Raw genomic sequence first — 288,358 nt, 5'->3', positions numbered from 1 at the left:
AGCTCTTTCAACTTTCATTATACATGTTTTCAACTTTCTCTTTTTTTCGTATGCTGAATTCTTATGCTCAACTCACCTGAGAAGTCTTGCCCTCGGAGCAGTAAGCCAGGTAAGTCTGGAGAATTTTACAGTGACTCAGGTCTCGTGTGTGGCATTTTCCTTGTGAGCCAGAGGATGATCTGTCAGTGTAAGGACAAAATACAGTATAGCCTTCATTTCTGTTTCTGTTTCTTCATTGCAACACAAACTAATTTTTGGATATTAACATTCTTTCCTCACTCCACTTGATGCTGTGGCTAATAACTATTTCTGGAACAAACTCAACAGGCTGAATCTTCTGCTTGACCGCTGGTGGCCTTAAAATGGAAGATATGTTAGCAAGCTGATGATATCATTGCCTTTGTGCTGGTGAGTGTAGCTAGCCATGTATTTTTATAGCTTGGTTGGGAACAGTTTAAAAAATATTTTGGCAGATCTCTGGGTGCCATTATGAACTTACTTAACTCCTTTTCCCTTTTCCAGACCATTTAGCTTAATGTCTCTCGTGTGACATTCATTAATCAGGATGTGTTTAGAATCAGAAGCAAATGAAAAGTGAAATAACTTTGCAAAAATGAGAATAGGATAAACACAATCTATGATCTTCTGTTCATGTTTTCATTTTTATTATGATAATGAAATGCTTGATAAAGTACTCTTCAACTGGTGAAATTTATTTTGTGGTAGTAGAATTAGCACATATTTTGGAAAACTTCAATGATAATAAAAGGATACATAGTTTTATGACTAGGTAGTGAATTGGCCATATTACTTGCATACGAAGTGCAGCTAAAATAATGTAACTAACGAGATAATATGGGATAACATTTGGGAATAAATAAAAAGGTGTTGGATAGGTGAAGAAATGCTTTAAGTTAAATCCAAAGCATAGTTATAGTTCAAGTAACATTATGGTTCTGACTGAGTCTCATGAAAGTATGGAAAGTGAGAGTTAAGGCTACCTCTCCATACTTAATGCACCCTGGTGCCTTTCCAACAAATATTTTATGTGAGCTCTCCTAGTGATTTTGGAACATAAGCAGTATTTTTGACCTCTTAGGGGTTTGACAGTGAATTTTTTCCTGTAGATCATTGAGCAAAGATGAAAGTCCAGCTAATTCAGAGAGACAGAAATCTTTGGTTCCATTTTTGGGCCGTTATAGGCAAATAACCTTCCCACCCATATTAAGGCATGGGTAAAGCATTTTGTTTAGAAATTTGGACTGTGATTAGAGTTTGAGCAGAATATCTTCACGTTATGTCCCCAGAAAATGTTTTCATTGCAGAGAAAGTTGCTTCTACTCCTTCTGCATAGGCGGTTAGGCAAACCTGCAGTCAAACTTCTGTTTTTTCTTGACTCAGATCAAAAGATTTCCCCTAAAAGTGGTAAAATGGGAAGATGAACTTCTCCACTCTACCCTGATGCTGAGTTATTCTGATGTGATGCCGTGAATAACTCGGTTTCCTATAGGACAAAAGCAACATTGAAAGCCTTAAGAGCAAATGTATAATAAAATGGCTGATTGTTGCTTTGGATGGTGTTGGGATTGGAAGATAAGGATTTCAGTCTAAGTGCTTACATACTTCTTGTTATCGCACATCCCCAATGACTGGGATTTTTAGCTGCCTCTTTTACAAATGGGAATGTGACAGCAAGAAAATCTGGTGAAGAGCGGGGAGTTGATTCCTTTTCATGCAGGTACTTCATCCAATGCGGTGCTCCCAGGAGCTTCTTTCTTTGTGTACAGATTTTCTGCATGCAGCCAAAAGGGTTACTGATTCATTCAGCATTTCCTTTAGGTTGCCATTTTGGTTTTGCATGGTTTATGTGCCTAGTTTTCCATTGATATAAATAGGAATAAAAATAAAACCCTGTTTCTGTCTGTGGAGATCAGAGTTGGTATCTCTTTAGTTTAGCTGTTAGCTGTACTCTAGAAACAAATATTTTTCAGTTTTCCTTTTCTTCTTAGGTTGAAACAAAATACCTTTATACTTGGCACCAATAACTCCCAAGACTCAGGGAAAATTAGCAAAGTTATAAAACCTGCAGAGTGTGTGTGGTTTGCTGTTGCAGCTGCACTTTAAAGGAAAAGTAATATACTCACTTGTGCTCCTTAGAAAAGCATCTATAAATTAGCACTCTTTGAAAAGTTCCTGATGCCTAGCACACTTTTTATACATTACAGCTAAAATGTGGTTCCTCCATTTTTAACACTTCAATCAATTTAAACTGTCTTGACAACATCTGAGGAATCTCTACTCCAATCCTTTTCTTTATACCATTTTCTGACTATATCTCTTTCTTCTAAGGAACTGAGAAATGATGTGCCTTAGAGGTGCAGTTACTCAGAGCCTCTGCAGAGGTTGTACCAAGATGATCCGTAAGGTCAGCTCTCCATATGGCAAGAGTGAGCAGGACCATAGCTGGGCTTACTGTGTCCTGCATGGCTCCTCTGTGCACTGTGGGGCTGAAGACCGTCGTGCTTTCAGTAGCAATGAAATCATTTCTTTCAGAGCACGTTGGGAGGATTCATGCCTTCACTGTGAGGACCTGTTAACATCTCTGTTTCCATCACTCAGAGTGCTAGAATAGTTGTTTATGCAACACCCTTCAGCTCAGTGGGGTTAAGGGCACACTTAAAAAAATGCTGCACATTGTGACTTCTTGCATCTCTAAGAAAGAAGAGCAGAAACCTAAAACAAACGAGTAGGATTTGTATTATCTCTGTTGCCAATGAGTCCTTCTTAAAATCCCTCCTTCTATAATATCTGAATATCTATGAAATCTTCAAGTTTCTTCCTTTTTGTGTATCGACACTAGGATGAAGCAATTACGGTTCTCAGAGATGTGCGAGTGAGCTAAGTGAGGCAGAGATATTAGAGCTACTGTTGTCCTTTTGTGTCCTGTCCTCTGGCTTTGTTAATCTGCATGTGAAAATTAAACTGAAATTAAACTCTTAATTTATCACCATGTTGTGGTGACAGCAGGCAGGATCAGAATGCTTTACAAACACATAGCAGCACATTAACATCAGAAACAGATACTTCCCCAGAGAGAAGAGAAGATTTTAAAGAATGAGGAAAGATACCACAGGGCTATGATGCCTCTTGCTGCACAGGAAACGGCTGATTGTTGTTGAAACACTCAGACAGAGAGGTGGGTCCAATAATGCACAGAAGGTATGAAGGATACAGCTTTTCCACTGTGAAGACTGGAGATGAGAAATTTGAAATAAACACATTAAGGGAAAATGAGGGAAAAGAAAAAAAAAAAGGAAAAAGAAAAGAAAAACCCCACAGCAAAAGAGAAAAGAGATAAAAGATACTGTATGTTAATAACTCAATATGACTGTCCAGAGAAGCAGTTCTGAGGATCTGAAGAGCATCCCTCTGGATGCAAGTTGTCTCTACTACAGAGGGCTTCAGGGTCTGCCTGTGTCCCTCTGCTGTCTTTGCCTGCCATCTCTCATTTTTGCAGACATCTCAGGATCGGAGAAGGCCATCTGTGCAGACACCCTGTGGTCCTGATTTAGCAAAGCACTTAAACACATGCTTAAGGGATTTGCTGAATCGGATGCTGTGCTCTCCACTGGCTCTCTCTGCATGTGTCCTGGCTCCCTGACTGTTTGGTTCCGTGAGTGCTTTAGGATGCTCTTGCTGTCAAAAGCTGGGCCTCTCTCCTTCTCTGTTACACCCAGAGGTGAGGCAGGCATGCTAGTGTTGCCTCAGCAGATAGGTCTTTCCTCTGTTGTTTTGTGGTGGGAGGTGAGTCCCTATGCAGATGACACTAAGCTGGGAGGAAGTGTCGATCTGCTGGAGGGTAGGGAGGCTCTGCAAAGGGATCTGAACAGGCTGGACTGCTGGGCCGAGACCAGTGGGATGAGGTTTAACAAGGCCAAATGCCGGGTCCTGCACTTGGGGCACAACAACCCAATGCAGTGCTACAGACTGGGGGAAGAATGGCTGGAGAGCTGCACGGAAGAGAAGGACCTGGGGGTGCTGGTTGACAGCTGACTGAACATGAGCCAGCAGTGTGCCCAGGTGGCCAAGAAGGCCAATGGCATCTTGGCTTGTATCAGAAATGGGGTCACCAGCAGGTCCAGGGAGGTTATTCTCCCTCTGTACTCAGCACTGGTGAGACCGCACCTTGAATACTGTGTTCAGTTCTGGACCCCTCACCACAAGAAGGATGTTGAGGCTCTGGAGCGTGTCCAGAGAAGAGCAACAAAGCTGCTGAGGGGGCTGGAGAACAAGTCTTATGAGGAGCGGCTGAGAGAGCTGGGGTTGTTTAGCCTGGAGAAGAGGAGGCTGAGGGGAGACCTTATTACTCTCTACAACTACCTGAAAGGAGGTTGTAGAGAGGAGGGAGCTGGCCTCTTCTCCCAAGTGACAGGGGACAGGACAAGGGGGAATGGCCTGAAGCTCCGTCAGGGGAGGTTCAGGTTGGATATCAGAAAAAAATTCTTCACAGTAAGAGTCATTGGGCACTGGAACAGGCTGCCCAGGGAGATGGTCGAGTCGCCTTCCCTGGAGGTGTTTAAGGAACGGGTGGATGAAGTGCTTAGGGAGATGGTTTAGGGAGTGTTAGGAATGGTTGGACTCGATGATCCAATGGGTCCTTTCCAACCTTGTGATTCTGTGATTCTGTGATTCTATGCTTGTCCCAGCAGGCAGGAGTATGCTGTGGCCTGTGGGTCCACACTGCCCTTTCCTGCCCACTGGTCTGCTGCCCTCTGCCTGCCAGGTACCTGCTGATGGCACTGGTCCCTGGGAAGAGACTATCTGATCCATTAGCTCCACTCTAGCACTGTCACTCCCCACCCAGGGCAACCTCACATCACAGAAGGTCCTCCATGGGGCTGTGCCTTCTCCTGGCAACAATAACGGAGGTGGTGGAGAAATGCTTCGCTGGAGTGGTTGTATTTTAGAGATATTTTTGTGTTAATGTTATTGTGTTTGGGTGGGTTGTCTTTCCCTTGAAGGGGCTAGGAACGAAGTTTCAAAGCCTTTGTGGATATGATGATTTTAAAGGTTACTGGCTGGATGAAGACCTTAGACATCCCTTTTATACTCATAAATTCCCAATCTTTGAGAGAACATGAGGGATTTAAGACCCTACTTTTACAGGAATACGTTCCAGAGCTCCTTAGTCACTTCTTTAAATAAAGCTTTCTCCCTCAGGATCTTTTCAAAATGTTACCCTCACTTCTGTATTCACCTTCAGAGGACAAAATCTTCAGAATTGCTTGGATTCCCAGAGAGGTTGGCTAAGGCAAGTTTATTTATTTAGTCCTGCTTTGCTTCATCAAAGAGACCCCAACTGGGAGAAGTCAGAGGTCCCCATTTGTTATGTTTCTCCCAGCCCTAGAGGTGCTCCTGCCCACAGTAGCTCTGCTCTGCAGGAAAATGAAAACTTGCCAATCTCTACTTACCTCAGCCCAGCGTGTGGTGCAGCACACAGATAGATGCATGGGTCTGAGATGCTTTGGAGACCAAACAGGGGAGATGTTTTTCCTGGCAGAAGCGAGACATGCTTCCACTCCGTGCATTGCATTGCTCAGCAGTCTCCTTTGTTGAGACGGGTGCTGGGGTGCCAGCCCATGGGAGCCCCATCCTTCACAGAGACACAGCTCCTTCCTACTTGGAAGCAGGGCAAGAGAAGAGCCTGTGGTCATGCCAATGCCTCTTCATAGACATCTGTACCAACAAGCCAAATGTAACAACAGCTACATTTTCTCTGCAGGAGTTTACATGAGCTTGTGACTCAATGGCTGGACTGTTCGTTCTTCATGCCACTGCACGGCTGTGTGAAGTCCACAGATTTCCCACGGAAGAGCCTGAGTTCAGGTGACTGGAGAAGCTGACTCCACAGGCTGACACTGTGCCCCCTCACCAACCATAAAAAAAACCTCAACATCCCTTTAAAACTAATATTTCAGGTCCCCATAAAGAAGCCGATAAGGAAGTCTGTATTAGCAGGATTGTTTGGCTAGGAGCTTTTCCACTTAGGGCTGAGGAACTTTGTATGGGGTAAACTCAGGATTTCAGCATCTCTGTTAGGATCAAATCTCAGTTTTAGGTTTTTCAATCAAGTAGTGCTTTGGGGGAGGGTGGGATGGGGGGTGCAGACATAAAAGCTTAGGTGTTGCAGCTGGGCACCGTTTCTCTGCACAGTGCTGCTGATTGAAAATGGGGGAGCAGAGAGAAAACCAGCTCTGAGACTGCTCTGAAAATGAATCTTTCTGCAAATTCACCTGCAAGAAGCAAATCCCTTCAAGGGCTTCATTTGAGAAATATACATTTTTTCCCTTAAGAGGCTTTAAAAGAAAGTGCCCTCTTGGAAAAAAAAAAAGAAATCTTGGTGATTCAGCTGAACAGAGTGCAATGTACTCAGCAAAAATAAGAAAGAAAGGAATGAAAGTGTTAGCAGAGCCTTGATTATTGGTGACGGAGAGGCATTAGCCAAGTTATAATGGATTGTCAAAACTAAGTTCATGTTTATATAACCTCCCAAACTCCTTGCACTGAGTCAACATCTAGCCATCTGGGATGGGAGGAGAGGGGAATAACGTTTTGTTAAAAAAAAAATAAAATAATGTAAAAAATCAGTTCAATTTATGTTTCTATTCTAATTGAAGAAGTGTTTAAAAGGAACACATACCTTTCAGAGTGCAGCATGTGTTTTTGTTCTTTACAAGTGCTTGTTTGTGAAATGGCTTGTAGTTATTAAATCACGGAGGTTTCCCCTGCTAACACACAAATAGGTGTTATTGGAAAATCTGGAGCAGGAAAATAAGACTGCCTTTCACCCACTTGAATTTCACTGGACTTGTTGAGCTATTTGTAAACCGTGATTGACTTATAAGTACATTTCAGTAGGAAGGGAATACAGTTCAGACAGAAATTTGTCAAGAAGATACATAGAGGCTGCAGAAACCACACGGTGAATCATGTGCCATTCCCAAGTGGTGGTTCTTACTGACTATGAAAGCAAGAACAACTTGGAAAACAAAGGTGGATTTTCTATGGTAAATGTAATTTCATTTTCTGACCTCCCCTTTGTGTATATAAATTCAGTCATTTCTTATGGTTAAGACCCCTTGGCCTTGATAGGAACAGCATGCCTGTCTCTAAAATGGTGGTGAACTCTTGTCAGTGTCCTTGGGTATGAAAATTAATCGTGCTGTGTTTCATGCTACACCAGGACCTGTGCTAGTCAAAAGCTCAGGGAAGTGAATGGATAGACGTCAGCTGGCTTGAGATGGCTTTATGTCAGGTTCTACTTATGCCTTGTGTTAATGAAAAAAGAAGGTTGATACATCTGAGAGCAACTTTTGTGGCTTTGTCCTCCCTAAGGAAGCACAAGACAGCACAATTCTTTTCACACCCAAGGACACTGATGAGAGTGCACAGGCAAGAGGAGGAGGCAGGTACAAAGACCAGGATAGAGACCTGGCTTTAGCCCTCCAGTCTCACCAAGGATTTTTGAGAGCTGGGTAATGATGGTCTCCTCTGCATAATGGCTGGCAGAAATTTTCCACCAGAGAAGAATCTGCTGGTGTCTGTGAACAGCATCTTCACGTGCCTGTTGGTTTTGTCTTGTTAACCACCAAGATGTTTCCCTGGGAGTTACTGGATCAGTGTAATTCTGAACAGAAAATCCATCGGTGACAGAGTCCTAACATTTTGTTTTGCTATCATGTTATGTGGGCAGATTTACTAACTTGCAGAATTCAGTACATCATAATCAGTTTCTGGGTCATTAATTAGAGACTTGGCAAAACTTTTCTGTACTTTGTAATGTTTTCTCTGTTTCAAGTCAAACCAGAGCAAGACCCTTGACTTTGGGTGTTTTGAAATATGATTTATTTCTTCTGGTTTTAGAAGTTATCTTTGATTTTGTTACACAGAGGAGAAAGAAGACCCTAGTAGAACACTGCACTCATAAAACAGAAAAAAGCAGAAACAAATTATGAAAAAGAAACATTTGAAAGCATGGTATGTCAGTCATTTAATTCTCATTGAAATGGAACTGCTTCATAAGAAATATATCCTATTTAATTCCGATCCACTAATAAAAAATGTTTATTCAGCAAGAGTTGACTTTCTCTTTTGCACAAGGATCTAATTCATTTGAATCCCTATTGAGTTTTTAGCATACAAATGAAGTGTTATATGGTCTTGCCGGAGCTCTTGGCATTGGGTGAATTTTTCCCATCATAATGTTGATTTATTAGGCATGTGCAAAGCCTGTCCACCTCACTGTGGCTGTGTGGCAGAAAGCAGTGCTCTAAGGAGCACAGTGTGGATGGGGCATCTCAAGTCTCTCTGCGGTAGGTCGCCCTGGAAGAAGGTCTTGCAACCACCCATCTGTTTGTTAGGATGGTGTTTTTTGCTCGGTAGATAGATGTCCTGACCCATGGCAGTCTGTAGCTTCTGAACTCCATGAGGAGTTTACAGATCTTGCAGACCTGGGGACACTAAGAAAATGCTTGTGAAATTTAAACAAAAGTGAGAAACTTCACACTCTCGGTGGGGTCTTTGGTGAATGCATATTGCTTTTGGTAGTTGCCGGGACATTATGTCATGAAGTATTTTAGGGTGATAACAGTCAAGACCATGCTTGCAGTTCTGATGTACAGATCGTAGAGATCCAGAGGTAATACCGATCCCAGGCCTGGTTTTTAACATGCTGTTGCTGTAACCATAAATGCGAAGTTGGTGTTCGCACATGGGACTTTGAGTCCTACCCCTATATATGACATAATATTAGAAACGTAAGCAATTATGTAAAGACAAGTGTGCATGTGGTCTTCCTGTTATGAAAACAATGTATTACTTGTGAGCTTCATCCCATTGACTGATAGAGAGGGAATGCTTACACTACATACTGGGCTAGCTTTCATTTACCAAGGCTTCTTCGTATTCTTCTGGAAGGTTAAACCGGTCTTTGCGTGGATGGAAATATAATTTGCACATCAGAAAATGCTTTTTTTACAGTGCCAGATTAGCATAATTGAGACTTGGTGTGGATGAGGTTCAGACTTACTGTTTGGCTTCCCTAAGCCTTTTCTCATCAGTGCTAAATCAGCTTGTTCTGAAACTTATCAGCATACATACTGGAACTGTAATTTGTTTCTGAATGTTCTTTTTTTGGAAGGAAGTGCTAATGTTTCTAAACTAGAGATTTTCAGAAGGTGATGGAGCAATACAGTGCTTGTCTTGTAAGATGTCCTTTATCAATGTGTAACCAGACTATGCTTATCAAGTATCTATTGGCAGTAACACTGTGTGCAGGAAAACAAAGGTAAATGAAAGAGAGTAAGAATGATATGGCTTTCTTTTTACTAGACAGCACTATGTTTACAGCTAAACACCCATCATAACTTTATTTTCACATGTTTTGTCTTCAGTATTAACTTCAAATAATATGAATCATGCAGAGGTCAAAGAATGAGGTCCTTTTCCTGACATGGAATTTTTTACTGTAGGACTCATGGACCGTTTACCCTTAGTATGAAAATTTTCTCATTGCCCTTAGGCTGTTGTATTGTGAAAGATTGCAGTGTAATATATGCCTTCTGATTGCTGATTTCTCCTTGCATGGGGCCACCTAAAAAAGCTTTTTCAAGAAATTCTTTAACATTTAGAATCCTTCCTTTTCATTGTCACAGTACTTTCCAGTCACTACTCATCTGTCTCCTTGGTAAATCTCTGTCCCTCCCTGTTTACTGATAAGTTATAAGTGTTTGGTATAAAAGTATAGCTTAACTGTTACCTGGACTTTAGACCTTAGTATTAGACTCTGTGAAAGAAAAAGCGTGATGCTCTGGAGATGGAGCAAAAAATAATGAATAAAAAATTATTTGTTTTTTGATGTTATCTGTATTACATGGCAATAGTCATATATTTCATCTGTTTACTGTACAGTGAAAATGAAGTCTCTATTTACTTAAGTGGGCAAATGTTTTTCAGTTATGTAAAATCAAAACCTGTCAGAAACAAACCTGGCAGCAAACAGCCAGACAGTATATTATAGTGTAAAAGATGATGATAAGGATGCATCTTGTTTTTCTTCTCTGAAAGTTAACCAATACAAAATTATATGCTATTTTAGCCATTAAAGACTTGTCTAACCATAGAGTTGTCATAGAATTATTCCTATTTTCGTTTCAAGCTGTACCTTTTTCTGCAATAGCTTTTATATATACCCGAGTCTAATTGACTGGAGGTACTTACATCCATATCCTTCAGTCCTTTAACACTCAGCATCCCTACACCTGATTCATAAGCTCCTAGCACTGAGAAGGAAAAAAAATAAATCAATCCTAGAAACCTAGTCTGGTGAATAGGCAGAAATCAGTGTGTAAAAATGGGATAAATTTTGCAAAATCTTGTCCATAAATGCCAGTAATGAAAATTGCAAAGAACTGCAAAGAACTATAAATACAAAATATGTAGTAGATGGAAAACAGAGATTCTCTGTAGGCATATTCAGAAGGCTTAGATTTTGGAAGAGTCTTCATTAGGAAAGTAGGTGAATTGCTGTCACTGAGGTCTAGAAGAGATTAGACAGACTCTAGGAAGGACAGTCGAGGCACAATGGAGTTTGATTCAGAATAAGGCAGCACATACTTGGTGGAAAGAAATCATAGAAATGTCATGCTGGAAAATATTTTGGAAGATTAACTACCTTGATCCTGCTATGGACATATTGACAACATAGTTACAGGAAAGACTGGGTTGGTAGACCCTTTGCTGTAACAGACAATGTGACTTTTGGTGTCTCTAAATTGAGGAGAAGAATGCTGTCCTGTTGAACTATTATGTGAACAAGAGATATTAACATGCATTTAAAAATTTACCGGACCTTTGTGTACAAAAATATAGTTGCAGGCTACATTATCCTCAGCTAGTTGCTTATGGACAAAATGTCACGTTGCATCACTTAAGAAATTATTATATTTATTTTTCAACTGTATGCTTCAGATGAGTTCCACATGTACTGCAGATTTAACAAATTCATCATTGGCATCTTATTATCACTTCAAATTACTTCACATTTAGGTCAGATACAGGTTCCTTATTTGTTTTCCATAGCGTGGATCACTTTTTGATACCGAGTGTCTTGCGTGTATCTCCTCCTTCCATTTTCTACTTGTGGAACACCCTTGTGGTGTAGATAGTTGTTATATACATGGAAAAGTAAAGTTAGGAAACTATCTCATGCAATTTTAGCTTTGTAACAGTTTAATAGCTGGGTCTAGGGAGAGCCAGCTCTGTGTGACTAGCCAGTTCTCCACTGTGAGCCATTTTTGAGAACATCTGACAACGTTATTTTATAGTATTTGACTTCTAAGTTGCCTGACTGTATTCATTATTTGCTGTTTCTAAGAATTCTGCTTTCCTTGAGTGCTATCTCTCTTTCTGTCTCTCTTTTCCTTCCTGCTGACAAGACCAAAGCTAGAAAGCAGTGTGAGAGTTACTGACAGTGTATGGGAGTCCAGGGCAAGAAGAGAGGGACCATAGGCCAGTACAGGCTTTTCTGAGCAGGAAATTGGAAGAAAGTCTTATCGAGTGTTCTTCGCTAAACTTGCTTTTTTGACAAAGTATTGTGTTTTCAACCAAACACCTACCTCTGAAAAACTGGCTGCTTTCTCTGGAAATTATGAGTATTTCATGAAAAAAAAAAAAAAATAGACTGTCAGAAAAAAATAAAGGAAAAGGTTTTGTTTGGAAAATAAAGGAAAAGGTGGATCTGTACCTGCACCTGCATTGCAGCCCTGCCTGTACCCCTACGAGAGGTGTTGGTGAGGGTAGATGAGATGCACCATGGGAGAAATCTCCACAGGTTCATTTCTCCAGGAGGCCACAGGCTGGCCAGAGCTAAGCCATGCAGACCTGGGGGACTTTCAGAGGTGTGTGTGGACCTGCCTTTTCCTTTCCATACAGTTTACTCAGGTGAGTTTCTGTCTGTTTGGAAGATGACTAGCAAAATAGGAAACTCATTCCCTGTCCTCTTAGAGCCATTGTCTTGCTTTGCTTGATAACATATGCTAGCCAGGCTTAATATATTTTAATAAGCCAGTTAAGCCTATAGGTTTTGTATGCTCGTTTATTACTTATCTCTGTTCTTCTAACGAAGAGGTTCTGCTTGCTTGTTTTTGTAATCACAAAGACTCTTTGAGGACAGCTCAAGGCATTAAACTGAAGAAGTTTAGTTTGTTTGGTCATTAGGATTGTATGACTCATGACATAGAGGCGTACATTGCCAATACAAAAAGAGTACTCTGTTGCAATGGTTGCAACACCAGGAACGGAGTAAACTCTGCCAGATGGATTAGTGCATTCATATTTGCACCTACTTATTAACAACATGCCACTGTCAGAGATAGATGATAGGACTAGGTGGATGGCTGGTCAGGCTCCAGAGTGCATTTTGTATACCTGTATATTATTAAGCCCCTAGAAGTCCAGGAGCACTCCTGCAGGCCTTGTGCCAAGGGCATCCCAATACAAAGGTCTGCTGCAGCTCTGCTTCAACACATAGCACCCAGGAACACCATCAGGCCATTACCAGACTAGGCAGCTCTCATAGTAGTACGGTTGACAGGCATACCATTTAGTTTAAATAAAAAACATTGTGGAAACTGACTTAAAAAGATATCATTTTGATCAACGCGTTACAGAGGTTGTAAGGGGGATGTCTTGTTCTCTAAGTCTTTCATAGAATCCTTGTGAAAGCTAAAAGCAAAGGTTTCTTCAGAGGGGTGTTGTGAGGGAAAAAAAAACATCCTGCATTTCAGCTGTCCTTTAATGAACATAATGAATATAATATGTGGAAGTCAAGAGAAGAGTTGGTATCATGGAGCAGATGGTTCTTAGAAGGCCAAACCCATTGTGAAACTCTCTTTCAGTACTAACATGGAGACGTGAATCTGGTTGCTCAATGGTTACTCACTAGTTCTAAAAAAGCACAGAAATTGTTTCCACGTTCAAATTAGACAAAACTATGTGCACTCTGTGACACACTGGACCTCAGTTTCATGGCAAGAACCTCCTGTTTACTTGGCAGTTCAAGGCAGAGCTCTGCAGTGCACTGAAAGCTTTGTGGCAGCTTCATAAGCAATCCCAAACTCTGGAATATACTGAGCAGTGAGTTATTTGATTACACGTATTAAGTGGATTGAAATTGCTCCTCGTATATTGTTTTAATGAGGCTTGATCTGGAGTTTTGGCATGGCAAAGATGGAAGGAGCTTGAGAAAGAGAAGGGAGCGTCTTCCTTATACACTTAAGCCAGAAGGACTTGGAAGAGTGTTTTGGGGATTTAATGAATAGCTGCCTGTGGCTCTCCCTATGAAAAACGTAAAATGCTCATTAGTTTCTTCTTACTTTTCCTATATTTGTTGTGTGCAATTTTTTTGTCTGCTGGGTGTGTGATGTACTTGGGTTGTACCAGTTACTGGAAGTGTAGGATGTGCTCCAGGTGAGCTGGAGAGTGAGGGAGTGTGCTGCAGAAGCTTCACTTTGGACCCTGGCATGTCAGGCACAGATGGAGCTGTTCTACTTGGATGGGGCTCTTCTTGGGATGCTGCAGCACATAAGGTATGATAATAATTGAAACAGTTTCTGGTCAGTCTTTGCTGACATAAATACTAAAAATGACAAATATATTGGAAGCCAATATATATCAGCCAGTGCAATCCCAGGGCAAAAGTTTTCAAATTTGAGTATTTGTAAGTTTTAGGACCTTTCAAACATATAACACAATGCCATCAATAGCTTATTTGAACCCTTTAAAGGTATGTGTTGAGATTTGTCACTGGAGACAAGATCTTTTCCAAAATTAATATACTTCTTCACCCTGGTTGGAAGTGGGGTCAAAAAAAATCCCCTCTTCTACCGAAGGAAGGAATGAAGATAAAGGTAGTTCAAGCATTACCTCAAACTAAAGAATACTTTGCTTTTGTTTTATGATAAGGCTATATTTTGTAATGTAGACTATGGGGACAAAGGTAGTCATGAGTAATTGTAGAAGTGCAAATGAATGTGTTTGCAATGGAAGAGTGGCTGGATAATGTCCATCTCATAACAGTCCAAGATCTGGCAGAGGAAATTGCAAGTCTGGTAGAAAGGATTTTTAATAATCTATGAACTCAAAGGTAGCACTTTATGATTGGGGAATAATGCCTGTAACACCCGCTATTGAAGGGAGGGAAAAATAATCTAGGCAGTTTATTAGTGTCACCTCAGTAGTATGCAAGGATTTGAAACGATAGAGAACAGAGATAGAAAGCCAAGTAGAAAACACAAAAAATAAAAGCAACAGGAATTTTTCAGAGGTGAATTGTACCAGGTTAACTAATATATCTCTTTGACAAGATAATTCCTCTTCAAAGGAAGTAAGATGTAGAGATTTAATCTAGCTTCACTGCCAGTGAGCTGTGTGGGAGATTGAAGTAACCTGAGGGAGACAGGGATTTGTAGGCAGACGGTCAAGTGGTAAGGAACAGGTTAAAGATGAGGCCACAGAGCTGCTGCCTGAAAGGGCAAGGGTTGAGCTGAGGAAGAGAGCTGTGGCATTCCTCCTGCACCATCTGGAAAGCGTTCCCATTTAATTTTGCTGTTGATAACTTTGTCACCAGAAGTCACAGCATGCTAAAAACATGGGCTGAGGAAACCAGCTGGAAGTCGTTTTCTGACAAGTAAAGGATTGAAATATCATCCTAATGAAAATGGATGGAACTTCTAGGTGGCGTGGCAGTGATGGGACAAAATATAGTGACACAAAGGTGAAAGTGAATGAAATGAAGGCTTTGATACAAATGTCTTTGATGAGACACTCTAATATAATCTGCTATGCATAGTAAAGGTTGCTTGCATTGTTAAATGGTCTTTAGTTACAAATTCCACGTAAAGTAAGTTCCATGTTGGAAATCGAAAGTATGGACTGGATGAAGGACAATGCAGAAAGAAAGTAGTTATACATAACGTATATGAAGTCTGTTGAGTATCTCCCTCAAGTACAGGACCTTCTTTTTCTGTCTGTAATGACAGCACTGATTGAACAGAACTTTTCCATTTCAGGGAAAAAAACCTAAACATCATGAGGATTTTTTTAAAAAAAATTACAAATTCTGGAAAAAATAAAATCAGTATTTGGGAATGTTTTGATTGGCAAGAAAACTTTGGCTGTTCTACTGCTTGCTAAAAGACTTATTTTTTAAAAATTAAAGTTCCCAGATGTTTGGAAGGGAGCTTAATAAAAAATGGTAAAAATCATAAAATAGAAAAAATACAATAATCTCATTTATATGGATACATGCAGGATCTATATTGTATACTTAATACTTTTTAAAGCTAAAGAGAATGACAATAATATATGTTTTCACCTGTGCATTATCAGCTTTAGCAAAAGGAGGTTTTCAGAAGGTACTTGTTGTAAATGGTTGCTCAGGAATTATTTTCAAATCAGCGTTTTTCTCCATTGTGGTGCTCTAGACTGTCAAGACCTACTTTGCAGTGACTACCACAAGTTAGTGTAAGACTGGGGAAAGTATTTCCAAAAAATGGTGCAGTCTGCTGTGGCTTGAGGAGCTGGGGAGGTATAGGTTTGCACGTTCTTATGTTCAGAACATAGCAACAAGGAGAGAGGAGATGTAGGACTTGTTTTTGCTGTAATCACTGATAATTCTCTTAGATAAAGTATTTTTACCTTGAGTCACTATAATTAAACTTGCGATTCCAAATTAATGTGTCAGACTAGGGAGATTTCAAAGGCCCCAATCAGCTTGTTTATATTGGTTTGGGGAGTAGACACACAAGTTTCAAAAAACAGATTTAGGTGCTGGGAGTCAGACATCTGACTTTGCAAAAAAAAAAATATTACTTTTAATCTGTCTTGCTCTAGTTTCCTGTTAATGTGAGATCCCAAGCTGCAAACCAAGATTATCTCACCTTTTTCAAGGAAAAATACTTGCTGGCTTCTAATCAGCAGAGCTTTGGACAGAAAAGGGCTGAGAATAGAATGATTAAGCCTTGGTTGAAACCTCTCTTTCTTCTTCATGGCTTCCAGAACTCCATTCTAAGTTGCTCAGATGCACCTCCAGCACACAGGCGTTAATCATCTGCTGACAGAGAGAGGGTTAAAAGCCATTAGTTTTATAGGATTGTTTCTCCTTGAAATTCCATTGCCAGTTGACTCTTTCTGAGAGATGATGTTGAAACTGAGAATAAATTCAGTTTCAACATTTTCATATTCTTCACAGTCACTGCCAGGAAAGTGCTCAAGTCTTATGCAATAATGGCCTGGACTCTGTTCAGCATTTGCTGTGGTCGTAACAGCACTATAACGATCTCAGCCCCACGCATCCTGGGCGCTGGATGCAATCTGCTCAGATAGTCTTCTCTCCATAGGGCTGAAACTTCAAAAGCAGTCTTGGGAGTTGCATTCTCAGAATCGTCCCCCATGTGGCACTTGACCAGATGGACAGGGTGGCGCAGCATATGTACAGCAGCAAACCTACCCCTAAACTACCCAGCCCGGCTACCGCAGACAGCCTTGCGAGCTGCAAAACCCAACCAGCAAGCAGGCAAAGAAGCTAGTGCTGCAAGTGGCTTTGCTGCGGACCCAAACAGAGCAGGTCATGAGAGCTTGTTCGTGTGCCTGTGCAATGAACCAGCCCTCGCGCTGGTTTCTTAGCGCTCCTCTTGGTCCTGTGCAAACACAGGCTCTTTGTACTCATCCAGGTCCTGGGAGATGCAGAGGCCAAGGCACAGGCACTTCTTTCACGTGTCCCGCTTTATTGTTTAGAACAACACCTAAGCACCTGATAGTTTTCATTTTAACATAGAAATACACACTATGTAATTTATAATGTGAATTTCATAATCTACCTTTCACTTCCCAGCTTTTTAGGGAAGGCTGTCTTGTAATTGATTTCAAGAAGCTGCAGTGATTAATTTATTTATTTATTTCCTGCCTTGCACAGCTGTGTTGCTTGCTTTTCATTCCAGAAGGAGGTGGTGTTGTCCAGTGACTAGAACATTACAGCCTTTTCAGCTTGCTTATTGCCCCTCTCAGTTACGGCCCATATGACCTACAGCACAGGGACTAAGCTATTTCTATATCATTTTTACTGTCTGTGAAAGAAGGTTAAAATTACCAACCTCGTGGGACGTTGTAAAGCTTTAATGGGTCAAAAGTACTTTGAAATGATCAGGTAAATGATAGCAAATAAATGCCCAGACAGTTATTAGGGTTTGCTAATTCTCTTCTGACGCAAGAGGTCTGGTTGCTTTGAATTGTCTCTTCTGGTTTTTTTTTGGTAACTAGAGTGTTAGTGTGGAGAAACAGGAGTAGCTCATGCAAATACAAAACCCCTGAAGATGGAAAGAAACAGTACTTACATGACATGGGAAGAGAATGACTCAGTAATTAGTTCTTGGAAGGGAGCTTTTGATAGGGAAAGTGGATAAATTTAAAGGGCAGTCTCAGTTACAAAATAATCCCCAAATTACCTAATGTATTACCAATTTTTCTGTTATTTCAGGCCTATGAGGCAAAATGCTCCCAATTACTCAGGCAGCACATTCTTCTTTTAAGAAATCAAAGCAATCCAGAGGAAAATCACTTCTCCCTGATTGAAGCCATACCTCCACAGGCTCTCACTTCTCTCTCCGACCTCAAGGTTACTACGTGGAAATTATAATGAGAATGAGAATGAAACCTGATATATTCTCTGTCTTAAAATTTGTAGAATTGTGATACCCAAAGGAATCAGTACTTTGTGATTTATGGCTCCTATACTTTGTTATGAAGAAACATTAAACATCTTTATTTAGTATGTTAGATATTATGTGATCTAAGTTTGTTGGCTGATTGTAACACACTCACCTTTCACTCCCTAGAAGAGCAATACCCTTCTATAACTTCCTACACTGCTAGCAGCTTTGCAATGCTATACCTTATTTGTATTAATGCAAGTTTTTGGAGTTGCCTGGGTGATTATACCATCTGAGGCGTATTACTTTGCTGTGTAGCCTGCAGATTCTTTTGAATCATTTACTATGTTAATAAAATCTTCTATTTTTTGTTGGGTTTTTTTTTTTTAAAAAAAAAAAAGGCTCCAAACCTGATTTAGACTAACCTCAGCACATGGTATGTGCTTCTCTTCTCAGAGAGGTCCTGCACAGCCCTTGACTCCACTTCCATTAACACCAAGAAAAATTCCTCTTCTGGTAGAAAGGGAGTAAGTGCTAAAGTGCTAAAGTGCTGTTTGGGTGTGGGTGATAGCATCGAGCTGCACAGTATTTTTAACAGATAATACTGAAACATGAGGCAAACGTAGCCAAGAAAAAAAAAGACAACCCTCAATATTTTAAAATGAAGCTTTGTTTAAGCCAACAAAGAACACCAGGCCAGGAGTCAAACAGGTCTGTGCTCTATTCTGCCTTTTGCCTGGAAATCATGTTTCACCCTGAGTCAACAGTTTAGCCGAGAAGTAAAACAACATTTTTTTAAGGAGACCGTAAGTGAAGATGTAAGTACTACATCAGACTGACTGTGGGGATGTTAAGTTACTAGATCACCTCAACATGCAAAGTATTAAGCATTATCTTTACTTTGTAAACTTTAATTTATAATGCAGAGCTGACTGTTAAAGAAGATTAGCTGCTCAGTCATGTCACTTCTTTTCCATTTATTTTCAATTTGCATTTGGTTAAAAGAGCAAAAATTACTCTTTATAAAAGCTTGGGATCAAAACAGAAATTCAACAGGACAGGACTATACTACAGAATCACAAGTTTGCACTTTGGGATGGTTTATTTGGATCTCATGATGAGAAAGGGACAGATTACACCAGGGACAATGAAAGCAGGAAGCCTCTCTCTGCTCATTCATCTCATGGACACATGCATCTGTGTGCATAGTAGGTGTCACTATTTCCAAGAACATGTAAAAAAATCCCTTAATTAGAGAGACAAGCTAAAGCCTGACCTAGGAGCATATGGGGTCCGTGCAGCATCTCAGCCTGAGCCCTGGAAGGAGAGATGTAAGCTTGAGCCTTCACAGGTGGTTTCTCTAGATGCTTCCACAAATACAAATCCTACCAGTTAGAAATTGAAGGTCTAAAAAGTCTGCTTTATTCCGCTTGCTCAGGATAAGGGGTCTCTTGCTTTCCAAGAGTGTGATGGCTTGTGCTTGTCATCTCAATATGGTGAAACATGGTTACTTCTCTCTACAGAATGTGAAAAACTGCAGTAATCTAAAAACCCAGAAGGTGACAAGTCCTATGAAAATTAATTGATTAAAAGAATGGAGTGTTGCAAATCTCCTTTTGTTTAACTGAGAAAAACTGTTAAGAAACCATAAGGTGCTGCAATAATACTGGAGGATTAGATTTCAAGAATAGACATTTTACAAATTTACAGTAACTTTCAACATGTGCTTTTGTCCCATTGGAATAACCATTGATATATGCATTCTGTTGAACAGGGAAAAGATTATACACATTCTTTAAATTAAGCTTATCCTTAACTGCTTAGTTAAATCAAGGTCTTAGTGGGCTGTATACAATGGGAAGAAATACCTCACATCCAAGTGTGTGAAAACAGTCTGGAGAATTCTAATAAGAAATCTGAATTTAAGGTGCAACAGATTAAAATTCCTCTGGAAAAAAAAATATGCAAAGAACAAGAAAAAAAGCCAATGTGGCTTCACAAGGGACTGTTCAAAAAAGTCTGAGGTTAACAAATGAACTGTTCTGGAAATGGAAAACAGAGGTAGCAACTACATAAAAACATTCTCTGAATTACTGCTAGCAGGAAAAAATGATAGTTAAAAACCATGATGAGTTAAAGCTAGGCAAGGCAAAGCAATTCAGGGATGAGGAGGGGCATTTACAAGCATTTTAGTGGAGTCACAGGCAAATGTGAAATAGCCTGATAATCACTGAGAGGAGAACAATCTAAAACCAGCCCCTCACCCCCACCTCGCAGATACTCGAGTTCCTTTTCATATGCAGGCACATAGCAGTTTCAGGTCATAACTATATCTGGTAAAGTATCTACTGATTAAATGAGAGGAAAGATGTTTCAGAGCCAAGAGTGTTTAAAAATCAGAAGACAGAAGTGTGTGTGTTTGATGGTGTCCGGTGAACAAAGAAACAGACCGTGGGGAAAATTGTGGGTAAAAAAAACAGTGAAAGATGGTGGTACCCTTTCTAAAATGGGACTCCTGACAGTTTAATCAAAAAAACATCACTGCTACCAAAGCTGGTACAGCCTTGCAAGAGCACTCTTCTGCCTAGCATGGCTATGGTTATGGAATAAGTCACATGCCAGAGCAGAGAAATCCTTCTCATGTATATTTTGAATATGTGTCAGTGAAGCACTTTTACAGCATACTCTATGCTCATAAAGCCTTCTGGAGCATCCCTGTTGTCCCACACTGAATTCCTCCTGCCTAGCCATCTGCCATCTTTCATGTAGCCATCAGTGAGAGAGCATCTGCCACGTGAAAATAAAAGTACAAAGGTACCACCTCGAAGAGCAAAACCTGGCATGTATAGTTTGCCACCAAAGCAACAGTGTAATATAATCTCTGTATATTTCATATACTCATTGCTTTGATTGAAATAAATCTCCTGATGTTCTGCAAGAAGTATTCAGCAATGGCAGCACGCAGGCAGCCACCCACCCACCAATGGCACAAATGGGAACTGGAAAGTCTTGTGCGAGGAGGGCAAACAAGGGCTAAATGGGTGAGACCAGGAGTGCCTCAGCAGGGAGAGTGAAGGTAGGCTGATAGGGCAGGCTGGACAGCGAGGAGATGCGGCAAGACTGGACTGGGTGTCTAGAGCAGGCTGGGTTGGGAGTCATGCCCTCCAAGACTCTTAGGTCTGCACCAAGAAGCTGGGTGCTGCTGGCCTGGAGCGGCCCCTCAGGAGGTGGAAGACATGGATCTGGAGGAAAATGAACTGAAGAAGAGTGGGTTGAGTCAGGGCTGGGAGAAAGGTCTGTAACTTCCCTGAGAATCTACAGACCAGGAAGATTTCTGAGTTCATTATCTCTCCACTGCCAACAGATGCCTGGAAAGATCTGACAACACCTGTCCCTGTCCTTGGAGAGCTCATGCCCAGGAGGGGCTATTGCTTGCCGTTGGTAGGACTGAGCTTGGAGGTGAGGGCTCAGCCCTGCTAATGAAGCACAGGACTGGCAGCCTGCTCAAACCTCTGCTTGCATCTCCTTGCTCAGGTGCAGGAGCCTGGCAGTGCTCTAGACAGTGAAGATCAAGACATTTTCTGTCACTGCTCGTTAGGTAGTGCCAGCTGCTCTCTGTGTTGAGGCAGAGAAGAATGTACTGTGTGGTAGTGACATTCAGGGCCCATCCATCCCTGGAAGATTTACTTACAAGGACTTAAATTAAATACCATGGATTATTTTAATTCTACAGTGTTTTGGGGAAAACCTTAGTAACATTTTTTGACCAGACATTTCTGTGCATATTTTCCTGGCTTTACCACTCTCTTCACACAGGCTACTTATGTGGAAATATTTCCTCCTGGACTTTCCCCTTCTAGCTGCGCACCTCAGATTTGAAACTGGGTAGTTTCCTCCTTTTCAGCACCCAAGTCCAGCAAGAAGCACCTGAAGGGTGGAGAAGACCCCAGCACAGATGCAAGGTGTTGTTACATGTAAGCTGTACCTGGTGCAGGTGGCATCACTGAGCAAGTGAAAGGTGAACCTGGAGCAGAGCATCCCTCAGCATCTACAAGCTGTACTTTTTCAGAGGTTTCAGAAGTTTTCCAGACACCTCTTTTTGGGTTTTTTGTTTATTTTTTTTTTTTTTTTTTTTTTTTAGAAATTAAACATTATTTGGGTTTGTAACATGGGAGGTTTCAGCCTGGGAAGTTGTAAGCGTCTAAAGGCAGGAAATACAAGGAAGAGTCAAATGAAGTCAGTAATGGGCAATGCCACCAGACCAACCTATAACTTAATATTGGTAAGTCTGTAACCGCATACTGAGAAGCGTTTACTGCAAAAAAAAAAAATCCATAGCAAAATAGAGAGATCATTGGAAAGATTGCAGGATTCAGGTAGTATATATTAAAATAAAAGGAGAAAAAAAGTGGTTGAGTGGTACTAGCTGGACAGGTGTATGTACCAGTTTTGTGTTTATTTAAAGAGCAATATAATTAATGCTTTTCAGCAGCAGCTGGTCTATAGCACCAGCAGGAACTTTCTAAAACAAAGAGTAAAAAGCTGCAAGCTCCAGCTACATAATTTCTCTTCATTAAAATAGTAAATTATCAAATCACTTACAGAAGTGAAATAATAGCAAAATCCTCACACACTTCCCAGTCCCAATTTACAGCATACCTCTTATATCCCTATTTGTGCTAATTTGTTCATGTGTGGAAAGATCTCTCTCCCTCTCTCTCAGTTACACGTGCATATTCTTTTTTAAAATTTAGAGAGAAGTCTCTTAGTGTGAGGTTATTTTTTATGTACAAAACCAGCGCACAAAAGGTATTGTTAAATAATTGAGAGGTTTCCAAACTGGACAGGCCTGTTTCACAATGGCAGAAGTGATGTACCATATGGTAGCTATGTTTATTTATATTATGTCTTCTGATACACTTTTATGAGTGGAGGCACTGAGGGTGACAGGTTATTTACTGATAAGTCCAAAGTAATATGAAGCTGGAAAAGACTGATAAACTTTTAATATTGTGTAGTTCATTTATCTCTTAGATACGAGTAACTATTTCAGCTGTAGATATGTCGACTTAAGTAAACAGAATTCCCTTTTAAAATGCCAGTAAATGAGTATGTGTCATGTGAAGCCTGTTGCTCTTAGCGTCTGTGTTAATCATAGAGGAAGGATGCCTACAAGTGTTTGAAGAACCAGACAGGTCCAGGTACGTAAACTCAGGCTCTGCTGCCTAGTGTGCCATGAAGCGTGCTGCTTCCCTGGGCTTTTGTTTCAATATCACTCATTCCTTGCAAGTGACCGTATGGCAGAAAAATTATTTAGGAAGTCTAGGAGTTCACAGATCTGCAGCTTGCCGCCGGCAGTGTGACATGGGGTGGCACATCAGTGGAGACAGCGGCTGTGGGTCACTCTTTGTTTCAGTCTCAGCCTGCATCTTGTGCAGATGACAGGTGTATTCAGCTCACATCCCGTTACTAGGCAGTAAAAGGTCTCTGCTTCTCTGCTGCAGCACTCAGTCATCTGTGTGAAATGCGGTTCCTGGAACTCGTCAAATATAACCTTAGGTTTTATACTTTGCTGAGAGGTTTATGAGGCCATCTGTCTTGAACTGATGACCTGGCACAATGTGTTTTCTCCAAAAATTAGACAGTATTTCCATAAATATGACTTCTGGTATGAATTTCTGAGTTTTGCTATTTTTCTGTAGAATGAGAATTATTCAATACCTTATAGATACCACCAAGGAAAAAATCAGTGCCATGAATTAATAATAATTTTGAGTCTACTTTGGTATGAGCACTGAAAATGCTGTTAGCTGGGTCTTACAAATTACAGATTGTAATTTGAGGCTTTTAGTAGTGTGTTTACATGCTGTCTGTCTGTCTGTCTGTCTGTCTATCTATGTCCAGGAGCCAAAGCACAGCTCATTTTGTCACTGGCAATCTTCCTCACTTAATTCCTCATCTCACTTAGATCTGTACAGGATATTTCTGAGCTCTCCCCTTGCCATCATATCTAAGGGACTTCAGAAGTCTTATGTACAGTTTATTAAATAACTCCTAAGAGGCAGAGAAGTACAGTTTTCTGAATTATGATTAAGGAACTGAGACCTTTATGTGGAAATAAATGGGATTCAGGTGCTAAATAGTTTCCAGAGTTGGTATGAGAGATTTTAAATTACTGGGACTGGCTGCTGTGCATGTTGAAAAGCATTGCAACAAATCTGTATGAGTCTATAGGTGCCAATGCATTTTGAAATCTGATACTAAGAAACTTACCCAAGGGCCAAGGTTTGCCAACACTGCACTTATTATCTTGTTCTTATTTTAACATTTCAACAGACATTGTGATTATATTTGTATTTTAATGCTTGGCGCTTTTTTTTGTTGGTTTCATCTTGCTCCATCTTAAAAACTCTTAGCTTAGTAAGGAATTAATTCGCTCAGCATAAGTGGATTTTACAGTGGTGTAAGTATCAACTAGGATTTTTCTGCCAAGACTATGGTCGTGTTAGATGCTGTGTAACTTTCAGGGTGAATGTATGTGTTGCGCCAAACATAAAAACTGGAGATAAGTTTTTCAATTCATATGGAAGCATCTAGAAAGTATATTTTTTCAAACCTGCTAGCTGTCAAATATACAGCACAAAGACAAATTTATTTGTTGACAACCATGCACATTTCTGAGTTTATCAGCTTACTTGGTCGTGCTCTTGCATAAGTGATTGGTCTACAGGTTAATTATATCATGGTTACTCTATGTTCATTGATAGCGCCTGGAAGACTAGGAAAGAAGTGACATCTTGTACCCTAGGGCAAGAGCACAGAAAAGGCCGACTGGTAGCTGGAAGAAGCAGCAGCTTAGAAATGAAAGTAACAATGCTAATAAAAATAACCCAATGTGGTAACATCTTGTGAGTGTATTAAGAAACAATAAACTGAGACTGCACATTAATGATATTTTCATACAAGGCAACACACGTGGTAAAGCTTTTCTCTTGTCATTAATTTTTAGTGAGCAGTTGGATTTCTCAGAAAACCATGCAATACCGAAGATTTTTACATCAGTGTGGCCAATTTATTTTATTGATCCAGTTACAAGTGCAGTGTGGAACTGTGCCAAAAAGCCATGGCTGAAATGAATCCCTGTACCCTTTTAGCCACTTCACTCTTTGCTATAAAAACAGGACAAGACACACATATCCGAGTCTCCATGGCAGCTGTGCCACCTGCACCTTCCCTGTGCTGGAGGAGAGCACTCTGCTCCTTGATTCTTTTCATGTGTGCTGCTCACCCTGGGTGCAGGTCCCAAGCAGCCTAGGATGGCACAGCAGGCTCCCTGCTGGGCTTTGCTGTTGGCAGCCTGTGGTCCCAACTGTTGGATTAACACTGCCTTTTGTCCAGGAACTGGCTTAACACTGCTTTTTGTCCAGGGACCGGTTTATGGAGAATACGTGACTGGTCCCTCCGGAAGACTGTCTCCTCCCACGCAGGACCTATGCAGCTCATAGGGATGTAAATGTGTGGCAGCATACAGATATAAAAAGGTGAATGGATTCCTGAGAGCTGCCCAGCTTTCAGCAATCCAAAAGTAATCCAAAACTCTTGGGCTTGCAAAGATACTCTCCTTAAATCTTTTTATTTGTATGCCTTAACAAATAGTTGATTTTAGTGAAGAAGATGTTACCAGAGGTTCTCTGTTTTGCTGATTACAGATTTATGATGTTGGATATCTGTTACAATATTTTGTGCTTTTTTATTTCTATTTTTGGTTTAATCCAGGCCGGTCAACTCAGCCTCTCGAGTTAACTGAAAAACTACAGAATATCACTTAACAGCGAGAAAAACAGTACTATACTACACCATTGCAGATGATATTAGCAAATTCCCTTCTCTGAATCCATCAAGCTTCTTGGAAGAAAAGCAACTTTGTCCTGAAAATAAAAGATGCGTGTCAACAAAGGGCATCAACTCTTGCTAATATGGCCATTTTAATTTCATTTCTATATTGTTTAATATATGTTCACAGAGTAATAGTGAATGCCTGGATACTTTGGATTACAAATTTCTCAGTCAGCCATTCTCTGGTGATGTTACAAAAAGGTTTTATTTTAATTTAATTTAAAGTCATGCTGAGAAGCATGGGATGTTTTTATGCTGAATTCATATGTTCTGCCTGTAAGAAGCCATCATATCCTTAGGACAACCTTTTGCCTTCCTGCTCTCCCCATCCCTGCATTGGGCTGCCCTCTTGCAGTTTCTTCTCCAGGCATGGAGAAGGAAGGATGGCCATCACTATGGCTGTGGTGACTCTCTGCATCCCTGCCCATGTCTATTCCTGCTTCCCAGTGCATTCCGAAGCCTCTCGGCTGCTTTCCTCACCATCTGTCTCTGTTGCTTAGGGCCATGTGCCCCAGCCCTGCTCACACAACACAGCAGCATTTGCTGTGAGGGCCAGCCAGCCTTCTACATGTGCTTCCTCCACACCTGCTCTCAGGTCTGATGCTGCTCTGCCCCGTGGCGGCAGAGGGGCCAAGTTTGTTCAAAAAGTGTGCACGATGTGCATTGCCAATTGCTTTGTTCTACTGTTTCATCATGCAGAGATGAGCCCGTGTGTAGCAGGAACAGTTAATTTGAAATATCGGTGTTGAACTTGTGCAGAGTGTGAAATAAAAGACAAAGCACAGCCACGTGCAGCCTGAAGAGGCATAGAGAATGTCAAAAAATGCTGATTGGCATGCTACAAATGACTGGCTGGCATTTACAGAAAAAGAATGTTTCAGTCTTTAAAGAAAAAAAAAAAGATCCTCAGAGTGCGAATATTTTAGGTCACACATTGACCATTTATTACAAGTTAGGATTTGTAAGCCTTTTTTCAGACAAAGTTTATTTAAATCTCATCTTCTGTTGCATTGACATATCCTAACTCCCCTCCACAGCTGCTTTTCCACCTGGGATGCTTGTGGATCTGCAGTGAACTGGCGCTAAAGGGCTGGGGCTGCTCCTGCTGCACCAAATTTGGGTTTGGTCTCTACATTCACCAATGCCTTGAGTCTGGGAGAAGCCCACTCACCACCTCTGCAGGACGAAGTCCCTTGGTGTACAGGCAGACCTGGTGGCAGCATGGGTGAAGAGGCTGGGTAGATGCCAGCTCCACCTCCGATACAGCAGGATGCAGCCCAGCATAGGTGATTATCACAGTCAGGTACTTGGAGTGGTGCAGAGACAGCTTATTACACCGCTGGGGGGATTTTCAGACTTGCTTTTGCTGTGATTCATTATGAAAATAAAATAAACCAAAAGAGGTTATTTGCAGAAAGGAAATATTTGCAGCAAGTCCAAGCTGAGAGCAGCCAGGCCTGGAGTCCCAGCAGCTGAGATCCCAAATGCTCCTGACCCCACAGGGACGCTGCTGGCCCCTGGTCCTCATTCCACTCAGGAGCTTGGTGGCACTGCCAGCCAAGAGCCAGCACTTCCTCTGAGTCTGCAGAAATATTTATTTCTTGATGAACTGGAAAATGGTGGCAGAGAGTTATTTGGCTTGGACAGCCCTTCAGTTGCAATCAATTGCACACTACATCCCCCCTGGCTTAAGGAGTAGGACCGTGGTGTGCCCCACGGAGCATGGATGCTGGCACACAAGAACCCTTCCCCAACAAGTGCCCAGTCAAAATGAGAGCACTTCTTTGGCTGACCAGAGCTCAGTACATCCACTGCTGATTTTCCCTTGCCTACAAAGCACCTGGGCTGGAAAAGAGTCAATGTGCAGGGAGGTAAACCATTGGGAAATGATCCTGGGGGCTTTGGGAATGAGCAGGATGGTGCTGAGTGCCGCTGTTTGGTGCACAAGCAGCCAAGAAAGCAGGATCCAGCCTGCACTGACCTATCATGGGGATGGCATCCATGCTCGGCAACCTGTGGCTGGGAAGAGGCAAATGCAGCAGAAAATTGCCTCCAGTCTTTTCTTGCTGGTCCTGGGGTACCACCAGCCAGCTAAAGCAGAAAGCCCTGTGTTTAAGTGTTTGCAGAAAGCTGTAAATTGAGAGTTAGTGTGTGTAATCAGGAAACCTAATACACCAGGTGGAAACAACCAACCTCAGTTATAATTCAAGCTGAATTTCTATTACACAAAGAATTTTTAAGTAAGTTCTGGAGCAATTTCCAAAGTCAGCAATAAAAAAAAAAAAGTGTCTATATCACCTCAAAGGAGGACAGACAAATTTAAGGAAAATAAGGTAACCTGAGAGATAGCCACTGGCTGAATTCATGTGGTTAGAAATAGATGCTGAGATATCAATTTGTCTGCATTAATTACTGTCACAAATGTAGGTTTAGATGCACCATCGCTTCTGGCTCTGACATACCTATACTTTAGTGAAAAACAATTGCTTCCATAGTACAGGAAGAAACAATGGAATGATAAAATCTAACTGTATTGGAAACAAGCTTTCTGAATGAGATTTGTGGTTTGCTGTCCATTTTGTTAAGCTTAATCTTCTCTCTACAGTAGGGATTTTTTGGCAACTCTGTTGATTCCACATTATGTTTTTGTATGTTTTGCCGTTGGGTATAACCTCATTTTGTTCCTAATTTCAACACAAAGGATGGAATAAGTAAATATGAGTGTATGTACAGTATACACACAGAGATGCATACACACACACACACACACAAATATATGTATGTATTTAGCAGTAGGTATCTGTGAAACCAGAAGATAACAGATGATTCTGTGACACCATGAGCATCCTACAGACTGTCAACAGCAATTTCCTATTGTGCATAAGCTTAAGATCTTTGCAGGGAACCTTTGGAGACTATAAGGTACCATTTTATGGTATATTGAGTTTCTGATTAGATTTCCTTGGGGGTTTTGTTTGGGGTTTTTTGTGTTTCATTTTGTTTTGTTTTGGTTTTTTTTTAATGCAGTCTGTCATATTCCTTTTCTTTCAGGCCTTACCCTTGTCCGACTATTTATGGAGCAGAAGCTTACTTGTTCTGGTCCATCTTTCTTAGGTAAGTTTGAAACACCAAAGTTTTGGCTGCTCTGGTCTGTTTCAAGCCAATCCTCCAGCTTGAAGGAGGACAAAATATTATGAAGACATGGTCCTGGCCAGGCCATCAGCCATCAGCAAGCACCCAAGTGGTATATCTGGGTGTTACACTCTTATTCAGACCTCAGGCTCCACATGAGATGTTGGTATCGTGCTTGAGAACAGAATGATTTGGCGTAACAGGCCTGACTTCAGATAACGCTGTGTGCACAGGGTACTCTGGAGCTCCATGTGGAAAACAAGGGCACTGTGATGTGTACTCTGAATTTTCATACAAAATATTATGAAGATAACAAAAAGTGTTATCTTGGGCATTAAAGTTGGAGAGTCCTCTCTGAGATGTTAAAACTTTCCTTCCATAGTATCCTTTGGAGGGATGCTTACAAATAATCTTCAGGAATATATATTCAACGTAGACTTCAGTAACCAATGGTAACCAACTACTCTTTTTTTAAGGCAGAGACTATGAAATCATATTGACTGATTTCTGAATACTGCAATACAGTCTTTTTTCCATCCAAGACAATAAAATGTGTTACAAGTTTCTTTTTAATGAAAGAGGAAGCAAGGCCTTTGCGTCCTGCAACATCTGCTGGGAACATAATCTAAATTGAAAACGTATGCTGTTCTTGTGGGGAGGGAGAGATCTTCCAGTGACAGAAAGTATCCAAAAAAGTTAATGCTGAAATCAGTAAAAGAATCATGCATGACAGGGGGAGAATGAGCACGTAAACTTTCTTTTTTTGGGGAGTGGGTTGGGGTGGGGTAGAGACAGCCAAAGGCAAGAAAGGGATGGGGGAAGCAAGGAAGCAGGATTGTCTGTGTATTGACAAAACTGTTTATTTGGTCCTGGCAAAAATAAATCCCACCATATATTCCCTCTAGCTTTTTCTTATTTATAAAGATGGAAAGCCTAGTCTGTCGCCAAGACCCATTATCCCTTGACTTGAGTCAGACAGTGTATCTTGCTTATTGAATCAGGGAATACTGTGTATTTTATGAGGACAGAAAGGAAAAAAAGATGTTAATTCTTGTAACCTTCCCCTGTTTATTAGTTTTAGCAGCTCTACCAAAATACGAGAGCTCATATTATAGGTATAGCAGAATGAGGCAAATAAATAAATAACATCTATTGAAATATAATTAAATTGCCCCACAGTGTGCCACCAGTGAGGTGGTGGGATGGTTCTGTGATGAGGTGCACAGCATTTCCAAAACACTTCTGGTTTTGATGTGTCATGAATTTCATCTTCCGATGTAGGGAGAGCACTGGTTAGCTTGATTATACCTGTGCTAAGTTTGAAAACATTTCTTGCATGTTCTTTATGTCTCGCCTAAGCTCAAGCATCCCTAAGTATTTCCAGTCTCCTCATAAATACACCTTTGTATTCTGCCTAATACATAAACATCACAACTCGTGTCTGAGAATGTTGGGAATTTTATTAGGTTCATAAAGTTTTAGTTGCGGTCTAGCCCAATGAGTCCAAAATAAATAAACATGGAGAGCAAAAGAGCAACAATTTCATACCTATTTCTTCTCCTGTCCCTTGAGAATTTCCCCAGTACCAGTGAAGTACTTGCTGCTGCGGTTTCTGTGGCTTGCTATCAAAGTACCTGCAAGCCAGTAAGCAAGAGGCAGATGCAGAAAGGAAAGCAATTGAAATGGGCTATTTTTACCTTTCACTGATCTTGTCCATCTCTTTCCACCTTAAGGACTGAGAAAAAACTGTGAATAATTGTGAATGAGTTGTGATGGCCATGTTCCCTTTGTTGATGCCATGAGTGAAGTTGCTTGGTTGGGACAGCTTCCTAGGCCCTATGGAGTGGGCACGTAAACAACCAGGATGACATGATGGAAATTTCTCTCAGGGTATAGTGAGAACTAATTCTTGCTGGAGGTCTTCAGTCTGGGGTGGTCTTTTCTCTTCTCTGGACAGAGAGCCATGAGAGAGCTTCTTCCTTACCACAAAGCTTGCTGGGCCTACATCTGCCAACACAGGCAGTTCAGGTGCATGCAATAGTATGGAAAAGAAGCTATGAACTACACCAACATTTTCACCTGAGCTATGGGTGAGTATGGTCTTTGCTTCAGGATATTATACTCCATATTTATTTCAGGCATCTACTTGCTCAGCGGAACAACGAGGCTTAGGACTTACAGGGTACATAGGACAGACACTGTCATTCCTGCTGTCTTTGTGCAAAGATATTTCATTATAGCGAGACAAATCTAAATCCCATGAAGCCATCATACACTTTAAAACAATTCTGTTGTGAGCCTTCAACCTGCCAGAAAAATATAGCACAGCAGACTTTTAAAAACCAAGCCAAAGTTCACATGGGAATCAATTATGTGACTTAGGACAGTTACAAAGCTAAATGTATGATTTTTTTGCACATCCATTGCAGAAGCACCAGAGCCAGAGATTCCACTTTGCAGGAAGATTTGGGAGGCAAAATTTTAAAGATCAAGCCCCAAAGATCTTTCTGCTTGTTTACATGCACTGCACTCATTCTGTTTCAAAGATATTGGAAAATTATTTCTGGGATGTAGCAAATGGCATAATGCATGTTACAGATCTCATTCCTAGTTAGCTGCAAATCTTACACTCCATTTGGGGGGAATAGAGGTGGCTTTGTATTGTTCAAGAATTTTTACAAAGGAAAAGATCTTTTTTTTAGAGCAGATAGCTGTAACTGAGCTACAATTGGAAACCAAAGAAGACCATGCTAGTTTTTGTTTTTCTTTTCCTCAACTCACAGTTGGACTGTTCACTCTTCAATTTGGTTGAAAAGTTTTCAGCAAATCAAAATCTAGTTGGAAATCTACCCGCAGCTTTAAGGATCCAAGATACTGGACTCTTGAAATGGCTTGGATTTTTTCAAGACTTTTTCAAGCTTAAAGATGAGTTGCTGCCAGGTATGGTCAAAGGTGGGAGCTACCAGGCTCTTAACCCTGGGCAGATGCATCTGTAGGAAGACAGCGGAATGTTTTCATTTGGGCTGAGGAATGATAAGTCTTCCCATCCTGTTCAGTGGTCAACTCTTCAGGAATAAAGCTCACTGCTGTGCACTGGCTGACTTTTGCTGTCTCCTGCTTCCCCTGCCAGTTCCTGGCACCCATGTTTGCACAGCAGGGAGACTGCCTGCCTGGAATGTGCTGAGGGGCAGCAAGCGTATGCCCTCTTGGACTCCTTCAGGCATGGGAGGTGAATGGAGAAATGTTTGCTTCACTGTCGACTCAGCTCCTGGTTAGGAGGAGGTAGAAAAGTAGGGCAGCTGCTTGCTCTGGGGCAACACTGAGCTTTGGGGCAGGCATTCCTCTTGTTCCCATACAGCAGGCTGATGTCTGGCCAGGTGTTCCTACTGGATGGCAAGGCGCTATCTGTCGGCCTCCAGCGAGCTGGCCTCCACCACTAAAACCTTCTGTATCTCCCACCTTTTTCTTCCTGTGGTTTTGGGATTTTTTCTTCTTTTTCTTTTTTAGTATAAGTGTAATAGCCCAAATTGACTAATGTTCCTTCCAAGGCAAAGACCACAAAACAGAGACTCAAACCCACAGAAATGCTTTCTTTCAAAAATTACTCACATTTCATGAAGCTTTGCTTATACCAAGGTGACACAGCCAAACCCTCTGGTGGTTCAGCTATGCAGTCTGAGAAACGCAACTGCATTAACAAAGCTGCTCTCAGATGTAGAGCAACACTTTTCATCTTTGTTAAAATACCACATTGCTACTCCATTCCTAGCCTGTCAACATGCCTTCTAACTGGCCCTTCTGCCTGTCCCACTGGAAATTAGGCATGTGTTGCCAAGTTCCTTACAGCTATGTGAACTAAATATTCACTCCAGAATGACTTAGAGATGTGGAGAGAACCACTTCTTTGCTCTTCCTTTTTCAGAAACCTAACTAAATCTCACTATTGTGCAAGTTACTTTTTTCTTTTATTAATAACACTATATTTCATTTCATCCTACACAGGGACAGTTCCAGGCAGGCGGCTGCCCAGCACTTGTACTCTTAAAGAGGGAAAACAATGCAAAGAGAGGATGTCCCTGGAGGGAGATCATGCCCTGCTGCATCTGCTCACATATGCAAGACAGATTTTTTTCAAGCACAACAGCCAGATGGGAACATGACTGCCATTCATTCCCCTGGAAACACTCCTCTTTGCTTTGGTGCTGAATGTCTGGAAGCAGAGTGAGTACACTGTTTTGATGCTTTGTCACAGTCCACAGGGTTAGCATATAACGGATGCTGTCTGTATTTTCAGTTTCATCCTTGCCCCCAAAAGATAAGAACTCTTGGAGATAATTGGCTCTTCCAGTGGCCTGTAATGAGTGACATTCTTCCTTCACAGAGGCGTCTTTATAAAGCAGCAAACAAAGTAAATGCGTAGAGTTGTGTCCTATTTCAAAATATGCTATGAAAATCATGAACTGAGCTGTGCATAAGAAGTGGTTTAGCTGACAGTATACTTTCACCGTTGAATATTTTAGATCAGCTGCTATAGCTACAAGAAGAAAGTCATATACTGAAAGAAATTGCCCATAGAGTATATAACAAGGACCGAAGGATGGCTTTGTGTTGAAAGCAGTGGACTGAGATTCAGGAAGGAAGGTTCAGTTGCTGACCTCTCAACACGCTTCCTTTGTGCCTTAGTTCTCCACCTGTGAAACAAGGAAGCAGTACCCAAGGGAATATAGGAATAAGCATATCCTTATAACTTAAATCTTAAGGTTTTGGTATAGCAAGCAATGGCATTTATCACAGTTCAGTTATGATAAAACTTGTCCAAATAGCACACAGATGCTAAAAAGACAGGAACAGCATTTTTGCATAAGTGGAAATGTTTTCCTGTAAGCAAAACAGAAATTATCAATAGCTGTCATGTCATCATTTCAATGTGGTGAAAGTGGAGGTGCAGTTTTTCATAGAAGAAACGTGTCAAACCCCTTTTGTTGGCTGAATTTTTTTATTTTTTATTTAGTGAGTGATTAGAATCATCAAACTGTAGGAAAACAGAATGGAAAGAATGTCTGGAGGTCATGTGATCCAACCTCATGCTGAAAGTAGAGCTGACTTCACAATTAGTTGAGGTTGCCCAAAGCCTTTTTTTGGTGAAGATTTGCATGTCTCAGAACAGGAATGCTGCAGCCTGTGTAGACAACCCATTCCTGTGATTAACCACCCCCACAAGAAGAATCCCCTTCCTTCATTCCTCTGAGAGGCAGGTAAGAAAACACCTATTTCCCAAGTGCCAGCAAAGCACAGTCCTAAGCCGGACACTACACTGTTTAGATGTGCTAAAATGCAGGTACCTGTGCACATATCTGGAGACGAAGACTTTGGCTTTCCTGCTCTAGTGTTGAGAAATTCTTGACAAAGGCTGAGGCCAGACTCTCTGCTGATTTTTTCAGACATTTGGTGAAGTTTTTCCTTTTTATGAATTTATTTTACTGGTAATTCTATCATAAGGGTCATTAACTGCTTGCTTTGAGCTTTGGGGTTCTGTGGTTCTTTTTTTGGTTTGGGGCGGTGATTTTCTTTGATTGTGATATTTGGTTAGAAAACTTACCTGATTTTGCTTTTAACCGTCATAATGGGAAAAAAAGTCACTTTCACTGTAAGGTGTCGCAAATCATAGACCTGTCACTCTGATAGTTGTAAATCTGTGAATAAATTCTTTTGGTAGGACAACACGCAGTGGGAGATAAAATAGGAGATAGTATATAATCACCATTATAGAGAGGGTAGGATGAAAGTAAATGTAGTAGGAGTTTGCTGGTTTTGAATAGCTGTTACTGGTACCTTGGTTCAATCTAGCTCTAGCAAGCTCAGCTGAACAAAATCATAGGATCAGATGAAAGACGCAGATGAAATGAGGCTATCTATGAGCAAAATTTTAGTTGACTGAATCTGAATGTTAAGTAGCCAGCAATTTTTCTTTTATTTCAAATAAAAGCGGTTGGGTGTGATCATATACAGTTGTCTTCTATGGATCAAGATACTTCATATTTTTGCTGAAAGTGGCAAAGGACGGGCATGTCTTCTTGATGATGTTCCAGCGTTCTGGGATCCATTTTCTTTTATCCCTGTCTTGTAGGTTTTATCAGACTACCAAGGTGAATTTTTATGATGTGGACAATGAACAGTATATAACCTGAGACACAGAGTTTCTAAGTTTTTTCTCCTCATTTGTAAGGGAACAGTGTGCACTATCACTTTAACATCTACAAACAAAAACTCACTTTAAGATAAATACAAAGTAATCCTGATAATTCATTGACAAATAGCATTAATTCCTGTTTCTATGGGCACCAGACATCAGCAAGTTTCTGGATGCTACTTAAGCTGCAACAGCATGGGGGGAAGGAAAGTCTCTTCTGTCATTTTCACTGGTGTTCAATCAGAAGTTATAAGTGCGTTACATTCTGGTCAATAATTTTTTATGTATAAGGTTGTCAGACATTTTGAGACTTGGTAATGAATGTTTTCTGAAAAAAAATAGACCTTTCAGACAGCTGGATTGTTTGGGGCTGGAGAGGCTAATGTAGCAGAGAAGGCATCAATTTGAGGAGAAATCTGTGAGAGATATGGTCTGCATATGAAGAGGACAAGCTACTGGCACAAGAATTATAATATTATGGATAGCTATATAAAATACCAGATGTAGAGAAGTGGAATGCCAAAAAAGCCAACAAGATCTCAGTGGGAAGCTTTTGGCTTGTCAACATTAATGATCGAGCATGACACCATGAGAAAGGAGAAATTTTCCAGGAATCAAAATCAGGGATGTGGTTGCCGAAAGGAAGTATTCCAGGGAAAATGTCAGATAGAGAGTTACAATGCATTGCTGGTAGGACTAGGTCTTAAAACATTTGATTAAGGGCGTTCCAGTTTAGACACCATTGTGTTAAGGATGATAACCTAACCGAGAGAATACCAAATAAATGGGAAGTAATTGTGTTGTTCCACTGCATGCTCCAGTACTGTTGCCATAACACAGCAGAGTCCCTGTAGGCAGAGCCTGGGTCAGAAGATCACATGTCAGGACCTGATGTGTCTAACTTGCAGGACTGAGGCAGGTATTCCCCTGTGAGCAGAAGATCGTGATAGTCCTGTGTTTTGTGGGCAATGACATATAAGCATAGCTAGAATAAGCCAGATGTCTTCTACCAGTGGCAAACCACTAAATGGACATCTCAGGTTATTCATAATACTCACTAATGAAGTACCATAGGGATACCATGCTGGCTCCAAAACGCTGCTTCTTTCTGGAATGACAGTCCATTTATCATTGGATGTATTTCTGATGTATTTAAGGCAGTCACTTTTCCCACACTCTAACATTGCAGCTCCACATTTTTGGTAGTAGCCACTCAGAAGTGTTATAATTATGAATCAGACATTGGTTTTAAGGCTTGCAGACCTGTCTCATAAAGCTTCGATTTCCTCAGCCATTTGCAATATTCATGCATCTGTCACATATACAAGGTATCTAGACAGGGTACTACCAAATACTGAAGCTTGCCAGGCACAATACTGTATTATGTCTGTGGACTGTACCTAATTAAAGCCTAACTAGTGCTTGACAAGTCACTGGCACATGATCCAAGTCTTTCCTATTTATCAGGGGTACAAGTGGTTTGTGGTCAGTCAGAAGTTTAAATGACTCTCTGGAAGAGCATTTTTATACATTATTCACATGCTTCTTTTACAACGAGATACTTTTCAGTTTGCAGAGAGTGTTTTATATCATCAGCGAATGTCCAGGAGCAGTAAGTAGCAGCCCTGCTGATCTCACCAAATTGCAATAATTCAGTAATCTGCAACACAGTTACAGCAGGCGACTGTGAGTGGTCACAGGAAGGGAGCACTGGTGTACTTCAGGTAGGGCTTCAACTCAGTTGAAAACATATTCTCATACTATGTTCAAATATCAGGTGCTTTCATTTTCCAGCAGTTCATTCCAAGGATATATTATTGCCATTCATAACCCGGCATTCATTTCATTTTGACATAGATTCAGGAGTTTGCATTAATTTATTACTTTCTTAGGCCAATTTACCTTTCCTCAGTCTGCCCTTATGCGTAGTTTTTGTGCATGTTGTCTCAATAGTTCAGCTAGTTTTGATATAGTCCAATGTTTATTGCGTTTTAGACTCGAATACCAAGTGTCTCTGCAAATCTAGACCGGCTTTTATCATGTTTCTCTTCTTAATGGCAATATCCCAGGACTTTGTCTGTACAAGCAACTATCCCTTTCCAGGTGCTACAGTAGCCTTGTCATTTCCTCTGGAATATATTGGGTGCAGTAGGGATGCCAAAAGGAAGTCTGCGGAAAGATTACCATCCAAAAGGCATAATAAAAGTAGTTAACTTGGCGCCATCTGGGTGTAGAAGAATCTGCCAAAAACCATTTGCGGCATCTAAAAGGGGGAAAAAACTTGGGCATTCGTCTTGGAAAGATGTCATCCACTGTGGATAGGACAATGCTTCTCTCAAGCACTTTGTTTTGTTGATTTAGGTCAAAGGATATGCTGACTCGTCCATTTTTGTTAAGTCCTTATAACCGCTAGTAAACACTATTCAGCGGGTTTGGCTATTTCTTCTGTAACACAGAGCTTGGACTGTCTGCTCCTGCTCTTTGCTTGGGAAGCACTGAACTGAATGTGTTGCAACTCGCTAGACACATAAGGACCTTATTGCATTGTGTAGGGGGAGGTTAGTGGTTCTCTTTCCTCAAGTGCTTTTATGTTGTATTCTTTTAGTGGATATAGCAATGCCATTGGTGTGTCTTACCAAACAGTTAATTTTTGAACCCCTTGGAACAAGCATGGTGCCATGAATGTCCTGTAACACTGGAAATGACTACAGGTCTTACTGGCATGTATGTTCGTCCACAAGTACAGGTGATCCAGTCACTCATTGCTGAGTTTTAATCAGTTCTTTCCCACTTCTTGTTTCTGAATGCTGTCCTGTCCCCTTCGACCCCCCCCCCTCCCCCCGCCTCCAGGGACCTTCCTCCTGTTTCTCCTTTGCCTTCAGACCTAGGAGACTGCTTCCTGACTTTTCATTGGCCTGCTCCAATCGCTAACATTCTGAGAGCACCCTACTCAGTTGTTATTGCCCAACTTACATTTCTCCATTCCTGCTGGAGTCAACACCACCAGTGTGGTCTCAAGGCTGCTAATACCGAAGCTGTCCTGTACCCTCCTGGAGATGTCCCTCATCTGCTAGAAATCTGTTCCGCTGCGGCAGAAAACGAAGCTGTGGGGGCTTACAAGGAGTTTTCAGTGCTGTTGGCCAGTGGCTAGAAAGGACACGATGCACTCAAATGCATGTACATTTTCCCACTGTTCTCCCTGGCAAAGAATTAATTCATGTTGCAAAAAATTACTGTAATTTTTTTTTCATTTCCTCCTGTTGATTTACTGCATGCAGGAAGGTGGGTAAGTTGTGACTGTGCTCACTTTTGGCTGAGACCACAGCCAATAACATTGCCAAAAGCCAAGAGCTGTCAGAGCCAAAACAGGAGGTTTTCAAAATTGAGAGTTGATATTGATTGCTCTTAATTTTCTTGACCAGAGCTAGGGGTCTGGTGTTAAGGAGTCGGCACACCCCTTAGAAAAGATCAGGCCTCAGTCTTTTTTTTTTTTGTAGCACTTAGAATTGAAAATCTTTCCCGTAAATGTTGACTTGAGCTGCTGCTATTATACAAAAGGCATCACAAACTCATTTGACCCTCAGAACTAAAATTTTCTTCTACCTCCAAGTTCCAGTCCCACATCCTGCACATTCTTCATAACTCCCTGTTAAATGCTTCCAGGTGGACTTCTCAGTGAATAAGGAGCTGACCATTTCTGCACATATGTGTGTTCCTATCTGTATCCATAATGAGGATTTACATGTCCCAGTATGTACATGTATATTACTGTTAATTCTTCATGCCTATAAACATGCCTTCTTTGTGCCTTCATTCTTCAGCCTATAAACTGAGGTGCTTTAGTTGCTGGAATCAGGAGAAGAAAGACGAAATTACATCATCCTAGCAAAGTAGGAAATGTAAGACATGGGCATTTCCCTTTTGGAGTAATACACATAGGAATATGATACTAGAAAACACTAGGACAGCTAGGAGATCTTAGCCAAGAGACACTGAGATCTTTTCCTCTTTCTCTTCTTGTTATTTTTTTTGTTTGTTTGTTTTGTTTGTTTTTCTATAAATGTGAGAAAAAGAAGGAAGGAAACGTTTGTAGTGGCCCTTTTCCATTCCTAAAACTCATGCCCCTTGTAAATTGCAGGACTCTGTATACCACAATAAGGAACTCTGAGTGCAGTGTGCTGCAAGTAGTTTAAAAGCTACTTTAAGAGAAGTGCATACTTTTCATGCTTTATACATTTCCAAAAATATCAATCATTTGTTTCTATTTGCCTATTCTGCACAACTAAAATTGCAAATTATATGAACAGAAAGGAATGGGTAGAATAACGTCATTACATACCATTCAATATGCTTTTATTTTTCTGAACTACTGAGTGTTAAAAATCTTTGAATGTGTGAGAAATCCTCTTGGTAGACCCTAGTTGCATAGTGAGTTTTTACATCAACAATATGAAGTGTGTTGCTCTCAGAAACCCTTTGGGGATCAGAGGTGAGATTAATTTGCTCTCTGATCCACTTTGTTTGGTAATTATGACTCAAATGAGCGGTGCTTTTGAAAGAAAGCTCTGAGGTCTCATTTTGTCACAGTGACAGTATCCATAGTTGTCTAGGAACTTGTATTTGCCATATGTTTTTTTCTTTAGCTCTAGTGATAAAGTTTAGAGTGGTCACTGAATTTGACACACACGCTTTTTCACTTGATTATCTTAGACCATTAAGAGTTTGTAAGTGTTTCTAAAACCTAAAATAATTTTAAGAGGTAGATATAGGTTCAGATATTTATCTTTAAATATTTGGAACAACAATAGTAATAACAACCAGCAAATCAATTTTTTCATTATGCTTTTCTAGCTAATGACTGGCTGTACAGGAACCATAGTTCTGACCCGTGTAAAGAGAGAAAACGCCAGGAAAAGTCCCATGCAGTTTGAGGTTTTCAACAAGAGGTGGTGCTAACAATTACCACAGCCAGAATGACATACTTGTAAAATTTCTATAATCTATTCGTGACCAAAATTAAAGGTTTTATGTGAGTACATGAGCTTATGCAGTAGTAAGGCATCCTTCTATTTATGAGCTGTGTAATTGTACGTTTAGCCCTTTTTCGGCATAGGAAAGCCACACTATAATGTATAATAATAACCTTGGTAAGTGTAACACCATTAAAGTTAGAATAAGTGGTGTGCGCAGCAGAGCAATGATAGGGTGATGACAGAGTGACATGCTGTAACCAGCACGGCATAATAAGAAGAGTCTTGTTGTTCCTGCTATTAAAAAGACTGTTCTCTGTACCAGCTAACTTTCGATTCCCCAGGAGAAGGGAAATTATGCTAAGCCTCACAGAAGCACTAGCTACATTTATAGCGGTGACATTTGCTGGACATTTACCCAGAAGCTGTTAAAGACCTGGAGACATCACAGTGTCGGAGAGAGCAGAGTCTCAGGAGGTCCCAGTAGCCCCTCGGGACAGCTGCAGGGACCACATCACGGGTAAACCTTGCTGATGTGCTCACCTTGGGGTGCTTGTCCAGACTGAGCCCTCCCAGAGCTCAGTGGACAGTAGAATGCACCAGCCAGACAGCAAAATAAAAAGTGCAGAAAAATGCCTTTTTCACAAATGGTCATGAGGCTTGTTGACTGATGCAGGGGCTGATAACTGACCTTCTCTCTGCCTCCTCTGTTTTCCCAAAGGAAGAAGAAGAGAAGTGGCAGGTGCCCACTGGTGCTGAGTGCAGAAGACTGCAGCAGATGACATGGTGAGGGTGATGGAGAGCTGATGGGTGTTGTGCTAAAGCAGCATTGGCCTTACCAGGGAGGTATCTAGGCGAAATGATGGAGGCATGCCTCCCAAGTTTCTTATAAGTGGAAACAACCAGTTTGGGGAACACAAACTTTGCCCAGGGAAGTAAAAACTTTGCCTGAATCCTTTAATGTCACTGCCAGTGGTGAATCCCAGGCTTATCTCTGTGCTGGGGAGTTTCAACTCCTCTGGTACCAGTGGGATGCTGTTGGCCAAATCAGAAGTAAGTACTGATTAGTGTTACAAAGGAAATGAAAAATCTCAGTGTGGGTATATGGCATAAACTATATTGCAAATTAAATTTAAATCTCTGAAAATTCTGCCAGAGAGCTCTGGATAGCCTTTTACCAATTAAATCCCAGCCTTGCAAGCACTTTTATATAAGATTGCAGAGAAGAGCTTTAAAGAGGTCCTTATGGCATTTTTGATGAAGGCAAGTCCCAGGGCTGGTTCAGGATAGCTGGTCCAGTGGTTCTGGTTTTGCTTTGGCAGGAGTACATCACTAATCTGAAAGCTGTTGACAGTCTTCTCAATGACACTTTTTTTCCATGTTTGTGTTTTATATTTTCTGGCTGAATTAGTCCATATCCTGTAAGCTTTCTTGTTCTGCTTCGTACTCATTGCAATGACATCTACTGTGGAAGGAAGAGAGAAAGCTTATTAACCACAGGCTCGCCTCCTGCTGACTGCAGTCGGAGGCAGCCTGGGACAACACATCCAGCAGATGTTTCTGCTTTATAGATCAATGGAAACTTTACAGAGATATTTCTCTCTTCAGTCCAAAACCAAATGCCAGCAAGTCTGAGATCCTGTAACTTTGTGCTGGACACAAAGAATTTTATTTGGTTTTTAATATTTTTTTATACACACACAAACTAGCTACCAGAAAGTTGCCTTTAACATTGCTTTAAATGGCATCTCTTACAGGAATAAAGCTGCTATCCACTTGCAGAGAGCAGTCTTGTTATCTTTGTCCAATAAAGAATCAGTGTAGGCTACAGTCTGGCAGAGATGGGAACACACAAGATAGAGACCATCAGTCATCACTAGGGGTGATATTTTCTCATTCTGAATCTCCATGGATTTCATAGAACAAATTAGTATTTCAAAGAATGAAAGTGAAGAGTGCTATTATATCCAAACAAAGGGGGGGAAATGCATCCTTGTTTCTGCGCATTTTCTTCTTACTTTCTCAAGGAGGGTCTGGCTGGGGAAGAAGGGATATGGAGAGGAAGGGAAAAGGAAGTCTTAACATCTGTGCCTGCTCATGACTCCACAGGGATGGGAACACACAATCCCTTTCTCAGCACAGCACTGCTGTCTGCTACAGCTTTGGGTGCAGTTGCTTCCATGCAACAAATTTCCTTCAAAGCAATTGCAAACAGGAAACAAACATTTTTACTGTTGTGACCAAGAAGACTCATCTGTGGTTTCAGATCACCCGTATGAAACCAATGTAACCCTCCAGGACTCCTTTTTGTCTCATACTTTGCTGTTTGTGTAAAGAAAACCAGTTGTGATTGAAGGAGCCAGTTCCTTTCCATGTGTGTCCATGCTGCAAGAGTGGTGGTATTGGTGGGAAACAGACTTTCCTACATCCCAGAGTTGTGTGATAGAGACAGGAAGGTCTTTTTGTTCTGCAAATGTCTGTAGGAAATTGCAAATTTAGGGACATATCTTTCAGTGATAGAAACTTCAACTGATGTTTCAGTGGTGGAAATAACAACTGTCCTGTCAAAGAAGACCTAAGTTAGTGGGAGTATTTTTTTTGTAGCAGCAAGTAAGAAAGTAGACTTCCAATCATTGATTTGCCTCTCATAAAGGAGGTGAGTCTTCCTCTGACTGGATCAGGCCAGATCTGGAGATAAGGTTCTTTAATGTTTAGAGATCTGTGTATTTGGTGGGATGTCTACATGAAGAAATAGCTGTCCTGTCTCTGTACGTCGTCTTTTCTGAAAGGGCATCTCTCTTTTAAATGTATTGCAGCTTTGCCCTTAGGGAGACCAGTGAAGCAAGTAGACCCCAGAAATATGTACGCTGACTGCGCAATAACAAAGGTTTCCTATAATTCAGCTGGCATTTCTGTGATGTTCAAAAAACCCTTGAGGCCATGAATTTTGAGAAAGCTGACTGTTTTCAGTGCTTGGCTTTTAAATGCACACTATTTTGTGACACAGTTGTGTTTACTAGAGACTTGTAAATGCACAGATCCTTACCTTGTTCTTTCCCAGCTAAGCTTTAGTATACTAATGGCATTTGGCAAATAGCATTTGATAGGATATGAAAAGCCTATGATTTTCTTGTTAATCAAAGTAACTATGATCCTCCAATGTCCTTCTGTCTTCAAACAGCAGCTCCATGGGTACTGGGCAGAAGCAAAACCATTTAGTTATGACTTGCCTGTGTTGCAGGGAGCTCAGGCTGCTGCAAGTATCCTTTCTGGTCAAAAATACTGTAGACACACTCCTTATATTCCTCCTGCCTCAAATCTGGACAAATTGCTTGCAGTGATGTCTGGCTGGGGTTACTTCATACACCTGCAAAACCAACTCTGGTTTCCTATATGGATGCTGTACCTGCAGCATCACTTCCACTACTTGGAAGTAGTAGGTTTTCCTATTGTGTTTTACATTTGGCTTCTCCTTAAATATTTCTTCATGCATGTCCCTGATGCCTTTGGGCTCACTTTGTAACAGTGTACACACTCTCATTTTCTTGTTTCTTTTAAAAAAATTATCTATAGATTACAGTCTGTATGTCCCTCTTGTTATTCTATAATTTAGAAGCACTCCATACAGATCTGATTGCTTCTCTCCCTCTTTTGCTGATAGGTGCTTTATTACATTGATAGCATCACTCAATGGCCCACTACATTAGTATTAATGGAACTAAGGCTTTGTGTTTGGGACTTCACTGCACTCCGTTTAAAACTCCAGATCACTGGTGTAGCCCATGATCACATACTCTTATGTGGAATGTGCTGTGTTTAGTATGTATAGAGCACAGCGCTTGTGTAGTGATGCTGTGTCCTCCTAATCCTCTCTCTGGGAATAAAGATTGTTGAGCTGTATGAGGAGGTATTGAGCCCACGCGTTCTCTGTGCCAGGAGGTGGGCTTGGATTCTTCTGTAGATGCAGAGCTGGGATAAGGTCAGTTCCCAGGGCTGGGGCTTGAGGAGGAAGTGCAGGGCAAATCCCTTGTCCACATGAAAATCTTGAACAACAGAGCATCCCAAAGATGCTCCCCTCCCTGCCTTATTGGAGAAGAAAGGACAATAATCTTTGTAATGCAAAGATCTCTCTCTTGCCTTGGCCTATACTGTAACCCATCCAGAAGGAGGTAGCTGTTCCCTTCACCAGAGGCTACTACATCACCTGCCTCTGGTCTTTGCATCTAAGAGTATTGCTCTAGAGACTCTATTTCTGACTATGATGCCTCTTCTAGGTTTTTATTTAATGTAAAAATCTCTCTATTAGTAGCAAAAAAAAATCTCTGTTGTTCCCAGGACAAATGACAGTAGGTTGTGTAATGTTCTTTCCAGCTATGGTGAGCCTCCACTAGATGAAGACATGAAACCTTTGACACTCAATAGCGTAGACAAAACTATGTTCGCTATTGCAACACGGTGATGTTTTTATCAGCATCCATGAGACATAAACTCGAGCTCTTAGGAGGACCTCAACAACACACCTCATGGAAGAGTCCAAGGACTTCTCAGTTTTTTATACACCATCTTAGCAGCTCAGAGCCGAATTTCTTCAATGCAGTCCTCTGATCAACTACTTCAGACTTTTGAATGCAACTCGCATCTTATGGTCCTATCTGCACAGACGAACTTTAAGACTTTCAGGGCAAGTAGCTGGATTAAGCATAAATTTCCTTTTCTTATTCAGTAGTTTTAGGGATGGTGGCCCTTTTTGTGCCCATCTCTGTTGACATACCTAGAGAGTGATGATCTTAGTCCTGGTACCTCTCTGGCCATTTCGCTGTGTTTGGTTTTTAACTCCTAGGAATGTAATTTCCATTACACACAAAATGTATTTTTAATTTTTCACTTTTAGGCAAGCACTCTGGTTTTTTTCAGGCTGGTGCAGAACCTCTACCACTGCTATTTTCCTTCTGATCAAATCTTTGTTTATGTAAACCTTTGCAAACTTTATACCATCAAAAATGTAATGCATATATTCAAATCATCAAAGCCATTGGACTTCCAATCCCCATGGAGGTGTCTTCTCCATTGTTAAATGAGCACAAATGTGTGCTCCATTTGTGTAGTAGTACCTGCCAAAACTTTGTATCAAGTACAGTAAAACATTTGGCATCAACCACTTCCCCAAAGACTTCTCCCCTCAGAGGGGAAAATTCCATTTTTTCATGTTACATTCTTTCAGTAATGTATATAAATGAAGCTTTTTAAGGTTTGGTGGGTATTTTTCTCTCTGCAAAGACTATGCACTCACAGCTTCTTCTGTTCTGTCTACACTTCCTTGCTTCTCCTTCCTCGATTTGGTAAGACCTGTGTTTTAGCCATTAACACCCTCTTTCCTGTGGTTTTCCTTGTAACGTTAGTGTTACTCTTTCTGCCGCTAGCTTAGACAAGAGCTTGAACACTCCAGAGAAGGCTTATGAAGGAACCAGCCTCTTTTTCCAAATGCCAGCTGTCTTGCTCGATTTCTAACACATGCCAAAGCAAGGGTATCTCTGGATTTGGGCTCTGTGTGCCTCTCTGACCTGAATGTCTCCAAATGGGGTCTGGGGCTCTTTGAGGTGGCCAGACCATCATGATCTTCAGTCCCAGTGGATGCTGGGATCTCCAGGCATCCTCCTGTGAGACTCCAGTCCCAATTTAACAGCTTAGCAGCCGCTCAGATACTTGAAAATGCAAAATTACATTTGCCACAGAGGGACAGCTGCCAGACACATCTTAAAAGGCAAAGTATGGATTTCAGTAAAGGACTGAGCATCTTCAACTAGGATTGTGCTCCTGACTCCGTCACTGGCCACTGTTAATCTTTAGATAGGGCACCACCTTTACCATGCCTCTGCTGCCTCATCTGTAAAACAAAGGTAATACTCCTAATCTTTGTAAAGCACTCTGAGACTCACTGCAAAAGAGATGGGGCACTGCAGAGCTAAGGTGACTGAAACGGATGCATGACTTTTGCTGAAGCCTAAAGCTTCTTGAAAGCCTGATCCAACTGAAGCAGTAGTTAGACAATGGGAGAAATAACTGGGTCAGGAGCTATGTTTATGAATGATGGCAGGGTCATATTACTCACTGTGAATAATTTATCTGACAAAGACATATAGTTTGCATAATTTTCTGAAAACAATGTACTGTGAATATTGCAGTCTGAATAATTGGAGAGATGAGTCAACGAGATTTGGTTAAGTTCCAACAACTATTTGAATTATTGAATTTCTTACTCCCAGACACTTATTTGAACAGCACCAGCTGCCAGGCAAGTAGGCTCCCACTCACTCCAACTGGAAGTTCCCTATGCAAAGAGCATTTCTGTCAACACAGTTGACAGAAATCTGGCCCTTCAAGGATCGTGGCCTACTTGGCAGCTGTTGCAGACAGTACCCCACCAAGCCTTGCCTGTCACAGTAAGAACTGTTTTGAAGAATGGAGGCTTGTGGTAAAACCTATAGGTAGCTGAGTGACTCTTGGACTGGTCTTTGTGTGATAGTGAAGCTTGAACATTGCACAGTAACATTTGCTCACAGGAACATTTCTGCTTACAATGGTCTTCTGTGAACAGCACAACAGTTAGCCTTCATAGGACATTAGCCTGCATTTAACTCAGTGCCCTTGAAAACTTTCAGACTCTGTGTTTGTTGGCTCCTGGACCCTCACTGTCTTCTGGTTAAATAAACCTTTGTGGCACAGATAGTGCTCAATAGTATCTGTTTGGATGAAAAGCACTGCTAGGTTCTGAATGCTATTCTTTCATTCATAGTCAGAAAAAAAAGCTCCTGTATCTCATGGGGACGGTGGCAACCACTCCCCTCTGTCAGCTCCTCTCTTTCAGTGGAGTGCCTCAGAAGAGGGCAGTTAGGCAGACCCAGCCCTCCTACAGGGAGAACAGTGCCTCTGGGCAGCAGGGCATTGCTGAGGACTGCTGCAAGACATGACTCTGCATCCTGTTTTGCTTATTTGGAGAGGTCACGTACCAGTGAGAGTAACTATGTTTTTTCCCCTTGATCATAATCAGACCCACGCTCCCCTCCTACCTGACAGATCAGAGCTGCTCTTTCACCTGCATGGTGCAACCCTCAGAGCCTGAGGCAGGTCCAGCAAATCTTTTCCTTCACATCCATTTCATTACTATTACCTTCCTGCTTACATCGCCCTTCCAGGCAGCAGGAAAGGAAGAGATGCTGCTCCTTCACAGAGGAGGACAAGCTGAACTCCCACAAGCAACCCTGGCTGGAGTAGTGAGGCCAAGCAGATACTGCAGGAGGAGAAAGGAGCATGGGATGAGGAGACTGAAGCTCTGAGGAAAAGAGCAAAACAATCCAACAGCAGGGAAACAGAGACTGAAAGAAAGGAGAAGTTAAGCTTCAGAAGAAGAGGGGGAAAGAGCTTCTTAAATGCAACTAGAGAGGATAAGACACTTTTCTTCCTCAGATCTCCCACTGTCTGTGTGTATGCCTTGAAATAAATTCCTTCATGACCCTGTCCTTTGGATTTGCTGCTCCACATTCAGATTTTTCTACTAATTTTTCCATCTTCAGAGTAAGCAGGACATTGTATATTACACAGCATTTGAAATTAGAGAGAACAGGACACACAGGGAATTACACGGTGCTTGCATTTCTAATGTGCTGCCCCCTCACTCGCAGATCCCCAGTGAGAATGCTGGTATTCTGCCTTGCCCTGGGTATGAAATGCAGCATCTTAATTCAGCTCTGAAATTACTGCCCTTAAGTGAATGCTAATCACACCCAGGCAAAAGAAATATGTTTGCTTGGTCAGTAAACATCTTTTTATGGACATTAAAATAATTTGGTTTCCATTTGCTCTTCACTAGGCAGATTTTATTCAGTCAGTACCAGAGCTGTCACAGGCTGCAACAATTTATTCTTCACCATGCCCCATGCTCTGTGTTATTGTGCTGGAGTTCTTAGTGATACTTCAGGACAGACTCAGGCACAGGGCACAGAAAAGCTCAGCTGCACATGGTCACTGCTTTACTGGCACTGTAGCAACCTCAGCAGCCTACTCAGAAATCTTAGAGCTGACTTTGCGTTTTTTGGTCTTCGTCTCTGGCACTAAAGTTAATTGGGATAATTCAAAGTTCACACCCATTTCCCTGAGGGGTTAGTTTAAAAATACATGTAATGTGAGTTTTAAAGTAATTTCTTTTGATTTGAAATACTTGGAAATGTTCCTCTTCGCTGGTTTTAAAAGGTGTCATTTTTTTATGAATGCTGAGACATTGATTAATAAAATTCCAAAAGCATTAACTCAATTGAGTGGACTCCAACTTTTCCTTTTTTTTATTATGATTTGGGAAAACAAATGCCAATAAAAAAAAATATCTCAGCAGCTCTGTTAAACCGTATCCTCAGCAGTCTCCCTTCTGATAGCCCTACCAGATGTTTTACAATGTTAGACATTGGGCTGTTTGCTCTTTTCTCCTGGGGAAGGCTGAGAGAATTCTTGGCTCAGCACCATGAACATTCAGCTTGTGACCCTGTATCTCAGGCACATCATACCTGTACCCTGGGAAGGGGCTGGACAGTTTAGTCTCCTTGCTTTCAAGACACCTTAGGAAAGAGCAGGATTTTGGCTGGCTGCCTCTGGTTGCCCTCTTCCAGCTTTCCAGAGGCAGCTTATGGGATGTAGTTCTCCAGTCCATCTTCTCCACCACATGCCCTAGGGTGGCCCAGGAAGTCATGTGGGAGGAAGGCTGACATAGGTTCTCTCTCTACCCAGCCAGGGCCACCTCCCATGCACGGATGGCCACAGCCAACCAATGCTGGGAGACCCACCACGGGAGAAACCCTCTTCATTGCAACTGGGCTTCTGGTTTTGCTCTTCCCAAGTCTACCTTGAAATATGCCCTCTGAATGCAGCCTGAGAGGAATAAATGATATGAAATAAGCCTCTGACTGGAGCCTTATGGTGGAGGTGGAGGCAGGGACTGCGCCTGCTCCTAGCTGCTGGCCAGCTGGCTAGGGAAGGATTTATTACCCTGGCTGCATTTAGGATGCAGATCACTCAGAATGACCATCCATCCTACATGTCTGAGCAAGCTGCCATGGGAAATTCACTTGTAAGCCAGCCTACCCTCTTCCTGAAGTTTCTTTCTCCTTTATACTGCAAAGGCTAATATACTGTTCAAATTAAAGCGGGTCTGGGGACCAAAGACAGAGCTGGTTATTGAGTGGAATGGACTGATGAGGAGTGGGTAATATATTTAAAGACTGTGTAGGAGCCACTAGAGACAATATATTCTGATTTATTTGATTTAGCATAATTTATAGTACACTACACTATGTTGTGATTCTTTGGGATTTTTATCAGGAAGTTTGCATTCGCTATTTAAGGATTTCTAAGCAGGAACACTCTTGTTATTTTATTATTTTGGCTTTAAACATATTGTGTACCACAGAAGAATTTATAAATGTATAAAGGACTTTAATAAGTTCAGATGGCAAAAAAAGAATTTTGAAGGCTAGGATCAGCAAGGGAGGGTAATTCCTGCTTCACCCTTTCCCAAGACAATAGGTTGATTTCATTAGAAAAAGGCAATGCTATATCTGCATTAATTCTCCTTTTTTATTATTTACAACAGAGCCAGCCTTGGTAGAATTGCTGACATCCGGAGGACAGTGGCTCAATGGGTAACTAAGCACTGCGTTTCTCCACTTGTGCCTACTAAAACCCACAGATCTGGTCTGCTCTGCACCTCATTCCTTTCTGGAATGGTCCCTGATTTTTAGGGCTGAAATTTTACTTAGTGGAATAGATGGTAGTCTATTTTTTTTATGCTCTAAGCATGATTTTTACATTGTGAAAAACTTGTATTTTGTAAGTTAGTCCTCTAATAATTTCATCTTCTTCATAAACTCTCCCTAAAGGGAGATACCTCAGGTGACACTGAGGCTGTCATCAAAGTAGAAGTGGCCTCAGCACAAGACTGAGTCTCTGAGCATCGTGGGAGACTAAATCTTTTTGTCCTAGAAGTCTAAACCTTTTCCGTACAGAAGGCAGGAGAGGGGAGTGGTCTCCAGTCTGTGCCCTACAGAGGTACCTCATGATGCACTGGAAACTTCAGCAGATGCCACATCCAAAATGTTCATAGAGGGGTCTTGGTCTTAAATCTGTGAGATGTCATGGTTTTAGCTGCCTTACGGGACCTTCCCATAACATGATTTATTTGTAGTTACATTCCACCTCTTTGAAGTTTGCATTGTGTTGAAGCATAGCAACCTGTAGCCCTTGATTCCTCAGTCTAAAGGTGTTCACTTGGGAAAGTTTGAACTCCTGGTGATCTGCAAACTGCAACACCATTAAAACCCCTTGTTGACAGTCAAGCATATTGACTGTTTAAAGTTTTAACAGGCTTAGAGGTAATTCTGGAGTCCACCAACCTTTCCATACCTTCTTTATTTATGAGTGCCTCTTACTTGGTTGGCTTAGTAAATTGTATGTAAGTATTTTTTGAAACCTTGGCAGTCCATATAGTTTCATGATTCATCTGTGTCTTTGCCAACTGCTTCAGTTCTTTCTTCTTGTTTCTTTCTTTTCTTCTTCAACCCTTCTCCCTGTTGGAAGACATTCTTAAATACTTAATTCAAGGCTGGGGTTTTGAATGCCCTTTATCACACATCTTTTCTGGACCAAAAACTTTTACACATTCTATTAAGGATGACTTTCCACATACAAATATATTTATTTTTCAAATGGCTTTTAAAAACAGTGTAGATGGCAGAAGGCAAAGTGCAAAGGGCCAGGTCCACTTGTGGAGGAGCCCTGTCCCTTTCTCACAGCTTGCAGCCCTGCTATGGGCAGGCAGGATTTGCTCCCCTGCAAACTCCCTCTCTTGCAATATAAGGAACATGGGCAGGGCAGCTGCGTGCAAACAGGAAAAAAGCAATGGGCTGAGGGAGGACTTGTGGAGAGGAAGGAGTGGGTGCGTGTGCACCATTAGTGGTGGGTCTCTGAGGTACTATTGGGCGCTTGACTTCTGGCTTGGAACATTTGCTTCAACTCAGATGGTTCTGTCAAGAAAGTATAGAATAGCTGCCTGAGGGCAAATGGAGAACATGGAGTCTTCCAAAAAAACCTCTTTGTGCCTTTGTCCTGGACAGCCCTTAGGAGCTGGGCTGGGAGTTGCCAAGCCGATTTATTGTAAATAGAAAAGTCAGTCTTCCTCGCGTGTATGAACCTTTTAGTTTCTGGCAGCTCTTGTCAAAATAATCCTGTTTTTCTAGAAACATGTGAGCGTTTCTGGGCTCACGAGAAGGCTGGGTGCCTGACAAACTCAGTGCTTGTCTCTTCAGGCAGCTAGAGGTGGTGGGGGCACAACTGCGATGCTGGCTGCGCTAGCAGCTCTCATAACTTCCCGTGCTATTTTTATTGTCTCAGCCTCCAGAGTGCTTTGATTAGGTTGGAATTCTAGCTTTCGTATTTATTTATTTTTTTAAAGCAAGTTTCTAGCCCTTGTGGCTGTGGAAAAAGTGGCTTGAAAACATGCAATGTTCTTCGGATGTGCTAAAACTAGAAAGGGAACAGTGCGAGACCATGACAATTTGCCTGAGGTGGCACAGCAGGGTGGTATGTCAAGAACACGTTCGAGGTGTCCTCACCACATACTGCACTGCTGCTGTTTCACTGCCTCACAGGGGCATTTACCAGGATCTGACCTGGTGCAGGAGTTGGTCACATCAGCAACAGTTGGCAACAAAAGACCAAAAAGTTAGAAAGGGAGTTATTTCCCTCTCAGAGCAAGTTAGCTTGCTTTTACTTTATGGTTCCACCTCAAATCTCATATCATTTGCAGTGTCAAGCTTTGGTACATCCAGCAGTCATATGTTTGCAAAATCCAATGCAATACTTCTGCCACAGTATGCCTTTCTCACCTGAATTACACACATAGCTCACACTCTCTCTTGCAGAGGTTACCCATTTCTGAAAGGGTGGAGCTTTTGGCATGTGTTATGGTTGGGCCATAAAGCAGTTAACATGAAACAAGATGTTCCTGCCTGTAACTAATTAAGGTCTAGTTATTGCGCTGTGAAAAAACAGTCAGATCATAGAATCATAGAATGGTTTGGATTGGAAAGGACCTTAAAAATTATCTAGTCCCATCCACCCGCCATGGCCAAGAACACATTCCACTAGATCAGGTTGCTCAAAGCCGTATCCAACCTGGTCTTGAACATCTCCAGGGATGGAGCATTCAGGGCTCTTCTGGACAACCTATTCCAGTGCCTCACCACCCTTACAGCAAAAAATCTCTTCCTAATAACTAATCTAAATCTCCCCTCCTTTAGCTCAAAATCATTACCGCTTGTCCGGTCTCTGCAATCCCTGATAGAGAGCCTCTTTCGAGCTTCCTTGTAGGCCTCCTTTAAGTACTGAAAGACTGCTAATGCACACCATGAAGCCATTAGTTGCCAATTGTTTGTTCTCTGCTGACACTTGGGTTTGTCTTACATTAATCCTTTAACAAAGTAGTAGTGGCCGATGCTCTTGTACCTATACTGGTTGATTTGACTCAGGCAGACACCTCTTCTGGGCTGTTCAAAGAGGTTTTAAGTTGAAGGGGGACTGAGTAAGGGGTGGAAAAAGATATAAAGTACAGCCAGTCCTGTCTTAAAAAAATTACTAGCTTACAAAGACTTAATTTGAGCAGATTTATCTGTCTGATATTTATCTGTCTGACACATGTAGTTGATATGAAGAACTGGCGTCTAGTCTGTCAGTATAAGCACTTTATTATTATTAATAACTATTAGTTAACTCTGGCATTTAAAGTATATTAGGCACCATGCAAAGCCCAAGGAAAGCATACGGTCTCCCTAGAGAGCTTACACTAATCTGTTCTCTTACAACAATATTTTTTTAATCATGCATATAAATCATTCTTCTAGCAGTATTTAGTAGAGAAGTTTACAGTTCTCCATTCATGTTTTCATGGCAAACAGTTTTGCCACAGTGAAAACACTGTACAGTTCAGTCCAGGTATATTTTGTGGAGTTTCTTCCAGGCAAACCATGCAGAGAGGTCCTTAGCACAGTTAACTTTGAAATCTGCTTAAGCATCATTAAGTTTGATGACCCTGAGCACATGCTTTGGGAGAGCATGTGTTGAAGTGCTCTCCTGAATGTGGACAGAGTTAGAGCCACTGTTTTGTGAAATGTGGTGTAAACCCTTGGAGAGATTAAAATCCCCAGGGATTCACTCTGGAATTGGGGATCACATCATCAGTCATGAGGGGCCATGCTCAGATGCTTCATCAGGCAGCAAGAGCTGACCATCCCATTCAGGATCTTTTTCCTATCTAGGGGGTGCTGAAATCTCCATCAACCCTGGGAAGCTTTAGCACGGGTGGACTCTTGTTTTGCTGCATGGAGAAGTGCCATAGTACTTCCCCACATGTAGGAGAAATGACTTCTAAGAGAGCAGAAGAAATCATGATGGGTCAATAGTATAAGATAAAGATTCGTGAAAAAAAGACCTTCATTGAATCTGACTATAACTAAATTTGTGGTTAAATAAAGGCACATAATGAAATAGAAGAAAGAAAAAAGTAGAACAATAGCACTAAAAATAAAATATGTACATTAAACAAACAGTAATATCCAGGCTCTAGAAGAAAATAACTGAAAAAAATAGTATTAGATAGTGTTATAATAACTGAAAGAAAATAGAATAATGCCTAATGCGGTCTTTAGGGGACTATTTATGTAGACTGCCTGAACAGCTTGATTCAAACAGGAGCTCTATCTGTATAAAATCTTCAGAATTGTGTCCAATTTAATCTTATTTAATACCTGCGGCCAGCTTGCACCCGCTGTTTAACTGCCATCAAGATGTACTGGAGATGACTGATCACAGAATTACAGAATTGTTTATGCTGGAAAAGCCCTTTAAGATCATCGAGTTCAGCCATAAGGATACCTGATGATAAGGCACCTGATGATAAGGCACCTGATGGTGCCCTCCTGCCTCTTTTTGTATCACAAACCAGCAGATTTGTGATAACACTTGACTGATGGGAAAGGCCTTTTGATTTTCTATTGGATTGCTGCCTCAAAATTACCCGATGTGTCTGGACCTTTCAGGAGCCTTTGGGGAGCTGGAGACAGAAAGTCTTCACAACTCAGAGAAGTACCTGAGCTAACTTGTTTTGCTATGGGAGCATCCTGTAGAAAACGGGTTCAAAGGAGATGGCAGAAGGGAGCAAAATCTTTGGTCTACTGTGAACTTCTAAGTTGGCTCACCACATCTCATATGACTTCACCCTAAATTTCTAAAGGCATACCACTCACTGCAGGTATTTTTCTATTCCTCTGAAGTACCAGACCATGTATCTTTAGAATAAGTTTGAGTGTGCTTTGACTGTTCAGTATAGGGAGCACAGGAAGAAATTAATTGTTCCTTAGGAAACCAGGTATGCTCTGCTGATATTATGGAGAAACAATGTACAAAAGGCAAGCCATAGCAGAGACTCTTTTTAAAGTTTATGAATGACTATTTTTCTGGCTGATGCTTGTGAAATAAATCAGGTTGGCATGAACATTTCATTGAAGATTACTGAACGCGTGAAAGCCCTGAGAACAGAAAGATTGCTGCAAGACCATGGCTGGGACACAGGGGTAAATAAGCAATTTATATCCAACAGATCTGATTGCTTTTATGTAAATATGCACAGAATTATAATTATAGGTAAGACCACTTGGAGAAAATAGACGTGTGAGGGCAATTGCATTAATTTCTTCTGAATTTCTCTAGAAGCAGGAATATTCAACAATCAAAGTCCTAGAATCCCAAACTGGTTACATTATGAACACTCTTATTAAAGTTCTTCTTAAGACATCTCAGTGAAAGTCACCTAATTTTTCTTTTTAGAATATGCAATCATTAAAAAGGAAATCTTCCTAATATTAGATAACCACAGCATGGCTTTGTAGAGTGTTTTAACTTGTGTGATATTAATAAGAGTGTGATGCACGTCCTCAAATGGCTCTGTTTGTAAAGTTATTTACTAAACAAGCAAGAAAAATGGTTTATTTAGAAGCACTAAATGACAAGATTGAGAACTGGAAACCAATAAAAAAGAAGGGAGCAATAAAATATTGCACAGCCAAATGACTGTGGCTTGATATATCTTGTCTCAGCTTTTCTTTGATTTTCCCCAGAAGAAGTTGGCAATGACAACAGAAAGGCTGTGAACAATGTAACAATATGATGTGCTCCTGCCAAAATGTAAATACAAAAGAAATGTTCTAAAATACCATATATCAAATTAACTGCAAGAAGCAGAAAAAGATGAATCACGTTTTCAGTTCCTTGGAAACACAGAGAAAAATTAAATGCAGAGCTAAAGAGTTTATCATTGCATAGGTAAAAATTATTTTTTTTTTAAAAAAATGATCCCTATTAGAGAAGACAAAAATGAGTACTTTGACGATGATGTGATGTATGTGGTATGTGAGTGATGTGTTTCATCACAATCCCAGTAAATGGAATAAAAACGAAAATAAAAGCCCTAAAACTCAGAATGTGCCTCTCACAGCTCTTTCTCAAGAACTAAGGGTATGAATGAGGTTGTATTGACTTTTTAATGAATTTCAAGTTTCACAGATGGGAGACTTTTGGGGTCAAGATATTAGGTGAGCATGTAATATGACATTTTTTTAAGGCTCTCAAATAAGGTTCTTAATGCAAGAGGTCCCAACCTGCTCAGAAGGACAATGACTCTTCAATAACCCTGGATAAACACAGGCACTGTAGGGAGTGTGTAGGGAGGAGAAAATAATCTCAAGCCAAAGGCCCACCATCTGTGCCTGTATGTAAAGCAAAAGAGACACGAAGGGCTTTTTCTACCTTTCCTAGTGCAATCTATTTTCACAAGAAAACAAGTATCTAGTTTGTGTTATTTTCTTAGAACATGCCATTAAATGGTTATATTTTTCAAAAGCAGTTCCAGTGACAGCCAATGAATAGGTTTGCAGAGGTTCAAATATCCGATCTCTAAGTCTTAAATACAAGACCAGACCAGCCAGCCTGGAAAGCGTGAAATTTGTCCCCAAGCTGATGTCTCTGGAGTCATGGCTTAAGCAGACAGCAGGCTGTCCCAGCGAGGCTCAGGGTCACAGCTGTTAAAGTTGCTGGGTGCTTCATGTTAGGTGAGTGTGCTAGACACTTAATCGAAGGACCAGAGGTGGTTCTGTTTTCAGAGGAGGTTTGAAACCTTTAGCCTTTAGCATTGCTCCTTCTCTGGCCAAAGCACTAAGCCTGTTCACAGGTGAAATGTATGTCCCATCGAGACCATGGGCCTTGGTCACTCTGTTTTGCTCTTGTAAGCCAAAGTGCATATTGTAATACTGAAGTGAATATTCACAGTTTGATACACAACACTCTATAGACCTCCTGTGGTCTTTGTTAAAATTCACTTCACTGCTTTTGTTTTCCTAGCTAAAAGCTGGTTAAGGAGATAGATAGATGATTGCATGTGCGTGGTGTTGAATTCTAAGAGGAAAGTGAAATGCTCTGCTACAAGCTCCATGTATACTCAACCTGACATCATTGGGACTTTGCTTTTAGGATATTCTTTTTTTCCTGAAGTAACCCAGTGGTTTCCAGTGGTTCAACAAGAAAAAAAGCAAAATAGTCTAAGAGGAATACTGCGACAGTCCTCTCTTCCACCTGTAGTACTTAGTTCTTTCAGCCTGACCATAGTGTTTTAGTGTCCACGTTCGTATGATCAATGTATATAGGTCAGTCCATAAGTTTAAGAAAACATTATACATAAATTGTGCAGTTAAGTTGTTTTTATAAGTTTCTCAGCTCACCAGAAATTATTACATTTTGTGCAATGTTCTCCACAGCAAAAGAATATGATGGTATGCTCTGATGGGTAAGTGTAGGAGACTGTAAATTAGGTGAAGTACATTTATTAGCATTATCCAGTTTACTTTATGAGAAAGCTGGTTATCTCAAAGTAACCTTTGCTGTCCTTTCTTTTATTAGAGTAGTATAGATAGGATATCTGGCAGAGGCTCAATCCCAGTGCAACCAGTAACATTAATCCTGACCAGCCCAAGTCATGACTGGGTCAGCTCATTCTCTGTAGCAACAGAAATTAAGCACAATTTCCTAGCTGCTGATATTTCAAGGACTGCATGAAATAATTCTATTTTCAGTAAATATCAAGGCCAAGCTGATTGCAAGACCTCCACTGCAAAGACCCTTTGTGCTAACAAAAGCACATGATCTTTGCAAAGTTAATCACTATTTCATTGTGAACAAGGGCATGGCAATTTGTCCCTAAATTAAAAATTAAAGCCAAATTCCATTTGTTCTGCAACTCCTGTGGGTTGTTGCTGTAATCTAATTGACAACAATTGCATTTTATTAATCTATGAACAAATATTTATTTAATTTACAGTGTGTCCAGTTTCATTAAATATCAAAGATGGTAATTTCTTAATGACATCAGCAGTAAATCTGCCTTTGTTCAAGGCCATTTCTGCTGTCAGTCCAGGCTCAGACTCAGCACTCCAGCCAGCAGCTCTGTGCAGGCACCAGATGATGCACAAGAATCTGTCTTCTGGTGAAATAGATGTTTCTCTTTCTACAGGGACATCTCATTCCATGCATACCTGGCAGGAAGACCTGCCTTCTCCTGGACAGGGGCTGCCTCCAGAATTGCCCACGCCATGTAGCCTTGACCCACAGCACATGGAGTTGTCTTGAAGCAGAAATTCCTGCCTAGGCCCCGCAGCCCCAGTGCAGTGCCGTTCCTCCTGCTTCACACAGGTGCTTCATTGGGCTCAGAGATACTGGGTTTTGCACAGCGAACTTTCCACATGTGCCTCTGAAGAGGGTGCTTCAAACTCAGGATATCCCCAGGATAATCTCCTTGTGGTACACAATGGACAATACAGCTAGCGGAAACCACCTTCTTCCAAGACAATGGAAAGCTGGTAGACGTTTTTCTAGTTCACAGTTTTTGACCCCAAACTGAGCTGCTGTGAACCTAACATGGTAAAACAGCTGTCCTGCAGAGGGTAGGAAGCTCAGGGAAACAGTGTGTATAGATCCTGTGCTGTTAAACTGAGAGAAAATTAAACTCTCCTTCCCTTTAGGGGACTACGGATCTGGAGAGGAAATTGCAAGGTAACTGGTTTGGCCATGAATGCTTTGCATGCTCTTTCTACCTATGCCTCTTTCCTTGAACATGTTCTATGTTTACAGACTCAGTCCACCTTCTTCCTTCACCTGCTCTTCCCTTATGGATCTCCCACTCCTGCAGCTGTGGATACAATCTGAAAATGGTCAGTGTGCTATTGCTTGATTTTCATTCTTTTTTTCCATGTCTTCTCCAGGAAAAAAAAGTGCAAACCACTGGGAAGCATGGGGGATGGAACAAGATGGTGCTTAATGTTACTGGGAAAAGTGTGGGAAGGGAAGAACCCTTTCTGCTATTGAGGCAGGACATACAGAGAGCAAACTTTGTCACCAAAACAATCCTCGCCAAGTGTCACGGTCAACTGCAAGTGGTAATAGAGATACATCTTGCTTTCAGCTTAAATGTCGCATCACATCAACCTATAACTGCACTTCTAAAGTTGCCTGTACCCAAAATGAACTTGGTCTGTGCTGAAAATGTCCTCCGTTAAAACCAGAGACTCGAGATGCAGGAAATATGCTGTCAAAATGTAATGGTTCAGCTTATGGCTTGACTGAACATTTTATCATCTTTGAAAGGCATGACAGCTGGTGTGAACTTTTGTATCAGATATCACCGTTCTCCGCTCCAAATACTTCTATGGGACTGGCTTTAGTTAAAGAAGGCACTTTTACTGAATTTAATTAGATAGAAGCACAATTTAAGAGCAGACACCACCTCTTCTCGTTACCAAGGAAGATGGCCTGGAGCGCTGCTTTGTGCCTGAGAGTCTCCCTAGCACAGCTTTCTGGCTGAGAAAACAATGTGCTACATCCAGGAAAAATATGAAGGCTATATCTGTGCCTAGAAACTGTCACACTGGTATCTTTATAAATTCTACTGATATAAAAACAAAGTGCTTTAATTTAATTATGTGTGTTTTTCCTTGGTTAGTGTGAGACAAGACTGGGGCTGGAGGGGGGTTGGTTTGAGGATCTTTTTCCTATCAGACTGTCTTGAAAGACAGAGGCCTCAAAGAAGGCTGTGTCTGTGCTGCAGAAATAAACACTCGCTCTCTGGGCAGACCTGTGCCCAAAGCCTCTCAGCATGCAAAGGCAGTGCAACCTTCTGATACAAATCTGCAAAGAGAGAGAGCTTGCCCTGGTTTAGTGTTCGTCTGTGTGGTGGTGTAGGGGAGGGAATGCAGGAGCCCTGGCGTCGTCTGAGTCGGTAGATGAAGCTTTAGTACAAAGATAATAATGGTTTCTAACCCTTCTGCGAATCACGCAGAGGAGGAAGAGTCTTTGCATCTCTGTATCTTTGTAGAAGCTGCACCAAGTGCAGAAATGCATTTTGAAGGAAAACAGGTTCTTTTGTTTCCAAGAAATAAATGTACTTTATATCACTCATTGACAGTGCATCCCATTTTAATGTCTGCAAGTAGTCTGTGGTCTGTGGAAAGCTGGTGAACATCTTCCCAAGAGTCTGCTGATCAAACCAACTTGGTTGTGACCACCTATGTAGCATACTCCTCTGGCTATCAGGCAAAAGCCCTGTGCTCTCCTCAAATAGTCTCAAATAGTCTCCAGCTTGTAGCTTTAGCAAAGAATCTTGCTACAAGCACGTCCATTATATTTGTAAGGGAAAGGGAACAGGAAAGGGACATGGAAGTCAGGCTGCAAAAATCTACCATCCTCTGTTTAGAGAAGATGAGACAAGAGCTTGCAAAGTCTGGGAAAGCTAATACTGCCGGAACATCTCAGTGGGAGGCATCGGCAGTGAAGGTATGCATGAACTAAAAGCCACAGCAGAACATGTCGGGTGAAGTTCTGGCTCAAGCATGTTGAGGAAGAGGCAGGACAGATCCGCATTATCATACTGATAGTCCTGGGAAATGGGAGACTTACCAAAAAAAGTAATATTTGTGGATGGTGGCAGGCACTAAACTCCCAGACAGAGCTGAATAAAATAGCTGGAGATAACTGGACAAGAAAACACATAGCTGGAAGGATAGCCATCAAATTCCTCTTAGTCCTTTCTCTGGCAGTTTTTTCTCTTTGCAAAATGTTGACAAAGTTCCTTAGACAGAAAGAGACTACAATGGAAAAAGTAAGTAGATAGACCATGGTTATGGCTTATTTTCTTTCTCCAACAGGGGAGTATTGTATAATGGTATTTTGTTCAAGTATCAGTTTTATTCTTAAAATAGTTATTATTTTTCATACTGCTTAAGAAAGAAGAGCTATGTTTTGGGTTTAACATGCACCTTGATAACATGCTTTGAGTGAGCTTTTAAAAAAGTATTTAATAAAAAAAATAAAATGAGTTTTTATTAAATTAATTTTAAAATAACTTAATTTAAACTAACTTAAAAAATTTAAAAGAAGATAGTAAAAATCGTTTTTCAGATGTATTTGGGCAAAATAGACATCAGTAGACTCAAGGACTCTGAGTACAAAATCATCTGTCCTCTGCTCTCTGATAAATGAACTACAAAACTGGAAAAAAAACAGGTGTATTTTGAAGACAGTGATCAGATTCTGATATCAAGTGTAATCTAACACTGCTGAATTGCTGTGAGTATGACCCAGAGTCAGAATGATATCTACTAGGAGACTGAAGGTGTCTCTCTAAATGGTACATCCATGAGCTGATGCAAATATAATATCCACAGTGGCGACGCAACAACCGCCCATGTGTTTGAGTGCTCCTCTACCAAAACAAGGCCGCCGTGATTCAAGAAAACTAAAAATCCTGGGAGACAAGAGATCTTGTTTGGTTACGCTTCCAAAAATTACAAGAATTCTATAAAGCCAAAAACTAAGCATTAAATTTCCCACATCAATCTTTATAATTTTGTTTTCTGTTTTGTTTTGTTTTGTTTTCTTTCCTTGCAGTGAAGCAGAAATATTATCAAAAAAGCATCTCTCAAAGTAGTTTGAATACTTCCTGTCATCCTAAGGAAAGATATATAAACCTGAGAAAAATGCTGGAAGGAGGGCACAAAAGGCGCAAATAGCTCTTTCTCCAAATGTATTACCAGTATAAAAGACAAGATGTTGGATCTAGTTTAGTTTTCATTCATCCTATCCCAGTTGAAACAACTTTTGGAAGTTTAGAATGATAATGGTTTCCAAAAATACATAAGAAGTTAAAGGATTGATGATGGAGATGTCAGCATCCATGGGAAAAGAGTCCAGTTGCCATAGTACTTCTTTGTCTGTTCTATGCCTCAGAAAACTTCGTCTGCTTGTTTTTTGCTGAGTTTTGAGTGAAAATGGAATTCTCTGGTATTATTCCTTTTGTTTTCTTTGGGTCACCTTTCCCTGTATGTTACCCCAGCAAAAATAAACAAATGCATGGAATTATAGATTTGATTTTGAGGTGGATATATGTGAAATACTCGCACTGAGTCAGCAGGGCTATGCTAACCATATGTAGTTGTTTGCATGTCACAAACACAGATGACTATAAACAGGAAAATGCAATCAATCATGCTGGTGCTTTCTTTCCAGCCCTCCTCTCACATACCTACATCAGAAAACTATTGATATGCTTAAACATGTGTAAACAAAAGTTGGCATATTTCTAATGATTCGTACTTTTTTCAGATCCTTCTGTAATATGGGGAATAATACTTGCCTCTCATTGTTTCAAGAGGCAACAATCCACTTGCTAAGTGGAAAAAACTACAAGACAAGAGTTTTAATTTAAATTTCCAATACAGAAAACAGGGTAAAATAGGTTCTAATATCCAAGTATTATAAGAGAAAACTTTTTTTTTAAAGTAATTTGCTTGACAGAGCAAGAGGCTAACAGCAGTGATCTTACATCAAGGTTAGTTTAGGCATAATTTGTGTAAACTTCCATGGAAATCTTTGCCAGGTTATTTTATTTTTCAGCTGTGTGTCAATCCTTGCTAATGGTGCTGGCTACACCACAGCCTGTTTTGTAATGTGGAGCTCCAGGCGAAGTCACCAATTCCCACCCTGTGGTGAGATCATGAAAAAAGGAAGATCCTGACAGATCCTGAAAAAAATTACCTGCCTAAGGAAACCAATCAGTTCTAGTAGGGCTAATTACCTGCCTTAATGCTTCCCTAATGGGCATCTGCTTCAGCTCTCCCAAAGTTACTTGGCGATGCATCACTCATGTATATCATGGTCCAAATGAACTAAACAAAAACGGTTGATGTACATCCTAGAACTACTACTAGATACTATTATCTTGCATCCGGTTTACTTGGCCAGCTACAGAAATGTTAAGGTTGCACAGCCCTAGGAACATTAGCAAGGTAAATAGTGAGATGCATTTACCTACAGGTTTGTCCACAGTTCTGCGCTGTTGGGGCATCTCTCCGTGAGCCCTCTCCACTTCTGGTCCATCCACAAATGCACCAAGCAGCACCATCGCAGGTGTTCAGTGGCACCATCCTTACCGATTGATGCACGCACCAACCATGTGAATGCTTCTCCCGAACTGGAACTCCTTTCTTGCTCAATTAGCTGGAATATTGTAAAATAACCTGTTGCTTGAAATAAAAAGAAAAAAGAAAAAGAGTAGTCTTTGGGTGCAAAAAACTGAAGTGATGACTCTACATGACCTGGTGATTTGTTACCTGCAGCCACGCAGTGCAGCACAAATCCTCTGAGGGAAGAGGTGACTAATAAGCTCCAGAGAGATCCTAAGCTGGTTAGGAAGTAACATTAGATTTCTGCTGTCTTCACTAGTTAACGTGATATGTAAATGAGTAACATATGATGTGATTTGAAGCTCTTGCTGTCTATAGGAAACCTGTGCCAGTGTAAGTGCTTTGGAAGAGATGGTTTTCTTAATGAATGTGCTCTTTGTCTGAGAATGGCAATGAAGTCTCAGTTTTCTTCTATCATCTTATGCAACTTGTCTAAAGAAACAGTTGTTCCAGGGGATTGGAAATGTTTGAAATTTTAATAGGATTGGCTCTATTATCCTGGATTTGTACTGTCACACCCTGATTTCCACACTGCAAGAAATCCTAACCCCTTTCTCAGCTGCTGGAAGTAGAATTCACAGCATATTTCAATCCAATAAGAAACTCCTACATTCACTGATTTGTACCAAAGCTAGAGTTAACCTAGCAGACATTTCAAAGTAAATTTGAGACAGAAATTTCAGAGACATCGTGAGTTGGATTTCCATGTTGGACTGAGGCACCCAGGCAAGGGGCTTTTTTTTTGACCCTGCTCAGTGTCTGTCAGCTACCATGGGTTTCTGTGAAGACTGGCAAATTATAAGTGTCTTTGCAAATCAGACCCATAGAAGGTAGTAGAAGCAAAGGGTGCTACTTCTAGATATTAAGTTATCAGATTAATTTATTTAAGCCTTCTGCTGTGTGGCTTATCTCATTCTAGTGAAAGCTATCAAATACTCAAGCAGCAAAGCTGGGGAGGTTCTCATCACATCTTTCTGCTGATTCCTTATTTTAATTTCTTCTGTCTTTCACTTGTCCACGTGCACAGCCTTCCTGCATTTCTCTTATGCCAGGCTTCTGGGGAGGGGGGTTTATTGTCAAAACTGCTAAAAATTGCAAAGAGACAGAATGCAGCCTCTAGTTGTATCTACCTTGAAGTGGATGGGCAGAAATTTAACCTGAATGTCTAAATTTTGAGGAAACTTCAAATTTTCTAGTATTTTCTCCATCACCTTAATCCTTAATGTCATATACCAGTGGTTAAGAAACAGAAACATATCACAAATCTTAGCGATCCAGTCAAAACAGCAGAAATTTCTGATGATAAAAGGCTGCAACAAGATATATTCTAGCCAGCTTCAGAGCAAAAATTCCTAGTAAGGATAACTTTGTAACTTAATTACAAAGAAATAAAATAAAAAAATGCCTACTGCAGAAAAACGATTGTTTGCATCTTACATAGAATTTTTCAATTTCAGATTAATTTAATTCAGGTGTACTTCTGAGGAGTAATAATACTGCATCCTTGGATTCTCACTGTTTTTCAATATTCTGGGAAAACATCTGCTAGTACTCATCAAACTCCTGTGTGGTTGGTTGTCCCCATTTTACAGGTTGAAGAAATTAAACAGGCAGGTTAAAGGACTTGCCCAAGACCACACATGGAATCGGATGACCGAGTATGTATTAGAATCATAATTTCCTGGCTCTACTTCCAATTAGTTTGTGCCAAGGAAAAGGTCTTTTTTTTTAACATAACACCTCAGTTATTTGACTTTGCTCTTTCTCTCTCTATCTTACTCTTGCTCCTTCTCACCTAAACTGTAATTGAGAAAAATATTCTCTGCTTTAGTGTGCAGCTCAATATTTAATCTATGGTGCCAAACAGATGAAATAAATGTTGTCACCACTCCAGAAAGAGGAGGGGGAGTTTATATAGCTGATGTGATGATATAGGTAGGTTATAAACCCCCAGATTTTTGGCAGGGGTTGACCTCTTGAGCCCTGATTAAACTAACTGCTATTAATCAAGTCCGTCTGCAGTTTCCCAGGTAGGATGGGTGCAAAGCCGACAAAAACATCACTCTGAAACTTCAGTATCCCACTATGGATGTCATCCAAAGCACTGGTCTCAGTTCTTCATTTTTCTTTTCCTGCAGCTCCCCAGCCAAACACGTCACTACATCTGATTTTGGTGAAGGTTAAATGTTATGGTGGGGTAGGAAAAAGATTACTATGCCCTTCTGAAATAAGTCTCCACAGAAGGTATTTCCTTATGGTCCTCTATGCCATGAGAAAATATTCTTTTCATAATCTAAAGCCTGGGTTACTTTATTTGCTATAAAGGTTGGAGGGATGCTCGTGCATCCTCAGGATTGTTATTGTGTTGCGTCAGTAACCACGGTCCTTATATAGATATCCTTCAGTACATTTTTTGGAGTAGTTATCACCACTCCTGGAGATCAAGTATTTTCATCTGATTTTGTGCAGTACCTTGTTAGCTGGAGCATCCAATAACAACCAGACTCATGAAATAGAAATGATGTGCAACAGCCCTCTAAGAGACACTGAAACTTTGTTTGTGAGAAGTTTTGTAACGTTCTTCTTGTGGTTTTTATCTCGTGACAAACACAATGGTTCATTTATGGATTGCCATAGGGATGCAGATGGACAATAACCCAACCTGCCACGCCACAGAGTTCATGTCCAATGCCTGGGTTGTCAATGGTCCAGCCTTGGCTGTGCAGTCCAGCACTGCCTCATGAACAGGTTGGGACATGCTAGCAAAAGTATGAGCAGGACTCCACTGTGACTGGTACTGCTGCCGTGGACAGTCTGGGATCTCACACTAGTGTGGTCAATAGAGGTGCTCCTCAGCTAGTGATATGCTAGCTCAGCCATCAAGTGCATAAGTGTGAGCACATTTGTTCTCCATCCTCCTTGATATAAGCAGGATCCAGCCACCATGAGGAATTTGTGTGCAGATTCAGAGCTGATGACAGTGGTGCCATCCATTTATGCTATCAAAATAGCTCAAGCTGAGAAGACAAGCACCTCCGTGAAGGTTGCAGAAATGTCATCTTTTGCACCTGTTTAAATATATTGTACACTTAAAACAGGATCTGGAAAGCTTTGATTGAGTTATCTGTAGGTTAAACACACGAGTCTGTTCTTAAACTGCCTTAAACCCCTGTGAATGATTTTCATCCAAATGATGAGAAGCCTTGCAATAGTTGAGCGGTGCATGTGTCACTCTTCCTTATTGGTCTCTGCAGTTGCACTAACGTGGAAAGGGATTTCTTATAATGCAGAACTCCTTAGTGTTATCATTAGCTCTGAGCACAAAGATGGAGTTTTTCTAGTTGATTATTTAAAGACAGTTTACTGACTCTTTAGTGCCACAACTCTGGTGTAATAGTCTGCCTCCCAGGGGCATGGGCTGTTCTGTAGGGCAATGGCTAAGCAAGCACTAATAGATAATAATACCCATTAACTTAATGACACCATTTGCTCATGGTACCTATGAGCAATCGGGTGAGGATGTTAAATACTGTGTAAGAATTTGTGTTCGCCACCACACTAAGCTGCAAAGTTTTTGCATACTGCTGTTGTAAAATTGACAAGAATGGGACATGGGGAAATTATACGGAGAGGCATTTGTCACTGCTGCATCCAGACCAACAGACAAATTGTTTATCACTGACATACTTTATGAAAAATGTGTTTGTATAATGGAATGGATTAGCTCAGCAATACATGTTCAGCAAGAGAGAATTTCAAGTTTATATCTAAGTAAGTAATTGGTTACTTATCTTCTCTTGTACCGGGTGGTATGACCTGTGTCTTGTTCTGCTGCTGCTGTACCATAATCCTCAATACAAATACTAAAGGAACATGGATCAAGATGTATTGGTTTCTAATTGTGTTTTTTAAGAGGAGACACTGGACATAATTTTCTGTTTATAGAATATTCTCAGGTTTTATATTTATTAGAGGTGCATACAGGCAGCAGCAGCAAGGGTATGGTTTGTCTAGATGCCAACTTTTCACAAAAGAAAAACTTCATAAATCACTTCCCCAAACTGTCGGTGCTGTGAGCAACCAACTCCCTCTGGCTCTGTACAGCTGAGGGGGTTATGTTCAGCACAGCATTCCTCTGAAGCCAGGGGAGTCCTGCTTTTGTTTGTTTTTCTTTCCTAATTACCTATAGTGTAGAAAAATTCCTCCAAGCTGAGGAACCTTTATAAAACACACTGGATGATCAAAAAACTGCCACAGGCCTCTTCAGTGCCTAACAACTAATTGTGCACAGTAGCCTGCATCCCTGCTAGGGTCAGCTTGGCATCACTTACTCCTGCCTAAGAATCATGCTAATGACCATTCCTAGCTGCCTTTTGAAAAAAAAAGTGGCTTTGAAAAAGAAACAGTGTGAGAGTCTGGATCCAAAGTCATGTAGCTAATGCAGATGTATAGACAATGCACACAAAAAGCTTCCTGGTGTCAGTGAGAAGGACATGGGCTATAAATTCTCTGTCCTTAACTTATAGTCACACAGATGGTTTTGATCACAGCAGATGTTGTGTGAAAATTAGCTTCAGCTTGTAGCTAAGTGGAGAAGCATTTGTAGAAAGGGGTTCAGGAGGTCAAAGCTATTTTAAGACTCCTGTACATAAACCAAAATCTTTTTCTACAGTGAGATGACATAGTTGACTCAAGGTGCAGATTGCATACATGGAGGAGTAAGGAAAATATTTAGCTTTGCACAGTCGTCTTGTACAAGGTTGCTTGTAGATCTGGCACTTCATGATTTTTTCCGCTCAATGTTTTTATCTGCTTCTACCTGTTGTTGTTTTGCCAGTTGTCACATAGTGTGAAGAGTTTCCCTGCTGAATATCAGGCAAGGTAATAAAATTAGATGACATCGCTTGTCTTATCTTGCATGCTGCTGTGTTTTTCTGTGCTGATGTGCAAAGAGACAATGGTAGAGACTGGCTCTTTCTCTCAGTCTTTGTGAAAAAAAGCCAGGAATGAGTCGTCCCTTCAGGTACAGACAATGGTAGTGTTTGCGCCCGGTGAATGACGTATGGGACTGCCTGCCTCAACTCCCCACAGCAATAAGACCTCATTTAGGTGTATAAAGGTCCGTGTATGCTGTAGGTAGTATTTCAGGGAGCTGGAGCCATCAGGACTTCCCTACCAGGCACCAGCTCTCAGAGAAGCACTTACATGTTGACCTCTGTAGCAGATGGGGGAAAACCACCTCTATTGCCTTGATTGCATCTCCCTTTGCCCTCAGATCCATCTGTCATGGCTAGGGTTCGTCTACCTCTTCCATTGAGATGACATAAGGGCCCTCGGACTCACCAGGGCAGGTGACAGGATGTGGAGGTGCAACTGGCTGAGCTGGCCACGACCACGCTGCTGGGTACATCAGGCAGCTCTTTGCCTTCTCCTCTGGAGTGTTTGCCTTGGCGACTGTGGCTCAGCATACATCTCCAGCTCTTGGAGGGAAACTGTAAGTCCAAATATATCTGGGAGAGAGAAAAGTGTTTCACAGCGGCTTTGTCCTTGCAGCATAGTCAGCCTCCACCCTAGCAGCTCAGAATCACAAAAGGGCAGCAGCTGCTCTGTTCCTCAAAGCACATCATTTCACAGACACCCAAGCTTTATTTCACCTTTTATCCTTATTTCTGCTTTTCCCAGAACATGCAGACAGACCTGTCTTCCATTTCAGATTTGGTATATGCAGATTTCTAGAAACTCATTTTCTGCTTTTCGAAAGTTCCCAGTTAGACAGTTCAACTTTGCTGTACTCAAACATTTGTTTTCAATAAGAAAAAAATTTGATTAAATCAGTGGCCTGGCCAAATCTAGTAAGTTTTTTCTGGCAATACCTTTAATGAGTTCCATTTATTAATTTTTTCCCCCTACCTTACTTGTGTAACAAATTTCCAGATATTAATGTCAAGAAAGGCAATATTTGGCCTGCCATATGAGAAAAGTAAAAACAAACCAGCACACTTCCTTTTGTAGTTCTGGATTTCATGCTCTCTTAATACCTATGAAAGGACCATTTTGTAAAGTATAAATCTGGAGCTAAGTGTTAAAGCATGTTGGTTTATATACGATAACGTACAAGCGTGTATGTGCTTATATATACAAATGTATGCTGCAATGTGTACATTGTAATCAAGCAACCACTGACCCATGCGGTATTTCTATTTTTGGCAGGTATTTACTCTCTTCTTTTCTCTCTCTAACTTGCAGGGGCTTATTCTTTAATGCAATTATGCTAAATTGACGTTCTCTTTCTGGTATTTTAAAAAAAGAGTCATCATTTTTTAAGTATTCATACATTACAAGCCTGTAATTTTTGGCTTCAAATTAAAATGACATTTGATTGTGTTTTTAAAATATTATGGCTAGATAAATTAATTTCACCAGAAAATCCAGAAGAAGCAAACAATAAAAGCAATAATAAACATCAGCTGCCATCTCAGTCCAAATTCATGTATTATACTTTAAAAATTTATTGTTTCAAGTGGACATGTAATTGCAGGAAGGTGAAGGAAGAGGCCTTTACTGATGCAACTGCCAATGAAAATCCATTGGTCATAGGTGTTTGCCCTGGGAGCATGTGTTTCCCAGGGAGGGCAGTGAGAAGAAGGAGGCCCTCCTTGCTCTTCTGGGAGGAAGGATCTAGGTTTAGCATCTCTGGGGGGCTAATGTAGGACACTGGGCATATTGCCTCAGAGGAGGAAGGTGCTACAATATTGTGACAGCAAGAAGGGCAGCACGCGTTGCCCGATGGGCTCCACCTTGTCTCTGGCAGGACCACTCGCCACACTGAGAAGGTAGTCAGGTTTCCACCACAGCTCTGTCCTTAACTTCCCAGGTAGAGCTGGTGTCATTTAGTTCCGCTCCTGGTTCTGTTTTTGTTATATTTGCCCTCATTAACGGAAACTGGACTCACACTATCAATTTATTTTTCATTTAGTGGGCCACCAGCTGGTAACGATATGATTCTTGTTTGCTGCTGACCTTGGTTGGACGTGAAAGAGTGACTTAGACATAAATGGTTCCATCTCCCATTCCCAGACCCTTGAGCCATTATTTCCTTCTGCCCGACCAAGCAACACGCTGGTTTCAATAAAATATATTGCCATTGCTTTGAATATTTATATGCTTGAGCCATTTGAAAAATCTATTCACATTAGTCTGGTTAGGCAAAAATAGCCCAAAGACAGCATTCTCTGCCAACATTTTCTTTGGTTACTGCTACTGAAATTTCCCATTTCATTCTATGGCTGAATTGCAAGGTAGTTAATCCTTATTAATCATGAGCATAGTACCATTAAGACTGCCAAGCAACAGTGTAGCCAATATAACTCCTACTCACTTTATAAAGACAAACATTAAAGTCATCACTTACTTTGTGGCTGAAAAAGAGAAAAATGCAGGAGCATACCAGATGAACCGCTTGTCCCCAGATGCTGTGTTGTTGTAAATGCCGTCAGCTGCCAAAAACACCTAGTTACTCTGGATCCTGACGTCCTGGCCATACAACAGAGGCTGCGGTTGTGCCTGCCAAAGCTAAAATGCTGCTGTGTGAAACTGCTTGTGACCGAGGATATGTTTGGATACACCTCCTGGTCTCATGCCACCAGAATTTTATTTATTCCTATATCTAAAGCTACATTTAAAGCCTTATCACTTAAAGATTTTGTGGACTGGTCTGTGGCAGTGTCATAGGTTATTTTGACTTTTAAAAATCATATTTCTCTTAACGTTTTCCCCTCTGTGGGAAATGGATGTTTGGGAAGTTCATTCCAGTTGCAGATAAAATCAGATGTTGCACTGGAATTTCATATGGGACAGAAAGTTGTCGTGTTCAAGAGAGTGTAGGCAATAGAGAATCATAGAATACTTAGGATTGGAAAGGACCTTAAAGATCATCTAGTTCCACCCCGCCTGCCATGGGCTGGGACACGTCCCAGTAGATCAGGCTGCTCAAGGCCCCGTCAAACTTGGCCTTGAACACCTCCAGGGATGGGGCATCCACAGCTTCCCTGGGCAACCTGTGCCAGTGCCTCACCACTCTCATAATGAAGAAATTCCTCCTTACGTCTAGTCTAAATCTGTCTCTCTCCAGTTTATACCCATTGCCTCTAGTCCTATCACTACAAGCCCTTGTAAACAACATGAAGCACTACAAGGTACTTGAAGTGGAATGGGCAAGCTTTCCTCAGGAACGGGTTTCCAAGGTATGGTAGTTGGGCTCTAGGACTCTGCTAGAAGGTAACTCATCATTATGAAACTGGTTTGCAAAGATGGAGTAAGATGGAGTATTTCCCTCTGTTCTCCATCTCCAGATTTCCTGGAAAAAGACAGTGAATCAGTAGTAATTTGCTGGGGTTGTATGTGCTTTTCAATGTAATAGGCTGACGGATCAGTGTGGATTCTTTGGGTGCCCTTCTGAGAAGTACATAGCACACTCTTTCTAGCAGGATGAATAACAGCCCATTTAGCACAGGGTGGTGCAGCAGCATATTTTTGTCTTTGCTTGGAAAAATGCATCTGCCTAGAAACAGGGCCTGAAGCTGGCACCAAGACAAACCCTTCTGTTATCAGCATGCATTTTTCACACATTCAAAGTGCTTTATGATTTCTCAGCTTAACAACTTTTCTGCATATTAATTAAAGGAAACATGTTTTTTCTCATTTATCTCATTATAAACTTTTACAAAGTGACCATCAGTGAATTGTCGTGTGTATGTTGGCACATACTTCCTTTAAGCTTCAGTAAAACCTGCTCACACACATTAATAGTGTTCACACAGGCATGAATCACTATTAATCCTTGCTTAGGGGAAGGAGTTTATGGGGTCCCAGCTGTCGAGGGCTTGATGCTAAGATTCAAGATCTTGTTCTTGTGGAGCCACCTGTGAGTTTCCAAACCCAAAGGGCTGCCTTTGCTCATCGAGGCAATAAAATATACTCTTGTTCTTGCTGGAATGAGGGGTTTTGAGAACTGCAGTCCTGATGACATAATGGGTTGCAGTGCACAGAGCGAAATACTGTCTCCGGCTCCCCCATACTGAGCGCAGTGAGCTCCTGCCTTCTGGCTCTGCGCAAGCCAGGCGCTGGAAGGAGCCCCTGGGAGAAGATGGATGGTGAGCCTCAGTGGTTGCTGAACAGCGGGGACACTGTTGATGCAAACACATAAAACTTCATTGTTTAAACTGACAGTGGTTTAGTTGGAAAAGGGTTCAGACAGCCTGCCCCTAAAATGTGGGGGTCTGTGGTTGGAGATAAAGGAGCCAGGTTTAGTCACGCCGCTTGCAGGATGGGCTCTGGGGATAACATCCACAGCCACCTCAGCACAAGAGCATACATCCTGGAGCAACACTGCTCAGACAGACAGCTTTTAGTCCTCCAGTCCCCCAGAATGAGAGCATAACCAGCTGGAAGCGGTCATTTCCATTCTTACACTTTTCTCCTCCCTCTGCCCTGAATGACCCCTTAATGCTTCTCTGGTAGCATGAACTGACAAAAACCCTATTTTAAAGAGAACAACTGAGAAATTCAGTAAACTGATGTCTGAATGCAGATTCCAGCCCAGTGGGCACTCTGCCCACATAAATGTCTCCTCACTAGACTAATGCATTGGGCTGCTTTGCTGGGACATGCAAGTGTCTGTGTTATACAGCTGGTAAAATGGGATCCACAATTGTTTTTCAGAACACATTTAATAACATGCCATATGATGAAAAGGTAGCAGTTACATGAAATATCCAGCTTATTAGTACTAGATGAATACTTCCTCTAGACTTCCATGATGTTCTATGGTACGGCATCCTCACAGCTGCCTTTTCAAAGTACTGATTAATAAAAAAGTGAAAGACATGAAGGAATGGCCATAAATTGGCAACAACAGTCATTAAACCTGTCTTAGAGCAACTTCTTCCTGCCCTGGGCTAGGGCAGGTTGCCAGGAGGGAGGCAGCACAGGGGCTTATTCCTCCCTGTCTGTGGCCTGCCATGGAGCTGGCTGAGATTCAGCAGCTGCCTGCTCACTTGCCTACAAGCCCCAAAACAGGGGAAGCAGGAAGGCGGCCAAGCACTGGCTCTGCACACTCCCCACGTAAGATACCAAAAGGGCCTCAGAGGGAAAATAAGTATCTTGCACGGAAAAGGGTCCAGTTGCAAATTACACTGCACATGGGATGCAGACATCTGGGAAGCTTTGTAACAGGCAGCCCTTCCAGGCAGGGTTGGTTCTCCTGCAGACTGGCCCACAAAGTCCTGTTGTGCCCTAAACAATGGAGCTGTGCTTCAACTGGGACAGATCACCTCTCTGGAGGTATTTGCTTCAGCTGGTTTTGGAAGATTCTGGAGCAGAAGCATAAGACCTTTTAAAATATAAATCATATATGTGGAACTATATAGGGGGCTATACAAAAGGGGTATTTTTTCAGTGGGTATTTGAAAATAAATCTGCAGTTTTTGTGGTTTGCAAATCCCTCGTATGTCAAACATGTTGGGTTTTTTTTGTGTACAGTGACTTCTTCTAAGATAGGCTATTAAAAAGAAGACAGACTACTGACACAAACTTAAATAAAGGAAATATTTTGTGATTAAATAAGTGAAAAAAATCATAATCCCACTTCCCTAGTCCAAGGAAAATGGTGATGTGCTTACGGTGTATATTGTGCTGTTATTGCCATATCCATGATTGAATGCTCCTCTTCATCAAATCCATTAAAGCAAGCCCATTTGCTTAATGAATCTTGTCTTGTGCCTGGGTCAGAGGGACAAGGAGAGAATTCTGTTCAGCAGAGAACAGTAGTATTTCCATGAAGGCAGCGGGCTTTGTGGAGAGAAGAAAGTAACTTTAGAGAAATGTAGGTGTAGGACGTCATGGCCAAAGTAACCTTAGAGTTACTTACCCCTTGGGAGGTTTAGCTAGAAGTGTTACACATACTGATAAAATCTCCAAGTAGAAAATTTTGTAAGATGACTACAAACAGCCATGTGGAAATCCTTTTCTATTTCAGAGTAGCGAGTACAACATCTTAGCACTTCAGTCTTCATTGCATTCCGTGGATCTTATCCAGACAAAGAGTGAGAAGGGACAGGTGAGACTGAGGAGAAAGCCATTGAGAGATGAGCAGGTTTGGAAGTAGATGTCAGTGGAAGGTCTTCCTTTCTGTTGTTTGTAGTTAGCCTCTTTTGCAAGGGACAGATGTATCCTGTGTGGACTTGGGTGGAAAAACTGGCTTTATGAACCTCTATGAGGATCTGGTTCCTTTAATAAGATGGTGTTGAAATAATCAGAGTATTCTGCAAGAATTTTCCCCGTGTATAATATCACCAAAATTGATCTTATTTTGAGAATTCTACTTCTATAATTTTCCACTGTGACTGATGAGAAATGCTTGTGAAACTATGTGCTGCTCAGGATAGTTCCTCTTTCTCAATCCCTTCAGCAGAATAAAACAAAGTCTTTGGACTGGGCTTTTTTCTTTTTTTTTTTTTTTCCTTTTTTTTTTGCCACCAGGCATCTCTGGTGGGCAGAGCCCGTCCTGAATGTGATGCCAGCCTTGAAACTTGCTGAAGCACTGAAGCACTGAGCCTCCCAACAGTAGGCTGTGGCATACAGCTATGGATGGCAAAACCATTCAAAGATACGCACTAAAACTGTTCTTCACCCCTGCTGCAAGTCCGTAATAATATTTCAAAAGCATACTGCTGCACCTCTCCCTTGCAGGAAAAGCAAAACATGGAAGTGATAGAATGGATCTTGCAAAGTCATTCATTGTTCATTAGCACCTCAGCTGTGGTAGTTGCAATGATAGTGAAATATACCGGTCATTTGGGGCTTTAATAGTAGCTCTTCAGTGGATGGTGAATTGTACTGAGTCATATCATAAACGTTTTCTGACAAGTAACTCCATCACAAAGCTCAGATTTTTAAGTGGATGTTTAAGTCTCTACATAATCATTTTCAGGGTGATATCAGGGAGTAGAATACATGTCAGGCAACAAGTCTTGTACAGCACAACTCAATGAAGTGTGTGATTAATGAACAAACTCCAACAAAGCTGCATTCAGATGCAGGACTTGTCTAAAAGCCACTGAAGTCAGATATGGAGTGCTGGGAAATTGTATTTACATTCTCTGACTGCTGTTAATTTCTGAAATGTGTTGTCCTCTTTTTCCCTTATGGTCGTAACCTTTCAGAAACAAGCGTGAAATAGCCAACAGATAGGTTTTGCTACTTCAAAACTAAAACTCCTGTGTAAGTAATCATGCCTGGGAAGCTGAAAGGGGTGGATGGAAGAGAAAACTCAGAGAAACATATTTATGTGCATTAGAGGTGACAGAGTCTGAGGGTGGTGGAATTGGTTTGGGTCAAATAAGAACATACTTTTTAGATTCCAGCACCTACCTCACTTCTGTCTGTGCACTGGGACTATAAATGATCAAGCTGTATGTAGTGATCAGGGTGGTTTGGAGGCTTGTGAAACAGTCTTCCATCATTTTCTGCATTGCAATGTGAGGAAGAAAAGACTTAAACCTGGACAGCTTTGGCACAAGGCACTGAAGTTGAGGGTGCAGCAGTAGTGCTGTGAAGTAGAGAGGTGAGGTTTGCTTGCACACCATCATGTCTGGGGCAGACACAAGGGCTGCCAGCACTGATGGTGACTCCAAAGGTGACAAGGCTCTCTGGCAGCCTTATGCACAAGGCATTCCTCAACATGTGAGACAGTGACCAAACTTGCAATCTACAAAATTAGGTGTTGTGTTCTCTTTGCTGGTCCACCACCTAGCGAGGATGCCTAGAGCCTAAGTGGTATTTAGAGTTGCAAGAAGAGACTAAGAAAAAGACACATTTTCCAGTTATACAGGCTGAGCTGCTCTGATCCACAATTCATTAAAGAAGAGCAATAAAAGTGTAGACAAGTAACTGTCTTCTAACATCTCAATGTTCCAAGCTAAAACTAAATACAAATTTTAAGGGATGGTTTGCACTTAAGGTCTTTGTAAGTAACGCGTTGTAACACTTCTTGAAGGCCTTGCATATGACGGAATTTTATTTTAACTGTAATACATAAGGCAAGATTTAATAGCTGGCTTACAAGAACTAATAAGCATCTAAAGGAAGCTATCTTAAAATGTCAATATGAGCCTGGCTGAAAAGAAATGCCTTGTCTCTAGCCATCTGTTACACACTGGAGTTAAACAGACACACAAGTGCTTTTTCCTGGAAGCCATCTGCGCAAATATTGATTGAGTAATTTCATAAAATTCCGATTTAGTGATTTACCAGTTGACGAGGTGATAGTGCACAGTGTAGGTCTGAGTGCCCCGGTATTTCTACTGCAGCTAAAACAACACTGATGTGCATTTCTTTTGCCATTAGCATTATTGCAAAAGGAGACACTGGAATCAAGTCCAACATAACCTATTGAGAGAGTCTGTAAAATATTTTCCTATTAACATCAGAATAAAAAATAATGTGGTATTCCAGAAAATTGAATGGAACTTACATTCCATAATCTTCATCAGATCAGCTTGCATGGGTTTTTTTCATTTTTTTTTTTTCTTCCTTTGCCTGGTTTGAGGCTGTTTATATTAATTCCATCCAGTTTTATTTTAATTAGCCTAAAATTCTAGGGACTTAAAATCATCACAGTGTTTAAAAAACTGGTTTCAGCAGCCATCGGCAGTGGTTTTTTCATCCCCCAGCTATTTAAGAGTTGCACATTTTTTTTTTTCATTTTTCCTCCCTCCAGACACTGACCTTACTGTGGTGACTCAAGCCTTCATGACCCCTGGCTGGCAGGCAGCTGCCTGCAGCAAACCACTGCTGGGATTTCAGCTGGGGCAGCTGATGTCCTTCCATCACCTCTCCCTGGCCCCGCAAGCCCTGCAGAATGGTGAGCTGGCAGTGCCCTTGCCCTGCCTCTTGCTATAGAAATGGATTTTTCCAGGGATGAACTAACCCATTGTGGATCCATGATATTTTTCAGTTTCATCCCTTAGTGCCTTAAAGAAGCACCACCTTTTAGAGGAAGTATTAGAGATGAAGTGTTTCATTTCATCTTCTTGTCACTGATACTCCCCTGATTCCTGCAAGACTTAACCAATTAGAATATGGATCTATGATTACAGAATCAGAGAATCATAGAAACATTTAGGTTGGAAAAGACCTTTAAGATCATCTATTCCAACTGTAAACTTAACACCACAAGTTCCACCACTAAACCACATCTCTAAGAGTAGAAGATAACTAAGACTCCACAATTTGCAAAATACGGAGAAAGGGTACTTTTAAAATACATTTTGGTGAAATGAGCAAGCGAATACCCTGGTACCAAAACCAAGATAATGCCAAGGATGCTTTGCAGTGTGAAAGAGGCAGAGTTTAGGTGCCCAGTCCAAAGAAAGTGACCACTAAGTTCATGCTGTAATTCATGCTGAAGAAAAGCTTTTTTTGGAAATGAAGACTCATTTATTCCACAAAGCCTGGAAGATCCGACCTTAGGCCCCAAAACTGAGGCTGATACAGGCATGGGGCGGAGGGAAGCTGAGACACTGCACTCCCCCAAGAGCCAGAGTTAAAAGAGAAATGGTCCGATCTGCAAGGATGCGCTCCCCACCTTGGCGTTTCTCCACCTCACGCTGCATTTTTGGAAGAGCCCTCCTCCCAGCAGACTTGTGGTGCTGTATGTAAGCCCATTGCCATCCCTCTTGCACAGAAATGGAAACATCCTTCTGTCACTATTACATAGTTTAACACATTAAATGAATGCTTATGCATACATATATAGCATACATTTCACAGTCTGGTTATAAGACTCGCTTCCAACTTAAAGCTCCCAAACTGTTCTCAAAGGAAATGTCTTCAAGTATGAAGTGAAAAGAAATCTCACTTGCAGATGCCATAGCTCATACTCTAATAGATGAAATAGCACTGATTTTTTAGGTTTTAAGGCATAAGGTTTATTATGCTTATATCACAACATGACTTCATTTAACAAGAAATAAAACGATGTGAGAAACGAAGTGGGAAAAAAAAAAAACCAACCAACCCAAAGGATTAATTCAAGTGAAGACTTTGGAAAACATTGTCATTTTATGAATTATTCCAGTGCTGTGCTCATAGCCGAATCTTAGCTGACAGAAAGAAACTGATCTGTTTTTTATAAAACACCAGAGGAGACTGGAATCTGACCCTGTCTCAGCCTTGTTTCACCATTTTCTTCCTTTGGGAATTTGGGATCAACTCCATGTTATCTGTTGAACAATTCTCCTGTGTCAGCTCCCTGGCCGATGCATGTGAGCATCGCTCCTTTGGATAGGAGTGAATTTTGAAGAGAAATAAGCTGTTCTGAAGACAAACATCCACCCAAATTAACCATTAGCCCAGAAATAGAATGGCACAGTCCTCAGCCAAAATGCAGCATTGGAGCCATTCAGTTCCCACAAAGATCTCCTTGATGCTGTAGGGTATTTTCTCAGGATGAACCTAGGGCTTCAGTGGTTCAGCAACAGAACTGGGAAGAGGAGTTTGAGGGGGAAACCTGAACTCATGAGGGTCCTGAGATGCACGTGAGAATGAATCGTGAAGGGACAAGGTGTTAGAACCTTGTGGATTTGAGGTTCATCAACCTGTAGGACTGTCAGTGAGTCATTCCAGGGCTGCATGTTTTTTCTAATTAACCACAATATGAAGCAGAAGCCTGACTGCTGGCAGCAAAGCCTTCTGGGTCCTGCTTGCCTCAGGTGCCCTCTGCAAGGCCCAAATGTAGCTTCTCCAGACTTTCTATGACCAGAGTCTCATTTTCACTTTTAATTCTTACATGATACAGCTCTTCAGGAGAAATATTTTAATCTTTCAGTCTCAGTTCAGTGATGCTCTAAATTTATAACACTGAAAACAACTCTATTTGTATATATTGAAAACTAAAATGATAATCATCTGAGGTTCAACAAGCCATGAGAAAAAAAATGCGCTGTAAAATCATAGAATCAAAGAATAATTTAAGTTGAAAAAGGCCCTTAAGATCATCAAATCTACTATGTTTCACATAATGCATTTTTTTAATAAAATATTTATAAGTGAAAACACAGGACTTGGGTTTTGGGGGTTAATAGATGGAGTGAAATACTCCATTAGCCTATCTTTGCAGGTCTCTTTAAAGGAAATCTCTGTAGATGGTCACACTAAGACGGCTTTTTCTTTACTTGAAATTACAAGAGAAAGAAAAACACAAATACCCTTGTCATCAACTTAAAAAATACTAAATAACAGACCCAATCCATTTTGTGGCAATAATCTTAATATGTGATAGGAGACATGCTGCCATTTCACCTAAGCAGTTAGATATTAGCAGTCGCTTAGGACTCTTGGTGTTACAGAGCAAGGATCTCAAAGTGAAAGGCTCCATGGGGAGAAAGGTGACTCCAGAAGCTAAAGGGACCTATCTTTTCCTACAATCCAGGGTGAGCTTGACATTAGAAGAAATGGTCTTTCAGAAAAGCAGATGACACTCAGACTCAAAACTAGTGGCGTTTTGCTTATGCTTGTCCTATGTAGCCTGTAGAAACCGCAAGTTTCAATGTGCTCAGCAGTGTAGCTCTGGTTCTCAGGAGGTGTTTGTAGCCCTCAAAGGATATGCAACAGTAAACCATGGCAAACACTGCCCTAAAACAGTAATTTTCCCCAAGATCATCCTTCACTGCTCCCCCTCCTGCAGGGAAGAAGCCTCTGAGGGGAAGAGCACTGACTTACGAGAACTTGTTGGGCAGAGCCAAATAAGTCTTATTCTTGCTTGTATTAATGAAGTTGTCAGTGATCCTTCTGCATCACAGCCTCCTTCAGCCACAGCAGTTTTTACTGTACCTGAGGGAAAGCCCAAAACAACCCCTTGTGCTTTCAGTGCCCCTCCAGAAAAGCTCTCCTGGGGCCATGTGACATATGCCTTTTGTTCTGTGATGAAGTGTCATACCCATCCCTTTGATGTGGTAGTAAGTACCTGTTTGTCATAGAGCAAGCCTGCTCTGATCAGTTTTTTTACATGCAAGAAACACTGAATCTGAAAAGCAGTAGCTAACGGCAGTGTTCTAATAACTACCATAGTTGTCTATTAACCGGGTTTAAGTCACCAGGGACTTTGGACTAATTTGCTGCAATTAATTTAATATGTTTAGTCTGAGAAACATAATTTCAGCCCAATAGATGTCTGAGAAAGACCTTGTCAGTATTAATTGGGAGAAGGTTACAGCAGCACCCAAGGCATCCCCAGCCAGGAGCTGCAGGGATTTTTCTGGCTTCCTCCAGGCAAGATACAGCCCTTCTTTGGAGCAGCCCCAGAGTGCTCTGGCTGGGTGGATGACTTCCATACCCTTGCTGCTCTAGGAAATTCAGTCTTCACTGCCTTGTCTTTTTTCTTTCTTTTTTTCTCCCCCCACTTCTTACACAAACAGAATATTAAATAAATAACTGAAAGCCAGTGGCAACTTCTAAGCAAATAGGGCAAATTGGTTTAGGTCTTGGAAACCCTACGCAGCATCCACCCAAGTCATTGCATGACCCTCATATAACCCTTCACGAGCCACACGCTAAGTTGTACATGAGTGCTTACTGCTTGTCATCTCCCTCTGACTGCAGTTGATAGTGGCTTCAAATATTGTTATAGCCGCTTTTGGCCAACCAGCAAGATCTGGACTTCAGGAGTGGGGAATTTCCTCCTGCAGTGACAGATGCGTTAAGACAGATACAAGATACCATATCCCCATCTAATTTATTTCGAAGTATGTACATTCCTGAACAAGGATATTAGATGACAAAAGCAATGAGAGCTTAATAGCTCACAGATGATATGTAAACACATGCACGCTTTGTGAGCACCAGCAGATAGCTGTGGCCCAAGCCTCAGCTTGTGTTCCTCACTCTTTGTTTTCCTCAAAAGTGCTTTAAGTGTGTAAAAACGCTAAGTCTTACAGCCATTCCCCTCCCCCCTTGGCCTTGGCCTTGGTGACTTTGACATGTGAAATGAAATCCACCTGAAGTATCAGTAAAGCTCTATTTTTTTTTAATACGAAGGCTTAAATGTCTGTTGACAGCAGATGCTCAAGTTAAAAGTCATCAGTTGTCTTTATCAGTTAAATGAACTTACTGTTGGGTGGGATCAGAAGTAGGCCCATTTTTATTTTTGTATCTATTGCTTTGGCTGTCATATAAAGCAAGATCCTGTGCTTTGTGTCTCAGAGAGACGCGGGGTTTACAGAATCAAGGCAGTTCTGAAACAGGTCTACTCTTTAAAAAAGCTACTTGAAACCTGATTCTACAGGTGTTTACATTTGTTTGACATGGGCTTACCTCTACTGAATTCAGTGATGTCCTTTCATTAATTCCAGCCTTGTTGGGAAAGATGGGTTCAGCCCATTACATCTCCACACACACATGTAAATCTAACAGGCAGCACATAAGCATACCAAGGCACTTTTTTTTTCTGCCATCCACAATAGTGATCAGAAACCCCACCAGCAATCGCTAGCCTGTTCAAAACTCTTAGAGACATTAGTTTGGTGAGAAGTAGCATACACAAACTTAGTCCCAACTCTACTCGTGATTCCTGCTACAGCAGCACTGCTAACACAAACAAACAACTCTCCTTCCCTCCTAATAAGTTGGCTCTAATAATCACCTTAATTACAACTTTTTTAACATGGAACTCTTATTCTGGTCCACAAGGGGAATGATATCTCAGAAAAAAAAACCCAACTAAAACATCAAAAATTAGCCCTACTGCCACCAATCAGGCTGACAGAGGAGGAGGGCATTGAATGCTGAATGTGAATGCTGAAAGCTATGGTGGCATACAAAGAAAATTGTAAAATATTGTCTCTGGACAACATTACTCAGTTTTTTAAAAACGAGCTGTGCCACACAAGGTGCTAGCGGGACAAGGCAGCTGATCCCACCCTCTACATTAGAGTAGGTTTCTCTTCTTTGCCAGGTGGGAATGTTCAACTCCTCTCCAGGTCTGACCCTGAGCAATAGATGGATTAAGCGCGATCCTTTCTGAAAGAGTGGAAATTTTCCTTGAGGACTGCAAGATTTGGGCCAAAGATTTCACGGCCTTTTGCAAATGGGGGTGAAATTTCACGCTGCAGGTGCAGGGCATTCAGGAGCTCTTACACACTGATGAATACTGGATGTACTGTGCGAACCATGTTAAACCCTTCAGCAATGTCCTCTTATTTCATTAGCTCTTTACATCTTTGGCTTTGAGTCTTAAAAACCATCTTCAGTCTCGGCATCCCCTGCTGCCAACAGAAATCCAAAGGAAGAACCTCGGTGGGAATCCAAATTTCAGACATAGGTACACACCTTTGTTCCCTCTCTTCTTTTTCTTCATATTATTCCAGAGAACGTCTCATGAAAGGACACATAGGGTATTTTCAGAGCAGAGATTTAACAACTTCAAAATATTGGACTTTATCTCAATGTTCAATAGTTAGAGGTGGAAAAGGTCTCTACAGCAATATTTTGTAGTAGCCATTTTTAGTCTGCATCTGGATATAATTACCTTTATGGGAAGAATATACATGGTTCACATGCTTTCAGCATCTTTGTAAGCTTTGTTCAGAGTCTATAAACAAATACAAATCTCCCAGGAGGGCTTTGTACACTTCTCTGGCAAAAATCAGAGATCACTATTCCCATTTCCTTCCTCATTTCAACCAAAAGGACATTTTGAAAGGATGAGATTCACCATCCTTAGTGAGTAGACGATGGTATGAAGGTAGACGATGCATGAAATATTTTCCCATGCTATTTCTTTTGATTCAGCATCCATGAACTGTATTTGTCAATTAATACAGAGAGGACTAGCTGGGTTTCACAGATCTGAATGCTGAAGTCTAGGAAGGATGCTCCAGCAAGGAAGGGAGTGAGTAAATGTGGGCTTGCAGCCAGAGGTTTTCTGGGTCAAAGCTTAAAGCAGCTGTGGTTTGAAATTTGGTGAAGGAAAAGGGGTATCATCACCAACCTTGACATGTAAGAGTAAAAATTTGACAGCTATGCAGTTCATTTTTCATTAAATTCCTCATTTTGCAAATATCTGGCAGGCTGAAGAGAAATGTGGGGATTCTAAATATGATTTGAGCTCATTTGTTAAGTGCCTTTTCTCAGGTGATGTCTAGTGTTAGCTCATTTCTCAGGTATGGATGGAAGTTACTTGTTGCCAGTAATAATAAGTAGATGGTTTTGGTAGATCATAAAGTCATGCCTGGAGAGGGCAGTGAAGCAGTCTGACAAATCTGAAGACCAAAATGAACATCAGTTCATGTACTAGGGAGGTGGCTGTTCCAGATGCTAAAAGTGCTGCCTTTCTCTTTTGTCTGACAGTGACATACAACCAAAATGTTATCTTAAGACAGCAAAACAGTAAAGGACATTTAAAGTGGAGTACTAGGGGAAACATACTAATGATGAGGTCTACTAGGCTTTGCCATCTCCACCCTGGGAAATGATGGAGGGAAGCCCAATTGCTTGAATCATTTACAACTGGATTGTAAATGGATTGGAGAAAACACTGGAAAATAAGTTGTGAAAGAAGAACTCCCTTTCACCAGTAGATTTCTGATTCCTGTCATTCTTCAAGAAGACACCAGCAGTATCATTTTGGGAGTGATGGATTGCTGAAGTTCAGGTGTCAAAGCTTCAAAATGCCAGATCAATTGCATCTGACAGTGACTGGGAAGGCACACAAGCCATCTTCATTAACAACTGGACTTGTACCCCTGCAATTGCATGAGTCACTCTGGAGCTGAGACCAGACCCTGAACTTGGCTAACAGGCAGCGTACAGCGTTCATCAGCTTCAGCATGCAATAGTTACCTGTGCCCCACCCAAACAAGTGCAATGCACATGACACAACAGTACAAAGTTCAGACCCTCCATAGTCATAGTTTTTTGAGGATTGAGATGGCTTTTCTTCTTATGAATTCCAGGATTTTTGGCTGAGCTTTGATTTGGTTTTAGTTTTTTTTAAGTCTATCTGGAGCTGAAGGACTTGTGCAACTGCATCGGATGAGGATGCGTTTCCCAGATTAATAATTAAAACCTAATAATAGCTGGAGCTTCCAGACTATAAATCCCTTCATTGAAAATGTCCTGCTACTATGCCCTGTGCCTTGGAAAGTCCCATGTCACCAAAAGAATTTTCCTGCCAAGCAAAGGCCACAAAAGTAATGTGCTTCCTGATGGAAAATCTGCAGTTGAGTGGAGATGCTCAATCTGGGAAGAAAGCAAACCATCTAGGCAAACTCTATGTACTGCCGTGACTGTCCTACACCAAACTGATAGAACAGGCAACAGTTAACGCTGAGAAAAACAATGGAGGAAAGGGAAAAATCTACACCAAGATAGTCCAGAAATCCTACTATTCACTTCAAAGAAAGCATATTAAAAACTATGACACCCAATCCCGTTATTGCTTTTACAGACAACTTTCATAGCTTGTGCAAACCTGGTCCTGCCTGTTCCCCCAAAGAATAAAAATAAGGAATGAGAAAGACAGACACGTTTTATTCTGAAGATTTCAAGACTGACAATTATTTTGGGTACTCTGCTAGTTTGCAATTCACTATTTAGTTCTCTGCACCATCTCTGCGACCCATCACTGTCACCCTGAATAACGGCACCTTGAGCCTGCAGAAAGTGCCTTGGGGTTTTCACTGGCAAAAATGAAGGAAACACAAAAATATTTTCAGTCAGTACTGGAACAAACTTCACATTGCACAGCTGCAGTGTAAGTGCTGTCCCCCAGAGACTCTCTAGAATTTGATTGAGGTATATGGAAACTTGACTCGTATTTTATGAACATTCGTTTTCATGATACATTTTTAAAGCGACAGCATATATTTCCATCATGTGGAAGAAATGAAGGCTGTTATTTTGACAGGAATAATATGTTTCTAACATGCAGCAGTTTTTGACAGCAGTTGAAGAAGCAACATGGGACCTGTGGCATTAGCTGCTTCAGGGAACTCTGGTGAAAGGAATAATATGAACCATGGTAGAAATCACAGTGATTTCATTTCTTATTTTTTGAAAGAACAATAATCAGGAGGAGTAGAAGAGCTTCCAGAGGGTGGACATGGTTTCTCAGGCCACTGTGGGATGTGGTCCCGAGGCTGGTGGGAGAAGGGCCAAGTGCTTGGCAGCAGCAGGCAGAGAGGGAAGCAGGGATGCATCCCTCACCTATTGGTGAAAATCCAGTTGAAAAGCTGTGATGTACTTTGGAACAGAAAACAGCATCCAAGAGGGACGTGGTCCCACCTGCCTGCTCACAAAAAAAAAGCTTTTGGGCTGACATCTTATCAGCATTAGCAGAAATAAATTAATAAATGAGCAAACAATATAAATGCATGCCAGGCTAACTAATAGCAAAGCTGGGTAATACTCAGAGCATGTGCTCCTTCAGGCTGTACCATAGACTATGAGAACCACCAGGATGTGCTGCACTAGTCCCGGAAAGCAAGAAACATGCAAAAAATTGCCTTCCTGTAGACCCTAACCTTTGTGCAGGCTGTGATCACAAAGCTCATGGAATACCCCAGCAACAAGAACAGGCTCTGCCCTGCCTGTACCTGAGCCTCCAGGGAAGTCAGGGGAAGAATCAGAGATTTACACCCATGGTGACAATAGAATAAACCCTTTTGTTTGCAGAAAGATGGTTATTTTGTGGAAGACATATTTTACTAAAACATCATTATCATAGAAAGAACTCTTTCCATCTGTTTTTATGTAAATAATTTCGAAGTCTATGATTTATGTAATGGATTTTGTTTGAATTAGTTTTCACCAGTGAGATGAGGATAAAGATTTTCTTTTATATCACACAGCTGGTTTTACTTCTTCTTAGCCTCCAATAGTTTTATTATTTCTATACAAATTCCTTTACTGCAGGAGATTTATTACTTACAGTAATCTTGCATGGTGTGAACTTCTTATAGCTCATTCATTTGGTCTTTCATGTAACTGCTCTAAACTAGAGATAGAATGAAAATCAGGAGATCTAAATCTGGTAAATATTATGGGGTGGTTCATCAGGAGTCATGCCTGCTGTCTCTTTCACAGTATCCAACATGCTCAACACTCACGGAACTAACTAGTTAAATTAAACAGAACATCAGAACCAAATTATTTAATGTATCAAAATCCCTAGGAGATGTTGAAAATTATGAGGTTTCAGAGACGGAGGCTACTTTTATTACATAGACAGACAACGACCCCTAAAACAACAGATGCTAATGCAAATAATAAATAACAATAAAATTTGCAGGAGCAGCTTTGGAAAACGCATTGATGCCCATCACAAAGCTGCGTGGGTCTAGCGGACAAATTATTTGAGTACAGGAGATTTTTGTTACATGATTGAACCAACAGCAAATTTGTCTTGATTTCCTGGGTTATTTGGATCCAAAGATGATAGGAGGAAGGGAATTAAGTACATTCAGAACATTTTATTTTGGCAAATTTAGAATGAAATCTTTTGATGTTTTTGTTTTGAAACAACATTACTTTTAGAAATGTTATTTATTTAAAGAATAAAAGTGGAAATGATCAGAACAGCTAATAAAACATCTTTACCTTAGTACACGATGTTTCATGCAGCCCAAAATGCATGCATACAGACTGTGACATACGATTGCATCCTTGACTGAGCAGCTCTTTGCACATACCTATGCAGAAAATCAAAGTTTACTGACAGAAATCATACAAGTTCAGGTTGCCTATATGGATGCTTCTTCGTATTACACTAAAATACTGCCCCTCCACCTAGAGGGATACCCCCGCAAAATTTTAATTGCCTGCCTTAAGAGTCTATTTTATATGTATTAAAATAATTCATAAATGAAGTCTGTGAGAGGCAAGGGAGAAAGTATTAGGTAAGCATTGCAGAGCTACAGCATCAGGACAGCACCATTTAAAACATAGTTAAGAGATTAAGAAGTTTAAGCAATTCATAGGTATCACCCACACTGATCTCTACAAATAAGCACAAGCAGTGAGACAGGCAGCTAGAGAGAGGAAGGCATGACATAGGAATCTCCTTTTGTTTCAGATGGAGCCCTGGCTGTGCAGGGGATGGATTAAACAGAAGGAAAGAAAGAGGCTGAGGATGACAAACTAATGTTCTCTTGCTGAAAGATGGAGCCCATGGACCCATTCTACCACCCACAGTGCAAATTTCACATGTAATGGCAAGGGAGGAAACCTCAATCACTCCATTCCAGAAGCCCCTGGACTTATTGCTGTGTATGACATTATTGTAGACCAGGGTAAAAACCTGTGTCTGAAAGCCCTAACCTTACAGTGGTCTGAGGAACAAGATCTAACAGCTTGATCCAGTCCCACCTCTACATGTGGGGTACAGGGTCACTGAGCACTGTAAGGTGTGCAGCTACATTTCCACTTTGGGCTACTGTGGGATCAAGTATCAGAGCTTGCTTAAATCCTCTCTCTTTGTGTGTGGGATGGAAGGGATGCAAAATATGGAGCTGACACTGCATCTCAAAAGCCAAGGGCTGAAATAGCCTAAACCCAGTTTTTCCTCATTTCACTCTTTGGTTTTAAGCAAAGAGATTGAACACTACTAACCTGGTCTAGATAGAGCAAATGGTATAGAGCAGAGTAATATACAAGCAACAGTAGAGAGAAAGAAGAGATGCAGAAATTGTTTCCAGGCAGTGTCTATTACCTTCACCTGCTAAAAAGCCTTGGCGACTATATTGGAATATTACACAGACATACTGGATGTGTCTTCAGTTTTCACTGCTTTTTCGGAAAAAAAAAAAACAAAAACAAGCAGGCAATTACTGTTATACTTAATCACAATTTTTTTTAAAAAAAAGGATTTGCTCATTTATTTTAGTGAGAAATGGAGGGGTTTGGTTTTTTTCCATGTACTTATGGCCCCTGAAAATTGAGTACTTTGGCTTTAAAGCAGCAACTGGAGACAAGCTGATCAATGCACAGGTGGATTTCCCTAAAGAGTTACTGCACTCTTGCTATGAGGACAGCATCAAGTTATGTTGGACATAAAACAAGGGAAGTAAGATGACTTTGTTAACTTATTTTTCATTGAAATGAAAAATGAAACTTATTTTTCATAATGAAAAATAATTATATTTTTCTGTACAACTCCCCTGCTTGTGGAGAATGTTTTTAACCTCAGCTTTTATCAGCTGTTACAACATAAAGGTGTAAGAAAAAATACACAGGACTTCCTGAGGTATCCTTTGAGTTAGGACAATAAATTAAAGCATGTCTATTTTTTAAGAATTAATTTAATTCCTTGCCTGTTCTCTGTATTGCCACAAAAACATTGTGTTTTCCTCAAAGTGTTGTTTTGTCCTTCACAGTCCTTATAGCTTCTATCCTACAGATGGGTCATCAATCATCTATGTGATAGATGGTACTCAAAATTCAGCCTGTCCTCACCAACTGACTCCGTCCTCTAAATCATGAGGTGTATAAAGGTCCATGCTCCAAACCAGAGGGCAGAGGAAGCAAGTTGCTCCTCACAACAACTAGATGATGACTTTCAATAATAACCCTTGCGATCCTAAGAGTGAGTGAGGCAGCATGGGCTGGAGCACCATCTGCTGGCATCCTCTCCGCGGACTGCTTGCATCGCCGCATGTTTTGGTCACTCCTACACATCCCTGGGCACCACAAATTATTGTCTGAGGGGACGTGGTGGCCAAGGATTCTCAAGTCTCCTCCCTGTGGGGCATGTGACATGGTGGCATCCCCTGGAGGGATGTAGGAAGGGGAAGGAGTGTGGGCTTCTTCCTCCACCTAAGAGTGGCAGGACCCCAAAGGGCTGCAAGAGCAGCGGTCCAGCCCATGCTCCCCAGCTGTACACCCGCTGGGACCTCCTGGGGAGCACAGCCAGGTGCAAACACACACCAGAGGCACTTCTCAACCATTCTCTGCACATTCTCTACCTTCCCACTTCCCTGCAACCTGAGCGCAGGGGAGTCTTACAGCTGCTGCTGGAGCTCGTCTCTGCTGGACAGGCAAGCATCTCTGAAAAAACAGCTGCTTGTCACAGTGCAATTGCTTTCCCAAAGTCAACATTTCTTGTTTTCTGGGTACCGCTGACCTTGCCTGAGGCCTTCCCTGAGCAGAGGGGAATACATTTTTGCAAGGTTGATTGGCTGCCAAGATAATTAAATATGTTTATTTTTTCTCAGCGTGTTACCGTAAGTATTCTCTCTGTAAAGCATCCTTTCACTGTCTGGTTTTTTAATTGTCAGAGGGCATTTGTATATGTTCTCTGTCTCCACATTAGCTGCTGCAGGCTCAGCTCGTGTATGTATTTCTTGCCACAGGCATTCTAAAGAGGTCAGAAGGGGCAGGCAGCTGTGGAGAAATCCTGGCTCGCATGGAGGTCTCCACAACTTGGAGCATCCACAGGCACCAAAAGCAACTTTTTGCATGGCCACATTTTATATTTAACCGTCACCAGTTAAAATACAGTTAAAATATGTAAACACTAAAGAGAGTGCGGAGGAGAGACTAGCAAAACTGACCTCAAAAGCGTGATATCTGAGGGACGGCAAAAATAAATAGGCTGCTCAGGACAAGATACAAAGACCAAGAAAGGGGAAAGTTGAGATACAAAGACCAAGAAAGGGGAAAGTAACTATCTCATCATGCAAAGAGAAGCAACACATTGTTCTCTGTGTCCCTGGGAATATTACAAGGTGTAGAAGACTCAGCTTACCATGAAAAAAGGTTCAGATTGGGCATTTGGGAGACCTTCCAATAGGACAGGTAGCACAGCACTACGTTGAATTTTGTATGGGGTCGCTATGACAAGAACCAAGTAAGGCTTTTCTCAAGAATGGGGGATGTATAACTGACCTTGTTCCAGTGTGTGTGTGTATCTTGAAATCATTTTCCAGCTGTGTAAGTCTTAGTCTCCTAGGAGCAAACTCATGCATTCCTGGTGCAGCCTTCCCACGAGGGAACACATCTGTCCTCTCAGAGGCACCACTTGGATGTCTGGAGAATAAAAAGTACTATGGATGAAGTTATGGAGCAGATGAAAGAAGATGTCAAGAATTACATGTTTAAATTTAGGCAGAAGTTATGCCCAAATTCTACTGTAGCGTCTTAAACACTTTTTCTCCCACTTTGGAGCTGAAGTTTAGTTCTCTCTACCAGTCTCATGAATCATGTTAATGAAGATCACGTCAATGTGCAAGCGTGCTTAATGTCTCATAAGATTTTAGGGCCCAGTTCTATTATTATGTGTTATTCCAATACATGTTCTCAACCTTATAAGCTAAATCTGGTTAGAAAAACTCAGGGGCCATTTTAGACTCCAAAAGGCAGACAGAAAATTTGCCATGTTAGGGCAGAAAATAAGGACTCTTTGTCTGTGTAAAATTGAGAATTCCCATGGTCAATGTGGGAGGAAGGAGAAAGCAAGGAAATTTTTAGGGAAAGATAGCAGAACAAATACAAGACTAAGTTTCAAATGTTTCCAAACCTCTGTCACTAGCATCAGTGCACTTAATAGAAATCATTCTAATATGTAAATGTTTTCAATTCAGGGTGTTTTTTTCATATTTTATTTGTTTATTTAGTCATGGTGTTAAGACTAAAAATATCTTTTCAGCACAGTGTCTTTGGGGATATTAAAGAAAGTTCCTTTATTATTTCATGCAGCTCCTGAGAAAAGCTTTCCTGAGAAAATTTTACATTTAGATGCACTAGATCAGAAAAAGCATTCCCTCACAAGACACACAAATCCAGCATTTTGCATATTGCACTCATGCAAAGGGATAACAGAAAAAATTAAAAAACACAGACAAGTAAGCTAGGAAAAATCCTGCACTCAAACAACTCAAAGAGCCAAATGCTCAAGGCTCTTTTAAATCAGGTCTTTCTTACTTGTCTTCTAGATCCCAGTATGTAATTCACTCTCACTTGTTTGGGTATAAGTCTGGAAGAAAAATATATATTTCAGCTCTGGATTTCAGTCTGCATATGTTCCTCAAATGTCTCAAATGTGTCTCTGTCTGAGAGTTAAATTTTAATCTGCATTTTAAAGTACATTTGGTGGTGAGTGAAAAGTCTCAGGGAGAAAAAAAAAAATTCCTGTAAGAAGTCTTTACAAAAGTCATCTATTTGAAACTGCCCTGAAAGCTGTAGATGTAGATTAGCCCCCCTGGTGAGGCAGATAGATGTGTTGCATGCAGCTGATCTGCTCATACACTTCAGATAATTTATTATAGTATGCCACTTATATGTGTAAGAAAAAGAAATGGTAAGAAGTTCGTATAATGTACATCCATGTGTAGATGTATACAAGCAAGAGATGGATGAACTCAGTGATCATCAAGACAGCAGCATGAGAAAGCTGCTTTGTTTTGACCGTACACAACTCAGGGACATATTTTTCTAAATAGGAAAGTCTCTGACAATGAACAATTTCCTGAAAGCATACCAGGACGCTCAATATGCATTTCAGTACTGTGAAAGAAGACTAAGTTTGGTAAAAAAAAGAAATCACTTTGTATCCTACTATTATCTGTATCTTACCAGCATAGAGGGTACACAGCTGACTGCTGAGTGGAGAAAAGCAATGAGTGTAAAATTTGCTACAGTATTTTATGCCTTGGATAGTTTTATTCTATTTGTCTAGACTGCATCAATACTGCAATGAAAATAAACCAGTCTTAAGAGGCCACAACTGCCACATTCTCTCTGCTGTGTTGATGAAACTTATAATTACAAAATTAATTAAGCTAGTAAGAAACTCCATAAAACCGTTGATTGTGTCGGCCTAGCACAATCATAGTCAGTGCAGAAACATACCTTCCTGTTAGCTCTTCCTCCTTTTTCTTCGGAATATTCCTCCAAAAACACAGAAGAACAGAATTTTGAAACTCCACAAAATGCAATTTGCATCACTAGTGTTGTGATGCCATTGTTATCAGCCAAGACCAATAAATTGTTTAACTGTGTTGGTATGCTTTACTGGCTGCACACAGGTATGTAATGAATCCAGTTCCTGGTGTAGACTTGTGAGATGGAGAAACTGAGTGTATTGGAAAAACTCCATATCCACTCACTGGAAAAGTAGGGAATTTATCTCTGAAAGCACACTTACAGATTTGCTAGCTGTTGAATGAGATCAGTGTAGAAAATTAATCACATTAATTTTTGGTGTGATTATGTCATCCTCAAATAAGGGTTGAGTTCTACATGTCTTAAATTCCAGATCTTACTTTTAGTCCTGTAATTTTTCTGCATGATTTTGTAACAGCAGCGTCCATCCATGAAAACAGCTTCAAGTATGCTAAAATTATGAGTCTTAAATTCATAATTGATGAAAATAAAACATTGCAGTAATGTGAAATAAATATGAGTGAATAAAAATATTCTCTAACAGGAGCTGCACAGATTTTAAAGGAGTTACACCAGGAATGCTTCTGTCCAATTATTTGATTCTAACAGCCACTAGATGCTAAGAAAAGTAACTCATTAAATACTCCTACACAAGTTATCTGATAAACGTCTGTTATATTGTATTTCTAGGCTCCAGTGTTGAGCAAAGTGGGATGCCCTGTAGTGTACTGTATTACGTATTAGCAAAGCAAGACGTTGGCTGTGCTAGAGACAGGGAAGGCAAAGCCACTATTAGTTTTGAGTCAGCTAAATACGTTCTGATGTTTCTGAAATAAAATAGCAGGACAAATCCTGAGAGAGCCAGGTACCTGATAAAAAAGAAATGCTTAGGATCTAATCCAACAATTATGGTGAAATTTCTACAGGAATAACAGACAATGCTTCCACAGGCTACATTTACAATAGGTAGATGCCAGGAAGCATGTTGTTGTAGCAGTCCCTACCTGTTCTCCCAAACAGTTCCTGGGCATGGTGGAGAGAGATTGCTATCTCCATATTGTCCTTGGTGGGCCCATATTTATCAGTATGCATCTTCCAATGGATGTGAATCTCTTGCTTTAACTGCTCCCATAACTGCACTGTGTCACTGCAGCAAATAACTTGGTGAAAAAAAAAGCCTGAGATCTGGAGAACAGGATCTTCTTAGGGGTTCCTCCCATGTTAGCTGTAGTTTTCTCTCACAGATGCACCTGGAAAAGAGATTTTTTTCTGAAACAGAGGGCAGAGAGCTGGCTTTCATTAGTGCATCCTGCACCTCTGCCGGTTCACATCATCATGCTTGACAGTTTCCCTCAACAGGTTTGACACACGCTGAGGAGAGAGAGTTGCAGATTTCAACGTAATAGGAGCATAATGGGCTGAGGCTTTGTCCACTTCCCCAGAAGTACCTTGCAGCCCTGTCTGAGGAGCTGGGAGTGGACAGAACTGCTGCAGCCACTATTGTGGTGAGAGAATGGTTCCTATTGCCATTGCCTGGAGCTTCTGGAATGAGTTGACAAGCTGCACAATGCCCTGACATTGCATTCCCCTCAGAGCTCCTAGACAAGGGGATGCACCAGTGCCAACCTCTGCTAGGGAACGGGAGGACTCTGGAGAGAGACATAGCTGCTAAGCGTGCAGCCACCATCAATGCAAGACTAAGGACTGCAGCACCAGGATGAAACCACCTCCAGTTGCTATATCTGATTCCCTGCTTGCTCACACACACTCTGAATCAAAAGTCACTCCAAGAAGTCAAAAGACACCAATAAAAAGAGCCAAGAATTAGACTAAATAGGATTGAGGTCTCTAAAAGTCTTAATCATATACGTAGCTGACAACAGACTTTCTTTCAACTCCAGCCTTGTACCACCAGCATTTGCTTGTCAAAATCAGCTTCTTTTGTTTTGCTCCACTGTATACGTTGGCTGCAAGTGGCTTTTTTTTGCCCTTAAAAACAATCAGCACAAATTGAAGGCATCTCAGGCACTTACTGAAGTCCAAGTACATGGGTAAGGCTACCTCCACATCCCAGAATTGTGTTGTTCAGTTCTGGCACCTTCCCAAGCATGGAAACACCAAATGCAGCTGAAGGGTCCCACTGAGCTAAAAACCAAACCAAACCAAGAAAAACCCCAAACAAGTATCCAGTTCTTGTCCATAGAGATTTGTCTTGCTGGCCTCCACTGGTTTCTTTTCTGGTTTAATCACAGCTGTAAAGACTATTGACTTATACAACTAAGAAATAATGGATGAGATGCTCTTAATGATGTGAATGTTGGTCATCTGCTTGGCTTGATTTTCAGTCAAGCCCATAGAATTGCTGGAGTTTTACAGCTCAGGGGTGAGTCAGCGTGCTAGGCAAAATGGTAAAATCCCAGAGCCCAGTTAAACCATTAAATATACAATTAGCAACATCCGGTGAGGGAAGCCAAGCTCAGCTCTTCCTACACCAGCACTTATATTTACAAAATTATTGCCCTCAGACTGGATGCACCTGGCTGTACACGAACCCCTTTCTCCCACTTATCACAGGCCAGTAGCTGGATCTCTTTCATCTTTGATGGAGGCTGCCTGTGGGAGTGGCCCGTGGGCAGTGCTGGGGGATCTCTGGTGAGCCCTGGGTGGAGGCAATCAGAAGCCAACCGGACCTGTCTTTGGGGCACACTCAGCCTGAGCATCACAGCTGCATGGTCAACCTCTGCCAAATCTCGGGCCTCTCTCCCCAGCGTGATGCTTCAGGTAAAGTGGAACAGTCACATCAGATACTGTCCAGTACAACCGCATGGGAACTGAATGCTGGGTTTTGACCCCCTTTTAGAAATTCTTCGAGGTTAAGTGTCTTCAATGTCCTTTTCTCAGTCAGATCTATTGTAACAGGCCCTTTCCTAAGGTCAGATTGATTTTTTCCTAGGTATTATATATTTATATGCATATGCATACAGCCATACATATCTGTATACAAATATATATTTCATGTGTGATGATAGATCGACCGCTGTAAGTATTTGCACTTAATTAAGATGGTAGACCTAATCTTCTTGCTCTTCACATCTGCCCCTGCTTCACACTGATTTTGTTCTGTGTGTATTCACAAACTTCAGTCCATGTCATTGTGCTCATTTTCCCATTTCTCTGGTCTCACTGACAGTACCTACACATTGAGGTTCACAGGACCTTTAGTCTTGGGAACACAGGTGAATCCTGGAAGATTTTTTCAAAGTCCTTGTTTCTTTGTCATCTGAGGTTCATAACCATCTTAATATCTAAAACGTTATTTGAATGTGCAGTGCATTTCTACTGAATCCGAGTTTGCCACAACTGAAGGCTGTTAAATCAAAGTGGTTCTGTTTTTCCACTACTACTACACAGAAAAGAACTACATAAGGCAAAGTGTCCACAGCAGCAAACAGCTACATGAAGCTTGCTGTAGTATAGTAGTGGTAAATCTTGAGGCCAGCCAATCATCATGTAAATCCACACTCCTTTGTTGGTGCTGTTTTGTAGGATCTTAGTACCATTAGTGTCTCCCCAAGTCCAACAAAACAGCTCATCAGTGGGGAACCCACCAGCCCTGCTTTGCAAGTGAAAGGCTCATCATGAAGTCTTTCAATATCAGCAGGCTATTTAAAAATGGGATTTGTGGCACTCTGCAAGAGACTTCTGTAATTTCAATTAGGCTTTCTTTGGAATGGGCTATCTAAGAAGACATTTTTGGAAAATAAAAGCTTTGGAAAATAAAAGCTTTATCTACTTATTAGCGAGTCAATAAAAGCCATGAAGATTCCAAACTTCTGCTTTGGCTTTGTGTGCCTTAACAGGCCAAACAACCTAGCTTCATTTGAAACTGGTTTCAAATTACTTGCAGATGGCTGGATGCAGATGAAAGACTGCATAAAGGTGTTCCTTATTCTGTTCCCTACTCCCTAGACTATTGGGCTATGTGCTGACACTTGGATGCTTGTTTTACAATATCATTTGACATGTGGGATTTATGTGTCAAAATTTCATTTAAAGCCAAGAAAATGTCAACTAGCAAGTACAGAGGAGCAGCAAAAGACTGTGCTTTTCAAGACAGAAGTCAGTGAGTCGGACACTGCCAAGTCTTAACCCTGTACCAAGCACATACAGACAAAAATTTGACCCAACTGCCAGAAAGCTAAGATTCCTTTGGTGTGTTCTGCTGAGATTCCATTACTGCCTTTATCATTATGAAAATAATGTAATAAAATGAGACCTTTTCCCTGAATGCATTAATAAAGATAACTTGTTGGTCAAGCTCCAAAACCACTGGAGCCACATTTAATTTACTGCTTTTATAGATTTAGGATTTGGTTTGCTGCTATGTTCAGTCCACTGCAACAATATAATGGGAAATTGTAATGGCATGTTTAAAAGAAAGGGTTTGTAATCTATCACCGAGGCTTTAAGATGTCTTGTGCAGCCATCCACAATTAAATGCTACCAAAAATGGGCATTTCACATGGTTTCATCACAGCTCACCAAAGGTGGACTAGGGGAAGTTCCAAATAATCGATACAGCTTTTTGTGTTAGTCACCTTAAAACATTTTGGGGAAGAGAACTGCTAAAACAGCTTTTAAGGGCTTGTGACCCCATTCTCCTGCTTCCCATTTTAGGACTGTCTTTACTTAATAAGGTATCAGATGGCATACCGCTTTATTTCCTATCAATGAAAATAATAATGAGTTATGCGAAGGTCTTTCTGTTATCTTATGACCAGTTGTTCCGAAAAGCACTGATCTTTTGTCTGTGCCTAGCTCAGGTGCTGGAGACTTTGCCAGCACCAACATATTGAGCATTGAGAAAACCAGAGCACCTGTGGAGCACAGGACTACCGATCTGTCATATCATGACAAGGATAAAGGTGGTAAGAAACACCCATATCCCATAAATCTCTGCATAAGAAGATCCCTGCCTCTTAAGGGCCTGACTCTGCAGCCTCCTACCTGGAGCAGAAACTACTTGAACAGTTGCATTCACTTGGGCTTGCTGTTGCCTTGTGACATGGGATAAATGGGGAACTGAGTATTTGTTTGTTTGAAATGACCCTTACCTGTAAGGGAGAGTATTCCTCAGAGTGAGGTTCTAAGGCCAGTCTGAAGGATTAGACATAAACTGGCACTGCTTCAGCTCACAGCCAAAAGATGGACTCAAGATATTCTCAAAATGCGATATGTGTTTCTTCTTTCTTCCTCCTCCTAGGGCAACCAGACCTTTCTTTTTCTCCTGTTCAGGCCTTAGGACATGACAGCAGAAGCTTGCTGTCCACAATTCTGAGCAGGATCTTGCTTCCATGGCCATGATGTGATCCAGCCTGTGGTGAAAACAATTAAGAGCTCCTGATGGAAAGCAAACACCGAACCAGCTTTATTCCTTTGGATTTATTTTAAGATTGTGGGTTTCAGTAAAGAACGTCTGACAAATTCTTTCAAATTGTCCTAGGAAACTTGCCCGTCTCTTCACTTTGGGAAAGGGATGAAGGAATTTGCCATCTTAATTTTAGCATTAGGTCTGATTAAATGCTTTGTGGGTCATGCTAGAAAAAGGCCTTCTTCTACCCAGGTGACAAAAAAAAAGAGTCTTATGACAAAAAATTCTTCTTTAGAAAATATAGCTTGTATAGAATTAAACAAACATATTGGGTTTTATTTGTTTTTATTTGTTTTCTATTTGTGCAGCTTTTGCCAGGATGCTGAAGGGGTCTGTAATGTGTAATCTACTGCTCAGTGATTTTAAAGATGAATGTTTAGATTCTCATAAATACTTGATTTTTGTTGCTCATTTTGTTACCAGGGAAGTTTCCACTTTTAGCTTTATATAAACTCAGCCTGATTTCTTGTCCTGTCCTCAGGATTCAGCATATCTTGCTTCACTAAGGTTATGGAAACAAATGTTCTGGGATTTTTTGGTGTGGTTTGCTTTTCTTCCTTTCTACAGCTCACACTTATACTTTGAATTATTAATTCATTGCTGAAGGTAATTTATTGTCGGGATTTCTGGCAGTGTTTTGGGGACTCATCACCCTTGCAGACTTGGTGAGCCACACGTCTGCAGGTCCTAAACCCCACCTGAAGCCTGAGGGCTTTTGTCTCCATCATGGGCCTACCATGGCCAGCAAGGAACAGGTGAGACCCCGAACAGCCTGGTCCCGCTAGGGCCCTTTCTGCCATCTCAGCTTTATCACTCTATTGATGCTTTGAAGTCCACTCCAATCAAAGCAGCTTTTAGAAAGCTCTAAGAGGTGGAAGTCTGGAAAAATATCCTGAAAGATATAATGTGGGGCTTGGGTTAATTTTAGAAGGTTAAATCCAAAACCACTAACCCTGACAGCTCATGCTTAGCAAGCAAATGACCTACCTGGGAGCATCAAGACCTGGATGCCCCATTGATAAGGGCTGAGAATGACCCTCCTACCCACACCAGGAGTGGTACCAAACCTTAGCAACTCCTCAAGCTTAAGCCAAGTCAAGGCCCACTAACGAGGCTCCCTTAGAGGTTCCCTCCAACAGATACTCAAATGCAGGTAGATACTCCAGGTGTTGTCAGGACAGGACTTCTCCCAAAATACAGCAGTCCTGCTCTTAGAAGATGGACAGGGAGAGGAGATACTCCTTTGCGCTATAGATGACTGGCTATAATGCTCTGCCAAAGAGAGAGCAAGTACACTCCATTTCCTCCTCCCCATGGAGACATGACAGCTCACCAGGTTCCCCTGATTGTAGTCCACCTGGGCACCTAATCAAACAAACTGTTCATGAAATACGAGCTGATTGAGCAATATTTCAAACCCTGCAAGTCTACGTACAATAGAAGTTGTTTTAAAATTATTTGCCAAATTACCTGAAGTGAGCCAGAAGCACTAACTCCTAGCCAAAGCCCTCAACACAAGTTTGAAAGATGAAATAGAACTTTTAGTGCTCTTGAACAGGACATGGGGGAAATGGCAATCACATTTATTACAGATATGTAATTCATAATCCCAGCGGTGGGAATGCTAATGCTTTTTGATTGATTACAGTGATTTCTTTGTGAAAGCAAGAAGATTTCTGGACCTGAGGACACTAGAAAGAGCAAATTAAATATCTTGTAATCACCACTATGACTCAGGAAAGCAGTCAGGTATATGCTCTACTTTAAGCACCTGCTTAAGTGCTTTTAAGTGTAGGGTTGCAATTAAGTCACTGTTTTTTTTCTGAAATAACCTTTTCACCTTGTTCTTAATGAATGCATCCTGTTTCTGCATAATTAGTTTTTTTAAGAAAAATAGTTTTCCAGAAATGCTAAAAACATTTTCATAGAGTTGCCACTAGTGTTTCTTACCTGCCATTTATAAAGCATACAAGAACTCTCTAAAAATAAATGCTAACTTCAGTATGTCTGTCTTCCCACATGAAAAGCATCTGTGTCTCAACACAACACCTTTGAACACCTCTCTTGACAGTAGATATTTCAACAAGTAGTGGCCTCTAGTTATTTTTCTTTTCCTTCTTCCTGCACACCTATGATTCTCTAATACAATTCTATGATTCTACAATCTTCCTGGCTTGTATTGTGGAAAAGCTATGGCAGACACATGTACCTGTCTCATTCTGTGGGTATTCCACCACAGTGTATGTATCACCTCTTATTTGTTGCTCTGTTTATAGAAAGTGGGGTTTATTTATCATCACATACACACAAATAGTAGCAAGGGCCAAAAAGACATCCAAAAAAAGACATCCAAAAAAAGTCTATATTACCATGCAATCACGTTGCATCCTTCACTGACCCTTCTCAGCAGTACCTGGTGCAGCACACTTAGTCCTTTAGGCTATCATCCAGCAAAGCACTCACACAGTCCCCTAACTTTATGCATATGATTAGTCACACCAGTGTCTATGACAAACAACGTGGTTACTGCCACTCTGCAGGGAATAGGGGAGAGGAGAGATCAGGTTTTACCAGATCCATTTATATTTGGAGTAACAGGTAAAATAGTACTTTATGTCCACACGATGTGCAGTATTCTACCATGGATAACTTCTTGAATTCTTAGAAACCAGTAACTTGCCAATGATCCTATTCATCTCAAAACTAGATGCTCATTAGGTCTGAGAATACAGTGATTTTTAATTTACTGGGAAAATGCCTAACTAGACTTTTCTTAAATTTCACATACAAGAAGTATTTGACATTGTTTTTTTTGGAGGGAAGGACTTCTAAGCACCTGCAATTAAATTCTTCTGAAGAAAGTGTCATGCAAAAACATAAGCAGAGTGGTTTCAGTGTCGTTTCCCTGGACATCAGCAGTAAAGCAAATTGAACATTCAGATAACTATAAATTTCACATTAATGTATCGAGTTCCCTGTAAATTTCTCTTATAAGAGTGTTTTCAGATTAAGAACTGGTAATTACTGGTAATATACCTTTAGTGGCTGCTTAACTCTTGTCGCTTCAGCTACAGCCCCACCCTGTGGATCATAACATGGGGTGATCACCTGCATCTGACAGCCTCTCGTCTCCCAAGAAAAACCAAAACAGAAAGAGAAGGGAAAGAGAGAAGGGAATATAATTGCTAAAATATGGACAGTACTCAGAAATTGCTTTTTTTTCCCCAAGTAATATACATTGGAATCTCAAGTAAATGGAGTGTATAATTCTGTGTGAAATGGACACAGAGTTAGCACAGAAACAAATACTCAGAAACACGAAGCGGCACATGCACACATATGCATATGTTTGTGTCTGTGTTTTACTGGGACACACACACAAACTGTGATTTCATTTATCCAGTTAATTGTATGCCTTTCCCTAACATCTTACTTTCTGTACTTTCAAAGCCTTATTTTTTTAATTAAAAACACTTATTTTTTTTCTTTCTTTCTTTTTTTTCCTTTTTTTAATGACAAAGCCACAGCAGACTTGTGGTAGGCTGCTGGAGTGCAATTACCCAATTCCACAGCACCAGTCTCTTTTCTTTTTGGATGGTAGTCACAGACTCCAGATGCCAATGTACTGAGCCTAATTTTTTCCATCAGCAACATCTAACTATTTGGCAGGCAGCTCTAGAATTTTTGCTGGCTGCCTCAGAGCAGTTAAATGGCAGTGTTCTCCATATATTGCTCAGGAAACTGATTTACCTGAGTGGTATTTTAATCAATGTTTTCCCTTGCCCATACACTTTATGCAATGGCTTCCTCCTAATAAGCATGCCTGTGAATTATCTTCTCGTTAGACTTCCACAAATCTAGGGTACAGCATTCCCACACCTCTGAGTTGAACGTGGACCTGTACAATTAATCCTCCTCAGTTCACCAGCTAAACTGAGAGACATGGAGGGAAAACCAGTTCAGATGGATCTCGATTTCAAATAGAATTTCTTTGTTTTGTTATCAGAATATTTCCTTCCTCAGTGTTATTTGCAGTTGACTAAACCGTCTACATGATTCAAAACTTATAGAAGAACATATTATTCAGATGAAAATCTATTTTTTTCCTAACTTGATTAGCAAATGTTGAAAAAGATGTTCTTTTTTGTTGTTTTTCCCTCTTTTTTTCAGACCAGAAGTATTCGTGGAACTCTATATGAATTTATAAGTACATTTCCTTGCCTTGAAGCTTCATTTTTTAGTCCAAAACATATCATTAACTTCATATTATACCATAAAGCTGATATAAAAAGAAAAAAAATGTTCCTAACTTCATATATATTTGTAAATACACAAATATATGCACACATATATATGTATTTACACATGTATATGTGTGCTATTGGGTGCCCAACATCCATATTTGACAATATGTCATGCCTAAGCTGACTAACATAAAATTGGACTTCAGTAAATGCAAGCAGAGGGCTCTGTTCAGTGGGGACAAGGGCAAGGCTGCAAAGAGAATCAAATCTCTTGGTTCCCACGTGGCACTAGATGAACAGGACAGATCTGCACCTAGGGATGCTTTGCTTAGATACCAAGAAAAACATTCTCCCAATGTAGCTAGTTAAAATCTGTCACAGTCTGTCTATGAAGTATGGAGATATTCAAAATAAAACCCAAGAAGTACCTGCTGGCAAAGGTTTGGGTATGGCCGACATTGTGGGATGACTGGGAAGAGCAGCTGTATGGTCCATGAGCCCACATTCTACCCCATCCTCTGTGAGCCTGGAACTCCAGGCTTGCTCTCCTGGCTGCCCTCATCTCTTTCTTTCATTGGAATTTGCATCCCTTGGAAGTGAGAGACAACAGGCCACTGCTTACACATTCTACAATCAAAAGAGCAGACGCTATCTAGAGAAAAATGAAAGGTAGTCTTTCCTCACAGGAAGCCAATGATGTGCTGCTGTTCAGCTGAAACATTGGATGTCTTTCCCATGAGCTGAGTCAGGATGATTAAGCCTTCTGCTGGTTTGTATATTAAACCTTCACATTTTAATTAGGGGTTCAGGAGGAGAGCTGTTTTCTTTGGAAGGGGAAGGATGGAATTTTCACTTTTTCCCTCTAGTGCTCCTTCTTTTGGGGAAAGTCCCTCCATGGAACTCAAGCATGGATAATTTGCTTTTGCATCAGGAAAAGAGTCATCTGAGGGAGTGTCCTCTGGAGGACAAAGCATCCTTTAGGTGCTAGGTGCTTGCTTTGTGGCAGATAGCCATGGGGCAGCAGGCAGCTATTCCCACTATCCATGGTGGGAAGCGCAGCCCTTTTCACCTCCTGCACACCGCTCTGAGCAAACAGGAGGTCTCCTACCCACTCCTGCAGAAGTAGGTATATCTGTGCATCTTTGCTGTGTAGATGCAGGAAGTGTCAGAGAAAAGGACCTACAACATGATATTAGTGTGCACTCGGAGCCTTCCATGTCCATCCAGAGCAATGGTATTGATGGGTTGGCTTAATGTTCTGTGATTGGCTTTCTCCACATGAAAAAATAGTTCTTTTATGCTAGGACTTTTCCTCCTGTGCATTTTTACCACAATCTCAGCTGGTGTCCATGCTGTCAGAGACTTCACCAGAGCCATGCCTGCCTCCCCTGGGAATGGTGACAAGCCACACAAGTAATCAGAAGAGCATGTCATCTTGTTCCTATGCATAGGCTCTTTCTCTCCCTCAGCCCAAACCACAGTCTTATCCAGAGCTGGGGAATTACGGGTGAAACATTAAAACACATTTTGCCATCTTGCCAGTGAAAAAAAACGTAGCAAGCAATCAATTTTTTGTAGGACTGAGTGCATCAGAATAACAAAAAATAACTCTTGAGTTTTCTCTTAAGTGAGACTCCATCCTCATCTCTGACATGGTAGTGTACGATGTCCATTTCCTCACCAACATACCACAGCAGAAAATAAGAAGTCTGAAACAAAACCCCCGAGACTAACCCTATAGCTTGGGAACCAAGAGTGAGAGTGGAGAGACAGACAGCTAAAGAACCTGCTCCAACCTGTCACAGCGAGACAAGGCTCAGCTCTATCACTCGACTCAGCACAAGTGGACGCATGTTCTAACATAGACATTTTCTTACTCTCAGTTGGAAGATGCCTGTGTGCAAGAGCGAGCAGCAAGTTAACATCAGGACAATGCACCAGCCCACAATGCATTGTCTGTGAAGCAGGTGTTATCTAATAACAACATCACTGTGCTTGAACACCCACCCTATTCACCAGACTCGGTTCTCTCTTCCCAAGGATCAAGTTGGTGTTCATAGGAAACTATTTTTTGTCAGTAGAAGACGTGAAAGCAAAACCAACAGAGTTCCTCAACAGCCTTTCAGAAAATGATCTATAGAATTGCTTTGGACATTGGCAGCGTTGTATGCAGTTGTGTGCCAACTCAGAAGGGAACTATTTTGAAGGTGATTGTAGTAGACTTTCTTAATTTGTTAAATAAAAAGAGTTACAGGCACAGTCTCCTTTTTTGGTATGTCAGACCTCACGCGTTCATGGCTGAAACAATCTGTAATTTCTATTTTAAATTAATGGAAGACAGGTCCTCTTTAGGATGAACTGAAAAGTCTCCCTCTCACCTTCACCAGTGATTTAATTTAACATGCTGGACTGTGTCTGAGTGTTGCCAAATCACCAGAAGGTTGGTGCCTCCTTGCTGGAGTCCTAGGGAAGAGCTGGCAGTACCAGAGCTCCAACTGGAAAACCAAAACAGCTGCTCCTTCCATTTATCAGTTTCACAAGGAGCCTGCCACCAGCTTCAGGCACTTAGATGCTTCTGCCAATTTGGCTCCACTGCCAAATATGATTTCTCCTTATAGGGTAAAACCCTCTCAATTTTCTTCCTTAACAGCAGAATTTAAGCAACTTCATCCCTGTGTCAAATGTGATATTGCAAAATTCTGTATAATTTATGAACAAGTATATATCACTCACAACCTGAGCTCCACAGCTACTTAGAAATCCCAATTTCCATTTAACTCAGCTGGGTGACCTCATTCTCCAATGTCTTTGGTGCAGTTATATTATCTTACAAAAGATACAGATAAATTTACAGATAGAGACTCAAAGGGTTGCGTAGAGTAGGAGGCCAAGATAAACCAATGGAGGCCTAACAAAGTCATGGTTTTACGTCAGTGATTACCTTGTGCTGGCATTCTTAGGTCATTCAGAAAGGTAACCAAGTTCCCCATGCATGCTCTGTTGATAAAGCTATTTGTCCCACAAAGTGTTTCTCCTTGGCCAGTGACAAGTCAGGTCCTGGGTGATAAATACCAGTGCTGTTTTATCACTGAGTGCTACCACATGGAAGGTAAAACTTGCTGCTCTCCCTGCTTTGCTGTCAGCCCCTTCTCACCCAGCTGCTTGTCACGTGCCATTCACAGATGACATGGCTTTCATCTACCCAGCAACAGATGCCCGCCTGCTGTGATTTTGCATGTTCACAGCTGTAGTTGACAGAGAAGACTCAACATAATTCACCCTGCTGATGCAGCCAATGATCACCCTGTTGTGAAGCCTCCTGGTGGGCCACCAGGAATAGAAAGGTCCATGGCTTACAGCGAGCAGCAACACTGACATTGTGATGCTGTTGCATGATTTTCAAACTTGAGGTTGCAGCTTCTTGTGTCCTTAGCCAGTAACAAGTTGACAACTGCCCTCATACTGGTGGGGTCCAGTACCACAGAGCTTCACCTTTCCAAAAGTAGCAGCAGTGGAAAGGAAATACGAATAGATCAGAGAGATAGTAGTGTGACAGACAGGGGACTCTGCTTGAGGGTGGCAGTGCCTTATCCTTCACTTTTACTGCATAATCTGTCACAGATTTCCATAGGCTACAGCACTCCAGACTCCTGTAAGATCAGGCTCCAAACAGGAGAGACCAGATGAAGGTCTTGAATCGAGGGAGAGAAATCAATTACCATGATACATGAGTTGTAGACGTCGGAGTGAAGAAAAGAAAACCAGCCAGTGTGCTCTCTTACCGTAAATAGCAACAGTCCATGTGAAGCAGTTGTAGTTCCCATTTGGGAGGTGTTTCCAACCACATGAAGCATCCATGGGCAGCAAAGCCAGTGCTGACCACTAGCCAAGAATGGTGCCAGGAGTAACTTCTGCCTGATTCACAAGCTTCTGAAAATATAGCCCTGAAGAGATCATACGGAATTTTGTGTACTTGCATGGCTTGATGCTTAGAAAGTAGTCATCCATCAGCAAGGAAAAGCAGTGGTGAAGAAAAGATTATTTCCCCCTTTGATAAATCTGAACTTTTAACAATTTTTAAGAACAAAAATGGGTAAAATTTAAAAAAAAAAGAAAACAACAATAGCGCTGAGCGTATCACATCTTAAGAGTTCAATGTGAGAGGTTCTGGCACTGTCAGGTCTTCAAAAAGCATCAAGAAGCAACCTTCCGAAAATGAATCCTTTCTAAAGTTATTCGGTAAAGGTATCCAAGGAATTTGACCCTTTTAAACTTTAAAATGTGTCTATGACCTAGGAATCATTTATCTATAATTTGGACATAGAAATAATTAACCAATCAAATTCTGCTGGGTGTTTGTACATATAGTCATTGACAAGATCATTGCCTTTTTATGTTTATTAAGCCAGAGTTAAAACTTGATTGCTTGCATAGAACAGGTTTAATTATTATTTTAGGTATAAAATAGCTTGGTTTTATATTAAAAAAAACCCCCTACTTATCTCCTGAACTTCTGTCTGGCAGCAAATTTGAAGCAACGTATTTTTTCAATATCAGGGAAAATACTGTATCTGAGGTGGTTTCTCAGTGCTCAGTGAGGAAGACAGGCAGATACGAACAGTGGCCATGTGTTAGATGGTGGAGTTTCTATGTACTTGTTTCATTTGCAATCATACACAAACTTAACAGTAAACAACCTGAGGAAATAAGGAGCAATTGACGTAGAACATTTTTTACCAGGGACAGAGAGCATGAAAGTCAAGATGAATACGTTGCTTCAATTTCACGGACAATGTGAATTAGAAACAGGCTGCATACATTCTGTTTTAACTTAGAGAGATGTTTGCGTTGTCTAAAAACTTGATTTATTTTCAGTAATGCTCAAAACCTATTTTTCTTCGTCCTAGAGGTGTTAGTGAAGTTTTCACAAGCAGGGAGGAGCTGTCTTAGATACAGCCAATTAATTTTGTTACTTAGTTGTCTGCGAGACAGCAAACAATAACTTTCTTGCTGTTGATAGTTACAGAAAAGATATAATGGATCACCTCACAGCTCAAATCAATCTTTTTATGTTTAACATTTGTTTTGAAAACACAGCTTTGCAAGTGGCTGATGCAAGGAAAACTGGCTACAGACTCTTTTCTGCCATATTGGCTAGAAATGGCTATATTTAAAACCTAACAGACTGATTTCAATGTTTGCTGGCTTCCTCAGGCAAGTTTCTCCTTTATACCAATCTCAGCTCATACCTAAAGGTGCCTAAAGGACACTACAGTGAGAACGATGACAGCTCATGGTATTTTCAAAGGTAAGAAAGAAGTGGGTAGAAGCCCCAATTTTATTCCTGTTGTCACATCTGACTGTCGAGTGGCTTCAAGCCACTTCTCCTTGTCTCCCAGCCCTTCCCTCTCCTGTAGGAAAGAGCAAGGAGCATCACCACAGTCCTTGCTCAATGACTGCCAAGCAGCAGTCCAAGGAGCCTTGCTCAGCCCCTCTATGCCCCACACTAAAGCAATTATATCAGCAGATTGCAAGACAAAAAAGCAAACAAAACGGTGCAAGATCAACTGAGATGGGCCAAATCAGCTCAAGCCTGCAAAGTAACAACTATATTCATAGAATAGGAAAGAAAAGGCTGCAGCATAACACCACCCACAGATGCAAAACATGCGTGGGGAAGAATACCACAGTTCAGAAAAGCAAGGGCAGTGAAGTACACTGGAAAGAGTGCAAGAGCAGCAGGGAAGTGCTGCCCTGAAAGATATACAAGCAGAAGAACAGGAAGAAAACCCTGGGAAAAAAAAAATGAAAAAAATAATAGAAACAGGTGGTGGGTGAATAAATAAAGCCAGAAACCTATCAAGGATTAGAAAATATTTTTAATATAAACATTTGTAGAGGAAAGAGCCCATAAGACTGAGAAAATATTATTTATTAAGTCACAGTCTGTGCTTTTTATGGCACCCACCTGACTGGCAGGTGTATGAGCCCAGTCCATAACAGAGAAAACTCACTCATCAGGTATACTGCCACATCTGAGGGGAGGTGTTTTGCAGTTGTTTTAATGTGGATTTTTTTCCTACATACACAGGCAATTATTTTGCTCAGAATTCCCCCCCAAATGCTACAGGGAAAGAAACTGCCCAAGACAGTTCAAGTTGCTGCTAGAACTAGGAGACTCCCTGCCAAGCCTCTGTATAAAAGGGTGTTTTTCTAGTTTTTCAAGGAGGATGACTGTGGATGTCAAACATGGGACACTGAAGTCAGAGGACTGAATTGCTTCAAGAAAATGATATTTGGGGAAAGCTTGAGGTCTCTGAAATTGGAAAATATTCTTGGTCTGGATAAAACCAGAGGAAACAGTCCATCCTTGGTAAACCAATTATTTCTACAACAAAGATATGCTAATAAATACCTCACCTAATTACTATTTATGAAACTGCCAAAAAGAAAAATATGTTATTTTTACTGAAGCAACGAATGTGAGATACATGGAAAGATGATACATCCTTGTGTCTCCATATAGGAGCACACAGGTAGACACTTACTCTGCAGTAAAAGCTCTGTGTTAGGCCACGGGCAGAGGGTGAGACTAAATTAGTTTATTTAGTCTGACAGACCCTGTGGTCAATTTGAAGGCTGGGGTCAATGAGAAATTATAACAGGTCAGTTAGAGGAGGAGAGCTAACTCAAGAATTACATTTACTGACTGCATTGGATCCTAGGAAGGCTATTACTTACTTCTTACTAACTAATTAAACTTAATATCAATGGCATGGCAAACCCCCCCGTGTCTTTTGTTGTTGCCCGGACAGGACTTGTCATTCCCCTCAAAACACAAGAGCAGCTGTCAAAAAACATTGAGTCTGCTGCTGCTGGCAACTATGGGGGTTTTTGTTTATGTGCTGTGATTATCTTGTGCTATTTGTGAGTTTTGTTGTTACGGGCATCTTTCTATGGTACCCCTCTAACTTACAATCATTGCAAAAACTTATTGTGAATGTGTTTCGCCCTGAGATAACAGATGGCAGTGGTTCATTGATTAACGTTTATCACTTCATACTCTTTCCTTCTTCCAGTTTCTCTGGCCTCAGTTGCCTAAAACCATAGGACCTCTTGTTTAAAAAATGTACATGAGAAGTAAGGTTTTGTTATTACTGCCCTGATATTTCTATATGGATTAGATACGTATGGACAGATGCGCAGATTTCTTGAGAAGCGATTATTTACTAACATTTTCCCCCATGCAGTGGATTGAGTATAACAGAGATAAATAGTTTCAAAAGTGCATTTTGTGGCAAACTGGCTAAAATCATGCCTTGTGCCTGAAAAGTGACAAGTATTGTACAGGTACACTAAAACCCCAAAGGCTAAATATGAAGTAGATAATATTTAATAATAAAAGACAAGTTGTTGAGTCATGTCTGACTAAATTCAGACTGTATAGCTATAATTCAGACTGTTCAGCTATAATCAATCCCCTCCAGCAGGTGAACTCTGCTAGAAGACTATAATAGGGGGACAGATAATACCTGTTTGAAATGAGAACTGTAGCTTTTGCAGTAGATGCAAACTACCTGAGAGGAACTTCATTCACTTCTTCCACTTCTGAAGAGACCAGCATTAACTCTTCCAGTTGCCTGAGTGCATATTCTTGGCACGTGTGATCAGCTTTATTGGTTTCATCTATTCTTTCAAGGAAAAAATGAGACATTTTTCCTTGATTTTCCATTGATCAACAGATCCAGACTTATGATTTCAAATATGCTTTCCTCCATGGCCACAGAATCACCCCATCAGGCATCCTAAGGAAGTCCCACATGTGGCGTGTGGGAAGGGCAGTCCCAGTTAGCCTTGCTAACGCCCTCAGCAACTTTCTCATGCACCTCAGCCCTGCGATATGACCAACCACCACAGTCTGTAGTTCCTCAGACACCAGACACTTTTGTACATCAAACTGATGTGTACAATTGCTAGTTCTTTTCCTCAAATACTGCAGAAAATCCTTCTGCAAATAACAAATCTCTTCCAGGCTTGCATTCAGTTTGTGAATTCTGTACACATCTGTGTGTTTGTCATCTGGAGGTGAGGGGAAGGCATTACAAAGGCCCCTTTTGGCAATGTCAGGACATTATTTATGCCAGTTAACATGAGCTTCCCACAAAAAAAAAACCCAAAACCAACCAAAAAACACTAAACCTTTAGCATAGACACAGCTGTCTTATTTATTTAAAGTTTTTGACTGTAAAACACGTTAAAGTGTTTGTCAGTGTCTGCAGTGCACAAACTGCTGATCTAGTGCATTAGGTTTTAAATCAAGTTGACACTTTTATCAGTCTTAGTGATTCATTTGCGGTTGCACTAAAATATTCCCAAACACTCACATCACCCAATATAATTCATTCTGAATGCCACAAAGAGAAAGGAAGGCGCTTTCCTACACACTGTATAATTAAATGGTAAAATGCATTGTCCTCACCTTACAGAAACCAGAAGTTTAAAGGGATTAAGAGAGAGATTAGTATAGTTAACAGAAAACAGGTTAGCACAGTGGCTCTTGAACACAGTTTTGCCCCTGCAGCTTCCAGCTTACCTTGTGTCACGGTGGAATCCAAAACCCCAGTGGACCATACATACTCTGCTGAGTTTTCTCCCAGACATCTGCAGTTGGCCATGGCTGGGGCAGAACATGGGATGGTTCCTATTATCTTTGCCACCATCCTTGGGAGCTGTAGATACCACAAGCCTTCTGTCAGCTGCCGGAAGCAAAGCTATAACACTGTAGGAAGAGACCACTAAGGCATTTGAGCTGTGTTTTTGGGAGCAGATGCCCTTTGCTCTTTCTTTTTGTGGTGTGTGTTCCATCTCCAGCACCACCATAGAGTAAGTTTGGGCTGGATACACACATGGCTGCAAAGAAACTGAGAGTATTTGCAAAGCCAGATACTGCCATGGAACCTTCCACTCAAGGACTGCCAATGAGTGTTTATTCTCACAGCACTGAGTGTTCATTAGCAGAAGCCGTCATTTTTTCACTTGAGATCACTTAGCTGAAGCATTTTGCCAGTAAATTCCTGGCACCCCTCTCAGCAAGGAATGCCAGACATAGCAAACTGCTCACTAGTTGCTGTATCTACACTTCTAAATAATTGACAGTTCCATTTTGTTCATTTTTACAGAGACGTTGATGTATCTGGTAGTTCCTTAAGAGATGCCTCTGTGCTCAAACTGAAGCCACATCTGAGGAAACAGCAGACTGGAGATGCAATATTTCTTCTTGCACTTCCTCCTTAATCTAAATATCTTCAGACTGAAGTGCCAAATATTGGCCTCTACCAACTCCTTTATTTCTTCATGTACAGTAAAAAGGAAATTTATTTCCAAGGATGACATTTTTATTGTAAAAAAATGTTTCTTTTTAAAATATGGTTTTAATTTCCTTTCTATTTTCTCAAACTCTTCACAGTCTACCCAAACTAAAGCCGATTTTTCTAATGTTGCCCATAATTAAAAAAAAAAAAAATTTTTGAGCAAACATTATTTAAATTGCTAAAATGCATCAGAGCCTTTCTACAGTCTCATTCTTTTTTTGAGGAGAACCTGTTGAGAAGATCTAGAGGGAGGCAGCAAGCAGTGGCTGACAGGTTTGGAGAGAAGTTTTGTGAATGACAGTTCTGAAGGCAGAAAAGATGGAGGTTTCATTGTGTTTCCCCAACAGAGACTCTCTGTGCTTGTTTTATCTATTCCAGATCCTTGTGACTGAGTCATCACACAATGCAGTTGGGTGTCACAGCCTGCAATGTCACAGCTGTGCTGGTGGTTCACAGACTGAAATTCAACCCTTTAATGCAGCTGGGACTTGATTGATCAACATGGTGGAATACTGGGGCCCAAGCTCTAACACAGCATCCAAAGCTAAGAGCCAGCTGAAGGAGTTGAATGCAGGTCCAACATGCTCACCACATGGAGAAGGCAAGCAGCCACATGCTGTAATCCTAACCATCCTGTTCATCAGTCATCTATCTAAATATCCTATAAGATTCCATGGAAACAAACAAAACCAGAAAGAAAAAGCAGAAACCTTGCAGATCAGTAGATGTGCTCTGAGCTTTTGAAAAGTAGACCACCTGGATTATACTGCCTAACTTCATCATTCTGGTGAGGCAAGGAAGGAACTTTAGCCTTAAACTCTTCAGTTTATTATCATATCTAAGCTCTTGCTGACATTTTTGGTCAGATGGAGCAGATAACAAGGGAATATCATTCTCTGGTGAAGACCTCACATAGTTTTGCATAATAGATTAATGATTTTATTTGACTTGTTTATAATGTTGCGTTGACTAGAGAAGGGTTACACTTTTAGAAGAAATGCTTTTCCTCTCAAAAATGTTTATTTAAGTCAACCAAAATTCTTTGTGTTTGGCTGATATTTTTTAGGCCAAAGTAATTAAATCTTCAAACATTTCAGAAGTTCAAATGTTTTCATTTGTCATTAACTTGAATTGTTTTTCTTCCTGCTTAACTAAGGACTTCTTAAAAATAAAAGTGCTTTTATTCACCTCTCAATTAAATCCATTTTTGGTGTTGGTGATGATTTTACAATGATTCAATTCCTTGAACCTTCTTCACCACTTCCTCTAATCTTGGGGGTTGTCTACCTAAACTATAAGCTTACGGTCTTAGCATCTCTGCCATTCAGGTAGGCAGGAATAACTATCTGTCCTGCTTACTGCAATTTAGAAATACCTTCCTAGTGAGAGTTGCTGCTTCAAAGTATTAACACTCCCTAATCCAGCTGATCCACAAGAGGAGAGTTCATAGGCAAAGCGTACAAAAACAGTGTTCAGAGAAATTATGATCACTGTCATGGGCACTATGCTCCAAACCTGGGTGCGGAGTTCCCTAAGTTTTCTTAGAGTTCGGTCTGTTTTTACCTACATAAGACTGTTTCAGCATCTAGAGCTTCTTTTATTTCATTAAATATCTCACACTGGAACTTCTTAATGCCCTCTTTGCCCTACTTCTCACATTTGAAATGGGGTCATGCTCTTGCCTCCTCTCAGTGCTTCACTGTTTTAAAGTCAGCAATTACTTTGGAGCTATCATAGAATCATAGAACCACTAGGTTGGAAAAGACCTTTGAGACCATCAAGCTCAACCATACCTGTCCACTACTAAATCATACCCCTAAGCGCTTCATCTACCCGTCTTTTAAACACCTCCAGGGGAGGTGACTCAACCACCTTCCTGGGCAGCCTCTGCCAGTGCCTTGATAACCCTTTCAGTGAGGAAATTTTTCCTAATGTCCAATCTGAACCTTTCCTGGTGCAAATCGAGGCCATTCCCTCTTGTTCTATCACCTGTCACTTGAGAGAACAACACCCACCTCCCTACAACCTCCATTCAGATAGTTGTAGACAGTGGCAAGGTCTCCTCTCAGCCTCCTCTCCTCTAGGCTAAACAACTTCAGTTCTCTCAGCCACTTCTCGTAAGACTTGCTCTCCAGCCGCTTCACCAGCTTTGTTGCTGTTCTCTGGACACACTCCAGGACCTCAATGTCTTTTTCGTAGTGAGGCGCCCAAAACTGAACACAGCATTCGAGGTGCAGCCTCACCAATGCCAAGTACAGGGGCACAATCAGTTCCCTGGTCCTGCTGGCCACATCATTTCTGATACAGGCCAAGATGCTATTGGCCTTTTTGGCCATCTAGGCACACTGCTGGCTCATATTCAGCCATCTGTCAAACAACACCCCCAGGTCCTTCTCCATCAGGCAGCTTTCCAGCCAATCTTCCCCAAGCCTTCAGCGCTGCACGGGGTTGTTGTGTCCCAAGTGCAGGACTCTGTATTTGGCCTTGTTAAACCTCATCCCGTTGGTCTCAGCCCATTGATCCAGCCTGTTCAGATTCTTCTGTAGAGCTTTCATATGCTTAAGCAGATCAACAGTTCTTCCCAGCTTAGTGTCATCTGCGAACTCACTAAGGGTACATTCATTCCCTTCATCCAGGTTATTGAGAAAGATATTGAACAGGACTGGACCCAGCACTGAGCCCTGAAGAACACCACTTGTGACTGGCCTCCAGCTGGATTCATCTCCATTTACCATCACTCTTTGGTCCCAGCCATCCAGCCAGATTTCTACCCAGCAGAAGGTACACCTGTTCAGGCCAGTGGCAGCCAGTTTCTCAAGCAAAATACTGTGAGAAATGGTGTCAAAGGCTTTACTGAAGTCCAACTACACTACAACCACTGTTTTTCCCTCGCCCATTAACTGGGCCACCTTATCATGGAAGGAGATCAGGTTAGTTTGGCAGGACCTGCCTTTCACAACCCCCTGCTGAGTGGGCCTGGTCACTCGTCTGTCTTGTATATTCTGTGTGATAGCACTCAAGCTGAAGTTGAGTTGACAGCATTCAAGGTAAAGACCCTAATAAGCAGTTTAGAGGTTCAGGCTCACCCTAGTAAGGCTTTTTCTCATCTGCCCAAATCTGGATTTATTTGGTGCTCAGTGGTACAGGAGAGGGAAATGAGTGTTGTTTAACAATGCTGTTACCGCTCCCATGACTCGTCTCTAAACTCAATCCATATTAAACATATTCTTGAATAACAAGAGCCAGAAAAAGACAGAGATTGCACAGCAGTCATTGTGCCAAGTACAAACATGAACAAGTCCAAACACCACATAATATCTCCTTGAGTATAGATGCAAGGCTGAAAGCTCAGCTTATCTAGTTTAGGCATAAGATTCTACAGGGAGCCTGAGGTATTAGCCAGCATGACATCCAGCTCTTTTCTTGCATCATTGAGTACAATGAGAAATGTGGTCAAGATTATGCAAAGACAGAATGCCATAACAGCAGAAACTATCTGACTGAGCCCTTTTTGTTATGACATGTCCCTTGACTACTTTTCATTCCCTAGCTGGGTTAACTGCAACTTAAATTTTCAGGCCATTGATAAAAGGTAGGACATTGCACTCATCAAAGATCTGATCCTGGTAATTTCGTTGATGAGGTCATACAGATTTTACACTGCTCTTGTGTTGAAACTAAAATATAGTGGGGAAAACCAAGTAAAACACCAGGAACCTCACATCAATACATCAATTATTAGCAAGTAAATTCACAGCCTCAAGAAAGCTCTATCAAATTAAATTGGTAAAATCTCTTTTCCCCCACCTCAGGTCTCTGTTTCAGCCTTTACGAACCAGCATTATGTATTTTACTGCTGCTTGATTCCCTCTTGAGTCACACCTCAGCCTTTCTACTGTTTCACTCAGCCAGGCCAACAAGTCCACAGTGAGGTCTTCAGCTGTCTCTGTTTAAGCACTGGCTTAATATTTACATTTACATGAGCCCCCCGGGTGTGGGAGACCACTACATTTAAACAACAGCCCCTTCTCAGGTCACTCTTCCAAAACTCCTACGATCTAATTATTGAGACCTGTGGCTTAACCTACTTGACTACTGTGTTACTGGAAGGTATTTCACCATTAGCCATCACAGCATAAAAACATCGCTTGCCTCTCATATATCTGTTCCAGCATTGGCCTGACATGGACTTCAGTACTAAGCCTTTCTGCTTAGCTTCATCCGCTATGACTGACCCAGCAGGACTTACAGCTTGAGTCATTCAACAGTGAAGCCAGCTGCAAACCCAAGAACCGACCTCTAGCTCCCCATCTTCACACAGGCACAGGAAGGCAAGACCACTCGCCAACCATCTGGTGCAGGAGCTCATCAAGAATAAACTCAGAACATCCATCTAACCCTGGAGCAGGGTGCTAAAAGCACTCAGAATATTTGCAATGACAGCAGCCACAGCAGGAGGACTAAGCCTGTACTTCTTCCATGGAACTCTGAACAAAGTAGTCAACATTCAGCCTTCCCACGGGAAGTTTCTCTTCACGCTTGTTCACTATGTTTGAGTGTACTAGATCAAAGGTTCGTCTAAATCAGCAAACCCAGTTTTTCCAGAACATGTTCCAAGCTCCAGCCAGTTGCAGCTGAAGGATTTCCTGAGCCAGAAGAAGCATCTATTAAGATGCCTGGGTAGACTTTTCTTTCACAAACTTGCAAAAACTGTTTAAACCTTAAATACAAACACAGGCATATACACATATGGCACATTTTTGTAGCTACCGATACATTAGTTTAAAGGAGATCATGTATCATTGATAAGCAAATTATTAGAGCAGCTGATTGATAGGGGCCAAATAGTTACATAAGCAAAATGAATCCAATTAAAAGTCCATGCTTCTCACAACCACAGTCTTCTGAATCACTCATTGTTCAGGCTGAAGTTTTCCATGCCTAAAGAGAGGGGTTTTTCTTATCCCGTTACAGTCAAAGCAAAATCCCTGCAACCATTTTTAGGTTATGGGAGAGTGATTCTAACCAAATTTTTTCCAGAAGAACTTCAGTAAAAACAGATGAAGTTTGAATCTTGGCCATGACTTAGTAATCAATGAAAATTAGTGCTCTTGCACGCTTTGTAAGGAATTGGCTTCAATTTAGAAAAGTTGTGGCTTTTCAAAAACAGTACACTGTATATTATGGATGAGATGTTGCCTACAGGTGGACGTACTACATAGGCCAATGAGTGGCATGCACTGATTTCAAAGAGATCTCTATGTTGCTGCAGAATCTGCCACTCACTGAAGTCAACTCATAGAAGAAAACTTTTCTTTTATACCAATTATGTTAAAGAAACATGATCCAGGGTCTACTTTCACAAGCAAGCTCTCCAACCCTTGAACATCCTCCAACTTCCATCAGGTGAGAGAGGGTCCTGTGCATGCTCAGACAGTGGGAATAGGGTAGTAGAGGTAATAGGGAAGGACTCAATAAACCGACTATCTTTTCCCAGAGCACTACTGAGTCAGAAAGAAGCAGTTACTCACTCTTTCCTCCTGGGAAGGAAATGCTTGCAGCAGCTCAGCTTCAGCAGGGAAGGGAGATACCTCTCTCAGAAAATTCAGTGGTCCCCTGGTGGCCAGGGACTCCTCTATGAGGATCTCTTAAGATAGGCCTTACCTCAGAACTCTTATTTCTTGCATGAATACTTTAACTGGGAACAGGCTGAGTCTTGGGTGACCAGACGCAGTTGGGGATTCCTGATGTTCTCCGTGCACTCTGTGATACACCAACAGTTGTCAGGCCATCTTCTGAGTGTGACCAGTTTCTTTAGGAAGTCAAGAAATTTAAAACACGCACATCTCCAGAGGCCCTTGCTACCTCCAGGGCCAAATGCTTAGAAACTCGATAGTCCAATTGCCAAGTTAGGCTACTTAAACTTTTCCCTCTGCTCTTTGCAGTGAATATTTGCTTTAATGGTGGGATTCCTTTAAAACTTGGTTGTGCTTGAAACAATGCAAGGAAGCGTGTAAGACAACACTCAGTAAAGTCACAATCAAAACCAAGCCCCAGCTTCACCCAGTGACATATTCTGAGAGTTCTCCCGAAATATCTCCAGGCACCGCTCATTTGCACATCTTCATTTACTTTACATGAATAAATGGTTTCCATAATGTCTGAAAAGTTTAATTTCTGGCATTATTCTTCAAAGAAATTCTTATGAAGCAATTTCTGCCATGTCAATTTATAGTTCTTTAAGATTCTTCCTCTGGGAATCATTTCCTTGGGCAACTAAATACAACAGCAACCCTTTTTTGACAGGATTTATAAATGCAAGACTAAAGAGAGATAACATCATTCTCAGTTATCCGAAAATTGCTATTGTGCTTTTTCCCTGCTTTTTAAAAGTTTTTATAGCATTTGGATGATGCATGACAGATTACTACCTTGAATTTCTGCACCACCAGGAAACACTGTTATCCAGCAGGCAATACTGAAACACAGACTTCCAGAAGTTATTTGTATGATTTACATTTATTGTATATTCTTCCCTTTTTCCACTCAAGAGCTCTTCAACTCTTCTAGTTTAGTATATTTACCTATTTTCTTCTTCATCAAAGCACACAATGACACGTTCTGTGCTCTTTAAGAAAATGAAGCACACAAAAAGGTTTGGTCAGGTCTTCTGTCACATAGATTATGCAAGAACATGATGCTGGAAGCACTATTAATACTAAAAGCACTATCATAGATGTCCTGGGACAGTGGGAGGTGTGAAGAAAAGAGAATTCTCCTAATTTTTTAAAATCTTAGGTTTTGACTGATTTAAAAGTTACAATACCTTAGCAAAGATGCAGCTATAGTTGAATAAAACCTGTTAACATAAATCTAAACAATCCATGACGATTCCTGTTTCCTTCAAAACGCAGAACTACTTTCAGTAATAATATTAGCAGTATTCCAATTGAAGTATAATAAACATCTGGTACAAAATAAACACCTTTTCCAAATGTCAAAAAAAATATTTTGATTTGGGGTTCATCAACCTCTAATTAATGGTGTTGGAAAGACTGGAATATTCTGAAGCATCTTAGCACAGGCAAGCAAGAACCAAGTCAGACCCAAGAAAAGAGTCAGCTATGAAATCTTTTGGCAACATAATATATTTTTTCCTCTTAGAAACCCTAAATTACCTTTTGGTTTATGGGTTTCTAATCTCACTAGTTCTTAATTTTTGTGACTTGCCATAGAAAGACTTTGATTGTGTGCTAGATCATTTTACAGTAAGTGGGCAGGGCTGAAAGTAGCAAGATAGAGAATTAGGAATTTATCCTCAAGGGTCTCTATCGTTTTGATGGGTTTCCTTTGATCCCACAAAGACTGGATTACAACTTTGAAGTCCACTCTAGAAGTGGGTGGATCACCTCAGGAACCAACCAAAGAACAAAGCACATTCCAAAGATAGAAATTGCATGACTTGGCTTAAAACTCTGAGCTACAACTCAGGGACTTCACAAAAAAAAAAAAGGAAGCCTGATGCTTGTGCCAAGCCATCTGACAACCACAGAATTTGGGAGAGCATTCAGCTCACTTCCTTTTTTATCTGTTTGTCCAGCCTCCAGTTTTACCCTTTATTATCATCAGGTTTGTTCTTCAGCAGCCACTGTCAAGCAAAGACATTACTTACTATTCATTATTCTTTGAATCATATTCTGGTTTGCCTATACCTTGTGCAAATGACAGGAACTGTTTAACATTCATGGGAATGCAACACAAAAAAAACTGGTCCTCCATTCTTTAGGGGAACTTAAATACTGGTGATGCTTTTACGGTGTTGAAATACTTCAAAACTGAGGAATCGGAAGACAAAAAAGTAAGAGAAGCATTCAAAATATCCACAATGAAAGAAAGAGAAGGAAATAGAAGTTAAAGATTCATTTTTCCTTTGGTGAAAGCCAGAAGAGAATTCTTGAAATTCTTCAAGCTACATTGAGCTACATCTTCTAGATCTAAAGGTGAAACTCCACAGGATTTAGGCACATTCTTCCAAAAGCATTTCAATCACTGGCAATTTCTACTTTGACAGGAAGTCAATCTCTTCTCTTCTCATTCCTTTACAGTGTCTTCATTAAAATTGTTTCTGATTAGTAAATTTGGTTTTTGAGTAGTCAGTTTTGTGAAAATCATGAAGCGATAGATTTATTGCAGAGGTAAGCATAAAATAATGTAATTTTCATGTTGTGAACACTCCTCCACGTATCTAGGAGAATTGTTCTGTGTAAGAATTCCCACTGAGGCCCTGGAGAAGAACTGGATTCAACTGAATTATTCCCAGATGGCTAAATTACAGTTTTATACTTACAGATATTGAAAAGAAAGAGACTTTATTGTTGTCCCTCAAGCCAGGTTCAGGCTCATGCCCAGTGCACAGGGGCCAATGAGCACACAGCGTTGAGATCCACCTTCTAACTTTTTAATCCAGATCTGTACAGAAGGGGCTACAAGGTGATAGTCCCTAAAGCCAGCACATCCCTCCAGGGAGGTTAACAGACTTTTGTACAGATTACATGAAAGATAAAATTGTTCAATATTCATTCATTAGTCACCTCTCAATTACACAACTGATGCTTCTCTGCGCTTGCTCTGATTAGCGGCTAAGAAGGAGTCACACAACGCTCACTCATTATACAGAGTTGATCTGATGTTAGAATGTAAAGTCTCCACCATGGGTGTCATTTTTTACCATGCTAATCGGTTTTAGGCTACTTTAGATTACCCTCGGGCAATCCCGCTTCCTTTTCCAGTCCTCCTGGTCATCCTTGATGGCCTTATGTCTTTGTTATCCAGGCCTAGTGATTCTTTACTTTGAGGACCACATTATGAATGATGCCAAGAGGCAGAAAAACTGTTAGAGAGAAAAAAAAAAACCCCAAAAAAAGAGTACTTCCCTCTCCTGTGTCCTATCACAGAAATAGGCCCCTGGCTTAAAATCCATTTGGGGAAGAGAACTGTTTGTATTGCATTTGTATTGCAGCACTCTGACCAGAAGGAACATCTATGCGAAAAAGTAGTTTAATTAAATCACCAACATTCCATTTAAAATAATAACAAAACCTATTAGGAAAGCTCCTGGGGAGGAGATAATACTGTTGCATATAGCGCGTTTCCTCTAAAACTTCTACAGAAAACCATCCAGATTTTATGCACTAATAAATATGTAGCATCCAGTGACTTATTCAGTCCTTATGCCACAGATTACACTTCACAGAGTTTCAGCAACTGGGAACCTGGGATGCAGTTGGTAGTTTCATTTGTGCAGAGGATTCAGACCTCGTTCCCTGCAAGCAGGGTGCCACTTTCCCCAAGTGAACTCCTGTCCCCCAAACCAAACAATCTCCCCTTTGGAATCACCCTGCTCTGAATAAGAGCCACTGATAAGTTTAATGACACTCCTAGGCTGCAAACAACAGATTTAATTCTATTAAAAATCATTACACTCTTCCAACCTGTCCAAAAAATCTGTCTGTGACTGATCGTGAGGTATTCCGTTCTAAATAGTGTGTTGAAAGTTCTGCAAATCATTTTTAGAGGTTTTTAAATACATTATTTACAAGTTCCTTTCCTCTCCTAAAATTCTTTATAGTTGGAACTGTAGCATTAATGGAGCTTGGCTTTACAGGCAGAGACAAAAGTAGAAACAATAAAATTTTAAAACTTACTAAAATATTTTACAAATGAGGTGCTGTAAAGTATGAGGCATCTACAGAGCACACTGTGGTGTGAAATGCTCTGAAGGCCTTATTGTTGCTTCTTGGACACAACCTACATAACTCACTCACAGCATCTTCACTCAGAACTAGTGCATCATTCCAAATACATGCTGTGGAACTTTCTCAGACCACATTCTGAAAATGTTACATTCTTTAAGTACGTCCCATATACATCTCTCTTTTACTTTCACATCCCTAAAATAGAGTGAGATGATTAAGTAATGCAACACTTCATAGAAAAATATTATTTCATTCATATGATTACAGCTCCCCAATTTGAGTTCAAATCCCCAATTTTCTGCAGGAAGAGATACTGTGGAGGACAGGGTGGGGGGAACAGAGACAGAAAAACAGAAGAGGAAAAAGAGGTATTTGGTGAAATTGTAGGCTTAAACAAAATGTGCCTGCCTTTGAATTTTCATGCATTATTTATTAAATGTGATCATCTCTACTACATTTCAAAATACTTTGATGAAAATTCAAACAAAATATTTTTAAATCTTTGAATCCCTGAGTAATTTTGAAACAACTTTATTGATCCAAAATTCACATCAAGAAATGACAGTTCTAGATAGCCTAATGGATTAAACAGAGCTCTGTGAGTTATACTGCCTTTAAGCATATCGAAGTCTGTGCCAATACTCACGATCCTGGACACCATCATCTCAGTCCATTCTGTTTTTCATTTGCATTCATGTTTTATGTAACTTTTTCAAATGATAGTATTTTCTCTGTGCAAATCAAGGTAAAGTCTTTCTTCAAACAGAACTGTGGGAAGCACTTTTAATTCAAAAGTGTTCAATGCATCTTTCCAGTTTGTACTACTGAAGAAACATGAAGAACCTCAACATTATTTAGGGACAATAAGCACTACCCAATTTATTTGTAAGGGAATGGTAATGTTAATGAGATCAGACAACACTGAGTATAGTTGAATTAACAGCTGGGATACGTTGCATTCAAGAATCAAATAAGAAGTGGCAGCAAATGCTTCAAGTTATTGTAAAGGTATGGTAATTTTTTGGTATTGTAAGAATATTGGAATAACAACTGAATTCGATTTATTTCAAGATGCTTAAAAAGTAAGTTCTGATAAGAGCCACAAAAATTACTGAATAACTAGAGAAAATAGTTACAGTCACCAATCATATCAGAAATTCAGATGCTACTTAATCTAGAGCCAAACAAGGTGTTGTAATAACCAATAGCTGGAAGATGAAGGTTGACAAATTCACATACAAAATTAATCTAGTTTTCCTCTTATAAACTGTACCAATCAGGCTTGGTTTTGTCACCGCCTCTATTGAAAAATACTAAATAATCCAGAAAATCTATCTGTGAAAAACAATCCAGAAAATTCTATCTCTAGTCACGACCTCACTCCAGCTCTGTTCTTACATTTTAAAGGTCACCCTTTGCTCCCCCCTAGTAGTGCTCTCCCCTACACTACACTATTCATCTGACAACTATACTACACTACACTATTCATCTGACAACATACTCTGCACTAAACATAAAAGGCTGTAATTCTAGAATGAACTCTTATCTGGCACTGTGTTAAATACCTTTCTGAAATTTAAATTATGAATTCAATTGAATTTATCTATTCAGTTTTCTCTTCAAAGATGGCAGGGTTTGGGCGTATGACCTACCCTAAAATCCACACACAATACTATTCCATCAGCATGTCATGATTTCCTCCTAAGCTAATTCTAATCTGATAGAGTTAATCATTCGAGGGTTGTGGGAATCACTTCATTTTCCCCTTTTTTTGCTAGGACTCCAGCTTGATTTTGCAATGGCATGCTCTCATCCCTTCTTTGAAATTATGTAAATGCAATGCCATATCATAACATGCTGCTGGGTGTTTTAACTTCACATAACATGTACTCTTTCACAATCTCAGGACAAGGACTGTTCTTTCCTCTATGTTCAAGCACAGTGGGATCTCTGAGTTAGATTTTCAATTTATGGGTGGCCTCTTTTCCTTCCCTGCCCTTCCTATTAGATCTGTCCTGCCATTCCTCCATGGTCAACATCATCGCTGGCATTACTGCCAGTTAAGGTTAAAAATGCTTTTACTTAAGCCAGGAGAGATATTAACCTCTTCTTCCTTTTTATGAGGAAAGAACATTTGGCAGCTTGCTGTAATTTTCTTAAGTCTATCCACTGACTTCTTTTAACCCTTACACTTTGTCCCCTTTATAACACAAACACTACTTACTGGGCAGTTCATACCCTGTTTTCTTTGCCCTGGATAATCTTTGCTATCCAGACATTTTCAGCTAACGTTCACATCTTTAGCTTGACACAATTCTAAACTTTCTCAGTGTTCAGCCTGCTGGATCCCAATGTCTTCACCTCTATATTTATGAAAGTTTGCTCTTTGAAGTCAGTAATCTTAGAATATAGCTTACATGACACAGTAGGGAATATGATCAAAGCTATTTTGCGTAGTGTAGCCATGTCAGTGTGACATTCCACTTGAGCTAATATATTTTGAATCCGTTAACCAGAGCAAAGCATGTAGCAGGATAGTTTCAGATCTAATTTGGTTGTCTCTGCCGGCTAGATGCTGTTGTGTAGACACAATGCTTAGTTACAGACCTATCTGTTCAAATTAAAGGAAGAAATATTTTTGTTAACTTAAATAAAACTAACTTTTGATTACACATACAAGCTTGTTTTCTACAGTCAAGTCTTCCATAGCATATGAATTACTTATCAAAATAAAAATGAATATAGATCACCTTTTGTCATTAACTTTGTGAAAAAATGTTAGCTATATATGGTCCTAGCATGATTAGTAATATCTGTTCACCAGCCATGCATATATTATTACAGAGAAACCTCCCAGCAGTACAGTTACAGAAAATTCTACATGTACCTATATACCAGTGTCTAAGCCAGCCTTAGGGACTACAGGAGGCTCTGTAACCAACTAAAACCAAGAGAATCTCTTTGGTTACCTTCTTCCAAAGTGACAGTAATCCAAATCGGCTTCACATTTGCTGTTCCTTCCCACTCTTTACAGCCTGCCACCTGGGCTGTACGTAACATACGGTACTATCTTTTGCTTTTATTTCTGCTCGTCCTGGACCGCACAGGTTTTCATTTTTATTTTTATACACAGGCTCCAACTGTAATTATTATACTTGATTTCATATCCTGCACGAGCAGCAGAAGTTTCACTGTGCTGCAAGGTATCTTTTTGAGAAACATACAGGAATCTCAGTTGTGTCCAATTAACTTCATCCAATACCATACCTGACTTTTCATCATCCACCTGATCACTATTCTAGGTGGCAACACTTTCTTTTATCAAAACAGAGTTACAGAGTAATTTAGGGGCCTCTTGAAGTCTATAATCAACCCCCTGCTTAAATCAGTGCCAGCTTCACAGTTATACCTATTAGATCAGGGCCCCATCCAGTTTTGCAAACCCGCAAATCTTTCATCCTTTCCCCTTATATCTGTGAGTCCTTTCTCCCTTATTCCCTCCTCACTCACCTGATTTTGTTCTTCTATGCAATAGAAGCAGGCTTGAGAAACTATGTGTCCTACTTGACCTTCTGTGCACCATCTTCCCCCATCCTTGATTATTCTTCTTGACAGACCAGCAGAACCCTGCTGAAGGTCATCTAGGCTGCAAGGTCTTGAAGCCTCATCCTCTCATTACCACCATTGGCAGACTCCAACAAAGAGGGTTTTTTGTTGTGAGAGCACTGGCGAGCAAAGAAAGCTCTTTTCTTGTTCCGCAGGGGTTATTTCTCAGTGTTAGGTCTTTAACGTGTGACTCTGTCCCTGGTACAGCGCACCACTATGTCTTTTGGACCAGCTGAGCTGTCAGGCACTCTGATCTTTTGAACAGGGAGTCCTCGATAACAAGAGATCTGCTCCATGTCTGTATGTATCTTTGCTATTCCTTTCAAGTGCAGTCTATCTCATCTTCTCTTCTCCGTTACAGACATTCACAGATCACCCTCTTCATCTCAGACTCAGAAAATCTCTGCTTAGGAGATACACTAGAGCAGACAAATCTGTACACATTTCAGAAGCATGTAATCAGCATTCACTGGAAGGGCTTGCTTAGATTATTCATAATGAATTTCTCTTTTAGGATGAATACCCTGAAATTTGTGTTTTTTATTATTTATTTGAGGCAGGCTTTTTTTCTTTGTAAATTAGGCAGCTCAGTGGGTGATGAGTTCGATGGTGTTCTACCAGTCCCCACTGTTGTCATAAAGCACCACCGATTCTGCCACGTGATACAACACCAGGCACTTTTGGTTACACATGTAAGCACTACCACTGATACAAGAGAGCTGTACTGTAACAAAGGACTAGAAGCTCTACATTCCCTAAAGCACCACCTAGCAGTTCTGATTAACACAAGATCTTCCCAAGCAGTAACGTCTCAAGTAGATAAGACAAACTGCCTGATGTGCCTTTTACTCAGTCTCATGTTTTAAAATCCAGTTATCAATGTCTTCCTTGCTTCATCATTTTATCCTCACACTACTTGCAGTAATCAAATTTCCATGTTGCTTTTTGTTTCTGTGGTATAAACATCACTACTTAACTCGATTTAAGTCACAAAATACTTCATTAAACCCCATCCTCTGTTGGTAAGAGGCAGCTTGTGTTACTAAACCCTCATTTATATTTAATTATAATGATGGAACATACCATATTTTAATAGGAAACATTCAGATCTTTGTTTCACACCTTAACTGATTAGGGAACAAAATCCTCAATTTTCATTTATTAAAAGTAAGTTACAAGATACATATGAGGGATTAAAATGGCAGACATTGGACTATCTAGATAGATATGGAAAAAAACTGGAGGAAAAGTGGAGGAGTTCAAACATATGATTGATCGAGTAAGGTGTAGAATATTCATCAACAAAGTTAAATGTGTAGTTTTCCACAATTTTGCTGGCAGAGAACAGAGTAGGCTGCTGAAACTTATCAGCCTCTACCCAGTGAATGTGTGGTCAGCCAACGGCACAAGATGCTCTGTTAATGTGACAGATGCCAAAATTAAAAGTGCAAAAGCTGTATGACTGCACAGTTCAGCTTAAAATCAAAAAGCACTCGCACCTCTCAAAAAAAAAAAAAAACCCAAAACCAAAACCCAAACAAAAACCAAACCAAAATCAAACCCAGACAAACCCCCAAAAAGTCAAGAACCACTCAACAATCCACTCGGCAAACCTGAAACATTTCCCGGCTACCTCAATGTTAGCAGTTATTACGATCACTTTGAAGACTGATTCTACCCAGCACTTGACCTCAGCTAAAGTGCTTGCAAGACAAAGATAACTAGAGAAATCCCTATCTGGAGGCATGATTATTCTGTGCGTTCAGTAAAAGCAGTAGCAAATCAGGCAGCAGACTGTAGTTTACATAAAAGTAGAACGAGGAAACAGTAAGTGACCTTTTCCTTACAGACCTTCTCAGACTTCTCTAAGTCACTCCAAAATAAGCATATAAAGCAAGGCTTGCATCAATCACTGTGAAGCAGAGGAACTACTCCAAATCCCACCCTCCTCCCTCCTTCCCGTTCCATGCTGGTTCTACTCTCTTTTCCAGGCTCTTGATTTCCCTTCTTTTAATGCTCCTTCCTGCTGGTTTACTGCCCTGCATGCCGGGGAGACAGCTTTCTGCTGCCAGTGACTCTTGTTACAGTACCAGGGAGGCACACGTGTTGTCTATTTCTTCCAGGTGCATTTTTTATTCAAGCTCCACTGAAATCAGTGGAAGAAGTCTTGGGGTGTTGGATCAGAACCCAGTATTTTCAAACCTTTTGAGATTAAATGAACCCTACACTTTGTTAAAAGGGAGATGCTGGAAATAAGTCTACATCCAGCTAGATGAGGCTTGAAACAGGAATTTCTGAGGTCAACACAAGGAGGTTTGACTTGCTACTCATTTCTTTTGGTTATGGCACCAGTAGCCCAATTTTAGAAACTTTTTTGTTTCTAAAACAAAGTTTGAAAGTTTGAAAGTTCTCAACAAAATGCTGTAGGCATATACAAATCACAGTGAGGTATTCCGCCAGGTCTGGCTAGTGAGTGGGCATCTCGCCCCATCCCTTCTCAAATCTGACCTTATATATTAGCTACTGATGACTGATCAGTTCTGTCAATAAACAGCTCAACTTCCAGTTTCTGAGGTTTTTGAGAGCTTTTCATAGGCAATTAACATGCAGTTTTAAGGAAGGTGATCAGGATTTCGTCAAATACTCTAAGCTTCAAAGAAAGCATTAAAGGTAAGACTGTTTTCAAGTGGATAAGACGACACAGACAAGGCTGACAGTTTTAAGTGTAGTTTGTAGTGTGGTAATCCTTTGATTTAAACATAATATTCAAGAAATTTGAGTTTACTAATTGCAATGAGATTTTCAAGAGAAGTTTTGAATACCACGGTGGATCGCTTCAGTCCTTTACTATGATATCTGCATTTTCAGACATTTGGTTTGGCATCTAAAGATTCATCCAGCACCACACTTGTTTAAGACAGTCAAACATTTATACAGTGATGGGGCAGCAATTTTGATTTTTGTGACTATCATCAGCTAAAGCATTTGGTATTTTCTACATTGCTCAAGTAATCATGAGTCAAGAAATAGAACCATTTTGAAATTCTAGTCTACCATGATGCCTCTCTGTATTCCTTATAGATGTTCTTCTATTATTCCATATATTTTAGAAGAAAAGCATCTGACATTTTATGAGGAATAGCTGTACCAGCAATGTAAAGTGCAAGTCTAAACCAGAAAGTTTGAAATCTTCAGTTTTCTTTTCTATAAGGCTCCTTCTTCTTTTGCTTAGGCATCCAGATTTTTTTCCAAAGTTTTAAAAATGTTGTGTGTGTTTATGGTGGAATTTTCAAAGCTACCAGAAGGAACTGGATGCCAGACTGCAGCTCTTTTTAAAGAGATCTGAACATCCGAATCCATACACAGATTGAATATACATTAGGCTTTGTATACTTGCTAGTGAACAAATAGCAGAGCTAGTAGCTATGTAGCACCCAAAAGTACACCAAATTTGATTCCGCAACACTTTTTTTCCAACCAGATCTACAGAGACCTAAGCCACATACTGCCATAATGAGTTGGTTCTATTGTGTCAGACACCACAAGCAAGAAGCTGGAAAGTCATTTCACTAGCAAAGTAAGCCAAACTCTAAACATAAACTTCCCACCACAGTATATTAAATTATGAAGTTGCAACTGCCTCCTATTCCACTTAGTGTTTTTACAGGATTTTAAGGAACCACTCTCCATTCTCAACCAACTCGTGCCAGTTTCCTCCCTGCAAGGATTTCTCTGTGTCCTTCACCCCCAGGGAGTGACTTTCAAAGAGGAGGTCTCAATGTGGCCACACATGCCTACGATGGCCAACTGGATTGCCAATTGGCCTTTGACCCCATCAGCTAAAGCCATACAAGCACAATCATCAGCCTGGTGCTAGCCAGCGTTCTAATAACATTTTGTCAGGGCAGTAATTTTTGGCTTATAGGTCTCCCAAAGAGAAGAGTTAAACATAGTTCTTCAGGAAGCTATGTATCAGTTAAAGAAAACAAATAACAGACAACACATAAAACTGACAGCAACCAAATGTAAATGACAGTAGGAATCAGCAGTACAATAGACTTAGCAACAAGGGTTCATTTTTATTGGAATTATTTTTTATCTAAAATTGCTTTAGGAACAATTCCTGTCTTCATCTATAGATAAAATACAAACTAAATATAGACCTGTCTAGGTAATCAGTGGTTTTAGTATAATTTTAGAAAATATATATATATACACCTTTTTATAATCTGTAAATTATAGTTTCCCTAAAAATATGGAGGTTTTTCCTCTTTGCACAGGAATCTGGTTGAATGTCAATTTAATGTTTAGTACTGGTAGACGGAATTTTGATATCCATTTGGTATTGATTTACACCAGTGTTTTCAAGGCTGCCAACAAGCAAATCCAGAAGGCAGGCAGCCAAAATTCCAGAAGAGACAACTGTCTTTTATTTTATAGCTTATGCATTTTGAGCTTAATATGATTTTCCATTAACAAGTTCTGTACCTTCTCCAAAGTGCTAAAGCTGGTGTACAGACTTGAAAAGTAACACAGCCAATTCAAGGCAAGGTAATATTAAACTCATGGTAAATTACAGAAGTTATATTGCTTACTTAGAGAAAAAAAACCAGTAAGGTTAAAAGCACTACAAGTGATATATTGCAAACACTTGTTTCAATGGTCTCATTTCTAGGCTTGACTATATATGAAACAACAATGTATCAGCTAAGTGTTGTTTACCATTTGATATAGAATGAGCAAATACTTAAAAGGTAGGGCAAAGATTGCTGTAACACTTAAATGGAGCAAAAAGTATGCATTGGTTATATTGCGTGCTTGATAAATAGGATGTAAATCCTACCTATTGTTTTCAGAAAAGTATTGAAAACAAGATGCATTTGAAGGAGCCAAAAGGGCACAAACAGAAACAGAGGTTTTTCCACTTTTCATGCAGCACTACAGGAAGTGGGCAGACATTAGCATGCTGAGGTCCACATCTTATGCTAAACACAATGACAATGCTTTCTAGTGATTTCTACTGCTAATACTATTCCCTTTGCAACAGCAATATTAGTGAAGAAAAAGTTACTCATCAGTTAGCCTGGACTCTATACATGAATGAGGACCTAACTACCACTACATATCCATCACCGTGGAAGATTAAACACCGTTTTGCCATGGAAGGCATTTATCCTTCCACGCAACACCCACTGGAATAATGACCCCTATCAGAGCAGCACGTGCTCATTGCTTTCCAGAGCTATAGCTGCCACTTGACCACCATCACCTTAAAGCAAAATCAGATTAGCTAAGTAGTTGGCTATATAGAAAAGGCAGATCTGTATGCCATGTGTCCCTCCTGAAATTATAACTACACAGAACACCACAAAGAACACCTCTCATTTTATTATAAATTAGTTCACAAGTTAAGGCATACAAGCCAAAACCAGACAGGCTGTAGAAAGCATGTTTACAGATGGAGAATAATATTCATTCCGAAATAATGACCTTAAACTAATACTCCGTGTTCAGATATAGACTGGGAATGACTTCTCTTTGCTTTCTTCTTCCTGGCACAGATTTTTGTCTGACTGTAAAACTTGTCATCCTGTCTCACTTCTTAGTAACACTTATCTATCTTAATGCGTTCCAAAGCTACATTTTGTTTCATACATCACAGCAGTATAAAGAAGAAATGCCAGCTTTAAAAGAAGCACTCTTTCACAGAAGCATGGACCCTGTTGCATGATAGTACCAGAGAAGGTATAGCCTTAGAAACAGGAACTTATTCAAACAGGTTATAAGCCCACAGGCTGTAAATCTTGACATGCGTGACAGAGGAAACAACAAAAGCCACTGCATGCATGATGCCGATCCCACAAGATCACTCATCTATCTGCACTGTATGCTTTTCTTCCACCTGTTACGACATGTGCAATACATACCTCTGTACACATCCAACTTGTAACAGACTCCCAGGCACTAATTAGATATTCCTCTATAGCCCAGTTTTAATATACGCAACAAAAAAGACTTTTAAATACACACTGAAAAGAAACCAGAGTAATTTAGATATATTTCTGTGTATTTTATTGATCCAATATAAAGTATGTGTATGTGTCTAGATACACATATATACACAAAATACCATACGTATGATACATACAACAAACAAGCCCAGATTAACTGGTCTTGCAGAGATATGCCCAGCACAAGACTAAGGACCAGGGTGGAAGCACACAAACCTTTCCGAACAGTAACACTGTCTGTTCCTACAGCTGCCTGGGAACCAGGACAGCTTCTGTAACAGGACAGAAAGACAACAGGTATTTATTTTAAATCTAGTAATAGAAAGATGGATGCTTTTATCTTACCTCTGGTTATTCTGTTTTCCAAGGGTGTTCTGTTATTATTCATATAATCATTATTTGCTGGCTTTACATCAGGAGATAAATAAATGATGCACAGAAATTGCGAAGTGCGATGCCACAGCACAAAGATAGGTAATATAACCTGCTACAGAGCCATGGCAGATGAGCAAACTGCACTGGGCACAACAGGTTGTTTGGAACCAGGGACTGAGATGTGGGAAGTCTGGGCAAACACTCAAGAAAAATCTCAGTAGGAATCCTTGATTTATTCTTCGCTCATCCTCAATCCTGCCATGCTTACACATGCTTCTAGCATCCTTTTCCAATACCACTACAGAAGCAGTGAGATCCCACCAGCATGCTAATAAAATTCTTCCACGGAAAAGAGCTACTACCATTTATTTGTTATTGACATATTTTATGAGCAAGACAGGAAAATTGGTCATGTTGGTTATGGGGCACCTGGCTGTGTGATTTACATAGGAAACCACAGTTGTTGGGAGCTGAAAGGGGAGAAGCCTCACAGTGTATTCCAGGAAGAACAAGAAGGATAACTACCAGGTTTGTGGCTATTTTATATTTTACCTTTTTCAGCTCATGAAAACACAAGTAATACTGCTGACATAGCTTTTACAAGAATATTCTGCTTGTTGAACAATAACAAAACACATTTCAAGCCATATTTTTCACCATAAACAACTGCATCATAATAGCCTAGACCTGAAGTTCTTCTTCTGTTACAAGTTCATGGCTTGGCTCAATAAGACATGTTCCTATCATTTTCCCATCAGACATTACTGGAGAAGCAGTGGGTGTCTGTATGGTAAGTAAAGAGAGGGAAGGAGAAAAACTGGGGGTCATGGTGGGTGGAGGATATCCAATACTATGAATAAGGGGAGAACGAGGGTGTTCTTTAAATGCTTGCCCTAATATTATATTTGGCTTTCGTGGTAGCACTGTCCTTATGCCAGGCTGAGCTACTGACGTTATCAAGGGGGGTGGGAAAACAAGAGATTTCTTCTCCTTAGGGAAGCTATGAATGTGTACATTTTCATCTTTCAGTTTTGCAATATCATTAAACACTGAGGCAAGACATTGAAATCTAGGTTCCCAGCTGACCACACAATCCCAGTTATAACCACCTGTGAGATCCTCATCAGAGGTGCTGAGAGTTGCAAGTGTATCATATCCACAGTCCTGCCCACCTGACATCAAGACGCATTCTCTTGTGAGGTCTGCCATTATGTCTTTCTCTTTTATTCCAGTTTTCTGAAGTGTTTGAGGCAACATTTTATGCACACAGGCTTCTTCTCCACCTTCATTGGCTTGCACGCTCTCCATGCTTAGCGTGACATCCATTTCTCCAGACTGACAGGAGAGCTGATCAGATTCTCTCGGGATCCCTGAATCTGGCACTCGTGAGCTGCGCTCGCTCAGTATTGAGCCAGTGCTCTTTCTGCAAGGATTCTCATTGATCCTTTTGATCTCCTCATCCTCTGCAGTTTCTCCTTCAGCAGATCCATGGCCACTGGAGTCTGAATGCCTGCAAGGGACACCGTCATCCTTCCCCTCTCTGACTCCTGCTTGGCTCAGCCATTCTGCTATGGCACCCATGGGAAGCATATTGCTCTCAGTACTTTGGATTTTCTGGCAGTCCTTATCTATGCTGGCTAGATTCATATCACTAACTGAGGAGCATACTGCTTCTTTTTTCACACAAGAGTTCACCAGATCTTTCCGCCTACATCTCAGAATAAACACAATAAGACTGACCACAAGCAGTAGAGACACTATTAAGGAGGTTGAAATGCTAATGGTCAGGCTGTACGCTGACACTGAGGGATAACTCTCAGGTGAATTAGAAACATTTACCAAAACAGTGCATACTGTGAACTTCGACTCAGTTTTGGGACTATGGGCTCTAACCAACAATTCCAAGGTGTCATCATTCCTTTTGCTGCCACTTTTATTTCTGTGAACAGTCTGAGTCAAATAAATATTACCACTGGTTTGATTCACAGAAAAGAATGGAGAAGTTTCTAGCAGGGAGTAATGAACAACTCCGTCCAGTCCACCATCGTTGTCTGATGCGGTCACTCTGCCAAGCAACTGCCCTGCTTCATTCTTCTCAGGGAGATTAAAGAAATACTTATCTTGTGTAAACACTGGGTCAAATTCATCTCTGCCCTCAATATCTACCTGAACTGTAATGGTAGCCTGTGAGTCACCTTTGTCTTTTGCTTGGATTATAAGACAGTACTTATTCTGACTTTCATAGTCAAACATTTGCTTTGTATGAATATCTCCTGTCAAAGGATCAATGAAGAACATGTCATGGTCTCTAGGAGCTTCACGATGAGCCAGACATGAAGACTGGATGGAGTAAGTAAGGTATCCATAGGAGCCTTTATCAAAATCCAGTGCATTAACAGTGCACACAGAAGAAAAGGTAGGCAGATTTTCACTGACAACACAGCTCAGGCTGGGAAACACAAACAGTGGGGCATAATCATTGTCATCTAGGACGCTAACAAGAACAACAGAAAAAGCCACGTTTTTTATATAAGCTCCTCCATCTGTGGCTTGGATGATCAAAGTAAATTTCATGGTATCCTCATAATCTAGTGTTTTCATCAAATCCACTGATCCCATTTTCTCATCCACATGAAAATGTCCCCTGTCATTTCCAGAGATGATAGCATAAGTGATCTCCGCGTTAGCGCCTGCATCACAGTCATTTGATGAAACTTCAGTGATGTGACTACCCACAGAGATGCTTTCTTTGACATGAATATGGTACTCGGAGCTGATAAATACTGGAGGATTATCATTAACATCCAGCACAGTTATGAGCACAGTAGCAGTTGAATTCAAGGAAGGAGTTCCACGATCAGAGGCAAGGAGGACCAAATGGTGAGAAGTCGTCTTTTCCCTGTCAAGAACATTGTTCAAAAGAAGACTGCCAACAAGTTTGTAGGATGTTTCTGACTCAATGATTCTTGTTTCTACAGAGAATAAATTCTCAGCATTGCCATCAATAATGGAGTATTCAACATACATGTTATCATGTGCCCAGTCATAGTCAATGGCTGAAAACGTAAGGATACTTTCTCCAACCGAGGCATCCTCGCTCACACTGAGATTGTAAAGAATCCTTGTGAACTGAGGGGCATAGTTATTTACATCTTCTACGTGCACTTCTACAGAGGTGACTGCACTCAAAGCGGGACTGCCACCATCTGTGGCTTCTATCAAGAGCCGAATAATGGAAATCTTTTCCAGCTGTGTCACTGGTCTTGTGGCGAACACTGCACCTGAAAATAAAACAGAATTAACAAAACCCTATGCTTCACACTCACTAAGGCAAGTAAATGTGATTCCAAAAGCTGAATCTAATCAGTCATATTTGAAAAATGACTCAACAGTAATAGCTGCAAACCCCCAAGAGATGGCTCAATGTCCCGATGGAGCTTGGTGACAAGTGGTGCCCCTCAGGGGTCCATATTGGGACCACTACCGTTTAATGTCTTCTTCAACGACAAAACCAGCAGGATTGAGTGCACTCTAAGCCAGTTTGCAGACAACACCCAGCTGATCGGTGCGTCTGACTTGCCTGAGGGATAGGACGCTATTCTGAGGGACCTGGACAAGCTTCAGAAATGGGTCCATGTGAACCTCATGAGGTTCAACAAGCCGAGTACAAGGTCTTGCACATGGAGAGGGGCAACTCCTGGTAACAATACAGGCTAGGGTAGGAAGGGATTGAGAGCAGCACTGCTGAAAAGGACTTGGTGGTACTGGTGAATGAAAAGCTGGACATAAGCTAGCAATGTGTGCTTACAGCCTAGGCAGACAACCATATCCTGGGCTGCATCAAATGAAGTGTGGGCAGCAGGTCGAGGGAGGTAATTCTCGCTCTCTACTCCACTCCAGTGAGACCTGTCCTGGAGTATGGCATCCAGCTCTGAAGCCCTCACCACAGGAAAGACATGGACCTGTTGAAGCGGGTCCACAGGAGGGCCACAAAAATGCTCAGATGGATTGAACACCTATCCTAGGAGGAAGGGCTGAAAGAGCTCGGGTTGTTCAGCTTGGAGAAGAGAAGACCCCAGAGAGACCTTACTGTGGCCTTTCAGTACTTAAAGGAGGCTTGTAAGAAAAGTGAGGACAAACTTTCTAGCAGGTCCTGTAGCTATAGGTTTTAAACTAAAAGAGGGTAGGATTCAGCCTAGATGTAAGAAAATAATTTTTTGTAATGAGGGTGGTGAAAAACTGGAATAGGTTGCCCTGAGAGGTGGTAGATGCCTCACCTCTGGAATCAATCAAGGTCAGATTGGACAGGGTTCTAAGCAACCTGATCTAGTTGAAAGTGTCCATGCTCATGGCAGGGAGTTGGACTAGATGACCTTTAAAGATCTCTTCCAACCCAAATTATTCTATGATTCTAAGAAATCATAGCTAATGCTGAGAAGCTAAGGCCTACCCACAATGACACAGTATCAAACACACATACTGCATTTAGATCAGCAAAAAAAATTAAATCTGTTAGCTATTGAAGAAAATAATGTACTTTGGAGAGAGCACTCTCAATTTAGAAAACTTTTAAATTCTATTTTGGATTATAGGATAACAATCTCTTTAAAGAAGTATTCTTAAAAACATACCGCCCAATGGAGAAGCTCCATTATGACAAGTTCAACTTATACTGAAAAATCATAAGTATGAACTTAAATTGAAGGAGATCTAATACATCGGCTGAAACATTATGAATCAATGCAAATCATACAGCAACTTGTCTGTAAGATTGCATCAGAGGAATAGCATCCACAGGATGTTGAGACTAGCTGCTTTGTGCACGGTTCAGGGGCAAACTGAGAACTCCAGTCTTTAATGTCATCACTTCTTCAGTAATAATGGCAGATTTAGCCAAAACACATGATGGATTTTGGCCACCAAAGATTTCTAGAACTCAAGTGATCACTGGCAATGGGTGAGGAAGTACAATAAGACTCTTTCATTTACACTGAAAAAGCTGAAATAAACAACCATGTTTACAGACTCACCATTTTTGTGATCAATGGAAAATCCCTGAGGGGAAGAGAGGATTTTGTAGGAAATCATTCCATTGTGTTCTGAATCCCTATCCACAGCAGAGACTGTCAGAAGAGCGGCATCCATAGAAATGAGCTCTGGCAGCCTCACCTGACATATAAAGCAAAATTACAGTTTTTATAAAGCTTAGTAAAATGAAAACACTAGAAAAGACAATAAAAGGGTAAAACTTACAGGCTGATGAATAGGCAATAACACATATAATTGACTGAAAAGAAGCAGCGTAACTTATGGTCCACACAACACATCAAAACATCAGGATCGTGGAGAGAGAAACTCAGCTGTTTATGTTAGAATAGTCAATAGAGTTGTTTTGAATCAATTAATAACCTTACCTGTAATGTCTGCTCTTATCTACAAAAAAATTCCTAGCATTTGCACTTGCTTAAACTAGTCTCCAAAATCAGACACGTGAGGGTACAGGAAAACTTAAGACAAGGTCCAAAAATCACTCAAGCATTAACAGGGCTTTTTTTTACTGAGAATTTAGACTTAGGAGATTAAGTGAGCAATTTACACAAATCCATACATCTCAGACAACTGAAAGTTTCACAGGTGCCTAAAGTCTGTCCCATAGTTATCTAAGTGACTAAACTACTGCGCCTACACTTGCTCAGAGATTGGAATTTCTTTACTAAGCCAAACTTTTAGCATCATTAAATCCAAGTCTCCTGTAGTGCCTCGTATTTTTGTCTCTAAGCTCATGCACCACATACATAAAGGACCAAGTCAAGCTGACAGCTCAGTTTACAGGACCACAGAATGGCTGAGGCTGGTGGGCACCTCTGGAGGTTATCTTATCCAGCCCTTGCTTAGAGCAGGGTCACCTAGAGCAGGGTGTCCATGACTGTGTATAGTTGAATTTTGAATGTCTCCAGCGATGGTGACCCTAAAACCCCTCTGGGCAACCTGTGCCAGTAGTCAGTTTAAAAAGAAAAAGAAAAAAAGTTTTTCCCAAAGTTTAAACAGAATTTTCTCTATTTCAGCTTGTGCTCACTGCCTCTTGTCCTGTCACTGGACACCAGAGAGGAGAGTCTGGCTCTGTCTTCTTCACTCACCCCACTAGTAGTTACACACATTGGTAATACCCTCACCGAGCCTTCTTTTTCCCCAGGCTGAATGATCCGTGCTCTAGGTTTTCTTAGCCCAAGCTCCACAGCCTAGCCCCATACAAACAGGTCCCAAGGAAACAACTCCTCTGGCAGCGTCACCTTCCCTGTGGCAGCCTTATTGAAGCTTAACTTCACCTAGGGCTCCAGGCTTTGTTCCCATCTCTAACCCTAACACTGAGCCACTACATGTGCTGAGCCTTAGCCCAAGCCCCACAGCCTTAGGGCTGACGAAGTCAGGGCAAAACCCTTTAAGCAGCCTATGGCTGAGAGCCTTGTATATCATACTGGCTTCGGCAGCACACGTACCAAAACTGGAACAATACAGAGCAGATTAGCATGGCTCCTGCACAAGGATGACAAATTCTTGTTTTCCAGAGAGCTGGGGACGCTGGTTGACAACAGCTTCATCATGAGTCAGCAGTGCCCTGGCAGCCAAGAGGGCAAACTGCATCCTGGCGTTCATCAAATGCAGTATAACCACCCAGTCAAAGGAGGTGGTCACTCCACTGTATTCAGTGTTGGTGCAGTCTCACCTTGAATACTGTGTGCAGTTCTGGGCCTCACAATTTAAGAAGGATGTGAAAATCTTCGCATGTGTCCAGAAGAGAGCAACAAAGGTGGTGACAGAGGTGGCATGCCCTTAGAAGAGCGGCTAAGGACTTAGGCTTGTCTAGTTTGGAGAAAAGGAGGCTGAGGGGTGACCTCATTACTCCCTACAGCTTCCTGAGGAGAGGAAGTGAAGAGGGAGGTGCTGATCTCTTCTCCCTGGTATCTGGTTATAGAATGCATGGGAATAGTTCAAAACTGCATCAGCAGAGGCTTAGACTGGACATTAGGAAGCACTTCTTTACCAAGAGAGTGGTCTAACACTGTAATGGGCTTCCTTGAGAAGTGGTTGATGCCCCAAGTCTGTCAGTGTTTAAAGAGATATTTGGACAATGACCTTGATAACATGCTCCAGCTTTTGGTCAGCCCTGAATTGGTCATACAGTTGGACTAGATGATTGTTGTAAGTCCTTTCCAGCTGAAACAGTCTATTCTACTCTGTTCTGTTGGATATCTGTTTGGATATGCTCCAAATCCTTTAATCACCTTAATGGTCCATAGTTTACCATAGTCAAAAACCAGCTTTGTTTTGTTGGACAACATGACTTCTAGACTAGTCTAGCAGTTCAAATGCTCGTCCAAAAGTGCAAAAGCTGAGGTCTGCACCCTCCTCAGTCTAGTAGGGGATGTTTCAGAGGTCAAAACTCGTATCTCTCACTGCATAGATGAGTGCCACTGCTATAAGCCAGTTACACAATTACAAATGATATATGCATAACCTACCACAGAGGCATTTGCTACACCTTTGTGGAGCTGTATAACTTCAGAAATTCATGCCACAGTAACAAGCCCAGAATAGATGTATCCATTTACCATTCTCTCAGAAGAAGGAAGTTCTGAACACTGGACCCTGCCCCCTGGTTTGGATTATATACAATAACTCCCAGTGATGAATGTAGAGTGTTTGGAGCACAGCTAGCATTCGCACTAGCACTTTTCTTATGAAGTCAGAAACCACAAACTTGAAAGCTGAAGAATTCCCTCAGTCCTTCTAGCAGAATTTCTAGAAAGGGGCTGGAGCTTCCCATGAGAGCTCTGCTCTGTTTCTGCATAGTAATAGTTTACAGGGAGCTTCCTTTACAGTGCCAAAATGCATTTTTAAGACAAATATAAACAAGCACTCCTACTATTTATCATCACATATAGAAAAACATCACGTTTGTTGTCCATTTGCCACATTCCCACCTGATATAAATCCTGAGTAAACACTGGTGGGTTATCATTGATGTCCAACACAAGGATGGTAAGCTCTGCTTCTGTTTGATGCACAGAATCTGAAACTATGATTCTCAGTTTATACACGGCAGTTTCTTCAAAATCTAATGGCTCCACCACTGTGACTACACCAGTGTGTTGATCGATGGCAAATTTCATTCCATGACTATTATCATAAATAAAACCAAACTGAAGTGCTGGTCTGGAGTCTGCATCACTTGCTGATACTTGAGTCACTGTAAAACCAGGCAGGGCATCTGAAACAATAATTTTCAGAATAAGTCATAGCTAAAAGATGATGCTACAATTTCTGAAGATTTCACCAATTCTGTATTATTGTTTCTTAGATAAATGCAACCTTTCTGTATTAGCTGTTGCTGTATTTTGGCCTTGTTTTTTTAGAATAAGAGAAATATCAGAAAATGCTATGGAAACAGTAGTGCATTTCTTTAAATGCATCTGCTTTGTCTCACTTCTAGTTCAGGTTTTCGTTAGAATTTCCCAGATCTAGTGTAGCCATAACTGTTTCTTAACCAGCAAGAGGAACGCTCATGGTTTTCCATGTGCATTTGGGTGACATGAATTTATTGAACAATACCAAACTTCCAGAAGAATATTTAACTGAGGCATCACAGACACCTGGTCTTTGAAAAGCCAGTGACTGCAATTCCAAAGCTTTTCCAGAGGAAGAGAAGGCGACTGAGAGACAGACGACATTCAGATGTACCTGCGTGGCACATAAAGAGCTTAAGGTATATTTCTGTTAGATTGAGAAAAGGGATACAGACAACTTTTGTTATGTGCCAAACTGAAAGCACCAGAGACTGCAAACTAAATGCATCAGTGACCATCTAACAAACAGAAACTCAACCATTTCCCATTTGCAATCCTCCGGTTTTAACACTCAAACATGTGGTGTGATGTCCTCAAGCAAACGTTCTTAAATGGAATACAAAAACCTAAATAAGTGGCTAGCAGTTTACAGCTGCTGTGAATCTATGAATCTTGAACTTGTCATTACTGGTGGGATCTAAATTTAGGAAAGGCTAGAAGAATATCACTATAAAGACAGCCTTTCTATCTTTTGTTAACAGGAGTACCAGAATTTAGGCACCCAAACCTTTATAAATGTTCTGCTGTATATCTTAACACATCGCATATATGATGCCTGTATTCGAAAATGCTGGACTTAAGATTAAAAATCTGCAAATGTTCAGCTTATGTCACACAATATACCAGATGTATGCTAAAGTGATAATTCAGGAGCTCCTGCGCCCTTCTCTTCATGATCATTAACTCAATCAAGCTACAGAACATTTTAAGGCTTCATTCAAATTTACAGAAATTATGTTTTTCATCATAATGAAGTTAAAAATATCTCGTTTCTAGCAATCCTGGTTTTAATACAAAGTATTTTTATTGGAGAAAAGCAGAAATTGAATACATCTGAAGAATATGACGTTGCAGTCCAAAATGAACAGATTACAGATGTACTTCTGTAGAGTTTGTTTTCTTCTTTCTGAATTGCCTATGGTTTTGCTCCAAACTATTCTTATACACAGTGTCTGAAGATTAAGAATAATGCCTCTGAGAACAAAAGCAGATCACAATTTACTCTGATATTTCAGTAGTGATACAATTCACTACCCTTTTTACTGGAATCACCCGGTTACACAAATCACTGAAAGCACTATCGTTGTTTGATAAATCCCAATCTTAACAAAACTTTGCTGTGCTACCACACTTACTTTCTGGCACCTCCACTTCACCTGGTGGTTGGACAACTGGAGCATTATCATTAACATCTAACACTTGTATCTGCACAATACTTGTAGAAGAAAGTCTCTGGTTTCCTTTATCAGCAGCTTGTACAACCAACCTACAATTAAAGGAAACTAATTGTCATTATTGGTCACAAATCACAGAATTATCCACCAATGTTATAAGCAGGGGAAAAATTACAAATTAAAAGATTAGCCCTTTCTGTTCTTCACCGCAACTCTTGAGTGACATCTTTCTTTCTGTAAGGCTGACTGTCTGGAGTTCTGTTTTTTGTGTCTTGCAGGAACAATGTCCAGGAAATTCTAGGTAGCAAAAACATACCAAATCATACAAATAAAGAGGAATTATTAATTTATATTAATTTCATCCAATTTCACACCAAATGTAGATGGTTCAACAAGCCAGCAAGAAACTCTCAAATAAGACACATTTCTTCAGTTGGCAATTCAGAGAAGGAATTAAAACTTAAGTACTGAATAGTCCTTTGGAGGAATCTGACTCTCCTCATTGTTCATAAAGGAACAACGGGAATATCAAAACTGGGTAGCATGAAAGCATTCACAATAATATTCAGCCAAAATGTCTGCAGAGAAATCGAATAGGTCCCTTGTTATAAATGTAAGTGATAAAGTGAAAAACCTGAATACGTGGATCATTTGACAGTGGTGAAGTTCCCACTGATAGTAGTGAGACCAGATTAAGAGAGTTTGCCTGTACATTTCAATTTTACACTTGTGTAAGGATGGGTAGCAGATTCTACCAATGACTATTTGATTTCAACAAACAATAGAGCAAAGAAAACAGCAAGCAATGACCTGAGAGACACCAATCACAGCACTTTTACTCTCTGTGGGAACTAGCTGTTGAAAAATAGAGCAAATGTTTATTGTAAGCAAAGATGGTTAAGAAGACTTCACTCTCACTCAAGATAGAAAATTACCCAGAAGTGAAGTAAAAATTAAATTTAACTCAACTGGTGCTCTAAAAATGGAACAGATTAAAAAAATGAGAACACTAAGCTATAGGAAAGGATATACGTGTCAGAGAATGGCATTTCTATTAAATGTTTTGGGTACTAGCAACTGTTTCCACATTTCATCATATTTTCTGGGTTTCTGCAGATCTTCTGAGTGTGTCATTTCTCCCTCTTTCTTCTAAGTCACAGTTTCTGTTCAACGTGTCAAATAGATAGAATCATAGAGTCATTTAGGTAAGAAAAGACCCTTAAGATCAGCAAGTCTAGCCATAAACCCAACACTGCCAAGTTCACCACTAAATCATGCCCCTAAGTTGCCAGGTTTATACATCTTTAAATACCTCCAGGGATGGTGACCTGGCCACTTCCCTGGGGCAGTCTGTCCCAGTGCTTAAAAACCCTCGTGGTGAAGAAATTTTTTCTAATGTCCAATCTATTAGTAGATATAACTACCTAAAAATTCACATGACAATATGGAATACCAAGTCTGTTTGGTGAAACAGGTTGCCCAGAGAAGTGGTAGATGCACCATCTCTGGAAACATTCAAGGTCAGGCTATTTAGGGCTCTCAGCAACCTGATCTAGCTGAAGATGTCTCTGCTCATTGCACGGGGGTTGAAATAGATGACCTTTAAAAGTCGACTCCAACCCAAACTATTCTATAATTCTATAACTCAAGCTGCGGATTGTAGCACTTCCGTTCCTGAACCACGCCAGCTTTGCTGAGTGCCCTTGTGGTTTCTGATGCTGACAGAATACATAACTTGTATTGCAGGCGAGTATTCAATTGGTGACCGTGTACAATTCCATATAGAAAGTGTATTTTTTCTAGAATGAATATTGGTAAGGTATACATATGGAAATATTTTACTAAAAATAATAATTTTCTAAGGTTTCAGGAAAAAACTCTCATAAAAACATCTCAGCCAAGGCATTAAAATTAAGGTTCTGTCAACACTTTCATTATAACTCCTCTTATAAGGGATTTAGAACTTCTGGGGATGAAAATGTTCAATTTAGATAAAATAAACAACTCCTTGTAAATCTGAAAGAACCAATGGTAACATGTTGAAACTAAACAGGAAAACAGTTTTGAAAGCTTCTTTTGCTATTCACTTTTCACCTAACAATGTACAGATTAATAAAGAGAAAAAGAGAAGGAATATGAACCTTCAGATTCCTCAAACAGTCAATTTAAAATGGTAGAATTCCAACATAAATACCAAAATAAATCAGGTTCCCAGTTAAAGACAGATACGACAATTACTACGCTTATCTGTTTAGTGCTTCATCAACAGTATGAATCCTTTGAAGGATTTATTCCAGGCATTCTTTTAAAGTACTAGTTACAAATAAAACATATTATGCTATTTAAATGACTAAAAATCAGAACTGATGTTTCTGATCCCATGAAAAAGTGAAAAATAAACTCAAAATTAAGTGTTCTGCATATTAAGTTAAAACAAAATGTTTCCTTTATGATGCTATTATCAAATTATACTGATTTTTTTAAAAATCACATTATATTTATCTTTTTTATGTGGTTTTCTAAAAGTTATGCTAGCTCATAAGAAGTCTGATTGGATGTTTAAAAATCTGAGGCCCAAGAGGACAGGAAAACTTGCAAATACTTTAACTGATACCAAAACCATATGGAAAAAAAAGGTAATTTCTACTGACACATACATAGAATTTTACTTTTTGTAGAGATTGCAGTACATAAAAATGGAATATTAATGAATCTGCATACTCTCACTTTCTCTTCAAGGTATAATTTATTTGTTTCTAATTCCAATTATGGCAATTATTGAGTTTTTCTCAATTCTGTTGAGAAAAACTGTCATGTCCACTTGATCACATTTACTCACAGTTTTGTGAAAAACAGGAAACAATTAATACTTAGTACAAGACAGCTTATAGATGGCAACAGCTTACAGAAGCATATTTATTTGATTACGGTGAAGAAAAATTGAATATATTGTAATGAAAGAACATAACACGTTCCTGTTTCTTGGATTTGGTTTGAGTGCTTTCTCTGTTTCTTTGCGTATTTACAAAAAAACAGTTCCAGAAAGGGAATGGCTGCACAGTTCTTAATAAAGTAAAATCCAGGAACTGTCATTATTCTTATAGTGAAGCATCAGGATCACTTCTATCAGTAAGTGTTGCAAGTGACCAAACAAGACTAGACCTCTTCCCCTAAATTTGAGAAGTGTGCAAGAATCCATGATACAAATGGGCAGCTGCTGTGCTGTTCTCAATGCTGTCTGGCTTGTACCCAGGCTTTGTGGGTAATGGATATCAACTGAAAACTGTAAAATACGTAACATGAGCCATCTCAATTTAAAGTAAACAAAAAGAAGAATATATTTTTTATAAGAAACTTGCATACAAACCTGTAATAAGAACTGCTTTCATGATCTAGGACTGCATTAGTTGCTAAAATGCCTCGCGTTGAATCAATTAGAAATGTTGAATTTTCATTACCAGATATAATTAAGTATTCAATTTCTCCATTCATCCCACTGTCAAGGTCAGTTGCAAATATCTGTTTGGGAGCAAAACTGAAGCTTAATTCAAAATGGCAGAATGTGATTTCAGAAAGAAAAATATTTTACTGCAGTCATCTATTTATAATCACTTTCCACTGAACAGATTTAAGTTAGTAATTACATTGGTCCCCAACATGACTGCTAGGCGAGGTCACAAAATCTGCTCACGAACTGCAATAGTACGCACATGAATTCTTTCCCTGAATAATCTGAAGTTCAGCTACATAAAGCACTAGGGCTGAATGCAATCATTTCACACTGCTGGTATTACTATAAGGATGCTTTTAGAATGCTGTCTCTGTTTAGTGTATAGAAATGCACTTTCTCAGGAGTCCAGTACTGCTCCTTGAAGTATTACTGCTATGCAAACATAAAAAGGATAAAAGTAATTAATTGTTAAGATTTCAGAGCTTTCACAGGAAAGTTCTTTAATAATATTTTAAAATATCAACAGAAAACATGAAAGGGGCAGACACAAGCTATAAAACCAACAGAATAAATGACGTTCAACAGCAGTGAAGAGGAATCTTCTCAAAGATTCCTCTGTTTGAAGAACCATTTTTGTATTTTTCTGGTTGGTGAACAAGTATTATGTGGAATACGGGATTCAAACCATAGCAGAGGCAACCAGTCAAAATGAATAAAAGAAACATAATAGAATGTATTCTGTCATAAAATTTTGACTACACATCTGGGTTGACTGCCTTTTGATTTTTATCCATTGCTGGACATATGTTTCTATGAATACAATGTCCATCAGTTTCTAATCACATTGCCCTGGAGGCATTTGTAGCTTTCCATTTATTTATTCTCTAGAGGAGGAATATCTTTAGTACCTAACATGACCCTCACTGTGACCTGACTTGCAATGCAAGAACATGTACTGAGGAAATTATGTGTTCTTCTAGTCCAACTGATGTCTTCTTTTGCTCTGACATGGCCAGCTGGAAACACTTTAGAAGAATGGATCCATTCAGAAGAAGAAGTGTTTGTACATTTAAATTGAGACAAGCTGCTCTTTAGGCATCAGATTTTAAATTGAACACTCTACTAGTCTGATGAGTTAAAAGTATTCTTTTTATTGCTATAGCCATTTCAGCAGATGCATTAATGCACGACCTAGACTATATTGTAGCCAGAACTACAGCTTCGAATGGTATTTTTCAACTACTTGAAGAGAGAGATTTTTTTTTTAAGAAAAATAGGAATTTAAATCCCAGCTGCACAACTAGCAGCAAGATAAAGAATTCTTCTTCAACTTAACAAACCTGAATGAAAGATAGGAAAGGTGGTCTAGAAAAAAAAAAATCATTGAATATTTCAGCTATCTAAGCAAAGCTGTAGCAACATAAGAATTCCACTCCCAGTTTTTAAGTTACAGTAGTCCAGAAGAGACCTAGCAGGACTGTAGTCAAGAACAGATAAACCAACCTTTTTAACTACAGCACTGGGCTTGGGAACATATATTTCCACTTACCTGTATAATGTCTGTTTTAGTTTGGCCTTCCCACACGGATGCTTTGTAACATCTTTGCTCAAATTTAGGTACATTGTCATTCATATCTTGTATCAGAACTGTCACTCCACAGAGCACTGACTTCAAGCTATTTTCAGCCAAAACTGAAAGATGTATTTTATTCCTAACTTCGTAATCAAGAAACTTTGGCTCTTTTACTGTGATCACACCTGGTTTATTAAAAAAAATAAAATAATCAAGATGTGACTTATGTAGTCAAGAAAAACCACCCAAAAATGCAGTTATGAAATCCCAAACATTTGCTCTCTCCTTCCTTGAACATAGCAGAATTCCAGCAAGCTTCCCACTATGTCCTTCCTCTATCTACTGTCACCTCTGCATGCTAGTTCTTGTACAAACATCAAACAGCTAAGTTTTCACTGACCAACCACCACACTGGCAATTTGCTAAACCAAAGCAGACTGATTTATAGACAGATAGAAAAGGAGAAATTGCCTGCACGATGTACTCCTTGACATGTGACAATAAGCCTGGGTCTGAAGAGAGTCTTGACCCTCATCTGAGAGTGGCTACATCTAGCCTTCCATCTATATCCAAATGGGGCAAATAGCTGTATCGATTTCTCTGTCCCACTGACATACAGCTAAAACACTGACTCCTGATGCAGTGAGCCTCTCCTGCCACACCTGTTATTCTATTGAAAATAATCAATGAAAGTTATTGAAACTACAGATGCAACTACACATCTCCACATTAAACCCAAGCCTTCCATGGGAATCCATGGTCACTTTTTCAATTTCTAGGTACTACAGCACAATACAGTAAAAAAATACAAAAAATACAGTAAAAATTCTTTATTACATCTAAACATCAAACATAGTTAATTTGTATGTTTACTTCATTAGAATTCAGACTCAGTTTTGCATGAGTTTCTTAGTAATTATGCTATGAATATCCCAACCTGTTGGGATATGCCAAAGCTGTTGATAATATAAAAAAACTACTGTGGTTCTCCAAGCTAATGCTTTTTAGTTTTTATTTTCTAAGATAAGCAGCAATGATTGACTATTGTTTACGGATACGTCCAGCATTCAGGAATTGTGTCTTGAACTTAAAAGCTTTCAAAGCTAACAGGTGGTCTCTCGCCAGCACAACACTTAAAAATTACCACATTCTGCATACAGTAAAAGCAACATAGACAAAGGCAGAAGGAATACACTTCAAGAAGACAGATAATAATGGAAAAAACTAGTGTAGAGTGAAGTAAATAATCAAGGTTGAGTACGCCACCTAGGAGGAAAGAGTGAAAGAACCAGAGCAGCTATTCCAGAAAAGCACACACGAAGAAAAAACAGGTTGACAAGTCTTCAAGTATGTAAAGAATAGGGGATTTTGCCTTTGCCTTCTATGTCTATTGTTATTATTTTAAAAAGTACTAAGTTTAAATAATTTCAACAAATATTCAGACAAACATGAATAAAACCTTTCCATCTGCCAAGACTTGTACAGGCTATTGAGAGGGTGTGCAGAATTACTATCATTGGAGTTTTTTAAAAGTTTATGCCTTTGGGTCACTTTCTACTGTGCTTTATATGATTCTACAATATAATAATTCCCTCAAGGATGGGAGAAAGTATTTTCCAAAGCAGGGTTAATTAACATCAGTGCTTGAAAAGTCAGGTAGAGTAGACCTTTGGCTGTTCAGTATACTTATGATATAGAGTGCTTCAATAAACATAAAAATTCTTCTGCTGTAGAAACAATGGGTAGAGAGTTACTGGTGTCAAAATTAACACTGAGGTAAGATCTGCTCTTAAAATGTCCTAAAAGGCCACACTTCAATTAACGTTTTCTAAGAAACAGAAGAAACAAAAGAAAGGTTTCGGAAGAAAGGAAACAGAAGAAACCACAAATATATTAAAACAGGATTTGTGACACCCTATGCCATAGGAATTGCGCTATTATTTGTGAGAAGAGGGCTGTAGCATATCACAGAAAGAACTGGTCTGTCTCAACATCACACCTAACCTGAAGATCTCATCGCCCAGACAACTGCACACGGACTGTGGTGCCAACAGGATGGGTTTGCAGGGTCCACCCTAATAATGGATACTGACATCAGACAGAACAACTGCCAAGAGCTGGATGCTATACAGACAAAACCACTGCTACGAGGTGGACATGCCTGAACAGGTGCATGTTTTTGGTGGGAAAATAAGGGGCAGAGTTAGTGAAATAAGCTGATTAGCAAGGCATGACCCCAAGCATATAACGGACAAAGCAATGGTGAGGATAGGAGAACATTCTCCCACCAGACTAAGCATTGGATTGATGGGATGCCACAGCACTGTGGGGGTACCTATCTTTATCTCTCTCTCCCTCCCTCCCTCTCTCCCTCTTTCTCTTTCCTCCTCCAATGCATGCCTCATAACCGAATAAACAGTGGCACGTGACCTCATTTGAGTCTTAATTCTGTGTCCAAGTACCCGAACTAAACATAACCGTATCTTTATGACACGTATTAGAGTGCATGTGAGACTTAAAAAAACTCATGTAACCATTTTCCAGTCTGATAAAACTTGATAAAAAAAAAGTAAAATCCTGTTCGATGCCCCCCTCCTTTTGTTTTTTTTTTTTTGAGAGAAGATTCATTTTCTTGGGGATAAACTTGCCAGTGTCTAAGATGTTCTTTAAGATTAATCTTTCTAGTTTTATTTCAGTGAAATAAGAAGGACTTGGAAATCAAGTGTATGCTCTTTAGGTGCCCCTCATCAATTTAACTGTCCACCACTAGCATCAGGTCTACAGGACTACACCATTTGATGACTGCAGACATCAGAACAATCAGAGATCAAAGCCTCTAGGCACAAAGAATCATAGAATCACCAGGTTGGAAAGGACTCACTGTATCATCGAGTCGTACCATTCCTAACACTCCCTTAAACCATGTCCCTAAGCACTTCATCAACTCGTTCCTTAAACACCTCCAGGGAAGGTGACTCAACCACCTCCCTGGGCAGCCTGTCCCAGTGCCCAATGACTCTTTCCGTGAAGAATTTTTTTCCGATATCCAGCCTGAATCTCCCCTGGCAGAGCTTCAAGCCATTCCCCCTTGTCCTGTCCCCTGTCACTTGGGAGAAGAGGCCAGCTCCCTCCTCTCCACAACCTCCTTTCAGGTAGTTGTAGAGAGTAATAAGGTCTCCCCTCAGCCTCCTCTTCTCCAGGCTAAACAACCCCAGCTCTCTCAGCCGCTCCTCGTAAGACTTGTTCTCCAGCCCCCTCAGCAGCTTCGTTGCTCTTCTCTGGACACGCTCCAGAGCCTCAACATCCTCCTTGTGGTGAGGGGCCCAGAACTGAACACAGTACTCAAGGTGCGATCTCAACAGTGCCGAGTACAGAGGGCGAATCACCGCCCTGAACCTGCTGGTCACACCGTTTCTGATAGAAGCCAAGATGCCATTGGCCTTCTTGGCCACCTGGGCACACTGCTGGCTCATGTTCAGTCGGCTGTCAACCAGCACCCCCAGGTCCTTCTCTTCCGTGCAGCTTTCCAGTCACTCTTCCCCCAGGCTGTAGCGCTGCATAGGGTTGTTATGCCCCAAGTGCAGGACCCGGCATTTGGCCTTGTGGAACCTCATGCCATAAGAAAAACATTTGATAAGAGCACAACGTAGTTACACTACTTCTGTGAAAAATTGCTTACACTGTCTGTGCCATCCCAGAAAGCCTATTGCTATTCAGAAGGTATTTATGAGTTGAGAGGCAACTGGAGAGGCTATGCCTTAGATGTGAGCCTGTAAATACACATGGGGAATGTGCTGCTGTCCTGCCATCAGAAGTTGCTGACCAAAGAGCAGGTGAAAGCAGACCTGCTGCAGAATGCAAACACGATCAAAAAACTAAACTAACTTGACTTTCAGACGTGTCACGGCTTGCCTGAAACAAACAGCATTGAACTCAACAAAGGTCTAATGCTTCCTATGTTTGGATTGTTTTTATTGAGTTTTTTGGCAACTTTATTACGAGAAACAAGATAGAGTCTCACTTGGATCAAAAAACAGTAGCTTATCAGTTCTCAACATCTGGTGACCAATAGTCAATCAGAACTGAGAGTTTTAAACAGAAATACTGGTGTTTGATTTCTTTTCACATCAACTTTACAATAGTGCAGATCTCTCCACCTTCCTGGTTTTACTAATGATTTATTCATTGTACCTGGAGACTCATACACCAAGATACCTTGTTCATGTGGTACAAATTCCATATATTTTAAAGACTACACTCTTTAAGCTACTGACGCTTGAAAAATAAATACATAGAGAAATAGAGAGAGATAGATATAAAGAAAAGTACCTGTACTGTGGTGTATGGAGAATATACTTTCTTTGTCACTGAAGATGCTGTATTTTATGTTTTCTCCTGTAAATGTGTTTTCATAAGCTTCTACAGTCAGAACTGATGTACCTGCGAAAGCAATAAGACATTTTCATCATGTCCACTTTAGGAGATTTTAGCCTGATTTTATATCACCATGATTAATAGCTGATGCACAGACAAGTATCTATGTACTTGTCTAGGTGCTTATTCAGCTTAAAATAACATAAAATAAAACAAGTCCCCATAACACTTCACTGTGTTAAAACTTCATAAGCAAGGCATTCTCTACCCCTCCTTGCTGAGTAAATTACTCATCTGATCACAACTTCATCGTCTACCTAAATAAATGATGTTCTAACTTCTCCTAACTGCAAAATCCCATGTAACACTAGAACTACCTCTTACCTGAAGTCGTATGTATTCCTGTTATTCAGATAGTGCTGTGTTTGATCATTTCAATCTCACTTTTTCAACCTTTTCAAAAATTCTTTTAAGGAAAATTGGGGGTGGGGAGGAGGTTGTGCATCATAAGAATGTATGTTACCTCTGAATCACCATAAAGAATTTATTTTTTCCTTTATCTGATTTCAGTTTGGATATTTGAACAACATTTTACATGAAATTTTAAGCAGTCACCTTCTGACAGAGAGAATGAAAAGATGAAACTGTACGCACTGCTAAGTGTCAAAGCAAGCAGAGATAAAGAGAACCCAAATTCAATGAAAAGACCAAAGATTTAATATAGAATATAAAAAACATTAAATAAAAATCCTCTTCAAAATAGGGTTAGAATAAAAATGGGGAACTGAATATGTTATCCCAATCACAATCATTGCGTTTACCAAATGGTTAGGAAATTTTAAAAGTGCTACCAAGATTTCCAAATAATTATCATTTTTGAGCGAGTTCTAAATTGTTTGGCATATGTGGCAGTTGATTTTAATGTATTTTAATTGTTTAATTTAATTGTAATTGATTCCATTAAACTGTGATGGAATGAGGTTACTGTGCAACCTGAACTCTTTCAAACAGCATTACAGACAACTAGCTATTTAATTACATTACGAAGGGCATGCTGTTCACACTCATGTCCTGGATTTTAAAGGGAAGGACTTTATCTTTAGTGCAAAAACTAAGAGGAAAGGCTGCTCTTACTATTATCTGCTAACTTTTTTATTTTAGCATTGTGTCTTATTAATTTTTAAACCCAGGAAATTTGGGGTTAAGTGGTTTGTCACTCGCTCCTAAAATCTGACCATCAAAAGCAAAAATATGCTGATCTTGACAGGTGCAGTTTTCTGCACTAATCAATATATTTATAAGATATTTACTAGAAAAGGTCTGGAAGTAAGAACCAACTGTCCAATATGTAAAGACTCATATGAACACAGCACTATTTTTTTTAGGTAATAAAATGGGGCCTTATATTGCACTGTAAGTACAATAATCCATAGCATCCTCAGAGCAGTTAACAAAAAAATATTCAACATCCGAAGAACGTGTCTATTTATCTTCTAAGGCTGTCAGCACTCTTTTCTTTGCTTGCAGGTTTAAGAAGAAAAAACTACCATAAAAAAAGCAGGCAGCAGCATTTCTACTTGAATCCCTGTTTTTCAGGAGTTAGCAGGATCCTTAAATCCTGCTTTAGGTCCTCAAATCCTAATCTTTTACGGTTTATATTTTTCTTATTTTCATGGATTGTTTTCAAAATTATAACTTCTTTTTGGCAGAGAATGAATTTTTTCAGTTTCTGATACCTTTCATGGAAAATTACTCCTTCAAACAGTGAATTTTTATAGTTCATTGTCAAAAAAAAAATGATCGAACTCTGAGGTCTATTGTGACACAAACAGGGCCTATACAGGTATATAACAAATGGCAGTGCCTATTCATTTGAGCTTGCAATTTCAAGTACACAGGACTCAAATGCAGCTTCAAGCAGAGGTCATAAACGTAACACTTAAACACTTAAACTGTAAAAAACGAGGAGAAAATTAGCTTTCTGGCTGCAAAGCACACCGAAATAAGGATGAGATCAGCACTAAAGCTAAAGCAAGGAAGGAGGAACAACAGGATCACAGCAGAAAGCAGAGAGATTGGCTTGAAACGCCATGCAATCAAGTGATGGATTAATTAAGAGTATCAATGGAAGTGAAAAGTGATTTAAAATGTTTATATTTGGGGGTCTTTTCAGTTTAATCAGCAAACTGATTGCATTTGGAATTATCTCAAGTGCTTTAAATAGATCACATATCAAACTTTACATTATGCCCACTGAGTTGAAACTGAAGTATGACAGTATGGACTGTGTTTTCACACCTGACCAAGTCGACTCAAAACCTGTTGTTGTACTCTGAGTTTTGATGTAATGCATACACCAGAAATGAGCTACTGCATTACATATATAATTGTTTTCTTTTCTCTTCTGCAGTCATTATAGTAGTCTGCTTTTCCTTCTTTTGTCATCTAACCTTGGTTCATCTTTGTCATTATTTCTAGAGACCTCTTAATTGCTAATGAAAGGAAAAGCTAACTGAGCATAAAGAACAAGAGATGGCTTACAGAATAACAGGCAACATATTTTATATATGTTAATAAAAAAAGAGGAGTAACAAGTTTTACTGATGAATCTGTCTGCAGTGAAGTGCTATGCAAACAGCCATTCAAGTGAAAGCTTGCTGAATAATAAAGGTTTCTTACCCTCTTGAGACTGCAATAACTTGATTACTTATTGACCGGCTTCTAAGTGCCTGTTGTAATGCAGTTTATAACATTTAAAGACATTAAATATTCGATATTAAACAAAAAGTAGAAGAATGGGGTTTTCTGAAGGTCATTAAACTTGGAGGTCAAACACTTACAGAAAATCTGACCACAAGGACCAATTCCTCAGGCACTCATACAATTGACAAGATTAGACTAAATTAAAACTAAGGGCCCTTGGCTTTGGCTTTCATTGTTGATATTATTCAGATTTTTTAATTATTTTAAAAATAAACTTAGAGTTTTCCCACTCTACTTGTTAAGGCAGAAATAAAATCAGCAGGGAAAGGCACATTTATTAATACCAGTTCTACAAATAATCAGTATGTAATGTAAATCTCCCCTGAACTGAATACACTGCTACTATTCATACTTGTAAGGATCTTAGAATCACATATATCATGTAACCTAACTCCTATGAGACTTTTAATTATAATCATGCTTTTTTTCCCACTGAAATGTAAAATATTTTATATTTGCTTATTATTATATAAACAAGAAAATACTACAAACAGAGCCAAAACAGTATTAGTATTTGGTAAAGTCTCTCATACTCTTAAAAGAATTTGATCTTCTTAGCAAATAGACTTTTTATTAAATACACAAACTAAAATTTTGTGAGGAAACTTTCCTGTTTACCTTGAAGCTTTGCTAAATCCCCTTTAATCAAAACAACTTAAATTGAATTTTATTTATAGTTTCTATAGATTGATTGGGAGAACAATCTGACTATGGCATTCTGTTACCTCAGTCCCTTGGGGTACTTCTGTAATTTTCGGCTGTATTGTCTAGCCTGACCCATGAATGTAGCTACACTTAAAAAAATTTTGAATCAGATTAGTTTATCTATTGCTATAAAGCTCTAAATTTTTTTTTTCTTTAAACCAATAGTTGCTGCCTAACACAACCTCTTCCCTCTTACTATTTTTTCTTAACTAGAAAGAAATTTTAATGAAGGATTAATGCAGGTTAAGCCCATCTCTCCTGAAAAGAATGAAACACCAGGACCTTGACCTAACTCCTCTGGGAAGCCTGACAAACAGGTTCTCACAACGCTTTCTGAAAATACAAGCCTGGTGTAGCAAGAGAGAGGCAAAATTGAGAGCCCAGGGCTCCTCTCTTGATCTCTCTGCTTTCCAGACACTCAGGATCGAAGGTCCCCCTAGATCACTATAAGTGACTCTCAGCTGATGAATGAAAAGATAGAGAACAGAGGTTAACACCCATTGCTGTGACATCTGAACTGTATCTTCTGGAAGCAGCAATTGATTTCCGCAGGGCAGACTCTCCTTTGCAAGGTGACACATGATTAATTACTGTACGGTGTTGATGCCAGTTAAACAGGGTTTGGAGGCCTTTGGGTATCTGTGACTCTTATTCATAAAAAAAAAAGTAATTACATTTTAGGGGTCCCAAAACTACCTGTAAATCCTGGTCAAATTAATGGAATAGAAAGCATTTTTCAAATGTCAGGACAAATGTGTTTAGGGATTTATTTATTTAGCATTTGTGATAACAGCAATGAATAAAGCAGTGGTTTAAAAAAAATTAAAGAAGTTTAAATAACTTCTTAGCCCATAAGTTCCATACTCAGAATGATCAGTATAGACTGAAAGGGTAAAGCACCTCTGCCTGAGGAGACCTGGAACTACACCTTTCATGTTTCAGGAGAGTGTTTTACTACCAGGCTACTGCCTGCCTCACTCTTTTACTGTTGGAAGCCTTTCACTTCTTCCAAAATCCCATGTATTTTATGACAGATAGTGAGAGCACTAAAAGGATGCTCTAGCTTCATCACTCACCATAACTTCTTAGAAATCCCCTGCAAGGAAAACACTTAAGTCTCTTAATTAAAAAAAGAAAATGTTATTGCCCATTTTTTATTTTTTAATTGAAATATCAGTAAGAGTCACAGCATTATCTTTATCTTAAAATACACGGCTGAAAATTTGGGTTGTAGTCTCAAACAGGCACAGAGGAAGGAATGGCTTAGTAATCATAGCAGTAGTTACTCCATCAGCCATCTTCACCCTTAGTTCTCTATCCTGTTTGTAATTACTCAAGAATATTAACTAGCTGTCCAAAATTATTAACAAAATTATTTCTTTTTTACCAATTCCTAATCAAATATATAGGCTGTTATTTGAGATCTAAGAACTTACAAGTCTCAAGATACCCTTAGGATATAAAGGAATATTGCTTTCATTTTACTAAAGGAAATTTGAACCATGAATAGCATAAACAACTTGTTCAAGGTGAACCTCATGAGGCAGTGTTTGAATCAAGAATACAGTGCAGGTCAGATCCTTAAATATGTCTGGGCAATTGTACAGCAGGATTTCTGGGCAGAAAAATGTGAGAGACACTCCTTTCTGCCCCTCATTATGACAAACTTATCCTCTGAAGCAGGAAAAGGTACTTCTGATAACTAATTGGCAGGAGGAATAACCACAAATGTTCTCTGAATAATAAAAACTAGAGCAGAAATTCTCATCATTATACTGAACAAAAATAAATAAATCTATAAGCATTGTGTGATTTAAGCTGTACATCTATCGGCAGCATTCAACAGCACAGGCTCTGCCTACGGATGCACTGCAAAATCTGTCCAAGTGACAACATTTCACAGCCTCTGAACTTCTCACCCCTTCAGCCTCCTTACATTCAATTCTCCTTCCTCTGGAAGTCCAAAACTTCAGTAAAGTTTTAGAGTATCACTGATAGCTATTGCAGTTCATGAAGGGTTTTGCAAAACTAAAATTGTTGTGTTGCAACTGGTACACACCACTTATCTGAGCTTGTGAGTGTTGAAAACCAAACCAATGCGTAAACATTGTCCACTCATCATTACAGTCAGTTTGATTGAAGAGTGAACACTGATGCTCACGGTTTCCCAGGCTGAGGGTTGGAAACACACCACCTGCTACACAGACACCTTCTGTTTCATATGAACAACATTGCTGCACGTGGACAGCAAACTCAAACGCCAGATAATGCCTTCAACTAACAGACCATGTTTCTTTTTCATGCTGGTGCACTTGAAAAGAGCAGACAGGTACTTGCTACATCCACATTAACTTCTCCCTGCTGCTGCACAGGAAAAACGCTTCCTTCTACTATTTACGACAATTACCATGCCAAAATGAGGGAAGATTGGCCACCACAAGAACACAAATTGGGATTTGATGCCAACCACAACAACACAAATTGGGATTTGATGCCCACCTGTTACACTGTTCTCAGGTAAGCTTGCTTCATACAGGCTACGGCTAAAAGAAATCTCCTCCTCTTGTTCTTCTGTAAAGATAACGACGATAGCTGTGGCTGTTCGAGGTGAGATACCTTGATCTGAAGCTGTCACTAGTAGCTGGGTACTGAAGTCCTTGGAAGCCAAGGGCTCCTGAAGAGTGATGTCACCTGTCTTTGGGTCAATCTGAAATACAGTTTCTGCTGGCATCAAACTAAAAACAACAGCTCCGTTTGACCCCAGATCCATGTCCTCTGCTCTCACAGTGGCTATTGTCTCATTCACAGCAGTTTCAGCAGGCACAAAGGCCCTGATAGGATTCTGCAAAAAAACGGGATCACTGTCATTGACATCATCAACGTGCACGACAACACTGACAGTGGTGCTTCTTGGCAAATCAGTGCTACAATCACTTGCCACAGCCCTAAACGTATACTGAGATTTGGTCTCCCGGTCCAGTGCCTTTGTAGTAACTATAGATCCTGTTACACTGTCAACAGCAAATGCGCCAAAGGTGTCGTCAATGAGGGCATATGTAACTTCACCATTCGGTCCATCATCTTCATCAGAAGCAAAGAGGTCCAGGATGGCTGAGCCTTCCTCTAGGTCTTCTCTCACAGAGATTTGATACTGAGTCTTTGCAAACAGTGGGTTGTGGTCATTTTCATCTAAAACCATTAGATAGAGCTGTGCAGTGGAGCTTCTTGAGGGAATGCCTAGGTCATGGCATTCAATAACGAGAGTGAAATTGCTGACATCTTCTCTGTCTAAGCTACGAGTGACCAGCAGCTTTCCTGAAGTGTTATTTAGTGTGAAGTATCCTCCAACATTTCCACCTTTCAAACATATAAAAAATAAAATGATCAAAAAATTGCTTTTGAAAAAAGAACCCCTTGTGAACACCATTATTTTAATTGCAATTTTGCAATTGCTCATATAGCTACTGCACTCATGCATATGCTTTTGTATATTTTATTCCTCTTACGTGAATTAAAACCTGCATTTCATTTAAATCAGTGGGTGGCAATGACAGTAAATACAGAATGTCATATCAATTGATGGAGTGTCTATTTTGCCAGATGCATGTCTTTTTTCCTGAAGCAGCATACCTTGTAAAATCTGCAACTATGCCGCTGCACAAAGCTTAGTTAAAAATTTCAGTAACACATAATGCGTTGCTGACAATTATAATTACTTGCTCCTTGTTGTCTTCTACAAACCTGTCTCTTGGAAGTGAATAGTTGTACAAGGTCTCAATTTGAGGGTCATAGGGAGAGGCAGGTAAATATGAAGCAGTTGACAGAAAAGTCAGTGTTCTCAGTAACAGCGAATGGCATACATACTTCGTAACACGTAAAAAAAACCCCAAAGGTAATCAAATCAAAGATCATGAAAACCCAAGAAAACATAATGGAATTCATAACTGTTTCTTCAGAGAAAAATATGTTGGCTGCTACCACAGTAGCTATCTTGAGCTATTGCTGAGACCCAAAACCAAAAGTAAGAACAGCAAACTTGTATTTGTGCAAAGTTATTACAGGAGGCTTTGAACAGCTGTGGAGCTTATATTGGCATAGTGGACACAGCAAAAGTTTGGCAATATGAAAACCAAGTATGACATTACTAATTGCTCGGTGAAAGAAGCCCTCATGAAATAAAATTAAATAAATAAAATTAGATTAATTCTTGTACTTATTGGCAAAGGTATATTCACATTCAGAACTTCCACAACTATAATAAAATGGACAAAATTATGCCTTTGTGATTAATGCCTTCTTCCAGCACCTTGTTCCAGCATTTGGTCATTTTTTGTTTTTCTTTTCTGTGCTATTTCCAATCCAGAAAGCAGACTGAAAGCATGCCTGGAAGGTGCTTATTAATGCTGACAAAGGAGTGAAAGATCTATTTTTTTTCCACATGAAAGAAATATGTGGATAACATAGGAGCTAGGGAGGCCTGGCAAAATCAAGGCTAGTCTAAAAACTTGGATACTGGTGTTTATATACGTCCTGATCTGTACTAACAAAAGTGATGGCATGCAACTTACCAATTATTTTGTATCTCAGAGCTCCGTTATTTCCAGCATCCATATCTACAGCCCGGGTAACATAAACAACGGAAGGCTGTTGGTTCTCCGGAATACGGATCTCGGATGCAGGAAGAAGAAATGTAGGAGAGTGATCATTTTCATCTAGCACTTTGCAGATAACCGTCACCGTGCTCGACAGTGATGGAGTGCCACTATCTCGAACCAAAACTGTGATTAACAAAAAGAAATCAAATTTTATACAACGGTTGTGGATGCAACAACATGTGTTCCTTAATAATAGCAGAACAGGAGAATTATTTGTGCTATGCAAAAAGCATATGCTCTTCTGTACCTGAAGTCTTACCACTTCCACCTAATTCAGACAGCACGGAGAAAAGGTAATGCTGCTAAGAATCCCACATTCATTCTCACTTCCCATTTTACAGGCACTCATATAGCTGTTTCACACTGTTACCTTTAATACTGAAAATCTCCTGGGTTTCCCTGTCCAGTGATGCAGTTGTTATCAGTTCTCCACTGTCTGAGTTTATCTTGAACTTCTCATAACCAGTTCCTGGTAAGATCTCATACTGAAGCAAGGAATTAAGACCTTAAAAGAAAAAAATGGAAGTCTTAATAAGACACAGTCACTGCTCCTCACATTCAGGTCTGCAGATGTGTCTCCTTCTTCGCCCCCTCCCCTCCCAGGGAAACGGATTACGGCTGAAATTATTATTTTTAATTAAGTGAATAACTGCTTCTTCATTAACACAAAAGCCTTCTCCAGATGTTTCTTTGTGCCTAAGTTTTCAAGCCACTCAAAGTCACCACAGCAACATTTTTTGGCACTCGGGGCATGTTTCCAAACAAGCTGACATATCAACATGGTGCAAGATGACATAAACTTAGATTGTGGAATCCATGTATTTGTCTTCTGCTCTCCCAGAGAAAGCTAGTTTATTTCTCAACAGGATGTTGGGCAGGGCATTGGGCTGCTCTGGCAGCTCTGGTTCTCCACTTAAATTCGCTAGGAGACAATGCAAATATCTGTACAGTACAACGTTGGACAGTATACACATTTAAAGAAAACATCTCCTTCTTGGCATGCCCATCAGTTCTAAATATTCATAATACTGAGCAGGTGAGTGCTTAAGTTCCATCAGGACTCACAGGATAGCCATCTCCTAATTGTCTTCAACAGAAAAGCTTATTTGGTGGACGTTCCCACAGCACATCTCAGCCCTCATATACAGCTCCCAGTTGTAGACAACCTCTGAAATTATGCTGCTTGGTTTTATAAAGTCATGTAAGATTTCCAGAGGGGAAGGTTAAATATTTTCACTCCCTTAAAGTTTTTCTGAATGTCAATACCATTCAGTTCCTAAATAGATCTACGACTTGTATACAGTACAGGGATAAGAGTCTTCCTGTTTTTCTCTAGGAAACAGCAGGCTAAAATTGTACAAGCCTTTAAAAACCTTTCTTTCAAAGTTGCCCACCTGAGTTGAACAAGAAATGTGACTCTGCATTCTCACCTAATAGGATTGTAAAATAATTTCTTTCATGTTTCTTCTAGTTTCAACATTCTCCTGAGGAAAAGTATTATGTCATCCTCATCACACTCATATTTTTGACTTTAATTACTTTAATCTTACATTATACTTGAAGGGCTTGTACTATTGTGTGTGGGGGTTTGTTTGGCGTTTTGGTTTGGTTTCGTTTTGCAAATTTTTGTAGTATAGGGACAGTCAGCGCACCTGGAAAGCTACATCTCTCCTACTCATAATAAAACTGTTGTTTACAGTTAAACACTGCCTGCCTGTTCTCATCTGCCTCAATAGCAAAGAGGACAATCTGCACTTGAGTTGAAGGAGAAACACCAGTCTGAGAGAAGAAACAGAGCCTGCAGTTCTTAGCGTCCACGACTTCCCCTGTTTTCCTATGAATAGCTCTGCTAAATAGTTGACAATGCTACTGAAATTTGATTGAAAGAATTATTACTGTAAACGCATTCACATTTAAATTAAATCCATGGAGGGACATATTCGTACAAATAAATAGCAAAGGAAAATGAGGTACAAAAATTCTTCCAGCCTTCCATTAGAATGGAGAAAAATCACAGCAGTAAGGATAATCAAAGAGAGTACCTTGAAAATTTAAGGTAAGGTAATCAAACCCACCAGCTGATCTGCCCATATTAGACACCATTCAACTAAAGGTATTTGCAGCTCTGCCTCCATCTATCTATCCTTAATCACCAATATACTACAGATGGAAGAAAAGACACGTGACACTACAAAGCTGATATTAACTATTAACCTTTGGTCTCCTGCAACCGAACCGCTTTAAGTCATTGCATTCACTGAAAGATTTCACAATGGATATTATTTACAGACAGTGCTGAAAAATAATACGGGTATCATCCAAGTGGCTATTCACACTGTTGAAATTAAAACTTTTAACCCTTAAGGCACACAGATATGTAACACCTTGATTACACTCATTTCTGAAATACTTACTGCCTCCTTTCTCATATCCAACTGATAGGAGTGTACACCTAGCAGCAGGAGAGAGCTGCACACCCTGTCCAAGAGAGGACGACTCTCTTGGAATGTAATGACTCTACATATTTGCTTATCATGGCACAGCAGCTGACACATTAGCATTTGATCTAGCCCGTTAGTTAATTATTCAGTAGTCCTAGTCACACATTGGGGGCTGAAATTACAATCTGAAACGAGAAACAAGATATCCCTTCTGTTCATTATGAGTTGGAAGAGAAGGTAAGCCTCTTTCTTGCCACCGGCCGGTGGCAGGGGTCCCTTCCTCCACAGGCCAAAGGGCAGGGTGGATGCATGATATCTGAACTCCAGTCAGGGAAAAGCTTACGTCCCCTTTCCCACTCCCCTGCCACAGCATGGGCAGCCCCCACGCTCCCACAGCTTATTGGAAGCAGCAGCCACAGCATTACACTGTGCATATGTCTAGTGGCAATACTAGTGAGAAAGTAATGGGAACAAATGCCTCCACCTCAAATCTAGGCTCAAATTTTACCTTTATAATAGTAGTGTTAAGGCCACAATAATCCATGAATGTGACCAAAACAACATGTCTAGTGAGTGGCAGTAAGCCCTGTCTCATAACTCTAAGTCAGACACCCCCATCAACTTTCAGAGACTTTTCTTCTAAGGCTCCAGGCATAACTACTGAACTGCAGAGGTGCACTTCGGCTTAAAAACAGACCTTGACAAATGCTACTTCAGTTCACTCAGAGGTTCTGCTAAGACATATCTCAAGACAAAGCAGTGACCGATCTTAAATATGCTGCAGGTATATTTGTTTTCCTGCGCCTTTTTTTCCCCAGTATTTATTTGTATTACACGTCTTTAAACTTTGGGCTTTAAACTTTGACGTTGGGCTCTTAGATGTTGGCCTTGGGTTGGGTAAAGAGCTCCTACAGTTTAAGAGGACTTACAAGAAGTGTGGCAACATAGAGTTGCAGTAAGTGCAGCTCTTGTAATGTGCACGAAGGAGCTGGCTGAACAAGAAGCTTCATGGAAATCCACATGAAAGAAAATCGTAACAAACAAAAATTTCAGTAGTGATTTCCAAAAATAAAACCAGCCTTCAGAAGCTTGAGCCAAATACAAAGCAGGTGACAGCTGCTTGCTTTCCCTCTTCTCTTTGAAGAGAAGGAAGTATAAAGACAAATAAAAGAGAAAGCTGGTGATGGCTGCAATTATCAGTAAAAATGATATCTCGCTGTGGTCAGTCAGGGAACATAGAAAATGAAAAAAAAACCAAAAAAACAAACCTGTCATGGTAGGAAAGTCCTCCACTGAGACTATGCAAAGTATGCAAAGATTAGTGGGATGTGAACTGCAATTTGAAGAGTGAATAAATATGAAGTAAAAACTGTGATGTAGAATATAAAGAACATCACAAGAGGAGTCATTCAAAAATTGTATTCCAAAAACATAAGAAAAGTGAATAGCATTATATTTACATGACTCCTATATAAATCCTATTTTCTTACACTATGAGCATCACTTCAGTATTTGTTTGGAACAATATTGTTACACGCACATGACGCGGGGCTAAATCAGGCAAAGAGAAAGAAGGACTGTGGTTACTGGAAAATATATTTTAATAAAAAAAAAAAAAAAAAAGCTGGAAGGAACCTTCAGCCACAACATTACTCCAGCCCAAAGTGTCTGCACAGGCAGGCGCACGCTGTGCCACCCAGTACACTTGGAATGTCCTTCCCCTCTATCCTGCCAAGCCAACCCTGCTCCATTCTCTAAATAGTTCCCAAAATTTCACTTCTGCTGTATTTCCCACAAGACGTGCAACAAATAAATATAAGGGATGGAGAAAGGAGGGAGAGGAATTCAAACAAATATCTACTTCTTTTCTCTACGATCTTGCAACTTCTTACTTCAAGTATTGCCTTTTTTTTTTTTTTTTAATAGTGTGATCCACAAAAGAGAGAGAATACTTGGAAAAGTGAGGTACAGAGGTAGACTGTAATGCTGCTCAGCTGCCAAAGACTTTCACAGACAGGGCTACCCACCCATTCCCAGTTTCTAAATACTTTACATACTTGTAGGGAAATGTCTCTTCTATATAATACTTCTATTGAGCCCACATCAGCCTTCTGTAATCAATATGTGCTCTATATTAAAATGATAAATCTTACTGAATATGGAAAATTATTTTACCAACAAAATCTATTGTTTAATCATAGAATGGTTAATCTATTTTTTCGATTACACAACCTTAAACATTCTAAAGATGCACAGAAAGTGAATCCATAGCAAAACAAGTAATTTACTGACAACCTTTGGGCCAGTTGCAGCATTGTTGTAATATTTAATTATCTTTCCAGGTTTTATCTTTACTGCAGTCTACAGACACTGCGTAACTCCTTCATGTTACACCAACTATATGCATTTTGTGTGACATTACTAAAGATTCTCTCCCGTATGCAAATTACCTGTAACATCATATGCATTTTAGATATTTCAAATGAGCAGGTAGATGAAGATCTGGAGGGAATTTTTTTTCACTTGGCAAAGACTCTCCCATGTTTAGTCCTGTCATGTTATTCAATGAGCATATGAACCATCCCTTCTTGCTCATCTTTTCTGTGTGTGTTTGAAAAGCAACGCATTAACGCTCTTACCCACGGAAAATACTATTTGAAATCCAGAGCGGCTTCCACGATAACTTCACAGCAACTAACTGGAAAATCTTGGATGACAGTGCCACCCTCTGGTCAGAAAAGATTAGTTCATATTTGTTACAGAACCAGGACCCTTCTCTGGTGAACTGTTTTTAAAAGATTCAAAATGCTCTGATTCAGAGCAACAAGGAGCTCAAATATTAACTTTAACTGAGTCGAACGTTGTCTGCTGATTTATAATCAGAGCTTGGTGGTTATCTTCACATGAAAGCTACAGTAGGCTGAGTCACCCTGCATCATGCAAATGCACGTTTTACATTTAAGCTGAAACTATCCCGGTGCACAACTCAGAATATCTCCGAGCCCTGAATAAAATTCGAGGGTTGGAACAAAACCCCACGTTTTGTAACTCATACACTACCTTGGGAAAAGCGCAATAGCTCTATATGGAATCACAGCAGGTAACAAGATTTGATCCGTCTATTATGGTCCATAATGAAAATAATAACAAAAGGACATAAATTACCTGCATCTCTGTCCACAGCTTCCACCTTTATTACAACCTCCCCCGGATCTTGGTTTTCACAAACTGCAGTCTCATAAAGTTGCTTCAAAAATACTGGAGTCTCATCATTCACATCAACAACAACGATGGTTAGGACCTGTGTGGCGGAGAGAGCTGGACTGCCATCGTCACAAGCCATGACTGTCAAACTGTAGCGCTCCTGAATCTCACGATCCAGAAGCTGCGCTGTAGTTAGGAGTCCTATTATAAAGACAGATGATATTAAAAAACATACTGGTCCAGGTTAGGATTCCAGGTATTGCCGCACTCACAGCTTCAATGTAGCACCACCATGCATGCTGTGCCACTGCTGCAGAACTTCTGGACTTTGGAGTCAAATATTACTTGTGATTACCTTTATAGTGTTAATTGGCTCAGAAATATTCATTTTCACATGGAGAGAAATCGGGATCCATGGAATATTCAAGCGAAGTTCAGAGATTCCTTTTTATTTAACTTTGGGCTTAACTTTTTAACTTTAATTAACTTAAATATTTGTGTTCTTTTGCACATAAGTCATACAATTAGGAGCTCTACAAATCAGTGTAATCTGTATCGCATAATGCATTCAAAATAAGAACCAGAAAATATTGCAACTGTTAGGGTGAGATTTGCATTTGTGTGCAGATGGTATAATAGTTACGGAACTCATTTGGGAACCAGAGAATTTCAGAATAAGATTCATCAGCACTTTGAACCTCCACTTAACGTGTTCCACCCACAGTGTAATGCACATTCCTTGATTTGATTTTGCCTTTCCTCATGTTTACATATATGTGTGTGCATGTGCTTTAAGTATGTATCATGCAAAAAATCAGAATAAAGTATTCCACTGCACATACTTTCTTCCCACATTCCTTAATGTGCTATTGGAAAGTACTCCAGTACATGTGTCAAGTAGAAATTTTTGAGCTGAGTCTCACTGAGCTTCCCGACTGCATGTACTACGTCATGCTTGTGTGACGCTATGCTGAAGGTAACTAACTCCGAGAACAGTAAATCACCTGAGGAGAATACCACAGTAATGTGGTATTTCAGTATTACATTGTATGCACTCCCAAATATTACCATGACGAACACAGCATAAGAAATCCTACAGAAATTACAGTACCTGTGATTTTATCCAATACAAACGCTTTGTTTTCATTGCCTGAAAGAATGTGGTACGTAACTTGTCCATTTCTTCCCTCATCAGGATCCTTGGCAGTTATGTGGTGTACAAGAAAGCCCACCTCCACATCCTCCATGACATAGGAAAGAGGCAAAGATGTAAAACTGGGACTATTGTCATTGATATCTAAAATAACAACTTTCACAGCCAGAGAATCACGCCTCCGATCAGTCAGATTTATTGCCTGGTCTGACGCAGACACTGTAAGGATCACAAAGCGAGTAATCTCCCTGTCTAGTGGAAAAGCTGTGGTCAAGGCGCCACACGAAGGGTGAACATGAAATGGATTTTCACCCATGTTACTCATTTCTAAGGAATACTGTATTTTGCTGTTCAGAAAACTGCCATCTCCATCTTTTGCATTGAATGTGTAAACCACAGTGCCAACAGGTACATTTTCCTCTACGCCTATCACTACAAAGTCATCTTGAAAATACGGAGCATGATCATTCTGATCTTCTACATCAATACTTAGGAAGATAGTACTATTCTCTGGAGGTTTATTATTATAATCCTTTATAATAACTTGCAAAAGGAAGTGTGAAGTTGTTTCATAGTCAAGTCCCTTGGAAAGAAAAAGGTCTCCTGTCAAGCTATCTATTTCAAAATGAACATCATCATCATCATCATCTTCAACAATACTGAAATGTAGCTTCCTGTTAGTTGTTAAGTGATTTTCAGGCCACTTCAGAGAATTCAACGCTTGTGCAGGCTTAAAATTTTCAGGTACAACAAAGTGCTTGAAATCTTGGGAGAAGATGGATGTCCCCCTGGGAAGTGGGATTACCTGCAACAAAAGCACAAGAGTGAAATATTTTCCCCTTGTTATTACTAACAGTGCAATGAAAATGGTTTTCCTTAATTGAGGCTTTAATAATTTGTTATTTGTGACTGTATTTATCCTAATTACGCCTCAAAGCCAGAAAACAAACAACATGCTCTGTAAGAGTTCGAATAGTCCTTGGCCAGTGATTCCATAACTCTTATCTTTCGTTCCCACATTAAAAAAAGGGAGAAGACAGTCTCTCACCCCTTGAATCACAGAGGTCCAAAACCAGACAACTTGAACACTGCTGTCTCTGCCCCTATTCTGAAGCATTTCAAATGCCCCTCTGCATAGGAGAGCATCACAGGAACAGATGCGACAAAGAAAACACATTATACAGTTTGACAAACACAAGCAGATAAATGGTTTTTTTGAGGGTTGTTTATGTCATTACAGGGTTTCATTCCTTATGGATTGCTCCAGTGTTCCAAGTTAATGTTTTAAAATCAAAGAATCTCTTTAACTGTGGGAAGTGCATTTGCCTTGTCTTCATTGAAGCAGTTTTTTTCCAAGCTATCCAAAATTAAACATCTTCTGTGTGACATGAAAATAGCAGCCTTGGTGACATTTAACTAGGATAAAGCAGCACACAGGCAGCCAGGACCAAGCAGCCCCAGTGTGGCTCGATGAACAGCAGGTGGCTGGCTGTGAAAAAAGCATACACTGCATTTCACCGTCCCATGCAGAGCAGCCCTGTATAAACCGGCACAAAGGAATGAGCTATTCTTATGCTGGGTTACAGAGACAGAATTTTGAAAAGAGAGTAACATAGTGAAGAAAAAAAATATCTACCCTTTCCCTCATTTTCAGTCCCTCCTGATATTTGCTTTGCATTCCGCCTACCTGGATGTTTTCCTTCTCTTTTCCAGTGTTCATAATGACCTTCTACTAAAGCACAAACAACACCCATTTGTAGGACAACACAGAATGCTGATGTGTATTCTTAACAATTGAGTTTGTCCTCTCATTTCCACCCTCAAAAGAAAAATGGCTAAAGAGAATCATCATGAGACAAGGTGCTTATAATTTTGAACTTCTTTCTTTCTTCAGTTTATTTCCTTATCTTTTCCCAAAATTGTTTATTCAGAGGAACAACTTATGTATCTAACATAACTGTTGTACCTCCACGTCATAAACAAGTACCTGGATGTAAACAGCAGCATGTCCTTGAAGTGAAGGTGTCCCCTGGTCCCTGGCTGTGACCACCACTCTGTAATCTGATCTCTCAGCGTGTGACAGAGACCAGGTTGTTCGTAACTCCCCACTGACAGCATCAATCTGGAAGTATTTTATATCCTCTTCTATGGGGGAAAAAATGGATATGAGTTATTGCAGATCTCTTCAGCTTGCCTCCATGGTACTGAACATTGTAATTAACAGTAAGAAGGAGCAGGACCCAGAGGAAAGGGAACCTGATGCGCTTATTTGGATATCTCTGGCTCATTTGGTTCACCTCTTCTTCCTTTATCAAGCACACAGTTATTATAAAACACTCTGCTTCTAAAGGTACAGACAGAAATGCTATGCACTAAAGCAAATGCTCAATTTTGTACCCACCTTATTCACAGCAATGGTATGTGCATCAGGAGAGCAGCAGACACCCCAGGATTGGTTATGCTACTTCCAACATAAATTGGCAGGCAAGGCCAGAGAAAGAATTTAACTCTTTAGTCTCTGAACTGGCATGAAGGGTCAAGTAAATGATACTGGATACACAGCTGGCCTATGTCCCTCACCAACTATGGGTCAGCAAAGAGCCCTATCTACTCCTAAGACACCGTAACTACAGCGATGCTGCCTGCCCTGTCTTTGTTATGAACCAGAAGCTAACTGGGGGTAGCTAGAATCTCGTTGTGCAGCAACATGTGACTATTAGAAATTATGTTTACATCCTTCATCAAGGACTGGCTGCATGCTAATAACAAGCAACTTCTAATTACAATTACTACTTGCAGCTACATCAGATTACATTTATTCTAGAGTTACAAAGAAAAATTCCCCCATAAAATCCACCATAAAAGGGTAAATAGCTCTTTGTGTCCAGCCGTAAATCTAACACTGCCAAGCTCACCACTTAACCACATCCCTAAGCGCCACATCTACTAGTCTTTTAAATACCTCTAGGAATGGTGGTGCGTCAACTACTTCCCTGGGTAGCCTTTTCTAATGCTTGAGAACCCTTTCCATGAAGAATTTTTTCCAAATATACAATCTAAACCTCCCCTGATGCAACTTCAGGCCATTTCCTCTTGTCTCATCCTACCACTTGTTACCCGGGAAAAGAAATCAACACCCACCTCTCCCATTTTCAAGGAATGTAATACAAATTACTCTCCAATTTCAGTAAAATTGGAAAGTATGTATTACTTGGTATATCTCCCCAGAAACTGAGAAAATCAAATTTGTCATAACTCCTTCTCTCTTAAAATCCAAGGCAAGTAACTTTTTGCTATATGAATATTTAATAGTGTGCTAGTAGGTTAAAGAAAGTCATGCAGCATAACAGCTGCTATTCTAATAAGTAACTGTGGTAAAAATAAATTTATTGCAGCTACAGTACACGAAACACCCATAAAGAACTATATTTCCATAGGCACCCAAGAAAGCATGAAGCTGTTTATGTTCTCCAAATATGCACATGCAAATTAGTTAGCTGCACAAATAGATGTTGATTTTTTTACCCAATCACCTCATCTGCAACTGTGAAGTCTCAGCACCCACAGAATTTGAAAAAAACACTGAGCAGGCTAGTTGTCTGACTATAGCTTTTTTATTTTTATATATTTTTTTAATCTGCTACTGCACTACACAGACAGTCAAAACTGGAACAACTTATTTCTATTTTTCTGATATTTTTATCAGTCTATTTTTAAATTTATTCATGGACAACTTCAAAGTGTAGCCATTTGATTTCAAACCAGAAAAAAATTCTGAGAAAAAAATCCATTTCATAAGGGTTTTCTCCCTTCATCCATAGATAGACTAATAAAATTTTATGCTACATTTTGTAGCTAAAGTAATTTCTTCAATCTCTGATTTTCAAAAGCCTACCTAATGACAGATTTTGCTTTTCAACCTATGCAATAGAAGACACACTAAGAGAAGAGATAGACCACTTTTGAATAGTTTTGCCCAAGATTACTAAGGGCAAGTGCACGGGAGTGGTAGTTTGCTCACTTTCTAAATACATTCCAAATCCTCCTCAACACTCTTCTGGAAGTTCAAAGTAAGGAATAAGGGAAAAGGTGCTTTTAAGTTTTAGACTTAAAGAGCATGACAGTTATTGGTCTAAAAGCTAATGCTTCCTGCACTTCCAGCATAATTTGCTCAGCTTTCACCTCTGTAAGTCACCTGAATTAAGCAACTGCAGCTTGTATCATACACTCTAAATTAGATGTCACTTTTTGCATGAAGAGAAAAGGAAATAAGTACAGGAAAAATTGATAAGAAAGAAGGAAATTGAGAAGAGCAGATGAAGCATGGAACAGAAAAAAAATAAATCTCTTAATAACTAGACTTTATGGCCCCTGGTCTCTTCTTGTGCTTGCAGCTCTACCCTAACCTGCCAATAATGGATACGCTTTTTCACTGAATTTTCCACCACTGCATTGTCCAACCTGTTGGCCAGGTCTTCATTTACATAAGGTTCTCCAAAGCCCAGGCACTTTCTCAACTTTGTGTTCTCAAACATAATCACAGAAACTAAAGTTTAGGACAAAAAAAAAAAAAAAGGTGACCCGAGAGACCCCAGGCAATGTGTGGCTATAAACTTCAGCAGAAGATTCAACTGTCCCAGTGACTGGCATTCAGTCAAAATGGCCCAGAAAACAGAGAGAAAATAATACTAGAATTTTCTCAGATATTCATGACGTCAGCATGCACTGATAGTTAACTACACGTGTCTATCTAATTTCCTGAATTTCCTGAAGAACTGTATCTTTCCTAGGTTTTAAAATACTTAGTGTCTTGGCCATCTCATTCTCTTTTGAGATGGATGAAAAGTTGTTTCCCTTAAGAGAAAAGAGGAAGGCAATGTCATGCTTCCCAAAGAGCTTGAACACTGCACAGCTGCAGCAGAAACACAGCCCTCTGCAAGTCCAGGAACGCTTCCTGCAAATCACCCTGGAGAACAAGTACTTGTCCATATACTTAGGTACATCACATGCCAATTCATGCGTTAGTGGTGTAAACTAGGCTTCTCTCTGCAGAACTGGTCAAAACAAAACTGTAAAAACCCTTTCTTAGTCAGTGCAAGTCTTAACACACAAAGAAATAGCTTATGATGCACTATAAATACAGGCTAATTTTTGTTATATAATAACCTAACCAACTGACAGTTGTAAAGAAGGCCAGGCAAATGATGACAATTGTCAGCATCACTAAGGAACAGTACACATAGCTGGCATACACTTCCCTCTGAACTAGGCTGCTCTTTCAATGAGAACACAGAAGCAGAGGTATGGCCATATGATCATGCATTTCCATACAGACAAATGTTTAAGGATTATTTGTTTTGATTTTCTGGGAAGAAGGGGGTTACTTTGAAGGAAACATTTCTTCTCTGAATGCTAAAATTCTTCTGCTTTGTAAAGCTCACAGTTCTTCTAAAGATTTTTTCCTTACGTAATTCGTTGGTGTTTGTCATTAGCACTCCTGCATAGCTTAATCTATTGCTTCTATCTTGGCCTTTCTTTAAGGTCTCAAGAATACTAAAAATTACCCAGTGGCTCTTATAAACTGAACGTAGACACTGACACACACAGCTCTTAATCTTGCGGCAGTCCCTCAACTGTTGAAAAAAGCACCAGTCTGCATGAAGTCTTCCAATTAACCTGATGCCTTTGTGTTTAACAAATATAGCTGTAAATCAGATCATATTTCTTCTTCATATTTTAGTATTGAAAAATGTCCCAGAACTAGAATATATTATTTTAAATACAAACCAGGCAAGAAGTTTACCATGAAACAGAAGACCAGATGTTAAAGGCTGTGAGCCAACTAACAACAACAACAACAAAAAAAAATTAGTATCAAGAGAAGCTCAGCAGTTTCTGGATTTATTTATCTGGAAAATATCTAGTTCCAAGGCTGGGAGGGCTTTTTCAGGCTTTTTTTTTCCTGCTGTTTTTATCCTTTTGTTCTTTCCAGAGACAGCATTTGCAAGACCAGTCATATTTTGTCTTGACAGTCATTTTTATAATTTGAACTCTTACTTACTCCCCTCTGGGGTTCTATAGTGAAGCCAGTAAGAAAATCCAATGTGCTGTGTGAAGGGAGGAGATATTGTTAAACATGCAGACAGGCAGAGACCCCTAAAGAACATGTCTAGCATTGCCTGGCCATCACCCTTCGAAACAAAGGGTTAGGTACTACTTATTCCCTTTTTCTTAAGGGGGATCACTTCATGCAAAATATTATTATTCACAATGCAGAAACCTACAATTCGCTTCAATTCCCTCTGGAAGAGGCAGTCACTTGCATCCAAATCAAGGCAATAAAAGCATGGCCGTAAACTGACCCTGCAGGCTTTTATTATCTACATATATTTCAATTACAAAGTTTTCAATAGAGTTGTTAAATGTCTCATTTTTTAAGCATCTCTTGGTGGAAGAGAGCAGCATGAGTTCTCTGGATCTTGTGGATTTGGATCTTCTGCTACTCCACAAAAGCCAAAAGGGTACATACACAGCATAATATAATACACAGGACTCTCATAGTAATTTCAGCTTTGGTAAGAAGAGGCTACAGATTCCCTCACTCTTTAAGAGAGAGGAGTAATGTAGCTTTACAGTGTACTGCTCTTTACCCTGCAGTGACGAATTACCGTAATGAGTTTAAACCAACTAAGCCCACATTTGAGGTCTACCTACACAGAAAAGAATATCTGAGCAAATGCAGTGAGTGGATGGAAATATTGCAAACGTTTTCTTGCTCTGATGAAACAGAACACACTATGCGCAAATCGACTACAAATACCAAGCTCAAAAGGTATTGATTACATTAAGCTGGCAGAATAGAGAACATACCAAAATAAAAGAAATAGTTCTGTTCTTGGCACTTCTTGCTGTTTAGACTCAATACTAAAGCAAAGCAGGAGGAACAGACATGTTTTCGTCACTGGTTACAGGTTACAGACAGATTTCTCTCTTGTGTTGAAGCGCAGCAACTGCTATGCGGCAAAAACAGAGATCCTATGTATGTCTCTTACCATAGTTAATGCCACAGTCCCACATGTGTTCTAATCCAGGGCTGCTTTGTTATTTTGCTGAAAACAAAACTGGATCTTATAGCATAATCTTGAAGTGAAATACTACATGTAAGAATTAAGGGATAAACTAAACATAAGTGTTTTTAAGCAGCCACGCCATCAGCTGACTGCAGTGCTAAAACAAAGGGTGAAATATGAACTAAAACCCACAACCCTCGTTGTTTGCCCAGATTATCTGCTGATCCTTCTGATCCCTGTCTCAGACTGTCATGAACCATTCTTTTAGCAGGAAAATTTTCAATTGGTCATGGGAAAAGAAAGATCTTTCCTTTAACATGTTAAACAACTGACTGAAACACTAAACTGTAGAGTGTAAGATCAGGGTCCTAATCTTTTCTGAGTGCTGTTAGAATGCTCTCTGACCTACCACACAAGCAACCAAATCCCTGGGAAGATGGGGCAGAGTGGGAAGGGAGAAAACGTAGCTGCTTCTTCAGGTACTTCAAAAGACATATAATAGTCCCAATTCCTATTTTCACAGGCATGTTTATTCTAACAGACACAAAATAGACATAAAATCCTGTACATATATAGAGCACTTCTAGAATTTTAGTTTTTCAATGTATGTTTTGTTATGAATAACACTTTAAATTCTTACCTGGTTCTATTGAATACTGCACAACACCATTGTTTCCAGAATCAAAATCTTTTGCAAAGACAGTGGCAATAAGTGTCCCTGATGGCTGCCCTTCCAAAACCTGTCATAAGCAGTTTATAAATAATTTGCAAATATACATAGATAACAGTGAGACTTAAAATATATCCCTTGCCATAACACAAAAGTTTAGCTGTTGCTCTATTTTCAATTTCAGCAATATGTACAGTCAGTGCAAAGAGCATTTCAGGAAATTATATTCAATAATACAGCTCTAGCAATCCACAGTTATGATCTGCATATATCACTAATTCAAAAATCTTCAGTACAGCAGACTTAGAGGTCAGAATTTAAAATAGATTCTACTGCATATATAAGATTATACACGTATATCATTTACATCTAACAATATGCAAGGCAGAGAAGTGTAATAATTTGCTAAATTTTGAAATTCCCAAATGTACTCGAGTCTCAATTAAGAATGGGTTACATTTCTCTCTTGATGCCCTACTGCCGGTGTCTCACAACACAGGGGTTTGGGGTCCTGCCACAGGGTGGTGCTCAGAGCCAGGCAGAGCAGCCCACCACCAGCACCCACCTTAAAGTGCATCTCCTGCCCAGGTGCTGCTTGAGGGAAGAGGGGCTTGTTGTCGTTGAGGTCCCTCACTGCGATATACACATTTGTTGTGGCGTTAAGCTGTGGTGACCCGTGGTCAGTTACTAGCACGGTCAGATGGTGGTGAGCTTGTTTTTCACGGTCCAGTGCAACCCAGTTTATAATTTCACCTGACGAAAAAAGAAAATTAATATTACATCCTTTACTGTACAGCAGATACCCTAGAGCAAAAGCATAAACCAGTATGAAGCAACGTGACAAAGAAATCCACCTGGCCTTTTCTTCACCACACTTCAGGACAGAGAATACATCAGCACAGGCTTTTAACTGCTGACAAATGGCCTTCATAATGCCCCTGGGTTAGGAAATTCTGAACACAATGTCTGTGCATTAATCAGGAAGCTTTATGTCCCCTATACATTCTGGTAAACCCAGCGAATAAATCTGACCCAATCGTCTCTCCATCTGCTCAACCATACTCAGTGTAGCTGAAGATCTGCAGTTGACCAAAATCCCTCACACAGATAACCAAATACTATTTTAAGATCTTCTTGGTTAACTCCTAGTACTCTGTTTGCCTTTAAATGTCTGTAAAGGTACTCATGAGGAACCTACTTTGAAATGACAGTTTTATTCTGAGAATTCATACAGAAAAATTCTGGGAGAGTCTCCTCACTCCCCACGAGGACAGGACATCTGGGAAAAGGAATTTTAAACAGCTGATTTTGCTCGCTATATTTCACTTTGCTAAGCTGCATTATTTGAAGTGCCTGTGTTCCTGAGAGGATTCCTTCTCTCTGGGCTCTCCATGCTGTACTCTGTGGTGCTATACTCTGTGGACATAGTATCTGTTACTCAAGGCATTCACTGCAGAGTGCAATCTGTGCCATGAAAATTTACTCTCAATTTGCTTTCTGTGGTGCCATGTGCAACATGAACTCAGTTTTGATATAACTTACAGAATTTTTCACAGACATTTTAGGACACTGTAATTGTTAAATGTCATAGCCACCCTTCACAGTTACTTATGGCTCATCCGTACTCTTCAACTGTATTCGGTCCCAGGCAATTAAGTTTTTCGTACGATCTATTGAAGCTATAACTTAAAACTCCTTCTTTTTATTTGCTATTAAAACACTGAGACTTACGATCAAGTGACCAGAATGAAATAATGAAAAAAAACAATCTAAGGATTAGTTCATTCTTCATGGAAATGTGTCAAATTTATTTCATTCCCAAAACCATGAAGCTCTGAGTTGGAATATTCACCTACCAACCCAAGAGATTCACAGCAGCAGTTCCTGAAAGCTTTACATTTTACTGCCATTCCCTTAGGGAAGGCTGCTTTCCAGAAGCAATATTAGGCATATTACAAATCATAAAACACTACCTGTGTTGGAGTTCATCTTGAAATACTTTCCCTCAGACAAGAGGAAATACGAAAGTTGTCCATTTCTTCCTGAGTCTTTGTCAACAGCTGTAATGGTGCCAATCACACCCTTGGGAAGTGGATCTTCCTCCACTTCAAAGAAATAGCTCTCACACATAAACATGGGAGAATTATCATTTTCATCCAGGACATTAATTATTACTGATGTACTTGCATTTGGACTGGGATTTTCATCCTCGGATGTGCTGACCACCGCTCTAAAACTGAGTATCTGTGCACATTCATAGTTCAAATGTCTCCGAAGATAAATCCAGCCGCTATCAGAGCTGATTCCAAATGAAACAGAATCTGTGTTAGGCTCTAAGGAATAAATCAGCTTGGAGGAAACACTGTGTAGATTAAGTGAGTGAGCTTGCACCTGAAGGATTTGGGCACCTGGAGAAGTAGCTTCACTGATTTCTACTTGATACATCAAATTTTGAAAAACCAAAGTAGGGCCCATCTTCTGCTCTTCAATAATCACGGTCAACATCAGCAAAGAAGTCAGAGGGGGATTTCCACAGTCTTCAGCGGCAATGTGTAAAATATATTCCTGCTGCTCATCCGCAAACAGCGTCCTAGTGAGGTTTACCACTCCACGACTTGGATCAATGCTAAATGCATTTGACTGCTTGCTTGTAATACTATATTTGATTTCCCCATTTAGGCCACTGTCTTTGTCTTCTGCATGAGCAATGTAGATGGCAGTGCCAGGAGGCTGGGTATGTGAAATAGTTACCTTATCAGATTTGGTAAGAAATACTGGTGGGTTGTCATTGACATCTATCACAGATATATTGACCTGGGTGCTACTATAAACAGGGGAGTTACCCAACTGTGACTGAATAGTGAGCACCACAACAGACTGAGTTTCATGGTCAAGCTGGTTTTTGGTGCGGATGATACCAAACTGGGGGTCAATAGAGAATCTTCCATGTGGATCACCCGAGGAAATTCGATAAGAAACCACTTCTAAAGAATCTAGAAATAGAAATAATAACAAAAAAAAATTAAACAGTAAAGTGATAACATGAGGGTTGGCAAGAACATCTGTGAAGAATGTATGGTGTTAAATTCAGCAGAATAAATTTAAGCTATACAGATTTTTTACTTTTCTAGGGCTTTTTTATGCCACCTCCTTCCTGTTCCTGGAGCTGTTCAGTAACAAATACTGCAAAGGCTTGATCTGACTGTACACAGTTTGTCCATTTGTGTACTCTTTGATTTTCATCTCACTGGTATTACAAAACTCTATAGAGAAAATAGTATAATATAATAGGCTTTTGTTTTTCCCTGATATGAAATATAGATAAACACCCGTATAAATTAGTCTTATGGGAGTAATTTCACTACACACAGACACTCACTATAGCAAAGAATGAAATAGGTGGCAGTCCTCTGAAAGAAATGCATTTTACTGAATTGTTCATGGATGGCCACTGCTATAACCCTTACACATTAGCTGACACCTAAAGCAAAAGCTGTCTAAAGGTTCAGGCTTATTATCAAGGCCACTCCACAGGTGCTACCTTATCATGAGGACAACAGTCAATACTATCCTTCCAAGGAGGTGAAAAGGGGAGGATCTTACTGATCAAACTCATAAACGTCTGCCTCTATCACCTTATATGTATAGATCCGTCATCAAGCTTTGCATAAAATATATATGGTTCTCAGGACAATCTTTTATGACTGGGTCCCAGAAGAAGCTAACCCATTTCCTTCTAAAAACAATAAAGAAACTAGATGGATTAAATACATTTTCAAAAGGTCCCATAGATATTTATCTGGAATTCACCACTCAGTTTGGGAAAATGTCAGGAGGGTTCAGCAGCAGCACTTCATATAGATCCCTGAAACTTCTGAATACTCTCTGCTCTTGAGTATTGCTCTAAGATCTGTCTTTCATGGCTAATGCTTTAACACAAGCCACGCTGTCACATAGACCCTTCTTCCTTAATGCTTTCAGAACGTGCTTCCCACCTCCCCATTTACAGTTATAGAAAACCACCTGGAAGCTACAGCACCCACTTACATGCAAAAATTGTATCAGGAAACCATTTAAGGTATTTTTAACTATATTGCAAAGTAGATTTGTACATTGAAGTAAAAAAATGGAGACAGGTGCCTTTCCCCACTGACCACCCAGGAGAGCACCACCAATCTCCGTCTGTTCTAGAAAGCTTCCTGATACAGCAGTGATAACAGCAGTTGTTGTAAATACTAACAATAAGAATGACTAAATGCTCAACAGACTAAATAAATAATATGAAAGTTAAGAAAAAAAAATTATGTGCAGATATTTCCAGCTAATGATCACAACTAAGATGCAGTGTAATCTCAGCAAACAACTTACTCGGAGGCCCTCTGGCCTTTACAGTGCCGATGAGACAGCCTTCAGGTGCATCTTCAGGAACAGAAAAAGCATAGCGGGATCTCTCAAATACGGCAGGGGCTGAAGGGGTCTGTAGGATGTTTACTGTAACAGCTGCATTGGTGGCAGAGGGAAGGCCACCCCCATCCCTTGCAGAAACAGTCAGGAAGAGCACAGAACTTGCCAGGTGGCCAAGAGCCGAGATCAGGTAAATAATTCCTGAAAGTATACAGAAAAGTCCTCAAATAAAACATTCACACAAACTGGGTTGAAGTTCTGAAATAGAAATCTTAGGACCAATGGGCTCTGTGGAAAGTATCTGGGAAGTAATCACCTGATGTCTGATCACAAGTTTCTGGTAAAATATACTCTAAAAGCAAATTCTAAGGTTCTGTTGAATTTGCAAGCTGCTAGCAATTACATTTTATGTAAACTTTATGAAATAAGTAATTCTTTGAAAAGAAAATGCGATGCTCTGTAAAGAAATACAGCATTTTGGATGTGCCTTCCTCAAGATAAATATATTTTCACCCTTTGATGAATGAGACTAGCTGTCTCCAAATACATTACCTTCTGACTGCTAAACCAAGTCTTTAGTAATATCAGATAACTACACCTAATTTTCAGTTTTTCTGTATATTACTAAAACCTTCCACATCTAACTATTATTACCGAAGATGGTAGTACGGATAGGAAGAATGAACATGGCAGGAATCCTGTCTCATCATCTTCTACAGTAAAAGCTTGTATGAACTTTAAAGAAAGCTTTGTTTGAGTAAAGACTCCAGTCTCAGCAATGAGAATTACATCCAAGCCATAGCTCTCTATGGGATGTTCATAATGGTCTACAATTATCCAAAACTGATCATTGTTAATTGTTCTGTGAGAGACAGATAGTCATTCGTTGTCCTTTGCAAGCAAATTAAGGATTTATAAGTGAAGATATAAATACACAAACAAATCATTAGCCCTCAGAGCACTCCAGAATGTCTGGAGGAAGTGAACATAAATATTTCGGAATTTAGGGGAGCACATTAAATCATATAGCAATATAGCAGATCACAGTACATTTGTTAGTTCATAAGCAGTATAACAAAATTATAATCTGAAGCATACACTTAAAGATCAGGTACTTTCAGCCACGTAATTTCTAAGACTCTTTTATGGTCTCTGATTTTGCAACACACAGAGAGATATTTGTAAAGTAATGTTTTCAACATGAAAATGAAGATGAGGTGACAAAGCGCGATAAAATTTTGTTAGCAATGACTGAGTTTAATTAAATGTGCACTAAAAGCCAAAATTGCAGTGAGCTAAGTAGTAAGGCTGAAGTAAATACAAGTGATCCAAATAATAAGGACAACTTACTACATATCAGCAGATACTTCTAAGAAAGCAGCTTTGCTTTTTGTAGAAGCTAGTGAAGACACAAAACTTCTACAAGTTCAGTAAAACCAAAGTTTTAAACTTTGATCTACCTTTGTAATTTCCTGGCTCTCAAGAAAGGTTTTGTAGGAACAATAATGAGCATTCAAGTGAGATATTTAATGGCCCTGTTTGTCAGACAAGGTAAAATATAGATTTCATTCAAAGTGCCTTAGAAGAATCAGCGCATGACACAACTACGGTGTATCTTCTCAAAATTTATTGTGAGGCCAACAACACCTATTTGCTAAAATGCATAAAGGATAATACATAAAATCCTTATAAATATTCAAATGTGCATATGGTATACTTCCCAATTTTGCTGCAATAAAAAACTGTCTTGACAAGCTTAAACACATTCAAAGGTTCTTCAGGATCAAGGAAGAGTGCTTTCCACTAAAAACAGTGAACACTTATTCCAGTGTGACAAACCACAGTAAAAACTCAAACAATACAGATGGGTTCAGAAGTCATTGCTGATCCAGCTCCTATGCCAATAACTGATGCAATTCTAAGAATCAACCTTATTTTAGCTTTTTTTTTTTTAATTTCTTGTCTTCCAATGATTGGGTTTTACAATTAGTTAGACAGCTCAACAAAGTAGTCTTCCAAGGACATAAACTCCTGGCATTTCCTGAGGTAATCTGAGCAATAGTAGTTTGAAAGGAAAATGGTTTTAACTTTTTTTACCAGATCTTAAACATATAAACATAGATTTTAAATACTGTGCTGCCAAATTAAATGAAACCATCAAATGGATTCTACTTTACTAACTCTACCGATTGGTTATTTTTCTATTGAAATGGATATATATATATATTTCCCTCACATTTTGGAGACCTTGAGATGAATGTGAAGAGCTGGAAAACTTCTACAGAAAAGCATCATGTTGAAATTCTTAGTCTCAAAGCCATAACTAATGACTTCAGAATATTCCTTAGCAAAGGCTGGAGCAAACAGTGCTCCACTCCAGGAACTCGGAAGACCTGGTGGAATAGAAATTCTTTCTTTGCTGACCTAGACAGATTACAGCACTGTCTATGCCAGTTCAGCTACAGAAAGCAGAAAGGAAATGGATGAAAGATTTTTCTTTCTCTCTTTACTCTTTACCCATGTCCTAGTGAGGGAAGGGATAAGTACATCTCATCAACTCAGTCCTCTCTTGCAGGACCAAGAGCACCCTAAGAACAGTGCCAGATTCCTAGTAAATAAAGTATGTCTTCCATGTGGTTCCAGCCTCAAAACTGTTAATATGCCAGAATTTTATAATCCAGTCAGAGTTCTAATTATATAGATTCTATTTCTTTCAGCATGTGTGAGACTGGGCATTAGCCATAGCCATTTGCATCTTGGAATTTGTTGCTTCAGAGAACTTAGAGGAAAATTAGGTCACTGCAATACAAAATATATTCATCCATAGTGAAAAACACTTCCTAAAAAGACTACTAATGGAAAGATAATAATGAGACAGCATTATTATCTTACTCTTACTCTGAAAGCAACATTTAACAGAGGCTGAAGCTCACAGCAGGGGATCATACAGACACAAGTGTAGTTCTACTTCAAGAAGTCAATGTGTGAAAAATTCCACCTTCTTTCTACAGAGCTCAGCTATCCACATATAAGGACAGCCTTATCTGCTGCCTTTAATAACATTTAATTCTCACTTTTTAAATTTATTATGTACATTAGTACAGTGCCTTGAAGATTTTATCCTCTGGCAATTTCTCATTCTGCATGAGAGAGAGCCGGAATCAATTCTGCTTCACAGGTGAACAATCACATAATTAAATACCAGATGAAGCATCTACATCCAATCTCACTCCTCATTTTCTTGACTAGATCTGCATGAGTCAAACCAACTGCAGATTCCAAGCGTTATAAATCAAAAACAAAACCCAGGTTTACCTGTCATGATTTGCATACATGTTTTAGACAGAATCTGCAACGCTGGTTGCATGATAGCAACTGCCACCACAGGCTCTAGGTTGGGAACAGCTCTGCACCAGCGCAGGTTAGCTCAGCACAGCCACACTGGGAGTAACTGATACTTTGCTGCAGAACAATCTCTGCTCGCTGGCTAGCATAAATTATTAAAGCAGTTTGAAGAAACCAACGTAGCTTTACAGCTAGTATTAATGAAGGGTGAAATCATGACTGTCAACTATTTGATCTGCTTCATACTTACTTACTATACGTACTAGGGCACTAACTTCCAAGGTGTTCTTGTTCTTTGCTTTATGCCTATCAACAATGAAAAATAAATGAAGCCAATGTCTACCTAGAACATGCAAACACATTAGTGAAAGACAGGACTCCTGCACTCGCCATCCTCTGGCAATGACAAAAGTTCTCATGGGAATTTGTGGTTCTTATTTCTGTGGAGAAGCACCCTACTCCACAGGTCAGCTAGCTGTTACGTGCTGTTTCTCAAGAGTTAAAGGCAAGAGACAGGGGCCCGCATACAATAATTCTTTTAAAATGTATTTCTGATCATCTGAATCATCCTGTATTCAGTCCTAACATTACAACAGCATACATCACCAAAGTAGGTTTATTCACCAAAAGCCCTTTTTGTATGGCAGAAATAATACTGGTTATCCCAACAGGATTTCCACATGTGCCTCTAGCTGAATACTTCGAAAACTTCTCTGTTTTTCCACAAGGTCCTCATGCAAGCAAAGCAAAAATGACCCTACCTTTATAGCCAAAGCAGTCAAGCACTGCAGAGGCAAAGATAAAAATCAGGATGTACTAACTTCCATAACAAAGTCTGGATTGCATAGAAATGCCTACTCATTGAAATAGCTTCCAATATTTTTTCATTGTTCCTGAGAAAGGCAACTTTAGAACACAGCAGGAGGAATAAAATCACAACAATCAATAGCGTCCTCCAAGACCACAAAACTGAACACCCTAACAACTTTAAATGATGGTAGTATTCCTTCAGCAAACATCCAGCTGGCATAACCTGACATGCAGCTCAGACAGTAAGCAGATGGCAAAAAGATAGGTATAGTTCTTCACCCCAATTCACCTCCAAAGCTGGCTGCTGGCCCTGCTGTTTAATTCCGCATAGGTCAGTGCTGACCCACTGATCTGCCCAGAGCATGTATTGCCCAACCTAGCCCACCAGCTTCTCAGTGTGGAGATACACGCTGAGATTTGCTCTTTATGTGCTTTTTTATGTCAGAAAAATCTTCAGGATAAGCATAGACAGGGTGATCTTCCAAGAAGTGGATGCAGTTAGGAGGTGCAGACTTTGTGTTAACATTAAAAGCAGCATTGTTATAGGGAAGAACAACAGTGCTTCTGCTTGACATTTCTATTTAAGTTGTTCTGACTCATTGTTTATCCTCTAATCTTAGCAGTGCATTTAGGTTTCAGTTTTAGCAATTTGCCTGTATTTAAAATGCACCTTTTTTTTTTTTTTTTAGTGAAGCTACGTTTTTGGTGGTAACCATAACAACACTCTGCCAAATGCACTGTCTGAAGAGCTGGTTTAATAACAGTCAGGGCAAAAGAAAGAACTAATGAGGAATTACATTGTTATTTAGAGTCTACCTGCTGTAATTCACACAGCTTCAGCACACAGGAAAAGGCTTTAAAAAGCTTAGTCTTGATGACACAAACACTGTTTCGAGTTTCAGTGAATAAGAGGACATTATTCAAGTTTGAAACTATTCAGTATTTGAATGCTCTTGTAGTAAATAACTCGTTCAATTTGTATCGATCTCTTACCTACATTTGTGTTTTACAGAAGCCTCACATCCCTACACTGATGATGTTGAAATCATCACAGATTCTTATGCTAAACTCACAGTTTTCTTAGAAAACGAAATATAAATAAAATAGCTTAATGTTTACAACCAATGCTATATACACACACGCTGTGTTTAATCACAAGACTTTGCTTAGCATATGAAAGTCTGTTCCAGAGCACTTCAGCAAAATCTGACTAGGTTTGTAATCTGTAAGATAAGGAACCAGTACCTGGATCTAGAAGCTAACGTACAAAGTTTTAATAGTGTGTCTCCCTCAGACGCACAGCACTAATATTTTAAATACTACAGGTTACATACAAATTTAGTGAGTTAAGAAGTAATTCATCAATGCATAACATATGAATTTCTAATTATAGCTGTTCCATTATTCATACACAGAATATCCACCTGAGCATCACCCTCTAATGTCAGGCAAGGGAGGGAACGAGTCTAACACTAGAGTGATTTTGTATCATTTAGCTTCAGTTTTCCATTACAGAAGCACCTTTCAGACCAAGTCTTGCAATGGACTATTTGAGATGCAAACTTTTTTGTTTCTAAAGACTATAGTTTGCTAGTTTGTATGGTCACATGCCTCCTAATGCTCAGAGGCAGATAAAAGAACATATAAAGCTGGCCTCTTTCAGCCTTCCAATGCACTATCTAGCCATGAAAACGTTAAACACAGTTCTGCAATTGAAGAAGGAAGCTAGAAGACTGGACTTAAACATGTATGGTGGTACTTTCATTGACAATACAAGCTTTTTTTGATCAAGTGCTTGGCCTACTCGTCCTCTGAACAGCACCAAAATTTCAAATTCTATGAAATTTTTTTAAGATCTTAAATTACAGGCAATATTAATATTTCTGTGGTACTGTGAGTGCACAGCTCAACGTTTACTAGAAGTTATCATGATGGTTTTTTATTTTGTAGAGAAAAACTTGAAAAATATGTAGGGAAAATATATAAAGCATCTTCTGTAAAAGCCTGCAGGTGTTGAACAATCCTAAAAAAAGCTCATGAAATGCATGAAAAGTTGCAGACAGATAAACAAAATTCATAATGCTCTTAAATACAGAATACTTCCCACGATTTTGAGAAGCCAAGAGTTTGAAGATAGTAAATTTTTTGAAGCAATGGTTCTACTAATTAATGCTGTTGTATTAGAAAAGTTCATTTGCCTATTTATTTCAAGAGGGATGGTGGAATTCCAAAGGAAAATGTATGCAAAAGTAAGAGCCTGTCAAATAAATGCAGTTTTACTGAGCAAGGAAGCTGCTCCACTTTGCCTGAAATGCTTAAAACAATAGTAATAGGGTAAAAAAAAAAAAAAAAACCAACACCCCAAAAATTCCTATGACTCCAACTTTAATCAGGTTATTACAACATCCACCAAAATGCAAATAGGTCCAATGTTGCTCAAAGCAAAGGGAGAACTCAACTGGGTATTTCTGGTGACCATAGCAATCGCTAAACTATTACAGATGCCAGCTTCTTGCTTAATCTGTGAATCTATTGCTTCATCTCCTTTATTTTTAATGTCTTGAGTGAAACGAAAGATCTCACTTGATCCTTTTCCCCCTATTTTAAATTTCAACATCACAAAACCTTCAAATTGTCAACAAATTTATATTTACTATATAGTCCTCAGAATACTAACAAATCTATAATAACATTCAGCTCCTCAACTACAGTACATATTAAAAGAAACCTGGAGTTACTGAACTGACTGGTTGTCATGTTAATCCATCGCTGTCTCACTATTTCAACCTACTATAAACTTCACAGGACCAGACAAGGGTTTAGGGTTTGGTTTTTTTTGCCTAATACAATGATAATGTTAGCATTATACAACAAAGTTTGTATAACTCACCACAGGACATTGAAACTACAGTTAGTACAGAAAAGACAAGAATTACTTTGATGTAGCTTTTTCTATACTGTACTACTATACATTTAAATATTTCTTCCCTCCCAGGTTTGTCAGTAAAGCAGCATGTAACTGAAGAGACATAATTTGCTGCTGCAGAGAGATTTCCTCTGGTTCTGCCTTGTTTTGGTTCCATTAATCTGACATAGTAACACAGAACATGTTTCTTGTCTGATTGCATACAAAGAGAATACTTCCACGTAAAAAGTAAGTTTTAAAACAATTCACATAAAAAATCAAAGTATACACCCATAAATGGGCAGGATTCTGGCCTGTTAAGCAAAGTGCTGTATTTGCAAAGAGAAACGTCCCCTAAAAGCTCTACAAAGTTCTAGCACTGCCACACCATCCCACCAGGTCACCTTTCCTCCTTAGTTTATTACAGTTTTCCAAAAACATCTTCTTAATCAAGGACCTTTTCAATCAAGTTGCCAGCCTGCAGATCCAAAAATAGCTCAATGCATGACCTGGCAACAAAAATCTGCTGCCATGGTAACCAGAGATAATACATTTTTGAAAAGACTGTACCAAAAATGCACGTTTCCAGTGCAGATACAGAATGAAGCCCAATAAGATGTATTGGCTGTTCTTTTATTAAGACTTATTACATCCCAGATGCTCATCTTAATCCTCACAAACTGATTTTCTACAACATACACCCCCCTACATTAATTTTAACATTCTAACAGTGTGAAGGCATTTTGCAAAGATTGTGTGCTCTATTTGTGTGACCTGCCGCTTTCTTCTTTTTTTCCATGTTAAATAAGGACATGGAGTAACATCAAGAACTGTACTTCAGACCCATCATCTTTATCAAAGAAAAGTGCCAACTGTCTAAATTTCACATTATTCCTCTCTTCAAAATGGGAGTTTTGGGCATAGTTTTTTCCTTTTCTTCATTTTTATTGTTATCAGCCCACATCATCTGTCCAATGCCATGCGAATTTGCTCTTTGTCTCACCTGGTAAGTTCTTCCATTTCTGAGCTCTGACATTGACTTTACTACAAAAAACGGAGGTGGGCTAGAATATTTTTGTAAATACTTTGCATTGTTTCACGCACAATGACTCTCGAGTACACATGTCCCCCCGCTACTGCACGGTTGAGTTTTTTAGCACACGGCTTGCAGAGATTTTTCTCTTTACAGATGGGTGATTCTCTTGGAATTTATTCATAAAAGAAAAAAGAGCCACATGTATTAAGAGCCGGCACTATGGATATTTTTTTCATGTAGTTTTGCCCCATAGCTTTCTTTCAGGGCCAAAACCTGCACTTACTACAGTAAATTGTGTGTACTGTTTCCTGTATTCTTTATCTTAGATTTCTCATTAGATAAGATCTCAGGGAAGGTAGATGTCCAGAAATCACTCAGCAAAAACTTAGTGAGCTAAACCAATGTTCAGACATATTCCTTTGATTTGGAACATTCTGAATATGTTATCAATTTCATATGAAAGATCAGAAAAACAGTAATTAAAGAAACTGCAGTTTAAAAGGAAAGTGGCCTCAAAATATTCCAAAATAAAACGCTCCTAATTTTAAATGTTATTTATGTGAACCTCTTCATATGTTTAGCAAATGTACCACATGCTATTGAAAATGCCAAAAGTAGTTTAAAAAGAAATTATTTTTCCTACAATACTATACAAAAGCATCATTAATCATCATAAAAATGGCCTTGTTTTCTTTAAAAAGGATGCATTCTCATTTTCCTCTGATGCATATTAAAATCTGCTAAATATTAAACACTGTAAAGTACACGGAGTTAAGCAAAGCTTGGAATTATATTTTTCCCCAAAAATAAATTTAGCTCTTTCAACTTCTGCTTTCAACCTGTAATGTAATAAAAATAAAGCAAAACTTTACATGCACTGAAAAATCTCCCAAAATGCGAACGTTAAACCACAACTTTTCCATTTTTTTTCAATAAAAGAAAACTTGTCAACATCCTTAAATTGAAATTAATCTATTCTGGTGCTCTGAATAAAATAAAAAAAAAAATATTTTAATTGACATGAAATCGTATTTATATATGGTGCCATGGTACAGTAATGAAAGTAGTATAGCACTAAACTGCACACTGACAAAACGAGAAAAATATATCCATGGAGGGATTGTTCCACAGAAGCTCTACACTTAACCCCTCTTTTTCCATCCATTACCAGGCACTGTTAAAGAGAAAAGACGCCAGATTTAAGTCTGCCTTTTGGCTGATTAAATTAGTAATTCTTATATTCTTAAATCTGCATGTCCTTCAGGTGTATTCCTCCTTTTATTTTTCTCCAATGGACTAAGCCACTAGACAGCTCTACGGCTCCCACAGGACATTTTAGTCATACAATGACCTATGCTATTCAGTTAAAATGACACCAGAATGCACCTTAAATAAAATTAATTTTTTTTTTGCAAGTCAGAATTTCCTCAGAAGTACGTTCATTTTGCAGAAGCTGTACATTTGTGCCGAAAAAGCTATTTTTTAATGCTCGAATACTGACCAGCTCCTGAAACAAGGTTTATCTGTTCTACTCAATATGTATTTTGGGGGCAAATAAGTAGCAGATGATGCTAGGAGAAAATGTTGATCCAAGTACCTTCAAGTCAATGGAAAGCTCTCCAAATTCTTTACTGTACCGGGTTAGCACAGCAAGCTTTTTGTAGCAGGGGGCTGCAGGAGTGGTTTCTGTGAGAAGCTGCTAGAAGCTTCCCCTGTGTCCAATAGAGCCCATGTCAGTCTGCTCCAAGATGGACCCACTGCTGGCTGTGGCCAAGACCATCAGCGACAGTGGTAGTGCCTTTTAAGTGGAGTAGATATCTACCTACCGCCTTTGGAGAACCCCACGCTAGAGCAAGTGGATGCCCAACAGAGGACGTGGGCTCTGTGGGCAGCCTGTGCTGGAGCAGGCTCCTGGAAGGACCTGTAGATCCATGAGAGAGGAGCCCATGCTGCAGCAGGTTTGCTGGCAGGACTTATGACCCCACAGTGGACCTATAATGGAGCCATCTGTTCCTGAAGGATTGCACCCCATGGATGGGGCCCGCACTGGAGCAGTTTGTGAAGAACTAAAGCCCATGCGAATGACCCACGTTGGAGAAGTTTGTGGAGAACTGTCTCCCATGGGATGTTCCCCACACTGGAGCAGGGAAAGAGTGTTAGGAGGAAGGAGTGGCACAGGCAATGTGTGATAAACTGACCGCAACCCTCATTCCCCATACACCTGTGCCACCAAAGGGGAGGAGGTAGAGAAATCAGGCATAAAGTTAAGCCCAGGAGGAGGAGAGTGGTGGGGAGAGGGCGTTTTGAAATTTGGTTTTATTTCTCATTACCCTATTGCCATTTGATTGGTAAAAAATAGTTTCCCCAAGTTGAGTCTGGGTTTGCCCATGATGGTAATTGGCGAGGGATTTCTCTCTCTTGTCCAGCCAAAGAGGGGAGTGATAGAGCAGCTCTGGTGGGCACCTGGCATCCAGCCAGTAACAATCTACCACACTCACAGAAACATTCTCATTAACATTCAAAGGAAGAAGGGCATAGTCTCTGGGTTAGGCATCTAATTTAGGTGGGATTCACAGAAACCCACACCTAAATATCTTGCAGAGCTAAAAGAGACTGAGAAGTTAAATGCTTACGCTGCTGTAATACACACTGTGTGAATGCTTCTTTCTCTACATCCTTTTCATACTAGGTTTAAATCATTAATAGCTCAAAAGAAGCATAAATCAATAGCTACTGCTTTTTACTTAACCTTCATGAGAGTTTTCTAGCTAGGGAAGTTGTTCTAAGGATATAAACAGACCATTTATTTACCTGAGGACTGATATGATGAAGTCACACTGGCCCAAAATAATTTTCAAAGACTATTGTTAAACTTGCTGATTTGAAAGAGCTTCCTTGAACCAGGGCTACAGTAAGATGATAAACATCTTTTTATCCAATTCTCAAGATAAGTATCACTAAGATCACTGGAAAAATGAATCATATGCCCTTGGGTGAAAGAAAATATATATAAATGCTTGTATCATAATGAAAGTTTAGCAATTCAATTGTTAATTCCAAAGTCTTAAAGTTAAGCACTGCACAGGTTTCTGCCACACTTGTGATTGTGTCCTGTAACTTACATTTTTAATTACCTGCTCAGCCATAAATATAAATACACTGCCTTTCAGATAGCTTGTTAGGTAATGATGGGAAAATAAACTAACACAGCTCAAACAGTTTCTTAGCCAGAAGAACTCTTTAACTTGCTCTGTTCTAATCTGTTCATAGACCATGCATGGATCAGATATCTACAAAAGGAAACATAATGAAACCAAGATGTTGTTCAGACCAACACCAGAAACAAATGACAGCAAGAGTCACGAACTAGCAGAGGAACTGGTTTACAGTTCCCTATCCATACATTTTTCTACTTACACAGTTCTTAAAGTGGTTTTTGTCTTGTAGACAGTCTATCATCAATCAAATGAAAAATACTTCATTTCAATCTTTTCTCAAAGGGAAATGCAATAAATGTTATTTAAGAGTATAAAATCACATCACAAACAATAAATGCAGTATCTAAAAGCCAACATAACAAATATATACCACTGATACGGACTTGCTTAGAATTCAAAAAACTTTTCAATGGAGTTACCTATCAGCTCAATGAAAGGCTCTTCCTTCCTACACCCACTGAATTTATCTATATCCGACACACATTTGCCACAGTGCATGAAACAAAAGATGGAGCGCCTTGGAGGAGCGCGGATGTGGCTCAACATAACTATGTATCAAAAACACCACTGATATCTCCTATCCAGCCAATGGCTGACCAATTGGTTAGGTATCCTGTATTGTGAATACAGCTCAATATACAAAGCTAAAAGCTTTCTTGATACATCCATACAAATGCTTTAACAAAGCAGCAGCCAGAAGCAAGCTACAATAATGAAGAATTTGGGTAACGGTTTTTATTTTTTTATCTGTTGATCTTGTAAAAACGAAAAAGTGATTGAAGGGAGGGGGGAGAGAGTGCATCTTTAGTCAGTATTCTAGTATTCTAAGTGCAGCACTCCAAAAACAGACCCTAAGAAAACTCTACAGTGAGATAAATTTTCAAATCCACAATCTAGATGGCATAAAATAGAAATTACATATCCCGTGCAGAACAGTGTCATCTTGCATATAATTTTAATGTATCGTAGTGTAATGTGACAAACTGTTAGCTACTGATTAATTACATCTCATAATAATGAAAATATCTCTGTCCACTTCTACATATAATACTAAAGGCTATAATGAACATAAAAAGTCAAAAAGACTAATGCACTGATTTTCACTCCTCATTTCTTAATGCTGTATCAAACAGAAAAATTAATCATTTAAAAAAAAAGAACTTATCAGGAAAGCAAATTCACGGAAGACTTCAAGACCATTGCTGCACCTCTTTTTAGGTCCCCTAACTGTGAATAAAGCAGATAAATCAGAATATGCCATACTGCAAACTGGAAAAACTGCAGAACACATCAGTAACAGACTGCACATCCACAAGATCAGAAAACCAAAGACAAAACTGCAGTATAATCTTGATTGGCTTATAGGCTTGGGGATACACCTGAAGAATTCCTGTTTCTTGTCACACTTGTCCACTGTTCACAAAACGCAGCCCGCATAAGTCCCTCACATAACCTTCAGAGAGACAATGCTTAATTAGGCCATATATCAGAGCATATGAAGACAGCTTAAGCGCTATAAAAACTGGAAAACATCACTGTCCTAACAAGAAGCAACGAGGAAAAGCTCAAAATCTCTGTGCCCTAACAGTGAGCCACTTGTTTCATCTTCCTCTGAATACCGAACCACTTTCACAACTATTTAACCTCCAAAGATTGCAAAACTTCTGTGTGACAACTGGTAATTTTAATGTTTATTTTGTTTATAATGTTTATTTTCACCAGAAGTCTAAAAACCATTCTACTCACCAGTGTCTAGGTATAAGCACTACTGTAGGTAGACAAAGAAGAATACAAAAAGTGTCTTTTTCAGTCACCCCCCCCAACACACACATCATTAATATCAATAAGTTAAAATTAGACACAGTCTGACCTCATGAATTACCCAGGAGATCTGATTAAATTCAATCTGATTCCAAGCATCATAATGCTGGGAGTAGTGTCTCTGACCTAAACGCTCTCGTTACCATGAAATGTCAGCAATAGTGATCTCAAGTAACTTCACCGTGCATTTGGTCTGCCTTCGGTAAAATACCGTGATAGATCCACAAGTAAATGGTAACTTATGAAGTCAGATGGTCTTCATGATTCAGCATGATATTTTTCCTATATAAAGTGCCAAAACTGGAAAAAAACAGCCAAAAAGTCTCACTGAGGAAGAAAATTCTGCCAAGAGTGAACCACTGCAAAGCCAGCGCTGCTAGCACCATCCACAGGGGCTTTCTCTGACAAGCCTGCTGGGGCAATTTTAAAATAAGCAGTTAAATGTCTGTGGAGATGCAACTCCCTAATTATTGATTGACCTATATATTTTTTACATCAGTTATCCCCCAGAGAATCTCTTTTGACAAGCAGTTAAGCGTCCACCGTTAAATAAATTCTGAAATAGCCAAGCGAAGCAGACCAACTTCCTAAGAAGATTAGTTTCTTCTGTTCATCAGAATATTTTGGGGACTGTGTAAGAAAATGAAAATAGGCACCATTTTTAAAGAATACAGCCTTGCAACATTTTGTATTCCAACCAGCTAATATATACACATGTACAACAGCTAAAAAATTCTTAAAATATATTTAAAAATCCCCTGCGCCATGACCATCACGAAGCAAAACTGCTGATCAGGACATGTTTACGTGCGAAGGCTGAGTCTCGAGTAAAATGGTAGCTGCAGTCAAGTTAACCTGAAAGACACCATGGACATTTGTAGATACACTGCTCATGTTCCTTCCAGTCGATGTTGATAACTGTTTTAAGGTTAGAAAGCAGACTACAGGGGCTGCTTTGTGGTCATGGGAAAAGTATTTCAATCTGCGAGATTCAACCTGTCTTCAACAAAATTCACCCAGATTTGCTTTTGCCATAACCGTTTTCTTCACTCCTTCATTGCATCTCTCTCCAGAAACCAGGATGAAAAGGGTCATCAGGAGGTTAAAAGCAAAAAAAAGACACTTACAAAGCTAATAACTGAGTCAAGCAGGGAGGCAGATGGATATTGTAAGACTGTGAGCAGTCTGAGAAACTTATACAGTGGGGGGAAAGAAGATTAGGACAGAGACAGATTAAATGAAAGGACAAGCATCTTGAAGGATATTCTATTGCTCCTCAAGATTACGATCTAAACATTTCAGGAATTCAGATATTATTGTAAAAAATACTGGTTTTATTATTTCTTACTATGATAACCAGATTTATGGCTGAAAATAGTGGACAAGTGGTATACAGCTTCTCCTCTATTGCAGTGGCACGTACTGTTTCCCATTATTCTGTTTATTCCAGGGAATACAAAGGCTTGACATTAAACCTAAATCCTCCATCTTCCTCTAGAATTATTTTCCAGCAGAATCTAAGTTTCAACTGTATGACATGATTACAAATAAAAAAAAGCATTGTCAAGAAGAAGATACACATTATATGTCTTTTTGAATTGTAGATTCATGAAGTACCTGTGGAAGTATCCACTGTGAAAAGAGAAGAAAATTCTCCTGGGACCAGTTCATATATGACAACGCCATATATACCCGAATCCTTGTCTGTGGCAACAACATTGATTATCTCTGTTCCTGGATGTGTGTGACTGCTGATGCTCGTCACGTACACAGCTTGCTCAAAAACAGGTTGATTATCATTAATGTCTTCTATCTCAATGCGAACAAAAGCTTGGGCACTCAGTCCACCCTGTTGGATAAATCAGAAAGATAAAAACAAAAAACAAAGTCAATTTTAAAAGTGTACACAATAGAGTGATGCATATCTGGCTTCAGTCCATCATTAGGAAATGGAACATGCTGCAACGTACAGTATCTCTAATCCCAAATACTGCATTCAGACAAATTCACACACTCAGAACAAGTCCAGAGGGCTGAGTACACGAAGAAGTTTAACTTCTTATAATGGCGAGGCCTGAACACAAAAGTTATTTTCGTTAATACTAACAAGCATTACACATCAAATCCTTTTTAGTGTAATCTCACTTGTTTTTACTGTAATCACCTAAAAACCTCTTACTCCTTCACAGATAAAAGTCAGCGCTTTCTGCCTGAGAAACACACGCCCCTCAGCCTCACCATCATAACAGCAAATATGAGTCTTTTCAACTACTGATTAAGAACACAGGCTGAGAGCAGAGCAGTAGAGGATAGCCAAAAAAGCCAACCTGTCAAGCTGCTGCCTGAAAGACCTGTCTTCAATTCACCACCCTGGCAGTTTTAAGTAGTTTTGCTCATACAGTATGTGTGTGTCTACACATATGTGTATTTTTGTGTATGTAAGTGTGTGTGTACATTTCTCTATACGTACGCACATGCATGTGCATCTCCATACTCATACCTTCACTTTGTGCACACAAAGACAGAACAGTACTAAATCTGACTGAAGCACATAGCTGAGGAGATTTGTTCATGTAAAATTTGTAACAGATTACATACTAATTACATAATAATTTCCAGTGTGTTTCTGATCTTGCAAGGAAAGAGGACTCACCATGCTTTCCAGGGGGCTTGGCTCAACCTCTCTGCTCTTGTTTTCATTCCTTACACAAAAAGCTGGGAAAAAAGCCAGGCCTCAGTCACAGTTTCAAGACCATACCTCTTTGAGACCCCAGCCTTCATCCACATGGTTGAAGCTCTTGCTATAGGCACGCATCAAGAGCCCACTGAAATACCACACAGGGAGCACATCTCGCCTTGCTCTGCAGTGAAATCAGAGAGGCGAGAAGCAACTGCAAGCTGGCTTATCAAACTACACTACAGCAAAATTGCCACTTACTATGGCAGAACACCAAATCTGGAAAAAATACAATTCCATGGGTGCCCAAGTATAGACCCCACAAGGCCCAAGTGAAACAAATTGCTATTTACTTCTCAGAGGCACTGCCTCATACTCTCTGTAGGCTCCCCACACGAGTTTGGAGGGGTTCGTATTACCAAGACTATTTAATAGTTCTAACAATTAAAATTATGTGGATTGTGACAGGTTTTCTTTAACAGCTACAGGCATTACTATTTGGTTGAAAGAAAAAGAGGTGATTGTCATCATAAAAAATGCAAATGAATAAACAAAAAGATTGAATTATGCATGACACATAGCAATAAAATTTGCCACTGTACAGCAGCAGCAGTGTGCGCTGATAAAAAAAAGTTTCCTCTATGAAAATGAACTCATGTTAAGACTCCTTAAGGCAGAAGTACAGAAAACAAGCATAAAAGAACCATAAATTTACATATCTAGTAGTTTGGAGACCCCCGACTCAATAAGAGGGGGAAAAAAAAAAGGAGTGTCCACTTCAGACACACTGTGAAGGCAAACAAAATGCCAAACTGAAGAATTAAAAACTTATCAAATCTAATTTGCACATGTTCAAAACCAGAAGGCTGTAATTTTGTCCCCTATGCTGCTTCACCTGATTTTTTTTTTCCAGAGAGAAAAGAATTTTAACCTCATTATAAGAAATTTTCAATTGACTGTAAATTCAAAGACCACTGAAATGCCTACCAAAACTGTCTCTGATCTGTCACAATCACAGAAATACACCTGTTGTGACTAAGGGTGCAGTTTGAACAGGGGGGTTGCCAGGCAGAGCTGACATATGAGTAACACAAGAGTCACCCTCACTACCAAAATCAGCACTGCCAGCTGAAAAGCCTAATACTAACATTATGATCAGTCTTGTCTCCACTTAATTAGCACGAGTGCTCCCACAAGTTCTCACAGGATGTTTATTTAACATCAGTTTACCAGAATCTGTTTTCCACGTGCCTCTCTATGGGCTCTTGAATGTGATTCCAGTTCTTCCATTACTCTTTCTACATAGTGCATAAAATAAGGATGAACACACTCCAAAACAATGTAATGGAGTGGGCATGAACAGGTGGAGGAAACTGATAGTTTTCTGTAAGATAAACTGAGCAACACCTGGCAAATATTTCTTTTCCTCCTCATTTCTAATTAACTTTGTTATTTTCTTTCCTTTGCATTTCTCTCCCTCTGCTTTGTCAAGTGACCCTTCACTCTTTCACTGTCTTTTCTGTACACGCTTCTCCCCTGCACAGCCTCTACTTTGAACCCCACACCTGACCTCTTTAATTCATCAAAATCAGATGCAAAAAGCAGAACGCCAGCAGATGAAATATCCTACTACAATTAAAAAACTGGAAGTGACTCGACGTAAGTTCATGTATACTGAAAATGGATGATAAATACTGAATTTAGGTGCTTCAGTATTTAGGCGTCAGACAAGCTAGTTTTTAGACAAGAAATCAGTGGGATCTATGAAGTACTGAACCCCAGTAAAAAGATCAAGTCCTGCCTGTCACTGACAAGGCAATCAAAAATTGAATCCCCTTCCTCTATTACTGAACTTCTGAAAAGACAAGGTCCCTAAAAGCAGGTAAATCACAGACCATTTTAAAAACTAAATACAGCTTCAATGCACTGGCATTCTCCTTTAGCTTTTGACTAAGATTTATCACTAGAGCATGAATTTAACCAAAAAAATGCATCTAGTTTTTTTACGTAAACTACTTTCTTTCACATTTTCAAAATAATCTTCTGGACCACACTGGATATCTGAGAAACTTATCAGAACTTCATTGCAAATCTCCAGCTCTCTAACAAAGACTAACCTTGATAGTTCAGATATGTGTATGTGTCCTTTACATTTATAGAGCTTCAAATCATGTATATGAAGGGGAAAAAAATGAAAGGATGAACTATAGCAGACTTTTCTGCTGTTATATGTTGTAATACTGACTACTTTGCTCTTTAAGACTTGGAAACCTGTACACATGTGCTACAAAACTTTGCCTAGAAAGGAATTTTGAAGACAGAAATGACAAATCAGAGAAATTCCAAAATCGGTACATTGACTTATTTCTGCTGAAAAGATTATAGACACTGTCCTAACAAAGAGACTTCCATTGTTAAATTATTAGATGTTCAAATAAGACAGACTTAGGGAACAAACACACAAACAAACTAACCATATTCATATCCAATTTTTTCTGTTCAAAAGAAATCTATGGGGAAGAAAAGGCACACTGCTAAAGGCACTATTAATAGAAGAGAATGCTTCTGTAGCCCTGAAATAAATACTGAATAACAACAGCTAAAGAAAAAAGCAGATTAATTACTTAGCTATTACACATATATTCAAATTCAACAGCATACTAATATACCTTCAGCTACAAATACACCTCTCAAAATGCAGCAATTGATACCAAGCATCAACTGCAGCTTTTTATCTACTTATGAATATGGAAGTCACAGTTCATGAAGTCTCATCAGTACACTGTAGCACAAAGTACATGTATTGTTGTGTAAAATATGGTATCTCTAGGACAACTATTATAAACTTTTAAATTTATATTAGATGTGCTTAGGACAATACCTTAAATGCAAGCTTAATATCCAAAGTATGAAGTGAAAACTATGTATCCTGAAATAATTTAATTTCAATGATTCCAGCTGAAATTGTGCTGCAAAATGTGACCTGAATAATCTTAATCTGCAAATTTAAAAAAGTGTCCTTATGTGTCAATATTTGCAACCAACTAGTAACGTTTTCTTCAATGTCTTCACAGTTCACTACTAAAGCTCAAGGAAGACTGGTCTCCTTCTGGTCCCCTCATTACAAATACCTTTTGGATACTTTCCTAAGTGAAATCAGGAATCACTTTCTTCCAGTTCTTTTCAGGAGTCAGATTACCAAACTTTTCTGTGACACCCAGTAGACCAAGTATCCACATCCAGACATCTTGGTGCTTTCCAACCACAATGCATGTCTTTGCCAAACAGATATCTGAAATGGACTATCACAGGCACACACAACTACCCTGCCCTCACTGTACCATGAATACCCACCTCCAAGCACCAGCTCCTCCTCTAAAGTAGGAAAAACTTCAGACATGCTGCTGCAAGGAGGCTGTACCCAGCCGCAGCAGCTGCAATGGGATCTGCTGGTTAGAAAGGATGAGGAAAGTTATCCAGAAAAACCACTGGCACCCATAGTAGCCAGACAGTTCTGGCACAAGTTAGTGATTTATTACTGTTGCCCTCAACGTGAAAGTAAGGAACAGAGGTCCACTGGTTCCAAGCGGGGGAAATCAGCAGGCACTAACACATCCTAAAATGGTTTTCAATAACTTGCTCGGGAGTGATTTTGGATTTCACAGGCAATTTTAACAACTTTGGTCAAAATTTATGCTTTGTGAAGTATCAAATTCTGCCCTCTTTAAGGGCAAAAATCCTGCAATTTTCACATATGCCATTCTCTTTTAGAAGCATACAGAACACTCAAATCTGCAAACACATTCACAAACCCAGCAGTAAGGAAAGGCAAAACTTACTCCATCTGTAGCTTTTACTAAGAGATCATAAGTGGTTGGATCGCCTTCTCTGTCGATATCTTGAGACACACAGATCTGACCAGTACGTGGGTCAATCTGAAAGGCTTTGGATTTTTCATAATAATGGAATCCATCATAAAGAAAATACTCAATTTCACCAAACTGGTCAGCATCTGCATCTGTTGCTTTGACCTGCAGGGAAACAACAGAGATAAAAATGAAACCAGTGAAATGATTAGTCATCATTCAAAAAGGAAAAAAAAACCACAGACACTGTTCTAAATATACCTGTTTGTGTTTTAAAAGCAAATGTATACGCATATAATAAATACAACCACACTGCTACCTACACTACCTGTCTGCAGTTCGTAAAATAAGGACTCAACTACTGACAGAGTAATTCTTGCAACAAGAACAAAAGATCGACTAGACCTTGTCTGTATCAACTAGGCCTCATCTGTAATATTACTTGTTTATCTGTCAACAATTACTTCAAACAAGCAAACTCGCAGTGACTGGAAGAGCCACACACGTTGACATGTTAGTAGGTCATGCCCTAAGCTACTTTCCCTTCAGTGGAGGCAGGTCTGAAAACCACAGGACGCATAGATCAGAAAAGTGCTGCAGGACATTCTTACCTAATGTATTTTCTAACTCCCCAGAGCTTAACTTTGAAAGAGAGCTTGGTGCCACAGTGATCCACACAAGTTAAGGACCGGAGGGGCAAGCTGATCTCCAGTCCTCTCTTTGAGGAGCCAGAGCTCTACGAACACAACTAAACAGAACCGTCACATGAATGCACAGCACAAAGCAAGAGATACACAGACTGCAGTAAGTCCCTGCAAGAGACTTAATTACCTTGCCAGCGTAGTCTTGCATGTAGCCATAGCAGCTGAATGACAACCAAGCCTAACACTTTTTTTTCTTTTCAGCTGTATTAAGGAAATCTAAAAATCAGCATGAATTCCTCTGCAAATCCCAAACAAATGTTGTAAATAAATAGTTTAAAAAAACACTTCTTTCAAAGAGAGATTCCTCTGCAACCACATGGCATGAAGTGGGAAACAACATATATATACACACACATATGTATACTAAGTCCTACTGATCAGGAAAATGGGAGGCAGGAAAAAACCTAACTGGGTGATACTTAGAGGCTGGAGCAGGGCAATGGTAGGCATGGGGCAGGGTGACTGATCCAGGGCATAAAGTGAAATCCATGTGCTCCTCCCTTTCTTTCCAGCTAAGTCTTTCCATGCTTAAGTCTTCTTGTGTTACCAATGGATCAGACTAGACCAGTACGGTAGGTGTACATAAGATGCTTTCAGAAACTTGTGAAAACCTGGGGTGACTTCCAACATGTTGCATCACCCTCCCTCAGCTGTGTTTTAAAGGACTCACAAGGCATTATACACACAGCAGCGTCAATGCTCTTTACTTGAATGTGTGATTAAGGCAGTGACGAGCCAAGGAAATACTTAAAAGAACCCAATAATTTCCCAATGATTTAATACAGAACATAGCTGAAAGTCTTTTCTAACACTAAAATCCTTTCTTTTGATGCACAAGGGAGTGTGTGTGGGCAGAAATCAACATACCCTTTAAAATATTTCAATACATGATTGCTCTAGCAATACGTTTTGCCACTACCACATACATGTGCCCTGTGAGAAGAGGCTGAGGGAACTGGGCTTTTTTAACCTGGAGAAGAGAAAGTTTCAGGGGAATTGAACAGCCACCTTCCAGTGCCCAGGAGGAAGTTACCGGAAAGACAGCATACCACGCTCTCTGCTCAGGTGCAAGGCAGGAGATGGGTAAGATGTGTGAAGACTATTCAGTGCTAGAAGAGGCTCCCAGCCTCAGAGTCTGGAGATCCAACTGGACAGCCCTGAGCAGCCAAGGCTGCAACAGAGACCTGCCACTGCCTCCTCCACTCCCAGGGAGCTCAACAAATAAGGCTGCCCAGCTGTGTCCGTACCACGACACCACTGTGCTGCTTCACCAGCCACCAAAAGTCAAGTCAAGAGGATGCTCATGTGAAACTCCTGCTCTTTGGGCAAGAGGTGAATTGGTTAAATAAGTATTTGATAAACAGATTTTTTTTTCTGTCACTACTTGAGATACTTCAAGGATTTCTCCTCCTCAGTTGGTTTTAATTGTCACTTTACTTCAAACATGATAAATGCTATGTTTTTTCCATTAGCCTACCTGTGCGAGTACAATGCCTGAAGACCTTAATGAAGCTTCGGAAACCTTACTATTGCAAAGCCTGAGAGTTAAAATTAGCAGGAGCTCAAAGAGGAGATTTGCGCCAGCCATCACCTGCACCTATGCCGATAAGGTGAGACCCATGGACATCAATCACAGGCACAGCAAAAGCAAGGGTCTGCACATGACTGCCCGTGCAGATAAACATTTGGCACAGTTTTAGGCTGGGCTTAAAAAAGATAAAGCAGGTCAGGCCAGGAACTATTTCTAGCAATAAGTTTGGATGAGGTCATCCTGTTCTGGGGATGTAAATTAATTTAGCTGCATGGACACAAGCTGTGCCAGGTAATTTGCCCTCGGGGCCCCAGAACACTCCTTGGCTGCTTCTCCTACTAGTACAAACATGGCTTTAAAGACTAGCCGTGCTCACTTCTTCGCCCACAGAGGAATTGTTCTGGCATTATAATACTAAACTGTGACTGAATTAAAACCAAATGAATGAAAATATGGCTTGGAAAGGCTGAAAAGCACAGAAGTGGGGAAAAGGAAACCACGTAAGAAGTGCCAAGGCAAATTATAAAGCTAAAACTTACTCTAAAACAGTTATTTCCGTCAGAATTTTTTACAGACAGCCCAAAAAATACACATTATTTCAATTAGATGTTTTTTCCTTTCTTGGGATTTGTTTGTTTCTTTGTATTCAAGCACTCTGTGGACTTCACTTCCGCATGGGATGCTTGAGATTTCCTGTATTTCAAAAGAATTATCACTGTGAAAGCGATTGCCACATACTCCAATGTATCTCCTTTATTTTTCAAAATGGTTTCTCAGAGTACTGAAGGCCGTTATACCAGTTTCTGGTGCTGCAAATAGAAAGCTCCTCTATGGAAGCACTGTGGATGTAGAGCCCTTCATGCTTCTTTCATGCCCTTGTAGTTTGCATCCCACTGCCGCAGCACAAGGTGCAACACGCGGCCTCTCCTGACCCCAGCCCAACCACTGATTTTGAGTAACTTAAAGGCAAAACTCACGCTCCTCTTCAGCTGAACAAAGATCCAGCTGTATATAAATCAAATCTACAACACATGTACTTCACCTGCATTGCACTACGTGATTTCTATCATAAAAAATAATAAAACATAAGCCTAGTATGCTCTCAGTACACTGCCACCCTGATGCTACAGAACACTAATTCACTTGGCCCTTATAAGAAAAGTATTTCAACTTATTTCTTTTGTCTGACATCTAATGTGAGTGATAACACTGATAGGTACTGTCTCCCAGTGCCTACATGCAGTTACATGAGTAAACGCTAACATGTATGTCTGCAGTTGAGCATAGGTGATTAATTATGAGTGTGAAATTCGACAGTATTGCTAGAAGTTCAGCCCATTATGTCCAGTGACTTGTTTCCTGTGTTGTAAATTACACAGTCCTCAGAATCTGAACAGTACACGCAAAGGAATAATGAATGATTAATTTAAATAAAAATGCTTCCGTTCAAATCAATACAAATTTGAAGGTCTAATTGTGATCGACTTCAATTACTTCAACCATTTCTCAGGCAGCAGAGCTAAGTAGCAGTAATTTTGCCATTTATAAAAGTATGACCTTTCTCCCTGTTCAAGTCCTTCTCATCCATTCAATTTCAGCCCACTTAATATCCTTTTTTTAGTAACTCATCATGGAACCTTCGATCTGAAGAGGGAAGAAACTGGAACTGAAAGTGAACGAAAAATTTACTGTAACAGAGAGAGCCGAGATTGAATGGCACTACACTTGAGGTCAAGGGAGCAGTTAACTATTACTGATGCAAGCTGATTTAGGAGGAGGAAGCCAGTGAAAACACACGAACAAATTCAAGTTTTTCAAATACAGATGAAGGGAAGAATTTACCACAGATTTTAGAAATTAAAGGACATAGTAGTCACATCCAAAACACATCAGGTTATGATACTATACCACACTAGTACCAGTCTTACAGGGTTTTACAGCAGTTTAGTGCATGAGAGCTGTGAATTACAGCAGTCCAAACAGGAGGAAATTAAGGCAGCATCAGGGATTTTCACAGTGGATTGATCAAGGGTGTCGTATGTTGGCAATATCGTCGAGGTGATAGAGCTGAAAGGATTTATATGCCTTGGGAGATGGGGGAAGCAAGAGAGTGCCAAGCTATAACACCTCTGTTAGGCTGACTATGAGACTGAGATCTAGAATAAAAGAAAGAGGTGGAAATAAAAAGGGTTACGCTCATGGGGCTTTTTTCATTCTTTCACTAAATATGTTTTCCATACACTAAAATGAAGATGCATTAAGGAGTGTAAACTTGGAAATAAGGAAAGACAGGACAAAGTATTTCCCCAAGAAATGTTTTTAAAAGCCAACAAAAGTCATGGTTTGGACAGGTACTGGCTAGACTCCTCCAGTCCGTCATGCTTTCTGTAGCCTACATCCTTTACTGTGTGTAGGCTGTCTAGACTGCAAACTCATCAGAGAAAGTTTCTTCTGCCCTGCTGATGCTAACAATAAAGTAAGAAAGGGTCAGAATACAGATATCCTCTCAGGAGAAGGAAAATGGGGGACCTAGAGAAACATTATGGAGAAAAATTTTTAAAAAATCCTTGATCCATCAACATGATGCTTAAGCAGACATATTAATGCATGAAGAAAATAAATGGTGGAAACTGGTAGATACCGAAGGGTTTAAGAATATATTAAAAAAAAAAAAAATAGTCAGTCATTAAAGTAGACAGAATAAGACAATGTTGGAAGTACAGAAATTAACTTCATTTGCATATGGGAAGAGTGGCTAATCTCAGAGAAAATTAAACAAGCTGAACCATTGTGTAATTAAGCATCATTAACCTTACTGATGTCCACTTTAATCAAATAACATGTGCAGGTTTGAACGAATTAAAAAAATGCTGGCAATACACTTACACAGGAGGGAACAGAGACATCTTGTTCCATGTTATGCTAAATGTAGGTAAAGTCTTCACAGCTAACAGAAAGCAAATATTCAGCAGATCCTAAGTGGCTAATATTCACTTCAGTGGAACTATGACAACTCACAGAAACAGGCAGTCTGGCATCATATTTTACAGGCATGAAATAATATTATCAATAAATAACAAAAAGATTATAGAGATTTATATCATCTCCTAACGCCCAGACTACTTTAAACTCCGATTCACTTTAAGAGAAAAGTCCTCATTTTGATTTTTTTGTTTGCTTGCCTCCATTGCTTCAAAATGCTCAAGCCTATATTTCTGTGTCACCCTGCCATTTAGAAAAATTAATATAAAGTTCCTCTCTGTTGATTTAGATTTCTTTACTGTCTCCTAGGCATTGTTTCTTGCTTTATAACAACTGAATATATTTTGAAGAGCAGAGAAAATATTCAAAGTTATACACAAAATGGGAGAAATTACCTATGCACACAAAACCACATTGAAAAATAAGATCTTATTGACTGAGCAGATTAAAAAAATCAGGGCCATGCATTTTGCATACTATGGAAAGACCATTTTTAGGATTTAGAGTATGCAGCCTTAAAGCTGACTGCTTTGCAATGCTGAATTTCACATGTGAATGACCAGAATTAATTTCATGGCTTTCAGATTGACAGAATAAAAGTAGACTAAAATGAGAAAGAGCAGGCACATTGGCCAAATAACTCATGGCAATGGTCATCCCCAATAGCAATTAAATAAGATTAAAAAATATTAAATCAATTTTTCAGGGCTTAAAAATTGCTCCCATACCAACTACTTTGTCATATTTACTCCATTTGATTTCAGCGAAGCAATACGCAGCTTTCATAGTCCATAAAATCTGTCTGGGGACCCTTCATGTCAGAGTGCAAGGCAGAATTTACTTCTATGCATAAAAAGTGTGTTTAATATTTTCAGTTTTACTCATACTGCGAAAAGCAAGTTAATTGCCAGTAGTCAGCTTTAAAGAAAACAATGTAGGCTTAATAAAACCATACTGCACTACTCCAAAATATCTATCATCAACATGTAAGACAAGACACAACAGAGGGCTGCAGACATTTGGAAGCTACCAGGAAACTGAAAGAAAACAGTTCAGTGACAGAGTTATGCTGCTGCTGAATGTTATATGCATGGTTCTGTCCCGTAGACACCACCGATCCAAAATCCAACACCCTTCCAATTAAAGAATCGAAGGACATCAGGCCTGTTTATGGCAGTACAGCAATGCCTGATGGCAGTCCCTTACCAGATGACTGCTGCAGTTCCACATGTAAGTAACCCAAACATCACTGGAACAGGTGACCACCAGTACTTTGGAAAAATCAGTTACACAAAACCTTGATGATAGGTCCCTTGCTGAAAGGAAGGAGAGGAGCAGCCTGTGTTGGTGGCATGCCGTCAATAAAATGAGTCAAATGAGGTTGTAGAAGTACTGGTAATCGAATTACAGGTAGTTCTCATAAGTCATTTAGGTGCCTGTTCTCAAAAGCGTTCGGGTGCAGCGTATGAGCTGCCAAGAACACATATCATCAGACAGCTTAAATTCAGGGCCCCTACTTATAACCTTGTTTGGCAAGAAAACAGTATATAAAATACAAACCAAATGATCTTCACCTTCTAGCTGCCTGAGGCAGTGTGGACATTAATCCTTATTCCAAAGCTGAAAAGAGTTTTAATAAATACATTACTTTTCTGGATTTTTATCTGTCTCAGCATGCTAGATCGCTGCCCATTTCCCTGGTACCACAGGTTTAATGCACACAAACAGGAATAAAGCTTCAGGTCTACTTGCTTCAGTCCTAAAGGCATGAGCCTTGACTTCAAGAACATGAACTACTTGTGTGAATATTTAACAGCCTGTCCTTGAATAACAGCTGCAGGGACAACAGAGAAAGTCCTGCTCCTCAACCTTAACTGGGGTCTATCCAGAAAGCCATGAAATAAAATAACATCTGGAATTTAAGGTGAACATTCAACTAGCATTGTCACTCACTTTGCCAGCCACTAGAGGTACCACATACTCAAAAAACCCCAGCAAAATCCTGCCTTCTTGTTCTTGATGTGATGCAAAGTGTCTCCATTGTGCTAATCAGATGTAAATATTCCTGCTTTTTTTTCCACTTCCGTTAGCACAGTAATTACCACAATAACTGACAGCAAGCGTTACACAGACACGACCTTGCTAATCTCTCCTGCAGCAGATGCCAATTCCCCCACGTCGCTCCCAGAACTGTCATCAGTTTTCCAAAAGTGTTCATAAGTACTTCAATTCAAGTCCCACTAGGAACATTCATTAACTACATCTGAACAACTTTTAAATGGAAAGTATAGAAATCTAAGCACAAGCAGAGAGACGGCTGGACACAAACATACATGGGTGTCATGAGACACATCAGAACTTGCGCACTGGAGATGTCAACCATATAACTAGGGATGGCAGTCAGGCCCCTTAGAAAGTACATGGGTAGGTTAGTCCCATAAAAACTTCCTCTCCCATTTGGAAAGGAAGAGCTGCTCTCCCTACTCCTGCCCTGCTTGTTCCTTCTGTACTTGCCACCTTTGACACAAAGGAAAAAAAAAAACAACATAGCAACCAAACCCCACCCCTTTAACATAAAGGTGTGGAAAGCAACTCACTTTTTCTCAGCTGAGTTCCCCACAACCACCAGAGTGAGAACTGAACAACTGAGAACTTTTCTTCCTTAACTACATGGTGCAAAACATCATACAATGTGCTCAATTACGTACTCAATTATCACACAATGTACTCAATGACAGCACGTGGACTGTGCTTTTCACTGTAACATCAAGTAAGCATTATGTTTCTCAACGACAGTAGGGCTTTTGGTTTGGGCATTTCAAGCAGTTATGAAATGGTCTGGCAAATGCATGTTTTTGTGCTTACCTGCTTTTTTTTTTTGGTTGTGGTTGCCCTAATAAACTTCAAGGTTTTGAAATCATATAAGACTAACCCCATTTCATATATGAATCTCTCATAGAAGGTCACTGATTTGTATCTTCTTAATAACATTGATTTTTTGTAATAGTCTGTACCTTCCCTGAGACAAGTAAATGAAAGAAAACGTATCTTCCTTGACGAACAATTATGAGATTTTAGCTTTTTGCCTTCTCTGCTCTTCTACGTGTATAACTGATGACAAGGAACAAACTTGCCAATAAAAATATTGCCATATCTTTGATTTACTGCTTTCAGTTAGTCTACAGAAAGCAAGAGAAATGAAAATTAACAAAGGAGAAAACAGTATAAGTACATTACAGCATCCTACTCTGAAAATCAGGTATTATCCAGCAAACCAAGTCCAGGTCCACAAAGAATAGGACATTTCAGTCTGCACTGTAATCTTCTATTTCTGCTCTGATGCTAGCTAGAGCCTCGATTCACTCCTATTTAACCCATTAGTTCCTGACATATCTTCAGCTTTGCTGCTATGCAAAATAGCACAAACAGCTAAATTCCATTGACGCTAGCCAGGATTCAGAAGTGTGGACGGCAGGCCCAATCTGGAAGACATGCCCTTGTCACACTTAAAACACTAACAGGATCCAGACCATCACAAAATAAAGTTGTTGATGTCTGAAACCATAGAAAGCAGGACCGCTGCTAATGCCCACTTATTACATGGTAGAGTAGTGGTTATAAAATGTGTTTTGGGAGCAGGAAATGTCCCAAAAATGTCTGCTAAAAGGATCATCTACTCTGTCAGTCTATTTGGTCCATTTGCCATCTTTTTCAGCAGTGGCATGGGCTTAAGACAGACTGAAACTGCCCACTTACAAGTTTGTGCAAACGTTTTCCAAGCCCTAAAACCAGTCTCAGCTGCTAATTCCTGGCCACAAATGACAACAGTCCGACCAATCCTTCTGGCTAGACTGATACAACTACTTATAGAGCCATGTTGTGAACAACATCACTAAGAACAAAGCTTAAATCCTTCAACTAAAGAAGCAGAATAAAACCCAAGAACCTTTCTCTGTATTTAGCTAGATTATTTCAAAAATTCTTTTCCTAGTTCACTTCCAAGTCACAAAAGCAAGGGTCAACAAGTAGCCAGGTCAGAAATCTCTTAAACTGATTTTGCTGTCAGAGAAAAAGGGTTTGTTATTGCGCATCTATAGTAAACAAAGACCACGCATAGGCTGCCTAAACCGTCACTTACAAGTACACTTGTGAACTTCTGCGCTTACTGGGTAAATGTAGTGGTTTAATATAGAGGAAAGAATCGCATGGCAGGCCTACTCAAGGGCAATTGTCACCAGAGACACAACCTGTGAGATACCATTACTTGCCCAAAGGGCCCTAGCAGAACAGTACCTTAGAAAGCATACAGCTTGCTTTGAACCCAGAGGACTCAAGAGAGGGTCTACCCACAGCCCACTTATTCCATGCATTGCATGTGGGTGTTTTCTGAAACAGAGAGTTGACTGGTCACCACCTTTCCATAAATTAGGAAGGAGTTCTCCTCAAAAAAAAAACCAAAACAAAGTTAATCAAAGCTAGACGGATTCTTCTGCATTTCTCATGGCACCATATTTTGATCTGCTGTTCTAGTTTGCTTATTTCTTCATTTAGTGGTGTGCTTCCTTCTACCCATACTTATTTTACAAATCTTTATCCTTTTCACTACTTCCTGAGTCAATGAGTTAAGTGACAATAAATTTGTTTAACTTACCTACTTTCATCCATATACCCTTGAAAAACAGGTGTTTTGTTTACATCCATTGAAAAATGGATGTAAATCTTTTACAAAACCTTTTGCAAAAAAAGGTTTAGTAATGACTGGTGCCGATGGTACTAATTTAGGTCAGGTAAAAGCAATATCTTTATCATCACCCTATGATTTTTTGTTTCTTGTTTTGATCAGCATGATGAGGTCCAACAGCACCACTTCAAGATAGGCTTTACAGAACACATCGGCATAAACAGACAAAGGTTTTCTATCTCTTCGCACCTCTAATGCTTTGAATCTGAAAGTTGGTCCAAACAGTCTGCCAAATATTAACAAATACCAAATGCTTGTTTAGATTACTGCTCGCTTACACACCAAACCCTGACTACCCTCCCATGTCCTTCTGCAGCCAGGATGACAGAAACACAGAGCTTCTGATTCCATCTCCTTGCTCTGGATGGTAGGGACGTCATCATTTTGCTGAAGGAGCCTTTCACCATTTAGAATCACGAGGAGGGGGGTGTTTTGTTTATTGTTTTGTTGTTGTTATTGGGGGGGGGGTGGGGTTGTTTTTTCTTTTTAAGGTGTCCCTGTGTCCAGAGAAGTAACAGAACTTTGCAAATCCCACTGCAAATTATCTGTAGGCTGTGGAACCTGAATCTCTTCAGAAAGCTGGCCCCTACTACCCTACCTTCTTGGGAGTATCTGTTAACGTGCTTATGTGCAACATCACACTAATAACGTCTTATTATCATCAGTGAGCACTTCAATGAGGCTCTCAGAAATATGGTCTACAATACTTTCAGTTTCTCTTTGTAAAATTTTTGTTTCCCTAAGCATTAAAAATAAGAATAAACTCTGTCTTTAGGAAAGCATATATTTTATGTAACTGGAGTCTTATAAATCATAGCTAACTCACACTTGGAAGTAAGCAGATGAAGGCTCTCCCAGTTCATTTCTGCTTTCATGGAAAACTTAGAACACGGCCAAACTCACAGCTTGAATAACATATTCATAGCACTTTAAAGGAATATTTTTGTATTTTGTTCATTGTAGACAAAAAATTAGCAAGGGATCTATATAACTCCTAATGACTGCTGCAGAAATGAAGCTTGACACAAAGTAGAGATATTTCTCCCCTCCTCCTTTCTAAATCAATTTTTCATATACACACAAGTTTTGTTTCCTAACTTTCCAACACTGCATCTCTGTGTTTCTAGATATTTTTTCATTATGAGTCCCAGGCTCACACAATTTAGAGGCCAGTAGACTACAATGTGCAACAATAAGCAATCATCAGAAAGATAAAAGGCACAGAACATGCAAAATCCTATCCTCAATCACATGACAGGAAGCAAAATCTGGGATACTGTGTAAAAGAAAAGAAGCCTTCAGTTCTTTATTTGCTCTGAAATACAAAGCTCACCAAGTGCACAATAAACGTATGTAACTAAACCAGCAGTTTCTTCAATTTAAGTTAGCTACATAATTTACAAATATGATTCAGATGGCCCAGCTTTGAATATGTGGAGGTGGCAGAGCCACTCCCAAAAAGTTAAAGGACTTGTGATCCATAATGTTTTTAAACAATGATTTGCAGAAGCACCACAAAGTCATCACCACTCTAAAGTTAACACAAGCTGTTCTAAAGACAAAGCTTTTAAACACTCTAATATCTAAAACAGAGCTTACCATAAATGACTTCCTGATCCCAAACAACAAATCCCAATTAGTAGTATGAGTATTATCCTTATTATGCATACAATGAAAACTCTGTTAGGTGAAGGGCTAGTAAAATTTATTTGATACACATTATGATACCAACTAAGCCTTACATGATGAAAATAATTGTCATAAGCTACAGATCTTCAAATGAACGTAGTAATAGCTAGGTCATTAACTAGCTCCTTCTCAGAATTACAGGGCTAGAAGTACCTCTTACCCTCTTTGAAGATGAGGCTGGATGTCTGAATGAAATTGTGATGTGCACCAGCCTTCCTCCTCGTACAATCCGTCTCCATTCACATCGCCCCTGTGCACAACCCCAGTTACCTGACCACCACAAGACTACCACATTACATGCATGCATGCAAGTCAGGATGTATAGCCAGATGCACACTTCATGTGACAATGTGATGGATGCACTCTCATCAAATCGGGAGCCAGGCACCTACCATCCTGCTGGGCCATACTCACTGCAAAGCTGAGAAATTGAGAAATACCAGGTTACAAAAATTTTCAGGCCAGAAGAGTCCAGAGCCAACTAACCGGGTCAAAGCAAAGACAGAGGGAACATTACCAATACTATGGTCATAAACCTGCAGCGCAAGTGGATCCTGGTCCATTACCTATTACATCTGATCCATTAGAAACTCCATTTACTTTATTCATTAATACCTTTTGCTGCATGACTTGAGCTTTTAAATAGCATGATCTAATATCTGATGAACTTTAGGTCTTTGCAAAATACACCACATAACAAAAGGAACATCATACATGGGAGTAGCGTAGAATGCCACTACATTTTATAGTATACTATCTAAAGAAAGCACACTGTATACTAGCAGAAAATTTTAATTAGTGAAAGCAACAGATGGATTAAGTTCCGGGAAGGAAGTAAGAAGGGCTGACAGTGTATAAATTGGCCACATCAGTGATACAGATGGAAGCATCCCTTTTTTTCTGATAAAGAATTCTTCCACAAAGAGGACACTGGAGTCCCACACTGTTCCTACACTTCCTGCAAAGAAGAAGTCAGAGCTGTTTTGAAGTGGAAAATGATGAAAACCAGATGACTAGGTCCAATCGCTCAGCTCCAGAATTCTCTGAAGTCTTTTGCCTTCTCTTAGAAAAAGGAAATACTCTGTTCTGGGGACTGTTTCTCAATATTTTGGATGTAGCCCCTTCAGTGATCAAAACAGCTAACTGGAATGAATTTCATCTTCAGCGATCAGGAGAATGAGATGGTGCTGGCAAGCAGAAGCGTTCTTCAGTATCCATTCCACAGAAACAAAAATTAAAAACACAGCAACTCCAAAAAGAAGTGTATATACAACTTGATGTGTGCAGAATTTGTACATCCATATGTTTAGAGAGGACTGAGGCCTCTCTGAATGTTCAGACAGTATGTCTCTAATACTAAATCAGTTTTAGATGATCCATTCTCTATTTTCTCATTTTTTCTCAAGTTAACGGATGAGACCATTTGTAGCATGGTATTTAAACTAGAACAGACAAGATATTCTTATTAAGTTGAACGGATCCTTGCAGTTTTGTCACATCTATGTGCTAAATCTGTAGCTCTTTATTTCTTTTTTTACTTTCTGGAGAAACAAAAAAGACATATTAGAACAGGGAATTGCTGAATAATGAGATTCTGATCTCAATAGCTTCCATCTCTCATGCATATGATTGGTACCTGTCTATGATGCTAGTTAATCACTGCTGCCTTTACTGGAGCTTTTCACCCTCTGGTCAAAATAATAGCTTGTTTTCCTCAACCTCTGCCATGCTATTCCATCCCTAGCCCTGATCCCACCCTTTTCCATACCTCCACAGAGAGTGGCAGCTCCTACTCACCAGCAGCTATACAGCAGACACATAGCAACAGTCTTTTCATTTAACTATTTAAAACAGTTTCTTATGGAGACCTGGCTCCTGTTAAACTACACAAACGGGAATCTCAGCAGCTAAAATTTCAGCCACACGAAAGACAATGGAGAGCACAGAGCAGAAAAATGGGAATATCTGGGCTGCAGCACTACTGGTTTCTGTCTCGCTTGTAAATACATCAGCATGTATTATTCTTGAGATCTTGTTCCATTGCACAGAATCAGAGCTTGTTTCCTCGTTTGTCCTGACACATTATAGCCTCATTTTTGTTTTCCTTCTTTCTTTCCCAAGTGAAACTGTAGCTTTTGAAGGAACATTATAAAGATATAAAACTTCCATACTGAAGAGAACAACTGAGTCCAGGACCTTGTTCCTGGACAATGGCCAGCAGCAGAGCCTGAAGAGTAAGTAAGACAGAACACCACAGTCAATAAACTACTCTTTTCCCCTATTCTTTTTCCTCCTCCTCCATGAAGGTTCAACGTAAGTGTAATAGTTAAACAGGCTAATAACCAAAGGTCAAGGTTTTATTCTTTCCAAAACTTTTCTGAATGAACTATCTTTACTTGTGGTATGTGCATAAATGTTTAAGCTTTCTCCAAAGATCTTAAACAATTCCCCAAGACAAGCTATAGCTACAAATTTTCTACTCCAGAAGAATTTTCTCTCATCATTTTTTAATTGATGCCTTTTCAGCTCAATGGAGTATTTTATGTTGTATTTTATATCTACTCTGAACTATTTATTATTTCATAATTGCTCTACTGTGTGCCTTTGATCATTTTCTGACCAAGACAAACAATAGCAATGTTTCATTTCCCATTTGATATCAGTCACAGCTTGAGTGAAGAAGCTAGGCTAACAGAGTGGCAGATTCCCATCGCTCAGCACTAAAAAAACTCCCACTCCTTGACAAAGTATGAGGCTGGCATTGGTCAGCATTGTAGAAATGTGAAACCTCAGCCTCTGACAGCGTTCTAGAAAACGGTGGAGCAGTGCCAGTAAAGATCTTTCTCAACTGACGATGATCTAGTAATCCTTGATGTTCATCTATGCTTCTGTTCACAGGACTGCAGTAAGGTCTCTTGAGCCTGTGGGAACACTGTTTATGACTAATAACTAATCATTGCTAATGATTACTTAACCATGAAAGGCAAAAATGCATGAAGTGGTCTCTTCAAGAACAGAGCCCAATTGATATGCCAAGAGTCCTCTGCCAAGAAGAAATGAAGTTGGTTGCTCTACCTTCTTCAGATCTTTATCAGCGTGGGAGCTGGCATCAATAGACACCACTGTACCATACCTCCACAGCAACTTCTGACATTTAGATTCACTTCACCATAAAGTATGGAACTCACTTAATTGGCAGATGTTTCAAATTTGGAAATAGACTATTTACTGTAACACTAGAAGCATTCAGTGTGTAGATTCAAAGGTAGGATGCAATAATGTTGAACAGAGCAGGATTGAAATAAACGGATAGAAAGACTAAATAATATGAATTGACATTAGGGAATAATGGAAGAACACGTGGCCTCAAACAAGCATGGCACCTGTGCAGCTCAAACTACCTCCAGCAGAGAAGCTGGGGGGGAGGCATGCAGATAGAAGAAATCAAGTGTCTTAACTGCAAAAGTTAAAATTAAAAATTGACATTTTAAAAAAGTCAGTTCCAAGGGAAAAAAACAAACATAAAAAACCCACCAAGAATATGAATGTGTGCTACATACAAATAACTACAATTCTCAGAGAGAGGTGAACAATATGAATTAAAAGAGAGGAGAGCAATCTTAAAAGGAAAAATGCAGGAAAATAACATTTTAAAATGTGATTCTTCTTAAAAGGTGTTTAAAAAGATGCCTGAGAAATTTATGAAAGAATAACTTATGCTGAGAGTGATGGGTTTTGGTGGGAAAGCACCCGCTCTACCACAAAGTAAGTGTAGCTCATCTGGCCCACCAGCTCCATGTATGCACACTTACAGAATCTGAGAAGTCTGCACACTTGAGCAGTCAACTGCTGCGTTTTGCAGATGCATTTTTTGTGACAGGAAACAGAAACATGATCTCCACGTAGCCACCATCCTCCGTGCTTCATTAAGATTCACAACTCTGTCATTTGAGCTGCTTTCACATCTGTAACCTAACGCTTCAGCAGCCCAGCCTGAACATACATCTGGTAATGTCATGCATGTTGCATGCACAAGGAGCACAGGTGGGACAATACAAAATGACTGTTTTGAAGCAAACGTAGAATGGATTGAAAGTACATCTAGAAATAATTGAACACTGTAACCATGTAAGTAGCGGCTGAAGCTCTTGAACAGTGAGCCGTCTTTAATGTTAGAACTACTTTACCATTGACATACATTCATAAGCAGCCTACATGGTAAGAAAGAAATTGCTCCTTCTCGACAGCAGATGACCTAACAGGATTGCCACACAGATACACATCATGGGTACCAAGAAGTACAGTTCTTTGCACTAATGCTGGCCTCGATACTAATATCACACTGGCCATGGCATCACACTTTTCACAGCCCACAATGCAAAGGTCTTTCTTTTCTGATGCTGTAAAGATCCATTTCCACCAAAGTAGAGTCATTCACCCATTCATAAAAAAATAAAATCAATTTCCAAGATCATTTCAGGGCCCAAAAATACTCCTTCTGAAGTCGTTGTGGTTCTTCCACCAGCAGGAGGAAAAAAAAAAGCAGCCTTTCCAGTTCAAGAGAAAAAGAAATTTTACTAACCTAAATTAATTACACTACAAAGACAAGTTTAAAACAAAAGAATTGAGTAAACTGGACAAGTCAAAAAGGCAAATTCCATTCAAATTTTACTGATGTGTAAAGAACTGAAACAATTGGAGGAAAGAAGAACTAGCTTTTATGTAAAGACATTGACATCAGTATTATGCATGGCTCTTGCTTGCCACAGCTTTTCCAAGAAGATGCACAGCTCCACACACACAAACTCAAAATCCCAAGAGCAAATTCAAGTTAATATTTGTTTTTCTAAAATATGTGGCTACACACCAATACTTCTAAAAGTACATAATATACAAAAAGGCAAAGGGAGGATAGACTGAGACCAAAGAAAGGGCAGACAGAAAACTGTAGAAACTCTCTGAAGAAAATAAATAAGAACACTTTCTAAAGCCACGAGACAGGATAGTAAAGAAATACAGTTAAGGTGATTTTTTTTTCACCCAATTCTAAGAAAGGGCAGGAAAGAAGTTACAAAATTCCACTATAAATTGTAGTATAAAATTACACTACAAAGATAAAAAGTATAAAACCCAGTAGCGTCTGTGATGAAGATAAAAAAAACCATGGCAACATTGCTGGTAATTCTTTCTGTTCTGCAGCACAAGGAATCTGGGATTTTAATAACATTATCATGGTAGCACACAAAGGCATTTGCAAAATGTATGTCAAAATCCATTTCCCAGAACAAGCAGTATTCTCTGTTACAGCATGAAATCCTGAGGGACTGATTTGAACTAACCATGACTGCACTCCAACACATTTTTAAACCAACACCACTTATACCACCTGTGGGTTTCAGACAAACAAAAGCCCTTCACGCAGGCCACCATGCAGGAAAAGGTCTCTTTCTCAACACTATTTTCCTCCCTCCAACTGTCTCCTTTCTGTCATGGAATCTACTCTGTATCTTCTATAACACCATGAAAACTAACTACTAATTGCTCTAGCTTCCCTCCAGTCTCAATGACTCCTTTAATTACAGGAGAATTATATCTTTGATACTTCAAAATTTTTAAGCTACACTTTTTGCAAATAAATTCTCTTACACAATTTCTAATAGGTAATTAATAAAAATATAGTTAATAACAAATTCAAAGCAAACTGTGCTGTGGTATATTTACCCTCCCTTAATAATCTTTCTCCTTTCAAAGAATTCCACTATGTTTTAATATACTAGCAATGAACTGGAAAATCGCAGAAAAATGATCATTAGCTTTATAATGTCATCACCTTGGCATTTAAAGGAAAATGAATGCAGACTCTATGCCTTTATCAAGGCTCATTTCATGCTTAGTATAGAAAATAACATCAATCAATGGCAATAGTATCAGTGATAAAACGTGAACCAAGTCACATGGGCATGTATTCCATCTGATACTGATGCCCAAATCAATCACATTGAGATAACTTTGACAAAGGTAATGAAAATAAATTACTACTAAATACTGATAGTATTTTGCAAAATAAATAAAGGCATAAAAACAAATTAGGGGAGGTCTGGGACACAGACTCAGGCCACCAACATCCAAGTATCAAATGTACCAGGGAAAAAAAGCATTTCAGGAATTAAACAGAACTCAAGAGAAGAATTAAGTCCTTAATGAACACTCACTCATTATATAAGCGTGTCTGTCAGAGACATTTCATGTTGAAACCATCTTGTTAATTCAAAAATGGATAATTACGTGACAGTAAATGACTCAACTCAAAAGGCAAAAGTGTCAAAAAGCAGTCTTTAGTGAACAAATCCTGTAGTAAGTGTATTTGCACCATGTCTGCTTTACTTTACATGCAATTCCTCTGCATTCTTTGACGAATTAGCACTACTGATGTTAACTTCAAAGATCATCTGATTTAATCCATGGACATATTGGTCATTGACAGACACTTCGGTAATCTTTAAAAGCTTCTCATCTTCACATGCGTTACCAATAGCAGTTAAGAAAGTAACTCATTTCTGCTGTTTTTTCAGATAACAAGCATCTAGAGTCTTGAGCTCTGAAGCAGTGGAAATCAGAAAAACCTGCAGCAAGATACAACTAACTGCTTGCCTAGTGCCAAGACAAAGTTTTGCAGTGAAATAGCATTTTTCTACAGCACTTTAAATTATTAATAGTACTAGATCCTCTCTGTTGCATGCAAAACCAGCTCATCATGTGGACTTCATCTCTGTACAAAGCTGCAGCAGCTGTCTCACATTAACATGCTTAAACGTAAATACAGTTACAATATAGATGTAAAATTACAGATGTTGAATTAATTTTAAGCTAGCATATAGTTGATATATAAACCTTTTTTTTCAGTAAGCATCAGAATCCCATAAATCTCAGCTACTGTTGAGGTCATAGTCTTTATTTTCTTTGGCTGGGTAATATAAAAATGGATATACTTACCCTCTTTTAGGGGCTTTAATCACTCAGTAAAGTAACTGCTATTATTTTGTCTATTGGGTTAACCTGTCCACAATTACATAGTATTTTTACCAAATTGGAAAGGTCGCAGAGCAGTTATTCTGTGTGTGACCAGATAATGTTGTGTGAACAACTGCATTTAGACCTTTTAATGTAAACAAGTGTAATGAGACTTTATGGGTTTTGTGGGAAACTTTCAGATATTTCCATAACATACCTTTGGTTCTCAAAGAAGCTCCAAACTAACAGCCCTGGCAAAATGAAAACTCTTCTCTCCTTTGACAGGTCAAGTTCGTGCTGATGTGTATCAGCACCAACCACAAAGAAATACACTCTTAGTACAGAGGTTTCACTACCTCGGCAGTTTTGGACTTTCTATTTGCTTGGCTGCCAAAAGAAGCAGCTTCTTTCAGTGTTTTCTGTGACAAAGACAAATGAAGCTACAGTAATCGGCTCAAGAAACATTCAGTCCCATTCCTGAAAGCTAAGAAGGAGTAAAAAGTAAGAATAATACAGAATCACAGAATTGTTTAGGTTGGACAAAACCTTTCAAATCATCAAGACCAAGTGTAAACTCAACACTGCCAAGTCCACCGCTAAACCATGTCTCTGCATGCCACACCTACGTGTCTTGCAGAGATGGTGACTCAGCTGGTTCCCTGGGCAGCCTGTTCCATCGATTGACAACACTTTCAGTATGTTTGTATTTCCTAATATCTAGCCTAAACCTGGCACAACTTGACGACATATTCAGTATTAACATGCTACAAAGCTGTTCCTAACAATCTGGGTTGTAGGATAAGGACAAATTTAAATTCTTCCTTGTTTTTCAGTTATCATATTCCCCTTTAAAACTTTTTTGAGAAGGGTCTCCTTTGAAGCACACCATATTTGGTTCTCCATTTATTCAACTCTTCTATTTATTTACCATCTGTAATATAACCTCCCAATTCCTGAGGAAGACAAGTAAGAGATTTGACAAGAATTGCCTCCAAGTCTACACATGAACTGCCAATAAGTGAGATTCTTCCTGGCTGGGGATGTTACTGCCATAAACACCTTGCAGGGGTTACCGCGCTTGCACTGAGTTGGTTTCAAAGTTGTTTTCAGAAGATCATAAAACATCCCTGTTCTTCCCCCACAAAATCACTGTGGGAAAATTAAACATAATGGCTTATAATATTGCTAACTTTCTTCTCTGCTATCAAATATAAAAGGACTATTTCCTAGGCATCCAAGATGCAAGTAAGATCTCCATGTCGACAGACAGCTGGATGAAGCCTAGCAATCCTAAAGTGGTGCTGGTGAAAAATGCTACCACCTTTCAAGTACCACCCATAGCAACCAATCTCCCTACAGAATATTAGGCTACCTGTTTCGATACTAATCCGAATTTATCATTCTTCCCAAATACTCAGCATGTCAGAGCAGCCCAGAGTGACCCATTCCTGCCACAGCTGAACTTAATCGCAAGGATCACAAGTTTTTTCACCTTTAGGCCTCACAAGTTCAACTGTAACAGAGCAGATAACTGAACACACCACGGCTTCAAATCCTGGAAATGCTCCAACCAGACTGAAAGGCAGCAAGGCAGTTGCTCAGTGGCTACAGTCACTCAGCACACCTCCTCTCAGTTTCTTCTCCTTTGAGTAACTCTCCATTAAATAACAGGTCAAACTCAAGGCTCCCAACCTCATCTTTATACCTGTTTATTGGAAATGGCTCATCTATGGGAGAAACTGCCATTCTAAAGTGACAAAAGTATCAGTTTCAAGTTACATTTTCAAATGCTTTTTTCCGTGATGGACACAAAAAAAATTAGAGATTATTTCCAGAAGGGATGAGGACAACAAAAGGCCTTAGCTTTATCAAAATAGAAGATAAAATCCATCTAATTAAACTCTTTTGACAGTAACAGCTCAAAAAAAATCTAATCCCCCCCCAAGTAAGCAGTATTTGGTCAGCGCCATCAAAAGAAAGGAAAAAGAACATATTTCTGTTTCCTTTAAGGCAAACAAGCACCATAGCCAAAGACACCACTAGTTTCTGAAAGAGACAGATGTGCCAGTCCTCCACTTGAACAAAATTAAATTCCTTCCAGATGATTACAGAACTTCTCATTAAAGCAATGAACACAGAAATGGCCATTCAGCAGGAAGAATCTACAACTGTGGTTCAGTCAGGTCCCACATTGCAAGGATGGAGGCTCCCAGAAGCACTAGCAGATTCTGGAGAACAAGAGGATGATACAGGTAAATAAAGAAGGAAATAGAAACCCTTAAGGAAAATTACATACAAAGAAAGAATTACCGTTATTTGAGGCTTAAAGAAAGATATTGCTGACATCCATTATAGGCAGAAAGATCACACACACAGCGTTGAGGAGGCAGAGGAGAATTCTCACATTTTCCTATTTATCCTATTCTACCTATAGAGTTCATGTATTTGTACTCACAGACATAAAAACCCCTTTGTTTTCAAAACCATTTTGAATGGAGTTGATGCGAACTTAAAGCTCATCGTGCTGGTCTGGGCTAAAGCGGAACACAGGCTCTGACTTTTCCTAAGCCTGATAGTTATAGGCAATGGTTAATGATAGGTAATTGGCCACTGCTGTGCAAAGAGGCCACCGCTCACACCTACTCCTATGTAAATTAAGGCCACCTCAGAGCTGGTGGTGAAAGGGGTCACACCTGCTGAGAGGAGCCAACAGGACAGATGATCCAGCCTGGAAAACAAAGTATTCTATGTCATACACATCATACTCAGTATAAAAGCTTACAAGATCACAAGGGTGAGCTCTTTTCTTCAACAGCTGATGAGAACCTCACCTGTTGGACTGTCCGTCCCTGAACCTGTCCACGTGTTCCTGACTTCAGCTCCCACCTGCCGCTGAGTCCAGAACCACCCTTGTGCATACTCTGTAGTGCCAGTGGTGAGGTACTGGTCCTCGGGGAGCTATATTTCACCATATTCTTATTAATATTATTTTCATTTTATTATTGTTGTTGTTGTTGTATTAGAGCTGTTTCAGTGCTGGTTTCCAAATCACAAGTCTCTCTCATTTCCCTTTTCTCTTTCCTGGGGCAGGGATTGGGACTAAAAGCTGCCCAGTCTAAGCTACTGGGCTGGCCAGGGTGGGCTAAACCAGGACACTTACTAAGATGATTAAGCTCATTAAGATATTACTTCACTACACAGGTGGTCAGAGCACATAGTTTCAATATGGCCATTTAAAGACACTAGGCATTTATGTAACTACTGAATGAAAATCTCACAAGGATGTATTATGAAAGCAGTATTTTTATATTATCGTTATTCAGTATGCTTAAGAAAAATATATTTTTTCTTACACTAAGAACCCAGTACATTTACAAGTTGTATAAATCAGACTTAATGTGCTTTTTCTCCATTTATTAATGTTACACACTACTGCCTCATTGTACACTTCAAGAATTTCTTTTTGTATGTCATCTGGCAGTGCCAAGCTTCCAGTCCAAGGGTCTGAAAAAGGAGATGGCAGAAGAGGTCTGTCATGCTGCATAAAGAATTCCTACTCCTGAATACAAGGTCAGCTACACTGGCTGCTTTTGTCCCAGAAGATAACGCATGCACAATTCCTTCCTTACTGTAACTGCACCTGCCATGCATCTAGTGCCAGCACGTAAAAAATACTCTTTAGGGTTTATTTCAAGTTCTACTCTGTGAGGTTCTCTTCCCCTGAAGAAATCCACATTTGCTTTTGACATGTAGCCTAAGGAACACAGTTGCTTATGAAAACCAGTCTATTCGCATCTATTCATCTACGCATCTACTCAACCCATACAGTCAGAGCTGAGGACAAGCAGCTGTGGAAAGAGTCATCACTCGAGCACAGAGAATAATGTCCAGGCAAGTGGAAGGAACGAGAGTAGTTGCAAGCAGTCAGGTTTTTTTGTTGTCTAAGGACAATGAACACAAACCTCCATGCAAGCTTGTGAGCCTTCTCAAGAGAAACTAAAAGCAGCTGTTAAATTCCTTACTCTCTGATTTCACAGTGAGGAGTCAGTATCCTGTTCAAAGAAAAGTGGGCAGTTGGTTTCTTTTTCACAATAGGACCTGACCTGTTGGTTTTGAAGCTCCTCAGTTGAAGGCATTTGGATGCATTACAGCTGCTCAGCTCCGGAAGAAAGCAAATTTCATTCTGTAATAAAATACTGCCCTCAGTCATTCTGAAGGTATAAAATGTGCAGCTATAAATTTGTTTTAGGACAGTTGTTGATAAGCTGCATTTGTGGGATACACAGGCACAGCTGGGATGGAATTTTTCTGCAATGAAGACACCTGGAAATTTGACAGTTACTGTCAACTAAAATAACCTCACAAAGTATTTCCACTCCTGATGAAATACTGCTATCAAACAATTCAAACTTTGATTCTTATGTTAAACAACCTTGGACTCAAACAGTGAAATCAAGCTGCTCTTTATGTATTGATGCATCTAAAGATAGGCTGCAATGCATCAGAAAGTTTTTTCAAAGTAATTCTCACAATATCACGGAAATGTAGAGAAAAATTCACAGTAGCAAAAAATGATAAAGTTAAAAAAAAAAACCTTAGAAAGGTTACTCACATTTGTAATTTATACCATAACACTAATGAAAACAGTTCTGTCAATTTCCAGAAACAAATGGAAATCTAAATGGCAGAGCCAAGCACATTGAATTTTGCTGTTCTTTGTGGCTGCAGTTAATGAGATCGCTTACACTGCTATACAAGTACACTTTTCAAAGCTGGATCTAAATAAACAAGAATAATATTATAACAGACATCAGAGAAATGACAGTGATAAAATTAAAACTGGTCTTAATCCTTATACTTACAGGCTAGAGGACTATATAATTACAGGCACATAAATGTTCTGGTAAAGGTCTGGCTATGAGACATTTTCAAGGGCTTAAGGCAAGACTAGACTAGAAGAGAGATTTTTCTTTTGCTCTAAAACTTTGAACAGGATTGTCCAATAAGGGTAATCAACAGCTTCAACAGAAAAAATCTGTTCTCTTTTCAAGTCAGAAAGTACAAATGAAGGACAACAGAAGGAACAGGAACAAATAGGTGAGTAACCATCCCAGAGTTCTTAATTTCAATTAAATAAACACTTAATGCTAATTTTTTACCAATTAAAGCTTCCAACTTGAGTGGACAAGGAATTCAGAAATAGAACTATACGCTAAATTCTGCATAGTAAAGAAGTTTAGCAAGTTCAGTTTACTCCACAAGTAAAGAATCATCATGGCCAAGAATACAGGAGAAAAACATACCTTTTGATATAAAAACAAAACATCGATAGAAGAGAAGTTATGATGGTTAATAGATTTAAGCCTTAATATTTGGGAAAGTTTGCTGGTAAGTTTCAGCAATATTTTGCAAGAATGAAACAGACCGACCCCTGTCTTGGGTAAGACTACCAATCATTCTGCAGAATCACAAGAAAAAACAAAACGGATTTCGTTTCGCTTATAACATGAGAGTTTCACAGGATAAAGCACAGTACATGCATTTTGTTTGAGTAACTTTAGAAGGAAATTATCTGTCTAACAGAATGTACAAGACACATGTAAGAAGCTGAAACAGCTTTAGTTGCAAATCAGTTAAGAAAAATAAGCTAGTCATATAGCCAACGTGTAGAGATACTACACACCTCGGTAGAATATTAAAAATACCGAAGAAATAAGATTAGCTTTTATAGTTTGTGTAGAGGACTGAGAGGAAAGAACCCTCTCTCCTATTCCAATTTAAGCACCATCAATCATCCTGCTCATTACTCATTTAACAGTAGTTAACCTGAAATAAAGACTGCAGAAAAGCCTTGGTGACCTGCATCCACACTCCATGTTCTGCATTGCTGGGTTTAGAGGCCAAAATCTTTACATTTTGCTGTATATGGGTCAGCACTGAATCCTGGTATAGGTAGGGTTATTATTCTTTTTAATTCCCTTTATCACAAACATCAGTGTCCTAGAGAAAAAAAATCAATGTCTTTTTTTGCACAATTCCTATGGAAAATATTGATGCCTAAAATTTGCCAAAAGATCTTTTTCAAATATCTGCTGGACTTCTTCAAGTTTTCTAAGTACCACCTCTACTAAGATATAAAAGAAACATAACTTTTGCTGTGCAGCTTACCAGAACCTGACATTTATATGTCAGGTTTCCAATCAAATAATAAAGATTGAGCACAGCAGAATAGTTGACTACTTTCATGTGGTAACAGGCTAACTTTAATACATTCTTTTACTGATCTCTGTAGTCTAACCTGGGAATTTTAACTCGGGCATGCACTTACCGTATCTCAGTATCCTAATACCTTTCAGATACTATCAAAATGGCTAAGTAAGTACAAAAATATGACAAAGAGATACACTGCTAACTTCTTAAACCCATCCATTTCTAGTCACAGGGAACAAGAACATGAACTCTTAGCAGAGTTCACTAAAATGTCATCCTTGTCAAAGTAAAATGCAGTCTGTGAGACTTAAAAGTACCTGAAATAACTAAAGGCTTTTCACACATACAACTACCAAAATGCAAAGTTTTGTGATCAACAAATACTTAGGACACTATCTAAACTTACTGACGTTTTAGCTGCAACACACAGGTTTAAGATTCCAATAACCAAGTTTTCCTGCTCACAACATGCATTAACCAAAGAAAGACTGATGTATAACATAAAGGGCAGTGAGAAAATACTCTGCTAAGAGGCAAGCAAAAGCAAGGGGCATATTAAATGCCAAACAGGTGAAATATCTAGGGAATGGCTATGAATCTCTCCTACAGAAATTAAATCTATTGGGCAATTAACTGCCTAAAGTGTTACATCCCACTATAATGAATGCAGCTGAGGCAGTCCTCTTTAAGATTGTTAACACCTGGACAAAGCAATTAGGCTGGAAGTAACTTGTTCGTTACCATTCCCAGCAAGTACTTCTGCAGAAGCATTCTTGAAGACTTTCACATTTTTATGCCATTTCTACAACTTCACTGCCTGTTCTTCCAAAGTCAACCACTGAAATTCAGTGTCCTCTGCTTTATATTGAACTACTTAATCAAAGATAATTAAGTCAGGCTTTCGGTATTAAAGAGGCCTCTGAGGGAAATAAACCAACGGCAGCGACAGAGTACAACGAAAGAAACTGGTATTTCACAGTAAACTCTCCTTTGTGAATGACAACCTTGCTTTTCTTTCTCTTTCAGCTTTCCCTTCTTGAGTCTTATTTCTGACAAATTCCATGTTCTGGTTTTCTTATCATCAGTTCCCTGGGAAACATCATGGCATGCTACAGTGTCTAAGCAGAATAATATCACCATGATTAAGAATACCTTCACGACTAGAGATGTTTTCCAAGAACAAGTCTATAGCTGTGATTGTGGAATATATAGGCTGAATTGTGTCTGTTTTTAATGATCAGGAAAAGCCTTCACTTGTAGATATCATACACACCCCTCCATAACAGGGGAAATGGGAATGTGAATTCTACCACAGTCCCTGTATGAGTAAGTTAACAACTGAGCTATCAGGAAAATAAAAAAATAAGAGAGAGAGTGCATTTACTTTTTAATTTCTTTGCTTTCCTTGTAGAATCAAAAAAATTTGCTTTATTTCCAAAGAATATCCATATTTCATTCAGCCTGCAACACCTTGTTCATTTCATATTTAATTTGAAATAGAAAAAAGCAATAAAATAAATTTAAGTTTCATCCTAACTGAAAGCCTGTATTAATTTTTCAACTCAGACAAGGCAGGATAAGATCTGAAGCAGTGAACCAGAATAAGTGTGATAAAAGAGCCAAGAGAAGACACAGTTCTGGAGATGTGAACCAGCAAAACATCAATAACAGTCTAATCCTGCTACTACTTATTCAGTGCTGATAGTCTAAATGCCAAAAGCATACTGATGATCAAAAAAATTCATCTAAAAGAGCTCCTGAGTGAGGGTGCTGGAGTTATTGAAAATCAATTACTCCAAAACACATAGATTGAAAGAACAAATTCAAGGTGGCTTTGCCAAATTAATGTTTGTATTTTAAGTTTTGGAATAATTCATCAGATAAAGATTATCTGTATTATCAATACTACAGCTAGAAGAGATTAATATCCTTACAGCCTATTAACTCTCTAATGAGAGAAAATCCTCCTGGAATTGTCACAAATAAACATGATGTTCCCAATATCTAGATCTATGTACTACATTACAGTTTGCAAGAAGGTGTACAATGACTGCATATGCGAGGAGGACGTGTGCTATTTTAGAAAGCCAAGTATGGGGAGTTACATTTATGTTCTAGGGGAGTTAAATCAAAAAGTGTTCTTGAAGTCTGCATTTTAAACAAGAGTAGCCAAATAACTAGACCTCAACTTATGCTTCTGTATCTGATTGAATCCCATTTTCACTACCTTTTAAAGGAGAGGTAATACTACCACTTTAATTTTGCAAAAGAGTAAGACAAGAATCTTGACAGATTACTGTATACTTGTAATAAGCACGCAGATACCTAAAGAGAAGAAAGTGTTCTAGACGTACATAGTATTAAATGGGGCTAACAGCTTAACATCTAGCCCTGAAAATGGACCTTTTTACCACAAGAAATAAAAATAAGCCAGCTTGCCTATCACTTTATCAGCATGACCTCTTCTATGTTTTGCAACAAAAATATTTACTACTCTAGAGGAAATCTCTTCCCTGAAATGCATTACTTTCTTTTTGCCCTCCCACTCACTGCAGAATTTGGTTTTAGATCACAGTTACTTACACAACAGAAATCAAACAGATTTGTGTATGAACAGAAGCCTCATATACCTACACTCTTACATGATTGTGTTTTAAATGACCAGAATATATTGAGCACATGAAGTACCTCTAACTGTGACTCCCTCCAAAAGATGCTGCTGCGAGTGATGGTCCATTCCTGTTTCACAGCTAGATGAGTGTTCCTGTAGATCAGTCTGGAGACCAGTACTTTTAATGCTAATCATATGTAGTTTCATGTCACTACAAAACTATTTGCACAAATCCTTAACTTTGTAACACAACTGTTCTGGGAGAGTGTCCTTCATTTTTACAGTGTTCAATTCCATACAAAAGGAAAACTGATACATCCTTTTGCTCTGAAAGCTTAATTGAGTTTCTAGCAGTTTGTAGGACTCTACTTCAATACTATTGACCGTGTGAAACTCTCACAACAACATACATTGCCAAACTAAAACTCTTTTTTTCCTTCTTTCAAGAACTTTAAGCACAGTAATCGCATACACTTGCAACACAACTCATACAAAACAAAACGCTTTGCAGGACTTTTTTCAGAGACAATTCATCATGTTCCCCTTGGCTCTGGTGATCTTTCTCTTTTGACCACCAAATCATGATAATGACAAAATGCCTTTTTTTCCTGGCTACTGCTGATGGCAGCTTATATTCCAGTCTCACCTCCGCCTCTGTTAGTCTACCTACTTCTTATACCTTACGACTGTTTTTATCTTACATCAGTACTTCATTTACTTTGGTGGTCTTTTCTCCCACTTTTTACATACAATAGCAAAGTTATAAACAAAAGTAGGCTGAATTATAGCCACCAAAGACCTCATATTCATACTTAAGAACTTAACAGATGCAAGAGGAATAGAATCATAGAATAGGACTAAGATGTTTATTCTCCCCAGTCACAGTTCATATTTCTGTTTTTTTTAGGGATGCATTTTATTTAACTAAATAAATATTAATTCCAAAATATATTCTAAATATCTATAAAAATATAAATACATAAAGATACTATAAATATTCAGAAGTCTTGAATTTTCTAAAGCATTTTTAGAAGTATGATGAAGAATATGAGAGATGACTGACTGCCTCTTGAGGCCCTCTGAAGGCTTTATCAAGAATTCCACCCAAGAAAGCAGTTTTAGTACTGTGAAGTGAGAATATCCACACTCTTTGTGACAGTCCATGAATCTTCCCTGTAAATGACTCATGAACTTTGTCTGACTGGAAATTTTTTTTATAAATATTGTTTTTATTCATTGAGTAACTCTCATACATACCATTTCCAACCATACCACCCCAACAGTTCCTTCATTGAGTGAAGCTGATTAAAGTCAAGAATGAGTTTTCTCCTGTTTGTCCACAAGGAGGAAGTCGAAAGAGCAGAGAACACCCAAGAAGAATCCACTAAGGCAGAAAAAACCACAAGTTTACATTTTGAAAGAAGAGTCTACAAAGGGGGCAGTCTTAGCAGTGTTCAGAGAGGGAAAAGAAGATGTGGTCATATTTAATTGGAAATATGTAAGATTCATGTAAGAACAAAATGTGAGAAAAGCTTTGTTGTGAAGAAAAGCCAGAAGGTGCAGAAGCCAAGACAAGCTGGGCTGAATCCCAATAGTCACTTGAAAGATTTATGGTATCTCCAGAAGGTGCTCAGAGACTCCATGGAGGCTCAGATTCCAGGGGCTCAGAGAATGAATGGCCTAATGAAATAAATCCTTAACACATCAGCCACAGAAATATCCCACCAGAGGAGGAACTCCACTAGCAACCCCAGTTGACCTGTATGTTATTAAAAAAAAACCCCAAACAACAAAATGAATCCACGTGCAAGTCTACAAGCCAAGAGAAACACAGATGGTTAGTCCTCAGAGCAAGATGATGAGATCTTAACAGCTGTAAAGTGTCAAGCTAATGCTCATAGGATATGTTGTTCACTGGATTCTTTTCCCAGCATAATACAGACTAAAGTTGTGTAACTGTTATACACCTTCTCTGCCCCAGCGTTAGATTTGAAGATATAGAGAGAGAATGATCATGCTCTTGGAGAAACATCATCACCAGGAATCATTTCTCTATCAGAAGCTTAAACTTCTCAGAGACTCCCAAATCAATGAAAATAATAAAGCCACTAGACATGAATACTTCAGACCATGTAATTTTAACTTAAGTTAAACGGAGGAATAAACAAGTTAGTCTGCATCTCAGAGTTTTTAAGTGATAAATACATAATGTTAGAAATAAACAGTTAACAAAGAAAAAATTAAAAAAGGGTTTGGATATGAGTGAAGTCTGAGGCTTCAGTCAATCATGATTAATATATACAGGTATTCATAAACAGAAGAGAATAGGAAGAAATGGGTGTGCTAAGATGAGAAGATGGCACATTGTTAAAGTTGGCCATTGTGCTAGATCTGAAGGAGCACCTTCCTCCCTGCTGTCATCAGTAATGATTGTGGCCATTGCAACTAGAGCGAGAATACAGGAATGGAAGTTACGCATACTAAAGTTAAAATTCCAAAATCATCTCAATGGGGAGGACCCAACCTGGAACTACTAAAATAACTGACAAATAAAATTACAAGATTGCAGCCACAACATCCTGTATTATAACTAAACCATCTCTCTTGAAAATATCAAATGGAGGGACTAGATTTAGAGGAGAACAACTGAATGTGGGCACTACAATCCCATCAGCCTGACCTAAATGGATAGAAATTTTAGAACAAGTTTCAAAGGATAAAGACAGAAAAGAAGATAAAGCAAAACATTTTGCCAAGTACCTCAGTATCCTTTTGATAACGCATTCTTCTAGACACACAAGTAGGTCAACCTGGATTTAATAAAGCAATCAACGGAAACCACATTTCTTTACATTTTATTTAGTACAGACAACATAGGTATTAGTCAAAGAACCATATGGTAAGTATATAGGTAAAGAGGAAACAAAACCAAGATGTCTTGAAAAATGGAAGTAACAAATGAGATGGTTGTATTGGTGGCCTGTTCATTGATCAGAAAAAAACAGAACATAGACACTTCAGTAACTGTCCCCAGTTCTTGAAACCAGAAAGCACTGTCAGTGTAGAAGATCAAGAAGACCTTTATACAGAAGACCAAAGTAATAAAAATAGAATGACAAAATATGAGATTACATACCAACAAACTAGTATTTTTTGCTGTAAGCTGTGAATTTATTCATTGGAAACTTAAGAGCAGAAAAAAAAAACCCAAACCATGGATGACTAAGTCAAAAGTGATTCAACCTAAAAAAAGACAAATGCAAACTGATTTAGGTGGGATATTACAAGTATTAATATTCCTGTGTAAATAACTTGTCAGTACCCATTTGGAAAACAGTGACTACATATGATGGCGCAGAGAGGTCCCATGGTCCGCCTAGAGCCAGAGACCTGATGAAAAACACCAACCTGCCCATGCTTTCAAAAGGTGCAGCTGTTCTGCTCTGCTTCCCAGAAACATGGGGTAGTTGAGGGGAGCTGTAGTCACTGGGAACCCTTGGGGATAGCAGGTACTGAGATTTGCATGTTTTAATCCCCAGCAATGTTTCTAACTTTCATCCACTCCTTCTAGGTAAAATAACCATGATTTACTGCACACTAAAAGCCTAAAACATGGTTTCCATTATGAGCAATTAGTAAGAATAATGCTATAGCATAAAAACAAAGTCTCAGAAAGTACACTTTAAGTGACTTCCAATAAGATACAACAGACATCAAAAATATCCCAGGAAACCTAAGTGTTTTTCAATATGGCATTTCAACAACAGGGTTTTAGAAACTGTGGCATAACATATGACCCATAAACATAGGGGTCTGGAAATGGAACACATTTTCCAGACTAACTCCCAAATATTGGCTTGAGTCCTCCCTTCAGTCAAACATTTCTGAAAATTAAAAGCAGTCAGCCTTTCAAAAAGTATTTTTCAACTGCCATGTCTTTTCTCCCTTGTCAGATGCAGATACAAATGGAAATATAAATAAATAAATAAATAAATAAATAAATAGATAGATAGATAGTGATTGTTGATTAGTTCCATGAAAACTTCTTTACTTTAAAATTATAAACTTAAGAGATTCAGGGTTTGTTCTTTCCTCTTTTCAATTGAAAAAGAACACAAAGCAGCCTGGTATCAGAGCAAAATCATTATAAGACTGCAGCACTGCCAAAAGTATTGCTAAAGATGTCAACTTCAAAGACAGCTAAAAAAAAAGAAAAAAAGAAACAAATTCTAGGATATAGAGATTTACTTTAATAGCAACAAAAAGAGGCAAACATACAAACAAGAGAGGCCAAATATATGAGGTTTTGCCTTTCCCTTTTTAAAACGAGAATGAAACACTCTTTCTTACATCCTTTAAAAATTATAGAAACATAAACCTAAAGGATAAAGAATTTTCTAAGTTGTGACTTTTTTTTAAAATAAAACTTGTCAGGAAAATACTAACTCTACTATTGTTAGTGATGGTAGCACATATTATTTTAGAATGTTCTATTAAGCAGCTGTTCTGTGCTCTGGAAAGGCAGGTCGCATTTGTGTCTGAGTTTATTTCACCCCTTGCTCCTACAGCGTCATACACACAGTACTCTCTCTCAGCCTTAGAATCTCATTGACACACATTAAATTAGCTGGGATTTTCAAAATCCAGAGAACCTGAAATCCCCCCAAAGCACACGTTGTGGCCAATTTCATTGCAGTTTCTGTTCCTAAGCTCCCTGTATGCTTTTGCAACAAAAGCTGGTTTGAAAAGAGCCTCCCAGTTCCCCACTGCTTCACAACTTTTGCAGCCATCAACTGGCACAATGTTGTACAGTAATAACCTCATGATAGCATTTTACACTTACTTTGCACAGGCATATAGATCTACACAAAGCAGAAGGCAGGCAGGAATTACCAGGCTGTTTTTACAAAATAGCTGAATCCTGTGCTCCAAGTTAAATAGCCAGACTTCATTTTGAGCAATTTTTGTCCCATCCTAATTTTGCACTGTGAGCTGGAAACTGGATCCTAATGGGCCTCCTAACACCGACTGACCCTTGATATTAACGGTGTTAAAAGCTACACTGGAGTAAGTAAAAGTGTAAGCACGGCACACCCCAAGAAACCTACATGCTTCCAGTGAATTCATCTCACAAATCACTCTAAAACCAAATTCTGTGCGATGTCTTCATGAGCAAGAGTAACAGTACAGCATACAAAATGTTCAAAACAGGAACTAACTTGTTGAAAACTGATTAAGTGCTGTGTTGGTACATTCAGGTTACCATTCCACTCCCCTTAAACGTAATAGCAAGTTTTAAAATTTAAAGTCTGTGTTGATACGTTATTGAGATCAATGTATTTTCTCATAGTACACCAAGAAAACTATCTATAAGGCAGGCACTTACAGTACAACATACAGCATAAGCATTTACAAAGGGATAATCCTTGTCTCAAACAGCTTATTCTCCTCCATTTCGGAACACCTTAAGACAAATGAAAATCTCTTAGAAGAGAACTAAAGAGACGTACTTTATTGAGTTCACACCCATGTAAGGGCACAGCATCAATCCTACAGAAATGTCATTAAGCACCACAGGGACAGAAGTAGCGAACTGAATTGTATCTGTAAAATTAGCTAATTTATTAAAAAGTTAGGAATTTCTTATAGAATCATACTGGATAACATGCAAGGTAAAAGCCTATCAAAAGATTAATAATGTATCCCCAAGTAAAAAATAATTAGATGTCTATATATCCATGGGAAATATTTACTATATAACCCCATTTGTGTACAGAAGCAGAGAGAAAGATACTAATGTACCTGTAACTTTGTTAACAGTCTGTACATAAACATAGTTTTGTACAAACGATAGGTCTATTATTGAAGCAGTCACACTGCAGAAGGATAGCTGGGAGAAAAGGCTTTGGGAAATCATTGCTCTTTGTATAGCCAGACGTGAGTTCAGAATTCAAATCAACTATAAAACATAGCAGGAAAAAAATGAATATGTAATATAAAACTGAATTTATAGGGGTTTTACACATGCAAAAATAAAAGATCATGTAGAAGGTAACGTATCAGAGACTGAGTGCCACCACCTCCAGCAGTTTCTCAGACTGGTAAGATACGTCGAGTTTCTTGGACACTACGATAAACCATATGTGTTTGTTTATAACTGTTAAAAAAAGAAACATGAGGCATACACAAGTTGTTTGTCTCACACATGTTTAGTCAGACATTAGTTAAAAACTGCCCTTCCTGTTACCCCTATTCCAGCACCAGACGTAGGCACAAGCCAGTGGAAGTGGAGCAGACCTAAGCATGACAACCTAATTCTCTGCTTGAGGGAAGTAGCTGGGGATGAGGAGGGGGAAGGGGAGACAAAAACACTTTACACAAGGGTCCCACCAGGTCAATGTAGGAGCTTGGGACATCTGTCAAGGCTGGAAGTTAATACATTTGGTTTTATAACAGCAAATATTGTTGTTACTGCAACAGTTTTATGCTTAAAAAGGTTAAGCCTGTGAGTACAAGGCAACAGGCATGACGGTATCCTGATTTTTATTTTAAGTCATATGCAGCAGGAAATGGAGCTAGTAAAGTAATGCTTTTATTTTGTTCAGTGCAAAGGAGAGGAAGAGACAGAATCTAGAGCTGCATCTCTAATGCTGTACTTTCAGTTACAGAACAAAAACCTACTTCTAAACAAAGCACTGTTTCAAAGAACATAGATTTGACCCACCTACAGTAACCTATGTATCAACAGGAAGCTTGTGGAAATCAGGAAAAAAAGCACAAAAAAGGGTTGCAGCAACATAAACATCATCCCTTAAAACATGTTCTGCTAATTCTCACTGTCAGATGCTACCAGCAGGACTACAGAAGTAATTGTCCCCCGTACTCAGCGTGGGTGAGGCCACGCCTTGAATATTCTGTTCAGTTGTGGGCCCCTCACTGTAAGAAAGTGTTGGATGAATGTAAGACATTCTTATGTATGAATGTATGACATTCTTACAATGTCTTAAGTACTGTAAGAAAGACATTGAGGTGCTGGAGCGTGTCCAGAGAAGGGCAACGAAGCTGGTGAAGAGTCTGGAGCACAAGTCTTCCGAGAAGCAGCTGAGGGAACTGTGGTTGTTCAGCCTGGGGAAAAGCAGGCTGAGGGGAGATGTCATTACTCTCTTACAACTACCTGAAAGGAGATTGTAGCAAGGTGGGTATTAATCTTCCAACTAATGAGTGATAGGCTAAGAGGAAATAGCCACAAGCTGTGCCAGGGGAGGTTTAGATTGGATATTAGGAAAAAATTATTCACCAGAAGGGTTACCAAGAGCAGGAACAGGCTGCCCAGGGAAGTGGTCATCACCACCCCTGGAAGCGTTTAAGAGATGTGTAGACCTGGCACTTACGGACATGGTTTGGTGGTGAATATGGCAGTGTTAGGTTTACAGCTGGACTTGATTATCTTAAAAGTCTTTTCCAATGTAAATGATACTATGATGCAGTGAAGAGTGAAGTTTTGGGTTGTACTATAAGGTTTACCCATGTAAAGAAACCCTAGTTAAAACTTTCTTCACACTACTTGATTTAAATGGCACTGAGTGAGGAACAGGAATTGACTTTGTACACAGCACAATTTCATCACTAACCCACCTACTTCAGTACTTAGTTTTTGCATCTACCCTGAAAACCCTAATCAAGTGATTATCAAGAAGAATCGGCAGAGATTTTACATCCATGCATAGCCAGCCAGCACACAGGTCCTTACTAACATCCCTTCTGCATTAGAGTGCATTAGCAGTTTACTGTAATAGCTGATATTTACTACATTTTGTTATATATAGGTTAAATAGGATACAACCATTTCATCTGATGCACATTTTTATATATATAAATTAAAACAAATATATTAAAAATTATATAGGAGAGCAGTTCAGTACAAAAAGGTAAGAAGTTATCTGCACATCTTCCACTGCAATGCCAAATACACCACCGCTGGATGCATTATCCAGGCATGACGTAAATCCCTTGCAATTCTACATTCATTAGAGAAGAATCATTTCACCTAAGTGCCAATGAAATTAAAAAGCTTCTGAATTTGTGCAGCTTCTTATAGAGGAGCCTCAAAGAATTTAGAATTGATTGAATGAACTGTGATTTATAAATTTTTGAAATACAAGTTATTACTCCTCCTAAAATAAATGCCCTTCTAGGGCATTTACAAGGAAGATTAGCAATCTTTCCTTGTAGACAGACAGCAAGCGTACTATTTTCTACCAAATTCCATAAAAAGTGAACTTTCTTCTACTATATCACCTTTGTAAACAAAGCTCAATTTCATACTTCCACCAGTGACACATTTCAGCACTCAGCATTCAAGACCAGCTACGGCCCCAATGCTAATTTTTTTTCCCCCAGCTAACAGGAATGAGAATTGGAAATTAGTTGAAAGGTTATATAACAGATGTGTGAAATCATGAGTAGTAGGGTTCGATCACTCCCTCTGTCTTCACGTTCAAAGCAAAGGGGCAGTTCTTCATGAGGCAGGTAGCTGATCAGCGCACCCCTGATCAGCGTCCCCGAGCACAAAACAGTAGGAGGCCAAGAATCCATTACGGAATGAGTCATGTAAGTTTGCCCTGTTCTTACAGTTGCCCCAGGCGTATGCTTTTAGCATCTATGAGAAAGAGGGGATTGGGCTGGATGGGCTATTGGTCTACACAACACACACAAAAGCTCCTATTTGGAACTCCTGTGCCAAGTGAGCGGTGTGATATTTTTCCCTGAGTATTTTGTTAGCCGACATCTGTGCCTCCATACTGTCGACACCTGCAGCAGGATTTGGATAATCAGCTGGACAGTGAGCTCCACTCCTCACTACAGCAGTGTTAATGTTACGTACCACTTTACATTGCATGTGGAGGAGGGATTGCTCAGACAAACTGTCATTAAAGCACTGCAGAACAAATTTCCCCAAGCTATCTACATGCACAGTGGAGCCCATAAGCCTTCTGACTAGGTTTCAAATCAAACTCACGCATTTTAAAATAGAAATGCAGACTCTGTAAATCACTGATGTTTTTTCCAGCATGCAATTAGAAGTTTGTTTTCAAGAATGAATTAAGCAGCAAAATAAAATAAAAAGGCTCATTTTGTAGTGTGTTGATCTATTTGCATATAAAGCTGGAACTTAGAGATTCCCAATTCATCTATTTCCCAATGCTTTAAGACCTTCCAGGAAAGACTAAGCCTTCTGCTGACCTAGCAATTTATGAAAATCTATACAGATTATAAACTTAAATTAATATTTGATAAATGAACAGGCCATACCCAGCCATTTACAGCTTATTAATAATTTGCTCGAGTGTATTATAACATATCTGCTGAAGTGAGCTCTTTGTATGAAGGTGAACACCAGCAAAACCACTACATTTTTTGATTGGAATGCCTTCCATCTAAAAAAGTAGTTCACAGTCATTACTCCCAAAGGTCAGTGGACATGAATGAACACATGCTAGACACTTAACTGAACGTTTATTTGTTATGCTGCATAAAACTCTACAAACTCAGCAGCCAAAGGTATTCAAGGACTCTATGTTTACCACTGCTGCTCTAATTAGTCTTTTAGTTAATATTTTAATACAGAGATTTCTGCAATACAGAGCACATGATTAAGACTATTTAATACTCTCACTACTCTTCCACTACCCCAAATCTAGGGATACATCTAATTTCTCTAACAACACTACCTTTATCATTTACGTTTCTTTTCTCGTCATAGCTATAGACCAAAATACACAAGCCTTCAAACTGTCCCTCTTCCCAGACCCAGCTTGCTGACATCAATTAAAAGTCTTCCCTGAGAACTGGGGAAAAAAGGTCATTTTCTGCAGTAAATTTAAAAATGTTTGTGTTCTGAAACCTTCACATAATTTTTAATTCCCAAATAAAAGCAAAACGTTTCCATGTCAATATTTCTGATGTTTCAGTGTTTCAGATGTGCTCTAAGTGGTGGGTTTAGTTAGCAAACAGCTGTAGATTTAGTACATGGGTAGGGACAAATTACTTTCTTCTGGACACTTGGTTTTTTACAGGTGTTGGGACACTGAAAATTTAACCCTTGCCACATTTAAGAGGAACTACAAACAAAGAGCAGCAAAAGTCAAAGGCTTCCACTTCCCACTTCTCCTATCCTTGCATTCTCAGTATCAGAGCTTCTTACACCTACAAAGTATCCATTCGGTGCTGAATGCTGGCACAGACAGGACTGCAGGAAGGAGCAGACTGTCATTCTTATAAACATTTCAATTCTTAAATGGAACAGTTTTCTATTGTTAAAAAGCTAGAACGGCACCATAAACAGAAATCTTCATCAAAAGAATAGATAGAAATCCTATTAAAGTTACTTTAAAATAATGACTACAATAATGTATCATGTTTTCTGATTATTTTTTTTCTTTTTTTCCCTTCATGCACTGTTCATCCAGGGAACTACAGGCCTGTCAGTCTCACCTCAGTTCCGGGGAAAGTCATGGAACAGGTGATCTTGAGTGCTATCATGAAGCACATGCAAGAGAACCGGGTGATCAGGCCCAGTCAACACAGGTTCATGAAAGGCAGGTCTTGCCAAACTAACCTGATCGCCTTCTAAGTGACTCAACTACTGGATGAGGGAAAGGCTGTGGATGTAGTCTTCTTGGACTTCAGTAAAGCCTTTGACACAGTTTCTCACAGCATTCTGCTTCAGAAACTGTCAGCCTCTGGCCTGGACAGGCGCACACTCTCCTGGGTTGAAAACTGGTTGGATGGCTGGGTCCAAAGAGTGGTGGTCAATGGAGGCCAGTTACAAGTGGGGTTCCCCAGGGCTCAGTACTGGGTCCAGCTCTGTTCAATGTCTTTATCAATGACCTGGATGAAGGCACTGAGTGCACCCTCAGCAAGTTTGCAGATGACACTAAGCTGGGAGGAAGAATGGATCTGCTGGAGGGTAGGAAGGCTCTGCAAAGGGATCTGAACAGGCTGGACCGCTGGGCTGAGGCCAATGGCATGAGGTTCAACAAGGCCAAATGCCGGGTCCTGCACTGGGGCACAATAACCCTATGCAGTGCTACAGACTAGAAGTCTGGCTAGAAAGCTGCACGGAGAAGGACCTGGGGGTGTTGGTTGACAGCTGACTGAACATGAGCCAGCAGTGTGCCCAGGTGGCCAAGAAGGCCAACGGCATCTTGGCTTGTATCAGAAACAACGTGACCAGCAGGTCCAGAAAGGTTATTCTCCCTCTATACTCGGCACTGGTGAGACCACACCTTGAGCACTGTGTTCAGTTCTGGGTCCCTCACCACAAGAAGGATGTTGAGGCTCTGGAGTGTGTCCAGAGAAGAGCAACAAAGCTGGTGAGGAGGCTGGAGAACAAGTCTTACGAGGAGCAGCTGAGAGAGCTGGGGTTGTTTAGCCTGGAGAAGAGGAGGCTGAGGGGAGACCTCATTGCTCTCTACAACTACCTGAAAGGAGGTTGTGGAGAGGTGGGAGCTGGCCTCTTCTCCCAAGTCACAGGGGACAGGACAAGGGGGAATGGCCTCAAGCTCCGCCAGGAAAAAAATTTTCATAGAAAGGGTCATTGGGCACTGGAACAGGCTGTCCAGGGAGGTGGTTGAGTCACCTTCCCTGGAGGTGTTTAAGGGATGGGTCGATGAGGTGCTGAGGGGTATGGTTTAGGGAATGTTAGGAATGGTTGGACTCGATAACCCTTCCAACCTAGTGATTCTATGACTCTATGATTACTGCAGTTGGCAGACTACTGAACAAAAGGACATTTATTAATCTCTGAACCCAGACCAGCCATACTTCTAAAGCTACATAAAAATAATAGATTACAAAAAGTTGTGCATAGCCATGAAAAGTGATTTTACAGCCACAGAGCTATTAGAATATAGAGAGAATCTACCGAATGGCTTCTGGAGTGCAAAGTGACATTTGCGAATTTAGAAAGAACTAATTGCTACAAAATCACATACCTAAAAAATGATGACATGTTAACTGTTTTCAGAATCAGTAAAATTTGAATATTAATTGGACAAGCAAGTAAATAATTTTGTGTTATAGGTTATTAATTTCATCACTCTAACTGTAGCTCAGTCTGGGGTTTGGTCTTCCTCTTGTCAAACGTATTCGTTTTAAAACACAACAGACAAAATCTGTCTTTTCTGCAGCTGGCATCTTTAAATCGGATGCAGTGAAAATTAGAACTGGAAAGCTCAAGAAGACAACAGAGAAATGGATTGCCAGATGTCTTCTATCTTCTTGTTGTCCTACCTCCAACTAGGATGAGTTGGATTGTATAGCTCTTTATAACTTATGTGAGCCTAGTTTGCTGGTTTCATTTCTGTTTCAGTATTTGCAGTGTGGACTAAATGATCCAGAACTAAAACCATCAGAGAAAGGACTGCCATTTTAGCTACTCGCTTCAACATTCAGGAAAAGAAAAGGAAGAAAAATGTAGCCTATAGTTAATGTTGCTACGTGCTCACTGGCTCAATGACAGATTAAAGTCTCTAAGTCTCCATCCCTCACATCATGGGTGTATCTTCCACCCATTTTTGTTCCCTTAGTGTTCTTTTTTATTTTACAGAAGGTAGATAAAAATTAGGAAAAGATGCGTGTTTAAATGTCTTTTTTTTAGAACTCTCACATTCTGCAAATACCTCTTGGAAATGTGTATTTCAGTAGAATTGAACAACTTCTCTCAAATATACGAACTACTTAAAAAAATCCTGAAACCCCATGCATCCTTCCTACATATATTACACCTTTAAGTACCATTTTCTAAAATTCCACAAGTTTATTATTCTGTAATTTCTGGTGTACCTTGGTAAGTTTTAAGAGCTTTAAATAAACTCTTTCTTTGCTGTCATTGCATTTACGAAGTCTCCACAATCTCAGCATCAGGAAATCTGTTATTTTTATATAAGAGGAACTGAGGAGTGCTAACCAGTCACTTACAACAGCCTCCTTAACGGATGAGAGAAGGGCAAGTTGTCATGACATTGGAATGGATGTGGGTTTTTATCATTTGACAGATAACATGTTTTTTCCCTTCCCCTGCTCTGTCAGAGATGACTCTAAAGCCAATAAAGATGTATTTCCTAATACAACAGAGAACAAAGTAAATTTAATAAAAAACTACTGACATTACTGTCACTAATTCATGCCAATTAATGTTCTCTTCAAGCTGCAACTACAGGTACTTCTCATAAGAATGCACACGTAGTGTAAAGTCAATGACATTTATGCCACGGAGCACCTTAAAATCTACAGCACATCCCAGCAATGGAAGCAAGTTTAACGTATAAGCCCAAACATACACAGAAGTTACTGTGATGTATAACACAAAATAAAGACCATCATTAAGTTCAAAATACAAGTTCAGCCGACAGCTGCCACAGTCACCAAATCTCTTTCTAACTAGAAGCTCTGCCCAGCACAATAACTTTCTGCTCTCTAAAAAGGATTATAGCAGCACAGCCAGACTCAGAAAATTCAGCACACCATGGATAGTACCCATGTACGTGACATCTCTAACCTGCTAGAAGATGCACACTATTAGTATATCAAAACTTATCAGAAAAAAAAATATAATCACAATCACAATCACAGGTTCATTTCTTTAAAATGCTGCAGGAATCCCTCAGTACGCTTCTATCTGATGAAATCAAAAGCAAAGAATCACTCTTCATTCAGCACCACGGATGCCTGCGCTCCTCCCTGGGAGGAGGTGGGCTTTGAAAGTACAGGATTAACTTTCTCCTAGGGCCACCAGTACAGGACACAGAATCACAGGATGGTTTGGGTCGGAAGAGAACTTAAAGATCATCCAGTCCCAACCCATATGCCATGGGCAGGGACACCTCCCACTGGATCAGGCTGCTCAAAGCCTCACCGAACCTGGCCTTAAACACCTCCAGGGATGGGGCATCCACGACTTCTCTGGACAACCTGTTCCAGTGCTTCGCCACCCTCATGGTGAATGATTAATGCTAACAGAAAAATAAAATGACTGGAACTAGATGATCTTTAAGGTCCCTTCCAACCCAAACTATTCTATGATTTTCTGTAAAGGCCAGGTGAATTGATTCTCTTCCGAGCTCTGAACAATTACAAAGGCCCCAGAAATGGTTTTTGATGTCAGGCCCCTGGGGGGGAAGAGGGGTGTTGGGGTAGGCTGGAGGAGAGTGGTGGTATCTCCCTGCTGTAAAGCATGGGTCATACAAACCCTCTGAGCTAGGTCTTACCAACTGCACCTTGAGGACCATCTCAATCCCTCAAAAGCATTACAGGCAGTTTAACTCCCTCAGGGATTTAATGAGAGCTGATACGCGATTCTCTCTGGATATCCGAGCTCCTGTACTCAATATTCCTGCTACAAGTTCTATGAGATGAGGAACATATTCTGAAGGGCACTTGAGAAGATCGCGATGTTACCCGTGCACTGATTAACTGAGTCCCACCGATTGTGCCTCAGCACTAAAAGTACTGCACAGCAGCAGCGATGCTGTTTAGCATTGCGTTCAAGGGCTGCAGCCCAAAGGCAGGGAGCACATCCATCAAGGAGCAGACACACCAGGAATCCAGCTTCGTGCCGACTGCCCCATCTGGGCTGGGAACTCCAGCTCCACACCAAATGCAACTTGACCGACTGGAAACATCAGCTCCACACCGATAGCCCCTTGATGGGCTGGGAACTCCAGGTATGCCCTCAACGTCCCCTGTCTGGGCTGGGAACATCAGCTCCATGCCGAACAACCCCCCAACAGGCTGGGAACTCCAGCTCCGCAACAGACACCCTACCCGGGCTGGGAAACTTCAGCTCCACGCTGAACGCCCTTCGATGGGCTGGGAACATTAGCTTTGCACGCAATATCCCCCACCTGGGCTAGGAACTCCGGCTCTGCACTGAACACCCCTCGACAGGCTGGGAACTCCAGCTCCTTGCCAAACGCCCTCCGCCCAGGCTGGAAACTCCAGCCCCGCACCAAATGCCCATCAATGGGCTGGAACTCCAGCTCCACGATGACGATGATTGACCCTTGATGGGCTATGAACTCCAGCTCTGCGCTCAACATCCCCTGTCAGGGCTGGAAACTCCAGCTCCGTGCTCAATGCCCCTTGACGGGCTGGGAACTCCAGCTCTGTGCTCAACGCCCCTCAACGGGCTGGGAACTCCAGCTCCATGCCGAACACCCCCCACTCGGGCTGGGAAGATCAGCTCCACACTCAACACCCCTCAATGGGTTGGGAACTCCAGCTCTGCACCCCTCAATGGGCTGAGAACTCCAGCACTGCACTGAATGCCCCACCCAGGCTGGGAACTCCAGCTCCATGCTGATCGCTGCTTGACGGGCTGGGAACTCCAGCTCTGCACTCAATGTCCCCTGTCCAGGCTGGGAACTCCAGCTCTGCATCAAACACCCCTCAACGGGCTGGGAACATCAGTTCCGCTCTCAATGCCCCCCATCCAGGCTGAGAACTCCAGCTCTGTGCTCAACACCCCTCGATGGGCTGAGAACTCCAGCTCCGCGTCAAACACCCCTCGACGGGCTGGGGCTGGGAACATCAACTCCGCGCCGAACGCCCCCTGCCCGGGCTGGGAACATCAGCTTCGCACCAAACACCCTTCGACGGGCCGGAGACTCCAGCTCCGCGCTCCAATCCCTCGACGGGCTGGGAACTCCAGCCCCGCGCCCCCCGCCCGCTCACCTGCAGGGGGCAGCTCCCGGCCGCGGCGTGCTCGGGCACTGCCCCGCGGTACACCTGCCGCTCGAAGCGGGGCTCGTTGTCGTTGGCGTCCTCCAGGCGGACGGTGAGGCTGCAGGCGGCGGCTCGCGGCGGGCGCCCCCCGTCCCTCGCCACCACGCGCAGCTCCAGCGCCTCGTGCCGCTCGCGGTCCAGGCGGGCGCGGGTGCTGACGGCGCCGCTCCGCGCGTCGATGCGCAGCAGGGCCAGAGCGGCCGGGTCGCCCTCCAGCGCGTACCGCACTTCGGCGTTGGGGGACCCCGGCTCGTCGGCGTCCGAGGCGCTGAGCCGGAGCACGGCGGTGCCCGGGGAGGCGGCTTCGGAGACGGAGGCACTGTAGCGGGGCTGCGGGAAGCGGGGCGCCTCGTCGTTGACGTCGGCGACGCGCAGCAGCAGCGGCTCCTCGGCGGAGAGCGGCGGCGCCCCGCCGTCCGTGGCCACCAGCCGCAGCTCGTACAGGTCGCGGCTCTCGCGGTCCAGCGGCCCCGCCACGCAGAGGAAAAACACGCCGGAGCCCGCGGGGCGCAGCGCGAAGGCGCCGTCGCCGCCCAGCAGCGCCAGCGCCGCGCCGCCCGCCGCGCCCTCGTCAGCGTCCGACACCGAGACCCGCGCCACGTAGTCGCCGGGTCGCGCCGCCTCGGAGACCCGCGGGCCGTCGGTGAGGAAGAGAAGGCGGATGGCGGGGCGGTTGTCGTTGACGTCCAGCACGGCCACGGAGACCAGGGCGCTGGAGACCTCGGGCGGGGCGCCGCCGTCCCGCGCCTCCACCACCAGGCGGTGCAGCGCCCGCGCCTCGCGGTCCAGCGGCCGCCGGAGCCGCAGCACGCCGCTGCGCTCCTCCACCGCGAAGTAACCGCCGGGGTCGCTCTGCCGGCGGCCGAGGGCGTAGCGCACCTCCCCGTTGGCGCCCAGGTCGGGGTCCGTGGCCCGCAGGCGGCACACGGCGGTGCCCGGCGGCGCGTCCTCCCGCAGCCGCGCCTGGTACTCGCCGCGGCTGAAGGCGGGCGCGTTGTCGTTCTCGTCCAGCACCCGCACTCGCACCCGCAGGCGGCCGCGGCGCCGCGGGACGCCGCCGTCCCACGCTTCCACCAGCAGCCGGTGCGCCTCGGCGCGCTCGCGGTCCAGCCGCCGCAGCAGCACCAGCTCCAGCGGCTCCAGCCGCCCGTAGCGCAGCTGGAAGAGCGGCGGCTCCCCCGCCGCGCCGCCCTCCTCCCGCAACGCGTAGCCCTGCGTGCCGAAGCGGCCGGCGTCGGGGTCGCGGGCGGCGGGCAGGCGGAAAGCCGTGCCGGGCGGGCTGAGCTCGGAGACGTCGAGCTGCAGGTGTTCCCGCGGGAAGCGGGGCGGGTGGTCGTTCACGTCGGTGACCGCGATCTCCACCTGCACCACCTCGCCCCGCAGCGTGGCCGCCGCGAAGCTGTATCGCGCCCGGCTCTCCCGGTCCAGCGGCCGCGCCGTGCGGATGATGCCCGTCTCCGGCTGCACGTGGAAATCCGCCAGCACCGCCGAATCGCCGCTCTCCTCCGACAGCAGGAACCCCCCCGGCGGCCCTGCGCCCGCCGGCAGCCCAGCTCGGATGTCCCCGACTAGCGTCTCGGCCGGCAGCCCCTCGTCCACCGCCAAGCGGAGGTGATAGGCGGGAGCCGCGCCGCCCGCCGCGCTCAGCCACAGCGGCAGCAGCAGCGCCAGCGCCCGCCCCGCCGGGGCAACGCCGCCTCGGCACCTGCCGCCCCGCCGAGACATGCTAAGCCGGCATCGCGGGCAGGACGAAAGCCTTCCAGCCCCGCGGTGCTGGGAAGGCAAGGCTGGGCGAGGGGGCGGCTCCACGCCGCAGCCCCCGCCCCGCCGCCCCCCGTGCAGCCTTAGGACCACCCTGGAGCCGGGGAGGTCGCCGCTGAAATCGATTCCCCGTCTCAGATGGTGACGGAGGGGAGCGGTGGCCGGTGCGGGGGCTGCCTCTGGGTGCGGAGGCACGCCTCGGCAGGGGCAGGAATTCGAACGAGACGGAAATCTGCGAGGATAAACGGGTTCTATCCATTCAGCAAGGATTTTTCTTGCTTTAATATTCCCATTTTCCGTGAAAAGGCTTGCTCCTTATCCCAGCATTAGGTCAGTAGGTGCTCGGTACGGTGGGGAAGCATTTACCAGAAATAACGCTTTAAGTAGAAGCTTCATAAGTAGAAACTTCATTAGTAGAAACTTCATCAGCATCAGCAAGACCAGAATTTCCTTCCTTTTTCACTATTGCTGACTCCCGTGTCTAACTGGCAATGGTCTAGGGATGAATTAGTGTTTCTTCAGCAACGGTGAGAATATACAGCGTCATATAAATGCTAAGTACCAGCCATCCATCTTTCCATGAAAGCTAAGTACAACGCTTCAGTCACCAGTTGTCTTGTTCACACTGTTCCTTTACCAAACTTAATTTCAGCTTTCTGGCAAGAGTCTGGCAGTCAATCGAAGAAAAGTAAATTCCTCCTAAGACACACAATTAAAATCAGGGCAAGGACCATAAAGTAGCAGGAGGATTTACTGTAGCTTAGTTCTCTGCTGTGAAGGGTCAGTTGGGAGGACAGGCATTCTGGTATTTGCCACTTTTTCCAGTGGAGGAATAGCTACTCAAGTTCCAGAGCACCCAGTCCCCGCGAAGGAGGTAAAGCTGCTGTAACAGCACGTGGTGTATCCACATAGGAGAAAGGGGGGAGAAGGATTTTTTTTCCCAAGACTCTTAGGACCTAACAATTCCACAAAACTGGGTAAGAAGGAGAATTAAGTTCTAAAACAAGTCTGGAAGTCTTAGTGTGCATGTGTCTGCGTGCACAGGAGGGGAGATTGTATCCACTGTATCTAACTTGCCTCCTTACATAGAGAGACGGGGCTGAGCAAAAGCTAGATTTTGTCAGATCTTCTTAGGCACATTCTGAGAAATTCTGTGTGTGTATACATATATATATATAAATATATATACACACTGTGATAATTACAAGCATAGAAGCAAGAAGGAAATGTGGAGGCCCTTGCCTCATACTCATTGAGAAAACACATGGATCGTCCCCAAGTCACAGATGTTCAATATGAAAATGCCTGAATTCCATTGAATCACAGCAAGTTTGGAAAAACAGCCATGTCCCATGCAGTCACTAAGAAAACATGTGAATCACATTCAATCAGGCACATTCACTGGAAAGCTAAACAAAACCTGCTGTTGCCAAGGTCAGGCAGTGCCTAGAGAGCGAAGTTCAGATGTAGCACGCATGAAGACAGTAGGGGAAAAAAGTAAGACGGACCTAGTTATCTGTGGTTCTGGCAGTATTAACACGTAGCCAAGCATTCATTCATGTGTTTTGTGAGACCAGGGCACTTTAACAGTTTTGTAACAAAGTTGTATAAAAGCACTGCCCAACTACACGTGTTTGCAAAATGCCACACCTTAAGGAGACTACAGGTGCTCTGTTTTCTGTGAGCATGAGCCTTACCTTGTTAGTGTTCTTCCACCTTCTTCATTTTTCTGCATTTTCTTAGCTTTTTCTTCTTTCCTTCATTCTCTTCTTAAGATTTTTCTCTCTTTTGCCATGTTCACAGCTTCATTCCTTTTCTTTCATAAATCACAAACAGAAGTTTCTAAATCTTGAGGAGATGTCATCTTCTGGATATATTTAGCTACCCCTGCTGTTTACCATCTTCTCATTGACATGCTGACCTACACGAAAAAGAGAAGTGGCACAATGACATTATCCCAAAGGAAGCAAGGGTGAAAAGTTTTAGTGCTCCTACCTCCTCAACAGGTCACTCTTGTAGAGAAGACACTTGCCAGCTAGTCAGATCTACCAAGCCTTCTGGTGTAACTTTCAACACAATATGGTCTGAAGGCAAGGGATGCGGGTTAGAGAATGCTAAACACACTTGTGTTCCAGTTTAGAAGGGATCGGATGTTTGTGAGACAGGTTGCTCAGTCAGATAGCAGTAACTTACTTCCTTAGCTGTCCTCCCATCCCTTTCTTAGAGGTGGCCGCTTCTGACTTTGTAGGCAGGTGAGCAGAATGTGAATTCATTTTCAAAACCACTGAAGTTTCCAGCCCTGCCACATCAGGCAATCCTCTGTGGGCACTACTCTACTCCACTGTGCAAAGCAGTGAGCTCTGGTACTCCCAGTGCAGCTCCACATGTCAATTCAGCTGTCCTTGTGGCAGGCACCCAACCTTCAGAGACGGAGCAAGGAAGGAAGCTGAAAAGTGATAACTGTATCAGCTGCTCAAATTTAATCATCCTGTATTTGTAAATCAATATTTGCTGTAACTTAATCCTCCTTGGATTAATTGGAATTTTTTTTCCTTCAAGGAGAATTAACTGTAGCAAACTAAAGCAATGGTATGATACTAAGAGTACAAAAGATCACTGAAAGAGATATAGTGCTGTTAGAACCATGAAGGTCCACCATTATTGGAGTTAATTCTACCTACAAATGTCGCCTTTCCTCTGCAACAGCTGTGGTAGCTTAAGATGTGACCCTCCCATGCTGAAGACGTAGATGGCTGAGGTGGTAAAGCAGCATGACTCCTTCCTTTTCTGCAGCTCACTGGCTTACTGCAAATCATCTTCAGCAGCAGCAGTAGCGGTTTAAGCCAAACCAGCTGACTTGGGACTGACGCAGGGTGGGAACACTGCAGGATCCATTCCAGCACTCATCAGATGGGCGGTAGCAGCCAGCTGAGGGCAGAGAGTGCCTGAACTGCTCCAGACAAAGCTGAAGCAAATAAAATTTACGAAAAAAAAGAAAGAAAAAAACTGTCCTTGAAATTATTTCCTGTGCTGTTTGAAGGTAGTATGTTCTCAGCTGCTTTTTGCTGGCTGCCTGCAGCCAGCAGGCACCATGCTTCCATTTCTGCCTTCCAGGTGGCGTTCCTCTGATCCTCTGTGGGTTTACTCTGAAGGACAAAGATTAGTTTAACCAATGCTGAAACAATTTTTGTTAACCCTAGTGATATTTTTCCTATGCTGGATTGCAGGCATCCCATATAAATCAGCTTTCTATCAAAATTGTGGGGTGAGGAAGCACTAATTAATCTTCAACTATTGCAGCTGGATCTACTAAGAAAGGATGTCTACAGCCTTACTGGCTGGGGTCTCTGTGGATATTCAGCCTGAAATATGTGATGCAGGGAGAAAGAGTTAACTTTGCAAAGCATCAGTTCATTATTTATAGTGCCCCAAGCACATGTATATTGATTTCATCAACACCTCTTTGAAGGAATGTCAGCTGCACAATAGATTTGCTGGTGACCAAATGAAGGCTGGTCACAGTTACTATAATAGAAGGTTATGTATTGGGCTGGTTTTCTTATAACTGCAGTGAAATGTAGTTAAGAGTGGGGTTGGGTTTTTTTTTCACTTTTTTTTTTCCTGATAGCCATTCCTTCGCTCTTGATCACACACTGATTTGCAGAACTCATTTGCTGTGGGACAGATGCTTTGCCTTCACTGATGAAGAATAATTTTGTTGCCAGAATCTGATTGGAAATAACATACCTGAGTCTGCTTTCAAAGGTAGGAAAGACTTTCGTGCTAGTTTGAGAGTTATGAGGCTATGCTATGACTAGGAGTAGCTGGGTTTTTTTTTTCATTTTGTGCCAGAGGTACTCTGATATCAGTCTTTGCTCTGTCCGTGAAGTGGGTGTTGCAATAGACTTCTGTGGGTAATTCTTTCAGAATTTGTCATTCAGATATAACTGTCTAAGTAGGATTGCCCAGATCAATATTTTCACATTAACTTTACTTCTAGTTCACTTATCTCATATGCTGTCATCCAGGTATAATCTTCTGTGCTGATGTTGTATTTCCATTTTACAGACATTCATTAATCTCTTTGCTGTCAATCCTATTCTGTTTCTACTTGACACCTTCCCGGCTGCAAACCCAAGTGTCACTTCACTTGTCAAGTTGATTGCTCCCAGTTGCCTTTGCAGTGAGCAGTTAGGTTCACCGAACAGCCTCCTCCTTACGAACTGGAGGGGAAGTAGTGGTGTCATATGTGTTCTCCATCCCAGGATCACAAAGAACCCCCACCCAGCTCGAGTATGTTTGGGTCTGCCTGGAAAATGTGAATGTGGTCTTGTATCCACGTTGTATTTATCATACTATCCCCTGCAACTTCTTGTTTATGCTTAATGCATAACTGATCCTTTTTAATAAATAAAGTTTCTGGAAAATGGAAATGAAATAAAACAAAATATGAGAATATATGTTAGTGGAATTACATCAGATTCTGCTAGATAAGTGTTCATTCAGATTTTGACCTGCTATGCCTTTTATTATATATATATATATATATATATATATAGTTTATAAGATTAGCCACAGATTATTTACTCTAGCAACTGGATTTATCCAAAATTAAAAGACACTGGTTTTGATTGCTGTTGACTTCTTGTATGGTTTTTCAATGTATATCAAAGTTAACATATTATAAAATTACTTCTAAAGCAGAAGAAAAGCATCTTTCTTCTGCTGTCTGTTATTCCAACAAGCTGATGCAGATTTGAAGCAATCCCTTAAAAGATTTGAAGCAATCCCTTAAAAGATGGGTAAAAGTTTACCTTTTTGGGCCAGTAATAAACATGCAAGAACTTCCCACTACATGGGTTTAATTTCATACAAAGCTGTCTTTTGCTATCCACTTGCCACTGCTGAATCCAGAGCGTAGTGCTCTCTCTGAAACTTGGAGTTAAGCTCCAGAAATCTTGATTCAAATATCATCTCGAATAGGATTTAATACTCCATTGTCATAATACCTCCCTTGACTACTATATTTAGTTTTCACATAAAACGTGTAAGTTTATCCAGATTATTAACTTTTCTTGCACGATAAGAGATCACAACTTGCAATCAGATCCAGTAGTCAAATTCTGTGTGTGTAGGAGAAGAACAAAAGAAAAAAAGACTTGAAGGCAAGAAACAAAACAGGACTAAATCTTGTCACCAGTGGTGTTTATCTGAACTGCAGATGACACTGAAAGTATGTGATGACGAAACCTGTTTGCAAAACCTCTAAATCCACAAATAATCTTCATCTGGATGCAGCCTCTTAGCTTAGGGATGTGAGTGCAGCATTAGAGAAGTTATTCCGTAACTGCAGGTTACGGTATCCTAGCATTACCTACCCTTCCAAAATCCCTCTCCATGAACTTTGGAAAGCAAGTTGGCTGAGAGCAAGCAGAACAAAATGATTACAACCATATCTGAAGACATAAGAAGTTATCAACTGGAGGATTGTTGTGAATTAGCTCTTCCTAGATTTTCCTTCAGGGATGTCAGTTAGCCAAGGTGAATGCTGGCTAATGCCGTGCAGAGCACCACTGGTGCCAGCAAGCCAAAATACAGTAGCTGGAAGTTAAAAATCAACACAGTTCAAACTGCAAACAACATACTAATAGCAAGAACAACTGCAGTTGCGTGACGTGGGGTAGGATGCATTTTCTGCCTCTCGCAGTCTTTAAATCAAGGTTAAACAGCTAACAGACATTCTATTTCAGGCACAAGTGACAGGGCTGTAGGCAGGAATTACTAAGTAGAGTTAAGTCAGGCTAAATGATTGGACTGTTCCTTTCTGGCTTTCACATCTATGAAAATCCAGTTTCCCAGGGCAGCTGCCCTCATCGCAGAAGAGCAGCCCACACAGTGTGCTTGAGATCTGGAAACCTGCTGCTATCACTTCATCAGCTGAAGTCCCTGTTGAGGACTCAAACCTGTGGCACTGAAAGGAGAGAGGGTCGACACATAAAGCTGTATCTTAATATGCTAAGCCACTATGCCAGCCCATTCCCTTGCTGGTTTGAGGTAAGTAGTTATTTAAAATAGCTATAAATCGGAAAAGGGCTTCACTTTTTGAAGTAAAATACACTGTAATCCATGTGTGAATTAAGGCCCCTGGCTATTTTCTCTCTCACATACACACACGTTCACACTAGAAGCAGGTTTTGAGCCTTTGCACTCCTTTTCCAGATGATAATTTCATAAGGACTTTGGATGCCTGAGCCTTGGCCGCTGTGCTCCAAAGGACACTGCCACAATTTACAACCCTAAAAGGTTTGCCTGTTTTCTCGAACAGCCTATTAAGTCAAGGCTCTAAATACACAAGAATAAAGCAATCCCCTTATTCCAGTACGCAAGTGTCCTGACCTGTTGATTTTCAGCGCACACGGTATTTTGCAGTACTACACATTTCTTTGGGGATGTGACAGCTGGAGATGCAGCTGGATGGAGTGAAACCTTCCAGAAGCAATAGCGGAGCGGATGTTTGCGTTACCTCCTGTAGCAGATTTGTTTTTGCTGGCAGCTGGCAATAAACTGCGGCTGGCTAATTCTGCCTGTTTTGTTTCAGTGAGTGGTAGCGGAGCACCTAGGAGCTTTTGGTTAGGCACCCATTTTTACTATGTGTGAAAACACATTTGTGCAAATCCTAATCAATGGATCCTACCTGCTTGAAAGCAGGCCAAGAACAAGCGCTGGAGACAGAAATTGATTGCCTATTTTAATTTAGGACATACAAGCTGCATCTAAAAGCAGTTCTGCAGGCATCTTCCAGCCACTCCGTGTCTGTAGGGGGAAACCTTATTTTTATGGTGCTCTCACTGAATTATCCAAGGTCCTCATCCTTTTTTACAGAGGTTATCTTTACAGAATCTTTATGGGGCTGAGAAAGGTCATTATCACCATTCCACGGAAGAACACATGCAGACATTAAATTACATGTCCATAGGGCACATTTGCATTCCACAATAGACAAAGAGCCCTAAAGTAATGCTGACCCTGCTCTTCAGCTGGAGATGTCATAGCACCAACTTCACGGTCCCAAGCCTTAAGTAACAAACCCAAGGGCTGGGTTATATGCCAGAAAAGCCACAACTATCTCACTTTCACAGTTTCTGGAGATGAACTAGTGTCTTTGCACAGTGAAAGCACTGGGGAGGAGATCTACAAGCTCAGTGTGCCCAGAGTCACGCAGGGAGTGAGCAATGCAATCGACACCGCCTGCATCTCAAGGTGAGGCGTTGGGGCTTCTTTGTACCTCCTTGCTTTTCTCAGCCTGCTCTAGCTGTATTTCACTGCTGACTTTTTTTTCCTGGTATGCCTAAGAACAAAATAATGCAGGGTTTTATCAATTACAGCTATGCATCTTCTCTTCTGGTAGCTGGAAGGTCAATTATCAGATGCTTGATATCACAGTGGCACAGCAGCAGTTTTAAAGTTTCAAGCATGGAGCTTGCACTATTACCCAAAGCAGTTTATTACCCAACATAGAACGGTCAATTAAATCTCTTTTTTAATGTCTTTTCATCACTCCCAGTCACATTGCTGAATATGCGTCTCTGTGCCTGTTATCTTTAACTGTTTATGGGTTGTAATGCTTTCTTGGGATACTCAGCAGTAGATGTAGAAATCAGTGTTTGTATCTCAAGAATGAGCTCAGCCAAAATGGGTAGGAAGGAGGTGCTTCTCAAGCCTTTAAGATAAACTTGTGCAATATATTTAGAGGAAAAATGAAGAATGCTAGGTATCTGTAAAAGAAAAGCAGTTCTTCTAAATCTGTGTACATACATGCCCTAAAATGTTGCTCCAGGAACCAAAAATATCATAGGAAGACTAAATTAATACAGTTAATTTTAGGCAAAAAGTGTCTGTAGGCCTATCTCACTCTTTCAGTTGCAGCAAAGTGCTTAGTTGACTGAAAATTCAGAATATAGAGAAATGGGGCACTTGGTTGTGCCCAGGTCATCATTTTCCCTTCACGTGAACCAGAGAAAGAATATTCCTGCTGCTGGCCTCGGAGCTAGTCCCCAGTAGATTTTGGATCAGGTGCATTCAATCCGACTTCAGACAAGTCAGGTGCCTTTTGTGCTTGGGAATGGAACGTGCATGCCCTGCTTAGCCCTCAACCTTCCTCAGGGATGTTACAGCCACGCCGGGGACACTACTCTCCATGGGAAGACACACCTGGGCTCCCTGCTGCTACACAATGGCAGGGACACTGGGATTCACGCTGTGCCCACCTTGCACTGGACTTCTCTCTGCCTTTCAGCTTCCCAGCCCTGATCACCATGTCCTTGCCCCTGCCACCCTGTCCCTACGTCAGCCCGCTTGAGTGAAAACAGGCAAACCTGTCAGACCACCACACAAACCCAAATAGTTACATAGGGCAAAATGTCATTGACCCCTCAGAAGTATCTGCATGTTTTACCTCTGGCTGCATCTTCAGTTTATTGCTTCATGGTAGGGAGGGAACGGGAGCAAAGGGGAGGAGACCACAGGGCAGTGGGACTTGCTGAGGCTGTAGGTATTTTTCTAGGTCTGGGAGCAGTTCACAACTTCCTCACTGATGCTAAAGAAAACAACACGCATGGAAGTGCTCCTACGAGGCTCTATATAGAGTGTCTCTCAGGCTCAAATCTCACTTTACACCCATAGAGTAAACCATATTGCCAGAATGAGCTCATGACACAGTGATCTCTCTCTGAATGCTCATTTTGGCTTATGCACTTGGAACAGCCTCATATTTTCTCTGTAGCTCAGTTGTGTGATATTTCACCTCACTCTTCATCAAAAACCAGGAGGGGTCTGTGTGGCAATGGAATGAAAAAAATAGCAGCAGTTTTAATTTAACATACATTTCTTTTATGAGAGGGCCTTTTTAAATGACAACCACAATTTTTATTTTCATACACCAAAATTCTCAGTAAGGGGAAGAGTTCAGGTTTGCATTTTCTCTTTTTCTTTTCTCCTTCTGCCATGAAAGCTGCGCTCAGTTTTTGACACAAGCTCTCAGGATTTCATTGCACTAAGATTAGCAGCCAGTCGGAAGGTAGAATTAATTAATCTACACCAAAATAACAGTTTGTTCTTTAAAAAGTGGCATTCATTTGCAAGTCCTAAAGCTCTCTGCAGATGTGAATGAATAAATGAAGCTTTGTAGCTACCCTGTTAAGGGTTAAGTAGGGCATTCACCTTTCATTCCCAAGCACAGAAGGCACCTGACTTATCTGAAGTCAGACTGAATGCACCTGATCCAAAATCTACTGAAATCGATGGAAGGATATCCTGTGACTTCAAGGTGTTCTAAGCCAAGACCTAAACTAGTGACAGAAATAGAAAATAATTCATGATCCCCAAATCTTTCTTCTAATTACTATTTTAGGCTACTTTCCCTCCTACTATTTTAAAGCAGACTTAAACCAGAACATCAGCCAAACCTTGATAATTTATTATAAGACAATATGATAGAAGAGAACTTGTGTTAAAGCTTTCCAGCAAAAATTCATATTGCAAGTTCAAATAGTAGTACTTTGTGGCCAAGATAATCTTTAAAGGAAATCAGAATGAGTTGAAATACCCCCACAGGCTTCTTTGCTTGAGCACTAAAGCACTCACCTGAAATTCTTTATTTACTGCAACACTTTCATTCCATTGTTGCCTAGATGAATTGCCTGACAAAGCTGTGGCAGAAGTACCAACTAGAAGTCAGAACTCAATAATGTACCAAGGAACCAGACCACTCAGAATTGCATTCTGTTAGGCTACTAAACAGATGCAAGTCTTTTGCAATGAGCAATTAAATCTTTTTAGTTTAAAATACACCTCTTTAATTGCTTAAATAACAGCCACGTGTTCATAACTGTAGGATCCATTTGGAAATATAGATAGCTCTCAGTTATATGGAAGTAAATTATTGTAGCTGGGAATTAGTCATACAACAAGTAAAGAAGACCCCCAGGATGCTCTGAAAAAATAAGCTAATTTACTTGCACACAAAACTATCCAACAAATAGCTCTACTGCTTCTATACTTGAGCTGAGCAATGCAGATTTGTCAGTAAAGTTTGGGGACTTAGGCTCTATGCAGTCAACAGCATTACCAACATTTTTCTCCTACCAGTTGTTCATAATATCTTCCCATACTCTAATTCACATAGGCTTTATATTAGCTATTTTTTATTTTCACTGAGTGGCCACTTCTGACTTCACTTGACTGAATATTTAAACTGATCTCAGTTATGGTAATGGAGGATCCCCCCAATTGCCTGCTAACAACAGTCTTGCAAGAGAAAATAGCATGACATTGGCTTCATCCTCTTTCTCTCTTTGCCTAAGCTCCAAACCACTTATTCACTCCACCCAAGTAGTTCCGACCAAGGGGAGAAGGCAAGTTTCCAAGTCAGAACTCTTGAACAAAAAATGGCTCTCCAGCTACCCCTTTTTCTCTCACATTAGCAGCCTTCCAGGCCAAGGGCCAGAACTAACTAGTGGCTGGGCCAGGAAAGAACAAACTTCCTCGAATTGCTGGAGCTTCCTGGGCCAAAACTAACATGTTCAAATCAAGACAAGAGGTAGCCAAAGTAGCCTGTGAGGCACAGGCACTACATGCTCACAGTGGGGATGAAACCAGCTCATAATCTCCACAGTCATGGGTTTCCGATCAGATGGAAGATGCATCTTCTTGAGGAACGTGTTGAATGAACCTGCGGTTGGGGAGGTGAAGACCTGGATGAAATGACAAGAAATGATAAGATCTGCCTCCAGAAAGATTCAGCAGAATTTCCTGACCAGGCATCAAACAGGCACTGAAAAAACAAAAACAGAAACAAAAGGTTGTACTGGCTACTAATGCTGTACTGAGCGTTTGGAAATGCAGCCAAAATTAGACTTGAAATCCAACCAGGCCTTTGGATTACAGACTTGGAACAACCTACGATGGACTCACTCAAAGATCAAGATACTCTCTGTGTTCTCCTCACCCAGACCCATCCAGAAAATTTCACTTCAACCCACTTCAAATCCATTTGCAGACATTTTCTTCCAATCTGTGCTCTTTTCTCAGCTAACCTCTGTGTGATGCTGCTGTCGAAGGATTATACAAGGGATACAAGATAAAGTATGTATTGTTAGTACATTGTTAATGTAGTAAAAACTCTCCTATCCATACCTTTTTCCAAGAACGCCAGTATAGTAAGCAACAAATGAAGATCACTCCCCCCAAGGTAGAGAACAAATCTTATGTATTCTCTACAGGGATTGTTTTAGTTCATACATTAAGTGTCATAACATATAAAAGCATATCTAAAAGGTATTGGGTGAAACGCTGACCTGGTTGAAGTCAATGGCAAACCTCCCATTTACTCTAACAGGACAGAATTTCATCCACTAAGTTCCACAAAAAACCTTTTTTTGCCTACATTTCCCCGGATACGCATAACACCTATCAGGCAGAGGCTCTGTATTTGCTCAACAGCTAAAGAAAATTCCTTTTCCACAAACCACTGCATTCACTGTATTGTCTCCCCACTAGAAAATAGACTTGGAATAGTGTCTTCAGAAAATAATACCCAATAGACAAGGTTTATACTGTCTAATCTGTGTTTGGCATAACCAACTGAACTCCCTGGCTGCTAGCCCTGCTGTTAATAGTGTGTAGCAGCACAGTTTGGGACCTGTCCTTTGGTTTTCCACTGGTACGCATCTCCGCGTTCAATTTCAAACACAGTCAATCATGAAACAAGGAATAAGCTGTAAAGTGGAAAGGTTAAGGAAAGAGAGATCTATTGAATTCCCCTCGATGAGTACAAGGGCAATTACCGAGCACCAGGGAAGGAAGCTGGGGCAGAGAAAAACGTTCAGAGAGGATGCCCAGGCATCATGGCTGCGGCACGTGACTTACCTCTCCCCACTCCCTGCTCCTCTGCACAGGTCATTGCCTTGCGACTGTAGGACACGGCTCAGACCAACATTTCATCTGCTGCAGTTCATTGTCCCATGACTTAACTGTAACTGCCTGGGTTTGCACTAATACAGAAGGCAGTGGATTGGAAGGGCTGGGACACAGGCAGGCTCCTGCCACCAGCTGCCTCCAGCCAGGGCACAGCAGCCAGGAGAGCACAGGGGCGACAGCCCAGGGACTGCAGCCTGTTCTCCCATGCACCCAAGCCACGGGCAGCAATGTGGGACATCTGGGGACATGAAAGTGTTGCAGATAACACAAGAGAGGGAAACAGAAGAGGGGAAAAACATTGGGGAAATAAATATCTTTTAGGAAAGGAGAAGGAGCGTTAAGATTCTCTCTTGAGAGACTTTCTAGCAAATTAACTCCTCTGTGAACTCATGCCTGGCTTTCCCCCTGCTCATCAATTCAGGTATTAAAAATCCTCATCAAAGCACTGGGAGATGCAATTCCCTCTTCAAAACCTAGATCTAAAGCAGCCGTTCGATGTGGGGAGGTTTTGCATGCTTAAGTTCAGAAGCCACTTCCCGTTGTTTGATCTCTCTGTTAGAAAGGCAACACGCTTGGGCTAGTATCTCAGCCTGGGGATTTTTCCCTCTGAAGAAACACAGTGAAATGGCAAGGGCACACAAATGAGAAAATGGTTCAAACTTGAGTTTTAAAACAGGTGGTTGGACAGAACAAATATTGATCCCTCAGTTTGTCACCTTCTGAGGTGGGGAAGGACATGGAAGAAAGGGGCAGTACATTAATGCTCTTCGAACATTTTGAAAGGAATGAAACCATCCCAGCCCAGCACACCTATCTTACCCTCTCTGTCTGCCTCACTTCAATTAACTGATTGTAACTGAAAATATACATGTATACATATATATGTATACACTGCAAAACTAAACTGCTCAGTATGGCAGAAATCAGCTCCTCCGTTATTACTAGTACAGCTTCAAGGCACAAATACAACTGCAGAACTTTCTGCAAAGGTCTTATGACCAAACATATTGGCAGAGAAAAGGCATTTTAGAAAATGCAGCCGTGAGGACAATGTAACTTTTTAATTCCCCCACAGGTGTATGTCAGGTGGATTTATTTGCCTTTGGCTATGAGGAAAGACTTAGCTGTTCGCTTAGATCTTTGCAAAAGGGAAAAGAGGAGAAATGAAGGGCTTGATAGAGGAAGCTTTATAGCACAAAATTGGGGAGGCTTGATCCTATGGTCCTACTTCTGTGCTGGGTTTATAGGACACAAATAGAGCATGAAAAATCTCACTTCAGTATTATTTTTTAATATTCATTCTCTTGTGCACTTTGACTTTTTTTTTTGTTTTGTTTGGTTTATTTCCTTTTGCTAAAGGAGCAAAACCCTGGAACAGATGTGGAAAAAGTAGGGAGAAATGGGAAGTGGGTCAGGCAACCAGCTACAAAATCTATTTAAAAGATGATAAAGCTGCTTCTCTTAACTGCTTCTTGCACTTTTTACGTATCATCCTCTTGTCCTTGGTACTTCCTGTGCCCTATTCCCAGCACACATGTTAGCTGGGCTCTCCCTGAGAAAGTATGTGGCAGACTTGGGCTTACGGTGAGAGAAAACAGCAAACCTCATTCATACAGTTTGTGTACACCACAACATGTGAGAGAACACAGTGAACTCGGCATGCGTGTGAGCAAGAGTGGCTCAAAGAAAAAGAAAAAAAGAAGGGGAAAGAGTGAAAAGAAGAGCAGCAGGGCAAAGACAGCAAATAGTATTCCAACAATTTATCAGACTGTTGGAGGAGTGGGGTATTTTTTCATTTAAAATGCAATTTTTAATAATAATAAGAAACTAGTTATATTAACTTAGGCAACTAATGGAAAACAAATGCATGGCTCCAATGAGCCAGATATGGAGAAAATGCCAACAAAGAGATTGCAAGGCAAAGACGACTTCAGAGCAGAGCATATGCAACACTTCCTCTCTTCCTCCCGTTACGGGATGCAGCAGGGAGGATCGCCACACACGCACAATGCAACTCACAGCACTGCTGTCCCGATGCTTCATTTAAAGTGTGAAAAAAACACCCCAGAACGTGAAATAGGAGCTGCAAACTTAGCATTTCAAAATCTATTTCTTCAGGAATGTGCATACGCTTTATTTTTCTAGCCCAATGTCCATCATGCAAAGTAGTTGGTTAAGTTGTGGAGCGTGCTAGGTTTGGCATCAAGATCTCAGATTTTTAATGAAAAGGGAGATTGAGCTGGGCTTTTTGAGCGGAAGCTGTGCTATTACAGACATGAGCTGCAGCCAGTTGTGTCTTGGGGTTTCACTGGAGCCAGAACTCACCCTGGGGCAATTCAAAGGTTCCAGGATTTCAGTACTAGAGTCCAGAACTTATGCTGCTCCAGAAGAAGTAGTCCAAGTCCAATGTGGTGGCTAAAGATTGTCACTCCCAGGTGTCTGGTGGAGCTCTGCTACCCAGATAAGTTTGGTCGAGCAGGCCAAAGCAATGGTCTGTCTGGATCTGGCACATGCTTCGTTCGGCCTACTACTCCTTTCCCAGAGGGGAGAGGGAATGGATAATCAGGCAGCAAACAGCCTGAACAACTGGACACATTTCCAAATAGTTGACAGTGCACTGTGCTGTCAAAGCTGCTGTTGCTGCCACACATCCCTCAGAAAGGGAGATAAGAGGTGCGACACATATGGAGCAACACAGATGGGATGGGATCTACCTCCTTACCTGTGACAAAACCTCCAAATTGGAACATGGTTCCCAGGGCTGATAGGGTTACACCACCCTCAGGCCTACAGGAGAAATTTTTTATCACTAGCAAAAATATTTCAACACTAGCATCTTGGACCTGCAGCCAAGGTGTGAAACCATCTTAGCAGCCCCCACAGATAATGCAATTTGCAAGGAACAAGCTCTGCAGATAACTATAGTCATATTGTCCTATCATAATAGCTCCAGGAGCACGATCCCATGTTGCTGGGCTGTTAGTACTCAGGCTGTATGCTTGCTAGGGACAATGATTGCTGTTGGGAGGTGGTAAGGAAAGCCAGTTAGGTTTTATAGTTAAAATTCATAAACCAAATGGAGTGAATCAATGCTGCCCGGTCCCATTTCAAAGGCAAAGAACGACATCAAACTCTTCGGAGGAAAGGATATGAAAATACAAACTCCACACTCATTGCTCCTTGTGGCAAATGAGAGAAGATGTTACGTTTATTGTGATGCTTTCCAACAGGAAAAAGAACATTGTCAGCAAAGCACTTCTAAAATTCACATTTCTAGAAACACCACAGTGAGTTCTAGAAGATACAACCCTATAAACACAGCTCCAGTAGTGATCCCTTTCTCACTCTAAGCACCAAAGGAAAAAAAGAAAACTGTTCCTCTTTGCCTGTAATACTCTCATCTCCCTTATGGTCTGCAGTGCACAGGAGGGAAATATCTTCGTTTTATTCTGCTACTAAATAAACAGGAGACAAACAGACTTTAGGCACAACTAGTGGCAGGGAAAAAGGTCTGGGTTGGGAGGAGATGGTTGTGACTGGCCTTCTGCCCATCACGTTCCACCTCCCTGTAAGAGGCAGACTGAGGATGGGAGAGGACATAGTGTGCACGTGAGGGAAGAAAGCAGAATTTCTTTCTGCTGCACCAGTGTCCTAATCAGCCTCGGCACAAGGGGAAATTACAGCAAACTAAGGAAATCTGAAGGCACTGAAAATGAATTTTAGAAGCTATCAAATGCATTTTTACAAGACTTATCTGAGCATATATCTACTTTATATCTGCTAACCAACAAAAAGCAAAATTAATAGTTTTTAATCTTTCTCAGGTAAAATCTCAGGGAACATTACTTTTACCCTCTCTTGCTTAATACTAATTCTGTTCCCCTTCTACTGAGGGGAGAAGCGTCTTTACATGAACTGCATGTAAGAATGTACAGGAAAACATTTCCGCAAAAACCATGGGAGACAGAAGATGAAAGAGTATGAGGTTTCCTGTTCTTGGGAAAGTGTGGTGTTCATATAGGAAGATTTCTAAATTCCACCACAAATTACTTCAGCCCTGTCTACACCAGAGAAAAACACCATGTTAAAAAACACGTGAACTGACATGTCTGAAAAAACAGGACAGTATGAAAACACAGTAGTGTCCCAAGTTATGAATGACAACAACTGTGTTACTTTAAAATGTGCTGGCTCCTGGTGGTCAATTGTAAGATTTCTCCCACAAATAACAACCAGTTTTGTTTTTCACATCCAACGTGCCCCTCTCAGTAGATGCCAGTTATCATCATAGTCGCTTCAAATGAACTGCCTTGGTACAAACAGGGTGTAAAACATACATTTACAGAACAGCACGAGGACATTTATGCTCTGGCCATTCATTTACTACACCCCTACCCCTCCCCGAAAAATAACAGACTGTTTTTTTTAAGACATGGGTGGAGATGCAGTACACTGTGGAGCAGGAAGTTCCATTTCTTCACTGTGACCGTCATGGATAGTGGCTTTTTGTCTGCGATTTTTTAGTAGTAAGAGATACCATATTATCGCAAGCCTTATACGTCCTAGGATATTCCCAAGGACACAGTTTTAAGACTTATAGGAGTTCTGCCCACCATTTAAAGACCTGTATTACCTGCAATACTAGATCTCTTTACTACAGTATTCATAGCAACTATTTATGATGTTTAAGAAACTGAGAATAGTAAAGAGCAGTATGTGAAACACCCAGAGAAAAGCTAGACATTTTCCCCATCACAAGGACAGCATTTCCACGAGAAGATAGATTTTGGCATTCTTCCACATCTTCCCCTGCTCAGCTTCAGGAATACAAAGCATTAGCTAGGACAGACTCAACTGGGTCAGTCTCAACTTATCCTAGAGTAAACTGAGGCTAATAAACTGTTACCGTGCATGAAGCGTGAGCAGAATGCTGAGTAGAAGAGGGGGTTAAAGAGAAAAAGCCCATAGGCATGATTTACTTGAACATCTTCCTGACTTTGGTCTAGGTTTCCTTTGGTGTGTCTCATTCTCTTTTATTCTGCCAGCAACGTGAAAATTGTTGTCAGATATTGTTATGAAAACCAGCGCAGGGTATTGCTAGCAACCATGGGAGCATTTTATCCACAATGTGCTGTATCACTCGAAGGGTGACTCAAAAATCAAGTTGGGTGAGAAGAACTGGTAGGACGGAGGGACAACAGCCATTTGCAAACAGCATGTTGTGTATCAGCAGAGAAAATAAGATTTTTATCCAGTCAATATTTTCCCGTTTCCAAGAACAACTTCCCACCACAAAATGCTCCCATGACTTCGTTCAGTCACTGTGTTCGACGCAGCAAGGCATAGCAACAGGGGGACCTGGAAAAGCATTTTATAGCACTGCACACTGCACCTAGACAACGCGACGCTCTCCGGAACTGCTGAGGATCTCACAGGCTCCACAGGGATGCTATTGATGGAAGAAGGCCAGGACAAGTTTGGGGGAAAGGAAGAAAAGAGTTACCCAGTTGTAATTAATCCAGCTGGAGATTCAGGCTAGAGATAGCTTCCAATTTCTGTGTTTTCCCTATTAAAAGCTACAGTTGCCTAAAATAATTACAGAGAAGTTGAAACCTGCGAGAGAGAATACTTTAAAAAAATCCCACACTGTCCTAGACCCCAGGGCAATGTTACTGGAAAGCGTGTGGGCATTTTCTTCAGTGTGTGAAAGTTTGAAACACTTTGCCATTTTAAGCACAGTTGTCTCATGTTAATGGCTAGAGAAAAGCTGCATCATTGACCTCGCAACTACATGTACCAACACCACGAAAAACGGATAAAACCATGAGTAGTATCCTTGTCCCTTATGTAACTGAAGGGCATTTACCTCACAAAACATGGGCTTGCTCAGGAAGAGAAATATACTATATTTCACTATATTTGTTTTAATTGGAAACAACCATTTTTATCTACAATTTTATTTAGCTATCATGGTCAGTTTGAGTTGCTAGTTACTTTTGAATTTTCTGTTAAAAATTGATTTAAAGCAACATGGAATAATAGAGCTCATTCACTAGGATTTTCAGTTCCAAAATAGAATAAGCCATTAACAGAACTTATCAATTCCAGCATATTTGCATTGCCAAGCTTTTAAAGAAAGAGGCACGTTCATTGCTGTGTTGCACGGGAAGAAAAGAAATGGAATGAGCAGGAAAGCATTAATATACTTGTAGGACATGAAATTTACTCATCTGGCAGCTGAAGACATGTCCAAATTTTTGTATGGAATTCTTCTGTTCATCCTCTATATTACTAGAGATCAGCTCTCTGTAAAGCAGTAGTCAATGCAGAAAGGTTGCTTGTCAAGGGGATTTACTTGGAAGCCATGTTAAGATTCTTAGTACCTTTTCCTAGTTAAAAAAATACGCTCCTGGATGCAGCACAAAAGTTTTTCTTATTGCAAAAGCTACACCCTTATTTATAACACAATAGCCTCCCAAAAGCAATGCATCCTGTTAGCATGAGACTCCGTAGCTATAAACTCATATCTCATTCTACAGCTCACCATTTGCTTGTTAGAAAGAAGCAGACTCAGTGTTGTAAGGTAATCCTAATATTCAATCAGCTCTGTCTTCTTAAGCTATTTACAACACAAACTTTGGCTTCAGTCATCACACTTCACTCTTAAGCCTGGTTTAGAATGGTACCTGCAAATGCTTCCTCCACAAAAATCTCACTGCTGCAGCAAACCCCTCTGGACTCCTCACTCTGCTCTGCAATTCACGTGCCACAGAAATTTAGGAAGTATCTTGACTTATACTTGAGAGCACAATGGTGCCATAATATGCAGATACATACAATACCAGTGCTTCTCAGAAATGCGTTTACAGGTTGCTGTCGAAAGAGTTTGCATCAGCATGCCCGTGTTTTCATTTTCACCATTGACTGCATCCACACCAGTGCATTGTTCCCTCCCATTCCTTCGTTTACACCCATGCAGTACTAATCTAATCCAAAAATATCTCCTCTCCTCCAGCCTGCCAGGTAAACGTAGCACGTTTCCAATGATTTCCTTTCAGATGTCATAACTCTCATCTCTTCCCATGTTGGTTTTTCCAATAGCCTTTTCACCTCCCTGAGAGATTTCAGTTAATTACAGCTCTTTATCTGGTCTCTAGGAAGTCTTTCTTCTCTAGTTGTAGCCCTCGGTATTCATAAATCATACTGATGTTGCATTGGCTTTCTCTTGCTCTGGAGGGCTTAACCCTTCAGCTCCTAGCAATAAATCAGCTGGAAAAAAAATGCAAACCCCAACCCCAATGCAAAGATTTGCAGCATCTAAAAGCCCATGAGTTGTTACTGCAGCAGAAAGAGTCATTGTCGGCAGAAACAAGCAGTTCACACAAATTATCTTCACTTCTCAAACACAAGTGTAAGGTGTAGGGTTTTTGAGAAAAGAAAAAAAACGCACCACAAGTTCTCCCAAGCCTATGCAAACTGTAGGCTTTTTGGTCAGTGATTTCAGTTTTCCTCACCTGGAGACAAACCTCGAGCTCAGTTCTTGTTTCTACTCTCAAGGTCTAATTTGCAGGCAAGTGTCCCAATTAATCTATGCTTTAGTTATACACCTGGGGCTCATGTACTCAATAAATCCAAAACAAAAACCCTAAAGAAAAGTTAACAAAAGTCTGGTGATAACATCCACCTGGAGGCAGTTAACATGTTGCTCACTTAAAGGTTCACAACCAAACAGTACAAAGCCGTAGCTTCAATGTAAGCAGCAATGGGAAAACACTAACACCTAAGGGCTGATCCTGCAAATCCCTTAAGTCAAAATCTTTACAAAGATTTTCAAGAGAATGTTTTGAAAAAAACAAGTCCACATCTAGAAAACTCCACAGTTCCCATCCAAAGCAAACTCTATACAGTTGTTCATACATCTCTAGAAGTACGAGTGCGGCTTTACAACAATTGGTAGAGCACATAATAACTTAAAAGAAAATTCTCTTGGTTAGATCTGGTCATTTTACTGAAAAAAACTCTCATCAAGTAATTTCCAACATCAGAAATTGTGAATGCTTATGCTGATATTTTTGAAGTTTCTGATACATCCTCAATGAAATTAAAATACTGAAGTGCTCTTGATGAACTTAGTTTTTTAAAGAAGCACAGGAAAAACGCACGTGAAAGTTCTCACAGAAGCAATTGCATTTTGCTAGCCCTGCAATCAGAGCTTACTTACAGAACCTTACTGAAAATCCAGATGACAAATGCAGGTTCCCCTCTACACATCAAAATTCTTGGAAGGATCATCTTTACGTAGGGATGGCCATTTTTTATCCAACCGTTTTGCCAGTTTTCAGCCAACTTCTGACCTACTAAGCATAGAACTAAATTCATAAGGCTAGAAAAGTGATTTTTAGCTGCTGCCATGAAAGAAGCATCTGATGAAGTCTCCCAAACTGACAAGCTCTATCTAAATGACCACCAGTGAAATTTGTAGTTCCTTGCCTGCCAAGTTTTCAAATGACAAACAAAACCAAATTCAAAAAGCTTCTTTCTCTCCATGCAGCCTTCAAGCTCGTTTCAGCTGAAGACTTGTTTGCTTTCAAAGGAGTTTAGTGATTCACCAACTGCATATTCTGCTCATATAACAGCTTCTATAGAAAATCATATTTACGCTAGTTTTAAGCCCTGCTAATCTAGTGCTACATTTTATAGTATGAAATTGCAAGTTGACCTTTTTCAGCAGATCAGGCTTACTGGCATTAATTTCCAAATCCTCACCTCACAGGTGCATGAACAAAGATTTAGAAGCCTCACCTAAAAAATAATGATGTATCTTGTGTACAAAAAAAAAAAAAAGGACATTTTTTTCCAACTCAGCTGGGGAAAGAAAACAAACAAACAAACAAAAAAACAGAACACCCCACTGAGTAAAATCTTGACTTGGAAAAAAAAAAATCAATTAAACTCCCATTGATTTCGTTGTGAACAAATTTTCAGTTACATGCCACGGACAGAAATATCCTTTTCATTTGCTCCCAGCAAGACATACCAATATTAGTTTAACTCTAAGCATTTTTTCCACATATGCTGCTTCCATCCAGAACCTGTCCTACACTTAACAGTTCACTCCAGAGAGGTTCCAATGGATTTTTAATTAAACACCTTACAGAAAATTCATGAACATTTTTGTGGGTTCTTTTGCTAATCCCTTCACGCTGATAGGAAGCTCTTCATAAAACAACCATCAGTACTTTTTCCTTACGTTACAGCTGATCTGCAAAAATAGTTATTACTGTTTTGTCTGAAACAGTCAACTTTAATCCGAAATTACTTTGACTTTCAATACATGTTCAGTATTTTTTGTTGTTCTTACTCCAAAATCCAAAATGGAAAAAAGACATGAAATCATATTGTATTGAAGGTTTATTGATGGCTAAATTGCTGTCACTTAAATCAGGCATAGCACTTTAATTGTTTTCTAACAGAATGAAAAAGAAACTGGCTATTATTTACTTCTGTAAGCCTTTAAGTCGCCAAGACATACTGTTGTGCACAACTTTCACACTGCCATCGACAGCATTCTAGCTGCATAGCTGATGTTTTATGCTTTAGTACACAGGAAAGAGTGATCTTAAAATTTGTCACTTTTAGCAGTTACATTTTTAATTACATAACAAAGAACACTTTCTTACTTCTCTGCAACAATGTACAGTATAAAACAAACCCCAAAGTTTGTGGTAGAAATGATTTGATCATATACAGGAGACATCAAACTTTATGAAATAAGTGACAATAATTATTTTGCGAGATTAGATTCCAGTTCAACATCACTTTAACTGACATTGCAGTGTGGCATTTTCCAGAAGCACGGATAGTACATCCAATGGACCAGATCCTCCTCTTTAGCTTCATCTGATGACTTACGTGGTCAAGTCTAATGTCACTATGTCCTACACAATCAGATACATGTGTATCACAACTCACTATCCAGGCTTACTTTGCACTACAGAAGCATTTAAATGAAATTTATAATCTTAATGTGTCATAAACAGTGCTTATAAAAGGATGTGCAATGATATTCACAATACTGTCAAGTGGAAGAAAAAAACTGCACTGAAGTAAAACATTAAAGAATACAATTATAACAAAAAATCAGACATAGATTTGGGACAGCATATTATGGAGCCAAAAAGGACAAGTATTAGTCCAATAATAATGCATAGCGTTTAATTTGCAAGCCAGATCTTCACCCAGGGCACACAAAGAATGCCCTGGTAATCACTGCCCCATGCTAGCAGATTCCTGCAGAATTTCAGGAAGAAACATGGGTTCTGCAGGAGACTTTTTGATCTCTCTCTTCAAAGGAATAAACAGTGAAATAAACACGGTTTTTTGCGGAAAAGTGCCAGAGAAGATGCACTACAACTGTGAGCTAAAGAATTCCAATTTCCCCTTCCCAATCTGCAACAAATAACCCATCTCCTTTTTCAAGTTACTCCTCTGCACTCTGGTTTCCTGCAGAGGATTTATCTGTGAGCGAGAAAATTCTGTGTTACCCCAATGCTTCATCATTTTCTGGAACGAAATATTAGCAGCAGTATAAAACACGCATAAGCCACAACCTGTATTTTCCCCCATTATGTTAGTTAAAATAAAAACAGCTGTAATAAAGACATAGAAAAAAAAAATCAAATTATCATCCAAAAAACCCCCACGTTTAATCCAACTTGTAAATACCAAATACTCCCTTTTCTTTTTTGTGAAGCTTTAGACAACACCTATCAACCAAAATTCAGTTATTTATGCAGCACAGACTGCATTAAAACAAAACTGTTAAACATTCAAATTATAAATACAAGACCTCCTGCACATCATAAAAGAAAAGACAAAAATTCCCATAACATAAACAACTCTTAGTTTTACTTGTTTTCATAAGTTACATCGCAAAAACTGTAATTTCTCTAACATAAATCCCAGATTTGAAAGAAGTTGGACTGGCAGAGAATAGAAATAATCATTGTGAACTGCTTACTATCAATGCTGTCTCAACAGAACAGTTCTCAGCTTCTACCCAGCACGACACTCACCACTGCAGGTATTAATACCACCAGCAAAGTTGCCAACAACTGAATGGCTCGGTGACTTAACGCTTTTCTCCTCCCATGAAGAGGATGTGCTTTAGAGCAGCACAGACAGCACAGATAAGCTGTAGCAAGGAGGCTTACACGTTTACTGCTGGTTATGTGACTGTAAACAAAATGCAAGATTTGTCCCTTCAGGAGTACAAGTGATCTTTCAGCAATTTTTTTATTAATTTTAATTTCCTTCCTAACATCACAAGCTGACAGCAATATGTAAAATTTATGCTGGAATGACTTAAGAGCTTTTCCTCTTAAGAGCTCAATTTTAAGCATTGACAATACTCTAACATCATGTATGCTTTGGATAACTACTAAAACAACCCAGGTGATTTACAAAGTCAGTCAACTTCTCCTAACCCTGTAGCAACTGAAGATCTTGATTCGCAGTGGTCCTTGCTACAAAAGGTCTGCTCTGAAGTGAAACGAGTGAAGACAAGTAGTTGCAGATGAAAGCTTTCCTACCGAAAGAAACACTTTGAAGATCCATTTCACTCAATAACACAGGACTGGCAATGCTCAGTGCCTGTGTTTATAAAGCAAACTATGTTGTTATGATATTGTCCTGCTTCTTCCGTCGTTACTTATTACTTTGTAATTGAGTATATATACTGTTCCATTACAGTATATACTTAGCATATGTAGAGTAAACAGTACTGGTCTAAAAATCTAAAAGCGTCACTCAAGAAATTTCCAGTAGATGGCTTCTCTGCATAAATTTGCAGTTAATTCGGAGTCAAGCAGGGCTCTTTCAGAAAATCCAGTCAAAATATTTTTAGACTTGCACTCAACAGATTCATAGAAAGAGTAAGCACTTGCACATCTGTCCTTTTCATGAACTATGCATGCTCCATAAAGAGAAAGTTAACAACTGAAAATGGTTTGCTGGGACCACACCAAAAAGAGACAAAAGGAAAGAGAAATCAAATTTATTATAAAACACATTGAAATAGCAATGACTTAGGTGATGTCCCACTCTACTGTTCTAGGCAGAACAAGATGTGACTGAATGCTCTCAGGAAAGCCAAAACAAAATTACAGCATAGATACATTGCCGCACTAAAATCGCTTTCTCTTGATAATCTCTGGTTTCCAGCTGACAGGATGAGTCTCTTCAGTCTAAGGGGAAAGAAGAAAAATCTCATAAGGATGATTAGCTTGTAATTCACCTTAACTAGGCGAATTACCCTTAACTACTAGGGTTTAGTTTAAAATAGTACTCACATAGTATATATATTCTATTTCATGTAACATCATAATTACCTAATCTGCTATGTATTTAACCAAATGAAAATTTATACCATCCCACTGTCTGAAGCATATGACAAGACTCATTCTGGTTTGGTTTTTTTGTGCAACAAGGACACAAAAATCAGGTTGCTAATGGCATTTGAAAAACACAGTGATCGAAGCACAGGAATAGGAATTCCAGACTAAGACCTTGCAGCAATATCTACCTCGGCAGATGGCAGTATCAGCAGATGCCAGAGTCTACAGTTTTCTTGATTGGAAAATGGATAAAACTTTCCTTATTCCTTTATATCTAAGAGTTGCTGCAAGTCTAATTAATGAAAAAATTCCAACATTTAATGAATATCCTTATGTTCTTTATATGGAAATCATTCTCCAATAAACTATCCAATAATCCATTGTTTTCGCCATTAGTAAATGGATCCAGATTTGAGAATAAGCTTGAAAATAAGCCATGTACTCTGAATTCTAAAAACTGTCAAGTCAAATGATAGTTCTAGTTCACATACAGAAGTACAATAAATCTTTGAAATGTAATCTTTTTGCCAATTCCCATGTTTTAATTGATATGGTCATACACGATCTCTTAGTGGCTTCAAACAGTATGTACATTATTGTATTAAGATTTCTACAAACTTTTATCACAAAGGACTTTTACAGAAGACGTGAGATATATTTGTACTCTAGCAGTTCATAAGAAGCTAGGAGTGCAGAACCTAGCTGTTGTCCTTTTAACCCTCACATCCGCATTGCTTTCAAATTTCAAAAACAGTGATTACACAAGCCTGTGTAATATCTCTTATTGATAGATGTAACATTTGTTTAAAATTATTTGATTTCATCAAAAGTATATTGAAAAGACACTTCTACATACCGCAGTCTCATCTTCTTTGTATACTTTTATGGTTTTATCAGCTTCAGCAGTTAACAATCTGCTTTCTGACTGGTCAAAAACACAAGCAAATATTCCCGATTCACTGTCCAAAGAGCCTGGCTGTACGGCTGCATGTACTCTCTGGAAATTGTACCCAGTTCTCCAGTCCCAAAGATGCATAGTACCATTATCAGCTAAGAAAAAACAAACATACTTAGTATTTGAACGATTTTCTATAGGTTTTCTAAAAACAGTATAATGAACACCTAATTAATACATCATGAACACATCAGCTATAACATTCATGTAGAATAACTCAGCATACTACTCAATTTTCTACTGGTTTCCCCTCTTAGTCAATAGGTGCTGATCCTGTTCAATGTGCTGGATGGAAGCTTCCTCAAAATATCATCCAGTTCTGCATCACATAACCCAGAGAGAGAATACACTACATCACAAGGCAATTGCAGCAAGTTGCTTCAGAAGCACATTAGGGACTGGCATTCTGAATAGCAAGCACCCAGTTCAGTTCCTCGACTAAAGTTGAATAGAGGTGTCACCCTGTCAAAAAAGATTACAGACATCATGGAGCCTGTAAGGGGACATAAGCTTAATGCGTGCAGAGGTTCTATGTCAAATACAGATTGAACCACTGCCAGTATTACTGCTACTGGCATCAGCTCAGGGTATTCACAGCAATTTGAACTCTGTATTCAGAAGGATGATCTCAAATTAAGTTTTTCAGTTACAAAAACCACCCCCTTCCATTGTCTAATCAAAACAGATCTATTAAACATTTCTCCACAGCTGCCAGGTAGACAAGAAATTGAGATGTTTCAAGATGAGCGTTTGTACAGTAAACTACTCCAAGGTAACCACAACCTATTTTAATTCAGCATCAACTTCGAAGTTCCTGTAGATAATATGAGGATGTAAAGTGGGAGGAAATCAATATTCAAATTTTAATTTTTTAAAAAGTCACAAATATATATTACTGAAATTATAGGTTTTTCATGTGGAGAAGAAACAGGTTTTTCTAAAGCCTCAACTACTACTAACACAAAAAAGTCCTACAAAGACCTTCTATAAGTGTCTTCAAATTAATAAAGAATTAAATATTAATTAAATAGGACAATCTTGTGATTAAGCAACTGGTACAGGACCTCAGAGATTTGTGTTTACCCTCCTGCTTTAACTCCATTTTCCGATGCAATCTCAGGCTGTTTCTTTCTCTAGAACTCACCTCTCAAACTATAAAATTAGCACTTCCTTCTTCTACACTACTTATTTATTTCCTGCTTATAACAGCATCTACACTAAAAACACGCTTAGCATCTCCCTACTATGTAGACCTAATGCCTTAATGAAAAGATCTGATTTCATTTGGGATTTCTAGAAGCTACTTTCAAAAAAGCTTGTCACTAAGAAAGGCCTACATATGTACTTCATCTTGTACAAACAAAACCCTCAGAGACATCACAGTTTACAGTTTCAGTAACAGATACTTCCACCAGAATATTATCATTACAGGGCTTGGGTAACTAATATATATATAAATAAATAAATAATTATATATACACCTGCAATACGAGATAAGCATTCTGACAAAATTATTCACAATGATATACAGTAAGCATTCAAGATTCCCCTCTTACCTTCACAACACACATACATTAGCATGAACTAGTAGTTCCAAGACTTTGGGAACTCCAAGGCCACTAACAATACTCTAACGAATCAGATAGTTATTAAATCCTTGATGCTTTTAAGTGAAAGAATCAATGTGTCACAGACGCAAACCCCTCCCATAGGCACTAGAACCAAGTGGCTGGCTTCTTACTTTCAGAACACTTGATCATATACTATTTCTCAGTAAACATGGTTTTGATTCACAGAACCAAACAAAACGTAGAGATTAGCTATCAGTCTTTTAAATGTTGCATATATAACATCAGAAAACATGTGCAAAAACTTCAGAACAACAGAACTCGTGCATCTGTACTCCATAAAAAAACAAAACAGGGAAGAGTTCACATATCCTCTATCCATTCTCACTGCACTAACATGTACTGAGAGAGCAGTCAAGAAAGAACCAGATATCTTCCAGGTAGCTTCCAATTTCAACATCATTCCTAAGGGGACATTATTGATTCAGACTGAGGAGCTCATAGAGAATGGGCTCTGGAGCCTTGCAGCAGCAGGCAACTAAGAAGAGGAAATCTCTTCCCTACAGATTAGTAGGAATCCTTTCAAACACATTTTTTGTGTACAGCTCAGTAACAATGACTATGAAATCAAGTTGTATGCTGTAGCAGCCTTAGAGGCCCAGACAAAGGAGAGCCCAGCGAGCCCTTTTGTCTAAGGATCTCCAGTCTTGGGTGGAGTGGAGAGGGGAAATATGAACATGTATTTCTTATTTTTACCTCCAGATACCAGAACGCCATCGGAATTTACAGCTAGTGTGTTGATAATAGCATTGTGACCCGGAAGGTTCTGAATGAAGTTTCCATCTGGGAATTTCCACTGCTTAATATTATCTGGAGAACCAGATGCAAATGTGTAACTGGAAGAAAATAAGAACAGTACATTAAAGCTCAAAATAGTTATACGGATAGCAGAAGTCCTTCACTGAAACTACTGTTAAATGCTAGTTGCAAAGTTATTTAATACTAAATTGCTTTTCTGACATTTTTACTTCACATAAAATGAAGCAATCTTATGAAGCAAAGAATTACCTATTTGTTTCCCTTCTGTTCCACAGACTACCTAAACTTTAAATCCTATGTCATATACGATGTTAATACACAAACAAATATTAAAAATGCAATTAAGCTCTTGCTTTTCTTGGCAAATTTTCAGGTAAAAGGCCACCACCAACAAAGGTATCAGGAAGGGAAGCAGCAAATCCCAAACAAGAACCAGTATTGGCTAGTGTTCCACAACTAAACAACCAAGGATAATGTACTACAAAAAAAAGTGAACTATGAAATTCAGAATATTTTCTTGAGTTACCCCAAAATAATCAATTCCCTAATTTTAACACGTGCAAGCCATTACAAGGTTATTTGGGTAGCACATGCAAATTTCTGTAGAAATAATTTCAATTGCCACAATGGCTAAACAATTTGACTATTTAATAAATCATTCAAATAAAAAAAACGGATTAGGAAAAAACATTAGAATACTAGAAAAATATTGAAATACTGAACAATAAAAAAATCCTAGGCTGACAGTTGCTACTGTGATAAAAACACTTCAAGTTTTTTTCCCAGAGTGGTATGATTGATCAATCTAAAAGCAGATTTTCATTAATTTTTTTTTTCAGAACAGAAGTAAAACTAGGGCTTTTCTCTGGTACAGCTAACAGGTATATCATAAGACTCTTATGAGTTTTCAGGTATACAGACTGGATCCAAATTTTCTCCCATCAAAGATACTGCAGCTCTATGCAAATTGCTTTTCTCCACTGTTTCAATGGCGATTTATCTAAACAGACAACTGCTGATGCATCAAATTACAGCATCTAAATTCAGGTCAATTCCAGCAACCCCTTCAAAGAATAAATACTGTCAAGAAGTTTCTTTTAAAGGCCAATTAGATTGAAGCGTCTTGTGCAGTGAATCACATATTAGAAAAAATTCCCTTTGTATCAATCGCTGTCTCCTTTAGCATTATTCACATATGTGCCATTTCGCAAAACCACTTTCTGCTAACAATCATTCAGTTACATATTTATTATCAGCCTTAAAAGCCCAGCGTTGCTCATCTCTCTAAGAATGCAGAGGCACATACATAAGAAATTCTGTGGGATATAACCATTCTCAGGATTCCTAATGCACACAAATTCTAATACCTGGGGAGCACAATCAGTGTAGTAAAGATACTTGAGAACCAGTAAGCACATTTTACAGCATTCTAAGCTCATCAGTTTTTTATATTATTATGCCTACCATTCTAAATCATCACTCCCATTGGCTTTCTGTCACCATCCAATGTTATAAACGGGGAAAGTATAAAAGAATAAGGAAAACTTACTGTCTTGGATGTAGCACTACTGCTCTTACAGATTTCTTGTGATTTGTTAAAGTAACACGAGTTTTTCCTGCCACTAAATCCCAGAGTCGTATGGTAGTATCATGACTGCCTGCAATGAGAAGAAAATAAAAAGCTAGAATCAATGTGATGATTTCTACATCATTATTATTATTTTGATAAGGCAGTCAAATCTTTACATGTCAAAGACAAAAATATTACCCTTGTTATGAAAATACGATGCTAATGCTACCTCAGAAGAGAACAATGCTGTGTTGTAATAGTCTTTTTATGCAGCTCGAAATTGAAGAACAAAGTAATTATACAACAAAGCTACATTTTGACACATTGAGAAAGAAGATTAACTTTATATTTAACCACAGTGCCAGACACTTCTTCAGTCAGTTGAGGAGAACTGTGAAATATGACAGAAAATTCAAGTCCCAATACACATTAAAAAAAGAGTAAACACCAGAAACAAAGGCAGTTCAGAAAAACATTCAAATAATGCATAGCTATATTTGCTTAAATATACCTTTAATAGTACGAAATAACCATTGCATGGCCCGTTTTCAGCAGAAAACTAGTAAAAGAAATTCAATAAATTAACAGAGACAACGCTATGAACCTCACATAACTACTGAGCAAATACATTCATGATTATGTTTTACAGTAACGTTACTTGTGCAATCATGCCCACTATACCTGTAATAACTTGTGGTTCTGCAGCTTGACACTTCACTGTTGCTACTGCATTTGTGTGTCCTGATAGTGTGTGCACACTGGCTTTCGTCCTCACATCCCAAATCTACAAATTCACAATAAGTCACAAAGTTCAATAATAGTTACATATTCAACATTTAAGGCACTGTCATTGATTATACGAATTCCCTGCCATAGTTCTACAGATTAAAACAATGGCATTAGGTTGTATTTTTCATCCAACAATTCATCACACAACTGTCTCCAGTAACAAATTTTAAGGGAAGCCTGAATTTCTAGACGTTCAGGTAACTTAAAAAGTCACCATAAAACCACACTATGTTCTAAATACTAAGTGATTCTACACATAGGATTTAGTCTACTTTCTAGACTAAGAAATAAAATATTCTCCTGGACACTGCATTTTTGAGTATTATCAACCACACAAGATAACGTAAGTCATCTGAGTATTTTTATCTTGATCCACGTCAACTTTTATTAAGTATTCACTTTCACAAACCGAAAATGTTGAAACAGGCTGACATATCAAGATGTTAAAATGTAACAATGCTATACTTACTCGTGCTGTTGAATCTCTGCTACACGTTACCAATACATCTATTGTTGGATGCAGGTCTAAACCATAGACAGCACTTAGATGACCATGGTAATGTCTGATAACCTAGATGAACAAAAAAGTGTACACTCACTTTAAATGGATTTTGGGAAGAATATTCTAAATGCTTTGATTTTTGTATTTGCCATCACCAATTAATTCCAACTGCAGAAACTACAGCTTACCTTATTGTATTCAAGATCCCAGCATTTCACTTGTTTGTCTTCTCCACAAGAAAAGAGGTATGGACTTCTTGCACTTACTATCACCCCTCGTACAGTACTGATGTGTCCCGTCAGAGACAGTTTCAATTTGCCACTAGCAAGGTCCCAGATCTGCATCAAAATAAGTACTTTGAGGTAGACAAGCAAAGGCTACATAGTGATAGTCTGGATAAATAGCCCAGATGTAATAGATCCTGCTGCAATTTAAGGTAAAAATTACAACAAAGGTTTGCTCTCCAGCTACTACCACACAATAATGAAATCTCAAGAAGTAATACTCTACAAATCCTCTACAGCTAGGTAATAAAAGAAAAAAAATGTTCTGCAATTCATTATTCTGTAAGCTGTAACCAAGAAGTATTTTCCAAGGGCCGAAGATATTTTTAAATAACCGAAGAACCAAACAAACATTCCCCACAAAATTTGCTGGCGATTTCTTCAACTTCTTACCTTAATAGTTCTGTCAGCTGAGCCAGTAACAAACCACTGGTTTCCTGGTTCTACTGCAATACATCTCACCCAGCCCAGGTGACCACTGATAACCTTTAGAAAAACCAAAAATTTTTCTAAATGAGAAACAGTACACATCTGTCAATATAACTCTCATTCTCCAACACTGGAATTTGTTAGTATCCATTAAGAAACACGTTCCCCAAAAATTCAAATGTAAAATTAGATCTGAAGAGAGCTTGATTTCTACTTCAGTTAAATGAAGAGACCACTAGAAATTTACATGTCATACACCAACCAGACTCAGGGAAAGCGCAGTACAGAAAGACCCTACTCCTATAAGCAACTTTTTCAAATCTTCCGAGAGTCTTTAACACTGTGGCTTAACACTTGAGGCTTTGCAAAGAAAAAACATATTTAAGCAGAAGTTCCGCATGCTGCTGTATAGTGCTTATACAATAACAGCTGAGGAACAATTCTGTAAAATCTTGGCTATTAAACCACACCAGCACATAACAGCAACCTCTTAAAGCATGCCACCTCCTTTTCCCAAATATGGAGTAACATGAATACATCAAGAGCTTTCTAATAAACTGGAGATGGATCTCACAAGAAAAGCTCTACCAATATGGCTTGCTTATAACAGCCTTTCTGCTTCCCTAATTTCCCCAAAGTCAGACAGCTAAAATCAAAACCCACGCTTGGTTTGATTGGATGTCATATTTCACGTACTGTCATACAAGTCATTTCAAAAGATCTAAAACACAACAAAAGCTCTTAGGCAGAAATACTTCGGAAAGCTAAAGTGGATTCTTCTGAACAGATGAGACCACAGCCATGAACATTTGAGACAGCTGTCTATATTTCTTCGTAGTCTAGGAAAAGAAACGCATTCCCAGGCCAGAAAGCTAAGAAATAATTCATATGACCTATTTTAAGTCCCCATCTTTCAGAAATTACTTCAAACCAAGCTTAGGAAGACCAGTTAAAATGTAGGCAGTGCAAAAGATTAGATGAAACCCACATTTGGTGTTCCCATCTATGCTTCTACTTCCAAGTTGCTTGAACAAGACTCCATTCTGTTGAGCAAGGATTTTGAAAGCAAGCCTCCACTAAAATTGCTGACGTACCATTAGTATGAATTGAATTGTAATTACAGTCTCTCTCTGAAAATAAAGTGCTCCTAACAAGTAGGCATATTTCATTTGTTTGCTTTAAATCTTTCATGGGTTTATCTTATTAGCAAAAGATGTACAAGTTCAAATAGACCCACTTGAAAAATTTAAAGTATCTGAACCAATACACATGCTTATTTTCCCTTCAACTCAGCTACCCTGCCATGCTCATCACCAAAATGTTTAGCGATAGCCCTTTCCCCAATATTTCCTACTAGTACTCCGTAATAAAAATAAAAGTCAAATTAGACTAATTCAAAAACAAGACTAGAAATCAAGCAATCCAAACAGCAGAGACACTTTGTGATTGAAGTCTTCACCCTTATTCCCCATCTTCACAGCAAGTAAAAGTCTGGCTGACTCAGATGCTGGCTGCTTAAAAGCTTTTTTTGCAGATTATTTCGTTATGTTAACATTGCTGGAGTATTTCTTTAACACGTTACTAGTTTCAAATTTTGCACTTTGTCTTTCAGTTCCATTATGAAAGAATCTGACAAGAACAGAAAAAATCTTTAATGAACTTATCATACTGCAGTTGAACCTACGTAAATAAAAGGCTAAAATTAATAATACCGACAAAATAACTTACTAAATGGAATGAAAAACGTTCGGAAATTAATCTCTCTTAAATTTAAGGACAGAGCGTGTGTACACAACTTAATTGCAATCACTTATCATTTGATTTCATTTTTGTGAACAAAAAGCAAAAATTCTGCTTTGAGATCTTTGTAGAACACAAAATATTCATTTACTTCCATATGCATGTTCATGCCATACATTTGTAACTCACTCTGTACAGTTTCCAAGGTGGATGCCACTGAGGTTTGGGCATGGTTGGAGCCTTCTTTGCCATTAACGCAGAATTTTTGTTCCCACCACCTTCTACCATAGCCTGTAAGTTAAAAGGAAATTTACTCTTACCACTTTGTAAGTTACTGCTTTGCCCAAAATCTAAAGCCTTCTCCCTCCAACATCTCAACATTGACTAAATTTAGTCAGTCAGGAGGTCTCCACACAACACGCTAGTGAATCCAGAATCAATATGGTGACCGTTACATGCTTTCCATATTAAATGTCCAACAAACTCACCACTGACATCCCAGGAGGCTGTGAACGCTCAGATATTCCAGCATGCCTGTAAATATCTCCCACACCAGCAGCTGTCCGATTTGCATCCAACCTAGGTTGAACAAAAGCGGCTGATGGATTGGAATCAACTTTGTCTTTCACTAAGTGATAAAGCATCACAGGCTTGCATTCAGGCAAGTGCTGTACACCTCCGAAGACAGACATCCCACAGACTCTCTGGGCAACATACTCCAGTGCCTGACCTTGAGATAAGAGACACCTACAAAGCCTCACTTTTTCCTTTTGTCTAAACAGAATTTGCCTTGTTCCAACTTCTGCCCATTGCCTCTCATGACATCCAAGAAAAAGGTGTATAGAAAAATGATGCCTGGCCAGCTTCTTAAAACATTTATAAAACAGACTATTAAAATACCCAAAGTATCTCTTACCCTGACCTGCGTTTTACCTTGAAATTCACACAGATTACAAGTGTTAAGGAAGTAACACAGCAATACCTGGACTGAGAAGCAGGAAGTGCTACGGCTAAGGACTGTGCTGCAGATTCACTAGGCATCCTCTGGACCTTAGTGTCAGCCGTCAGAGCCACACCTTGAAAAAAATAACACAGCAAAAGCAAAGACAACTGCATTAAGAAATCCTCAAAAGGATATTATACAAACACATACATCTGCCAACAAGTGCTTGTCACACCTCTAATACCTAATCCCATCATTCACGAACATTATTTTTCACACGTGACTTAAATCGATTGAAATTTTTATTTTGGCCCAAGTGCTTTCCATCTTGATTCTACGACATACACAGGTACACAATTCCTAGAGCAGAAAACAGCACTGTATATGTACCTAAATCCTCCTCCTACCCCAGAACATTTATCAGCCATGGCAGTCTGCACCTATACTATAAAGAGACTTGAATGGCGTTTCCAACTACGACGACCTATGGATTCACAGCAACAGGAAGCCTTCTCCTGCTAGGATGGAGGATGCCTAGTTCTAATAAAAAGGCAAAAATCCCATGCAAACACAGAATTTTACTTACCAGGACCAGGTGGGTATGGATGTGTACCAGTTATCAAATACTCAAGTTCTTGTCCTAAAGATCAACAAAATGCCATATTAATGATTAAATTTTGTACTGCACTGCAAATGATGCATTCAAATAGGAAACAGGGGAAGACAGAGCAGGTCACACACACAGCAGCAGAAACCAGCAATCACCTAGACAATTAAAACATGATACTTTGATTTCCCTCTTTATCTCCATTGGATCAATGTTGGGCTGCATTCTTCACATTTTACGTAACTGGACTGTCACAAAATGACACTAGGAGCAAACTAACCTTGATTTCCAGAATATTGTTTCTGTCCATAAGGATCCTCGGTGTTTGGGCCCCCTTTTTCTCTCATGTTTTCTTTAAGAGTAGGCATGTGCAGCACTGAGCCATACTCTGTACGCAGCTTGACTGCCATCTTTACTTTGTGACTGTTGGAAGAGTAAAGCATAACCTTGATTAAATCCTGATTTTTTAATTGTTTTTACATTTCAAAATATTTTAGAGGCTGTTTTATACAACTTACTCTACAATTCTATTATTTTCTTCCCTCAAGACTACATTGTTAACTCCACAGAAATATCTGAACTTCTGATTTGGACAGAGCTATCACTAACACACATCCCAGAATCCTGTGGGAATTGGCTGAGGTAGTTGCCAAGCCACTCTCCATGATATCTGAAAAGTCATGGCAGTCAGGTAAAGTCCCTGGTGACTGGAAAAAGGGAAACATTGCACTCATTTTTAGGAAGGATACAAAGGAGGACCCTGGGAACTACTGACGTGTCAGCCACACCTCTATGCTGGGGAATATCACTGGGTCCTCCTAGAAGCCATGCTAAGGCACATAGAGGATAGGGAGGTGATCAGAGACAGCCAGCATGACCACATTGAGGGCAAGTCCTACCTGACCAACACAGTGGCCTTCAATGATGGAGTGACCACAACAGTGGACAAGGGAATATCCATGGCTGTAATCTATCTGGCCTTCTCTAAGGCCTTTGCTATGCCCACCCTCCCCCTGCCCCCATCCTTCTCTTTAAATTGGAGGGATATGGATTTGATGGGTGGACTGTTTGGTAGATTAGGAATTGGCTGGATGGCCACATCCAGACAGTAGTAATCAATTGCTCAATGTTCAGAAGGAGATCAGTGATGAGTGGTATCCCACAGGGCTCTGTACTGGGACCAGTACTAAAATAACTTCATCCATGACACAAACAGTGGGATTGAGTGCACCGTCAGCACGTTTGCAGATGACACCAAGATGAGTGGTGCATTTTGCATGCCTGAGGGATGGGATGCCATCTAGAGGGACCTGGACAAGGTCAAGAAATCTGTCCATGTGAACTTCATGAGGTTAAACAAGACCAAGTGCAAGGTCTCACACCTGGGGAGGAAACATTCCAGGTTAGGTTGGATGGGGTTTGGAGCAACCTGATTTGATTGAAGGTGTCCTCGTTCACTGCAGGAGGGTTGGACTAGGTAACTGCTAACCCAAACCGTTCTATGATTCTATAATTTTGAGCTTTGAGATATACCAGTAATTCACTGATGGCAGTACTTACCTTTCTTCATCTAATAGGATAGGTTTGGCATTATCAGCTACAAACATATCATGGGTCCTCTTCAAAGATCTGAACACAAGTGTGTGCACAGAATGCTTTTGGACTTCCTAAAATAAAGAATATTTAAAGACATTCATAATTAAACGAAGAACTGAAAATGGAAACAAATTGAACTGTGTAGTAATTTCAGACTTCAGTATTGTTAGATTATAGAGCACTATTTAGTTCACAGAAAACATTGCTCTTCTTGGAAACAAAAAAAAAAGTTTCTGTTAACTGTTTTAACTCAGCGTTTACTCAAAATAAGACTCCCCTTTTTTTAGAAATTGTCAAGACTTTGAAAAGCCAAAAACTTTGATCAAACTTGCTGCACTGGCATCTATATGATAAATCCACAAGCACGCATGCTTTTTCACCTCATGCTTTCCAGTTCCCTTTTCATATGTATGCAATAAAGTAACCAATCTTGAAAACATTCCTGTAAAGTTTATGTCACCACCAACACCATAAAAAGAACAAACCACTCATCTTCTGTGCACAGTGTCACTTTACATAACCAGAACACAGTTTACTGAGATAAAACTTGGGACCAAACCTGACAAAACTAGTTAATTTAATAATTTATATTTGTTACTAAAATCCAAACATATTTAAAAATCTCATTTAGGAACTACCAAGCAGCATTAAAAAGCTATAAACTTATATAGAAATATTGCTTATCAACAGAATAACCCAGTTTTTACTAATATATTCCTCCCAATGGACAAGAAAAATAAAATCATGAAAACTCTCTGCCTACTTGTTTTAGGTACAAAACCAATGCTCTGCATGCACGTACTGGTCTGTACATCACAGAAGCAATAGCAACAAACTAGAAGCTACATTCATAACTTTTAACACTGGATATCAGTCAACTGCACAGTCTCCAAGAGTCTACATGGATGATTCTCCGTTAAGCTCCTGCGAGGTTCTGTTTTCCTGCCCTGGGAGCTACCTTACTCACTGTGACCATTGCCCTCCTAACTCAGTAGCACCTACACGCAGTTTTTTGGTCTGGCTCGGTGAGCTCCTACAGGCACCAGATATTAAGTACGAACCCAACATCTGGAATTGAGTTAAGAATTTCATACAACAGGAGAAAAAATATAAGAATTACAGTAGTTAATGACCACTCAACATCAGCTGCCAAAATCACCACACGAACAGCACATAACACCTCCTCAATAAGGAGAACACATCTCTAAGTATTTTTTGACAGAGACACCACCCCATAGAAAACAGTGAGCAGTGCCACATAGCAAACAGTCTTCCTATCTTCTTCTAAGATCCTGGCAACAACATTTGCTTTTAGAGGTTCATGATATTCACCCCACAGTAACTATTCCAAGACCTATAAAACCAGTGGCCTTCTCCCCAACCTTACTTCCAAATTCTCACATAAAAAGCTACCGTTCTCTTCATTAGCTCACAAACCTGGTAAGTCACCGAGGTTGAGCATAACAGCATCACCTTCCCAGTGCCAATTCTGCACCTAGCCTAACTATGGCAAAGCAGACCTGCCACCTGCTGCAGCCTCCTGCCCCAGCCCTATGGACCCACACTGACACAATAAGTATTTGCTATTATAAAAAGCAGAATATTTTGTATTTAAGCTCAAGTAGAGTGAGGTTTCCTCTAAGTAATTTTATTTTTTTGAAAATCAGGCAGAATGTCCCTCTGACAGCATCTTTTTTTTTTCCAAACAGTGTTTCTTCAGACACTGTTCATTCTTTAGAGATGATAACGTCTTGTGCAAAGTATGATCTGTGCCAAACAAATGCCTCTTCTTCTGTACTCACCTCTGTTTGAAGACTTTCCCTATCTCAAATACAAAGTCAAGCAGAGTTGGCTCCAAAGCTCCAAATTAGCAAGAGTTCTGACTGTTGCAAAGTTCATAATAACATTAAAAAGAGTTCTTAGAAAGTAGTGGAATAGACATAAGATTACTGAGAAAATTTACACATGTGCATGTAAGCACAAAATATATTCTGTCCTCAGCTCTCGTCTCGCTGCACACGACTGATGGAGTTGCCCAGGACTGACATAGGATGTTTGCTTTCTGAAACTCCAAAACCAGTCTTAAGACTCGTTGATCTGCCGGCATTTTCGGCATCAGCACCCCGGTCCACACGAGGCAGAGGCGACTGAAACACTCTTTCCTCGCTGCACCTCACTTTCCGCCGGGGCCGGGACGCCGCCGGGGTCCATCCCCACAGAGCCGCCTTCGTACCAAACGGGGAAGGAGGAAGGATGAGGGTAGGGGGTGAGGGCGGGTGAAAGGGGGGGGGGGGGGTGGTGAGGAGACTTGCTGCCCTGCGCCTTCCTGGGCCCAACCAGCCCCGCTGCCCCTGGCCGCGTTGTCCAGCCTCGCCCTGCGCGCCTCAGCGAGGCCCGACCACCCTCAGCGCTCACCTCCACCATGGCGCCGCTGAGCTCTCACCGCCGCAGCTCCGCTAGCACCGCTATGGAGGTACTTCCGCCGCCCGCGCCGCGCCGCACCGGAGATGACGTACTGCGAGGGGGGGGGGGGGGGGGGGGCTGGCTGGCTCAAGTAGACCGGAAGGGTCGGGGTCGGGGTCCGTTTTGGGGCGGGGCTTATGGGGCGGGGTCAGCTGGGCGTGATATATATTTGGGGGCGGTCTATCTTAAGGGCGTGACCTATCTCAGAGGCGTGGTCTTCCTTGGGGCGTGACCACGCGAATGGGGCGTGGCCTTGCGGGGCAGGGGGCGGGATTTTCCAGGGTGGTCGCCGCGGGCGGGGCTGCGGCGTGTTCGAGTCCCGCGGCCGCCGCCGGAGCCGCCCGCAAGCGGCTGACGTGGCCACTCGCTCCCGCCGCGGGGTGGGTGCTGCAGTGACGGGCAGCGACCAGGAGAGGGCAGCTTTCAGCCTTCTCAAGGGCAGCCGGTGGTGTGTGGGAGCTGGCCCGGAGCGCTGCGGGAGCGCCGGTTGCCCTCGCTGGGAATGGGGGCGTCCGGGTCAGCCTGGTTTTGTGCAAATCCTCGGCCTTTGAAATCGTTTTGGCTAGCACAGCTACAGCTTTTAAATGTTGCTTTGTGTATTCTCAAGGATAAAACCTGTTCAGGGAACCTCACAAAATGAGGGGCGGAAGGTTAAAATCATAAAATAGTTTGGGTTGGAAGGGACCTTAAAGATCATCCAGTTCCAACCCCCAAATAAACAACAAATCACTCTCTAATGTATGACATGTCTATATACAGTAGCTTCAAATTCTTCTCTAGGCTTAAGAATCTCACCTGGAATTTTAATAGTACTTCTGAGCCCCACTGGTCTCCAACAAAAGCAATGGAAATTTAAAAAGCATTAAAAAAATAGAATCATAGAATAGAATGGTTTGGGTTGGAAGGGATCTTAAAGCCCATCCAGTTCCAACCCCCCTGCCATGGGCAGGGACACCTCCCACCAGATCAGGCTGCACAAGGCCCCATCCAACCTGGCCTTGAACACCTCCAGGGATGGGGCAGCCACAGCTTCCCTGGGCAACCTGTGCCAGTGCCTCACCACCCTCATGGTGAAGAAATTCTTCCTAATGTCCAGTCTAAATCTGCCCCTCTTCAGTTTATAACCATTGCACCTGGTACTATCACTACAAGCCTTTCTAAACAGTCCCTCCCCAGCTTTCTTGTAGCCCCATGCCTACAAGAAGCCTGGAGGAGAAAAGGCTGAGGGGAGACCTTATTGCTCTCCACAACTACCTAAAAGGAGGTTGTAGAGAAGTAGGTGTTGGTCTCTTCTCCCAAGTGACAGGTGATAGGACAAAAGGGAATGGCCTCAAGCTGCGCCAGGGGAAATTTAGATTGGACATTAGGAAAAACTTCTTCACATCTGGGCAAGCACTGGCACAGCTGCCCAGGGAGGTGGTTGAGTCAGCTTCCTAGAGGCATTTAAAAGGCGTGTGCCTTGGGGACATGATTCAGTAGTAGACAGTTATGGTTGGAGTTGATGACCTCGAAGGTCTTTTCCAACCTAATGGTTCTATGATTCTATGAAAAACAGTTTCAGGACTGAAGTGCAATCTCTAAGCAAGAGAAAACAGTGTGGTGCTAAACACTGTACTTGGTAACTGCCTTTTGGAAAACATATCTTTAGTTTAGGTCCACAGGACCTCCTTTTGATGAAGACTGAAGTTGTGCATGAACGAGCTGGAAGCTCCTGCCAGGCACATGTAGCTAAAGAGCAGAGATTGTAGCTGTAAAATATATCTCAATACTCCAACAGATTTTTCACTTGCATTCGTAAGCAGAATAACCAAATACACATGTGCAAATGGCAAATAAGCCCCTACTCTTACAGAGCAGATAAGTACAAGTGAAGAAAGCAAATCTTGTCCTCCTGAGCTGGGATTTGGCTGTTACAACCCCTTCATTTCACTTATTTGGGCTGTAACATTGGTGAGCACATCTTTTGCATGCCCACAATCATGTTGCTACTCTTTACCAGTCTACTAGCCGCTTACTATATCTGTCTGTGCTCTTGAGCTGTGAACAGATTGCAAATTGATTTGAGCTGAATATAATCTAGTGCAACATAGAATCACAGAATCATAGAATAATGAGGGTTGGAAGGGCCCTCAAAGATCATCTAATTCCAACTGCCCTGCAGGGATGCCTCCCACTAGATCAGGCTGCCCAACCTGGCCTTGAACACCTCCAGGGATGGCAGCCGCAATTTCCCTGGGCAACCTGTGCCAGTGCCTCATCAATATCTGTTGGTTCAAACTCGTCCTCTTTATTAGCCCTGGGATGGCATTAGCCTGAGATTATTTCTGGCATATGAATTGCCTGCTTGGCATAATGACCATCTCTTCTCTTTTCCAGAGGTGATGGATCATTTCTGGTGGCTGCACTGGTGGTTTCTGTTTAGTTCATTAAGATACAGCGATACATAGGAAAGTGTTCCAAGGAGCTTTTACCTGCGGTCTCCGGTGTGCGGTTAAGGTAGGGGTGGGATGTCCATTCCGATGTGCTGCTAATGGCAGAGGAGCATGGCCAGCTCGTTTGCAAGCCAAGCCAGCCAGGTTTCATGTTTAACCTGAGGACCTATTTCAGTAGTTTCACTGGGGATGCTGAGGATCCCTGTTGGGTTTCAGGACCTCCAGTAAAGGTCAGCACAGCACCTCAAGGATGGGGAGCATCATCTATCCTTGTTTAAATTGCAACCTACAATGCGAACTCCATGGGGCGATGTGTCAAATTGAAGAAAGTCTGTTGTGTCCTCCCAGGCTGGTGAGGTTAGAGTGAAGATATACAAGGTTTAAAAGAATATACTGAGGGCAAGAGATTTCATGCAGGTTTGTTTTTTTCAAGTTTACATACAGAGTAAAGTGTACGTGGTGTCTGACTGATTGACTGATTGGTAGATGCGATGTGTGGCAATGGTTTAAGGGCTAATGTCTGCCAACATATAAAGCGTCATGTTACAGTTGTTTCCTTTCTGTTTCTTTTGAAATAAATTTGGCTTATTTTTTACTGCTTTTTGAAAGGAAAGTAAATTTGAAATGCAGATGCTGGTAGCAGTCCAAGGAAAAAATTCTCCATTTTGTAAGAAAACTTCTCTCGTACATGATGTTTATTATTATTAGTAGTAGTAGTAGTAGTAGCAGCAGTAGTAGTAGGAGTAGTAGTGTTCACCCTGGCCCTGTAGTTCTCTTTTTTTTTACAAGTAAACTTCCCCCTCATTTGTAAACCATGAAATTTGTAAACCAGCTTATTTCCTGGTGTCCTTATAAAGCTTTAGAGAATCAGAGGACAAATTCATCTCTGTAACGATTTCATTTGTTCTATAAGATATAGTCTAAAGTGAAATTTAGTCCCAGAACTTCAATAAATCATGACAGCATTATTAATTAGAACATGTACTTTATTAAGTTTTCCGTTACATGCTGCTATTTGTTGTCTTCTTGCATGTCATTATAATTCATAATTCATTACTAAGAAGGTGACCAGTAGGCTGTATGTGCTTTTACTGCTATTTTAAGGCCAAAGTGAACAGCTCCACTCATTAATGTTTAAGAACTTGCTTGCTTCCAGAACAAGAAAATAGCATTAATTCTCATTTACAAGAAACCTTTGAAGTAATATTTGTTACCAGTAAATGCAAGAAATGAGGATGTTCAGTCTCACCAGGGATAAACATTTATGTTTGCAGTATTCTTTTCATAGTATGACACTATTACACCAGTAGTTGTTAGAAGGACATTTCTAAATCAATGCTGTTTCAAAATTTAATTTAGTAAACACTGTAGTTCATTGTAGCCCAAAAAGATTCTGTTCCCTGACTCCAAGACTGCCTCGAGGGGCACATTCAGCTCTGAAAAGCCATGATCTAGTGACCGTGACTTGTCCCACAGGGGTTTGTGTAAAGAGGGTTGCACCACTGGCAGACGTGTCGGCACAACAAACACAAAGGACAGCAAGCAAATAGTCATTCCTCAAAGCACACACATACACCTCTGCCAGTAAGTGCCTTTTCAGTACAAAATTACTGTACAAAGGGATGTCCTGGAACAGCATCAGGTCCATGTTGTATTATTACAGTTCCTAATAGCATGTGTGTTGTGGTATCACTACCATGAAAAGCCTGAGAACAACTTCTCATTAACCATATGAGTTGAAGGAGGGAATACGAAGCAAAAAGGATTATGTGTCCTGTTTTGATATCCTCTTTGATATCATTATTCAAAGGAAGTTGAGCTGTGGTTTTGGTTGTACATAAGGCTTCATCTAATCCTCAGAAACTGTCAGCCTAATGGTAATGGTTGGAATCATGAAGGAAAAATTGCATCTCATAACCGGCATGCTAGTGTAGATTTAGTTCTGACGCCAAAATGTTTTTTCTATATACGCATAAGTTTACCAGTATAGGTGACTCTGTATGTGGTTCTAGATTTTGACTGGTTTTTGCTGATAAAACTCTCCAGGCAAAACCTTTGCAGTGCAGACAAGGCCTCCGCTTACCAGATAAGCAGTTGTGGTATCCCTGTCCTGGGGCATCTGCTCATTTGACACAAAGCTGCAAACCTGGTTTGGGATGACACACATGTTGTTCATGCTAAATCCCTAGGGAAACACAGCCACGCAAGTCTCTTGGGGAAGCCAATGAAAAGTAGTGGAGCTGCAAGGGTCAACAGCTGAGTTTCAAAGGGGAAAACCCATCTGAAGGCAGATGGAGCCTGGGAGTTTCCCATGCTGGGACTCTGCAGCAGGTCTGGGGGCTCCGTGCCAACCCCTGCAGTCTGGTCCCCAGTATCCCCTGCACAGACACAGCCACACTTCTTCATAGTGGAGTGAAGAGTGCTTAATGACTGAAGAAGGACCCTGTAAGTTACTGCAGAATGTGATGATGGTTTAAGCATGGATTTAGGATAAATATTGTACATTTAAGTAAGATTTGTTTTGGCTGAGCCAGGATAATTTAAGAGTAATTTTCTAGCTCAGGACTAGTGAGACCTTGTTTCAGTGCTGCTGTACCACAAGCTACCCATAAGCCTTGGACAAGTGTTCAGCATCACTATGTCCCTTCCCTGTATGTAAAATTAGGATGACTGAACTTCCCTCAGAGGTACATGGTGGGGAAACCTGCATTTAAGGCTGGGAGATGCCCAGAATCAGTGATAATATATTGAATAGCATCTTTAAATGGAAATAACATGGTAATGATGTCAGTTTTGGCCTTAGGCAGATTTCTTTAATCCCTGTAGGGAGAAATTTGTGTTCTTCCAAATGTAATAGTGTTGGTGATGTCCTCATGCAAGGGATCAAATGTAGCAGAGTAAGAGCTCCTTGAGCCATGGCTGATTTTGGTCCAAGCTGTTTAATAATTAAACTAGTCAGGTTACACAGTCTCCACAATATGGGAATCTCCATTTAGTTTACAAGAACTTTGACAACAGCACAAATACGGGAAAAGGGGCCTAAACCAAGCAATTTTAGCTGTTCTCTCTGTTTATCGCAAAATCTCCCACTCCATCAAATCAATCTTTGAAATGGAACCTCAGCCCATGGCTTGCACGTGCCTTTGCATCTTCATGTCTTCAGATATCAGTATGAATGACTCCAGAAAAGTGTGCTGGCCCTCACTCAGCATATTTTACTTAATTCATTATATTGTGATCACAGGATTATAGGATATACAGACACTGAAATGTTAAAACTCTGCTAATAGGAGAACCATATTCTTATAAGCATCAGAAAACATTTCTTAGTATTTTGCTATGATTACAAATAACTTCATGCTGTATTCTTTTAAAAGATTATAAAAAAATTAAATAATGTTTATGACATGTTTTATATTAAAAAAGGAAAACAGCAAATTATTATGTAATATTTAATTATCTTAATTCGTTTACTATGTCACATTTCTAGAGTAGTGGAACAGCATTATTTTATGCTTACAATATTAATCTGATCTTTAGTTAGAGCTAAACATTTTCACTCAAAATTATTAATGTTGTTAACATTATATGCTCTTTTTTTATCTTGTACTTAAAAGAGACCCAAAGGCCTGAATACCTATCCAGGTACCACTATTTAGAAGAATGTAACAATCTGTATGATGTGAGTTTAGATTCAAATCTAATATGATATTTCTGAAACATTTGTTTCAGCAGGGAGATTTTCAGCAGGGAGGTAAGAAAAGGTGTCACAGACTGACATCTGATGATGTTTCTTTTCGTTCGATGTTCACCTTTCCCGCTTTTCTGAAAGACTTGTGTTTTTTTAGAAAATGTAAACCTAAGCAGGAGGTACTTTTAAGGATTTAAACATCTATTTGATGCCAGCATCAACAGGGGTCTCTGGGACATGTAGATAAGCATTGTCCAGAGAAATTGCTCAATGACAAATGTATTTGGGCATGCAGTGAAGAGAAAGGTTGATTATTAACAGAGGTACAGTCATTGCTCAGAAGGGCTGGTCCTATCACTGTCAAGCTGGGAAATTAGGGTAGCTGCCTATATATATTGCAACAGAGAGGTCCTGTCCCTATCAGAGCTGCTGGTGGGAGAAAGTCACTGAGCGGCTCAAGCAAGCCAGCACCATGAAACTGCTCCTGTTGTTCCTGTTCTGCATTTCCTCCGTTAAACCCCAGGGCTTTACTGACTATGACGGGGAGGTTGTAAAACTGATCATAATTAATAGTAATAATAAGAGTAAAAAAGATTAATTTTATTTAATTGCATGCATGGCTTATTCAGCTTAAGTGAGTTAGCTAAGGTAGAAACTGTGGGGAGAAATGATCCGGTGCATGGTTTTTTCTGCTTCAAGTGTTCAAAGAAATAATCTTAGTACTGTTTGCTCATGTACATGTAACTGCGCAATAGTTATTTTCTAGTTTTGGATACTTTTTCTTCCTATTTCTTTTCTTTCTCTATAGGGAATGAAGAATGTCTGATGGTAAGATTAGCTACTTAGCTGAATTTATTAAGGGTAATTAATTCGTCAGTTGCAAAAATGTTGAAATATTTGATTTATCATGGCCTATCTTAAAGACAGTAAAAACTTTTCTATGGATTCAGTAGACATTGAAAAAAAATTAAATGCTAAAAAAATATAGCTTTTTATTTCAAATGGAGAGGTAACAATTGTTAACAAAAAGGTAAAATATTAGAGTCAATCTAAAATAACACTTTAAGCTATATTTAGTTTTGTTTAAATAAAATTTTTTAAGGGGAAATACAATTTAGTATGCTCAATAAATTTTTTATATTTTGAAAATCGCTGCAAAAATTAAATAGGTCAGGCTGCTCAGAAATGAGATTTTTTTCTCTTACATGATTAAGCATTTGTGTCTGTATATTGACTACTGATAGGGCTACTGAGCTAAATAATTTTCAGCAATTGTGTGATTTCCGTGCTGCCTACTTTTGAAACTACATGAAGCCTTTGATCCTGGATCCTTACAAACATTTGTCATTTGTAGCTAATTCTGAGTGGGATTGAAGATGGACGAAGATTTTGACCCAGCTGTTCAAAGAGCAATTAATTCTAACGGTTTAGTTTCAGCAATTGCTTGGGAGCAAAGCCTGTTTTCTTTGCTCAGCCTCTTAGACTTTCTTGTTTCTGGCAGTGATGAGGAATCTATGCATCAGAGAGAGCGCTAAAAGCCTACTCTGGCAGGTGTTATTGAATGGTTTACCTAATTCCATCAGTTAATAACTGGCTTGTGCCCTGAGACCTGATGATGAGTTTGTGGTATGATTTTCTGAGATCTTATAAATTTTCTTGTATTCCAATGAAAAATTTGTATGCTGATAATGTAATGATGAATATTCTTCTTAGCCCCAAGAATGTCTAGTTAATTTTTTTTCTTTTTAATCCTGTTACTTTGAGTTTCATCATGGTTAGCATCTCTTAACTCTATAAACTGTATTCCTTGTTCAGATTGTACTATTGAAATATTGTTTTGCTTTGGTTTGAAGACTTTTTATTTTGTCTATATAGGTGGAGGAAGTGTGACTAGTCTTACCAGGGAGGGCATAGTAGTGACTGTTACATAATGTCAATATAGTATTTCCATATTGCTTTTTTCATTCCATTACATGGTTTTCTTTGCTGTTTAAAATACTAGAGTGCTGAACAGATGCCTCTAACCTGTGCATAACATTTTACCATAGCAATCCTAGATTCAGAGTTTCTTCTTTGTCTGCCTTTGTAGGATGATGCCCCTCCACCTGACCCTCGAGGCCACCGACCTGTGGACAAAAGGCGAGAAGCAGCCCCCACACTCCGACCTGTGGCACCTCCCATCGGCGGAATCGGATACCAGCCCCGGCCACCAAAGCGGGTGAAGCCCAGTGACAAGAAAGAACGTATCATCTACCCCGACGCTGGTGGCTGCAAGCATCCTCTGGAGGAGCTGGTAG

The 288,358-nt window shown here is 40.2% G+C and overlaps 3 protein-coding genes, 1 long non-coding RNA gene and 1 pseudogene across 6 annotated transcripts in view; 3 read left to right on the top strand and 2 right to left on the bottom strand.

The window, feature by feature from the left end:
- The first annotated feature begins 13,108 nt into the window (after nucleotides 1-13,108).
- On the top strand, nucleotides 13,109-40,740 carry LOC128852184 (uncharacterized). Of its 3 annotated transcripts, none has more exons than XR_008449882.1 (5): nucleotides 13,109-13,194; nucleotides 28,713-28,775; nucleotides 32,796-33,014; nucleotides 33,805-34,048; nucleotides 40,675-40,740. It is a non-coding gene; the product is annotated as an uncharacterized LOC128852184 (long non-coding RNA). The 3 variants fall into 3 exon arrangements; XR_008449880.1 differs by having other exon boundaries at nucleotides 13,113-13,646; XR_008449881.1 differs by lacking the exon at nucleotides 13,109-13,194 and adding an exon at nucleotides 26,717-26,947.
- Nucleotides 40,741-129,902: 89,162 nt separating this feature from the next.
- On the bottom strand, nucleotides 129,903-243,037 carry DCHS2 (dachsous cadherin-related 2). The gene is made up of 21 exons (XM_054066045.1): nucleotides 243,000-243,037; nucleotides 239,491-241,534; nucleotides 196,250-196,441; nucleotides 191,351-191,582; nucleotides 176,563-176,799; nucleotides 174,168-175,187; nucleotides 172,760-172,947; nucleotides 172,165-172,264; nucleotides 166,442-166,599; nucleotides 164,413-165,259; nucleotides 163,263-163,502; nucleotides 158,027-158,161; nucleotides 157,570-157,779; nucleotides 155,501-156,358; nucleotides 149,489-149,599; nucleotides 145,136-145,344; nucleotides 143,503-143,654; nucleotides 140,097-140,227; nucleotides 138,319-138,605; nucleotides 135,367-135,505; nucleotides 129,903-133,617 (listed from the first exon to the last, which is right to left on the bottom strand). Exons 1-21 carry the CDS (start codon nucleotides 243,035-243,037, stop codon nucleotides 131,018-131,020), a joined length of 10,128 nt encoding a protein of 3,375 aa, XP_053922020.1. The 3' UTR covers nucleotides 129,903-131,017.
- On the top strand, nucleotides 136,809-136,898 carry LOC128852198 (U6 spliceosomal RNA; annotated as a pseudogene).
- A 21,428-nt stretch (nucleotides 243,038-264,465) lies between the features above and the next one.
- On the bottom strand, nucleotides 264,466-280,016 carry PLRG1 (pleiotropic regulator 1). The gene is made up of 15 exons (XM_054065971.1): nucleotides 279,891-280,016; nucleotides 277,440-277,546; nucleotides 276,160-276,302; nucleotides 275,859-275,912; nucleotides 275,312-275,405; nucleotides 274,818-274,908; nucleotides 274,519-274,620; nucleotides 272,554-272,646; nucleotides 272,065-272,214; nucleotides 271,844-271,945; nucleotides 271,267-271,369; nucleotides 270,565-270,673; nucleotides 268,953-269,092; nucleotides 266,530-266,723; nucleotides 264,466-265,523 (listed from the first exon to the last, which is right to left on the bottom strand). Exons 1-15 carry the CDS (start codon nucleotides 279,897-279,899, stop codon nucleotides 265,464-265,466), a joined length of 1,551 nt encoding a protein of 516 aa, XP_053921946.1. The 5' UTR covers nucleotides 279,900-280,016; the 3' UTR covers nucleotides 264,466-265,463.
- Nucleotides 280,017-286,449: 6,433 nt separating this feature from the next.
- The window catches only part of FGB (fibrinogen beta chain), a 6,901-nt gene continuing 4,992 nt past the window's right edge, over nucleotides 286,450-288,358 (top strand). Inside the window, exons 1-2 of the mRNA XM_009556377.2 lie at nucleotides 286,450-286,608; nucleotides 288,151-288,354. Of these exons, the coding sequence (XP_009554672.1) occupies nucleotides 286,534-286,608; nucleotides 288,151-288,354 (279 nt within the window). The 5' untranslated portion in view covers nucleotides 286,450-286,533. The remainder of the gene's footprint in view (nucleotides 286,609-288,150; nucleotides 288,355-288,358) is intronic.

This window comes from Cuculus canorus, chromosome 4 (assembly GCF_017976375.1).
Source record: "Cuculus canorus isolate bCucCan1 chromosome 4, bCucCan1.pri, whole genome shotgun sequence".
Taxonomy (NCBI): domain Eukaryota; kingdom Metazoa; phylum Chordata; class Aves; order Cuculiformes; family Cuculidae; genus Cuculus; species Cuculus canorus.
This window is presented reverse-complemented; position numbering and strand designations above follow the sequence as displayed.

Bases quoted from the DNA above. Each gene is read 5' to 3' on its own strand.
- DCHS2 (XM_054066045.1), bottom strand. From the start codon at position 243,037: ATGCAGAAAAATGAAGAAGGTGGAAGAACACTAACAAG. The intron at 172,265-172,759 runs GTGGGTGCTGGT...TGCTTATGACAG, and splicing joins GGCAGGAGATGCACTTTAAG to GTTTTGGAAGGGCAGCCATC. The intron at 165,260-166,441 runs GTACTTGTTTAT...CTTTTGTTGCAG, and splicing joins ATGCTGCTGTTTACATCCAG to GTAATCCCACTTCCCAGGGG.
- PLRG1 (XM_054065971.1), bottom strand. The intron at 272,647-274,518 runs GTGAGTTACAAA...GTTTTTCTAAAG, and splicing joins CACCTTGGAAACTGTACAGA to GTTATCAGTGGTCACCTGGG. The intron at 266,724-268,952 runs GTAAAAATAAGA...GTTTTTTCTTAG, and splicing joins TGGCGTTCTGGTATCTGGAG to CTGATAATGGTACTATGCAT.